This window comes from Hippocampus zosterae, chromosome 4, assembly GCF_025434085.1.
Source record: "Hippocampus zosterae strain Florida chromosome 4, ASM2543408v3, whole genome shotgun sequence".
Lineage (NCBI taxonomy): Eukaryota > Metazoa > Chordata > Actinopteri > Syngnathiformes > Syngnathidae > Hippocampus > Hippocampus zosterae.
Genome location: NC_067454.1, coordinates 4,601,076 through 4,833,782, shown reverse-complemented (window position 1 = coordinate 4,833,782; position 232,707 = coordinate 4,601,076). Strand labels below are relative to the sequence as shown.

General features: G+C 42.7%; 12 protein-coding genes, 5 long non-coding RNA genes and 4 other non-coding genes across 34 annotated transcripts; 8 read left to right on the top strand and 13 right to left on the bottom strand.

The window, feature by feature from the left end:
* Nucleotides 1-1,529: 1,529 nt before the first annotated feature.
* slc7a10a (solute carrier family 7 member 10a) lies at nucleotides 1,530-17,798 on the bottom strand. Its single transcript, XM_052062526.1, has 11 exons — nucleotides 17,566-17,798; nucleotides 10,971-11,175; nucleotides 9,957-10,108; nucleotides 8,238-8,363; nucleotides 7,945-8,098; nucleotides 6,606-6,729; nucleotides 4,709-4,812; nucleotides 4,422-4,518; nucleotides 4,176-4,325; nucleotides 3,122-3,299; nucleotides 1,530-3,053 (listed from the first exon to the last, which is right to left on the bottom strand). Exons 1-11 carry the CDS (start codon nucleotides 17,666-17,668, stop codon nucleotides 2,956-2,958), a joined length of 1,491 nt encoding a protein of 496 aa, XP_051918486.1. The 5' UTR covers nucleotides 17,669-17,798; the 3' UTR covers nucleotides 1,530-2,955.
* LOC127598990 (uncharacterized) lies at nucleotides 5,422-6,599 on the bottom strand. The gene is made up of 2 exons (XR_007961983.1): nucleotides 6,144-6,599; nucleotides 5,422-5,499 (listed from the first exon to the last, which is right to left on the bottom strand). It is a non-coding gene; the product is annotated as an uncharacterized LOC127598990 (long non-coding RNA).
* Nucleotides 17,799-18,758: 960 nt separating the features above from the next.
* Nucleotides 18,759-21,071, top strand: LOC127598977 (uncharacterized). The gene is made up of 4 exons (XR_007961967.1): nucleotides 18,759-19,155; nucleotides 19,432-19,825; nucleotides 20,351-20,465; nucleotides 20,920-21,071. It is a non-coding gene; the product is annotated as an uncharacterized LOC127598977 (long non-coding RNA).
* A 4,199-nt stretch (nucleotides 21,072-25,270) lies between these two features.
* rhpn2 (rhophilin, Rho GTPase binding protein 2) lies at nucleotides 25,271-53,418 on the top strand. 2 transcript variants are annotated; one of them, XM_052062503.1, is made up of 14 exons: nucleotides 25,271-25,531; nucleotides 31,583-31,698; nucleotides 34,223-34,351; nucleotides 39,846-39,921; nucleotides 40,241-40,318; nucleotides 41,846-41,970; nucleotides 42,052-42,218; nucleotides 42,588-42,932; nucleotides 45,239-45,358; nucleotides 46,761-46,955; nucleotides 47,065-47,111; nucleotides 48,314-48,460; nucleotides 50,058-50,213; nucleotides 51,133-53,418. In XM_052062503.1, the coding sequence occupies exons 1-14, from the start codon at nucleotides 25,466-25,468 to the stop codon at nucleotides 51,379-51,381; spliced, it is 2,016 nt and encodes a 671-aa protein (XP_051918463.1). In that variant the 5' UTR covers nucleotides 25,271-25,465; the 3' UTR covers nucleotides 51,382-53,418. The 2 variants fall into 2 exon arrangements, with proteins under 2 accessions (XP_051918463.1, XP_051918462.1); XM_052062502.1 differs by having other exon boundaries at nucleotides 25,273-25,531; nucleotides 47,065-47,141.
* A 975-nt stretch (nucleotides 53,419-54,393) lies between these two features.
* On the top strand, nucleotides 54,394-74,146 carry cep89 (centrosomal protein 89). 6 transcript variants are annotated; one of them, XR_007961957.1, is made up of 18 exons: nucleotides 54,394-54,700; nucleotides 55,086-55,192; nucleotides 55,608-55,742; nucleotides 55,836-56,058; nucleotides 56,888-56,939; nucleotides 57,571-57,681; nucleotides 57,727-57,930; nucleotides 58,354-58,496; nucleotides 58,811-58,861; nucleotides 59,283-59,366; nucleotides 59,437-59,543; nucleotides 60,438-60,553; nucleotides 60,640-60,844; nucleotides 61,745-61,900; nucleotides 62,087-62,228; nucleotides 63,511-63,635; nucleotides 65,010-65,099; nucleotides 71,294-71,350. XR_007961957.1 is itself a non-coding variant. In XM_052062483.1 (18 exons), exons 1-18 carry the CDS (start codon nucleotides 54,659-54,661, stop codon nucleotides 72,739-72,741), a joined length of 2,295 nt encoding a protein of 764 aa, XP_051918443.1. In that variant the 5' UTR covers nucleotides 54,395-54,658; the 3' UTR covers nucleotides 72,742-74,146. The 6 variants fall into 6 exon arrangements, 5 of the variants coding, with proteins under 5 accessions (XP_051918443.1, XP_051918441.1, XP_051918445.1 ...); XM_052062483.1 differs by lacking the exon at nucleotides 63,511-63,635 and adding an exon at nucleotides 72,534-74,146 and having other exon boundaries at nucleotides 54,395-54,700; nucleotides 57,571-57,669; nucleotides 57,745-57,930; nucleotides 71,294-71,442; XM_052062481.1 differs by lacking the exon at nucleotides 63,511-63,635 and adding an exon at nucleotides 72,534-74,146 and having other exon boundaries at nucleotides 54,395-54,700; nucleotides 71,294-71,442.
* Nucleotides 67,264-71,326, bottom strand: zgc:165481 (uncharacterized protein LOC100073327 homolog). Its single transcript, XM_052062567.1, has 2 exons — nucleotides 71,181-71,326; nucleotides 67,264-68,145 (listed from the first exon to the last, which is right to left on the bottom strand). The coding sequence occupies exons 1-2, from the start codon at nucleotides 71,224-71,226 to the stop codon at nucleotides 67,406-67,408; spliced, it is 786 nt and encodes a 261-aa protein (XP_051918527.1). The 5' UTR covers nucleotides 71,227-71,326; the 3' UTR covers nucleotides 67,264-67,405.
* Nucleotides 74,147-75,373: 1,227 nt separating the features above from the next.
* On the top strand, nucleotides 75,374-93,192 carry abcc12 (ATP-binding cassette, sub-family C (CFTR/MRP), member 12). Of its 2 annotated transcripts, none has more exons than XM_052062443.1 (29): nucleotides 75,374-75,741; nucleotides 75,813-75,916; nucleotides 76,004-76,150; nucleotides 76,622-76,769; nucleotides 76,925-77,161; nucleotides 78,395-78,568; nucleotides 78,847-78,994; nucleotides 80,450-80,598; nucleotides 80,951-81,058; nucleotides 81,204-81,515; nucleotides 81,605-81,729; nucleotides 82,893-82,965; nucleotides 83,485-83,688; nucleotides 84,268-84,402; nucleotides 84,503-84,590; nucleotides 85,785-85,835; nucleotides 86,010-86,123; nucleotides 86,205-86,308; nucleotides 86,552-86,734; nucleotides 87,337-87,471; nucleotides 87,652-87,779; nucleotides 87,872-88,061; nucleotides 88,238-88,327; nucleotides 88,416-88,605; nucleotides 90,911-91,070; nucleotides 91,150-91,228; nucleotides 92,112-92,225; nucleotides 92,380-92,544; nucleotides 92,668-93,192. In XM_052062443.1, the coding sequence occupies exons 1-29, from the start codon at nucleotides 75,694-75,696 to the stop codon at nucleotides 92,770-92,772; spliced, it is 4,008 nt and encodes a 1,335-aa protein (XP_051918403.1). In that variant the 5' UTR covers nucleotides 75,374-75,693; the 3' UTR covers nucleotides 92,773-93,192. The 2 variants fall into 2 exon arrangements, with proteins under 2 accessions (XP_051918403.1, XP_051918402.1); XM_052062442.1 differs by having other exon boundaries at nucleotides 87,337-87,563; nucleotides 87,642-87,779.
* A 698-nt stretch (nucleotides 93,193-93,890) lies between these two features.
* LOC127598938 (myocyte-specific enhancer factor 2A-like) lies at nucleotides 93,891-115,275 on the top strand. Of its 3 annotated transcripts, none has more exons than XM_052062551.1 (10): nucleotides 93,891-93,894; nucleotides 98,138-98,312; nucleotides 101,450-101,653; nucleotides 103,147-103,287; nucleotides 103,450-103,594; nucleotides 103,771-103,824; nucleotides 104,321-104,436; nucleotides 105,469-105,583; nucleotides 105,855-105,930; nucleotides 108,394-108,838. In XM_052062551.1, the coding sequence occupies exons 2-10, from the start codon at nucleotides 98,259-98,261 to the stop codon at nucleotides 108,611-108,613; spliced, it is 1,125 nt and encodes a 374-aa protein (XP_051918511.1). In that variant the 5' UTR covers nucleotides 93,891-93,894; nucleotides 98,138-98,258; the 3' UTR covers nucleotides 108,614-108,838. The 3 variants fall into 3 exon arrangements, with proteins under 3 accessions (XP_051918511.1, XP_051918510.1, XP_051918509.1); XM_052062550.1 differs by lacking the exons at nucleotides 93,891-93,894; nucleotides 108,394-108,838 and adding exons at nucleotides 93,934-94,108; nucleotides 114,940-115,275 and having other exon boundaries at nucleotides 98,142-98,312; XM_052062549.1 differs by lacking the exon at nucleotides 93,891-93,894 and adding an exon at nucleotides 93,935-94,108 and having other exon boundaries at nucleotides 98,142-98,312.
* Nucleotides 106,352-114,897, bottom strand: LOC127598971 (uncharacterized). The gene is made up of 5 exons (XR_007961962.1): nucleotides 114,504-114,897; nucleotides 113,881-113,917; nucleotides 113,512-113,537; nucleotides 113,224-113,255; nucleotides 106,352-106,470 (listed from the first exon to the last, which is right to left on the bottom strand). It is a non-coding gene; the product is annotated as an uncharacterized LOC127598971 (long non-coding RNA).
* On the bottom strand, nucleotides 106,735-108,318 carry LOC127598974 (uncharacterized). Its single transcript, XR_007961964.1, has 3 exons — nucleotides 107,958-108,318; nucleotides 107,336-107,372; nucleotides 106,735-106,955 (listed from the first exon to the last, which is right to left on the bottom strand). It is a non-coding gene; the product is annotated as an uncharacterized LOC127598974 (long non-coding RNA).
* LOC127600115 (small nucleolar RNA SNORA44) lies at nucleotides 106,738-106,868 on the bottom strand. The gene has a single exon (XR_007962281.1). It is a non-coding gene; the product is annotated as a small nucleolar RNA SNORA44 (small nucleolar RNA).
* LOC127600118 (small nucleolar RNA SNORA16B/SNORA16A family) lies at nucleotides 107,431-107,570 on the bottom strand. Its single transcript, XR_007962284.1, has one exon. It is a non-coding gene; the product is annotated as a small nucleolar RNA SNORA16B/SNORA16A family (small nucleolar RNA).
* On the top strand, nucleotides 109,735-141,126 carry mctp2b (multiple C2 domains, transmembrane 2b). 3 transcript variants are annotated; one of them, XM_052062458.1, is made up of 22 exons: nucleotides 109,735-109,872; nucleotides 120,522-121,080; nucleotides 123,164-123,275; nucleotides 128,152-128,294; nucleotides 128,381-128,457; nucleotides 129,571-129,685; nucleotides 130,068-130,100; nucleotides 131,233-131,385; nucleotides 132,011-132,141; nucleotides 132,214-132,400; nucleotides 133,134-133,227; nucleotides 133,328-133,430; nucleotides 134,318-134,420; nucleotides 134,592-134,693; nucleotides 134,775-134,849; nucleotides 136,154-136,273; nucleotides 138,355-138,468; nucleotides 138,762-138,803; nucleotides 138,889-138,998; nucleotides 139,081-139,190; nucleotides 139,616-139,713; nucleotides 139,812-141,126. In XM_052062458.1, the coding sequence occupies exons 2-22, from the start codon at nucleotides 120,568-120,570 to the stop codon at nucleotides 139,857-139,859; spliced, it is 2,583 nt and encodes an 860-aa protein (XP_051918418.1). In that variant the 5' UTR covers nucleotides 109,735-109,872; nucleotides 120,522-120,567; the 3' UTR covers nucleotides 139,860-141,126. The 3 variants fall into 3 exon arrangements, with proteins under 3 accessions (XP_051918418.1, XP_051918417.1, XP_051918419.1); XM_052062457.1 differs by lacking the exon at nucleotides 109,735-109,872 and adding an exon at nucleotides 116,218-116,356; XM_052062459.1 differs by lacking the exons at nucleotides 109,735-109,872; nucleotides 130,068-130,100 and adding an exon at nucleotides 116,218-116,356.
* On the bottom strand, nucleotides 110,670-113,215 carry LOC127598920 (piggyBac transposable element-derived protein 4-like). The gene is made up of 2 exons (XM_052062525.1): nucleotides 112,440-113,215; nucleotides 110,670-112,108 (listed from the first exon to the last, which is right to left on the bottom strand). Exons 1-2 carry the CDS (start codon nucleotides 112,922-112,924, stop codon nucleotides 110,878-110,880), a joined length of 1,716 nt encoding a protein of 571 aa, XP_051918485.1. The 5' UTR covers nucleotides 112,925-113,215; the 3' UTR covers nucleotides 110,670-110,877.
* On the bottom strand, nucleotides 113,323-113,453 carry LOC127600116 (small nucleolar RNA SNORA44). Its single transcript, XR_007962282.1, has one exon. It is a non-coding gene; the product is annotated as a small nucleolar RNA SNORA44 (small nucleolar RNA).
* LOC127600119 (small nucleolar RNA SNORA16B/SNORA16A family) lies at nucleotides 113,975-114,116 on the bottom strand. Its single transcript, XR_007962285.1, has one exon. It is a non-coding gene; the product is annotated as a small nucleolar RNA SNORA16B/SNORA16A family (small nucleolar RNA).
* Nucleotides 141,127-153,676: 12,550 nt separating the features above from the next.
* On the bottom strand, nucleotides 153,677-166,276 carry LOC127598930 (COUP transcription factor 2-like). Its single transcript, XM_052062537.1, has 3 exons — nucleotides 164,437-166,276; nucleotides 161,407-161,934; nucleotides 153,677-156,559 (listed from the first exon to the last, which is right to left on the bottom strand). Exons 1-3 carry the CDS (start codon nucleotides 164,879-164,881, stop codon nucleotides 156,285-156,287), a joined length of 1,248 nt encoding a protein of 415 aa, XP_051918497.1. The 5' UTR covers nucleotides 164,882-166,276; the 3' UTR covers nucleotides 153,677-156,284.
* A 2,009-nt stretch (nucleotides 166,277-168,285) lies between these two features.
* On the bottom strand, nucleotides 168,286-192,614 carry LOC127598905 (solute carrier organic anion transporter family member 3A1-like). The gene is made up of 10 exons (XM_052062501.1): nucleotides 192,004-192,614; nucleotides 183,574-184,033; nucleotides 175,909-176,007; nucleotides 175,217-175,483; nucleotides 174,741-174,905; nucleotides 174,469-174,667; nucleotides 173,459-173,594; nucleotides 173,015-173,187; nucleotides 172,775-172,839; nucleotides 168,286-172,038 (listed from the first exon to the last, which is right to left on the bottom strand). The coding sequence occupies exons 1-10, from the start codon at nucleotides 192,175-192,177 to the stop codon at nucleotides 171,659-171,661; spliced, it is 2,118 nt and encodes a 705-aa protein (XP_051918461.1). The 5' UTR covers nucleotides 192,178-192,614; the 3' UTR covers nucleotides 168,286-171,658.
* Nucleotides 192,615-198,058: 5,444 nt separating this feature from the next.
* On the top strand, nucleotides 198,059-200,713 carry LOC127598962 (guanylyl cyclase-activating protein 2-like). Of its 2 annotated transcripts, XR_007961961.1 has the most exons (5): nucleotides 198,059-198,511; nucleotides 198,609-198,758; nucleotides 199,728-199,836; nucleotides 199,923-200,536; nucleotides 200,572-200,713. XR_007961961.1 is itself a non-coding variant. In XM_052062582.1 (4 exons), the coding sequence occupies exons 1-4, from the start codon at nucleotides 198,314-198,316 to the stop codon at nucleotides 200,048-200,050; spliced, it is 585 nt and encodes a 194-aa protein (XP_051918542.1). In that variant the 5' UTR covers nucleotides 198,059-198,313; the 3' UTR covers nucleotides 200,051-200,713. The 2 variants fall into 2 exon arrangements, 1 of the variants encoding a protein (XP_051918542.1); XM_052062582.1 differs by having other exon boundaries at nucleotides 199,923-200,713.
* A 1,494-nt stretch (nucleotides 200,714-202,207) lies between these two features.
* On the top strand, nucleotides 202,208-228,602 carry mapk8ip1b (mitogen-activated protein kinase 8 interacting protein 1b). Of its 2 annotated transcripts, none has more exons than XM_052062468.1 (12): nucleotides 202,208-202,377; nucleotides 208,461-208,572; nucleotides 213,477-213,731; nucleotides 218,453-218,534; nucleotides 220,193-221,305; nucleotides 222,622-222,697; nucleotides 224,191-224,363; nucleotides 224,599-224,702; nucleotides 224,784-224,900; nucleotides 225,224-225,294; nucleotides 225,601-225,699; nucleotides 226,590-228,602. In XM_052062468.1, exons 1-12 carry the CDS (start codon nucleotides 202,301-202,303, stop codon nucleotides 226,660-226,662), a joined length of 2,352 nt encoding a protein of 783 aa, XP_051918428.1. In that variant the 5' UTR covers nucleotides 202,208-202,300; the 3' UTR covers nucleotides 226,663-228,602. The 2 variants fall into 2 exon arrangements, with proteins under 2 accessions (XP_051918428.1, XP_051918427.1); XM_052062467.1 differs by lacking the exon at nucleotides 202,208-202,377 and adding an exon at nucleotides 205,706-205,964.
* Nucleotides 228,603-229,234: 632 nt separating this feature from the next.
* LOC127598975 (uncharacterized) lies at nucleotides 229,235-230,232 on the bottom strand. The gene is made up of 3 exons (XR_007961965.1): nucleotides 230,000-230,232; nucleotides 229,622-229,695; nucleotides 229,235-229,469 (listed from the first exon to the last, which is right to left on the bottom strand). It is a non-coding gene; the product is annotated as an uncharacterized LOC127598975 (long non-coding RNA).
* Between the last annotated feature and the right edge of the window lie 2,475 nt (nucleotides 230,233-232,707).

The window sequence follows — 232,707 nt, the reverse complement described above, 5'->3', positions numbered from 1 at the left end:
ACACAATTTTCAACATGTGCCTTCCACGAAAAGTTGGATATTGTGCCAATAGGTCGCCCAACTCTTGCGCTAGCTACCCTGTCCCAGCAAGGAAAAGGGTTTGTCCGTCATTTTCAGACGAGCAATTATAAACGGTACCCGTGGCTCACAGCCCCTGAGAAACGCTGCAAATTGTACTGCTGGGAATGCCTATTGCTTGCAACGGACCGATTTGGTGTTTGGAGCCACACTGGATTTACCCATTTAAGTCGTTTTACCAAGGCAGCAAGGACACATCAGAGCACGGCTTGGCACTTACAAACTACAGTGCGTTTAAAAACGTTTGGGGACACTCGCGTAGGTGTGCAGCTCAGTGAACAGGCACTACATTGGTGAGTACATGAATTTTATTTTAAATTTCTCCATATCATTTTATTTCGTTGGTATTCAATTAATGGTTACGAAATAAAATGACAAAGATACAAAAATGTATCAAACAAATCTGCTCACCTGCAATTTATAATGACGCATTGTAGTCACCTTCGTGCACTAAAGTTCGTTCAATCTCAGCTGCTAAACATCGTCAGTTATTTGCTGTTGTATAGCCGATTCTCAAAATGCAAATGATCCGTTTACTTAATTTTCAAAGAATAGTTTGTTTTGTTATTGTTTGGTTGGTGTCTTATATGAAACTGCGACATTGCGCAATTTATTGGACAATTTATTGTTTAAGATCACACAGCGTAATTTGGGTGGCATTTTATTTAGTATTTTTAAATCATCTTTTTATTTTGAACAATATCTATAAATTTAGTTTCCTGCTCTTAATTGTGAACGCATACTTGATGGTTTTAAATGCTCCTGAAATTAAGTGCGGCTTGACGAGCCTATACTGTATTTGGTAATGTATGTGACGTCACTGAAGGCTTAAGGTTGAAATGCACGGCCCACCACTGGTAACAACACTGGTTAAGACGAACCCTTTGATAAAATTTATAGTAAAATCAATAAAAACGTGAACCGCTAACAGAGATAAATTTGTAGACTAGTTCATATGACTTGTCCAATACTAACTGTTTTGCGTCTCCATTTAAACTAGGAACTTCCAAAATTTTGAAGGGTCAAATGGAAAAATCAAAGCAGGCAAGCGTTGCATCTTTTATTCAACACTAAAGCAGCTCTAGTATATTTGCTTTTATATACAGTATACTGTATAGTTGGGGTGGTGTGGGGGGGGGGGGGACAGCCAGGTAATAAGGCAAAACAAAAATTATTTTTCAAGATTTTGGTGTGGCCCTTTCGAATGCTGACTGACTGGTTGAAAACAAGGAAGTCATCTAACTTTAGAGAGTCACAAGCCACATCGGATGATGTTCATGGAAGTTCATTTTAACCCCTGAATACAACAGAGGACTTTACGTTATGTGTTCTGGTGTTTTATGATAAATGTTCTGGGAACCGCGTTGTCACAGCCACAGCTTGAAGTGAGTGTTAGCGGTCTTGTGAAGCTAATTGTTCTCATTCCACACCATTTGAGACACACATTTGAATGGGCTCCTGGAAAGTTGCGATATTTAATGAGCTTTGCATTGCTATTGTTTATATTTTTATAAACATTTACAGAAGAAAACACAAACAAGCCATCAATGGTACAGGTTGTAAATTCATCAGCTGCATCCACCAAAATGTTTTTTTTTCCCAATTAAAAACTTGTTGGGGGGGACGGACACTTGGTCTGGTCTTGGTCTGACAAAAGGTTGGCGGTTTATATCGCTACCGTAATGTATCTTTGATGATGATGAGATGATATTATCAATCCTATTATTATTATAATACAAACAATGAAGCAACATGTACAATGTAGTGGCAGTATAATCACAATTAATACGAATTCAAAATATAAATATATAGATAGATGCACCAATTTGTTGTTTGCAGATCAACCAATCAGCAACAACATTTAAGAAATGTTTATCATTGTTTCCCTGGCATTTATACAAATATGACAATACACACACCAAACAAATGCTCATCAAAAAGGCACATTCGCATTTATGTAGCATAAAAGATAGCAGAGTTAACCAGGGGTGAATTTGAAAAACATCTTTAAAAAACATTTAAAATGGTTTCCCCCGAGAGTAGCAGCTGGTGGCGCTATCACGCCATGTCAGACTGAACCTCATGAAAGTCTTTTTACAGGAAACTGATTGTGACGTGGCAGCACGGTGGTCAACTGGTTAGCTTGTCGTCTTCACAGTGCAGAGGTGCAGTGTTTCGATTACCCTCTGGCCTTCCTTTGTGAAGTGTGCATGTTCTCCTTGTGCCTGCGTGGGTTTTCTCCGGGTACGCCGGTTTCCTACCACATGCCATTCACATGCATGACAGGCTAAAATTGTCCTTAGGTGTGAGTGTGAGCGGGAATGGTTGTTCATCTACGTGTGCCCTGTGATTGGTTGGCAGCCAGTTCAGGGTATATCCCGTCTACTGCCCAAAGACAGCCGTGATGGGCTCCAGCACACCCACGACCTTTGAGGATAAACGGATTAGAAAATGGATGGATGAATGATACATGAACTAAATCCTCCCTAACACATTTGCATGTCAAAGGGTGACTAAATAAAAATCCCCCAAAAGTCTTTGCATTATAATGTTTTTTTTAAAAAAGTTTCATAAAGTCTTAACGTTGTCTTGAATCTGTTTTCGATGAGTTAAAAGCTGTTTTAGTTTCGACACAAACGGCCAAATTGCATAGAAAAATTACGGTCAGCATCCCATCCATTGGGGGGCGCTCTTGTGCGTCAGAAAAACAGGAAGTGCTAGATGTGATACAAGATTGAGGTCCGCAGGTGCACGTTTTAACCTGTGGGTGGCACCATACACTTAGATTTTGTGTGTGTGTGGGTGCGCGCGTGTGCTTAAAGTCACATTTCAACAAGAGTGTATTTGTGAATTCTCCCATTAGGTGGCGACAAAGGCTCAGTCTGTGTTTTTGGACGACGTGAGAGCTTCGGCTTCGGGGTCCTCCTGAGGGAACATCACGTAACACACCTTCTGGCCCATGTAAGTCAGTTTCTCTGCGGGGAGATGAACACCATGAAGCACACACGCAGGTATGGACTTGACATGGCAGCCAAGCAGTCACCTGTGAATTTGTAAATCCACTTGGGTTTGTTCTTCCACCAGACGCCCACAAAGTAGACGGGCACGCCGGTGAGCATGATGACCATGCCCAGGCCACACACCACCGGCTCAGAGTACAGGCTGAAGCACAGCAACACCACCCAGAACAGCATGTAAGCGATGGGGATCAGCAGGTTCACCTGCAAACCACAGACAAAAACAAACAAACAGTTTTTTCTTTAGCTTTTGATGAATGATAAAGACCACTGTCCAGTGAAGCATAGCGCGAGGGACGGATTTCAGTCCCACTCAAGATCATGTAAAAAAAATGTACAAATAGTTTTACCCCTCACATTCTCCGAACACATTTAAACTTATGAAAACATAATTTTTCACATGGTAAATGTATTCAAACACACAATACATACATGCATACAAAATACATACAAACACAAAAAAATAATTGCTAGGATAAAATGTGGTTTGTAGTGTTAGTGTGCTGTACACACTTGTTTCTTTACGTGATGGGGAGTGGCGTGGTGTGAGCTTGTGTATAAAGGCTATTTTCACAGTAGAGCTCAGTTCCGATTTCAATGTATTTTTTTTTCCATTAAGTGTATCAGATTTTTTTTAAATTTTATGTTACCAGTACATTCCAATTTTTTGTCATCTTTAGTCAATGTCTCCATGAAATGAGGAGCTCAGGGAGTGTCACCTCTTTTCCCCAAAATATTTCTACCTCCTCCCACCTCATTACTCCCTCGATATGGGGTGATAAGATGAGCCCCTACACGGGGGACCATATTTACTTCCGTAAACACTGTGTCACTTTTTTTTTGTTGTCACTCAATGTTGTGCTTTGTGCGCATGCGTATCACATCACGGACATGCTCCATTTCCCACGATCACATCATCCTTATATGGGTAACTTTCTTTTCAATTTAGAAAGTGGTGAGATTGTTTTTCTTTATATTGTATTATGATAGACAATACCCAGTCGACTTTCTATTTATAGGTGAAACTTTTTGTTTTCTACCTTTGCAGTGACTTGAGTGAATTTTCAGGGGTCGTAGTACCTTGATTGGTCGCACCAGGTTTGGACTCTTCTTGCGGAGGTAGAGCAGGGCAGCGATGGTGACGCCGTACGACAGATAATTGATGAAGGACACGTAATTGATCAGATTGTGCGTCTCACCGATGCACAGGATGACGATGGTGGCGAAGCACTGCGGGACACCGGGCGAGATGATGCGTATTCACGTGCGTGTGTGCCTAATGATGCATCCTGTATTTTATTGTGGCAGGAAGTGCGAGTTACTCACGCAGACCATCAGGGCTGGAATGGGGGTGCAGTTCTTAAGGTGGATCATGGCCAGCAAGTAAGGTAGGTGACCCTCCCTGGCCCCTGAGAAACATAACCTATACACACACACACATACATATTTTATATCCACACACGCACAGATGGAGACAAATACAGTTGACCTCCACTAAGGCCAAACACTGCTAGTTTCACCATTACATACACATGCCACATACGTTCAATATAGCGTGTGACGTGTTTTTTGTCTGGTGGTACCTTGCCGGTGTGTTTATGTGTGCATTTTACCTGGAGGAGGTAAAGAGATAGCCGTTGATACCCCCAAAAGTGGACAAGGCCACGGAAATGGGCATCACCCAAGAGAACATGCCCAGCAGCTTTTCACCAAACGTCTGCAACGTGACACGATAGCAACATCAATAATAGACTTAATTTTGAGTACATGACCTGTCACAAAATGAAACGAAGGTCGTCCAAATATGAAATGTCTCACATTTAGCTGAGTTGACCAAAGGACTCAAGCATGTCTAAGTGGAGCAAGACACACTGCACTATTTTGATGTACAAAATGCCGTGCATGGAGGACCGCGATGAACCCAAAGTTCAAGGACAGCGATTTAGCAAAAACTGTGGCACAGTCACATGGAATGAATGAACGAATGAATTGGCCTATGTTTATTGCCGAGACAAACTGAAACCACGAGACCCGTTTCATCTTTTAACAGGAAATTGGGTCAAAAGGAAGTTGGGCATTGTGGGTGAAGTGTGGGGCCCATACTGTATTCATTCCACGAGGGAATATAGGGATAGCACGATAGATTCCCAATGCTAATTTTGGAAGCTTTTTTTTTTCTTGCCTACAGCTTCTCATGTCACCGGCTTGTGGTGATGAAATATTTTGAGAATTTTCCAGAAGTGAAAAAAAAAAAATCTTGCCCCAACACCAGTTTTATGGTCAACGGGAGATTAGATGGACAAGTCTATCATGATAAAATCCATGAAAAACTGTCAAGGACCCATACTTGTAATTCAAAAGGTCAGTTATTTTGCTTTGGGTTCGTACATGCATCCAACAGAGCCTGATGACAATAAAGCAGGCATGTCCAAAGTCCGGCCCGGAGGCCAAATCCGGCCCGCAGTCGAATTTCATCCGGCCCTCGGCCCCTGTCATAAAATCAGTGCCGTCTGGCCCGCAGGTTGGGCGCAATGGAACAACGTGTTGCATTGACTGAGGTCTCGTAGACTGGTGAGTGATGTTTCATAGAGTACTGCTTCCCTCTAGTGGCTAAATGAGTAATAGCATTCACTAAATGAGTAATAGCATTTAGACACTAGAGGGCATCACTCACGAGTTAACAAGACATCACTCCGTGTTTATATTGACTGATATGTCATATTTCAAATGATCCTTGCAGTTGTGGATATGTGTATTGCTTGTTCATTTCCCTGTTGTTCGAGTCAAAGGTTTTATCAATCAATTTGCACTCAGGAGACTTCTGTTTAAGAAAAAGTCAAGTGAATAAGCAGTTGCATGTGATATACCCGTTTCAAATGAACCAAAAGAAATTCTTAAGATTGTTGAAATTAAAATAAAAATGTGAAACAGACTGGCTTACTAAAATTTGTTGAACAATATTGTTGTTCAATGTAAAGAATGTCAGCCAAGGTCGGCCCCCGACATTTTACCACATAAAATCTGGCCCCCTTGGCAAAAAGTTTGGACACCCCTGCAATAAAGGGTAGCCCTCCACTATGAATGAAATTATGAGATTGAAATCACAATTCATAAAGTGATTATTCATTGGCTTCAAACTCGACTATTCAAAACTTTTCACATAGCCTCTTGCATGCCCGCAATTAAATCTTAAATGTCAAGTAATTGTCCAGCTCTGCTAAATGGCACTTTTTTTATTTTTTTCTTTCGCCGTCTAACGCGGGTACAGCATGACATACAGTAGAATATAGATGATTGATTTGGGCATACGCCACTTAAAAGGGATTGCGGCAGCCTGTTCACCACTGCTCACGAGTTCAGTTAGGTCGGCCTTTTGCGTTGACTGAAACCGAGAGCTTCGCCTAGTCAGCAACCGGAAAAATGAGCGTGCGCAACTCCCTTGACTTGCCACGCTTGTGCTTCCCATTAGCGCAAAGCCAACTCATGTGGGTGTTCGCTATAAATGCTTACCACCGCCACGGCATTGGACGCCAGCAGCTCCTCTGGGCTCATGGAAGTGAAATAGGCGATGTTGGTCATGGTGTACACCAGCGTCACCAAGGGGATGGAGATGTAGATAGCCCGGGGCAGGTTCCTAATTCAATGAAATGAAGGCACGGTTTCAATCAGATTCAATCTCTCAAATCATCTTCAAAGCCCTCCTCAAAACTCACTTGTATTCTTTGGCATTCGACTCAGCATGACTTAGATTTGTTCTTGATTTTACTGCTTGGTGCTTTCTACCGCCTTTATTACCGATTTGTCTTACTGTTTATTGTGTATGTTAAATCGCTCCGTGTACAGCACTTTGTATGCACCGATGGCTGTTCGAAAGTGCTCTAGAAATACTCTTGACTTGACTTGACTTGAATTCAAGGCAAAACCTGCTTGTTGTACGTCTGCCAAGATATCGCTTTAGGCTCGGCAGTGTTTGTGTAAGAATATTTTGCTTGCTTTGAGAATTTTCTTTTTTTTTTTAACCTTAATGTGGTATGAGTTTTGACTTCGGGACATGAGTGAGTTAATCTTAAGAGACAAACCATAATTCCATCAATGTAGATGTTACTGGTTTGCATAATATGATTTTGTAGTACACTATTTTTATTAGGAGTGAGCGATATATCTTAGGGGCGGCCCGGTAGTCCAGTGGTTAGCACGTTGGCTTCACAGTGCAGAGGTACCGGGTTCGATTCCAGCCCCGGCCTCCCTGTGTGGAGTTTGCATGTTCTCCCTGGGCCTGCGTGGGTTTTCTCCGGGTGCTCCGGTTTCCTCCCACATTCCAAAAACATGCGTGGTAGGCTGATTGAACACTCTAAATTGTCCCTAGGTGTGAGTGTGATTGCGAATGGTTGTTCGTTTCTGTGTGCCCTGCGATTGGCTGGCAACCGATTCAGGGTGTCCCCCGCCTACTGCCCGAAGACAGCTGGGATAGGCTCCAGCACCCACCGCGACCCTAGTGAGGATCAAGCGGCTCGGAAGATGAATGATGAACGATATGTCTTAAATATTCGAGCTGCCCGCGTGTCGCCGCTCTCCTGAGCATGACCCTCCCCTTTCAATATGTGTCCACGTCCTATTTCTGTCGCAACGCGCATCTCCGTTGGCTTCCTCCATCTATTTATGGATGAAGAAGTCATAAAATGCGACATCTTGTATGAGGCATAGTTCATGTCTTTGGGAGTGACATCGACATGTACTGCATACACAACCATCTCAATGTTTCGAGATTGTTGATGTTTTTTTTGTTTTTATGTCCAGTTTTGCAATGTTGTGAGCAGGGATGAAAGGCTTAAAACAAAAAAAGACATACTTGCGTGGCTCGACCACCTCCTCGGTGACATAGTTGAGGAAGTTCCAGCCACTGTAAGCGAAGGACGCTTGCAGAAAAGCCAGTGCGATCTCACCGACAGTCGGTTTCTGACTGAACTCGAAGGCCACACTGGGCACCAGAGCGTCGTAGTAGCCTGGAAACGATACATTCCATCACGATGGACACGTATGCGGGATTTCGCGTCAATGGGACACAGTGACAGCCGAAAAAGGTAGCGAAATGAAGTTTAGCGAACTTGACGGAAACGAGGATTTAAAATTTGGTACGGTTACCTCGGCCGATTTGAACCAGTCCCACAATGATGATGAGGCCTAGAGCCAGCAGTTTGGCCACCGTGAACACATCCTGGATCCGGGTGGCCCAGCGCACACTAGTGCAGTTCACCCAGGTCAATAACACTGCAACACAAGAACACATTTTTTTCCCCGAAATGATAAATAATCCAAACACCAAAGTTCGGTTAGTGTAGTTTCGTCAGTGGCCGAATGGTTGCAACTAGTCATGATCACATCACAAGAAAAGTGTGTAACCGTTTTGATTTTATAGCCCTTTAAAGACTCTTTCTCACATCGGCGCGTTCAAGAGCATCCATCACTGGGCAAAACTTTTCCTCTCACCACTCACACTGTTTCTGCTTGTGAATGTTTGGCTGCAGCTTTTCTGTGGAGCCAAATTCCCTCGCTGCTCACTGTACTTTCCTTTGCAAGTGGACTGAACCCTGCCAGTACTCCAATCATGTTCGAGTGATTTATTGAAGCACACTTTAGCAGGTCACATGACAACCTTATAAGCCCGTACTGTATAAGAAAATTGTATCTGCGCTACTTGCAAAAATACAATTCAGCCCCAACGCCAATGCTACACTTAAAGGTGAGTTCCTTCCATGGAATGTCGCCATTAAAGCCAGCGCTGAAGTAAAAAGAACTCCTGACCTATTTTTTTTTTCTTTCAAGTTGCCAACTGTAGACTTGTGTGAGCAGTTTCCATGAAAGACTTGGCATGCACTGCATTCCTGTGGTCAAAGTTGACACAAATTCAGGTGCCGCATTTCACGTACGGCAGCGTAACACCTTGACATCACAACCAAGCTGAGAGAGCCCCGTAACTCGGGACAGAATGCTTTGAAAAAAGCTTGACTGAATTGTCCAAAAAGACAAAAATGTTTGACAGAAAAAAATGCCTCCCCCCCCATCTCTCAAAAATAAAAATACAAAAACTATTAACGACAAAAATATTAGGGCGCAACTAAGATTATTTTGTTGCTGATTAATCCGTTGATTATTTTGTTGAATAATCTATTAAAATGAAATAATTTCCATACCTTGATTCAAAAACAGGACATTATTTCAAACTGACTGTCCAGAAAGTGCACAAAATTCATTGTGATTAAATTACCGGTTTGGTTCGTAACATATCAGAAAATCGCCCAAAATGCGAATTATTTTATTTTAAAAGCAGAAACACAAAGAAGTTGTTGAGAGGATGAAATTCTAACGTGGACAGTTTTAAATTAAACAAAGTTTCAAAATTATGTATTGATGATCAAAATAATGATCAATTAATTTGATCAGTAATGAGGTGTCGATTAATCAATTAATCACTGCACCTCTAGAAAAGATTTTTGACGTTACACGAAAATATCTGATGAGAACTCCTAAAATATTGTGAAATAATACAAAACTAAAACCAAATATTATTTGGAAAATATTTCAACAAATATATTGTGAAATATGAGAAAATATTATAAAAAAATCATGTCGTACAAATTGGATTAAAGCTATTAAATGAAAGAAATGAATGAAAAAAAATACTTCCTGAAAAATACACACGTGTGTCGAACCTCCTCCTCTTTATTGTCGAAGCATGCACCAGACGATAGAATCCGGCAGGCAGTTAGCACACGCACGCCACTAAATACACTTGTCCCCCTAATGGACATTTGAAACATGAACACAAATCCTCCGAAACGGGTACTTGTACGGGCTACTCACAGACGCAGGTAGTGGCCAGCAGCCTGGTGGCGGCGTACGGTGGCAGGCAGTTCTGGAAGGCGGGCTGCAGCACGTAGTTGGCAAAGGTGAGGGCGATGACGGCCAGCGTGGTTGGATACATGATCAGCACGGCGCTCCAGAGCAACAGAAAGCTGAGGCGCATACAACAAAACAAATTCCGTGGGTAGAACGATGAGGACGACGACAAAAAAAAACACCAACCTCAGTTCAGCAAGCATCAAACACCCTTCAAACTACTGGGTTAAAAACAACAAACATTGGGTTATTTTTAACGAGTATGCTCTAGAATAGCCCAATATGGGTTGTTTGTAAACATGTCGGGTTCATATTTGCAACCCAATATTAGGAAAAAAATGGGGTTATTTTCAATCCACATTGGGTTAATTCATTCATTCATTCATCTTCCGAGCCGCTTGATCCTCACTAGGGTCGCGGGGGGTGCTGGAGCCTATCCCAGCTGTCATCGGGCAGTAGGCGGGGGACACCCTGAATCGGTTGCCAGCCAATCGCAGGGCACACAGAAACGAACAACCATTCGCACTCACACTCACACCTAGGGACAATTTAGAGCGTTCAATCAGCCTGCCACGCATATTTTTGGAATGTGGGAGGAAAACGGAGCACCCGGAGAAAACCCACGCAGGCCCGGGGAGAACATGCAAACTCCACACAGGGAGGCCGGAGCTGGAATCGAACCCGGTACCTCTGCACTGTGCACTGTGAAGCCGACGTGCTAACCACTGGACTACCGGGCCGCCACATTGGGTTAATTTCAAAACCAAATACATAGAAGAACATTGTGTTATTTTTAACCCAGTTAAGAGTTTTGCTTTGGGTTTTTTTTTGCAAAGGAACAGCAACAAGAGGGGCAAGTTAACAGGAAGTAGGCGGACTTATAACTTGCACAATAACTGAAGACGGGCTTCAAAATTTGAGACCGACTTATGACATACAGTGTGAGTCTGATGCTTATTTTTGGTTTCATAATCCTACCCGATGAGCCCGCCAAAGATCTCCGTCACGTAGGAATAGTCTCCTCCCGACTTGGGGATGGTAACGCCCAGTTCGGCGTAGCACATGGAACCCAACACGCAGATCCCGCCTCCACACACCCACACGATAAGCGACAGTCCCACGGAGCCGGCATGCTCCAAGACGCCTTTGGGGGACACGAAGATGCCCGAGCCAATAATATTGCCTGAGGACAAGAGAGAGAGAGAGAGAGAGAGAGAGTCATGCTAACACGAATAACAACAAAGATATTGATTGATACATAAAATTACACATACATACATAATGTGGAATGGAACATACATTTTTAAATTTCATTCATTTTAACCACTTATCTTGTTATTTCATGGTAAGTGTTATGGAAAGCACTTTGCGACAGCTGCAGCTGTTGCCAAAGAGCTCTATAACCAAAGTTGTACTTCTTTCATGCCAAAAAGTTCTGAAATATTCATTCAAAATTTACTTGTTTCACATTAGAATTAGTGCTCATTCATTTACCAATGATTTCATTAGAAAATACATGTCAAACATTCATTCATTCATTCATCTTCCTAACCGCTTGATCCTCACTAGGGTCGCGGGGGGTGCTGGAGCCTATCCCAGCTGTCTCCGGGCAGTAGGCGGGGGACACCCTGAATCGGTTGCCAGCCAATCGCAGGGCACACATAGACGAACAACCATCCACGCTCACACTCACACCTCGGGACAATTTAGAGTGTTCAATCAGCCTGCCACGCATGTTTTTGGAATATGGGAGGAAACCGGAGCACCCGGAGAAAACCCACGCAGGCAAACATATTTACAGTATTTTTTTTAATCATAATTGAAATTGTGATGAACTAATTACTTAAAATAAATGTAAAATGTTTAGAATAAGGCGGCCCGGTAGTCCAGTGGTTAGCACGTCGGGTTCACAGTGCAGAGGTACCGGGTTCGATTCCAGCTCCGGCCTCCCTGTGTGGAGTTTGCATGTTCTCCCCGGGCCTGCATGGGTTTTCTCCGGGTGCTCCGGTTTCCTCCCACATTCCAAAAACATGCGTGGCAGGCTGATTGAACACTCTAAATTGGCCCTAGGTGTGAGTGTGAGTGGTTGTTCGTTTCTGTGTGCCCTGCGATTGGCTGGCAACCGATTCAGGGTGTCCCCCGTCTACTGCCCGGAGACGGCTGGGATAGGCTCCAGCACCCCCCGTGACCCTAGTGAGGATCAAGCGGTTAGGAAGATGAATAAATGTTTAGAATAAATGATTTCACTCATGCTTTTGAGCATTTACGGTAAATCAATTTACCAATTTTTTAATGTGATAACCTAATTAAAAAAAAAAAAGGAGACATTTTGAATGATTAATTTTGGGGTGTGCGGTACAGTTAAATACAGGAGGCTTGCTGAAGTAAATCCTCTATGGGCCGGATTACGCGTCCCTTGCCAGTCGAAGGAGTTCCTGGGTCTCAATGGGGGTTGAACAGCCATGTTTTGCTTTCAGCATAGTAATGCAGTTCACTCTAACGCACAACCAATGGAGGGGGTTCGATTTATGACCTCCCCTCTCTTTGACTCCCTCCCCATCCTTCTTGAGGCCTCGGAAATCGAGATCACCGTCACTTGCTCCACCCTATGGGACGCTTTTCAGGCTTGATTTCATTTCCCACCAGTCGTCCACCCGTGACACTTTCTCACGCCCCTTTCATTGACCGTAATGCGGGAAACATTGCGCCGGCGATGTCGATGCATCACGGCTAACGGGGTCAAGTGTTGAGGTGGGCGGGACAAACAAATTAGCACTTGGTTAGCGGATGCCGCTATTGTGACGCCGGCGAGGGCGCTCGTACAGAACGCCATCGTTTCCCATGCATGGTAAATCGCGTAAAATCGATTCATTATCTGTTACAGTGATGGGGGGGGGGGGGGGGGGGGGTGGAGCTACGGGATTTAACAGGTGCAGCAGCAGTCATCGTATTACGAGTTTTGGATCTTTGCCGGGTCTTGCAGATCAAGTCACTGTTGCATAACATTTTCAGAAATAGTCAAAGGATTGAATTGATTGTGTGATTTTACTCGTGGTGGGTGGGCAGGCGCTGTCGACGCACGATGACTTGCGCACAAACCGTCGCGAGGGCAATGATGGAAAAACGGCCCCCTTAAAGTGTACTGTACGGAGCAACTAGAGACTTTCCTCCATTTTTTGTTCTATGCTTGTCGTGACCTTTTATCAGGTTGGCCACCTTGGCGGCACACTCCAAGCTGCTGCTTTTGTTCCCTTGACGTCTTACGGCTTTCTCAATGGAAGAGCTACCTTGGTAACCGTAACCAGTATTTGTCCCTCTGGGGTCCGTGATAAGGCATCCTGTCGGGAGCTTCGTGTGCTATTTTTACTAAAGTAGAGACGCCTTTTCCATATAAATGTCCTAATCTGTTCCAAAACCCCCCAAAATTCAGACATAATTTTTGTTTAAGGCATAAAAATGCATCAAAATATGTAACAAATACATGTGCAATTAGATTGTTGCACAATAATTTTGTTTATTGTACATAATGTTAAAAAAATAATAATAATAATAGAGCACAGAATAAAAATGATGCCCATTTAACATTTGACTGCGTCCTCGTCGTTTTTTTTGCCCTCTTTAGTTCATGTTCTCTCTCAGAAGTGGTTTTTGCCTGGTGTTTTGTAAAGAACTGATCCAAGGAGGTTTGCTTTTGTCGGCTTTGAACAACCCTTTGAAGATGTCCAAAGCAAACATCAGCATTTACATAAAACTATCGGAACGCCTTGTGGCTCGAGGCGGGAATAATAAGATAAGATATCCTTTATTCGTCCCACACTGGGGAAATTTACAGCCTCCAGCAGCAAGAATGTATGTAGAAAGAAGAAAGGAGAAAGAGAAAAAAAACAACAAACATCTTTCCATTAAATACAATATGAACACAAATGGATAAATCGCAGTACTATTTACAATTTTCCTTCACATCATTTAATTATTATTATTATTAATGTTGTTATTTTTTATTCATCAGCCTGACAGCAGTCGGGAGGAACGAGCGTCGGTATCTCTCCTTCTTGCAGCGCGGGTGTAACAGTCTCTGGCTGAAGGGGCTACCAAGTGCTGTCAGGGCGGGCTGGAGGGGGTGGGAGGGACTGGCCATCATAGCTTTTAGCTTAGTTAGCATCCTTCTGTTGCCCACCTCCTCCAGAGTGTCAAGGGAGCAGCCCAGGACAGAACTGGCCTGACTGAAATGACGAGGACGCTGCACAGGCCCATCCATATCTATCTATCTACATGCATAGTCACATACAGTAGAAGTCCCTTTTAGCCAATGGGATGCCAGCAAAATGCTCGGAAATAGCCAATGGCAGAGCAGCTATAATTATGTCGCGTTGAGGAAACTCGGAGCTGCGAGGAGCAGCCCAAACTGTATTTTCACCTTTCGTATCTTGAAATTTCGTTCATAACAAGAGGCGACATTTTCTTGAGACGTTTCATAACTTGAAAATTCCTATGAAGAGACGTTCGTAAATTTCACTTTCACGTGGATGTGGAATTTTCACAGCATCTCATCTGTAGAGGCACGCAATGGCCGCCTCATCATCATACATCATCCCCCCCCCCCCCCCCCCCCGGCCCGCCGCCACCACCACCACCACCCTGCACTTCCGCTATGTTCTCAGCATCTCCGAGGTTCTCCGCTAATGATGTGGTGTGAGCAGAGAGAAGCATTCATGGCTGTCACGTTCACTTGTGGAGGCTGTGTGAGATGTTGCGTAACAGCCGTGTTGTCATTGTTATGTCATAAGATAACACCCAAAAGCCCCCACCTCCCCATACCTCCATCCCCAGGCATCCTTCTCATAAAAACCACCCTCATTTCGCCATTTCATAATTTTACCGCGCTCATCACATTTGTCATTGTCTATGTCACCAAACCAGTAGTGAGGAGTCCGGGCATAAAACCAACCCCCACTCCGCACCCTTCCCCACAATAGCCTCGGGAGAAATGGTGGTTTAGTTGTATTTCTGGTTTCGGAATATGCTTCATTGAAATGAAATGAGTCTACAGTGAAACCCGCACATTATTTGAGATTTGGCATTTGCAAATTCACATGTTAAATTTTTTTAAGTGTGTGGTGGGCGGGGGGGGGGGGGTATATCACAGTACACAGCACAGGCGTGATTTTATTTATTTATGTTTAACTCAGTCTTGTGATGTCCCATGACCTGCAGGGTGAAGATCAAAAGCCACTTTCAAGCTGCGGCCAGTTTGTACGAAAACATACTCCCAAGTTTTTGGCATGTGGGATGAAGCTAGAATATTTAAAGACAACCCATGCAAGCACGCGGGGAAAATATGTAAAACCCAGAATGGAGGGCCAAGAATCAACTGTGCGTCGGACATGCTCACCACCAGGGCAACATATCACTCGTGAAAATGCAATCCACGTTTTTACAGACTGTAGGAGGGGTGTTCCGTTCTTGGATTCTTCTAATTCATCGTCCACAAATGTAATACTAATCGGAATACTGTGATTTGATTCATGGGGGTGGGGGGGGCGTACATAAAGCATATTTTTGCAAGGAAAGTTTTTATTTTGGCTTCTCATTTAAGGTTTAGTTGTTATGACTTTTAAACCAAAATCAAGCATGACTTCTTTGTTGCACCCGATCCAAAATAGCCATGGCTGCTCCAGCGGCAACCCAATGCTGATGCTAACAGGCCTAGCTAGCACGTGAGCCAGTGGTTGCGTGTAACTTCGCTCAAGAAAACTGACACCATTGTTCCAGCTCCCCCAACATGACGCCGCGGCCCCCCATCGTAGGCCTCCCTCCACTCATACCAGCTAATGTTGCAGCTAAAAGGGAACTCATGGAATGGAGTCATGTGAGCGCGCTGGCTTCGCTGATGTATTTACAGTTGTCGGTTATCCCGAGGGGCAGTCAAGGCAGCACGGGTGAAGACCCCCGGTGTTTATGCTAGACCTGATATGTGAGTGTGTAAAAGTGTGTGTGTGTGTTTTTATACTTACTATTTGTATATGACAGTTAAGGGTGATTTGTTTTTATGCTTTACAAATAGTGGCTGCGAGCACATTTTTACAGTTCTAACAGTTCAAGGTCAGAGAGAGCATTATTTTCATGCCTTTCTATTTGCGGTGGTTCATTGATTAATACTGTTTTACCATTGGTACTTTACTTTCGTATCAATCACAGGATAACTTATTTTTATTCATCTCCCAAGCCGCTTGATCCTCACTAGGGTCGCGGGGGGTGCTGGAGCCTATCCCAGCTGTCTTCGGGCATTAGGCGGGGGACACCCTGAATTGGTTGCCAGCCAATCACAGGGCACACAGAGACGAACAACCATCCACGCTCACACTCACACCTAGGGACAATTTTAGAGTGTTCAATCAGCCTCCCGTGCATGTTTTTGGAATGTGGGAGGAAACCGGAGCACCCGGAGAAAACCCACGCAGGCCCGGGGAGAACATGCAAACTCCACACAGGGAGGCCGGAGCTGGAATCGAACCCGGTACCTCTGCACTGTGAAGCCGACGTGCTAACCACTGGACTACCAGGCCGCCCTTAACTTATTTTTATGTTTGTCAAAATTAAGTTTTTTTTTTACTTATCACACTGTCAATATTAACAGCAGTTAATCTCCGTTTACACTTGAATGAAAGTTCAAGTTGAGACAAAGCGTTTTGTTGATTTACCCTTTACTGTTGGCGGTGTTCTCTTATTTTTACACTTGTATGACTCAAGCATGCTAAAATGTGACTTGAAACCTTCACTGGTATGATTGATAAAGTTATGTTGGGGTCCTCCCCGCCCCCTCCCCTTCCCAGAGCCCTGAATTAGATGAAGTCTACAATGTTTCCATGAAATCTCTCCGTGGATAAAATTCGAGTAGCGGTGCATTCAATCTATGCGCTCACGCTGGAGTCACATTACCCGGATTGCCCCTTTCGTGCTCCTGTTTCATTCACGTGCTGTATGATGGCATCTGTGTTTAAAGAGGCTGCAAAACAAGCCCCTTAGCTGATGTTCGATCGGGATACTCTGCTTCACTTCCACGTGGATTAAAGTAAAGGAGCTCACCGATATAACTGCGGCGAGCGAGTCAAGTCTGGACGCACTCATACAAAGGCACGCGCGCGCGCGCGCGCACCCGCACTGTAATACAATCCGCGTGAAGTATAACGCAACCTCGAGGAAGCCAGCCATTTCCTGCACTTAAAACATCCACTCTGTGATCTGCAAATGCAGATGCCGCCGGTGGGGCTCAAAACCCCAGGAACTTAGCCACCATCTGGAGTAGTCCATGCAGTTGTGCTGTACGCGTCTTTCCAGTTCAACAGAAGCAAGCCACGTCGGCAACCACTGATGCAACAGTTTTCCACCCAGAAAAAAAAGAAGTGTAGTAGTAACAGCATCCCGCCAGACATCACTACTGAATGCCAGATTGTGCGTAAAATATGATTTTGGTGCGTAGCTCTGATTTGAGTGCTCCCCAAAAGCAACTGGAACTTTGTATTATTCACGTTTGGAACACGGACTGATTGAGCAAGTCGTGTCAGAAACTCACCGATGATGATGGCGCACGCGCTCAAAAGTCCGATTTCCTTCTTCAATGTCACCCTATCGTCCTTATTTTTGTCCTTCTTCTTCCTCTTCGCCTCGTCCGCCATCGTCTCTGGTGCCGCTCCACGTCCAGCGGGGGCTCCGGGAGTGTCGACTTCCAAGCGCGTCGTAGCGAGGAGCGCTCCCGAAGCCTGCGGCGGGGGACAGCCTTTATTAATACGATACACACACGAACACACACGCGCACACATTACGCGTCGCGATGGAAGAGGCAAGCGCATGCGCAGCGCCCACCTTCCTCAGGTGGATCGTGTTGCGTCACGTGATCTTGATTTACATCACCCAAAAAACCCACCTGGTTAAAGGTATTATAATCATGATCCAGAATAATTCTTTTATGAATAATTCCAGAATTATTATTTTATGTTCACATTACAGTAAAATCCACAGTGATAGGCTGTAAAAATACATGAATGCAATTCATTTCAAATTTAATTTTGAGGTGATGTGCGGGCAGAACCTACGGTGGCCCTGATGGCTGAATTGATTTGCCAAATTTACAGTTTTATCTGTAAAATGAGTTCATTCATTTACAACTCAATATATTCACATTTCAAATCAACATTTCACATTTCAATTGATTAATTAAACAATTAATTAAGAATTAATTAATCAAACGATTAATCCATTCCAGCGCTCTCCAAAATCACAACCATTTGCTTGTTATCTCTAATAAAGACATAGTGAGAATGTTAAATTATAAGCTGGTGCTAGTATGGCGCTAGTATAGCGTGGCATTACTGTATGATGAAAAAAGCTGAAATGAAATGTCCGGTTCGTCTTCGTATGAGCTGCTTGATGCTAATTTTGGCTTACTATAGCTTCTTTCTAGTGTCTTGTATTTGTGTGTGTTTTTTTTAAACATTCAGGAAACATTTGAGTGTTTGTCAGTGATGAATTAAATGTGAAAAAGTGTTTTTTTTAAATTATTTTCGTTATTGTTATTGAAAGCATTCAAGTTGGTAATTTTAAATTTTTTTGTTGAACTAATGCAAATAAAACATTCGGAAGTTGTTTAGCTGTCAGCTATTCACTGTTTTCTGGTGATGTCTTATAGGTTTTTACTATTGTATTGCTTGCTTTTGTTTTGGTCATTTTTTTAAGCCATCCAAAATTATGGCCCAGTTTTGTCAACCAAAGCACTTGCTACAGTCACATATTTTTCAAATATATCTTTTTATCATACAAAACTATGGTATCTCAATTGAAATGACGATACAACAACAAACGCGGTCATGCTGTACTGTCCCAAAAAAGGGTGCAACCTATTCTGTGTTAATGTGACCAACTAAAAAAGCTGGTTGCACCAGTGCTACCAGTCCAAACGTTACTGTAGAGCCGTGTTCATAGATACTTTCTGTGAATACATTTTGTTAAACTCAACACTTTTTTGTTTTTTTTACACTCACCTGCAGTCTCATCACACTGATTGGAATTGAAGTTGGCCAACTCCCAACTCCCATTAGCTCTCGGAGATATCATTAGCCTGCGGGTTCACATACTCTTTCCACTCTGCACGGTGAAAGTGTACAAGGTGAGAAATATAGAAACATCGTCATTGCTTGTGTCTTAGTTGGTTACCTGTTGGTGTGACTTCAATGAAGATGAGATTTCATTTTATGACCAATTTAAGCAGAACTCCAGATCAGTCCACATGGATCACATACTTTGTTGGCCTATACATTATTAATTATCCAACACACTTTTATTTCACCCAAAAAATATATATAAAATTCACTTTTGCCCTGCCTGTGATAGATACTATGTGCAAATAATAAAGCTCCCAGTTTACAATACTTTGTCAATGGAGGTCACATGGCGGGACGAGAGAGAAGGAACAAGTTTGTGCCGTGTCAGCATTCTGGGCACAAAGCGACCCCTTCCTGTTGTTCTCGCTAAGGTGACACAAGGATTTGAAGGTGGAGAAACATTTCCAAAAGCTGTGTTTGTGTAACTTCATCACACACGCACAATACAGTTCAAGGAATTAAACGGCTAAGTTGCATCTGGCAAATTCTAACAAGCGCACAATTAACTTGCAGGGTCACCCTCCTCAGACAGGAAACTCCCCTTCCCCCTGACATAAAGAGGGGAAGGCGGGGGCAACGGGAACACTGGGCTTCAGTGTGACAGTGAGATGGCACGAGGGAGAGGAGGAAGGACGAAGCCACCAAATGTAGCGTCAGCTTCTACATTCACAACATGTAAGTAAATAATATCGCAAAAGACTCCAAATGAGAAGATGCCACCACGTAGCCTGTTTGAGACCTGGAACAGTCACTGAATTGAGAGTCACCATTGAATGTGAGTGCATGTAAATAAGGGATTCATTTCATTCTTTGTAAAAGTATTTTATTTTTGATTTTTTAACTGTGCTTCTCAATTATTGTACATTCCACCCCTCCAAGGAATAAGAAAACATTTCATGTCGCCTAGCAACTCTTCACCACAACTATAAAGAATATCATTCCAAAGACAATATTTGTACACCTCTGCGTATCATTGTATCCTTGTTAAAAATTAAAGAAAAATAAAATTAAAAAAGAAAGAAATATAGACCATTTTACCTGGAAATAAATAAAACAAATAAATGAGAGCACCACTGCCATCTACTGCTGTGGATGTGCAATTACACTTTATTCAAGCACAAAAAAGAAGCATGTCACACTATTTGAGCAGGACTAATTGAAACCCCCTTTTTTACTCTTAATAATGATGAAACCGCACAGAAATGTGGAGTTGTCTCAACACCTGCATCCCCCACGGGGATGACGTCCCTGATCCGGGGGTCCTGATGTACCAACTTGAACCTTCAAATGTCAAATGAACAGGGATGAATCCATGGTATTCGGCTATTGAATGAACAGTATTTGCTAATTCCGCTGTGCAAGAACAATGTGACTGAATTAGCTTTTCTAATCTGACACAAATATGCACTGATGAAGTCAGTTGTGTGTGTTTGTGTGTGCATGTGTGTGTGTGTGTTTGCATGTGCGGGTGTGTGTGGGTGCATTCCTGTATGCGTACGAGCCAATACGGTGTTTCTAGCTGAACTCACATTTTTTTCGTTCTACGACACACGCCGTTTCGAATGATCAATTTTCCACCTTCCAAAAAGCCGACAACCGATTTGTTGTACTTTTGTAAAAAGAAAACAAACTGTATTGATGTTGCACTTTGCCAAAAAGAAGAGAAACTGGATGTCACACTTTCTTGAAAAGATGAGGAATTTATCAATGTTGCTATTTGCTAAAAAGGAGACACGTTAGTGATGTTATGCATACTGTATCAATTTCAGAAGAGGACAAGCGGTTGACATCGCCGTTATTCAAGGAAAGCATGCTGTAGATGTCGCACTTTCCTAAAAAGAAGACACAATTTTGATGATACACTTTAGACAGAAGACGTCATTGAAGACAAGCTGTTGATGGGGCAGTTCACTAAAACTGAGGCATTCATTCATTCATTCATCTTCCGAGCCGCTTGATCCTCACTAGGGTCGCGGTGGGTGCCGGAGCCTATCCCAGCTGTCTTCGGGCAGTAGGCGGGGGACACCCTGAATCGGTTGCCAGCCAATCGCAGGGCACACAGAAACGAACAACCATTCGCACTCACACTCACACCTAGGGACAATTTAGAGTGTTCAATCAGCCTGCCACGCATCTTTTTGGAATTTGGGAGGAAACCGGAGCACCCGGAGAAAACCCACGCAGGCCCGGGGCGAACAAAACTGAGGCATATTATTGATATTTAACTTTGAGAGAAAGGAGACATGGTAGTGAAGTTGCACTTTCCTAAAAAGAAGCGATGAAGAGAAGTGCATGTTTTTCCCATGCAGTGAAAGTGGTTAATTGGACTGCATTTGCTTTTGTGCATGCAGTTGTCATGTTTCTCATCAAACTCTTGACCGTGTACCTCAGAATCAGAATCAGAATCATCTTTATTTACCTGTAAGCATTTGTCGTTGTATTTAAAAATGTAATAGGCTCCTATGCCCATGTTTTCGCAGGGTTTTTTGTTTTGTTTTGTTTTTCACTTCAAATCCTCTCCGCTACAGCATCTTCAAAGTGTGACTAGTTTGACTTCATTTTACTTTGTTGTATGAGTTAGCATACGCCTCATTCACACAACTCTGGAGAAATTCTTCAGAGGAGGCGAGAGAGGGCAGACCATCGTTCCTGACTCTCCGTCATCCTTTCATCCGCCTCTCGAAGCATTCTCACTGTGCCGCCTCCCTGGATTTGTTGTGGTTTGTTACCACACGGGGAGCCGGAGTTCTTGCGGGCCGTGAGCGGTGGCGGCATGGCAACGCCGCCTCCGCCGCTGCGCTTCCTGTTGGAGGGTCTAACACCGTTTTTTTTTTGGGGGGGGGGGGGGGGGTTGCCTACCCTGTGGCCCCCCCACTTGTGCTTGGAGAGGCGATGCACTCACAGCCGTCTCTGTGCGGCTATTGTACAAAGACAAATGAGCGGAAAAGGCAAAAGCAGCCTCCGCTCACGGCGCTCACAACACCACAAGCGCTACAATAATTAAGATATCCTTTATTTGTCCTCCACTGGGGAAATTTACAGCCTCCAGCAGCAAGAATGTAGGTAGAAAGAAGAAAGAAGGGGAAAAAAACAACAAACACCGTTCAATTAAGTGCAATATAAACACAAAATGGATAAATCGCAGTGCTATTTACAATTGTCTTTCACATCATTTAATTATTATTATTATTATTATTGTTGTTATTTTTTATTCATCAGCCTGACAGCAATTGGTAGGAACGAGCGTCGGTATCTCTCCTTCTTGCAGCGCGGGTGTAACAGTCTCTGGCTGAAGGAGCTACCAAGTGCTGTCAGGGTGGGCTGGAGGGGGTGGGAGGGACTGTCCATCATAGCTTTTAGCTTAGTTAGCATCATTCTGTTGCCCACCTCCTCCAGAGTGTCAAGGGAGCAGCCCAGGACAGAACTGGCCTTCCTGACCAGTCGCTCCAGTCTCTTTCTGTCCCGGGCTGAGATGCTGCCTGACCAGCAGACAATGCCATAATGGATGGCCGAGGCCACCACCGAGTTATAGAAATTCTTAAGGAGTGACCCCTGAAAACCAAAAGACCTCAGTTTCCTGAGTAGGAAGAGTCGGCTCTGTTCATGTTATTGCAGAACATATACAGCACATTTGACAGGAAAGTTGTATCCAATCCAATTCAATCCAATATTAGACAATACACCACAACCACATTAATGATTCCCGTTGAGTTATTTCAACTCAAATGTTTTGTTTTGGGAAAACAATTGCAATGATTCACTGAAATGTAGTGACTCAAACAACTTAACATGTTCATTCAACACCAAAATATATGGGTTTTTTTTTCAAATAGTCAATGCTTTAATCCAAATTTAGGATTAGGACCAAATTTGACCCTCTGTGATTTAAGGGTAGCATTTGAGTAGCAGAATTTATAGGGGCCAAATTAGACCCTGTGGGTTCTCCAGGGTAAGAATAAAGAAATATTTGATTTCCTGACAAATGACTCAGATATTCATTGTTAAAGTCAAACAAAAATAGAAACAAAAGACACCAGCTGTTAAAAGTAGCGTGGCCTTCAATCTCTCACAAACAGGATTTATAAATGCAAAGAAAATGAGTTTGTAGAACAAATTTGAATCACATGAAGCCTCTCCTGTAACTGAATTGTTTTGAGTCCACTGCATTTTTGCGATTTTGGAGTTAGGCAAATCTGTTATGAGGGCATAAAATCTGTTGCCAGTTGGAAGCAAATTAAAATGACGAAATATTATTGATGAGATAATAATCACATCTATAATGAATAAAACCAAGATGAAATTGTTTCAATCTTGAATCATCAGCCTATGTGCTGCTCATGTTGTCTGTTTGACAGGGAAGAAATTTAATCGGTGCCGCATGTCGCACATACTGCACATTTGACAATAGAGTTGTACTTGACTTGACTCATACTTCATTCTTGATTTATTTGGAACGAGTGAACAATGTTTAAAATATATACAAATTAGTGTGGCCCAGTGGTTAGCACGTCGACTTCGCAGTGCAGAGGTTCAGTTCCTCCCTGTGTGGAGTTTGCATGTTCTCCCCGGGCCTGCGTGGGTTTTCTCTGGGTGCTCCGGTTTCCTCCCACATTCCAAAAACATGCGTGGCAGGCTGATTGAACACTCTAAATTGTCCCTAGGTGTGAGTGTGGGCGTGCCAATTCGGGGTGTCCTCCGCCTACTGCCCAGAGACAGCTGGGATAGGCTCCAGCACCCCCCCCCCCCCCCCCCCCCCCCCCCGCAACCCTAGTGAGGATAAAGCGGTTCGGAAGATGAATGAATGTATGAATACACAAATTAAAAAAGAAATATTTCTAGACAGGAGGGGTGCTTCTGACTTCACGCTGTTCACAATTGCATCGTCACTTTTGCCAAGATTGCATTTCCGAAATGGAAGCAATCCTGTTTGTTTGAACCGTGAATTTCTACCTCCCTCTAGTGGCCAATCGGGTTCAGTGCACAATTTGCTTTGGTTTTGGTAGAAAAAAAACCCTTCTGTGTTCCAGTGAAAAGTGAAAAATCAGGCAGATGCTGACTGATCTTGGAAAGGAATGCGTTTCCACTCTCTTTCCTGTTCTTGTACAAAGAAAGAAAGAAGGAAATGGATGCTCGTGTCATAATGCAGACTGGCTGCTGGGTGGTTAAAATAAGACAATGCAGATTTTTTGGGGGGTTACATGATAGAAAAGAAAAAACACCTACACGCGTTATTGCAACTAAAATTTAAGAATATTAAAAATAAGAGCCTCTAACAGAGCCTTTAATAATGGCGTTTTATCGCACTACACCGAGTTTACCCACGCATTTATTTATTCACCTCGAGCGGCGTGGCTCAGCAGTAGAGTGGTCATCTCCCAGTTCCAAAGTTGAGGGTTAAATCCTCACCCTTTGTGGCCATGTCGAAGTGCCATTGAGCATGATACTGAACCTTCACATGCTGCTCATGCTGCGTAGGAAAGTGCAATACTGTACACCTGTACAAGTAAAAGCCTATTTACCTGAGGAAAATGTCAAGGCTGAAATAATGAAGCTTTGTGCCCTACTCCCACCTAAGCACAAGGAACAGTTGGATTTTTTCATTGATACGTTCACAGAGTGGAGGTTCACTGTGAGAATTTTATCGGACTTTATCATTGACCGATTCAGTATGAGCTCCGACTGAAGCAAGAGACAGCTCCAGGATTTGTTCTCTCTAAATAATTCTAATAATATATAGGTAGATTTTTACAATATAAAAAAACCCAAAACAATTTCAGACAGGGTTATAGCACCACCTAGCTCGAGGTGTAGCACAAGATTTGGAAATTTGCCTGTGACGATGGCATTCTGAAACTTTCTTCTCTTTAAGAGTGAAAGAGAAGAAGATTTGACACATGCTGACGGGATGGAAAAAAACGGTTGTGGCCTTTGGTTGTAAATGTAAGAAAGCAACGGAAAGCGTGTATGTATGTTGCGCATGCGCATTACTGTCGCGACAGTTGTCTGCCAGAAGGCAAAAAAATGGGTAAGAAATGTTTTATTAATATTTCTATTGATATTGTTATCATAATTATTGCAAAGATTCTTTTTTGAATAAAGTTTTCGATTCATATAATGGGTAAGAAAAGTGCCGTTGGCTCTGTCGTCACCAGTAGGCGGGGCTTACATCAGAAGAGGTTTGTGTGTTTTTGAGAAGCGACTTTCTCACAGCACTTGTTAGATAGGAGGTGAGCGGACACTCACCTGTTGACAAAACGCCACCGGACTGCTCTTAACTCCCAAATTCTATTACACCGATTGGCGTTTTCCCCCAAAATGGCGGATACGCTTTTACCAAACGGCCTCAAGGAAAGTCGAGGAGACGACAAGTACTTCAGAAAGGTGAGTTTTCTCCCTCTTCGATTTTTTTTAAAAACAAAAATTCAAAATATGTTCCCCTCACGCTGCTTCCGTCAGTTTAAATAGCGCATTTACTTGCAACGACCTGCTGTTTGTTTGCTAGTTTTTTTTTCAAATAAAACGTTTTATCCGAGTGTTGGCTGGAGAACTTGTGAGACGCGCTGCATTCAGGGACCCGTCGGGTTTGAACATGCCTCGTTCAATCGAAGGTAATGCAGATCTCAATGTAAAACTATAATTCAGCAATAGTTACGGTTTGTTTCAGGGAGGATGATTTTATAAAAGGTTGAAAACAAGTAACAACGAGCACAAAGAACTTCTGAAAGTTGTTTGTCACCATCATGGGATTCACAAGAATCCATGTAGTGTCAGTTTCAGGTGTGTGAGTGTGTATGTGTGTGTGCGCGCGTGTGTGTGTGTGATTGCGTGTGCGTGTGTGAGTGTATGCGCGCGTGCTTTTTTCTTGCACTGCTTCAAGAATAGAATGGGTGTGGGGAGTGGGTGGTCTGCACTGGCTGATAAGATGAATGATGTGATTGGCAGGAAACGGGAAGTGGATGGAAATTCCTGTTAAAGCCCGCCGAAGATGATTCTTAACGAATATTTGTCCCATTTAATATTCAATACACACAAAGTGTAAAGTGGTGATAGGCAACAGATTGTGTGTGGGCCTTGGGGGACTGCCAGAGTGTTCATTCTGGCCCGCTATGCAATTCTAGAAGAAAATAAAACACTGAAGAAACTGTCATTAAATTTAATAACGACGAAACACACACATTTTCATCATATGCAAGATTGGCCAGAAGTATTTATACACGTTTTTAATGAACTTAATTCATTTCGAAGAATGGATGCAAATAAAAATGGGGTCTGAGGTGAAAGGAAAGTAGGAAAGCAGGTTTCAGCGATGGAAGGAAGGATACAAGTTTAGGATGCATGAATACAATCAAGTGTGATGGAAGGAAAGGAAAAAGGGAGACGAGTTTTAGCAAAGGAAGTAAGGATGGAAGAATGCATGAATATAAGATGTGATGGAAGCAAGAATGTAAAGCAGAAAACTATTGCTCCTTCAGTGGGACATTCCAGTGGTGAAAGCAGCAAACAGTACACTAATAGACAATAGTATGAATAGAACTAGTATTATCAAAATAAACCAGGTGACGAGGGATTTTTTTTGGACAAATGTTACTTACAAATTACACCTGATGTATATATTTTTCCTAAATTTTGCTGCCTCCCCAGCTGTACTCAATAAAAGCTAATAGCTGCAACATCGCAAAAAAGAATTTTTTAAAGTTTATTTTTTAACTATTCTGTCATACAAACAAAAACATCCATTTAGTGTCCAGCTGATTTTATTGCGATTAAAAAAATAACAAATGTTTGTTTTCTCTGAAGCACCAATCGTGAACTGTTGGCCTAATTTTTCAGTTATAAATAAATACGAGTGATGAAGTAAATTTTCTCAATTCGGAAGTGAATCATTTGCGTTGAATTGTTTCAACTTGAGGACCTCCCAATGTAAGACACTATTTTTGGCTTTGCTTGAATGACTGAATCACCTTCGCAGCGTCCACCCTTATTGTCACACGATTACACAAGAAACTCATGACTCACACACGACACACTGGGCCACACACTCACCGGACACCACATCAGGCACGCCTTCCCGCTGTCTAATGACATCCAGTACAAAGTACATTTTGGATTTCCAAATAAATGCCTAAACTGGGGTGTTAGGGGCCATTGTGAGTATTTTCGAGCGCCGTAACCGTTGAACTTAACTTTGATGGTGGTGTCGTGGATAGCACAGGATGAGCTAAACAAACATGACATCGTGTTATCTTTCAGATTGCTTGTGTTGTGTTGTCAGGGACATTTTGTCATACAAACGTGCTACAATGGCAAACGGTGTACGGTGCGATGCCCCAAAATTTAGCGTAGACCAAGCGAAAACATGCTGAATGTTGCTGATACGATCTTTTCAACCATGAGGGTGGATGCATTTGCACTCTCGTGATGTAAAATACTGCACATAAAATAACCCTGGGGTTACACCTTTCCTAAGGGTTACTTTGATGTTCTGGATTTGGGGGATCACGCCAGCTCTCACGGGCCTTACTGGAGGTTGTGGATTCTTTGCTGTTTTCCCAGTGTTGCCATGCGAGTGTTGTGACAGGCTCACTCTTTCACTTTCCCCTTTTGTGTCTGTCAATCCCCTTCGGAACGCCGTTCTGGATGAGGCTCTCATGGCACTTCCTGTGAGTGCGAGAGAGCGGAGCCTGGCACCACCGCTGCCTCCTTTACTGGAACCCTCCCTGGCCTCCCTGCCCCCCACCTCACGCACACACTATGGTGGTGTTCTTGTTGTCTGAATCTTTTTTTTTTTTTTTTTTGCTGAATGTGGTGACTTATTAAAAATGCAGAAAGATTCACAACCAGATGACCATTAAAGGGAGTTGCTATTCGCACAGATGCCATATGAACAATTCTCTATTCTTAATTAAATACAATTATACACGTGACAAAAATAAATGTGAAATATTTAATTCTGTTAATATATATGCACATTTTGAAAATGCAAAATGCGCAACTATAGTTTTATTTACAGTACCAGTCAAAAGTTTGGAAACACATTCAAATGAAGAAGTAGAGAAATTTCAAGCTAATAACCCTTGACAGTGCACAGCTTTGAACTGTGAAAACGTGCTGAATGTTAGCCGAAAACCTCCACAGTCGTTTTGGCACTTTGGAAAGCTTTCTGGTCAAACTTTAAACCCAACCCATTCGGCCTTTGCTCGCGCTCGTTCTGAATGATTTACAAGCTTTGGGCTGGCTTTGAGCCTTTTGCCTGCAGGGAGCTACTGTGGTTCCTTTCGGAAAGATGGCACGGAGAGAAAGCCAAATCGTCAGCTTTCTCCTCCCGCTGACGTCAGAGCAGCTGGCCCGCCACCCCCCTCAGCACCCCCCTCCCCGGCAGCCAGAACCTCAAATTGACAACACGTGTCCCGCCTGGCCGGCCCAATGCGAGACATGCATTTCCCCCCCCCACCCATGAATTCTTCATGCCTATCTGTGGCATATTTTCTCCATTTGATGCTGACTGTCTTTCATGGTTTCCATGGCATATTTAATGCCTTCGAAATTGTATCGTACTCTTCTCCTGACTGATACCCTTGCACACTGACATCTCTGCTGACAGTAAACCATACTGTATGCTAAAAAATGTCAAATATATCAGGAAAACCCTACTAGAACACCTGAACTTTATCTGACGTTCATTAGAGGCACTTTATGGTAGCAGATGTGTGCTGACTGACTCCCAGTGATGTGTGTGTATCTGCTTGGTTGATTCTGGACACAGCAAAAAAAATTATAAGATGATTTGCGCACTTGTGCAGCCGAATTATGCCGGTTGTTTAACTGTCCTTTTCAAAAAGATTTCCTTTCTTATTCTTTCATTTGAGTTGTACATGTAATATGTCACATTTGTTGTGGGAACAGCATAAAACCTGACATTTGAAAAGGGGTGTGTAGACTTTTTATATTCATTGCAGGATGGTAGTTTAGGATTATGAGGGAGTGCTTGGAAAAATGAACTCCCGTAAGGAGTTGCTGGACCCAAAACGTTCATTATGAAAAGACAGAATGTCCCACGAGTGCAGAAGAGACTAGTAGGTCATTTCATAATGAGTCCAGTATGAAGCCTCATGAGTAATTCACCTCTCATGACAACAGACTGGACTCGTTTTTTTTCGCCCCAATTGTTTGGGAGAAAGGCTGCAGTTTGTGAGTGTGCCATCAAGGATGGGTCATGCTCCTTGTGTGGCCCACTGGGCGTCCTCCCACCCGCTCAGTCCATCCCCGTACTGCCCACCAGGTTGATGTTGGACTACTACTCATAATAATGATTGTTAGCTGTTGAGGGAAAGTCATGGATGTGAGGAGTGACGCCTTTTTTATTCAAAAACATCTCTGGAGCCCACTGGGTTCAGTACTTTGGAGATTTTGCTGTGTACAGTTATGAAAGCACAGTGAAAGCGCTCATGTTGAACGCAATGCAACATGGAGGGGAAAAATGCGTGTGTGTGTGTGACTTTTATTTAAAACATTCATTCATTCATCTTCCGAGCCGCTTGATCCTCACTAGGGTCGCGGGGGGTGCTGGAGCCTATCCCAGCTGTCTTCGGGCAGTAGGCGGGGGACACCCTGAATCGGTTGCCAGCCAATCGCAGGGCACAGAGAGACGAACAACCATCCACGCTCACACTCACACCTAGGGACAATTTAGAGTGTTCAATCAGCCTGCCACGCATGTTTTTGGAATGTGGGAGGAAACCGGAGCACCCGGAGAAAACCCACGCAGGCCCGGGGAGAACATGCAAACTCCACACAGGGAGGCCGGAGCTGGAATCGAACCCGGTACCTCTGCACTGTGAAGCCGATGTGCTAACCACTGGACTACCGGGCCGCCCTATTTAAAACATGTACTTTGAAAATTGATCTTAATTGTTTCATGTTTTTACACAATTGAACATGAAATCGGGGACATCAAGCACCCAACCCCCCAAACCCCTTCCTGCACCTGTGTGTAATGGCTCAGCCCTTCGCTCTCTGCTCGCAGAGAAAGAGAAAAAAAAATGTGCTCATTATCGTGATTGAAATCTTGATTATTTTTTATTTTTATTTTTTTTAAACCATTGTAAACTATCAAACCGATAATCATCCCCCACCTACTGACGGTACATATTGGCATGTTATTTCCAAGGATGTATGAGATTCCGTGATGTATTATTATATTATTTGTGTTATTGTCCTCAGTTCATTTGTTTCAGTCACATGACTGAGGGGAAAAGGGCCAAAGAAAAAGCATAAATGCACACAGTTTGGATTGATTTGGTCCACTTGTATAATACTTGTTGCTTCCAGCCGGGATTGTCCTCTTGGAATGTGGTTCTTATCTTATAACGTAGGTGCAGAACATGGAGAAACGGAACAGAATGATGTTTACTGACCACTCCTTGCTCTCAAATAAGGGCACACAGAGTCCCAATCAGGCCATGACGCCGCTCGATTAAAAATTACATTGCTGTTTGTGCATGTGTGTGTGTTAAGAAAAAATGGGTGGCAACCATTTGACTTCCAACCTTGAAACGCAGGAAGGATATCGCAGGTGGTTCGGGGAAACCCGTACAACACGGCATGACAGTTGTCTTTCTGCGCACCAGCTGTGTTTTTCTTGTGTGTGGACGTGTGTGTTTTCTCACGAAGCGCAAAAAGACAGCTGAAACATTCAAAACAGCGAGCGTGCCGGTCTGGAGCCACATTTTAACACTCAATTGTTTCACCGCAGGGCTGTGGTGTCAAACTAGGTTGAGGGTGTGAGAAGTTTTGGGTATGAAAGGAGGTCGGGATTAAGACTACGTTTCATACTATGGTTGTCGGGCTTGTGAGGTTTTTAAATTAGGGTTTGTTCCAGGGTCAATGTTTCAGGGCAAGGCTAGGCCTAGATTTCAAATAAGGTTTTTAAACTAGGGTTAGGGATTGAAATAAGCGTTTGAAACTATTGTTAGGGTTTCGAGCAAAGGTTGTGGTTTTAAATTGGGGCTGAAAGCCAGCGTTAGGGATTTGAATTATGGTTTCAGCCTGGGTTAGGTTGTTTTTAAGTCGGTTTACAGAACAGTTTTTGGCTACAAGGGTGAACTTTCAAGCCTGTGCTCGGGTTTCAGTCAAAAGTTTGGTTTTCAAGTCAGAGTGAGGTTTTTAAACTAGGGTGATTGTTTCAAATGAGGGTGTTAAAACCATGTTAGGATTTCAAGACATGGTTTTGCTGGGTTCGAAAATTGGTCTTGAAACCTGGGTTAGGGATTCAGGGACTGTTTACGGTTTTAGATTAGCGTTTCACTGGAGGAGGTCTTTGAATTGAGGGTTCCAGGCCGGTATAGTCTGACAAATGGAGAACGCACGGTGGCCCAAAATGACCAAAAGACCGAAAACCAACTGAACTACTTGTCTTTATGTCTTGTCCACCAGGGTTGCAATCCATTCGCCCAGACGGGACGAAGCAAACTGCAGAACAAGCGAGCCAGTCTGAACCAGCAGATCATCAAGGAGATGAGGATGCGAGCAGGAGCCGAGAACCTTCTCAAGTAAGACGACAAATCTCAGTCGCTCCCTAAAACTCACATTTGCGGCGTTTCACATCAGCACATTGGCACGCTGTCACTCACGCTTGTGTTGGATTCTGCCTTCCCTCGTAAGTCATCGTCAATTTTAAAAGGACGAAGGTGAGTCGGTGTCGGATTCTAGGTAGCAACATTCCTGAACAATAGAAACAAAGACGCCACTGTATACGGACACAAACATGGCAGCTAAACCTAACGCTCCACTCAACATCTTTATTAGCCGACTATTCTCGCGCAGAATGTTAAATATCAAGCCTGGCGTTGGCCTTCACATTCAGGTTTTGAAGCCAAGGCTAAGGTTTCAAGTAAACATTAGGGTTTCATATTATGGATGGATCAATGAATAGTTTTTTTTAAAAAAACAGGATAAGATTTTCAAATCTTAACCCCGGAGTAGCGTTACAAAGGTTTTCACACTTGATGACCCTAAGATAGTTTATTTGTATTTGGAAAGCATTTTTGAACCTAGCATATGTTATGCTATGCTATATTTTTAAGTCAAGTCAAGAGTATTTATAGAGCACTTTCAAACAGCCATCGCTGCATACAAAGTGCTGTACATGGAGCGATTTAACATACACAATAAACAGTAAGACGAATTGGTAATAAAGGCGGTAGAAAGCACCAAGCGGTAAAATCAAGAACAAATCTAAGTCATGCTGAGTCGAACGCCAAAGAATACAAGTGAGTTTTGGTCATTTCATTGGGTCCCCCTCAATGTTACGTTTCTATTTATGTTTGCCCTTTTACTTTCTTGGTTGTGGCTATTTTTCTTTTTCTTTCTTTCTTTAGAATATCTAATCTCTCTCCCGGGATGAATAAAGTATTTGCAGTATCTACTGTATCTGTGTATCTGGCGCTATCTCCCTATCGTTGCTTAAAATTGCACCCTAGCATGAAAAATGTCCTGCGTGTTTACACCCCTATGCTGTTTATAAAACTTCAAAGTCTCTTGCTCCTCTTCCTGCACCCAATGCAAACGACTGGGATGACCTTGCACAATAAGCCTGGCACCAAACGTACAAATCGAAGGACTTTTTAATAAAGCCGCGTGTGTTTGTGCATGCGTACATTGCAGCCTTCCTGTCTGGCATTCCTGCAGTGCTTCACATAGTATGCCTTGCTGAGGAGCTAATCAACTTTTTTTTTTCCCCACATCGTGATGCGTGCACTGTGAGCCTGTGGAAAGAACACCACACACTCTTGATGTCTGCAGTCTTATTGTCTCTTTGCAGTTTTGTGTGTGTGTGTCTATCTGCAGCAGGTGAAATCCATCTGGTTTGACCAGTTTGTCTTTATTATCTCATCTGAGGGGGGGGGGGGGGGGGGGGGAGACGAGCAGTCTTGTGTAATGCCTCTTCAGTCAATACCGTTCCTATTGTTTCGTTTGTTTTGTTTAGGTTTGACATTGTTTTTAAAATTCCCTCACTCGGCTTTATTTGTTTTTTTACGGGCACCTATGACATGTATTTGTTAACTGGAGATGCTATCCAATGCAACGTGAGTCTTATGTCAAGAAGACTAAACTAACGAAACCGTTTAGTAGTGGCCTGGCTTGCATTTTTTTAATATACTGGTATCAAGGTAAGATTTAGGGCTTTAAGACAGGGTCGAGGTTTCAAATTAGGGCTTCAAGACAGGGTTAGGGTTTTATATCAGGACTTCCAATGAAAGTTTAAGGCCATGGCTTCGACAGTAAATCGGGGTTCAATACACGGTCAATGGTTTTAATCTGCAGTTACGGTTTCACATCAAGATTATGGTTTCAGAGCTGGATCGGAGATTTGAAAAAGGATTTCATCTGGCGTTAGCGTTACAAATTAAGGTGTGAGCCAGGGTTCGAGTTTCAAGCGAGGTAGATTAATCCGTTGGTAAGTAGGTTAGTTGTGTCTTGGTTGTTTTTTTTGGTCAGTCAGTTTGGGTTGGCAAGGAACAATCGAATCAAATAAGCAGATTGACAGGCCGAGTCAGTCAACTTGCCTGCGGTCCGGCGAGTGACGCTGTTGATTTAAAATCAGTGGCCATCAATTGCAAACACGCCGAATTTGAGGTTGAGCGGGGTGACGACACGGCGAGCTTTGATTGACGACGGCCAAGCGACATGTCGTCCTCCCATGACAAGAAAACGACAGACAATGACAAAAGGATGCGCCCTATCAGCCTGATGCACACACAGCATCCAGCGGCTTGCGTGCCACTGTGTGCCAATGCAACCTTATCTAGGGTGTGCAGACACACGCGATTTTGAGACCTTGCTCAGTGCACACTATGCTGGGGGGCGGGGGGGGGGGGGGGACCATGCCGGCGGACATATAATTGAAACCCATTGAAATTAAAAGCACCCCTGCCCCCTCACCCACTCAAGAAGCATTTGATGGAAACTGGGCTTAGTTGACAGCTTTAGGTAGCCTGACGCAGGCGTGTGGTCTGGCGGCATTACAACGTGTAATGACAAGGCTGACGTTGGTGTGTGTTTGTGCATGTGCAGGGCTACCTCCAACAGCAAGGTGAAGGATATGGTCTTGCTGGAGCTGAGCTACGTCAACTCCAACCTGCAGCTCCTCATGGGCCAGCTGGAAGGACTCAACAGCTCCGTGGAGGTCTACCAGAGCAGCCAGTGAGTCGGGCTGGTGGCGGCCATCTTCTCCCTCAGTATTTGTATATGCGCAGGCGGTGGTTAGACTGGCTGTTTTGCAAAGGCACATTAGGGGAAACACATCTGCTGCTGCTTGTGGTAAGGAGCGGTCATTATTGGTCAGTTATGGCAGCAGAGTTCTGCCCCCTGCGGTTATTTAAACACGCCTGTATGCCGCAGCCTGCAGCCTGATGCACGGGGTCGTCAGTTCGTCAGTGCCACTGTATCGCATTTGTTTGCCGCTTTGCATAACTTACTGTCCACTTACATCTGCACATCATATGAAGTTCTGCTGTGTCTGTCTGTTAACATTAGAGAGAGAGAGAGAGAGAAATATTATTTTTTTTCCGCGGCCGATTTTTGTTTTTTAAATGCAAAGTAGTCAAGGAGGCTTCTAACTGATATTTGGAGGCGAGAAAATAGGTGTAAAAAAAACAAAACAAAAAACTGTAACATGCATCGAAGTTGCTAACTGTCACGACGCAAAACGACGCATTCAAAACCCGTCCCCGTCAACCTATGTTGTCACCATCAACGCAAGTTAAGCAGTAACTTAAACTTAAAGCCAAACATGCTCTGAGATGTCGTTTCTGGCGCTGTGTGATTAGTGACAATTGACAGCGTATAGTTGACACTCGCTCTCAGAAAGGTGAAACATATACTTAGTTTGAAACCAGACAGTTTGCTTTTTGGATGACAAAGGTTCTGAAATAAAACGAGTTATTGCGGTTGTGGTCTGTGATAATTTGTCTCGCATGTATGCGTGTTAGGTGCGGTGCAACTCTCCTAAAATGGCAGTTGGCAAGTTAGCGCTAACGAGCTTTCAATATGACTCTTTAACGATGCTAATTAAAGGAAAGGGATTCTTGTTTGTTTATCTTTCATACATGACGACTCCGCCGGAAGTTGAGCAGACTCGCATTAAAAGTCAAACTGGTTGGTTCCTAACTCAACCAGGTTGATTTGAATCTCACTACCGACTCGGGATTCTGAGTCTCCATTCACCTTTATGATTCCTCTGGCTGCCTCATGCTAAGTTCAGTGAACAAGGCCAGTTAGCGGATACACCAGAAACGCCACAGACTCTGATAATTTGGTTAACTTGGTTAATTGAAACTAGTTAGCTGACTCACAAAAAAAAACCCCAAAACAAAACAACATTGGACTCAAGTGATTTGGTTCTTCGGCTTCATTCACAGAAGTTAGCAGTTAGCGCCCTATTGATTTGGCTGCATCGGTTCCTTGGCATGAGTTCGCAGACTCACGGGAAACACTGTGCATTACTTCTGCTCCCATTATTTCTAATGGCTGGAAAGCCATTTTGCTGTCACGTAGCTGGTAAAAGTATTAACTTAATAAGCCAATAGTAGACAATAATGTGGTTTTGTGGATTCTTGGGTTGTGAGGTCGATGGTCTCTCTCTTTCTCACACACACACACACATGGACCTCTCTCCATCTTTTAAAGCTTCCCATTTGTGACAGCGCAGAGTCCTGGCACATTAAAAAAGACGAATGAAGGCTTGCTGTGAGGCCAAGCGGCGTTTATAAAGTCATCAGCGAACGCGTGTTACAATTTCGAGGGAAAAATGAAGAAACCATCAAGTCGCTGTCCAATTTCTATGAAATGATCCTCTGTATTGTTACCATGGCTCGCATCGCACAACAATCTTAAGTTTGTTGTTACTGGTTGTCATGGGCGAACCGTGAAGTGTGTCTGATTGCGTGGGTGTGTGTGTGCGCGTGTGTTAAAGGGATAGTTTAATCTAAAGCAAGAATATCATGAAACAAAACAATGACAAACTGTCAGGCCTGGTCTATGGGTCCTTTTCAATAAAGATACAAGCATTCAACTGTGGGTGTGGACAGATGGTTTCAAGAGGTTTCAAGTGGTCCATAAGTGGAGACACGTGATGAGGAGCTCAAGGTCGCTCTGGGTCAGAATTAGCGGGAAAAAATGAAAAATACTTCCAGGACTCCTTGCGCTCTCTCTCTGGATTATTTAAGTACCAATTTTATTTTTACTTTAATATTTCACTTTATGGTAAACTATATTAATTAACAGTGTCCTGTCTTAGTGTTCCCATCAGCCCAAACAGTCAAGAGACTGAGCTCTGTGTGTGTCTTCAAAACACCACACTTGTACTCCATTTTAGCCATTATCCACTCTCCCGACCTGTCACTCGTTGCGTCATCGTACTGGTCTACAATAGAGGGCTTTTTCTGTGAAGGTAACATGAAGAGTGCATAGGAAGCTGAAATACAAGCACAGCTCTCTGAGGGGAAACAAAACAAAAAAAATCCATCTACTGTACGTTTTTCCCAGAGAGTCCGCATGAATAGCGCCCACTGTACCTGAGCTTGTAACTCACCTGCGTGTGCGAATCACGTGTCACTCGATGCATGGTAAAATAAATGTAACTCCCATTAATGTGCTGCGATTAATGTTCATCCAGTATGAGTGCAAAAAGAAAGATGACAAAAATATCCATGAAAATGTTCACTCAATGGAGTCAGTGAATCGATGCAACCAAATGATTTCCTTTAAGGCGTGGTGCAAACATCAGGATTTTTCAAATCCTAAAAGATTATTTATTTGTGACTGACCCCACACACAAAGGAAAGAAAATTAGCCAGAACAAAAGAGACACTGGGCGGCCCGGTAGTCCAGTGGTTAGCACGTCGGCTTCACAGTGCAGAGGTACCGGGTTCGATTCCAGCTCCGGCCTCCCTGTGTGGAGTTTGCATGTTCTCCCCGGACCTGCGTGGGTTTTCTCCGGGTGCTCCGGTTTCCTCCCACATTCCAAAAAACATGCATGGCAGGCTGATTGGGCGCTCTAAATTGTCCCTAGGTGTGAGTGTGAGTACGAATGGTCGTTCGTTTCTGTGTGCCCTGCGATTGGCTGGCAACCGATTCAGGGTGTCCCCCGCCTACTGCCCGAAGACAGCTGGGATAGGCTCCAGCACCCCCCGCGACCCTCGTGAGGATCAAGCGGCTCGGAAGATGACTGAATGAATGAATGAAAAGAGACACTTCAGGCATTTTTGCCCGTTCTCACCTCCTTTTAATCTTGTTAAACGTCAGCAGTTGTGGTCCAAGTACTCTTCCATTTGAAAGTATGACTAAACCAAGAATATACGGAATACCTCGATGTTATTCTTGTCACCTATCTTCAACCAAAGATACATCGATTGGATACGTGTGAAGGCTTGGCTAGGAAAATATCCCAAGATGCATTTCGTACTGCTATCACGGAAATACATTAAAGTCGGGAGTTACCGTATGTTCTTAAACTTGGTGATTCCACAAGATCGTACTCTGCGTTCTCCATATCGAAAAACGGCCATTTACCACTAATTCTCTGTTCGTCAGTCTGACGATTCCGATATATTCCATTCCCGTCACGGTTGACAGAGTCACATAACACGATAGTTGTCGTCTTTCCCCACACACAGGAACATTTTTCGTTGGAAATATTGAAGATGTTTAATAATTAACATTTGTCGCCCCACCCTTTTTGGGAACCTATTATTGGGACAAAGCCGGTCTTAACATACCTCAGACACGAGGGTAATTTTATAATAGGGTAATAGGGTGATTTTATAAGACATAAGTTAGTCGGGCCTTTGCCATCCTTAGTCGGAAAGCGGCAAACGCCGGACAAAAACAACCTGTTTGACTACGTGTGTAACCGGCCTAACTTGAGTCAGAGAAGAGATTGTCAGGATCTTCTGAGTGTGTGGTCTTTCAGGTTAGTCCAGTAACTGCAGTCAGTGAACCAATAAAATCGACGAGGCTGAGCCCACTCTGTGATCTGGAAGTCTGCTAACTGGGGTCATTGAAACTGATACAAGCACGTCATAAGAACTGAAGAATTATATGGCTCTGCAGTGTTTTGGCTGAGTGCTCTAACTTGCGTCAGCCAACCGACACAGCAGATTCTTCTGAGTCTGCCGTGTTTTCCGCTTTGTCCCTTCACTTCAGTCGGTGAACCGATCAAAACAAATCATCCGAATCTGTGAATTGCTAGAAGTCATCTTTTGTTTCTGGGGTTGGCTTCTTTAACCTTTCAAGATATTGTGAAAAGTCAAGGTGTTTTTATTTCTTTGTGATGTAGTACAGGGTTCACGCGGTGCACTTTGAGACGTAAACAAGATCCTTTGGGGTCTGTTCCATGTCTTGAACACTTCAGTGAGTGGTGGGAGGGGATGTGCATACATCTGTGTGTGTGTGTGTTTTAACGTTTTTTTTTCAGAGCAGATACACTCCTTCGGTTGAGAGCCTTCAGCCAAACCAGAAAGTGGTGAGCTCATCCTCTTAATAGAGGAAAGTGTCTGAGATTCACAAGAGTCAGCAGGAACATGAACGTGATCCTCTCCCGCTTGTTTGGCAGGCAGAAGCAGTAGCAGCTCGGTCAAGTTTGCATATTGTCCACCTTGATATCAAGCTCAACCCGCGTTCCATCTGTCAGCAGCTTCCTCATACCACAACAGACTGTTATAGTCACTGATCAAGGCGGTGCTTTATGAGTGTCTGTTTTGTGTTAGCCGAATCCAAATGAAGGAAAACACCCTGGGGCGTTTCATTAACACACAAGTGTGTGGACTGCGTTACGCTAAAGGTCCTCCCTGGACTTTGACTAAATCGAAAACACCTGCTGTGTTTGTGTAGCGACACCATCTGCCTAATCCACGTGTCCGTCCTCTGTGTTCTGTGTTCTCTAAATGAGAATAAACGATCATCTCTCAAGCTGGTTAACGACGTACACATTTAAATCGTATGTTTCTTGCTGTATATTGGACTTTATCTAAGTTTACAATAGGTCACGAACCACCATCTTCTTTCCTCTTCAAGGAAACTGTCCAGTCTTGAGTTTGCCAAATACTTAAAAATATAAATAAAAATTCTCGGCATGATACTCTGCAAGACGTGACTAATAATGATTACACTTGTTCTCTTTCCTGTTTTGGATCTTGGTCAAGTTAGCCCTAGCTAGTTAGCCACAATGTGCGTTTACAAAATATAATATATGTGACTACTACAAACTTTTACTTCGGAATGCTCCTTGCTCAAGTGATGTTAGAAGCTACATTGTCATCAGGGAATGTTATGTTTAGAATTTTGTGCAAAGAAACCAATTTTAGCCATTTTGAAATTGGGATGGTGTATAGCAACGTGGAAAAGGGAAGCCCTGGGAATACTTTCCACATGCACTGCATCTTTTTGTGACATCACCGCATTTATCACATTCATTGTTTGTTAGCTTTGTTAGCTTTTTAAAAATCATTTATTTCTCCTTCCATGTAATTTTAAAGGGAGTGATTTAAAAGTCTTGATTGACTTTCAGCCTTTCTAAACAATTGCAAAACAAAATGCCAACCTATTGTTTTTGACACTTGGGTAAACATGGAATTATTTCAACAACGTCACTTTGAACCATCTGTATTTGTCTTTTTGTGTGTGTTTTTGTCTCCAGGGAAACTGCCAACATCCCGCTCATTGCCCTGGGTCTGAAGGAGACCAAAGAAGTTGACTTCGCCACACCCTTTAAGGTAAAGTACACTCATCGAGATGCTTCACTGGTTGGATTAATGACCTAAAAGCCCGAAAGTGCTAATTTAGCATCGCATCTTACCAGGGATTTTCCAGTTCAATGCTTTTGGGTCAACATATCTGTACTTCTGCTACCCGGTTAAATATTTACTCACAAAAGAACAAAGCACACTGGCTTGAAGGAGAGGGTGAAATTTCCTTCTGTAAATGCTGATTTTTACATTGACTCATACGGAATGTACAAATACGAGAGTAAGCAATTGTTTTTGAGACAAACATGGCTACACGCAACCATTTTATGACGTTTCTCTCTGACAGGATTACATTGTTTCACATTACAACGAAGACGGAGCCGACTACGAAGACGAGCTTGCTGACTTGATGGACTTGCGACAGGTAGGTGAACTCGCCTCCCATCCCCTCAATTGCCACAAAACTTTGTTTTCCTCTTTGTGCGTGAGTGCAAGTGAAGTTTCATGACTCACTCCTCCGAAAATTAGCTCGTTCCCCGGAATCGGAAAAATTCACCCGCCGTCAAACCAGTTTCTCATAACAGTAATAGATTCGATAGGCATGCCTACCATGGGCAGACTCTCCAAAAAGTCTCAAGAACTCAGGAAATCTGCCATTTTGTTTTATAATGGCAGATTTCAGTGCATTTTTGCCATTTCCAGGATTCCATCAAGCGCCAACCACTCTTTGAGATGTTCTTGAATCGCTAACCAGTTGGCTATTTGTAACAGACAGAAGGACGATGCTCAACCTAAATTGTCCTTTTGTTGTCAACCGTGTGTCGTCGGAGTGAGGTGGCGAACTTGGATAACTCTTTGTGGAAACCCAAATCGCTGGTCAGAGCTCCATCCAACTCAACTTTATTTCCACGGAACCACACTTTAGTTGGAATCGGTGGTTGTGTAAGACGCATTTTATTGTCATTACCTTTGAAATGCCTGCGTTACCTACAATCCGTCATGACTCTTCTTCTGGTTTTGTTTGTGGCGAGAAATCAACGCTTGCCTGATGAGTCACTGTATTATGACATAACCTGAGGAACAGCTTTGGTCCTACGAATCTTCTACCAACCCAATGTACTGTGAATGTCAATTCAAGTCAAGAGTATTTATGGAGCACTTTCGAACAGCCATCGCGGCATACAAAGTGCTGTACATGGAGCGATTTAACATATACAATAAACGGTAAGACGAATCGGTAATAAAGGCGGTGGAAAGCACCAAGCAGTAAAATCAAGGACAAATCATGCTGAGTCGAACGCCAAAGAATACTAGTGAGTTTTGAGGAGGGCTTTAAAGATGGGCAGCGAGGAGGCTTGCCGAATGTTCAGTGGGAGGTCATTCCAGAGAGAGGGACCGGCAACAGAAAAGGCTCGATCCCCTCCGAGCCTCAGTTTAGTTCTTGGTACTTCTAATAATGTCTGGTCCACAGACTAGAGGCGCCGGGCAGGTGTGTAGGGGCGGATGAGCTAAGAGAGGTAAGGTGGCGCGAGATTATTCAGAGATTTGAAAACAAAGAGGAGGATCTTGAAAATAACTCTAAAATAAATGGGGAGCCAGTGAAGGGATGCCAGAGTGGGAGTTATATGCTCCCTCTTACGAGTACCAGTCAAGAGGCGAGCAGCGGCATTCTGGACCAGCTGAAGGCACTTAATGGAGGACTGGCTGACTCCAAAGTACAGGGCATTGCAGTAATCCAGCCGGGATGTGACAAAGGCATGAATTACTGTCTCAAAGTGTTCATGTAAAAAAAATATAAAAATTCACCAGCGTGAAGGATAAAATAAACACAAGGACATGTGTTCTCACCCTGGAATGAATTGGTGTTGACTGAGATTTGTGGCAGTCTTGTGAGAGTTGCAAAGACGTCGATGAAATTGGTGACCGATCTTTATTCTGTTTTAACTTCCAGTCGTGCAGGACACCAAGTCGCAGTGAGGCTGGCGTGGAGCTCCTGGCAAAGTACTTCAACCATCTTCCTCTGGTGGAGAGTCGATTCTTTTCGCCAACACATCACAGTAGCATATTCTTCACTTGGTACGATCTAACAACCTGTCTAAGTGATCTCCGGTGTGAAATTTTAGCACTTGACAAGATCCTTCTCATCTTTGCATTCAGGTACGACTCCTTCACAGGCGTCCCAGTGTGCCAGCAGAACCTGTCGCTGGAGAAGGCCAGCGTGCTCTTCAACATGGCCGCCCTCTACTCGCAGATCGGCACCCGCAGTGACCGGCAGACGTCGGCCGGCCTGAAAGAGGCCATTTCGGCCTTCCAGAAGGCGGCAGGTATGAAGATTATATCAACAGATCACTCATCCACTGTGCTTTCTACTGAGCCTGCTCACATCTGAGGCCGCAATATTGCACATGAGTCCTCGAGCTTGAGCTCGTGCACCAACATAACCTGCCGGTAATCATCTGAGTCAATGTTTCCAGTGAATCTGATACCTGAAGTCAGTGAACCCATTCAACTGACTCATCACTGACTGAAATCTGCAGTCTACAAAACGGACTCGGATGACTCAAGTCAACGAAATTACTAGCGAGTGACAAAGGAGTAACGTGTCCATCAATTTGAATTTACAAGCGGTAATCTCGGGCTAACAGTTGGCTTTTATTTGAAAGACTGATCATTTTGCGTGGCTCTGCTTTCAGGCATTCTGAACCACCTTAAGGAGACATTCACACACACACCCAGCTACGACATGAGTCCCGCCATGCTGGCCATGCTCATCCGCATGATGCTGGCGCAGGCGCAAGAGTGTCTCTTCGAGCAACTCGCCCTGCCCGGCGTCCGCAATGAGGTTGTGAGCCTGCTCAGGATGGCGCAGGAGGCGGCCAAGGTGTCGGAAGTCTACGACCACGTCCACCAGTCCATGATCCAGACACCGGTGAAAGACAACGTGCCCTTTTTCTGGTCCACTATGTCTCAAGTGAAGACCAACCACTATCGCTCCATGGCGCACTACTTTGTGGCCTCGGCCCTGCTGGACCATCGCGGTAAGTCCACCGTTTATTTATAAGAAGTTTATTCACAGTAAAACAGTGGTGAGTCAGAAGGGTGACAAGATTCCCCCAAAATGTGCAGTCTTTCAAAATTCTGGCTCCGTCCTCTTTTGAAAATCTGGTCCCAAGATGCCTTCAAATTAAAGTCAAACATTAGAACTTCAGGATTTTGCAGCATAAGTGTGATGCACTCAACCCTTCTGTTTCATCTGACTCTGGGAACCATGCATCCAATTTGCTGACCAAATCCAGTTAAGATTATCCTTCGATAAATTACAGGCCGACATTCCATGGGTGGGGTGGGGGGGGGGGCAACGTGGACCCCAGGGCCCCGTCCCCGTTGGCCATCTTTTGCACCCCCCCCCCCATCTATATATATATATATATTGCGCGTCGTCCCGCACGCGGTCTGTCCTTCCGTCTGTCCCTTTTCAAAACGTACCTACTTCACCGCGCCGCTGCGCGCCGTCACTGCGCCGCTCAGGCAGTGGCTCACTACGATCGTGCGGGCATCTTAGCGAAAAATTGTTGTCTACCCACAAGCATTGCAATGAAATTGTTTGTTATTTAGTAGAGCTAAACATCTCTTTATTTTCGCGATAAGCAATGAAGATGAACAAAAAGTTGAACCAAGCAACAACACTTTTGTGGGCCGAAGGCCCACCTTACCAGCCTTCCGTAGGAACTAGCTGATGAGCCGCCCGCAGGGCGGCGAACCAGCTTGTATAACATAAATGATATGACCATTTCTTTAACCAATCAGATTTCACATTCAACTCGACATGGCAATATTATTGTCAGCTGATTGGTTGATCCGAACAAGCGAAATTCGATGAGCCAAACAGGTTTGTCGTGATCTGCCCATATCAATAACAATCGGGATCTCTTTAGTTTGGTGCTGTGCTGTGAGATTTTTCCGATGCGAAATATGTGCCCTGGCTCAACGACGGTTGCGAGGCGCGGTTCCCAGCAACAAGTTTGATAGTGTGGTCGAGATAAAAGGCTGGTTTAGATTTATCTCTTAGATCTGACATATGTCCACTATCTACTTGTATTTTTTTACTTTCCCATGACTCGTGGAGCTGATGTGGGTCTGTGAAAATACTGCAGATGCTTGCCGGCCAGTTGATTAGATGCCACTGCACACTCGATTTGAGATACTAAACGAGAGTTCGAGACAGGGAGGGCCAAAGTATGGCCTGCCACAAACGGAGTCATGAAAAATTGAATCCATGAATTTGTCTTTTTTTTTTTAACCCTAAAATCAAGAACATTTTATTTTATCAGATCATTATTTTGTTCTATTCTACTATCTCAGTATATTGTTGATGAATGGCCCACGGGCCATACTTTGCTCAACTCTCGCTTGGGTGGTGTACATTGGTGTTCACAAACATTGTTGTTCATTACAAAAACATGCATGAGTGCCTACATACTGCCAGTCGGGATGTGAACAGTTTTTGCTCGTGGATGGAATCACTTTTCCTCAACTCGACTCACTTCGGGCCCCAACGCTGTTATGTAAGGGCTATTTCGAGACGCACACAACCACATGCACGCACACGTGCACACTCGCATATTGTGGCTAAAAAGAATCTCATTTCTAAGAATTGCAAAGAGCTGCTCAGAGCTCCCAATAAGAGAGAAGAATGCCTATTTCTTTTGTGATTGCGATGGCATCTTTTGGCCGCTAATGACTTTAGCATGCTGTGAGATTAAGTGTGGGGTGAAGAGAGTACTTTGTGTTCTGAAGTGGATGTGGTGGGGGCTGAGTGGAGCGGTAGGGTGGCGGAGGGTGTGGGGGGACTGCTCATTATGGGATTCCTGTGCAAAACAGTGGATGGACCCGTTAACTGCACGACCGCCGCCGCATCTCAGAGGGACAAACTGAAGTTTACGTGATGGTTTTGTTGATTGTAACGTCTATGCTAATATCCATTAGCCCATCTATGGCGCTAAATAAATCTTGCATCAAGCTAAATGTCTTTCATAACATGAAATTATGGTTTGGTTATAAATGTTGCTCCATGATATACGCAATGTTTACATTTGTTTTACGTGTCAGTATTGTATAAACGGCTTGAAGCAGGCACACTTTGCCTCATGAGGAGAACTGTGTGAGCAAGTGAGTTGGAGTAGGTGCTAAGCAAATACTTTCTCAACAACTCTAAATCAATCAATCACACTTCAAAAATACCTTCTTGACTGAAAAACATGAGGCTGGGTACACAAACACTGGCTAACCGATGTACTGCGGAATCTAAAAGAAACGTGCGCGCGCGTGTTCTGCGTGTGTTCAGTTGGTCCGAGCGACGACGAGGACCAGCAGGAAAAGTCCTTGTCCCAAGTGTATGATCACCTCCCTGACGGTTGTTCCCCTCTGGACATTCTGAAGAAAACAGCCGAGCGAGAGCGAGTTGGTAAGTTCACCGTCGTGTGACCCTCCGGCGGCGTCTCGCGTTTCTTGATTGTGTAATCTGTTCTATTTACCATTCCTTGATTCATTTAAGTATGCATATTTGGTTGAGTGTCTGCTTTTTTTCGATCAGTAGTTACTGTAACCCTTTGCTTTTAATTAAACTGATTCATGGTTAGTATGCACTGGAATCCTGGACTGTGATTGGAAATTCATGCTCTCAAATGCATTTAGCTGCATAAAAGGAATATAAATAGACTTTTTAAAAATGATATGGTTCTTTTTGTGCGTTCCACGCAATATAATCTTTATGCAGAAATTGTGTAAATTGTTTGTGTCCCAGTCCTATAAATCGCCACCTACCATTATTTTTTTTCTTTTCCTGCGGATCCTGTCCCCAGCTATTTGCTGGAAAAACTCACCAATTTCCGTTTTTTTTTTTGTTGTTTAACTTTCTAAAAAGAAACCCCGCGATGCCACCCAAACCCTATATAAACAGTAAAATAGTACCGACACATTAACAAGAAAATACTCTATGGTGATACATTTCGACTGGCAGACTACAAAATGTATATGCCATGCAGGAGTTTCAATGTTTATACTTTTTTTTTTAACATATTTTTTTAATTCACTCTATGTTGCGAACCAAAATTCGGATTTGAGTGGGAATGAAAAGTAGAGGGAGTAAGGTAGGCTGCTGCCCGCAGACGGTCGCGGATGCACTTCAATCCGTTGCAGGAAAAAAACCCAATACAAAATGAGAGCACTGAGAAGGAGCTGCCCACTCTTCCTTCACTTGACATCAGTCACTAGGCCACACCCCTAAAGGCAGAATATCCAACACATAAATACACAGAAATAATAATAATAATACATTTAATATTGAAAGCGCTTTTCATTGTACTCAAAGACACTTTACAAGAGTTTAAAACACGGGATAAAAATGTACACTTTAAAGCCAAGCATACATGATTTAAAACAAACGGATTTAGAAGAAGAAAAACAAAGCAAAATGGGCTTTACACCCAAGCCCTCACTGACAAAATATGCCTTGGTCTTTTGAATATGAATTTTGAACAATTATGTTATTTTACAGGCAGTCTTCACAGGATTAGGCCAAACTAGCCATCACAGATGTACATTGCCGCTGTTGTGAAAGCGCTATATAAATCAGCATGTATTGTATTGTATTATCCTTGTAAAATCCCCTTCAGACCACTGAGCAGAAATTTAGAAATATACCACTGTACAGGCAATTATAAAAGAAAACTTCTTTAGGAGGGTGTGATTTAAAAAAAAAACTATTCACAGCTGGGCTCAGTCGCTCTCCACCAAGAATAGCATCCGTAGTTTCAGCGACCATTTCCTGACAACCCCCCTCGCCCCCCCCCCCCCCCCCCCCACAGGAAGAGCCCACATCCATCGCGCCACCGCAGGCCACGAGGAGGCACTGAGGATCTACTGCTTGTGCCATCACCTCAATAAGTTGGAGGTGCTGCAGGACATCCTGAAGGCCAGCCACCAGCGCTCGCTGCACAAGGCCGGTGACAACCAAACGGGCGAGGAGTTCACCGATTACCTCGACGCACCCGACATTATCTGTGAGCTTTCCCTGAGTTTACCTGACTTTTTTTTTTTTTTTTTGGGACTGCTAAAATACTACAGTGTTTGTTTTGAAGTATTTTACTTATTTATTTCTTTTTAATATAGCAAAAACTGAGCAACAAGCAGAGTTGGAGGTTCCCGCCATACTAAAGGTGAAAGTCAACGACTTTTTCCAGAGGCTGGTACGTGGGTTACTAATCTACTACTCACAATTTTGGGTGTTAAGTGTATGTATATTTGTTGGTGTACGTATGTTTTTGTCATCATCATTGAGTGCAAAACACTAACGGTGGACAATGGTGCTCGTGACACATACTGCTATTAGGGGGAAATGGAAAAATGTGTACTTTGTTTCCAACTACTAGCCATAGTCGGCCCGGTAGTCCAGTGGTTAGCACGTCGGCTTCACAGTGCAGAGGTTCCGGGTTCGATTCCAGCTCCGGCCTCCCTGTGTGGAGTTTGCATGTTCTCCCCGGGCCTGCGTGGGTTTTCTCCGGGTGCTCCGGTTTCCTCCCACATTCCAAAAACATGCGTGGCAGGCTGATTGAACACTCTGAATTGTCCCTAGGTGTGAGTGTGAGTGCGAATGGTTGTTCGTTTCTGTGTGCCCTGCGATTGGCTGGCAACCGATTCAGGGTGTCCCCCGCCTACTGCCCGGAGACGGCTGGGATAGGCTCCAGCACCCCCCGCGACCCTAGTGAGGATCAAGCGGCTCGGAAGATGAATGAATGAATACTTGCCATAGTTGACTGCGCTGGTGGTTTATCTTGACTTTTAATCTCCTCCCACGGTGAAATTGTTGTTTTGACAGCTTTGGTGATTTTGACTAAACTCGCTCGTGGTGAGGTGGTGCATGTGCTAAAGTAGAACCCACTAATTGATAACCTCTCCCACGTGCGAAAAGGCACAAAGGCAAGTAGTACTGTTTTTGATGGCCGATTGTATGTACCGGTATGTTTTTTTTTTTTTAACGTTTTTCAGCATTACGAAAAAAAACCTACTATAATAATAATACATTTTATTTATAAGCGCCTTTCAAGACACCCAAGGACACTTTACAATAACAAAAAAACACAAAACTACTACAATACATGTAATTAGGAAGAAACTATTTTTACCTCAGTCAAGCATGGAAGGTACTCGGTCCTGTTTTGATGATTTATACTGTACATTTGTTTCTTTGTTGGAAAGAATGCTTGGAAATGACTTTTTTCATCCTTTTGCATCAACTTGCATCAAAATGTCTACTTTAGATGCATACTGTACAAATCGGCTCCATTTTGGATCAACGGGATTAACCACAGGGTTGTATGGCTGTACTGATCCGTGTGCGCGTGTGTGTGTGTCAACTCAGGGTCCTCTGTCAGTGTTCTCTGCCAAGCAGCGTTGGACAGCACCTCGGAAGGTGCGCCTGCGCACGGAGGACAGAGACCTGGGCTTCACCCTAAAGGGGGAGGCACCGGTCCAAGTTGTCTCGCTGGATCCCCTTTGCCCTGCCGCTGTGAGTGCAAACTGTGGTCACCAGTCACTTAATTTTGTGGTCAATTCAGAATGATTTAATGAGTTAATCGGTTTAATCGAGTCATAGACTCAAATTAGCGGAAACATACTCGGATGATTTGTTCGTATTGATTCACCGACACAAGTTGTGGTTCTGTCGGTTCGCCGACCGGAGTGAGTGGAAATACCGGTGACGGTTTACTGACTCAAGTTTGACTGGGATGATTTGGTCGTCTTGGTTCACTGACCTAAGTCAAGAGAAGAGACAGACAGTGTACACAGTTGAAAGCAGTATTAAGGTTCTAAAGAGGTTTATGACCTCCTTTGAGTGGCTTTATGTAACACCGCTAATCTGTTTCGTAGCCCGCGAGGCTTTTCATTAGAGTTAGCGACTATTCATGATCCCAGCTGACTCGTAATTCAATTGAAATCAGGAGCTGTATTTTTGGTCCATCTTATTTAACGTAAAAGGCAGAGCGAGGAGATAAAGTTATTTGATATTCCAAGTATGCTGCAGGGAGTTCATGTCAAGCATCTGGCTTCTGTTAGCGTTTGACAAGACCAGCTTTAAAATAACACGTCTTAAATCAATCTTCCACGCCCAAATGACTCCTCCGCCTTCTCTGGAGTTTATACTGTAAATGACCTGAGGGCTGATTTAGAGCATTTCATGTAAAATTGAAACTTCAAACGTAAAGGAGCTCAACATCATCATTGGGTTAGATTAGAATTCTTATTACTTGATTTACGCCAAACAAATTGACGGATAAAACTCAATCTCATTGACTTCTTAATAGGGATCGAACATGCAAATAATCACAGAGCAATTTTTAGATACTGTTAATTTCAAAGATACAGCGAGTACCAGATAGTTGACAGAGAGTAATAAAAGAAAAACGTTGACAGTACATCACGATAGATCGCTCATTCGGTGAACCGATGCGATGTTTCCTTATGCACATCAGTCAGCCGCGACAACCGACTCATCTGAATCATCCGTATTTCTGGTGAGTCCGCCATATCAAGTCAATATGCCGAAACGAGTACTTCTCTTAGATTCTTAGGTTTTTTTTATTTTCTGGTAAATCGAATCAGTGAATCGATACAACAGAATCGATTTGTGTCAGCAAACCGCGACAATTGCATCATAAGAGATCTCGCGATTACTCCATAGTACAGTCAAACCTCGGTTTTGTTCCAGAAGGCTGTTCGAAAACCGAAACCACGGTCTTTTCAAAATAAAAATGTTTACTGAACACGTCTGCTCACTATTCATAGCAACACGAGGAAGTGTCACTTCCTCGTGTAAGGAAGGCGAGAGGAGTCAAATGGTGCATTCCAGTGCGCCAGTTCGTTCGAGAACCGAAATGTGTTCGTCATCCGAGGCATAAAAAACTCGAAATTTTTGGTTGAAAACCGAATCGGCTGAGAACCGAAACGTTCAAAAACCGAGGTTTGACTGTATTGAGAAAGTGCAGAGAGTGTTGTGAATGATTTGCAAGTCAGTGTTTGCTGATCAAAGTTGTTGAAGCGGACCCGGGTGCGCAAATATTGACACTCTGCGGTATTAGGAGGTCTGACTGAACCGTTTGTGGCAGGCCGATGGACTGAAAGAGGGCGACTACATCGTTGCCGTGGGCGAGGCGGAATGCAAGAGGTTGGGTGTGGGTGAGGTGATGAGGCTGCTGAAGGACGTGGACGAGCAGGGTGTTGACATCACGGTGGTCAGCGTGCTGGACAGCAACCCGACCATGGTGAGTCCCATTTCACACTGAGCTCTCTGCTCCACTTTATTGTGCAACACCAGAATAAAATCTGATTTGTTTTTCCCTATGGTTTAAAAAAAAAGGGTAGAATATTTGTGCCTGTGATGAGAAAAGTTGTACTTTGAGTACAAAAAAAAACAATTTTTTTTTTACAAGAATTAAAAATAATTTCAAATCACCAAAGAGCAAATAATACGAAAAGTCTGTCTGTATATTTCGGGCCACATAAAATTCTCTAATTTTCACAATAATGTAATGCGGCGCACCCTATCTATGGATGAACGTCTGCTTTTCAGCTCGTCATCTTTGATTCAAATTCCTTCCTATTACATCGGCATTGTCCTTCTCATCCGCACCTAATAGCTAGCAAGTGTCTGTTTTTGTCATACATGAACCAGGACTTTTCCAGCATCTGTATCTAAGAATCATGGAAAAAGTAGTTCTGCTAGCCTAATGCAACCTCATGTGATAAAACAGAAAATGTACTCTTACGGAGAATTGCAGCATAAAATGTCGCTTAATGAGAATAAAGTTGGAAGCTTGCTAAAATAGTCTTCTTTTTTTGTGCAAAAAAAAGGTAAATTAAAACCCTATCACTCACAAGAATTTAGTCTGACTTTTCTAAAATAGGACATATTTTTTTCCAATTTAAAAAAGTGCTCATCTTCCAGGAATAAATTTGCTACTCAGAAGACAAGAAAAATCATGCTTTTTGATAGTAGTTGTATGTTTTCAAGTTGGATACAAAAAAGATGTCATTTTAAGAGTAGTCTCATTATCCTAAATAAAATGTAATTTTATGAAAATCAAGTGGCAAAATACTAATTTTTGAGATTAAAATCAAAAGTGTAAAGAAAGGAAGAAAAAAAAACATGTAAAGAGGTGCCATCTGTTTGTGTGTGTCCAGCCGGCAAAGAGCGCCACCTTCTGCGGCAACCTGCCCAAGACGTACTCCATGATCTGTCTGGCCTACGACAGCGACGACAAGAACGGCAAGACGCGCAAGGTCAGCAAGAAGTCGTCATTCCTTAGCTGGGGCCTGAAGAACAAATTGAAGAGCACCAGTACCGTCAGTCTGCCCACCGCGGAGCAGTCGTGGAACAAAGCCTGCCCGGCCTTCCCCCCCAGCTCTTACAAGGACGCCACCCTCTACTGAGTACCCAGGTGCCCTCTCCAGTGCACTCCGCAACACTGTGGGGATGCAAACACTTTGGACAAATATTTATATTGAACACACATGTATAACAGTCCCCCCCCCCCTGTAGTTTAAAATGAATGAATGAAATGTTATAAGCTGCTAACCAGTTGTTTCTGTAGTCCAGCCTTTAAAGGGATCTTGAGTTAAGTGCCTGAGCCAGCCAACCAGTTGGTGACGTTAATAATTGGGCGTTGGATGAACCGTGTCTGTGTGCTGCGTTTGCCAAAATATCCAGAAAATTGGCAATTTTGCTTGAAACAAACAAAAAAAATGGCAGATGACGACAATAATCTACCTTTTTTTTCCCTCAGTCGATCCCGATATCCCGATAACAAACTCGGGACATGATTTAAAAAATATTCTGAGTGTTAGAAGATTATTAGTCATATTCATTTGAGTCAACAAAAATTAGCTCATGAAAATCACGTCACACAAAAAGAGAGCATTCTTTCGAGAATGAAATTGTTTCCCCCCTAATACAGTATTAATCTTATTAGAATAAATGCTTAATAATAATGCTTTTAAGCCATTGAAGTTTTTTTTATAAATAAAATAACCACATTATTTTGGGTGGGAGGAAAAATATCACGGGAATGAATTTGTATTTAATTTTTTTACCCGAATAAACTTGCAATATAATGAGAATGAAGTCAAATTAATTCGCAATAAAAGATTAATAAAGAATAAAGTTGCATTTATTTGCATAAAAAATAAAAGCATCATTTTACGACCGTTTTTATTCACCTAGAACGTTGCAGTCACAGGAGAGTAAAGCCGCATTCATTTGGGTAAAAAAAATAAATATTTTGAGAAAGCCGCATTGTTTCAAAGAGAAAAGATTAATAAAGTTGTACTACTGAAGTTGATTATTTGGTTTACAAAAAGCCATAATCCCAACAGAATTAAATCCAACCCCCCAATTCCATTAAATTCACATTAATTAAACAAAAATCTTAATAGGTGTAATCTTATGTGACGTAGTATTTTCAAAGAAATTTCAATCTTTCTTACAATGATTTGAGAAAAACGATGACAATTTAAAAAAACATTTGTTTGAGTAAAAATCACAAGAATGAAGTCCAACCAGTCACGGTTCACGTCTGTCTTTCTCGAGTTTACAGGTATAAGAACTCCGCCTGCTACTTGTTATCTTTACTTTTTACAACTTTGTTTCTCAATTAAGTGTGTACCGATTCCAAAGAAAAGAAAAACCAGCAGTTTGCGACCTGACCAACAAAGGGTCCCCGTCGTTCGATGAACACATTCAATTTGTCCAAATGTTTCCATCAAAATTTGCCTTTTTTTTTAAGTGCCTGGGACGCATTAGTGATTTAAGGTTTGCCTCGTGTATACAGTACCACTAATTGCCTCAACGTTACAGAAGTGCAGTTGCACAGAAATGGTAGCACGTCCATGAATAATAATAATAGAACATCTTGTAATGTGAATGTAGGAGCAGACTGACCACATCACCTTTAATTGAACATTCCACGGAAAGACTGCGGCTATTTTTGCTGACACTTTTACAGTGTTGGGCTGATCACGTGTGTCTACAAAGTAGATTCTTATACATGTTTGATAATCAAATTTATTATTTATGTCATACAAAAAATATGTTCCTGTTGGGTTTTGTGTAATTTGTGAATGGAAAACCTTTTTTGCACCTCGAAGGAATGTGTGTGTGTGTGTGTGTGTGTGTCTCTGCTGGTACATTGTCATACATAAGTAAACACTCTTAAGCATTTAAGTGCCATGTTTTTGTAAAGTGCTCATGATGATGATTTCGTGTGTTGTATGAAGGTTTATGCATATATTGGACACCCATATTGTATATTGCAAACACACACAAAAAAAAGCATTGTGTTGCTCACTGACTTCAATTCGGGGGCTGTGGTTGTATTATTACTAGCTCATGTCATGTATGTAAATGCTTCTCTCTGAAATTCTTGGTGTCTTGTGCTGAATCTAATCTTAATAAAACAAAGGGGACAAAGACTTTTTGGTATTTTTTTGAACTTCCAAGCAGGTCGAGAATGACTGGAAGGACTTTGGACACCCAGCGAGTCAACAGTGGTGTTTTTCAAATCACATGACAATCTTGCTAAATCCTGTTGTACACACCTTCATTCAGCTTATTCGATTTAATATACTTCAACCTAATGAAAAAGACAACCACAATATGTACTAAATGAAGAAAGAAAATCAACCAGAGTAATTTGCAACCCTTGTACATGGGCGGGGTCTTCCCTAAACTGGTTGCACACAGACAACTACCATATATGTTGTCATATCTAGAGGCAATATAGAGCGTTCAAATAACCTACCATGCATGTTTTGGGAATGTGGGAGGAAACCGAAGATACATATTTGGTCGGGTAACAACCAATCACAGCTCATGTGTTTTTCTGAAGCTGAGCCATAATTGGTCTTTCCCTGTGCTGAGCAACTGCAAAGTAATTTTCAGTCAAAGTGGCAAAATGGCGGACCCCTGAGATGGACAAAACTTTTTTTTTACTGCTTAACACGTATTCCACATATGCAATATTAATCACAACGTATAAAGGAAAGTTTTGGTTTGACTTCCCTTTTAAGTCCAAATGTTGACAAAGGGAACATTTTCTCATCTGTCTCCCCCCCCAATGCATGTAGCTACAGTGTGTACAACTGCGCCATTATGGATTGTAGGTGAAACGTTTGTTAATATTTAAAATTAATGTAACTGTATGCAATATATGACGTGAATTGCCCGGAGACGGCTGGGCAGCACCCAGCACCCCCGCGACCCCTAGTGAGGATCAAGCGGTACGGAAGATGAATGAATGAATGAACAAATTAAACTTTCAAAATAATCGTGGATAAGATTTTTTGTGTTGTTCATGGAAGCTTATCGCCACCTACAGACAAAGAAAATTACCAAGAGAGGTGGTTGCTAGGCAAAATCAAACGCGTCCCCTATTGGACAGAGAGGAAGAGGTGAGCCAATCCGAGCGGCGGATGAAGAGAGGTGCGGTATGGCGGAGAAGCGTCTCGATACGAAGACGCTACAAGTAGCAGCCTGAATGATTAGCATTAATTTGGCCATAAAACGACATACTACACTGCACTTAAAAGCCGGAAACTGTTGTAATAAGTTAACAGCTAAACGATAACAGTAGGCGCGTTGCGTTTGAATGTCCGCCAGACATAACAGCGTTTCTACAAGTTAGAAATACTTCGGAGACACACACCGTCAGCCATGTTGAAGCTGAACCCCTGGAGGGAGAAAAACAAACAATTCGTGAGTGTTACTCCACTAAAGTTGTTTTTGTATACTTTGGTATTGACGTTGTTGCATGTCTAATGTTTGAAAGGGGACTGAGTAAACGGAGAGGAAAGAGGGAATCGAGCAAACGAAAAACAACTTCAGCAGTATAACAGAGTAACGTTACAACAACAGTGTCACCTTACACAGGAGTTTCCTATCTCACAACATGTGTAAAGAAATGATGACATAGCAAAAGACGGGATGGGACTGACGAGACAGGGCAGGAGCGGACATGACAAATGTGCTCTAAAACACTACATTAAGAAATTACCATATTTGCGTCGTCACACTCGCCTCTATATGCTTTCGTGTGTGTTGTTGTGTGTGATCTCCCGCATGTATGTCCGTTTGTGTGTAGAAACACATAGCCCATGGTTTGGTCCCTGCCGCCTCGATCGCCCCCAAGGCTGCTGTGCCTCGCACCCCACCCCCGCGCAGTCCCGCCCCCTCACCCGAGAGACCCAGGTACCCCGAATCGCCTCTCCTCACCTCCCTCTACTTCCTTTTATTGTTTCTCACCAGTCTGCCTTTTCTCCAACCTATTATTCATACAGTACGTAACAGGCATTGGATGTGCAAACGTCTGGTGTGATGTATTACTTGTCAGGCCTGCAGAAGTGAATGGTGGGTGTTAAACACCCTGTCCCACCACGGTGGAACACAGACGGCGTACTGGCAATGATACTAACTTTAAAAGAGGAAAATGAAACATGGATGAGGGGTGTGGAAAATTGCATCTTACACTGACAGAGTCACAGAGAGCTTAAATCCGTATACATTTGTGATTTATTTACTCCAGTACCAGGTGTCTATTTTGCTTTAATCCGCAGATACTGTATTAATATTATCCGGCAAATTACTTTGTTTTGTTTGTCCGCAGATCGGCCTTAGCGGCTGCCATTTTATCTTCTTCGCTGACCGGACAGACATGGGTGCTCCCACAGGCCCGTCCCCGGTCTTTCTCTGAGAGTGACCAATCAGAGTGCTTGCTTTCTGAGCGCAACATCTACACACGGTGACACACATGTTCCCTCCATAACTATTCATGCCATGAAGAGCCTTTCTAGTTATTTTCCTTATTCTAACTTGCGTTGTCCATTCTCCTCAGTGATCGATGGTCAGAAGGCTTTCTGGCTCGTCCACCTCTGTCTTCCTCTAATCACTCCGAAGAGGAACTGCAGCACCAGGCTGCTGAAGAGGAAGAGGGGGAGGAAGTGGAAGATGGACGAGGAGGCATGGAGGAGGAGGAATATGTCTACCGTACTCTGGATAGTCGGAAGAAGTCTTCAGACATGGAAGCACTAGTCTGCGCTTTGGCGTTAAAGCACTCAGTGAGGGTCAACACAGTTGACAAGTCTGAATGCACATTGAATCCTTCTCTGTATTAAATATAACAAAGAAAGACGAGCTCAGCAAAAGCAATTTGGACAAATATTTTTTTATTTTAATAGGCAGTGTTTGTATTACCTTTACTAGTTTTGACGTTCCCTGACGCCTACTTCAGAAGTTGTCAGCTGAGCGCTGTCAGGTGTGTTTTAACCAGCTGATGCTTATGATAGACACGTCACAGTGCTCAGCTGACAACTTCTGAAGAAGGCAACAATAAATGATAAAACAAGTAAAGGTAAATACAAATCAGTTTGTCCTAAAAAACAGGGGGAAAAATCATGTGTACAAAATGACAAAATAAAGGTCATTAACCAACAAGTTGGACAGACACTAAAAGAAATTGATGCCACAGACCTTATGAAGGTCCGTGAGGCAAGTTTAAATAATATACACATTAAATTTAGCATATTGAAGCATTACTCTGTACTTTCTATTAAATATCAAACACTAAAAAGGCAAATCTCATAAGCAAGAAGTTCCAAGAAAAAAGTGTTACTGGAAAATTAATAACACACAAAAAAATGTACCCTTTGGTGTTGCATTGAATCATGTCACCACACGCCTGTGAGTCTTGAACCTTGACATTGGGAGCCTTTGTGAATGAAGTGAAACCAAACAACGACACCGGGTGGCGCTATTTTACACAGTACGACGGATAGGTACTAGCCTCAGACTTCAATGACACCCAGAACAAGTATCAAACGAATCTGTTTCACTTAGAAGTGATTAAAGTTAGTATTATTACAAACAATGTTTCTTCTTGCTTTCCAGACAAGTTTGCCTCAGTCAAGTCCGATGTTGACCAGCAGGGAATCTTCTCCAGGTACTAATCACCTGTCACACAAGATTTCCAGTTAGTTGATGCTTGTCATTCACCATACATCCAGAAGAAAGCATGCAATCTCACAATCACTACAGAGGAGAATACAGTGTTCCTATTTGAAGTCATGTCAACACTTCTATTAACGATACCGTGCAGGCATAGTTGACAACAGTAAAACTTAGTGCCCTTGCAAGGTGAGTCTTTTTCCAATATTTCATCTATTAATATCATCACAATATTGTCTTGAGCAGTTGGGGAAAAGAATATAGCGTTCCTTGGTCTCAATTCTTCCTTCTGTGAACCCCCCACCCCCATATAATCACAAATTTGCTTGAACTCATTTGCAGAGTGTACCCATCTGTCGGTGGGAAAAGGGGGACATTTTTAATTAAACTAATATCAAATAAAATATATTATTAATAAACCAGAAAAAGCAAGAATGCACACTCCAAGATAATGAAAAGATAAATTGAAGAGGGTGCATAATAATATCGTGCACTACGCAACCATGTAAATACTGTACAGTATGCCCTCAAGAGATCGGTTTTATAAAGTTCTGTTATGTCTAAACTCATTGATTTGGGTGATTATTTTTCTTTTTTTTAACGATTAGTCGAATGACTTTTGACAGAATTCCAGAGGGAAAACATCAATGTGCTTCCTCAAGCCAGTGGCAGCAAGAAACTGAAGAAGAGAAAAGACTCCACAGAGAAGAAGGAAGACATGCCATGTAGGCATCTATAACCTCCACAGTGTTCTTCTTCTCGCATTCCAAAACATTTCTTGTCATCCATTTCCTGTGCAGCCACTAGCCACCCCAAAGAGCCAAAAGCGCAGAGTAAGCTACCTCGCCAGTCCAAAGTCCTGACTGAGGACTGTGAAGCAGTGAAAGCCTTGACAGAGAAGAACGCCTTGCTGGAGGAGAAGCTGCGACACCTGGAACAGGAAGTGAGTCGCGGGCGAGCCCAGCCAATCAGGACCTCGCCTACAGGTACATATTTCTTTCAACTTGAAATTGCTTGATTGTCCAAGAAATGATCACCCATGTTAGAAAACAAAAACCAATAAAAATGTTCGAGTGTTGCATCAATAGTGGAACCCATTTTAACCAAACAGTATAATAATAATAATAATAATACATTTTATTTATAAGCGCTTTTCAGTATGATTCCATCCAGTCGATAACAAGAAATTTACCGTAATTGTTCAAGGGACTCAATTGACTAAACGTAGCTATGATAGTGCTTAAATGTACAGTTTGATGTAAACAATATATTATTCATATATTAAAGAGCTGAAGTTGGAAATTACAAACTCAGACAGACTAAACTACCGACAAGGTGAACCCAAATGGCCTCCATAAAGCCCAGAGGGTTCATACTATAAACTGATTTTGTGTTTTTTTTTTCTTCAGTCATGCGAGCAGAGCTACATGACGCAAGGCAGCAGGCTCAGGAGCTAGTAGATGAAAACGACGCTCTCAAGCGCACCGTCCATCGTCTCAGTGTGGAGCTGAGCGCCTACCAGACCAAATACAGGATACTCAACAAGCAGGAGGTACAAACAACAACATTCGTACTGCAGTGACAGCCACAACAAACACCCATTCGTAGATTTTCTAACGTGCTTGCCTCCTTTAATCAGGTTGCTATCTTGCCATGTGTTTGACAAGCAACCGTTTGCAAGTTGGTAGTCAATCAATTCTTACTACCAGTACTATAATTTACTCATTTTTAATGTTCCCAAATACCACTTCCATTTCAATTCATTTGACAGCATTTCGGTCTGGCGTCAGGTCGTGAGCATTCCTGCACAAATTTGACAAAAATTGCAATTTCTCGTTGACTGTGTTGTTATAATTTGTGTTGCAGAGCTCCAGATTAAGCAGCCTACCAAAGACGGGCTCTCCTCCTCCATGGCTGGTTAGTAACTGATGAAAACTGCTCGGAGTAAGCTTATTGCAATTCTTTGCGATAATTGTTGCATATAAATCAGGCGATTTATCTTGAAAGTCATGTTGATGGCTCACAGGCTCTCTCGGTTGTTGCCAAGACGACAGTGTCAGCTGTTAAAGATAGCAATGGAGGAGCCAAGACGCATTTCAAATGTGTTAGTGGTGGCATATCAATTGTGTTGTTATCACAAAATGGTTTACAATGATTAAGCCTTTTCCAAAATGGCTGTCGAGCAATTTAAGGGAATAGCTGCATTTTAAGATTCGTAATATGAAGGGTGGGGGGGGGCCATGAAATAAATGTGAGTGTACATGTTTATTTCATGTGCCCTGCGGTTGGCTGGCAACCAGTCTAGGTTGTACTCTGTTGACGTCTGTCCTTGGCCTAGGTGGACATGAAGTATTTGTCTCCTCTGATGTTGGCCTACGAAGATATGTTGAATGAGAAAGACGCTCTCCTACGCACTGCTGAGGTAAGACGCATCACGGTTAAGCCAATTAGTTTTATCAAGCTTGACCACAGAATGTGATTGATTGCCGCAGGAGGAGGTGAAGAAGCTTCGGGTACACGTAGAGGAGGTGGTGAAAGAAAATGAGATGTTTCACCGTGAAATGGCCAAGAAGACTAGAGGCCTCAGCCAAGAGGAATGGTAAATACAAGACACAACCTCATGAAACTAATGTGATCTGCAAGTAATTTCTTAACTAGAAAATTTGTAAGTAGAGACACGTTTTCCATGTAAATGCCCGAATCCATTCCAAGCTCCCCACCCCCAAATTCTGACATACATGTTTTATAAAGCATAAAAATGCATCAAAATATGTAACAAATACATGTTAGAATTTGATTATTGCCCATTAAATGAGAGTTGTGCAGAGTAAAGAATAAAAATGATGCTCATTTAACATGTAACTGCATCCTCATCGTTTTTTGCCCTCTTTAGTTCATGTTTTCTCTCAGAAGTGTTTTTTTATTCGTGGCGTTTTGTAAAGAACTGATCCAAGGACGTTTGCTTTTGTCGGCTTTTAACAATCCTTTGAAAATATCCAAGGCAAACATCAGCATCGTGAGCGAGTGCCCGACTGGTGAACACTTTTTCTGGGTGATTCCCATTTACGTAAAACTGTCGGAACACCTCATTGCCTGAGGGGCGATTGATGAGGACGCTGCATAGACACATCATGGATCTATCTACACACAGAGACACATACATAGTGGTCCCTCTTAGCCAATCGGATGCCAGGATGATGCTCGGGGGATAGCCAATGGCAGAGCAGCTCCAAGTATGTTGCGTTCAGGAAACTCAGAGCTGCGAGTAGCAGCCCATACTGTATTTCTATGTTTTGTATCTTGAAATTTCTTTCATACCAAGAGGCAATATTTTCCAGTTGCGGCGTTTCGTAACTTGAAAATTTCTCATGAAGAGACGCTTGTAAGTAGAGGTACCACTGTAGTAAGATTTGAAATTGTAAGTCGGAAAACAGAATGTGTTAAAAATGATGAAAATTGCATAAGGAAGTTGTGTTTGTGTCAATGTGTGCAGCCACCAAGTGCAGCAGCTGGCCATGCTGGTGCTGCAAGAGAATCAGCTGCTGAGTGAGCAGCTGGAGGCTCTGAATGCCAAGACTGAGGCCGAGCACAGCAAACACCTGTCTGAAGGTCTCTGATCTACCTACCCATCCAGCCATACGTCCATCGTCAGTCTATGCATCTGTCATCCATCTATTTGTCCTTCCATCTATCAGTCTTCCCATTCTTCCCCTGTGCAGTGTCCGGAGTGTCCAAGCGGCTGATGCTGCTCGAGGCAGACAACCAGCGTTTGCAGGAGCAAGTGGACGAGAGTAGGAGGGAAGCACAGCAAAGCGAAAGGGAGGTGCTCACTCTGAGGACCTGCCTCCAGGACGCCGTTACCTGGGACGAGCACTGCAGCATCAGCGGGAAGCTCAGGCGGTAGGGCGTTGCACTACCTCTGCCAAAGCGGGTTATGATATCATCATCTTAACTGTTATACAATGCGTCCGGAAAGGAAATCACAACTCCGTATTCCAAAATGTAACACACAACACTCTGACAACAGAAAAAGATCATCATTTTTTTTCTTTTTAAGTCACATCAATAATTGAACACAGCTTTTGCTACGGTTTTCTGACTTGACCTCAGGTGAATCTTGTTTTCTACTGCGTAATTTGAGTCAACCTGTGTTAACCTCTGTTGACTGGACATGATTTGGTTTCAGAGATCATGGGTAACTCACACCCCTGCCAGACTCTTGCTCCACTTCTCACTAATGTTTGAAGAAGGCATTCACAGGTTCCACTGAGGTTGTGAGGGACAAGAGGGTTGAGTGAGGTCTGGCTGTGATTGGCATCAGCAGTGACAAACTATGACCTAAAAAAATTTAGTACTATGACAAAGTGTGCCAAATAAACTAAATCCCATGCTGGTAATCAGTAACCTGAAAATGGATAAAAAGACGACTATTGCAACTCCAACTGGCTACGGAGGGGGTGTAACAGACTGAGCCGCTTGTTTACTCCATGGTCAATATACATTATATAATTGATGAGCGCAAAAAAAAAAAGTTGATTTGGGGACTCTAACAGTCACTCTCAAAACACAAACCCAGCATCAAGTCAATGGAATTGACGATAGAAATCCAAGGCAAGATTGTGGAAGATTCAATGCTAATCTGTAGTGTATAAAAAGTGTACCAATATCGCATTAATCCAAATTAGGTGTTGGTCCGAAGTGATATTTAGTCAGTTGAGTTGCTTTCAAGGTGCATTGGGTGCGGCATGCTTTCCCCTGCGGCACTAAGTTCCATTTTCTGGTTCTTATCACACTTTTCAGGCAGCTAGAACAGGAGCAGAGCAAAAACAGAAGTGAGGAGGATGAGGCGCAAGCCCTCCGCCATCAAAATCAAAGCCTGCGAGCAGACAATGCTAAACTGATGGCGGCTGTGGAGAGGGCGCAGGAGGAGCTAGAGAAGAGCAGACAAGCCAACAGGTGAATGTGACCGCAAGTTCGTATTGAGCAGCTTCTCCGTTTATCGAGCAATCATCCGGCTATGATGCATCGTGTAGCCATCCATCTATGCATCCATCTAGCCGCTATCTGCCGATGGAATATCATCTGCTGATTTTGCTTTCTTCGGACAATTACTGATTCCGTTTTAACCCTTATCAATTGCAGAAGGACAAAGAGGCATCTAAGCGCACTGAAGCAGCAGAAGGACGAGTGCGTGCTGAAGGAGGGCAAGACGCGCACTTACCTGGAAGCCGTTGTTTCTGTGGCGGATCGCATCTCGCAGGAGCGTGACCAACTTGTACACATGGTGCGAGATGACTATGCATAGTACATGTGATGCACACTGTATGCAATGGAGCCGGAATCCAATAGAAAATAATACGGTGGTTTAAAAAAAAAACAAGCAAAAAAACCCACACAAAATGTTTGAAGAGCTAGGAATGTGCACCATCCGCGAAAAAAGGACGGCCTTGTTTCTTGTCTCGGCCTGATATGCTGGGTATTATGACGCTATGGCGCTACATGTTATCAGAAGATCTTAAAACCTTTAAATCCAACTTTGAAGTTGGATTTAAAGGTTTTAAGATCCCACACTGGCAACCACAGACCTCTGAAGTGACAGATAAACATTTGAACCGCTGTGTTGCCTGACCTTACGCAAAAATGAAACCGATCAGGCGGGAGCTCAATTCACTGGGCCTATTTTTCTTTTTGTGTGTGTGTGTGTGTGTGTGTGTGTGTGTGTGGAAATGGAAGCTTCAACACAGACTTCAACAAGTTTTTGAAGAAGAAAAGTAGTGTCGTCATTTGTTATCCAAGTTATACAGCACTGAACAGTTTTAATGGATTTTCAATTTACTATAAACAACAGGTACCTTCTTTTACATTTCCATGACAGTTAAATATTCATCTACTTTAAGTTGACATTGTGCAATTTTTCGGCAATGTCAAAACAATTTCCGATGTCTGAATAAAAACTGATATTCTTTGGACAAAATATACAAAGAATTAAGAATAGCAAAACACTAGACATCTACATATCAGACACTGCTCTTAATCAACTCAGTGTCCCATGCAAATGCTAACTATGCCCACCGTTACCATAATGTGTATGTGTGTGTGTGTTGGTGTCAGGACTCGGGCATTGAAACAAAACAAGCACTACTCTGTGTTGCCAATTTAGCAACTTTTCAAACCCCTCCAGTGACTCATTTTCAGAAAAGCAACAAATCTAGCTACATATTTGACTGACTACCTTATGCCGCTTATGAGAAGCTAAAACTGGGAAAAAGAAGCTAAAACTGCACAACGCTAATCTTTGCTCACACTGTAGCTCCGCTCATATTTTGGCTCTCGCATGATTTTACTTGTACTGTAATAGTACATGTAGTCCGGTGACTGGACTCTGGTTTGCAAATTTTCTCCTTGCCCGGGTGCCCTAGAAACTCAGTGTGGGGTTGAGATTATGTAACTGGAAACTTTTCTGGATGGTGTTTTCATTATTGAATGCTGTGTGTAGAAGGGGGAAAAAGACCCCCCAAAAATCAAAGTGAAGAGCAGTGAATACCTTTTCTTTTATTTTTTAACAGGACTGAGTGCAAAGAATGTTGGGAAAAGTTTGGCCATGGTGGACAGAAGCAGTGTAGCCTCAGATTTGGAACAAACGTAGCATCAGTCAGCAGCCGAGCAACAGGGACTCGAAGAACATGTGCAGGTAGACGATATCATGTCCCAGTGGGAAAATTAATTTAGCCTAACTGTCCGTATGTGTGTAGCCAACATGTAAACCCATATTCAAATTTTGGTGTCAAATCCAAATGTTTTCAGTCGATAATAACTACAAATAAAGACATAGATTCCACTTTGCTGTGTATACCATTGTGGAGTCCTTGCCTTTGTGACAACTGTGGCACTGTAGAACACACTGGACTGTTTCGTGTGCGGCACGACACTTTGAAATGTCACCACATTCAGATTTTTCAAAAGCGGCAGCACGTCATGTGTAGAAGGTCAGCCTGACACATGCCAGTACAGATGGAGCATGAAATTAGCCAATTCACGTAAGTGCAGTAGTTAAGAGTGTGTTGTCGCTTGTTATCCGAGTTGTGCACAAAAACGGCTTTGGGCCATTCGAGGCATTATTCTCCTAACATCTAACCGCAATTTAAGGTTGACATTTTCTTTTTGAAGGGGTTGTAGACCAAGTGCAAAAGCGATTAGCAACGATTTGCGAATTATGGATGTGTCCCCTATAAAATGTTTACAATTGCCTACATAATTTCTTTGATATACAGGTACTATGACATTTATCCGATGTATGAATATGACCCATCTCTCAGCTGAGTTTTATTTATTTTTTTCATCTTCAATTCCTTGTAGTGGAAGTACAATATTGGTTGGTGGGGTTACACAGCATTTGATGTTCTTGCAGGTTACGTGGAGAGCAAATGTTGCCAAGTTTGTTATGTTTATACAGTACACTAATGTTGAGTGCAATTTTTATTATGAAAAAACGTTTTCAAAAAATTAATTTTGCCGCTGTCTGTGGGCTGGCTGGAACAAATTAATTACATTGCCATTTATTTTAATTGGGAAAGACGATTTGAGATATGAACGGACAAGTCTGATCACTTAACCATTTCAACTCATATCTTAAGGCAACCTTAAGTCCAAAAAAGCCCCAAAACATGATCCCAAAACACGTTAATATCATTTCAAGCTTATTTTTGAAACAGATGGCTTCCTGATTATTTTAATTGGAAAACAAAATCCACAAAGCTGCTTTGTAAACCATAAAAATAGCAAGTCCTGGTTTCCTATTAGCCATGATTATGTTTTGGGCTCATTCATAGCTAAATAATAAACAAATGTTTTAAGATTTGACAGAAAAATTACAAATGCCTGTATATGTGAATGGGCATAAAAAAGTGCAATCAAAGCAAGTCGTTGTTCGTTGGGTTCCACAGAAAATATCGCATGTCGGTGAGTTAATGAATGGTGATTGTAGTCTCGGCCGGCTGTCACTATCTCCTTGAAGTTTCTGTTGCTCAACTCTTGCCTTCCTGTCACCCCTCCACTTCCTCCACAGGCATCCATACTGCAGCAGGAAAAACAGGGATTCATCGGCAGCATCCTGAACGGGACCGTCCGATTCGGCAAACTGCAGGAGCGCGTCAAGGTGAGTTGCTCTGTTGCAGATGGGCTGCACACTGAGCTTTTAGTCCTTTAGTATGTTGTGCATTGATTTCCCCCCCCCCCCACCCCCCAAAAAAATATTTTCTCTCATGAAGTAAGTTGTTTGTTGAATCATGAAGTAAATGATAACATTAAAGATTAATTTGTAAGATACATTATTTGACATGTATTTTTAGTTTGATTTTATTACATAAATTGTGAATTAAAATGTATTTATATTATTATTCATATCATTAAGGCACTGGTTAGTTGATTTACTCTAAATACTGCAAAAGGAGTATTGTCAAAATAAATAGTTTGCCATACAATTAAAAAAACATAGTAAGGTGTTTATTAATGCAAGTGAAATTAATTAGTATTGCTATTATAATATTGAAACTATTTAATATTATAATTCACTATTTTACTTATTCAACATGCGCATTGTAACTTCTTTTTTTTTTAACTGCAGATTCTATTACGTCCATTTTAAAAACCAAATGCGGCACTTGAGCAAAAAAACGTGCCCGTCAATGCTCTATTTGAACCTCCACAAAAAATCTTAGCAAACATATAATGTTTTCGTATTGATCGGTGTACTTCACAGCAATCCCCTGTCTTTTCTTGTCGGTCACCACACAATTGATGAACGTCAGCCGTCACCAAAACAGCCTTCTCTAGAGGGTTCATTACGCCTGCGAGGTCCTTGATGACTGTGCGGTGGCCAGACGAGCACAATCAGGACAGTGAAAGGAAATATGAGCTGTTTGTTATACAGGCTACTGACTCCAATTAAGGATCATTAGCATCCGCTTGCCAGTCATTACCACGCTCGCACGCCATGACTTTGCAGTGAGGACTGCAATTTAGTTTGCGTTCATCTCTCAAGAAGCGTTGCTCGCTCACACGAAGCCGATGTGCGCATTCGACAATCGAACATGAGAGCGGATTAGTGGAGTATGTGGTTTGGAAGGCTCATATTGGTTCGAAAGCAAAGCAATCAACGCAGCCTCGCAAGACTTTTTCAAGAAAGGCTAAGTGGCACTTAGTCACCCTGACGTCATTATCGCCAGAGCCAAGACAGTGATCAGTGTCCTATTAGTCAAAAGGACAAAATGTGCGGAAACGCTCACAAGGCAACTGTAGAGTCACAAGTTTCTCATCAAATTGGTGAAACCTTTGTGCCAGAAATGGAAAACAACTCGAGCTTTGACTTTGTGCAACCTTGCATGTATAAAGTTATTCATTGGTCTGTTGAGCAACTCTTTGACGGCGACTGATTGTTTGAGTTCGGTATGTTGAAGGGGGGAGACGTCTAAAATAGGCTGGATAGGGGGCTCTCGAGGACCAGACATGGGCACCCCTGGTTTGCTTATTTGTTTAGTTGGTAAGTTAGTTTGCCGGGCTGTTAGTTGGTTAGTAAGTGAGTTTAGTTAATAAGTAGTCAGTTTGATTTTCATTTGGTTGGTTTGATGGTTGGTTCGTTTGGTTCGCTTAGCTAGTTGTTTGGTTATTTACTTGCTTAGTGTATTGGATTATTTGTTAGTTGGTTTGTCATTGAGTTCAGTGGTTGGTGAGTTGGTTATTTGGTGTGGTTGATTAGTTGTTCACTGTTTGTTTGTTTTTTTAAATGTGGATTGTTTGTTGGTTAGTTTGTCTGGAAGTTAGTTTTGTAGATAATTTATTGTTCAATTGGTCCATTAGTTGCTTGTTGACACGATCAAATCAGTTAGTTACTTAGAAAGTTTAGTTTGTTGCTTATTTGTCAGTTAATTGGCTCTTTGGTTTGCTGATTTTAAACAACCATGTTTTTTTTGTATTGTATTTTTGTATTTTAAGACATGTTTTTAAATTGTTTCATGCTCCATAATACACTTGGCGCAAACGACCAACAGACACAACGATGATTCATGGGCAATTATAAAAGAAGAAAATCCTCAATTTATTGAGTCACCAAGTTGTTGTTGTTAGCAGGAACAGCAGAAAATCAAATGAGGTAAAAACCTAAGTTGAAAAAAAAAACATAAGCCTTACATAGGAGAGCTTTACCACCACAGTGATTTTCCTAAAAATGCAGCATCTTAATTGGAAATGTCTGAACCATTCAGTAAATCACATTCATCAGATCATCCACACTCTTCCAGAAATGAATGTACATTTTCACTGTACATGCTTTAACTATTTTGTGGGAATACATCGAGAGCCTATTAGAGTGGACGCCTTCGACCTGCCTCTAAATGCACAAACTCTACTGAAGGGTGGTATTTGTCTCCGTCCCTATTACCACTGCCGGTTTTGTTTGGCCGGCGTTCATCCCCTGGAGGAACAATCGCACATGCCCTGGCACAAGCACTGGCAGAAGCCGTAGACCAGACACACCGTGAGACTGGACGGCACCAAACTGACACACACGATGCCAAGAGTCACCCTCTGAATCACCAGCAAGTAAATCCCAAGAGGCAGGGAGCCAAAGTACAAGAAGCCCAGTAGCCACACCAGGATACGTGGGATGTGGTTGCAGAATTTGGTCAGGGAGTCCTGGTCCGCCTGCCCGTTGGAACCCGCCGACAGCGATTCCACGTTGCGCTCCAAGTCGGAGCTGCTGTTGGGACTCGGGTAGCGCTGCGGCTCCCTCTGCACGTCCATGATGGTGATAAAGAGGCAATTGGATGAGTCGCGGGACGGGTTGGACGAGAAGAAACTCTTCGGGGAGAGGACCACCTCCTGGTTGGGGCCCAAGCTCCAGGATTTGTTGCGTGGCCTTAAGCGGGACATGATATTGGCATCGTCGGGCAGGGCCGATACCTCGTACTCGCAAATCTGGGTTTGGTGGCGACAAAACGGGCAGCAAATGCAGCCTGTGCCATCAGCAACATAGAGTATCTTGACCAGGCAGCGGGCGCACACCCGATGGAGGCAGTCCAGGAGTTTGGGTCGGCGGTTGTGTGCATTGTAGCGCTGATAGCAGATTTTACATTCCAATTCCTCAGATGAAGAGCGCTCCTTTTCCTCCAACTCAACCTGAGGGCAGCTCATCTTCCAGCCGAGCTCTGAAGCAGACAGACTGAGGATCAATAACAATGTATGTAGGGTTAGGGGGTTAGGGTTATGGCTCAAGTGGTAGGTGGTGTCAGGGTTATGGTTATGGTTATGGATAAGGACTGGGGTTATATGTTAGGGCAGCGGCCCACAACGTTTTTTGCGCAATGGACTGGTTTCATGTCGAGGACTTATATTGACGGCTTGGCATGGAAAACAATGTCAAAACAGGCTGAGGGGTCGAATTTGGGGTTACAATTGTGGTTTGAGGTATCATGAGGCGGAAGCCCATTTTGGGGACCCATTATCAAATGTTTGTTTTCATTTCCTTTTCACAAATGTTCCATGGTTTTCATGTGGGCTGTTTATGGGTTTGTATTACGTTTAAAAGCCTCAATTTCCCCCGTCCCTAAGACAATTGCTTTTCGCCTGTAATGCCTCCATAAAAGCCATCATGTCACTTCATCAGTCTATCACCCGAGCAGAACTGATGGACACTTTGGCATTCATTGCCTTTGTCATTTACCAAATGAGCTCTTAAAGAACCAGAACGCTCCCAAGACGTAATCTATACATCCCCATTTTCTACCTTTATCTGAAACCATGTGCGCTCTTCGGGACTCGCTCGCTTCAACTACCACCCAAGACCACAGTTATCATTTCAACCTGCATGGATCCAAGCAAACTTAACTTGACCTATAATCGGTATTTTATTTATAGATAGATATATATGTGTGTGTGTATGTGTATGTATGTATATATATATGTGTATATATGCATATATATATATATAAAACATTTGGTGGATCTGCGCATGTGGCGCATGCAGTGGACACATCGGCAAACACAAATACAGTGGAGATACGAGTAACACGATCTACGAGTATTTCAAGATCAACACCGTCGTTTGGATGAATGATTCATTTATTAATTTTGCGTTGACATCAGTGCCAACTTAAAATATGAGCTGTGTCCCAGTGAACCCAGTTCTCACTTCACAGAAAGCGTCAGTTCAGCAAATATTGACAAATTTTTAAAAAACGGTTTGTTGTTTAATGCCTCTACCAGTTGAAATTTACAAAACAAAAGAGAATTACAACTTGTGGATTTAAAACAACCCCAGAGCTTTACCTTTGGAAAGTAGCTCAGTTTCATGCTAGTAAACTGGCATGGACATGACACTGGTTAGATACTCAAAAAAGTGACAACAAAGTCAAAGTGTTGTGAGGGCCCGGCTGTGACATCAGTCCAGATATTTCTTACGCTGAGGGAGTATGGAAACTTGTGCACAGATGGGAAAAGTATGTGACAGTGTAGGGACACTACATTGGGGGGTAATATTCTATATTAGAAGTCCTTACACCGAAAAAATAACCTTTTTTATTGAATGACCCACATTTAAGTACGCGCAAATACCACCGGCGTGCCAAGACCCATTCATTCTGCTTGGCTCGTGACACATTTCACACATACTTTTTGGATTAGCCGCTATCTGTTGGATCCATTTTTCAACCGGTTAGCACCATGTAAAAGCCATTTGGTTTGTTACTTAGATTCACACTTCAGATGCGTTTTTTTTGGGGGGGGGGTTACACCGAATAATAAGGACATTTTCTATACTATGTCCCCTTCACTATCAATACTAAGCGTTTTAAGTGATTCGTATTAACAGAAAAAAATCAGGTGTTTGTGGTCACTACTATTACAGTACAAACAAAGCACATCTTAACATCATTCCACCAAGTGAGAGCAAATAATCTCCTCTTTATAAGCTGTCATCCTGAGGGGGAAAGAAACACAAAATAATTGACATTTTTCACTGCAGGCAATTATCTTTTTGTCTGGTGGAAGGCCGGCCTGAAGAACACAATTGACAGAAGTCGATGAACTCCTCTGTGAAAAGCACAAGTAGTCTGTCATTTTGGAGTAAATGCTCCCCTTTTTCCGAGATTTTGGACATCTTTAGGGCTTCTGCCACAACAAACTCCGCATAGAAAATTTGTCGCCAAATTTTCAACAAGTACAACAGATCGTGACGCTGAATTGCGAAAACCTATGGACTGAGCCTGGTCGCAAAGTCAAGAATGAATAATTACCACGACGAAAAATAATAAATGAGGAGATTCCATGCAGCACAATGAGTGAGCGCTTAGCGTATCTGCGTCACGGTTCTGTAGTTCAGGGTTTAAATTTTGATACTGGGTCATGAAACCGATTAGCCTATGTGCCTAAAACTGAATAAAAAATCTCCTAGAGCACACTTAAGTGAAGTTAGCCACGACATTTAAATCTTGCCGCTATCCCAGCAATGCAGTACTAAATTTCAACACTATTTGGAAAAAAACCCCAAAAAAACACAGACATGTCTATATGGGGTCTAGAAATTTGAAGATTTTACTGGAGTATAATTTGAGTTCAACATTTTTCTTCCAACATATTTAAATCCAACCATTGCTACATTTTTATTTCCCTTTATTCAAGGAGAGTTTCAACTATAAATCATGTTAATATTTCAACTATGCATAATGTTGCAATGGCCTACGATAATAAGTACAGGAATATTTTAAGAAGAAAACCTCTGCCTGTGTAATACCAAAGTAATACTTTGGTGTTGGATGGGGCTTTGGCCTAAACACAAGCAGCGGCCAGGTGAGTTTTTAAATAAATAACCCAGGACAGGTTCCCCCAAAATCCTTGATATATCCACAAGAAATGAATCGCAAATATGCTAGGGCAGCTAAAATAGGCCCCGGCTCACCCTCAAGTCTACTGGGATGAGGACAAGTTCTCGAGAAAATGGATGGATACGATTCCCATGGGATGCTTAGCCCCTAGTTACAGCTTTAACAAACATCATGTTCAAAATAATCACTCCTTAAAAGCATCATCATCAGGTCAACTTGGTTGAGGCAGTTGGTCAACATAACCTGTTTGAACGCGTGTGTGCGTGTGTGTGTGTGTGCGTGTGCGTGAGTGAGTGTGAGAGAGAGAGAGAGATGCACATCTGTTGCTACAGGACGTCTGCACCTATCACCACAGCACTCACCTTGCTCCGGTACTGTTGCTGCAACGTCGTCCTCCTCCATGTGCATCCACCTCCCTCATGGCAACCCCCTCTCTCTCTCCGTTTCTTTCTCGTTGTCTCGTTCACTGTCTCAGGTGTACCGCAGGCTGGCGTCCAGCCGACTGGCGGCGCTGGAGGAGGATGCGGCGGACAAGGCGGCTTCTCACCGCTGGGAGATGCTCCACCTGCAAAGGCTGCTGGGAGAGAGGCAGCAGGCGGAGGAGAGGCTGCTGCAGTCCAAACGGTAGGGAGAGGAGGAGGAGGAGGAAGAAAGGCAACAAATGAGGAGAGGGAGGAGCGATTGATGCAGTGGAGAAAAGAGGTGATGGTTGCTGAGGGAGGAGGATGCAGGAGAGAGGGAGGTGGAGAGAGCGAGACAGAGAGTGATGCGCTCGACAGTGTGAGATGGGAGAAAGGAGGAGCGCGAGAAAGAGGGCGGAAGAAAGGGAAAAGATGAAATAGTTGAATCAATTCAATTAAATTCAAAAAGTAGCAGGGAAAGGAGGAGAGCTGCAGTGGATCTCAGAGGAGGAGAGAAAGCGGAGGGAAGGGTAGAAGAGGAGAAAAAGATGAAAGGGAGAAACACGCAAAAGGATGAATGGACGATTGAGAAGAGAGGAGGAGAGACAGATGCAGGAGAGTGAGGGGGAGAGCGAGTGATCCAGCTGATGGTGTTGAGGGGAAAAAGAAACTGAATAAATTACGAATAAAGGAGGAGGGAAAAGGAGCATTAGTTCAAGATGGAAGAGAGAGGAGGCGAAGGACAGAGAAGAGAAATTGTTGCAGTTTCTGAAGACTGAAGGACAGGGAAGAGCGAGTGTAGAAATGACTTCATAAAGATGAAAGGGTGGAGGAACAAAGATGAAAAGTTGAAAGAGGAGAAGCTGGAGAGGGGCGCGAAAGAAAGGAACGACACACTGTTGACACACATATGAAGAACAGAGGAGAGGACGAGGCGGAAAAACGGCAAAAGTTCTCCCGTTGGAGGAGGAAGGAGGAGAGGCAAGAGGAAAAAAAGGGAGGGGAAGAGCCGCGACATGAAAGCGGGCGAGTGACAAATATGTACTTTAAAAATAAATAACATAGAACAAGAAAAATGTCCAGTTTTATTTGGTACGAAATTGTAAAATAATGAATGAAATGTACCGTATAATTCACGGGGGAAAAATCAGAATATGAAAAAAGTCAAAATTTGGGGGGAATAAATTATGAGTAAAGGCATGGTATCGTTTTAATAACTGAATCGCAAAAGTGAGAAAAAATGTGTCAAAAAAGACAACGATAGCACATGTAGACAAGGAGTTGCACCTCATGATGTGACTTTTTCTTGTACAGCGATGTGGAGGAGGAGCTGGAGGTGGTGTGGCAGGCGGCCACCAGGGAGAACCAGCAAATCAAGGAGAGTCTTTGGCACTCCGGGCCCGCTGGTGACATCCTCCTGCGGGCTTTTGCCGACTCCGTCTCCCCCGAGCGTCCACTGAGCTTCCTCAAAGAACAGGATTGTGATGATAAAACCAGACAAGGTCTGGATTTCTACAGCTAGAAGAGAGCATCGCGCAGGCATAATTTCTATTTATTTAGACATGATTTTGAAAATGTCTGTGGCAACCCTACCCCCGGTCTTTTTTTTCTTTAATGCTTGCGACACTAACAGTAACTACCAGGACACTGCATATTCTCAGTTGATCTATCGAATGGACGCCAGGAAATCATTTTGATGACTGAGGGGGGGAAAAAATGATGTTGACAGAAATACGGTGTACATTTTAGAAGAATCAAATCTGAATATTTTAAGAAACAAATATTTATTTTTGTCAAGGATAAAATAATGAAATTGAATAAAAATGTGTAATTTTAATGGAAAGATAATAAATAGTGTTCCAGTACGATTCAACACAATGCATCTTTATTTATATAGTGCTTTCACAACAGCCGCATCTGTAACAAAGCGCTTTACAGAACATTTCATGTAAAGTAACAAAAATAATACAACATAACACAACATAAAACATGGACAATAATACAAGCGTAGCAACTATTCCTGCATACACTTGCTTATAAAATCATGAAACTTTGAGTGAAACAACAGTCGGGTCGCCATTGTTACTGAGAAATGGTTCTCAACTGACCTACCTGGTTGAATCAAGTCTATATAAAATAAGTGTCATTTTAAAACGTCATATTATAATGGCCATAAAAATAAGGATCAAAAGTAAAAATGCGTGCATACAACAGTGAGAAAGTGTCATGAGAAGAAATTCATTAAAAAAAATTCACAGTGACCTTTTTTAGGACGACAAAGTCACAAGATTATCTGAAAATTATTTAGTTTCACGAGCAATAAATGTATTCAACAAATTAGAAATATCACCAGGAGCAATATTCTTTTTTTTTTTTTTTGATCTGGTGCCCACACAGTCAAATATTTTGTGTGAAGTCTTTCCAACTGGAAGCGCCGTGTTTGAGTGGGAGAGAAAGAGGGAGGGTGCGTACACGTGGGTACTTGTAAATGTGTTACACATGCTCACTTCTCATCATTGTAACCTTTGAAGCTTCCTGTGTAGCCAGTGCTGAAGGGGGGGAAAAAGAATGCTGCTTCATTCTCGGGATTAATTCGGATTGCGCAAGACGCTACCATCCTCCTCGTACTTCACGCACCTGCAGGTAACAGATTTTTAACTCCTTTGAACTATAGTCTGTAAATCAGGGATGTCCGCGCTTTTTTGTTTGAGGGCCACACTGAAATTCTCCAACTTTTTGAAACATGCTAAAGTCAAGTCAAAAATGCAATCATATATTGTCTATGCTGTCACATTAATTTCATCAGCTTTGTGTTAAATGTGTTAAGGCATCCATGTGTGTATGTATATGTATTTATTTTTTATAATGGCCTACCCTTCTTGTACAACATGGACATGTAATTGGAATGAAATGATGATACCACATTTTGATCGACCTAAGGCACTTTATTTGTTCATTTGGAAAGAAACAAAAAAAAAAAAACTCCCCCCTACCCAGCGTTTTCCTTTCTGAAGTCTGATTCTAATTTCCCCATTGCGGGACAAATAAAGGATATCTTAAGCCGCAGGCTGTATGAATTGAATAAAAGTAGGCTGGCCCACTGAGAATTCTCCCGATGCTCCAGATTGGCCACTCCAGGCTGATTGTGTGACAACATCACGTTCCATTTCATTTTGTATGGATAGTAAAGTTTTCATGAATCACTCCATGAGAGTGTTCCAGCTTTTCCAGTCCATGTAAAAAAAAATGCGCACAGTACATTCAAGAAATGCACAGACAACAGAGAGATGCAATTGGTTCATGTAGAAAGAAGACACATGCAATGGAATGATTTAGCATACATAGCCAATGGGTAGGGCGCGACAGTTTGTCTATCAAGCTTCCAAACGACCTTGGTACTAGATAAACTTGTTACAGACTGGTTGGTTGTGTTGTATTGATGAAGCATTATTTGTTTGGAGCTGAATAGAGCACACAGCCCCAAGCAGGTGCATTGGGTCACTTAAGGGGTGGAAGTAAGTTAAATGTGTGCAAGTCTCAAGTTGTTCCTTTTAAGTTTCAAGAAAGTCTCAAGTTGCTCGGGAAAGAAAAGAAAAACAAAATCAAGCCAGTTAAGTCGATTCACCAACAAATTTTAAGCACGTTATTTGCTTAAAGCGAGTCATAAAAATGCTTGTGTTAGGGTTCACTATATGACTGCTGGATTGAACATCACACAGAGTCGATATCAAAAACACGTATGGTTTCATGTTACTGTGTTTTGGACTACAAGTCTTGTTGTTTTACTTGTTTGGACTGTGGTCTCTCCGCGCATACACACACTGCCTGGGTTAGTCTGGCCAATGCAGTGTGCTGAGAGGGAGTGCCTGACCCACCAACACAACCAAGGCACATTGATTAGTTTCGCCAAGCCCAAGAACAGAGTCGTGAGGCCTTTGGCACCAACCTGCTGGAGGTATTCAACAATCTTTGTCTTGACATGCATGTGAAGACATGCAAAGTAAGGGAATGTTGAGTTGAAACCAAATAACAAGCCAGCTACTAGATAACAATACCAGAGAGACTGATCCAGGGTATTAAAGCAGAAAGGCTAGGCAGCTTCCAATACTTGACCTCACGCGACCTCACCGCGGCACTGAACGCATATTTTTTTTATCTCTTCATAAGTTAAGAATTTCTTTGCAAACAGGAAACGTGTTCCTGCACTGCTCATTTGATGATAAATGCTCTGAAACTCATGAACCTTTACTTTCTCGTTCCCACCTTCCATAAACATGCCTGTGATTGTCATTGACGACTAAAGTTTGCAAATGTGCGTGTGAAGGATTGTTCGTGTGCCCTGCGACTTGCTGGATATTGGTTCAAATTAACCTGGGATTGGCTCCGGCTTTGGTATTTTTCTCATGGTAAAATACTTCCATCCGCTCGCGGATGGTTGGTATGATGGTTGCTCTGCGTCTGACTTCAGGACAAGATGGAGGCAGAGGATCCTGATTCGGAGAACAATAAGCACCTCTTTTGTGTGAGTAGCCAACAAATAAACATCTCCTCTTCTGCATTCATGATCAACCTAATTCTAGTTTCAACTTTTAGATGAAAGGAACCAACAATGCCGGCAGCAAAACTCCCCCGTCGCTGTTTGGGAAGTACAAGCAGAGCGTTCAAACTCTCAAACCTTTCCGCTGGACCTCGGCGCAGTCAGTGAACTTCACTCGGCGGTGCTTCCTTGTCAAAAGTCACAAATCCATTGCTAACACGAGGTCTGTTTGCCTTCTTATGTCTAGCCCCCACCCGATGGACAATGCAGGGTTCGTGTCCTATTCCACCTTCTCATGGCTGACCTCCATCTTCTGGAGCCTATTCCGGAACAGGCTGGACATTAGCACCCTCCACCTGTCGCCTTTGGATGAGGCCAGTAGAAGCACGGACAGGTCCACAACTGCTATTTGTGATTTTTTTTTCCTTTCTGGAAAATGTACAACCGGGGCAACTGGAATCTTCCTACATGTTTGTTGAAGACATTTCACCTTTAATCTAAGAACAACCTTTATGTGGCCATCCACTGGGGGCACACCCACCAGAAACATAGTAAGACTCCACACAAAGGGTAAAACTGAAGAAGCCTTTTTTGATTCCAAGTTTCTTCACCAATCAGGAAGAGTCCAGTTTGACCTTGACCTGAATGCCATAGACAATCTCCACAGACACATTCTTGGATAACTTGAGATTTGGATCTACCAAGTAGAGCAGAAACCACACCATATGTGACAGGTTAAAAATTTCTCGCGTACAATCCTGATCCTAGGTCTTGATGTAGCGGCACACTCGATGAACGGATAGTGTTGAGTCTCTTGAGACAAATATGGGAATGATTCACAAACAACCCTGTGCTCTCTCCTCAGGCTTCAGAGACTGTGGGAGGAGGAAGTAGCAAAGTCGGGTCTGGAAAAGGCCTCTTTGCTCCGAACCATTCTTTGTTTCCAAAGAACCAGACTAATTATCTCTTTTATGGCCGGGGTCCTTGCCATGGTGTCAGCGTTTGTGGGTCCGGTCAGTCAACTCCATCTTGTAAAGTCATTTTAAAAAGGGCTTCAGACATATCTGAAAGTAATATCACTTACTGGTCCACTAGGGCCTAGGCATGAACCTTGGTTTTGTTGGGTGCCAGCTTCCACCATTTTAACACAATTTTCAAACTCTCCCAGGCTATTCTGGTACACTTGATCCTGGATCATGTCGGCGACCCTTCAAAGGCGACTCAGATGCATGGAGTCGGCCTCTGCTTTGCTCTGTTCACCACAGAGTTCCTCAAGAGCTTCTTCATGTCGCTGGTGTGGGCCATCAATTTGCGCACTGCCGTTAGGTTGAAGGGGGCCGTCAGCATGCTGACCTACCAGAAGGTCATCTCGCAGCGGGTGCACAGCGGCATCTCCATGGGAGAGGTACAGCTCGCATCTTCCAACTTCCATTTGGGTTTTGAAGCAGAAAAGATGGGGAAAAAAAGTCCGAGGAATGCATACTGTTTGGGGGCAATCCCGCCCCCCCCCCCCAAAAAACCCTATTAACTGCAACTAAAACTACAAATAGCTAAATTTATTAAGATAATAAGATAAGATATCCTTTATTCGTCCCACACTGGGGAAATTTACAGCCTCCAGCAGCAAGAATGTATGTAGAAAGAAGAAAGAGAAAAAAACAACAAACATCTTTCAATTAAATGCAATATGAACACAAAATGGATAAATCGCAGTACTATTTACAATTTTCCTTCACATCATTTAATTATTATTATTATTATGATTGTTATTTTTTATTCATCAGCCTGACAGCAGTCGGTAGGAACGAGCGTCGGTATCTCTCCTTCTTGCAGCGTGGGTGTAACAGTCTCTGGCTGAAGGAGCTACCAAGTGCTGTCAGGGCGGGCTGGAGGGGGTGGGAGGGACTGGCCATCATAGCTTTTAGCTTAGATAGCATCCTTCTGTTGCCCACCTCCTCCAGAGTGTCAAGGGAGCAACCCAGGTCCAGTCCACAAAGTCCTTTGTCAGTCCCCTGTACTCCCGATCGTCCCCTTCTGTCATGAGGCCAACAATCGCAGAGTCATCGGAGAACTTCTGAAGGTGGCAGTTTGGAGTGACATGTCTGAAGTCCGAGGTGTAGAGGATGAACAGGAATGGAGCCAGAACAGTCCCCTGCGGCGCTCCAGTGCTGCAGAGAAGCCGGTCCGACTCACAGCTCTGCAATCTCACGTACTGCGGCCGATTTAAATCATGTGCAAAGGTTTTTTTTCTTAAAAGAAAAACTCTAGGATGATTTTTTTAGGTTGAAATGACAGCGTTATAAGTAAAAACTCAGAATTCGGTATCTATGTCAAGAGAGGCCGCAATGCGCTGGCAAAAAGCACTACTTTTGTCTGAATGAAGCACCTTCTCTCACAAGTTTCTCGGCACCAAGATCCGAAAGTCATCCTTTAATTGCTTTTGAGCAGAAAAGCAGCAAATGCCAAGCCGTGAATATGCAAGGTTTCCGAGACTTTTTTTTTTCTTGCAAAACTTCTGTCTTGGATCAATAAAGGTCAGGGGTCAGTGCGTTTGGCAAAGTTGGTCACCCCTTCACTTTATGGATTGTATTTTTAGTGGACTTGTTTCAAACCAACACTGTCATCTCTTTCCCCAAAGATCATTAACGTCCTGACGACTGAGGGCCAAAAGCTGTTTGAGTCGGCGGTGCTTGGCAGCTATGCTCTGGTGTCCCCGGTGCTCTTGTGTCTGTGCATCATCTACGCCTGCTTCATCCTGGGCTTCACGGCACTGATTGGTGTCGGTACCTACCTGGTCTTCGTTCCAGTGCAGGTCAGGAAACCAAATCGCCACCTGCAGCATTAATTTAGACCGGGGTCTCAAACTCCGGTACTGGAGGGCCCCTGCCCTGCATGTTTTCCAAGTCTCCCTGTTGCATTGCATCTGTGGAAGCCTGACAGTGAACCTGTTCATTGGAATCAGGTGTTTTGCAACAGGGAGACTTGGAAAACATGCAGGACAGCGACCCTCCAGGACCTGAGTTTGAGACTCCTGTTTTAGACTATTTCGCTCACTAAGTCTCGTGGGTTTTTTTTCCCTATGGCGCTCAGATTTTAATGGCCAACGTCATCAGCAAGCTCCAACACAAATCCATCTTGATGACGGACAGTCGTGTTCGCACCATGAACGAGATCCTCAACAGCATCAAGCTCATCAAGATGTATGCTTGGGAAGAGTCCTTTGAGAAGAAGATCGCAGGTATGGCTTACATGTCTGTGGACAAATGACAAGAATTTACCAACAGGATATATTATGCCAGCATTACCAGAATCAAAACCGCTGTACCGTAAGAACATTAGTTTTTTTTTTAAACGTGTAATTTTTGGAAGAGAAAAAGTCATAATATTAGGAGAAAAAAGTTGCGGTTGTTTAGGCTAAATTCATAAAATAAATCATTTATCATGAAACACATATAACAGAAATGATTTTTTTTCAAGAATGCAAAGTGAAAATGTGTTATTGAATGTTAGACGAAAATACAGTCGTACCTCGACTTACGAAATTAATTGGTTCTGGAAGAAATTTCTTAACTAGAAAATTATGTCAGTTGAGACGCGTTTTCCATGTAAATGCCCTAATCCGTTCCAAGCCCCCCCAAATTTGGACATAAAAGTTTTATAAAGCATAAAATTGCATCAAAATATGTAACAAATAAATGTTACAAGTGATGATATCACAATAAGTAAGAGTTGTGCATAATAGGAAAAAAGAATTAAAATGATGGTAATTCAACTTTCACTGCGTCCTCATCATTTTTTGCCTTCTTTAGTTCATATTCTCTCTCAGAAGTGTCTTTTGCCTGGCGTTTTGTAAAGAACTGACATTTGCTTTTGTCGGCTTTGAACGATCCTTCGAAAATGTCCAAGACAAACGGCAGCACAGTGAGCAATCACCCGACTGGTGAACACTTTTTTTTCTGGGTGATCAACATTTACATAAAACCAGCAGAACACCTCATGGCCCGAGGGGCGAATGACGAGGACGCTGCATCGACACCTATCTATCGACACACAGGCACATACGGTAAGGTCACTCTTAGCCAATGGGATGCCAGGATGATGCTCGGTTATCACCAATAGCAGAGCAGCTACACTGTAGTTTTACCTTTCATATCTTGACATTTCTTTCCTAACAAGAGGCAATATTTTCCTGTTAAGGTGTTTCGTAACTTGAAAATTTCGTACGAAGAGACGTTCGTAAGTAGAGGTACCACTGTAATCCAATTTCTTTAGGACGAAATGATAAAGTTATGCATAAAATATGTCATATCAAAGGTTGTTTTGCATCTTTGAGGGATAAAATCATAGAATTGTACCTACATGGACAAAAGTGTTGGTACTCCTCTGTTCGTGGAAGGAAAAAAAAAACACTGATCGCAGAAATAACTTGAATCTGACAAAAGTCAAAATGAATTTTAAAAAAAGTCTCGAAAAACTAGCAGTAAAAATCGCACCTTGCTTTTGAACTGCGGTTCGACAGAATTATTTTTACAAAAGCAAACTTAATATGAAGATTCTGAATGAAAAATGTGTAAACATGATGTTAATATGTGAAAAACAACAATATATACGATTATGACTAAAATGATGAAATCACCTACGTTGTTTGATTACAAATGATGGCAGTAACCTTTTTTTCGGGGATTTCTGTCAGAGTTAAGGAAAAGAGAGAAAAAATATCTGCGCCAAACAAGTTACGTCCAGAATGCCAACAACAACATCACCGCCGTCCTCCCCATCCTAGCCACCATGTTCACCATCCTGCTGCACACCTTGTTGGGCTGCGAGCTCAACGCCACCGAAGTGAGTACACCACAACCACAGCTCGGGATTAAGAAATAGCTCACTGAAAAACAGTCGCGGGAGAGAGATGCTGGTCTGCTAATTTACATCAGACAGCAAAACTGATTCTGAAGACCCCGGGCAGAGTACATTGACATGGCGATACCTGAAATTTGATGCAACAAAGAAAAAAAAAAAATCTCCCATCCACATGTCCTGGAAGAGGTGGAGGCAATAGAAATGCTAGAAAATGAAGAGAAAAGACTTTTGTGATGAAACTAATCTAATTTCAAACTTAAGTGTAAGTCATTGGTAGTGGTTCGAGCAGCATTGAGACTGTGGATGAGGATGATGTTTTCCATGTCACCGCCAGGCCTTCACCACCATCGCCATCTTCAACGCCATGCGCTTCTGCCTGGCTCTGATGCCGCAGTCCATAAAGGCGCTGGCCGAAGCCACCGTGTCTGTGACACGTCTCAAGGTAGGAAACGTGACTTGGTGTCTGTTAACCGTTGTGGAAGTTAGGTTGGCATGCAGCTCATCGATGCTTTTGAAGAACAGCTGAAGAACACCCTTTCTGGCCTGGACCGCCCAGCCCATGTCTAACTTTGCATTTTTCCCTACAGAAAATATTGCTGATCCAGAATCCGGATACCTATTTGGTGCAAAGGAAATCCGGCGACTTGGCCATCGAGATGACAAACGCTAGCTTTTCCTGGAGCAAACCAGGTATCCGGAGTGACGAGCCCTCGTTCGGCGTGGTTAATGGAGGGCTGTCGATGGCCAACGGAGAGCTTGGACACAAGGCGGATGAAAATACGGACTTCTTGCCCACTTTGAGGAATATTTCCTTCTCGCTTCCCACGGGCAAGTTGCTGGGTGTTTGCGGGAATGTGGGTAGTGGGAAAACCTCACTGATTTTGAGCATTTTGGAGCAGGTGAGTCGCAGCACCCGCGTTACCTCCGCCATGGCACTACACTCGATCCAAACATGAAGACCTTCATGTGGTGGCTTTTGTGTTTTTAGATGCACCTCCTCCAGGGCTCCGTCTCGGCCAGTGGGACCTTTGCGTACGTTTCCCAGCAGGCGTGGATCTTCCACGGAACAGTTCAAGAAAACATCCTGATAGGGAACCCTCTGGACGAGGACACGTAAATGCGCACCTTGACAAACAGATGACCACAAATGATTGACCGGAATAATGAAAAAGACAAAGAAAAACAACTGCTACCATTTATGATATTACAATTGCTATGACTGCTATGGTGGTAGTAGTGGTACTGTTTCGAGTACCATTACTAGTAATGGTACTCGACTAACCCTACTTTGGTATCGTATTGCTAATAAGACTATTAAAAATACCACTACAACTACCGCTCCTATTATTTTACTACTCTTATTAAGATTACTCCCGTTACTACGTCGACTACAATGACTAGGACTATTATGACTAAAATTGCTCCTCTTTCTACTACTACTACTACTACAACAACTACAATTAGTACGACACGTTGTTACTACTACAGTACTATTATTATCACAACAAGTATAACCACTGTTACTATTACCGTACTATTTCTACTCCTATTATAGTATTGTTATTACTCTCATAACTTTTTCTACTCCCATTACTACTATTATTTATGCTACCATTACAACTCCTAATAATAATAGTGCACTATTTCTTTAATGACTGCCATTGCGAAATCTACTTCCAATACTACTGTATTAGCACTACAACTTTTACTAATACCATTTCCACAAAGCTGCTCCTTCTAGTACATCTACTACTAGTATTAGTTTCATAGAGGACTACATGAATCTGAGCATATTTACTGTTGAAGGGCCGAAATTCAAAGACTATGACCACGACTGCTACTGTTACTGCTGCTGTTCCGACAACCAGATGACTATTTACACTACTCCGCATATTACTTCTGCTATGAGTACTACAACTATTACTGCCACTCCTATTACCACTAAAGTATTGCTCTATGTAAATATCTTCCATTAACTTTCAATGTCTTTCACATAAATCATTTTTCCACACAATAGCAAAAAAAACGCATATTTAGTCATTGCACTCCAGCTTTCGTATAGTAGTGAACTAAATACATCCACACAGACATTTCACATTTTGGATTGGATTGGATACAACTTTATTGTCAATAATAAAAATATAAATTAAAAAAAATTCATAAGCCAACATGTATTTTTTTATTTAATTTTTCACATTCATAGACATTTACTCTCTGATGCGGGGTGATGTAATGAGTCAGTTAAAATGTGCTCACGTGCGAGTTTCTTTGTGCAGATACAAAAGCGTTTTGGACGTGTGCGGCCTTCGAGCTGACCTGCAGATATTCCCACACGCCGATCAGACCGAGGTATACTCGCTCTACAGTTTTTTCCTGTTTCTGTTGTTGATTTCTTGTGCAGTTTTTATTTCTGTTATTTGATATACATTGTGGCGGACCGGTATTCCAGTGGTTAGCACGTCGACCTCACAGTGCAGAGGTCGTGGGTTCGATCCGGCCTCCCTGTGTGGAGTTTGCATGTTCTCCCCGGACCTGCGTGGGTTTTCTCCGGGTACTCCGGTTTCCTCCCACATTCCAAAAACATGCATGGCAGGCTGATTTGATGAATGTTGTTATTGTCCATTTATGTTATTTTGTTGATTGCTTTTGCTTTTGTCATTTCTGTGATTTAAATCCTGAGTGCTGATTTCTATTGTTATTGTTGATTCCAACTGTTATCCTTTTTTCGGGTTTATTTGTACCGTTTTGGTTGATTTCTATCGTTGTTCATTTCTGTTGTGATTTGAATTCTGTTGTCGCTTTCTACAGCTGTTCTCGATTGCCGTCACTTTCCCTCAAAGCTCGCATGCTTATTATTGTTGTGGTCAGATCGGCGAGCGTGGCCTGAACCTGTCGGGTGGCCAAAAGCAGAGGGTCAGCCTGGCTCGGGCCGTCTACGCCAACAAGGACATCTACCTGCTCGATGACCCGCTCTCGGCTGTGGACGCTCACGTGGGCAAGCACATCTTTGAGGAGTGCATCAAGCGCCGGCTGCGGGGAAAGTCCATCATCCTGGTCACACACCAACTCCAGGTACCTGGGCCGTGAAGAGTAAAATTGTACTTTTGCTACAGCAGTACTTTTGCTGTATCGCAGTTTACCTGTTGTGGCCCTGCTACATTTTTTATTTTTTGTGTAACTCGCCTGTCACTGCAAAGATGTGAATCTGCGGGTGCCAAACTGGGAATATGAAGGATTTTTCTTGAGTTTGAAGTCGAAACGTCATTTATCATGACTAGATGGGAGAGATGTCTTTGTTGTGTTTACGCTGGTTTTTTTAGGCCTCATGTTTTTGGGGGGATTTGGAATAGTATGCAGGATAAACATAGTACCATAACCCTTTCATGCAGCAATAATGATAACCTGATAACATGATCAGTTGTCCACTGTGGCGACTGCTGTCCCTGAAAGGGTTAATGTTGAGTTTTGTGAGAAATCTGTACAAACCAGTCATTGTTCAGCAGTTTTGTGTCGTCTTTGAATGATCATTTTTATGCAAGAGCATCTCCTGAATACGTTTCAGGAGTTAGGCTAACACTTTCCCAGTTTCCTCTCAGTAGAAGAGCAGGCTACAGAATTGCATTATTGTTACGATTCATACTACTCCATCAGTATCTGGAGTTCTGCGATGACATTCTGTTGCTGGAGAACGGCGAGGTCCACGAGACGGGGAACCACCAGGAGCTGATCAGGGCCAACGGACGCTATGCTGAGCTCATCAGAGGCTACCATGCAGAACAGGCCAAAGTCAGATTGGCGTTCACTTGCCTTTTTTTTCTTCATCTTCTTCCGCTTCCTCATCTTCTTCTTCACCTAACATTGAAGCATGACTTCATGTTGTGTTCAGGCGGAGAAAAAAGAGGAGGAGGCTCAGCCCATGAAGACAATGGAGCCTGAGCGGAGAGAACGAGCAAAGAGCGGAATCATCAACCCCGGTTACAACTATTAGTACAACTACTACTATATTGCATATGACTCTTACTACTACAATACTGACAAGACTAAGTTGATATTCGATTGGTCGATTGCTCTTATTGTACCAGGCAACCGGTGTCACTCCTGCTACTGCTTTTCCTATTAATGTGCCGATTACCACTACTTTTATTACTACTACTACTACTACTACTACGCCATCCACTTCAATTACTACTGCTATGATGACTCGCGTCAGCTTCGATTATTCATGGGAGGTATGGACTGACACCTGTTACGAACAGCACACATCAAGTAATTGATTCATTCACTCTAAAATGGTTTAAAATATCTTAAAAATGCCACAAGGCGACGGAAAAGCACTTATTTTCGAAAGTATTTGACAAGGCAACGATCTGACTCAATGGAGCTCTTCCTGGCACATCAAAATAGTTTAGTGGCCACAAGACGGCACCAAAGTAATGCTGTTATATTAGACATGCCTTTGGACTAATTAGAAGACGCAGAAAAATGAAGGTTAGGTTCCTCCAAAAAAAAGAAGTCAGTCAGGTGCTATTCGCAGCTCCAAGTTTTCTGAACACAACATACTTATAGCTTCTCTGCCATTGGCTATTACGGAGCATCATTCTGGCATCCCATTGGCTAAGAGGGACCTCCACCATATGTGTCTCCGTGTGTCGATAGATAAATAGATATGTGTCTTTGCAGCAACCTAGTCATTCGCCCCTCGGGCCATGAGACGTTCCGATAGTTTTACGTAATTGCGAATCACCCATAAAAAGGGTTCAACAATCAGGCGATCGCTCACTATGCTGATGTTTGCCTTGGACATTTTCGAAGGATTGTTAAAAGCCGACGAAAGCAAACGTGGAATAGAACATGGAAAATGCGTCTACTTAAAAAAATCGACTGAAAAAATTATTCCAGAACCAATTAATTTCGTAAGTAGAGGTACCACTGCAGTCGAATTTGCAAATGCCGAGCAGCGAATCCGCTGGGGTTCACTGTACTTATTTTGTTACTGCGACGACTACAGTTTGTACTTGTATGACGACTCCAATAACTACTACTACTATTTCAAATATTGTCAAATCATTCACTTCAACTACTGCTGTTACTTTTGCGGTCTTATGACGGCACTTTTTGGAGTGTTTGACTTGTATTAGCCAGATACTGACAGCTGCTCTCCCTCACAGCCTTCGACATCCTAGATGAAGTCGAGGTGGGAGACATCACCGGGCAAAAATGTGAGTCGGGATTTTGTAAATTATATCGATACAAATGATGTCCACCTCAAAAAGGTCCACAATACTGAACTGTGTTTCACTTTCGAACTCTCGTGTTGGATGCCATTTGATCAAGCAGGTGTACCTAATTAGGTGTCCAAAGAATGTGTGTAAATTTGAACATGTCTATTATAGTGTGTCAGAAAATGTCAGCAGTGGAGGATGGGGACCAGTTGGTCAGCAAGGAGTTGTCCACAGAGGGCGCTGTGTCCTGGAGCATTTACAGACACTACATAAAGGCAGCAGGAGGTTGAAAACACACAAAACACAAAATCTATATTTCTATCAAGACACAGACACAATGCAGGTATCTGTGCTCCACTTCTTCAGGTTACATCATCACCTTCCTCATGATCTTGAATTTTGTGCTGATGATCAGCTCCACGGCCTTCTGCAACTGGTGGCTCAGCTATTGGCTTGACCAGGGCAATGGGGTGAGAACATATGGACACACGCACGCACACGTAATTTGCTCAAAAGGGTGAGTGTCGTTTGAAGACTACATGCTGTGTTTATTAAAGTACAAATGCAGACTGAGGGGTGAATTTAACACTCCAGTCAAAAAACAGCCAACACACGTCATAATGTTACCACAGTACTTGTGCGACTATCATGATGACAATTCCTGCTGCTACGAGTAGTCTGCTCTTATTATGTTATCATGTTACTGGGTCCAGTCAGCCAACGGAAGCACGTCAGAACCGGGTGACATTTATGAGAACCCAGACATCCACTTCTACCAGCTGGTCTACGCCATGATGATGTTGTTCATGTTGTTCACCAGCACCGTGAAGTGCTTCTTCTTTACCCATGTCACCCTGAATGCCGCCTGCCACTTCCACGACATCCTGGTCAAAAAGGTACCTGGCTGATCTCGGTATCAAGGAGGATGAACATCTGTATATTTTGCTGACCTTACATTTTTCAATGATAAGGGTCAGGGTGATGTAATGTCAAGTGTCTCGGACGTTTTATTACTGTACAAAGCAAATGACGGAAAATGAAGATTAAGATATTCTTTATTTGTCCCACACTGGGGTATTTTACAGTCTGGGACAAATAAAGGATAAATAAAGGACAAATGAAGACATTCATTTTGACGCATTGTACAAGCAAACGGGGCTGGGAGCAGATGGTGTAAAATTGCCCCTGTTAACAGCATACGACGGCTTTTGAGGAATTGACGCCCCACTAAAAATTGCTCGTCCTAATAATTGTGGTTGAAACCAGAATTATTACCCCACTATGGTCCCACAACCCTGAAATGATTTCAAACTCGTTTTATGACATTTCAACAGATCGAAAAACATACACGTGGTGAAATGTTGCACCGAGATGATTCCAAAATAGAACTACAAACCTCACTCCCAATGAAGTTGGGATGTTGCCTGAATGGAGCTAATTGTTTTTTGTGCTTTGTTTTTTGATATATATATATATATATATATATCGACTTTGCCAGATAATAGGCAGTCCCATGAGCTTCTTTGACACCACACCAACGGGACGCATTCTCAACCGCTTCTCCAAAGACCAGGAGGAGCTGGACAGTGTTATTCCAAACTACATGGATCTCTTCTTCCAGTTCAGCCTGATCGTGGGCGTCACAGTGATCACCATCGCCGCCGTCTTACCCCTCATGCTCATCGCTGTGTTCATCATGGGACTTCTGTTCACGCTCATGCTCTTGTACGTTAACACCACTTTGGACCACCGGGCTGTGCGCTTTGTACCCCGGACAAAGAATTTCTGTTATTGTTTCTGCAGCATGGTCCAGAGGAGCGTCCGCCTGATGAAGAAGATGGAGAACATCAGTCGCTCTCCCTGCATCTGCCTCACCACATCCACTCTGCAGGGCCTCAGCACCATCCACGCCTACGACATGAAAGACAGCCACATCCAGCTGTAAAATAACATTTACAACTGTCTTGCTACGCTCCTCAGGAACACGACAGTACACCGATAATTGGGTGCCGTTGTCCTGTCTTGTGTTATAGGTTCATGTCCTTGAACGACATCAACTCCAACTACTACCTGCTCTTTAACGCTGGGACCCGCTGGCTCAGCTATAGGCTGAACTTAATGGCAGTCTTGATGACCTTTTTTGTGGCGCTCATTGTGGTTCTGATTAGTAATGAGCACATCAGTCCGTCCTTGAAGGGCCTGGCTTTGTCCTACACCATACAGGTGAGTACAGCTCGCCGGCGGCATTCAGTTGAGAAGTCAATTTGACTGGGCGACCACGACATGACCAGAGGTAGTATAGAAATCTGACAAATCTACTGATGTACGGTATTGTAAGTCTTGGTACTTTGTTACTTCCCGCCACTGGACATTGAGTGCTGTATGTGACATGTGTGCAGTTGACGGGCGTGCTACAGTACATGGTGAGGCAAGCCACAGAGGTGGAGGCCAGGTTCAACTCTGTGGAGAGGCTGCAAGAGTACATCACGGTCAGATAGCTTTATAGCTACCCTACAAAACCAATCCCGATTTGACCGTTATGCGGGTGGATCTCCAATCTAAGCTCCTTGTAAACAGGATTGTAAATCTGAGGGTCCCAGACACACGGAAGACGCTAATATCCCGAAGGACTGGCCCGCGAGTGGGTCCATTACCTTCCGGGACTACAAGATGAAGTACCGAGAGAACACGCCCATTGTCCTGAACCGGCTGGACTTCCTCATCCGAGCCGGAGAGAAACTGGGCATTGTGGGAAGGACGGGTTCTGGTGAGAATTCAGAAACGACAGTTACTCATGCTATCTGTGACAAAGAACAAATTCTATTGGCATTACTAGTGTGATAGCTACACGAATTTAAAAAAAAAAGTTTTATCCATCCATTATCCGATCCGCTTCATCCTCACAAGGGTCGCGGGGGTGCTGGAGCCTATCCCAGCCGTCTCCGGGCAGTAGGCGGGGGACACCCTGAACCGGTTGCCAGCCAATCGCAGGACTCAGAGATGAACAACCATCCGCGCTAACGCTCACACCGAGAGACAATTTAGAGTGTTCAATCAGCCTGCCATGCATGTTTTTGGAACGTGGGAGGATTAAGAATAAGACAAGGACTGGGCAGATGGACTGAACCATTTTTTCAACCGTTTCGACCAGTCGTCTGTCACTTCCCCCAACCACCAACTGCAACCACTCCCACTCAGGACTTCTTTTCCTCCCCCTCCTCTTTCGACCAGCTCTCAACACCCCAATCTGTCACCTGGTTCCTGCCTGTCCATCACAACAGAGCAGGTGAGGAACCAACTGAGAAAGCTAAATGTGAGGAAGTCAGCAGGTCCAGACAAGATCAGTTCCCGGCTCCTCAGGACCTGCTCTGACCAGCTGTGTGACATGCATGTCCAGCACATGTTCAACCTGAGCCTGAAGCTGGGCAGAGTTCCACAGCTGTGGAAAACTTCGTGCCTGGTCCAAGTGCCAAAGACCCCCCACCCTAAGGAGCTGAACAGCTACAGACCGGTGGCGCTGACGTCTCACCTGATGAAGACGCTGGAGAGACTCGTCCTCGCCCACCTTCGATCGCTGGTGAGCTCGGCACTGGACCCGCTGCAGTTTGCCTTACAGCCTGGCATTGGCGTGGAAGACGCCATTATCTACCTCCTCCACTCAGTGCTGTCACACTTGGAGAAGGCTGGGAGCACTGTGAGAATCATGTTCTTTGATTTCTCCAGTGCCTTCAACACCATCCAGCCCAATTTGCTGGGAGGCAAACTGCAGAACGCCGGAGTGGACCACCATCTCACAGCATGGATCATAGACTACCTCACAAATCGGCCGCAGTACGTGAGATTGCAGAGCTGTGAGTCGGACCGGCTTCTCTGCAGCACTGGAGCCCCGCAGGGCACTGTTCTGGCTCCATTCCTGTTCATCCTCTACACCACGGACTTCAGACACGCCACTCCAAACTACCACTTCAGAAGTTCTCCGATGACTCTGCGAATGTTGGCCTCATTACAAAGGGGGACAATCGGGAGTACAAGGGACTGACGAAGGACTTTGTGGACTGGTGCCAGCAGAATCTCCTCCAGATCAACCCCAGGAAAACTAAGGAGTTGGTTGTGGATTTCTGCAGGAAACAGTCCTCGCCAGCACCGATGAACATCCAGGGTATGGACATAGAGAGGGTGACCTCCTACAAGTACCTAGGTGTTCTTCTGAACAACAAACTGGACTGGTCTACAAACACGGACACCCTGATTAGGAAAGGACAGAGCTGACTCTTCCTACTCAGGAAACTGAGGTCTTTTGGGTTTCAGGGGTCGCTCCTTAAGACTTCCTATGACTCGGTGGTGGCCTCGGCCATTCATTGTGGCATTGTCTGCTGGTCAGGCAGCATCTAGGCCCGGGACAGAAAGAGACTGGAGCGACTGGTCAGGAAGGCCAGTTCTGTCCTGGGTTGCTCCCTTGACACTCTGGAGGAGGTGGGCAACAGAAGGATGCTAACTAAGCTAAAAGCTATGATGGCCAGTCCCTCCCACGCCCTCCATCCCACCCTGACAGCACTTGGTAGCTCCTTTCGCCAGAGACTGTTACACCCGCGCTGCAAGAAGGAGAGATACCGACGCTCGTTCCTACCGACTGCTGTCAGGCTGCTGAATAAAAAAGAATAACAATAATAATAATAATAGTTAAATGATGTGAAAAATAATTGTTAATAGCACTGCGATTTATCAATTTTGTATTTATATTGAATTGAACGGTGTTTGGTTTTTTTTCTTCTTTATACCCACATTCTTGCTGCTGGAGGCTGTAAATTTCCCCAGTGTGGGACAAATAAAGGATATCTTATATCTTATCTTAAAACCTTTATTCGTCTCACAATGGATACATTCCCAAATTGGAATACGCAGAGAAAACCCACGCAGACCCGGGGAGAACAAACAAAATCCACACAGGAAGGCCGGAGTTGGAATCAAACCCACGACCTCTGCACTGCACTTTTAGTTACAATTTAAATCAAGCATGTTTTATGACATGAGCTGAACTTTCTGTCCTCCATCTGTGACTTCGTTTTCTGCAGGCAAGTCCTCTTTAGGGGTGGCGCTGTTCCGACTGGTAGAGGCGGCCGAGGGAAGCATCGTCATCGACGGTGTTGACATCTCGACCATCGGTCTGCAAGATCTGCGCAGCAAACTCTCCATCATCCCCCAGGACCCCGTGCTATTCATCGGCACGGTCAGGTAACTTAACAGCAAGTGGACACGCGGTTCGCGTTGCGGACTGCCACCGGCTGAAGACCACCCGTGTCGACTCCAACAGGTACAACCTGGACCCCTTTAACATCTACAGTGACAAGGAGATCTGGGTCGCTCTGGAGAGGACCTACATGAAGGACTCGGTGAGCAACCCCTGCAACATGGATGAAGCTCTTCACGTCCAAATCGAGTTCTGTTTAATTTAAATTGTTCATTTTAAATTGTTAAATTAAAATTAAAGACAAGTGTCCTAGGTTTACAGTGTCAAATAACCTCAAGAACTATACAGCACGGCTGTATGAAATCCAGAATTGAATTGAGAATCACCCCTAAATTCAAATTCAATACTTGAATCTGAATCGAGATTGCAAACAGGAAGCAAATTTGAAATTGAAATTTGAATTGCAGGAACTACAATTGAAAGTCCATGAAATTCAAAGTCATTCATGATGCAAAGTTAACCTAGTTTCAATTCACTTTCTGTTCAACATCCTGGCAAGTGGAGTCAATTCAATTTAATTCAATTCAATGGATGCAATGAATTGAATTAAAGTTTGACATTTTGAATTTTGCTGCTTTACAGCAATTTATGACACTGTCATAAATTGCAAAAGCGCAATATCAGTTTGTCATTTTTGGGGTGGGGGGGATTAACGAGGCAGGCTAATAATTACAATACAATACAATACATGCTGATTTATATAGCGCTTTCACAACAGCGGCAGCTGTAACAAAGCGCTTTACAAAACAGTTAACATAAAGTAAAATAATAAACACAACACATAACATAAAACACGGACAGTCGTGCAGTCCTAACCACTTAATTTTTTTTTTAATTAAAGGTTTATTGTTGTTAATTGTTCATTCTTTCCCAGTGCCGTAGTACACCATACACCGCCCAGCTGTAACAGAAAGACCATTTAAGAAACACTTGAGAAACGACTGCAGAGAGAGGCCACTGGCCGATAGTTGACGCTCTCGTACACATCTCGTAACTAGCCCTCAAGTGATCTTTTGTCTCCACAGATCTCCAAATTGGAGGGTCAGCTTCAGGCACCGGTGTTTGAGAACGGAGAGAACTTCTCTGTCGGGGAGCGACAGTTAATGTGCATGGCTAGAGCGCTGCTACGCAACTCTAAGGTTGGGACATGGCCACATACTCTATAATCCAGTGGCTCGCAAACTTTTTGGGTCCACGGTGTTTAAGCCATAACAAGAGCAAGGATGGATTTCATCTGGATAAAAAGTTATAATCTTCTGAGGTAAAAATGAAACATTCCTGCCCCTCGTCCAGATCATTCTTTTGGACGAGGCGACGGCATCCATCGATGCCCAGACCGACTCGCTGATCCAGAGCACCATCAGAGACGCCTTCCAGCACTGCACAATGCTCACCATCGCCCACCGTATCAACACCGTAATGCACGCCGATCGCATTTTGGTTATGGACAATGGAAAGGTGACACTCACGTGTACACACACGCATGCACAAACATACAATGTCTTAATACTGTAGTAAGCCCCTGACTGGGTTATCCGCTGCAGATGACAAACTCCATAACCCAAACTCCTAACCTTCCAGGTGGCAGAACTGGACATTCCAGACGTCTTGTCGAAAAAGCCCGACTCGCTGTTCTCCTCGCTCCTGGCAGCTGCAAACACTGTGAACGTGTCAGAGACGCATTGATGTACACTCAATATGTTCTCATTCATGGACTGGATGTTGCACATGTACCCACAGTAGTGGCCATAGAGCCAATAGGTTGTTTGACTTTTGTTTTTTTTTTCCAATGAGTGATAGATGATGTGTTTTAAAAAATATTTATTAGTTAATGCCTGGCATTTCAATCACTTTTTCAAGTGACTTGAGCATACAATCAGATTTTTAAAAGGTTTTTTTTTCCAAAAGGTTTGTTGGTTTGTTTGTGTGAACAGTGTTTCCATCCTGCTGCTCATTCTTGGCCACACGGCAGCGCCAGTGGTTTTCGCCTGGATGTCAGCTCGGTAGCGACTCATAACTCCACTGTACTTGAGTTCAATAAGAATGACGTCATATTCGGGCCGCAAAAGTACAGCGATAGCAATAAAACAACTTTCTAATGAAGAAGCGTTGGTCTGTTTGATTTCACTTTATTTTATTTGAATCCCTCAAAGGTAAATTTAAGTGAAACAAACGACCGACAAGCAATGTAATACCAGCAGTAATTGACACACTGTACTGTACTTTCATTGAAGTTACAGATTACTTACCCAATGCGGCGTTAATAATTTCACTGACGTAGAAGAGTACATGCGAGTATATTAGAACAGGATTATAGATTACATTCATATTTTTAGTGGATTATTGTACTTCATTACAACACAACTTTTTCCTCTCCTGTGAGGAGTCTTTACCAAAACCCATCAATGATTTTGCCTCCAACAACGACAAAAAAATAAACAAACACAGTCAGTTTTGATTTGATGAGGCAGCTCCACCACAGCTACCGTTTCAGTTTAACTTTTTACGACCTTGAGTTTCCACCCAACGATTCCTCGTTGATGACAGAGGTTTCTCTACATAGCCTCTTAACGTTTTCCATTCCCAAAACGACTGATGCGTTCGCGTTTGAGGTGCGCCTTCAACAGGATACCTGCGCAGCCTTGTTGCATGAACTGATGAAGCCTGCTTGGATGAGAGGCTTCTAACCGGAGCAGTCCAGTTGCGATTCAATGCCCCTTATAATAATTTGTTTGTATCAACGTTTTTAAAGGAATACCGTACAACTCCGTGAGTAACGACGAGTACTTCTTGAGGTGGAAAGTGGGCGTTGCAGGGTCGTGTAGTCAAGGAGATGACAGCGACGTGGGCGCGGCTTGTAGTCCGGGCGCGAGTTTCCTCGGGCGGGGAGGATGTAAGCGTTTGAGCGGCGGAGTCATCTCCTCCCACCCGCTGACTCCCTCTCCCTCTCCTTCTCCTTCACCGTCCTTCTTCCCTTCATCTTCTTTATCTTCTCATTCTCCTTCGTCGAAAGTGGCCGACGGTGAGTGAACTTGAGTCCACTTTGCTGCGTATTTATTCACGTGTTTGTCAACCGTTTAGGGCGAAAAACAAAGAGTTTGGGGATTCGACTGTCGACTTCTGGAACGCGCTGTTTGAAAGCTTCAATATGTTTTGATAATTCATTTTGGACTTTTTGAGTCACTCTGGGGCGCGAGAATATGTCGTTCTGGATACTTTGAAGCAACTCTTGTTTGGACCAAAATGTGAGGCTAGCTAGCTAGCTGCGTTAGCTTCATAGTGAAGTGAAGGAATGAAGGATGCTTCCTCGTGATCTTTTTTTTTTTAACTTAAAAAGTCATGTTAACTTGAAATGGCAACGTGAAGTTGCAGACCATGCTTGACCATTCTTGGTGATTGAACTTTTGTTTCAAACAAGTATTCAAAAGAAAGAATTGCAAATTTACTTTATGAATTTGATCCCATACCGAAACACTTTTTGGAAATTAACCTGATTTAAATCCTATCCCTTATGTCTTAGCCAAATCTTTAACCACTGAAAGACATCAACATCATTCAGGGCTGCGTGATGAGACCTCAAAATATATAACAAGACTACAAAAACAACACCAAGTGCACGGTGACGAGATGGCTATCACGCCTGCTGGAGTGCTGTGGGGGATAAATACATTTTGAGCTGCCAATGCATCTAATAGTACTAAAAGCCATCCTCAGATTTTAATACCGATATTTTTGATACCAGAAAGGAACGCTGTGGTTTGCAAACTCATACAAGAATCACTTTGGTATTTCCATGCAGAAAAATGTAGTTGATACATAGGTTACATATTGAAAAGTATGGGCAAAAATCGAACAGAGGCTGCCTGCAACAGATAATTGTTTTTGTGGTAAACACCTTGCCGGTAATGTCTTAATTTATGGATCTGATCACTGACATCATTGATTATGTCTGCGAGTTCATTACAGCCAATTGCAAAACTTGCATAGAAAATATCGGCTGATCTGGTAATAGCTTACGAGATCGGTGGAAAGTGTATTCCAAAGCGAATGTCACATTTTCTATTAGTTTGCTGTTTTTGACCTCATACTTTAATCTTGCTTTTTTATTGTTTAAAAGTACATTTTACACAATAAGTACAAGATACAGTGTCGAACACATCAAAAGACTTCAAATGGAGAGCAATGAAGAGGAAAAAATGTAACAAATTTAAAAAAGAGGATTTTTTTATTTTGTTCATTTCTTAACAAAAAAATTGTGTTTATAGTTCATATTTTTTCATTTCACAGCCCAACAGTGCACATTTTAGACCATAAAGGTTTTTTGTTGTTGTATTTGTCTCTGTGTCAAAGACATCTCCTAATTACTTTTAAGTATTTAGATTCACACTCCATTTTGTTTTGTTTTGTTTTGAAACTAACAAAATATGATACAGAAACATCCATCCATGAGCTGAACCGCTTTATCCCCACGAGGGTCACGGGCGTGCTGGAGCCTAGGTGGGCTACACCCTGAACTGGTTGCCAGCCAATCAGAAGGCATTTTCAGGGGATTATTGTTTTATAAGATATTATTATCTTATATGATGCTAATTACATGACATGTTTCACGTGACACATTTTCTCCCGTGTGGTCAAGTTTGGGGACACAGAAATCCGCTCATAAACACAAATGTATAATTTAAAAGTGATGTGAGCACGCCACACATCTGCACCGCCGTCATGACATCAGTGGGAAAATCTTAGACAGTCAAAGACATTAGCATCATTTAGGGCTGGGTGATATGACCTTAAAATAAAATCCTTGTGTTTTCTTTTTCATGTTAAAGAGGGAGTTTGCAGTTTTAAAACAGTGAGCAAGATTTGAAATGTAGACCCACATTTTATCACTAAAGTCTGAGCGCACGTGGGCATTTATATTGCATAAAACATGTAAAACATGTAGTTGTGAGGTATAAGCACAGAGAATGCTATCCAACTTCAATAAAATAGCAATGCTAGCAATACCAAGTTAGCATCATTAAACTAACTTTAGCCACGATTACTACATTGGTTGCATGACTATGTATTCGTTTGATTTTTTTTTTCATTTTTGGGAATGCATAGTGAAGTAAAAAAAATAAATAACAGGTGATAAACCTTCCCCTCAACAGAATTGTTGCTTATTTCACGTCCCTTCCTCTCAGTTTCCTGAAGTCACATTCTTCTGCTACAGTTTCCTATGGTGGATATTTCAAAATAGTTTCAGCAAAGCTCCTGAAACCTAAGCTCACAGGTCACCACGGGGCTGCAGAGATTTTCTGGCGGACCGGCTTTTAGTGTATTTGGGTGTTTTCTTTAAAATAGGGTGAGAGTGGGGGGCGGGGTGGTGGAACAGCACACTTCCTCATTTATACAATTTCTCCAATTGTTTTTTTCCCCTCTCTTGTTTGTCGAAAAAGCAAATTACAACATGATTTAAAACAAGTTTTTGTTTGTTTTTACCCTTGGATTTGCATTGTTTCTCCTGATACAGTTTCTCCCACCCTGCATTAACTCCCGTACAAATGATAGCATGTCCTGTATTTTTGTCTCCATGCAGATAATGTAAAAGTAAATGTTCCCTCTCAGATATTGTCAAATTGTGCAAGTTTACTCGATGTAAATGTGATCCTTTGGAACCTCGCCTCTTGTACAGTCACACTTTTTCCATGTACAGGCGAGGCAAGGCAAAATATTTGCTGCGTGGAAGCGTGTAATTGGGGTCAAAAGTTTTTGTCATGCGGATAAATCATCATACATCATGCCTTTGGTAATGTTCAGCGTTACTGACTCTGTCATTGCCTTCCACAAGCTCTTTTTGTTTTCATACGATGAACAATGAAAAGGGTTTTGTCGCGGGGTATTAAAGTCGCTTCTTTGAGAAATAGTGTCAAGTTTGCCCGTAAAATTCCTGTATGTATGTTCTGTGTGAACGGTACCAATATGTACTGCGGGGTCGAAGTCGACTGTCAGTTTTTTAGGGCTCCATAAATGGTATCAGAGGTGTACACGATTAGCAAGTTTTAGCAGCCAAGACTCACTTGGGTGAGTTTAGCGTGAAAGACCGAAAAATCAATGCCTGGGATTTGCAGAAAACCTTGTGCGAAAGATATTCACCTTCCACCGCACCGTCATTCGATGCTGTCAGCGTGACACCTTGCTGATGTGCTCGGTCAGGAAGGGGTCGACCCAATTAGCAACAAATCTGCAGCCGCTAACTGGAATGACGAAAGAGCCGGCAATTACTTTGACACGGTGGTGTCGAAAAGCATTTTCAGAAAACTTGAGAAGTATTGGCTAACTAGTGATCATTCGCACCAAAGATGCCATGACACCGTTTGCTGTTTTGTTGCCGGATTTCATGGTTAGCATGACAAAATAATCAGAAGGTTCTGGTTGCCAGATAGCGACTTGGTAGCACATTATCTCGGTCAAGCTTCCTAGATGACCTTGCTTGTTTTGGACCCTACTCAAATCTTCATTTTAGTGTTGCCATAATCCAGCCAGGGATGAGCTCCCTTGATGCCTCCTCCAAAACAGGAAGGGCTGAGAGAGAAGTGTTGCGGGAGGCGGTGGGGGGAAAAAAGGCAAGTTCAGCCCTAAAGTGCTGGAAAGGGAGAGACACTCCTGTTGAGGAACTTTTGGATACGAGAGAATGAGACGAGCTCGATGATGATGGATTTGTACTTGATTGAAATTGCTGAGGTTATGAAGTTTCTGTAAAGGCTGATGCTTTGGGGAAGAAAAATATTGTTTCAACACTTCTTTGGTATTAGAAGTAAAGCAAAGAAGGAAAAAAAAGGAAAGGCTATTTTGGATAATGTAATTTGCATTTGCATACTTTATAAGTCAGGAGAGGGGGATCAATCAGAATTTTTTTTTTGAAGAAAAAAAACATTTATATTTCAATGCCACATGATCCTGCATGAATGTGGACGTCCAAGTTTATTGATCATTTCAAGGATATGTTCAGCGAAACATCAAAAACGTTTGCTCTTTCTTTTTCTAACATCACTATGTCATGTGTGTCGAGACAGGTTACAGCGGCGTTGGGACCATGCTTTGAGGACCACCTCGACTTACACTCGTTCATTCTCCTTATCCGTATTGGGGTGATTTTTATTTATTTATTCATTTTTTTGGGGTGGAGGAAGATGGGGCGGAAGAAGATCCAAATCACCCGCATCGTGGATGAGAGGAACCGGCAGGTTAGTGCCTTTGCTTTCCGTTGGGGCTTGAGGTTGACGTGCCATTTATTCTTTCTATCCACACTAACACACACACACACACACGCACACACACACCTCTCTCTCTCTCTCTCTCTCTCTCTCTCTCTCTCTCTCTCTCTCTCTCTCTCTCTCTCTCTCTCTCTCTCTCTCTCTCTCTCTCTCTTATATATATATATTTATATATATATATATTTATATATATATATATACAGTATATATATATATTTTTAATTATTATTATTTTTATTCTATTGCGGCTCCAGCCTTCCTGTGTTGAGTTTTTGCATGTTCTCCCCGTGCCTGCGTGGGTTTTCTCCGGGTACTCCGGTTTCCTCCCACATTCCAAAAACATGCATGGCAGGCTAATGGAACACTCAAAATTGTCCCGAGGTGTGAGTGTGAGTGTGGATGGTTGTTCGTCGATGTGTGCCCTGCGATTAGCCGGCAACCAGTTCAGGGTGTCCCCCGCCCAAAGACAGCTGGAATAGGCTCCAGCACACCCCGTGACCCTTGTGAGGATAAAGCAGATCGGAAAATGGATGGATGGATAGAGAGAGAGAGAGAGAGAGAGAGAGAGAGAGATAGTTCAGATGACCTTCAGCCTCCAAATTGTCAATTGTCAGGTGCGCCGGATACTCATATTAAAGAAAACGAAACAGCCTTGGTTCGCTCTAAAACCCAGCATGGCGCCGGGAGGTATACCAAATTCCCAAACATGTGCATTAAGTCTTGCATCAGGACGAAAATCAGGGTATGCCTGTTTCTAAGCTCGATCCCATAATGTCAACAATTGTCATGTACACACATAATGTAAACATTATTGCTTGTGGTTTTGGCGCTAATTAACTTGTTGATGTTGCTGTTAAAAGTAGTACAGCAAATACTCTATGTTTTGCAAAGGAATCCCTCAAGGATCCTTCTGTGGACTCTCAACATTTTCAGCGGTAAGGATGGTAATTTGGGGTTAGCCGGGTCCGGACGGCACCCTGTCATTTTCAGGGCGGGACGCACAACTCTTCCTTCTTCTCTCCCGGACGTCTGCTGGCGGGCTTCACGCCGCCCGCCGGAATCCCACGCGGTGCGCCGCTGGCTAAATATATCGGGCAACAAACGGCGGCCTGTCTGCGAGAGAGGTGGCGGCGCTGTAAATAGCCACATGGCCGGGGAAATAAATATGTGTTTGTGTTTAATGTTTGCACGTCTGAACCGTAGCGTCTCCATGACTGGAGAGGGGCTGTGGGTTGAGCTCCTACTTCCTTATTTCAGGAATGTCGCTTCATCTGTCTTGTAATGCTGCGGTTTTGAAATTTTTGTTTTATTTTTGACAGAATTTAACTAGAGTGTACCTAAAAAATTATCTAATAAAAGAGGAGGTTCAGAGAATACAATAAGTTACTTTGAGCCACTTACATTTTTTGCATTTTAACATGCAGAATTAAGATAGCATAGCTGTAGCATCATCTTGCTAACCTAAAAAAAAAAAAGAAATTGTTTAGGTTTTTTTTGGTGTATTTTAGACCCAGTACTCACATAAAGAATTTTCATATCTTCAAAGATTGTTTCTCAGTGACCAAACTCGCACATGAAGATAACAAATCAGGCATTTATTGCTATTGGTCATATTATGCGTGGTGTGCGCCAATGATGTCAAAACAAATCACCACACACATAAAGATTCTGTTCCAGGGGGTTTTGGAAGGTTGAGGGTTTCCAAATATGGTTTCAACTTCAAGACAGGAATGGGGTTTGCGAAATAGCCAGGGTTAGGCTTTCTAGTAAAGGTTAGGGTTTCTAGTATCAAATCGAGTTTCTTGATTTTGCTAAATCGCCATTTTTTTTAAAGCAGCCTGTTTACTGGTAAATGGAATATTGACTGATTATTCAGTCACCAAAAGTTCATTTTATCCATCCATTCATCCATTTTCTAATCCGCTTATCCTCACGAGGGTCGCGGGCGTGCTGGAGCCTATCCCACCTGTCTCCGGGCAGTAGTTGGGGGACACCTTGAACTGGATGCCAGCCAGTCGCAGGGGGCACAATGCAGATATCTCGTTTGGAGAAGTACAATGCTTGCTGCAGCTCTTGTATTGAATGTTATTCGATGCCTCATGAAACAGACACTATGAATGATAATATTGATACTTGTGCTAATTCCTTCTCTTTTGCCTTGTTGTGCGGAGGAAGTTATCGGCGCCGGGTCAGAGACGAGGTGGTGTTTACGTCCAGTCAAAGTTTGTCTTGGCAGAGCTGGTTGTTGGCTGATGTGTATTTATGTTCTCCTTGCCTAAATTTACACACTTTGCCTTCCGCTTTTAGTAACTTCTCTTTTATTTTCTTTATTACTCATCCCTGTGCCGTTTGTAGACGACGCTTGTGTTCCCGATTAGGATGTCTGTGGATCTTTAAAAATGTCCAAATTTCATTGTCCGTAAAATTGGCATGAATAGTAACAACATGACATGAATAATAACAACAAAGTCAGACAATTGTAGGTCCTAAAAATGGTTAGTGTCATATAATAATTCTAATCCACCACAATATGGCTTTTTTTAAAAATGGTCCACATTATAATGCTAAACATGCAAACAGGAAATAAAAATAAATAGTTGAATCAAATCGGTTATTGGGTTTGAAATCGACACAGAACTCAATAATGATTTAGCCTGAAAAATGTCATGTAATATAATTGCATCTTCAAAAATGACTCATAAAATCTCAACTCAACTCAGCCGTGTTTGGAGAGCTCGTGAAAACAACCACCGCTGTATACAAATTGCAGGTCTTTAAATGACTCAATAGTTCAAATTAAGTCTGCTTTTTACAGGTCTTAAAATTACACCAAATTTAAGAATAAGAAATAAAACTGGTGTTTATAGGTCTTAAAGATAATGATACATAATCTATTAGGAAGAAGTGAATCTGTCAATCATGGGTCTGAAAAGTGTTTCGTACGCTAATGATAATACTGATTATAGCGAGTCCTACAAAAACAACGATTCACGTTGCCCTGTCTTAAACATCACACACGATGCAATCGTAACAATTCCGTCTGCTTGCTCCAAACTGTTTCGTCATGTGAGAATAACAAGAATTGACCGGAATTGTTGTCCGCGCAGGTCACGTTCATGAAGAGAAAGTTCGGCCTGATGAAGAAGGCCTACGAGCTGAGCGTTCTGTGCGACTGCGAGATCGCCCTGATCGTCTTCAACGGCTCCAACAAGCTGTTCCAGTACGCCAGCACCGACATGGACAAGGTGCTGCTCAAGTACACCGAGTACAACGAGCCGCATGAGAGCAGGACCAACGCAGACATCGTGGAGGTGGGACATCATCCTTTTTCGTTTGGGCCACTTTTCAGGTGTCGTGTCTCCAGTAAACGGGTGGATCAACTTTTGTGCTCAAGGGCCGCGTTTGATTTTGAAAACGAACAGATGGGCCACGTCATTGGCACGTAGGGTTCACAAAAAAATAAACATCTGTAAATGTGTCTGTGTAAAATAGTTCAATTGAAGTTTAACATAATGACTTCTAATTTTGAAATGTTATCTATACCGTAGAATAATTTAGTTATGAATACAGTATTTGAAAATGATTTTAAAAAATGAAATATACAATTTTTAAATGTATATGTATTTTCCAACATTATTGCATTTCTTTTGATTCGTTACAAACCCAGTAATTAATGTTATCACTGTATATGAAAATTAAACATGAATAAATACATGTAAAATAAGGTACTTTTCGATCATAAAATGATTCATTGTCCCTGAATTTGATTAATTGATTAGTCGACTACAGAATTAAATCATTGTTAAATGTAAAGTTGATTTTGTGTTTATATTTTATTTACATTAATTTCCCAGTTATTTTAGTAATCAAGAAATTAAAATGTTTATGTGAAAAGTTTTATTTTAATATTTTATAATAAAATATTTTTTTTAAATATTGTCACGATTAATGTAATTGGTGACTAATTATTCCAAATATTTTATAAAATAATTACAAACTTTTTGCATGTATTAAATACTTCTTCGTTTCAAAACTTTGCTGCTGTGAATTGGGAATTTCTCCATTGCAAGACGAATAAAGGTTTTCTTATCTTAAAAGTAATATTTATTGTAGTCACATTTTTTATCGATTATTTCTCATCAATCAATTGAATAAGTGAATCATAAAAAACTTCTTATTTCAATAATTAAAAAAATATGTAGTATTGTTTGTCATTCATGTCATAAGAATTCATGACCAATGGCTTAGTAGAATAAATTCAGAAAAGCAAAATGTCACATTGCCCATAAAAAAAAATGCTAAATTCATTCAACAAATATTCTCGGACTCTTGACCTTGTCAATGCTCGTTGGGCTGGAGTAAAAAAAAAAATAAAAAAAACAAGAGCCGCGTGTGGGGCCATATTTTGCTCCTCCTCGCTCAAATTTGAGATTCAGCCGTTACGCTGGCATTTACCACAAGAAGGCACCTGTGTCAACCGCTCTTGGCTTCATTTGCTTGCATGTATCGCTTGTTAGCGTGACGCCCGGACGTGGTTTACATGGCAGATGGAAACATTTGCACAGCACTGACATTTGAGTCCGGCCTTCTTTGTCAACGGAAAAATGTTCGTTGACCATCCTGCACAAGTTTGGTTTGTCACGCCAGGAATGATGACGTCGGCCACACTGTGGCATCCTTCCTTGTATGAACAAAGTGCAGCTACGATAGCACCTAACTGCATCATCGCGTGTCGCAACCATAAATTTCAATTTCAGCCATCCCCCCCCCACACCCCCCCCCCCCCCCCCCCCCCCCCCACAAGGCACTGAATAAGAAAGAGCAACGAGGGTGCGAGAGCCCGGACACGGCCGACAGTACCACCTATGCCTTGACACCAAACACTGAAGAGAAATACAAGAAGATCAACGACGACTTTGACCACATGATCAGGAGCCACAAGATGGTGGGTGAAGCCATTTGTTTGGGAGGTGCTTCTGATGTCTAATGACACCAATGTCGAACTTTTTTCCTTCCAGAAGGTGCCTCAGCCAGTCAGTTAATCAAGTCAAATCATGTGTCGAGTCGCTGTGCGAGTCTCTGACATGCCGGTGTCACCTGTCCGTAGTCGTCAAGTCTGCCGCAGCACGACTTGGTGCAGGTGGAAGGAGGAGGAAGCGGTGATGGACGAATGATCGCGATGGCGTCTCAGCCCGCTCACCTGCACAGGAACGTCCACGCAACGCAAAGGTCGACCAGTGCCACCAACACGGGTGTGCGAAGCAGTTCCTTGATTTGTTGGTTTGTCAATCACGTTTTGTCAGTCCGTGCGTGAGAACTATGTGGACACAATTTGTTTCGGCTTCCGTGCAACAGGAAAATTGTACATGCCGTTGTTGTTTTAGTATGAATCTGATGTAGAACGTGCTAATTTTTAGTTTGTGTTTAGGTCATATGCAGAACAATTCAGATTTGATGCTGCAAAATGGATCTGGACCAGATGGTAAGTTCCTCTTCACAGTCTCACACACACAAGCACTCAACAATTTGAGTTAGTTAGTCATGTTACCCACCTGCCGTAGCTAGTTACTAAGTTGGTTGGTTCATGTCAGCTGAGCATTAAAATCGCTTTAGCTTGTTGATTCGTTAGTTGTTAGTATCTTGTCAGTAAATAAGGTTGTTGGTGGAGAGACAGAAGCGGGAGTTGGTGATTTCGTCAGCCTCATAGTATGTCAACCATTTGAATGACAAAATGTGACATCTTCATACGGTATCTTCATCTCGCTGACCTTCGTGCTCACCCTCCCTAAAGGCTAAGCCTCATACGAGCGCAAGCATTATGTAACAAACAAGCTCAATAATTCAGTTTGATCTCCTCTATAATAAATAAAAGCTGCACTTTCATGCTCCTCATCCTTATCGTACTGCTGCTGCAAAGCTTTTCCAAGTGATGACATGACACAAATGTTATGGCGTTTTTTTTTTGTGTGTGTTTTTAGTGAATGGCTTCGTGGAATCATCTCGAAAAATCCTCTCACCAAAATCTCAGATGCCGGCACGCAAGTCTGACCTGCGAGTACTCATTCCTGTGTTCAAAGCTGGGCTGACCACGCTGGTGTGTGTGTGTGTGTGATACATCACTGATTTGTCACCAGGACATAGGGTAGTATGCTCTAACATCAAATGACCTCATCCAGGGTGCGGCCATCATAACAACACCAAATAAACGCAGAGTTGTACTTCCTGTAATAAAAAAAAGCTCACAATAGATTACGCTTTTCTGCTTATTTTATGCTTGGAATGAAAAATGATTTATACTCGTCGTTTTAGTCTGTACTCTTAGTGGTTAAACACAAAATCATGATCGTCTTCTATTTTTCTAAGAAATATTCTCCTCAATGAGAACTGAGGCCTGAAAGTATCTATAATTTAGCAGTGTTAATACTGACACCGTGTGGACAGAAATGGCACCACAGCATAATCAAAACAAACTAAATAGAAAACAATGTGTTCACTCTTGGCGGCCCGGTAGTCCAGTGGTTAGCACGTCGGCTTCACAGTGCAGAGGTACCGGGTTCGATTCCAGCTCCGGCCTCCCTGTGTGGAGTTTGCATGTTCTCCCCAGGCCTGCGTGGGTTTTCTCCGGGTGCTCCGGTTTCCTCCCACATTCCAAAAACATGCGTGGCAGGCTGATTGAACACTCTAAATTGTCCCTAGGTGTGAGTGTGAGTGCGAATGGTTGTTTGTCTCTGTGTGCCCTGCGATTGGCTGGCAACCGATTCAGGGTGTCCCCCGCCTACTGCCCGGAGACAGCTGGGATAGGCTCCAGCACCCCCCGCGACCCTAGTGAGGATCAAGCGGCTCGGAAGATGAATGAATGAATGTGTTCACTCTTTCGATTCAGCAATTAAAGGGAAATTGGGTGGACACACTGGACGCTTCGGGGCAAATTTTAAACACTTAAATTGAATAGAAAGAGGGCCAGTTTGGACACTTTATTGTGTTCAGATTTTTGGCCCCGATTCTGAACTTTTCATGTCATCCACCGAAAGGGATTTGGGGTGTAAATGTTTGCATGGATGTCGTCCCCTGTCGCCACTATTTTCCTGGTAAATATGTATTAATATTCTGATGATTGTGTTTTCAGGCTGAACAGTGTCATTCGAGTCCAGCTTTGAGCACACCAGTGGTCTCCATTAACACCCCCAACTTGACTCAGCACAACCAGCTGTACAGCAACATCAACTCTCCGTACGACAACGGTAACACGCTTGTGCAATATGATAGTTTTGATATGATACTTTCACTCCTGACAAAGAGGAATGCTATCGCATTTACTCATCTAGAGTTCCAGCGGTGTGTTACATAATTTGCCATTTTATTGGTAACGGTTACGAGGTTCGACTGTAGCGTGGTAAGGAAAGATAAAATTGTGAAATTTATGATTTTCCATGCACCCATTTTTGAATTGAGGTTAAATGTTCCAATAAAAACCTAAGACCAAAAACGCTTAAATTATTTTTTTCTTGTCAGATTATGAACTGAGCAGCGCTGAACTGTCAGGTTTCTCCATGACCACCTGGCAACAACAAATGGCCTCCTCGCTGGGGTAAGACATGAGCAAGACCAGTTCAAGTTGAAAGATTGCATTTCATTGAACTGTTCTGCAATACTCAGGTACAGAAATGCATTTAATTTTTGAACTGTTGATCAAAAATCAAATTTCCTCCAGGGTGAATACTCTTTGAAACAATTTGCCTATTCAACCTTCACCAATGCTAGTGAGAAGCAATAGGCTGTCAAGTCATTTGGCCATTCTTTAAATTTGCCCAAGAATAACCCCCAAAAATATTCAAGCCCCCCCACCCCCACTAGGACCAAAGCAAACATTGGTCATACATCATACACAAAACATTTCACAGCATTTGACCCTGCACTTAATTCTGTCGTACTTTTTATAGTCACATCAACATTAGTTACCAATCCCATTTATGCTGCGGTAGTGGTTCATATACAAGCCAAACCACAAATGATATGAAAATGTAGTTTATTAGCAAATCCAAATTACAGGTCGTACAGATGGACCCCAACATCCATCAGCGCATTTTGAGGCTCGACTGCCAACAACTCCAGGTGAAGTCCAAAAGACCTGAGAACACAACAAAAAGTAACATTGAGTGTACATTTCAATGAGATGTAATATTCAGAAGCGTAGGATTTAGCTCAGTCCCATATCCGCAAGACTCATCCAACAGTCTCTTGTTAAAAAGGTCATCACAGATCACAAAGAGCTTGCATGAACCAGTAGTTTACACACCTTGGAAGTGTCAACATCAAAGGCCTGACAACCTAGACAAAAATAAACACAAATTAGAACAAAACCAAGGTTTGGGCAAATGCAATACAACCACTATTGATCTGTGGGACAGCTGAGTGGCCGCTGCTGCCATGGTAACGTCAGAACAGTCAAAGACTGCCCCGCATGTTCTAGCACGCACTTGGAGGGCACAAGCTACAGACAAGCTTGTTCCTTAGGATTGCATGCATACACAGTCATTCATGACATTATTCCACCCAGAGGTGAGTAGTACACCAATTGGTCATTTACCTGAATGCCACTGAAGACTCTTCGCCCTAAATTGAAGAAATTGGCCATTAGACGAGATTACAGCGATCACTTCAGGTAATTGATAGTAACATGGCTCAGTAATTGGAGAATCAATCACAGATCTCAGTGAGGGCAAGTGTGTCATCACAGCCAGAGATGCACTGTGGAACTGCCTTTGCATATTGGTTTAAACCGTGATTTATGACATCAGCATTGAAAATGCAATTTCTGGCATTTGTTTTCATCTTTTTGTAACAAAAAGTAGTGGTTGTGTACACAAGCAGTTGGCTTGTAGTTCAGTTTGGTTTCCAAGGTTGACCATGGCCATTATTAAATCACGGTCATCTTCAGATTGCGCTTGCCGTTGGCAGTCCCACTGTACAGCGTTGTAATAATTTAGACATACCTTTGATTTATGGTCGCCAGACGCATAAGCCCAACATCTGCGGAAAGGGACAATGTACATCAGTTTTTGTGGACTTGGTAGAGTTATATTCGTCAGCATATCCTTTCCCAAAATTGTTGCTGTATCAGTTATTAGTTTAAACTGAACAGCGACCGTCGGTGAAAGTTTTTCTTTCGGCTTCCTTTTGACCGTTGAATGCTACTAAAAAACAACAACGGCTTCGATAGGAGCCTGGTGTATACGTTTATACACGTTGCATGTTTTCACAAAATATACCTTTTCATATAACAGAAATAAACGTGCTGAGCCATCATTTCTTTTTAAGAAATGTTTTAAAAAACATATGCCCAAAAGCTATATAGAATAGCTTTCGGTTTTGTTTTGCTTTACAAAAACATGCTTTTGTGGCACACTGAAAACTGGACAAATTGTTCACAAAAGCAAGTCGCCCAGCACGTGGTGTGTGGCCCACTCAACAGCATGCAGCTTTAGCTTAGCCTTCAGTCCTAGCTCCATTTCGACACTCTTGCTTAAATTACGATTCCGTGCGGTTTTTGTCAGCGACATATAAAACTTCAGTTGTTTCCACGACATCGCCAATGACACAAATACCTTAACTTACATGTCTCGTCCTCGAATCTTTGTACGCCACGTACGGAGTTTTGGAAGAGGAAGAGAGAGCGCGAAAGGCAGAGTTCCAGTTATATAGACATGTGACGTCACATATTGCCTCTTTTGATTGGACTGTTCTCGTTTCCGATGCATGATGGGAATTGTAGTTTGTCCTAATCTGTTAAAACTTGCGGTAGGCAAATGAAACTTATTTAGGAATATAAATTAATTTAATAAACGGCCAATATTCACATGGTAATATAAATAATATTTTGACGTACTGTAGATGGGCTGTTTTTTCAGCTGCAACTATTAATTTTAGTGGTGTGCGTGTGTGTATGTGTGTGTGTTTAAAAAAGAAAAAATGCCTTCTGCTTTTTAATATTTTTTAAAAAATTCATTGAATCATGAGTTGAACTTCCCCTGACCCTCCACCATGTTTGCAGACCAGGCATCACCACCAACCACAGTAACATCAACATCAAGGACGAGCCCCCCTCTCCCCCTCCGCCTCGGGGCTATTCCGCTCCTTGCGAAGGCGCAGTCCAGCGGGACGAGCATCCGCCGCGCCGTCGCCCCGACTTCCTCCCCCTGGCTATCGCTCGCTCAGAAGCTGATGACAGTGCGGCGACGAAACGTCTTCGCGTCGACACCTGGGTCACATAAATGAATCGTAGCCGTTATGCAACTTCAACTGACGCACTTCCTGCTCTCAGGGTCGCTAAAAGCAATAACCACCATGTCTTGCCCCCCAAAAAATTAAAATTATTTTCTTTAACCGGCCCTCAAGAGGTTGATGAGGATATTGTTCTGTTTGAATGATACAAAATGTGTCTCTATTGTTGTGTATATAGTACTTTACCTTTAATATATCTCTTTGGCTGTAAACAAGTATGGATCTTGCATTATTCTTAGGTCTTAGCACATACTTAGTTTTTTGTTATTTTACTACTGGTGTGTCCTTTTTATCAGCATAGTGGACAATGATTATCACGTCTGCCCCACAGTTCTAAATATCGGGGTTTGAATGTCAGCTCAGAAGTGCGCGCGCGCGCTCGCGTGTGCGTGCGTGCGTGCGTGTGTGTGAATATATGTGTGTGTGTAAGAGTGTCCCTTTTGGGTTCAACGATGTTTTGCGGTTTTAGACCTACAGTTTGGGGCATTTCTTACTGGGTTGTGCAGTTTTAGTGTACCATAGCATAATCTAGAGGGGAAACTGAGTTACTACAGTTTGCAACAAAAAAAAGTTTTTCTTTGCCTCCCTCAACACACAACAAATATTGGCGGGAGGGGTGTTATTATCGCCCTTACTGTCCAAAGTAACAACAAATAAAACGTATTTTAGGTTAATTCAAAAGAAACGTGAAGCAGACTTCTCGCCAACATTGTGGTTTTCACGTGGTGACAGTCGGAAACGAAGCACATCCTGCACAACCTTTGCATAGCGTGCAAACAACTCAACTTTCCAATTGTGTGGGGTTTTTTTTTTGTTTTTTTGCTTTATCGAATCTTATTTTCCCGGTATTTTTATGTGTGCTTCGATTCAATCAAAAGTCACTCAATACACAAGTGAGCAAAAGCGGAACTACAACGTTTTGTGACTTTTTAAATTAACTCAAAGTTCCGATGCGTTGAAGTACACGCTCTTGGTGGACACATAATAGTAATTAAACATGTTTAAACGATCACCGAGACACCGTCGTTATCTGATCCATTGAAGAAAACGTCTTCTTTTGAAGCTTTTATTTTGATATTTCACGGAAGCACTTTTTTGCCCGCTGTTGTTGGCTGTCTAATGGTGGAGTCGGAAAACGGGAGGGGAAGCAGGTTTGAGGCTCCAAGTCACCGCGATGTGTCGCAGTCGCACAGGGAGCATAAGAATACACACTTCGTGGGGGAAACGTTCCTCTGCCCTCACCTCGAAGGTAAATAAACGTCAATATTTGTCTCTTTTGTACTTTGGTGTCCGCGAGGGTAGGCAGAAGGGCAGGTGAGCTTCTTCACCTGAGCTTCAAACTGATGTCCGACGCGAGGAAAAGTTTTTGAGAAAGCGAGATTACGCTTCCGGGTCCGATTTTCACATCGAAATTGCGTCAAAGCCAACAAATACTTACTTTTCACATTTCCAACTATCCATTCATTTGGATGAGATTGTCAGAGCACAGACCAGACAATGAATTCATCGATTCGCCAGGAACCTACTGAAACTCACCCGGAGAGACAATTTAGATTGTTTAACCAACTGAAGCTGACTTTTGCAGAGAAGAGCCGGGTACACCCTTGAACGCTTACCAGTCAATTACAGAGCACACTCAATCCTCATGTTGGCCGACCACCACTGTCTGTTGTTTGCGGGTCAATTTTTACCCAGGGTCTAACTTAGTCCTAATCATTAAAAAGAAAGGAGTATCACTCAATATTGTTAATACTACATCCTAACTAACATTATATGCATTCATAACCATAAAATCCTATTGTAATTGGATTTTATGGCCCCCGAGACACCATGTCCCTTATTTTTTAGCTGAAAATAAGGTTGTTTAACCATATGTTAACTAAATGTGAAACCCATTGATAATGTTTTCTGACTACAATAGAACAATATTAGAATATAACTTCTGGAAAAAAAGTTTAACATATATATATATATATTAATCATAGTTACATTGGTGGTGCTAGGGTCAAATTTGACCCGCATAAATTTGTTAGAAAAAAGGAGCCTTTGTTCTTCAGAAAACAACTTTATTTACCAAAAACACCAACCTCAGAATAATGATGACTGCATGAACACAGAAAACATTTTTTTTCAAACATCAACACTATTTGATTCAGAAAATAAAAATTCAATCACCAACTTTATTTGATTCAAATAATATTCACAGATCAATTATGATTAATGAACACAAACTTGAAGATGTGTGTGTGTGTGTTCACCTGCACGAATCACAGAAAGCTAATGTTTGCATGTGCTCCCTGCAAATGTATTTTTGACAATTGTGGCAGGTTGTCGTCGTTTTTCTGTCTTTGTTTGAAGGGCAAAACTGGCACCTCTTTCTTTTGGTGCCTTTGGCATCCACTGGCCGGAGCCCTGTAGACCCTGTAGAAGTCGCTGCCTTACTTGCTGCCTGCAGCTCTCTCACCAACTCGGCACTGCCAGGAGCTCGGGGTACCCGCTGGCGTCTCTCTATATGTGGCCTCACCAGAGCTTTCCCCAGCTCCTCCAGAAAGAGCCTCCTCCTGTTGAACTTCCCAATGTTCCATCCAGTACTGACCTCCGTCCACAGCACAAACGCATTGTAGGCCGACACATCCAGCATGTTGAAGAACACAACCATTGGCCACTGTAATGTTTTTCTCTGACAGGTGTATGTGGCAGTGACCTTATCAAGAACATCAACTCCCCCTTTGCAACGGTTATAGTCCAATATTATTGCTGGCTTCTTGTCCTCCCTGCTGCTCACAGCAGCGTCCTTGTGGAGGGTTGAGATCAGGGTGACATTCTTCCTCTTCTTCGGAACGTAGGACACCATTGTGGTGGTTTCTGTGAAAGCAAATTTTGAGGAGAGAGGAACTCTGTCTTTGGTGTCAATCAGGGCAGGAGGGAGCTCTGGTTTATTTTTTCTTACTGTTCCCACCATGGTCAGTTTTCTCTTCAGCAGCTCTTGGCCGAGGGCATAAGAAGTGAAAAAGTTATCGCAGGTGATGTTATGCCCACGTAGACCCTCTGTCAAGTCCAGCACCACCCGCATGCCCTGGTTCCTTTCGGTCATTCCACTTGCAGATTTGCCTGTGTAGATCTGCATATTCCAAGCATAACTGCTCCTGGCATCGCATGCTGCCCAGATCTTGACTCCGTACTTTGCAGGTTTGCTTGGAATATACTGCCTGAACGGACAGCGGCCTCGGAATGGGACAAGTCGCTCGTCTACAGTTACCTCTGGCCCAGGATTATACATGGACGGCAGAAGCTCCACCCACTTGTCCCAGACTTCCCTGATGGGAGCAAGTTTGTCAAGGGCACGCCGTGCTGCTCTGGTCTCCCGGTTATCAAAGCGGATGACTCTCGACAGGACATGAAAGGTCTGAAGGGACATTGTTGCACAAAAAATATTCCGACCTGACTCAGCATTCCAGAGGCTCGAGGTGGCTTCATTGTTGGATCTGTCAAGGCAAGACAAGGAGAACTTATTTATAAAGCACATCAACACGGGCAATAGAAACACATAATGATGATGATCAATAATAATATCATCATAATTCATTCTATTCATAAATATAGTGCATTTACATATTACATATCATTACATATTACATATTATAGATGCTTTACATCGAGAATGAGGTAAACCACAGACTTAGTCGTTATCTGTGGCTATTCACAAACACATTACATACAGGGATGTTTTACTGGCTAGGTGGCCAGTGAGCCAATTTTATAATATACAGTGTAAAATAACATTGGAGTTTGTAAGAGATGATGCAGAATACACACCTGTACACCCCAGCAAGAAGCAGAAGGCCGAAGTAGGCATCAAGTTTGATACCATCAATGTCCTCCCAACTTTGGCTGAAGACTTTCCTCCCCTCCAGGTTTGTCATCTCAATCAAGATTGATTGGATGGAGCTTGGTATAAATAGCTGAAATGCAGTCTTTATATCTTGAATATGTGACTTCGCAAATCGAGTGGGTCCAGGGGTCATTTTTATAATGTTTGCAGATGTTGCTCTGCCTTCATTTTCATATGGAATTGAGGACCAAACCTGCCCATTCTTCGAAACAAAGCCCTGTTCTGGCTCATTCAGTCCTACTTCCTCATCTGGATCGGATGTGTCTTCATCTGGATGTGGATCATATTCCACAAAATCGTCCTCAGACACGTCTTCCTCTATTTCAGCCTGATCCATCTCCTCCAAAGCCTCTCCCTCCTCGAGGATGTGATCCAGATTCTCACGGACTGTATAATGCCTTTTGCTCATGATGAAATTGACAGATGCTGCTGCACAATGAAACTCAAATGATCCAGGCTCAGGTATTTATAGATATTTCTGTGAGAAAATCTGGGCACTGGTCAAATCAAGTTCCCATGGACGGGAGGGGAGGGGGTTGTCTGTGTGTGTGTGTGAGCAAGACAGGTGTCTAGCCCTCATGTTGTGTTAGAAACGACCACCACTGTCTGTTTGCGGGTCAATTTTTACCCAGGGTCTAACTTAGTCCTAATCATTAAAAAGGTCATCACAGATCACAAAGCGCTTGCATGAACCAGTAGTTTACACACCTTAGAAGTGTCAACATCAAAGGCCTGACAACCTAGACAAAAATAAACACAAATTGGAACAAAACCAAGGTTTGGGCAAATGCAATACAACCACTATTGATCTGTGGGACAGCTGAGTGGCCGCTGCTGCCACGGTAACGTCAGAACAGTCAAAGACTGCCCCGCATGTTCTAGCACGCACTTGGAGGGCACAAGCTACAGACAAGCTTGTTCCTTAGGATTGCATGCATATACATTCATTCATGACATTATTCCACCCAGAGGTGAGTACACCAATTGGTCATTTACCTGAATGCCACTGAAGACTCTTCGTCCTAAATTGAAGAAATTGGCCATTAGACGAGATTACAGCAATCACTTTGGGTAATTGATAGTAACATGGCTCAGTAATTGGAGAATCAATCACAGATCTCAGTGAGGGCAAGTGTGTCATCACGGCCAGAGATGCACTGTGGAACTGCCTTTGCCTCGTCTTTTGATATTGGTTTAAACTGATTTATGACATCAGCATTGAAAATGCAATTTCCGGCATTTGTTATCTTTTTATAACAAAAGGTTTCCAAGGTTGACCATGGCCATTATTAAATCACGGTCATCTTAAGATAGCATTTGCCATTGGCAGTCCCACTGTACAGCGTTGTAATAATTTAGACATACCTTTGATTTATGGTCGCCAGACGCATAAGCCCAACATCTGCGGAAAGGGACAATTACATCAGTTTCTGTGGACTTGGTAGAGTTATATTCGTCAGCATATCCTTTCCCAAAATTGTTGCTGTATCAGTTATTCGTTTAAACTGAACAGCGACCGTCGGTGAAAGTTTTTCTTTCGGCTTCCTTTTGACCGTTGAATGCTACTAAAAAGAGCAACAACGGCTTCGATAGGAGCCTGGTGTATATGTTTATACACGTTGAATGTTTTCACAAAATATAAATTTTCATATAACAGAAATAAACGTGCTGAGCAATCATTTCTGTTTAAGAAATGTTTAAAAAAACATATGCCCAAAAGCTATATAGATTAGCTTTCGGTTTCGTTTTGCTTTACAAAAACATGCCTTTATGGCACACTGAAAACTGGACAAATTGTTTACAGAAGCAAGTCTCCCAGCACGTGGTGTGTGGCCCAGTCAACAGCATGCAGCTTTAGCTTAGCCTTCAGTCCTAGCTCCATTTCGACACTCTTGCTTAAATTACGATTCCGTGCGGTTTTTGTCAGCGACATATAAAACTTCCGTTGTTTCCACGACATCGCCAATGACACAAATACCTTAACTTACATGTCTCGTCCTCGAATCTTTGTACGCCACGTACGGACTTTTGGGAGAGGAAGAGAGAGAGCGAAAGGCAGAGTTCAATTTATATAGACTTGTGACGTCACATATTGCCTCTTTTGATTGGACTGTTCTCGTTTCCGATGCATGATGGGAATCGTAGTTTGTCCTAATCTATTAAAACTTGCGGTAGGCAAATGAAACTTATTTAGGAATATAAATTAATTTAATAAACGGCCAATATTCACATGGTAATATAAATAATATTTTGACGTACTGTAGATGGGCTGTTTTTTCAGCTGCAACTATTAATTTTAGTGGTGTGCGTGTGTGTATGTGTGTATGTTTAAAAAAGAAAAAATGTCTTCTGCTTTTTAATATTTTTTAAAAAATTAATTGAATCATGAGTTGAACTTCCCCTGACCCTCCACCATGTTTGCAGACCAGGCATCACCACCAACCACAGTAACATCAACATCAAGGACGAGCCCCCCTCTCCCCCTCCGCCTCGGGGCTATTCCGCTCCTTGCGAAGGCGCAGTCCAGCGGGACGAGCATCCGCCGCGCCGTCGCCCCGACTTCCTCCCCCTGGCTATCGCTCGTTCAGAGGCTGATGACAGTGTGGCGACGAAACGTCTTCGCGTCGACACCTGGGTCACATAAATGAATCGTAGCCGTTATGCAACTTCAACTGACGCACTTCCTGCTCTCAGGGTCGCTAAAAGCAATAACCACCATGTCTTGCCCCCCAAAAATTAAAATTATTTTCTTTAACCGGCCCTCAAGATGTTGATGAGGACATTGTTCTGTTTGAATGATAAAAAATGTGTCTCTATTGTTGTGTATATAGTACTTTACCTTTAATATATCTATTTGGCTGTAAACAAGTATGGATCTTGCATTATTCTTAGGTCTTAGCACATACTTAGTTTTTTGCTATTTTACTACTGGTGTGTCTTTTTTTCAGCATGGTGGACAATGATTATCACGTCTGCCCCACAGTTCTAAATATCGGGGTTTGAATGTCAGCTCAGTAGTGTGTGTGTGTGTAAGAGTGTCCCTTTTGGGTTCAACGATGTTTTGCGGTTTTAGACCTACAGTTTGGGGCATTTCTTACTGGGTTGTGCAGTTTTAGTGTACCATAGCATAATCTAGAGGGGAAACTGAGTTACTACAGTTTGCAACAAAAAAAAGTTTTTCTTTGCCTCCCTCAACACACAACAAATATTGGCGGGAGGGGTGTTATTATCGCCGTTACTGTCCAAAGTAACAACAAATAAAACGTATTTTAGGTTAATTCAAAAGAAACGTGAATCACACTTCTCGCCAACATTGTGGGTTTCCCGTGGTGACAGTCGGAAACGAAGCACATCCTGCACAACCTTTCCATAGCGTGCAAGCAACTCAACTTTCCAATTGTGTTTTTTTTTTTGCTTTATCGAATCTTATTGTGCCAGTATTTTTATGTGTGCTTCGATTCAATCAAAAGTCACTCAATACACAAGTGAGCAAAAGCGGAACGACAACGTTTTGTGAATTTTTAAATTAACTCAAAGTTCCGATGCGTTGAAGTACACGCTCTTGGTGGACACATAATAGTAATTAAACATGTTTAAATGATCACCGAGACACCGTCGTTATCCGATCCATTGAAGAAAACGTCTTCTTTTGAAGCTTTTATTTTGATATTTCACGGAAGCACTTTTCTGCCCGCTGTTGTTGGCTGTCTAATGGTGGAGTCGGAAAACGGGAGGGGAAGCAGTTTTGAGGCTCCAAGTCACCGCGATGTGTCGCAGTCGCACAGGGAGCATAAGAATACACACTTCGTGGGGGAGACGTTCCTCTGCCCTCGCCTCGAAGGTAAATAAACGTCAATATATGTCTCTTTTGTACTTTGGTGTCCGTGAGGGTAGGCAGAAGGGCAGGTGAGCTTCTTCACCTGAGCTTCAAACTGATGTCCGACGCGAGGAAAAGTTTTTGAGAAAGCGAGATTACGCTTCCGGGTCCGATTTTCACATCGAAATCGCGTCAAAGCCAACAAATACTTACTTTTCACATTTCCAACTATCCATTCATTTGGATGCGATTGTCAGAGCACAGACCAGACAATGAATTCATCGATTCGCCAGGAACCTACTGAAACTCACCCGGAGAGACAATTTAGATTGTTTAACCAACTGAAGCTGACTTTTGCAGAGAAGAGCCGGGTACACCCTTGAACGCTTACCAGTCAATTACAGAGCACACTTAAACAAGTCAAGAACTCACGCTCACATTATTCCAGTGAAACACTTCGGGGGAAAGAAATCCAAGATCCGTCACCCCATTCAGTGACCAGACTTTTGGATTTCAGCGACAGACTCTGTACGCTTTGCATTATTAGACGCTGTTAAATATAACCTAAGAAAAATAGTCAAGTGAGATTTTAAAACACAATGTATATTCCGGATTGAAACGTTTGCTTTTGTGAAAGCCCACATTTGATTGGTTGTTGCACATGCGGTTTGGGGAGCGCCGTTCACTGGAGATTCAAATATTGAATTAGTGTACCACAAAAACTAATAGCCACTGGTTAGTCACTCATGAAAACTGGTTGACAGTTAGGCTCTGTCGCTCGGTGTGTTGCGGCCTTTACTCATACCCCTCTCACTAAGCCCAAATTCCTGTCCAGAACTCTGAACCCTTCACACAAGCCTTGTACTTACCATAACCCTAACTCAAACTATCCAACATATTAATCCCGAATCTAATCCTTAATCCTTCCCATGGCTTTTCTCAATCTTTAAAACAATATAATTGAGGAAACAAAATATCATCAATGAGAACGACTTGGTGTGTTTACAAGTTTCCCACCTACCATGTAACGTGTAGCGTGTATGTGAGTCTCCCATCACTTAGCATGCTTTAAGATGCTTATTCACACTTCACACGAAGTTTGCTGTCAAACTAAACACAAAACTTAAAGAATGAATACCCAGAACGTTGCATATTTAAATACATGCTTCATTTTTTTCATCGCTGTTGCTAATGCAAAAGGTAATGTAAAATCCCATTGACATGCTAACGGGGAATTAGCATTGACATTAGTAGTGTTATTTTCAATATCAAACATACGGTTTGATATTGAAAACACATACAATACACGGTGAAAATTCATATAAACAGGTAAAATAATATTCAAAGGCACAAATCTTACCAATATATATATTTTTAATTCGTGCTTTCGATATCAATCAAAATACTCATTCTTTTTTTTTTTGCCATAGTGGTTCAGCCCGCAATCAACTACATGTAGGATCTTCCGACATTACTGAGAAAGAAATTCAGATTTTTTTTGTTCGGATCTTAGTTGATCACAATAAAATCATGTTCCGGTCGCAGTCACTTCGACACTATGACGGCCTATTTCTTGATGCATACTTTAGTCTGAGCAGGACGAGGAAAGAATTCCCTTTCGTGTTCTGACACGACTCGCTAGTTGTTTAGCTCGCACACTCACTGACTGACAAGCAATGAAAAAGAAGCAGAGGCGATATGATCTGGTGAAAATCACTTCTCCCTATACACAGTTTGTGTGATGACACTTCTATTTTGTGTGCTAATGACTGATTTATGTAAGGAAGAGGAAGTCACATGGTCATCGTCAAGAGAACGAGAGAGAGTGTGTGAGCGTGTGTGTGTATGTTTGCGTGAGCGCGAGTGATGCAATCGTATCAAAGTAATTCTTGGTTGACTTCCAAGTTACTCTCATTTCTTAACAATGACTGTTTTCCCTCAAAGGAACTAACATTGTGAGTTACTGTTATAATATATTGTTTACTGTACAAACCAACTTTTAAGTAGGATTTGATCAAGTAGGGCAGGGAAATATGGTCTCAAACAGTTTTTTTTGTTTTGTTTTTTTCTTGCCCTTAGCACCCCCCCAGCATGAATGCAACAAATTCCACAGAAATAATAGAAACACGGGGCGGCCCGTTAGTCCAGTGGTTAGCGCGTCGGCTTCACAGTGCAGAGGTACCGGGTTCGATTCCAGCTCCGGCCTCCCTGTGTGGAGTTTGCATGTTCTCCCCGGGCCTGCGTGGGTTTTCTCCGGGTGCTCCGGTTTCCTCCCACATTCCAAAAATATGCACAGCAGGCTGATTGAACACTCTAAATTGTCCCTAGGTGTGAGTGCGGGCGTGCATGGTTGTTCGTCTCTGTGTGCCCTGCGATTGGCTGGCAACCGATTCAGGGTGTCCCCCGCCTACTGCCCGGAGTGGGATAGGCTCCAGCACCCCCCGCGACCCTAGTGAGGATCAAGCGGCTCAGAAAGATGAATGAATGGATGAATAATAGAAACACATATTACATAAAAGTGATCCTTGATAGATAAACGTTTTTACATGTTTAACATAATGCAATGACTATTTTCAAAGAGACTAACAATGGCAATGTGTAGCTAACATTGACTTCATTAATATTAATTGCTGTTTTTTTTCTAATTTATTTTTAATAGTCATCATATGGGTCATAGAAGTGGCTATATACCGTGACCAAATTGCAACACTGACCGTTCTTGTATTTTAGCACTTCTGTTTGCAGACATGTTGGTAATGCAAGCAGCGCGAGATATTAAAAAAAAAAAAATCACCCTTGCAAATTAACATCACATTCGTCCTCCAGCTGTGTGTTTTTTTTTTCTTTCTTTCCCATCACTGTCAAGGTCATCGATGGGGAGTTGCAACAACATTTGGCTGGCCATGAACATTTGGTACTTGGACAGTAATTGATGTTGTGACCATGAAACACCCACTAGTTACCGTGTCTCCCCCTCGCCCTCCCAGTCATCACTTTTATTGCACCATGAGAGGGAATACTGTACATTCATCCATAATCTGAACCGCTTGAAATTTATGAGGGACACGGGCCTACTGGAGTTCACCCCAGGAGTCTTCGTGTGGGAGGCGGGGTGACCCCCCCCCCCCCCAAAAAAAAGGCTCAAAACGCAATGTCTGTAAAGGCACAGGAAGCATTCCGTTTTGAACTGTTGCTCAATTCCTGTGTGTGTTCCAATGCTCTCTCTCTCTCTCTCTCTCTCTCTCAGGACTGGCCTGCCGAGTGATTTTTTTTTTTCACTAAAACCGTGTGGTTTTGCTGTGCTCCTAATCCCCATATTTGGGTCGGGCTGCGTAACTGTGATGCAAACGCTTTGCTTTGCTCTCCAGACGGCATACGGTGCACAGGTTTTGTCGCGACTCGCTGTAGGGAGGCAAAGTACGCTTGGCAGACGTACGGCCAACCCAGCATTGACATTGTCAAAATTTAAAGATGGCATAATTAAAAGGTAGATATTCATCTTTCAATGATCCTAAATTATATTGATCATACAGAAAAAATATTGTCTGATTTATTTTGGTTAGTTGAATGAGGTAAAAATGTTGGTAAAATGTGTATGAAAAAGTACATTGTTATTTTTCCAAAAAAATATCAATGAATCTCATAAAATAATTGGTAGATTGATACATTATAAATAATTGAATCATTATTAGACATCAGAAGGACCTGGCATTTTTTTAAAATCAGTTGTATCGCATAGTTGTTTGATTAGCAGTGAATAATAACAGATGCATATGATGCATTTCACTTTTCCCACCTGTGTGCTTGAGACTCGCGTCCTGAGTCATGTTACCCTGGTAGTCTCTTGTGTTTTGTAAACACTCTCCTTTTGTTATGGTTTTTCCTTCTTATTCTTTTTTGGCATCCATCCATCGCAATTTAGCGTCGCATTCAAGGACCGGAAAGGTGAGTTGAAGCATTCGTAAAACTACAGAAGATCACAATTGTCAACAAGCAACTCTTGGCTCATTGCATCTTTAATATGCTGTCGTACATGTGGACAAAACAATGACAACAAACAACGATTAACAATAGTTCTTCTCGTATGACAATTAAAAATGTTAAAAAGTGTACTTGTTTTAAGTTAACTGGAAATCAGTGAGACTAAAATGACATGGAATGTCATTGTTTGTTTTTCTTTGTATTGTAGATGTCGCTGAGCACGCACTAAAAAAAAAAAAAGTAAATAAATCCGGATGGCGAAGAATCCCAGCATGCTGCAGAACTTGCGACGGAAGCTGCGGCGGGACAAGACGGATGTGGGGAAAAAAGGCTCCCCCGCCTCCCGTCTGGACGTCATCGACCACCGCCTCAGCTCCTCGGTGCCCGACATCAGGGACTTGAAGCGGGATGTGTACCACACCGTTTCTTCCTCGCCTTACCTCCGCAAGAGTCCCGCGCCCTACCACAGCAGCCCTACCACGCCACTGGCCCATCCTGGTGGCTTAAGGATGGGAGGGGGAGGAGGAGAAGGTGTCTCCACGGGGAGCGAGCACACACTGAGCGTGCCTGCAGATTGCACGGACTGGGCGTCCTCTCAGGAGTCGTTCAACAGCATGCACATGGACGACGGATCCTCAGTCTGGCGACGGGTGTCGCCCCAAGGCGGCGGCGGCGGCGGTGGCGGTGGTGGAATGGAGGCCGAGGAGCTGGCCTTGCCTGAAATGATGACCGTATACAGCCCAGACGGTGCGGACGACAACTTGCAGGTAAATTTCTGCAGTAAAACTGAGTCTTGCAAAGTCTAAATGAAGTCTAAATGGAAATGAAACAGTAATCCCATGCATGTTCCCGGTTAACTGTACACAGCTTCGCCTATGTTTTTTTTTTTTCCTGTGGACCCTTTCCCCAGTTACCCAGAAAAAAACTCAGCTGTTATATAAATATATATATAAACATATAGTACATGACTAAAGCGCAGACACCTGAAAGATCGACCGTATTTTCTGCACAGAAGGCGCGTCGGAGTATAAGGCGCACCTTCAATGAATACCGTATTTTCACGACTATTCGATGCACCGTACGGTTGGGCGCAGTCTCATTAATGGGTGACATTTCTGTATTTTACACATAGACAGACCGCACTGTACCAATGGGCGCAGTTTTACAGTGGTAAAACATACGCCAGCACAAACATACGGCATGCACGCGCGCACGCTAACACGTTAGCTTGAAGCATACGGTAGCATGCCAAGACATACAGATACAAGCTAAAAACACGTTTTTAAAAAGGCAACGAAAGCAGAACTGACTTCGGGTGTATTTTATTTAGCCATCGTACAATGTTCTCACGTTTTTCGATCAATCATCACCCAGAAATCCATCAAAGTCCTCATCCTCTGTATCAGAAGCAGAGGACTGCACATCACAGTTGTCAGTGAACGCATCACATGCTAGTGTGAGTTGCTACGCATTGCCGAGCGGAAAGGAGCAGCAACTGCAAAGTCAACATTTCTCTCTCTCTCTCTCTCTCTCTCTCTCTCTCTCTCTCTCCCTCTCCATATATGTATATATACAAGCCCACCCTTCCCTGATTGGCCGACTTCTTTCCCGCATGCCTGGCCACAGTCACTTCCGCCTTTTCTCTATATAAACAGCGCGTCGGCTGTCAGTCAGATTTTGGAACTCAGCGCATATAAAGGACGCTCCGCACCATAAGGCGTCCTGTCCATTTTGGAGAAAATTTAAGACTTTTAATGGCGCCTTATAGTCGTGAAAATACGGTAGCCTATTTTAAAGCCGTTTTCATACATGGGGTGCACCGCATTATAAGGCAAATCAAACAGAAGCCACAGTAGTGGCTGCGGTTGCGCTCTGCATCCACTAGCTATGTTAAAGATAATACGATGCAACACAGCTTTATTTAAATAGGGCTTTCACAACCGTGTTTTTTTTTTTTTTTTTTTTTTATCGCGGGCCCACGAAAATGAGGTAAAAAGAGTCACATGACGGGTGGTGTTTGCTCCGGATGCATCCTGGAACGCAAGACTTTCTTTCAACACCACAACCGAGTCTGGAATTTGATTCTGCCGCTTCCAAAGCACGTTTGAATTCCACCGTAACAACCGTCCCACGCACGGCGGCTGTGAAATATCTCATCCGGCAACTTTCATTGTGAACAATGAACACACCTTCGCAGGTGTGTGTTTTTGTGGGTGTTACGAGGCTGCGGGTTCACTCGTGAACTCTGCGTCACTTTTAAGTCGGCTTTAGGAAACACTCGCAAGCATGTTGTCGGTCGCAGTCAACAAATGTGTCCGAAGAGGGTTTTGTTGGATTTTTTTTTTTGTGTGTGTGAGGTACCGACATTTTGAGAGCGCGATTGTGGGATGGGTAGGCTGAAAACACCCGTCAGAGCCAACGATTTCCTGTCTAGGCGGGCTGGAGTGCAAACCGAGGGCTCGCATTTTCGTGGCCCGTTGTTTTTTTTTTTCACTCGGTGGACTTCGCAGGTGTGCATCATGTCACGTGGATTCCGGCGAGGTCATACGTCCTGAAATCCAGACTCGTGATGTCACCCCCTGCAGTGTTTACAAATCAAACTGAGGTCCTTTCACACTTGCCGCCACTGCACGGCATCCGAATGATACGGAAGCTTGTCGTTGAGCAAATGGATTTGGCGGGCGGGGGGACAAAAGCCAAGGCGTTGTCCACGAAGTATCTGGTGTCACCGCCGCTGCGCAGTTGCTGCCGTGGACATTGAAGAGCGGCTTGCTGCTCGGCGTTTTTGCGCTCACTTGGAATTGAGGTCCCATTCAAACACTTTGCGTGTGTGTGTGTGTGTGTCACCAGGGTGACATGGAGTCTTCCAGTGTCTTTGAGGGCGGCAGAGAGTCTCTGAACTCCTTCCTGCTCACCATCAACCTGAAGGAGGGGCACAACCTGGTCATCAGGGACCGCTGCGGTAAGAAGACCAAAAAAAAAAAAATGCTTCTTCAATTTTGCGCATGGGTCATTGGGATTTTTTTTTTTTTTTGTGTGTGTGTGCATCCCTTTACGGGTAGCCATGTCTGGCCCGCGTAGGCTGAATCTGAACCAAATCACAGATTTCCTGCTCCTGATCAATATTCAGTGATGATTTGTCAATGAGCTGTCAAGCAAACATTGCATTTGGTGAAGGCGGGACTAATCGACCGGCCAGGGGGTCGGTGTCACCCGTCAATTGGGTTCCAGATCTCCTTTTCTTTTACTTCATTATTATAATCATATTTAATGCTTTGCTTTCAATATTTATTCTGCCGTCTGCAGGTTGGCATTGTAAAATAGAAACTCTTCTCAATTCCTTTATGCGATTTTAAAAACACAAAAATAAAACAAATTAAAATTAGCTTCCAAGTCCAGCGGTGGGTCTGCATCTATAAACATCATTTCAGCAAGTGACATTTTATGTTTTAAAAGTGGTCCAGTTGCAGCCTGCATCCGCTTGTGAGCCAGGTTGTCATCGGCAATGAGAAACGCTTCTCAAGTGACGTACGTACAGGGCGAAATAAAAGTTGGATGTTATTATTGCCATTTTATGCCGTAATGTTTCATTTTTTTGGGAGGATTAAATGCAGGTTCGAGCGTATATAGTTTTTCACTACATGTCATATGCGGATTGAAGTGATGTTACGCGATATGAGCGCATTCACTTTGGATTTGCAATGTTGATGCGGTAAATGTGACTCAAGGTGAAGCTCTCTGCCATGTTCATTGCGTTAAAGAAGCTCATAGAAGACAAATGGACTATTTGAAAAAAAAAATAATAATAATAATAATAATCATTGATTGATCCAAGCTCGCATTATCTGCATTCTGGCCGCTCCTTATCACGAATCCTTTTGCTTTCTTTCACCACAACTCTGCTCTCGTATCTCTTATCGCGTTTGACTTCCGCTTATTTGAGTCACAATAGACACTTGCTGATCCAGTCATCTCATAATAAAGGTGCTAAGATTGCTGTACTTAAAGCGCTTGTTTGATGTGGATTGAAACTGTCCGCCCAAAAAAAAAAAAAAAGTCCGTGACTCAACAATGGCTTGAATGAAGGGAGTTGCCGTCAGGCAAATCGCTTGAAAGTGAAGCTTTCCGCTTGGGTAAATAGTCGTCCTGGAAAGCCAAAATGTGGAATGTTGGTTACCTCAAAAGTAGACGAGTCCCACGAGAAAAAAATCTGCAAAACAATCGTTTGAAGTTTGAAGACACAGGTGTCAAAGTCAAGGCCCGGGGGCCATATCTGGCCCGCCACATCATTTTATAGGCCCGCGAAAGCAAATCAAGCATGTCATGTTTCATGATGATTGCTAAAGTCTGAACCAAAATGTCAAATTTTTCATATTTAGACCACAATAACAGTCATTATTCTTGACCTCTGATTTTAAAAACCAGTTATCCATCAATTTGTTGTGCACTATGTATGTAACATGTGGAGGTGATTAAACATTTAGATGATTTTCTCAAAATTCATAACGGCCCTCCTACAATGTGAAACCCTAACTACAATGTGGCACGTTACAAAAATGAGTTTGACACCCTTGTTTTAAGACATTCATTCATTCATTCATCTTCCTAACCGCTTGTTCCTCACTAGGGTTGCGGGGGGTGCTGGAGCCTATCCCAGCTGTCTCCGGGCAGTAGGCGGGGGACACCCTGAATCGGTTGCCAGCCAATCGCAGGGCACACAGAAACGAACAACCATTCGCACTCACACTCACACTTAGGGACGATTTAGAGTGTTCAATCAGCCTGCCATGCATGTTTTTGGAATGTGGGAGGAAACCGGAGCACCCGGAGAAAACCCACGAAGGCCCGGGGTGAACATGCAAACTCCACACAGGGAGGCCGGAGCTGGAATCGAACCCGGTACCTCTGCACTGTGAAGCCGACGTGCTAACCACTGGACTACCGGGCCGCCTGTTTTAAGACATTTGACTGGATTTGAAGGCTTTGGTTGCCTGAATGAAGAAGAAAAAAGTAAAAGTAAAAAAGAAATACAGAGACCAAATAGCAAAGTTAGCTACACTAAAAATAATCATAAATCATGCTGACACCCACAGGCAAGCCCAGCTACCTCTTCTCCCTAAATGAATTTTTGCCGTGATCACGCCTGTCAAATGATTGACTGTCAGGAATGTGAGATGATGTCACTGCGTGTTAGCGATGGCTTAGCTGCAGGTAAGATTCCAGCTGGCGTGTTTGGAACCTGTCTGAGCCTTACCCGCCGCTACTGTCTGTTTACCCTCCGCCGGGGCAGATCACGCCCAACATGAGGTCAAAGTCCGATTTTTCTTTGTTGCGGACGGCTAGCTTGTAGACGCAGTAGCTGAGCGTTTGTTTAGTTAGCCATTTAGTTGTTGACATGACACTCGGGTTACTGCAGCAAAACCATTAACGGGCAACATTGTGGGCGGATGCATTGCATTTGGCTTTCTCCTCGCCCAAAAAACAAATAATCTTTGTAATGTTCATTTTAAATGGAAACACGGACATTGCGTTCATTTCAGGCAAAAAAAACCCCCAACAAATTTTCAAATTGTCTTCACTTTTTTCCCCCGACCGATACCAGTATGAGTATTCACTCTTGACTCCTCATTGATACCGATACCAAGTACCGATACTACTAGTACTAATGACAAAATTCTATATTGTCACTCACATAAGGCCGGTATCGATATACATAATACACGTTAGGTTAATTGGGATATTTTTTAATCGCCTTTGGATGTTTTACACCCCCCGCCCCCTCAAAACTTGTATGATGTTAACCTTTTAATGCCTTACCCATCAAGGCATTACCCAGAAAAATCAGATTTTTGGGAACTGAGATGTTCATTAACACTTATAACAAAATCCACAAACATATTTTTGTCATATCATGTTGTTTTAGATATTTGTCGTATCACATTGATAAGCATTATGTAGATTACATGTAAAAATTATAATTTGGGGAAATTATAATTTTTACATGTAATTTTTATTTTAAACCTGCAGTATCAAATTTGATACAGATGATTTAATGTCGGGCGGCCCGGTAGTCCAGTGGTTAGCACGTCGGTTTCACAGTGCAGAGGTACCGGGTTCGATTCCAGCTACGGCCTCCCTGTGTGGAGTTTGCATGTTCTCCCCGGGCCTGCGTGGGTTTTCTCCGGGTGCTCCGGTTTCCTCCCACATTCCAAAAACATGCGTGGCAGGCTGATTGAACACTCTAAATTGTCCCTAGGTGTGAGTGTGAGTGTGAATGGTTGTTCGTTTCTGTGTGCCCTGCGATTGGCTGGCAACCGATTCAGGGTGTCCCCCGCCTACTGCCCGAAGACAGCTGGGATAGGCTCCAGCACCCCCCGCGACCCTAGTGAGGATCAAGCGGCTCGGAAGATGAATGAATGATTTAATGTAATATGGCGGCCCGGTAGTCCAGTGGTTAGCGTGTCGGCTTCACAGTGCAGAGGTACCGGGTTCGATTCCAGCTCCGGGCTCCCTGTGTGGAGTTTGCATGTTCTCCCCGGGCCTGCGTGGGTTTTCTCCGGGTGCTCCGGTTTCCTCCCACATTCCAAAAAAAAACATGCGTGGCAGGCTGATTGAACACTCTAAATTGTCCTTAGGTGTGAGTGTGAGCGTGGATGGTTGTTCGTTTCTGTGTGCCCTGCGATTGGCTGGCAACCGATTCAGGGTGTCCCCCGCCTACTGCCCGGAGACAACTGGGATAGGCTCCAGCACCCCCCGCGACCCTAGTGAGGATCAAGCGGTACGGTAGATGAATGAATGATTTGATGTAATCTAAAGAATAAGTTGTATAATGAAAATGCATGTATCAAATATGATACAAATGGCATTATAGGGTTTTAATTGAAATTGAAAGACTCACAAAAGATGTGTTTCGTAACCCCCTGCTGTCGCGTGTGACAGCGGTTAAATTAACTGGTGAAAGATGCAGCTGCCACCGAAGCAAAGCCAATCTGGCTCTGCCCATGAGATTCGGAACATGCGGATTGGGTTAGCAATCATTTTATTGTGGGAGCAGAACAGGAAGTTGTGGCCCATCAAACCAAAACATTGACTTGGAAAGGGGGTGTCGTTTTTCTTTACTGGAAGCCACATGTGGTAACTTCCAGTGTTGAGAAACAACATCTGGCTTTTTTTTTTTTTAATCATAGCTCTGCTCAAAAAGCAGATTTTTTTTCCATGTTTATTTTCGGCTTTTGTGCTTCTGTCTTTGTTTTGTAAAGAGTCCAAAAAAAAGTCATGAATGTAATTTAATCGGCTCATGTACAGTTCCTTAGGCCACCGTCAGATTTGTTGTTTTTGCGATTTCATCATGACCTTACATAACTAGAATGCTAGTAATTAGAGGGCATACCTCCACTAAGGCTGAACTAAACGTAAAGAAGACTTCATCAGACAACAGCGGAGAAATGTTACAGTGTGAAATGGAACCAATTTCGAGCACTTTGCATTTCTGTTCATTAAATTCACGTGCTACATGGAGGAGAGAAACCATATGGGAGGTGACATTTTGTTTGTGGGGGGGTTGGAACCGTTCCGGTGACACCAGGTTGACTCACAATCACGTTGTTTAAAAAAATAATAATAAATAAAACGCAGCCTTATCCAGATCATGAACAAAATTTGCTATTGTAGTAAATTTCCCCAGTGTGGGACAAATAAAGGATATCTTCAATCTTAAAATGGATTGGTTGTTGAATGCAAATTGGTTGTTCCCTCATTCACAGTCACAGTTTTTTTTTTCCTGGATTTTGCTGTTGTATTCATTTCAAACCTCCTTTACATAATCTTTCCATTTTCAGGCACCAGCGACCCGTACGTGAAGTTCAAACTGGAGGGGAAGACCATCTACAAGAGCAAAGTGATCCTCAAGAACCTGAACCCCGTGTGGAGCGAGAACTTTTCCATCCCCGTCCGGAACCTCAGTCAGTGGCTCTACGTCAAGGTGGGTTGGCGTGATGTTCCGAAACAAAAAAAGAAAAAAGAAGTGGTTCTTCTGTCACCATGGTAACCATAGCCATGGCAACACAGGTGTACGACCGGGACTTGACCACCGACGACTTCATGGGCTCGGCCAGCGTCCTCCTCAGTGACTTGGACCTGGACAAGTGAGCTCTGGCGCTAATTTCTTTTGTTGGGTTTTTGAATGTTAATAAGGACACAGGTTGATTTACAAGACTCTTTGTCTTGGTAACTATTCAGAAAACTAATTTGGTTTTGTTTTTACACATTTATTTTCAGGCTCAAAATGAGACTTCAAATCAGCATAAGGTTCATTGATAATTAGCTTTGATGTTTTTTAAAAAAAACCATCAATGTTAGACTCACTTTAAATTGACATTTAGAAAAACAAAATTATGTCAAGACTAAATTCATTCATTCATTCATTCATTCATTCATCTTCCGAGCTGCTTGATCCTCACTAGGGTTGCGGGGGGTGCTGGAGCCTATCCCAGCTGTCTCCGGGCAGTAGGCGGGGGACACCCTGAATCGGTTGCCAGCCAATCGCAGGGCACACAGAAACGAACAACCATTCGCACTCACACTCGCACCTAGGGACAATTTAGAGTGTTCAATCAGCCTGCCACGCATGTTTTTGGAATGTGGGAGGAAACCGGAGTACCCGGAGAAAACCCACGCAGGCCCGGGGAGAACATGCAAACTCCACACAGGGGGGCCGGAGCTGGAATCGAACCCGGTACCTCTGCACTGTGAAGCCGACGTGCTAACCACTGGACTACCGGGCCGCCTCAAGACTAAGTTATTGCTAAAAAAAAAATAAATAAATAGGGCTTGACCGACATGGATTTATTTTTAGGCCGATACTGATTTTTGCAAAAAAAAAAAAAAAAAAAAACAATCCTAATTGCTGATGAATTTAAAAAATATAAACGACCTTTTTATTTATTTATAGCCCCTCAATACATTTGAATGGGTGTCAATTACATGCAGATTTTTTTCTTTTCGCAGGCCACCCTGATTCCTATCCCCTTCAAATAGTGGAGTGCAACTGTAACTATATGGTTGAAAAATAACTTTTCGGGTTCCGAGCATGCATTGCATGGCACAATGCATTTGATGAACTTATAAGGACACGAATCCTTTGCATCTGTGTTTTTTGTATGACCACCCGTGTAGCGTCAGATTGAACACTTTACTCTTTTTTTTTTTTTTCACGTACAAAGCCCAGATCTTTATATTTTTCCATCTCGTTTGTGGAGGGTAAACGAGCTGTGTCTGCGTCTGGATGACCCCAACAGCCTTGAGGACGACATGGGCGAGATTGTGCTGGACATGAGCCTCAAGCGCAGAGATGGAGACAGCCGACGCGGACCAGTAGGGGGCGCTTTCTCATACGCGCATGTGATGCATGGCTTCCCTCGGCAGCTTTTTGTTGTGCATCGTCTCATGTCTTTTTAAAGGCACTATCAGCCATTCTAATTTGCAGTTGGCATTGTTTTCAGCCTTAGATTTTTTTTTAATCATTTGCCATTTCAATAAGTTTTTAGGATAACTTTTGTAAAAGTTTTATGATAAGAGGTGTTTTCAATTTGGGCATACACTCGATGATTTTATACAAATTAGCCTGAAAGTCTGACTTTGCCTTTTTTTGTTTGTTTTTTTGGATCAAGTATGTTATAAGTGTTGTGCATCCACTGTCAACTAACCCGACTGTGCTTTTGTCTTCTGCACCTAACACGCATGCTCTGACCCGCAGCGCTGGCCACAAATCCGAAAACGCAGTAGTCGGGTAAGGCACTCCCACACTAACAGTTTTGTTTTCACATGTAGCCATCGTCATTTCCGCTCAAAGGACCGCGGCAGAAGACGATTCCCTTTTTCACGGATGAACCTTGTTTGGTTGTCCGTCCGTACGCATCCTAGTTTTTATCGGATCAAGTTGAAATTGTCATCAACTTAATTTTCTCAAAGTAAAGTTGGCTTTGTCGAGACTTATGTTGTCCGGACCAAATTGTGTTTGATACTCACAAAAACAAATTGGGTTAAAACTCTCTTTGATGTTCATCAAAAAATGTATTGGATGAGAATATTTTAGGTTTATTGATGAGTTATGCCTATGTTGATGTTTACAAAACTCTAAATTGTTTAGTTGGGTTCATAATGTTTTTTTTTTTTTTTTTTTTTTAAATGAGCAGTTTTGGAGATTCTCTCTCCAGATATTCTGAACGTGTGTGAAGTAGTTGGCGCGAGGTTTTTCTGAAATAAAATGCAGAGGAGTGTCAAATTAATTTGTGAAAAGAAATTGGTATCGTCTGTGATTAAAAAAATAAATAAATAAATAATTGCTACTTTTTTTTGTTCCCAGTGAAAGTGAGACCCAGAAACACAGTGACTCTTTTTTTAGGTACACCAGCACAGTGTACTGGTGTCTGATTGCCTGCATGCTTTTAAGAGGCTGTTAAACCCCCCACGCTTGTCTGCACGATGCATGCTACCAGAATGCAACACCGCCGGCTTCACCTAGCATGTGCCAAAACGCGTGACATACACCTGCACGGTGCAGTAAGATCCCGGAGGGCACAAGTGGGTGACGGGAGTCTCACGACTTGACCGGAGTCAGACTTAAGTCGGCGATTTTAGAATTTGGGACTCGCTCGGGTTAAACTGACGAAAGCGCCAACTTGACTTTGCGATTTGCTTTTGAGAAAAAAAACGATTTGTTTTGATTGAAATTTGTATCGATTTAGTTATGGATTATCTGGGGACTTGCGAGAAACTTAACGTTAAGACTTGACACCTGCTCTCCCGACTTGCGCATCCGTAACTTCCTCCCGCATCTGCCAGAGGCACCTTCAAGACAGCCGGCTGGCTATATTGAACAAAATATCCGTCTCCCATAATAGTTGGCTTCTTTCCAACAGAGCATGCGGCTGTCTGAGGCCCAGAGGAAGAGTCAGCTGTGGAGTTCAGTGGCCAAGGTGACCCTGGTGGAGGGTCAGGATGTTCCCATCGACTCGCCGACTGGCCAGCTCTTTGTCCGCTTTCGACTGGGCGAGCAGCGATACAAAAGCAAGGTAACGAGAAAAGACGGGGGGGGGGGGGGGGGGGGGGGGAAATCAAAATAAAGTGGGCTGTCAAACTTTCAAATAGGGCCTGACAAACATTTTTGCTCTTTTTTTTTTGATTGACAGCTGATTATGATTGTGATTATTTACAGTAATGATTTTTTTTGTGAAATTAGTGCGACTCTTCGATTTACATTTACAAGGGAGTAACCAAAAATCAAATCAAATATGATAAATGTGTATTTAAATTGTTTATTTTATAAATATCATTTCGAATCGATCACTCAAGCAGTTATTTCTTCAACCGAATTCAAATGTTAGACGTATGTGTATAATTATTTTATGAATCATTTATCATCATTGACTTACTTGCAATGGATTGTAAAAATGTCTCTAATAAAAATGCCACGGGTAGTGTAGATGTAAAATTGTCTATTAAATATTTAATCGCACTATGGTCATTGAATAAAAACCACAACAAATACATTTTAATGAACCATTTTTCGAAATACATGGCAACAAATATTACAGTTACCCCTGAGGGTCAGATGAAAGGACAGATCAGGCTGGATGTTTATTTCAAGTTTTTCTCCCCCCCACCCCCCCCCCCCACCCCCCCACTCTACCTGTGCAGAATGTCGACAAGGTGTCCAGGCCTCAGTGGAGGGAGAAGTTCACCTTGAATCAATTCCTGGACGGCACCAGCATCCTGGAAGCGGAACTTTGGTCCAAAGAGGGACGACGAGCTGAGGAGTGTTTGGGAATGTGAATCTCTGCACGCCGACTTCGATTGCGTACGTTGGTTCTGCTTCCGTTTTAATGGGATTTCTCACGCAGGTGTGAGGTGGATCTTTCGGGCGTCCCCCCAGATGAGAGGCAGCTGTTTACGCTATCGTTGGACTCGGGCCGAGGACGTCTGGTCTTTCTGGTCACGATCAGCTCCTGTAGCGGGGTCTCCATCGCGGACCTCTCCGCGGCACCCCTCGACGAGCCGGCGGAGCACAAGAATAAGCTGGACAACTACGTCAGTACCGCTTCAAACACTCTGTTTGTCTTATCTCCATTTTAGAGGTTTTTTCCCTCTCTGGGCAGATCCCAAGAAATGATGACATAACAAAAGTAGCCCAAGATGTCTTTGTCTTGGCAAAAAAAAAAAATGTAATGAAATGTCATTTAAAAATAAGCAATACTTGTCATGGGAAGAATGTCTCTGACTTGTCCTTCTTTTGAAGGGCACTAGAGGGCAGCATTTGTCTGAAATTGAGCATAATGCGAGGTGGCCAGATGTTATAGTTTCACGCCCAATAAGAATTCAGTATCATAAAAGTGATCGCAATTTCGTTACGAGGTCTGTATTGTCTAACGTATGTTAATGTTATTTAAAAACCTTATTTTCACGAAAATATATTCATATTGGCAAAGATTTAAACAATTTTAATGTGAACAATGTGCAACATTTTCATGTTTTTTTTATGTGTCATAAATATAGCACTATTCCTAAAAGTTATTTGGCATGAAATTCATTCTGTGAACAAAAAAATAGGAACCATTTCATTTATAATGGCACATTTTCTCTGGTACGGTATTAGAAATAGCTAAAAGTATCCCAAATCTTGTGGCAAAAAATGTTTTTGTATTAGGAATTAATTTTTAAAAAAGCAATATAGTCAATAAAAGCCTAACATAATTCTTGATGGTTGGTGTTATTATGTTCATTGTGTTGCATTAACATCACACTGCACTTGTGGTCCTTTCAGAGTCTTCCAAGGTCCTTGAAGAACCTCAGCGACGTGGGCTTCCTCCAAGTCAAAGTCATCAGGGCGTGCGACCTGCTGGCTGCTGATCTCAACGGTAACCGCAAGCTTTTTGTTTTCCCGTCGTCGGTCGAAAACACGTCGCTCGGCGGGAACTCTCAGCGCGCTGAGCGTTGGCTTTGCTTTGCATGGCGTAGGCAAGAGCGACCCCTTCTGCGTTTTGGAACTCTGCAACGACAGGCTGCAGACTCATACCGTCTACAAGAGTCTCCAGCCGGAGTGGAACAAAGTCTTCACCTTGTCAGTATTGTCCCAAAGCCATTTCATTTGAATGTTTTCAGTTAAATGTTTTTTTTTTTACTCCTCTTGCTATTTTACAATAGAAATGCCATTCACCTTCAACACCATAATATTTTAACATGTTTAGAAATGACACTGATCGGACAAAGTCGTGCAAATATTTCATATTATTTTGGGGAAAAAAACTTCGATAGACCTTTTTTTTAAAAAAAATCAAAATGAATGTAACGAAACCCGTAGGTGAGAAGGATAATGTCTGTGGATGTTGTAGTTGGGCAGAGGAGTTCGGAAGACATATTTTCTCACAGATATGAGTAGAATGTTTATTCTGGCTGACATTGGCAAATGAGGCGAAACAAAAAGTTATGTTAGACGCCAGATACTCCCGTGCGCTTAAGTAAAAGCTCATTTCTTTAAATCAAAGTAGAAAGTCGCTTTCTAATTTTCCACATATCATTATTAAGAATTTAAATATTTGATAATATCTCATTTTGAAATTAATTTATTTCACTTAAAAATGTTTTTAAACTTTAAAACATTTCAAACTGTTTTTTTGTTTTGTTTTTTTGGTAAGTTAAATGTCCACAATCATGAATTTAAACATGAAATAACCGTCATAACGAGGAAATGAGATGTGAGATACTCCGTCACAGAAACAAATTCAGATGCTAAATAATGCGCACGGCAACGAATTCAGAGAATCCATCATTTCTACAAATTGTACAAAAAAAAAGAATAATGTGCGCACTGGGGAATTTAGACCCGGAATAATGTCCACAATGAGGAATTGAAACACGAAAAAAACAGACAATAAAAGGTCATTCAGATACAAAATATTGTCCATTACATAACGCAAACATTGAGAAATTGCTGTTGTGTGTCCAAAGTCCTGTCCGGGACATCCACGAGGTTCTGCTGGTGACCGTCTTTGACGAGGATGGAGACAAAGCTCCAGACTTCCTGGGGAAAGTGGCCATTCCTCTACTCTCGGTACAAAAAGCCGCCTCCTTCTCTCCCTCCTTCGTGTCACGCCTTCCCCGCGGCGACGCGTCGGCATTCCGCGTCACGCCGAGACGTGATCCGATTCGACTGGCGGTCCGGTTCACGGCCCGGTCGATCCCGCGCCCTCGCTGACCCTTTTCGTGTTTGTGCTCGACGCAGATCCGAAGTAGGCAGCAGATCATCATGCCCCTGAAGAAGGACGACCTGGGCGGCCTGATCAAAGGCAACATCACGCTGGAGCTGGAGATCATTTACAATCCTGTGAGTCCACATCCGGAATGCCGGGACTCGTCAAAAGCTCCGACATCCTCCTGACAGTTTTTTGTTTTTTTTAAAATTCAGATTCGAGCCAGTATAAGAACATTCCAACCCCGGGAGATCAAATTCATGGAAGATAATCCCAAATTTTCCAAAAAGGTTTGAGGCACTTTTGCCGAATTTCTCACAAAACACCACACCTCCAATAAACGACTGGCCCCTAAAACAAAAGTCAAACAGGTGCCACACGCGTGACCCATTTGCTCTCCCGTGTTTTCTCTCTTTGTATGAATAAAGGCCTTCCTCCAATAAATGATGAACGATCATTTACAATCCTGCAGTGGCGTCAATAACATTCTCCGGCAACTATTTTTCAAAAAGTATCGGGTGCTAGGTGTCGAATTTAGAACAAAAAAGGAATTCCAGTAATCCTTCGTGGATGGTGGTGGACCACCCACGCAAAACGTGCAATCGACAAAGTAGCAGTCTTTTTTTTTTTTTTTTACTTTTTATATATTTTAACGCAGTTTTCGGGTCCCCGCGCACTTCTTAATTTCTTAGTCTTATTAACCTTTACTATTCGTATTAGCATCAACTACGCGAAATGCCTCTTTAATCCCGCGCATAGTTGCGCTACATGTTAACTTGACGTGACATTTTATCGTGACGTAACAGTGTGGGGCAAAGTTTGGGTTCGGTCCGAAGCCCCCCCCCAGCCCAAAATCTCAGCGCCCGCCGCTGGATCGCCGCGCGAGAGCGGACCCCGGTCCAAGTGTTCCTCCCTCGTGTGAAGTGGTAAAAGCAAAAGCAGCCCGCTGCTTCGAATTGAGCGTTAATGGCCGCCAACCGCGCCGTGTTCTGCCACATTAGTTTGATATACAGTGTGTGAGACAGGGTGCCAGACCGGGTGCCTGACTGTCTGTATTCCCCACAAAAGAGTCTTTGTTGCCACACAATGCATCGCCCGCAAACGCCCAAATTGGCTTACAGTGGCTGTGACGTGCACCGTTGCTCCGACTGCTTGTTTTCATGTTGGACAAAATCAGGTCATATTTCTGACGCGGAACCCTCCCTACCCGACCGCAGTGGAGCCCGGATGCCAAAAAACGGAGCCCCCCGCACTCTCTGGCGCGATGCTAATTTACTCGACGTCAATCATCATTTCCTTTGGATGAATCTCAATCTACCGGAGCCCTCGACCAATTTTGGGAAACAAGCAAATGAATTTTAAGTCTTACATGACCATAACCTAAACTTTTATTTATTAGACTTTTATTTAAACTTTTAGATTATTATTAGAATAATCACAGCTAAACTAGCATGTTTGCTCGTGAGCGCCAAATACAATTTGGATGCTTTCCAAGTCCACGCCGAAACAAACTCCCAAGAATTGCGATTGGAACATTCGCCACTTGGTCAGGGCGCCGCCTTTTTAATCTTGTTTTGAATTTGTTTTTCCTCAGGCTCTGGCCAGGAACGTGCAGCGAGTGCAGGCGCTCTACCGGGCCATCAGGTCCACGCTGCAGTACGTGAAAAGCTGCTTCCAGTGGGAGAGCGTCCAAAGGAGCCTGCTGGCCTTCGCGGTGAGTGACCTGGACGTTCACTTTATTCGGAACCTCTCGCGTTACATTGAGAAGAACTTCCGTTTGGTGCACTGCTTGTTTTGCAATCACTGTAGGAGAAACAACAGTGAAGGGATACTGGGAGTGGGCGGGGCTAGTCACAGTGCAGTGAGTTGATTGGTGAACCGAGAACGGCTGCTTCCAGAATGGAAACGTTATTCGAGTGAACGAAGCTCCTGAATTTTTTTATTTTTATTTATTTTTTTTTAAACCAAAGTTGCAACTCATTGAGATGTTTGTTTATTTGAGGTGAGCATTTTATTCAAGTGGACGACGGTGCTGGCCGTTGTTTATTAGTCGTGACATTTAAGAGAGGCAAGGTGTTGAAGTGGATGAGTTGCCTGCCGTTTAGTGATGCGGAAAAAGCATCTGTTTTCCAAAAAGGTCGTGATTGGTGTGCTGTGTTTATACCAACATCATCAGTTGTGGAATTGTGCTGAGGTTTGTAGCCAAGTGCATGAAGCAATGTGGGTTTTTTTTTTATCATTTTCGTTTGTAATATTTGACTTGCATGCAAAGTGGGACATCGGATGAAGGATTTGGTGGGGTTTCATCAAGTGGATGAAACACAATTATTTTTTAAAAAAAGTAAAAAAACGAGTTGCAATGTTTTTTTGTTGTTGTTTTTTCCCCTGTAAATTATTTGATTTTGAACTGAGGCCAGGTGCTCGGTCCACTTGGTCCAAGGCGTTTTATTCAGACTAGGCTTTTATTCATCAAAGTGACGAACCCGAAGAACAAGCATTTAATTGCAATGGTTGCAGTGTTTATTCTAGTGGGCAAAGTATTTGCAGTTTGTCGAGGCGTTTTTAAACGAGGTGAGGCATTTATTCATTCAAGCGGATGACACACTTTAGAATGTTTTGAACAGACGTTTAATTGAATACTTCCTGTCTGCATTATCGTTTGCGTTCTCAAGTCTCCCAAGTTTCCGGATTGCCGGGGATTCGGAATGTTCCAAGATCCCGCAAAGTCCACACAGAATGATGACTCTGTACCGTGGCTTTTTCCTCTGTTTTTGAAAGCGGACTGGACGTGGGCGGTCCTTGGCAGACATCTCGTCAAGGGAGATAAAGACACACAGACACTGCACAGCCATCTGCTCTCATCGACTCGCACTAAACGCCTCACCGTTTATTCCCTTCCTTCCTTCTTCTTAAATCCCCGTTTTGGCTCAGGTCCCTGGGATTACCGCTCTGGCATGCCGCGCCTTGCTCCACTATTAAGTTGGGAGTATTCTATTGATAGCAACATTTGGTAGTCTGCCTTTTCTTTTTTTTTGTGTGCGTTTCCTGTTCTGCACATGAAACACAAGTCGATGATCACAATCTTTATGGCCTGGGATACTTTCACAGCAAAACGTGATTTGGCTTTCACAGTCGCCTCAGAAGGACTTTCACCCCTTTTACTTTGCAACTTCCATACTAAAAATGGACATTTAGTTTACATTTTCATCCTTAATGCTGTCTAAAATGACACTTTTTTTTCTTTTTTAAATGGCAAGATCAGTTTCTTTTTCACCCAAACGAATAAGAATAAAGGACACATTTAATGGTGGTAAGAGGCTTATTGATTCAAACGGATGAAACACCTGCTGGTGTTTTTAAAAGTGCTGACTTGAGGCATTTGTTTTGTTGGAGAAAGCTCCTCATCCACGAAGAATTTGTTTCACTGAGGTGAGGCCTTTATTTAAGTGACCAGCTTCCTTGCCTTTTTTTAAAAAAATTATCATCAGTCATTTAATTTAGGTCGGGCATAAAAATTTTTTCAAGTGAACAAAGCACCTGCAAGTTAAAAAAATAAAAAATAAATAGGTCATTCATGTTTCAGGTTACTTGTTGCTAGGCAGAACTCCATAGATAAATAAAAAAAAACACACACACACACACACACACGGTCATATTTTAGGGGGACGCTCAGAACGGAGCTCAGAAAGGACAAGGAATCAAACTAAGAAAAGCAGGAAGTGGTCATGCTCCAAACAGGAAGTACACTAGATGCTGCTCTATCATTGTCTGAATAATCATGTGACGTGCTTGCAGGTGTTCCTGTTGATGGTGTGGCACTGGGAGTTCTACATGTTTCCCCTTATCCTGGTTCTGCTCATCTCATGGAACTACTTTCAGATCTGCTCCGGACATGCCAATCAAGACCTGGTGAGTGTCATCAAGTCGTGGTGTGTCTGATTTTTTTTTTCATTGGAAGGAAGTGAGGTGTTTAGGTTTTCAAGTGGGTTTTCAAGACCCTGTATTTTTTTTCTGGAGAAGGTGCTTAATCGACATGTGTTGTGTATTTGTTCAAGTGGACAAGCATCAGGTGTGTTTTTAAAGGAGGCCTTTGATTGAAGCAATTATTCGGTTGATCTATTCAGGGTGTCCATTTTGGGACACTTGGTTCTCACTGACTGTGGACAAATGTAATCCTTCACTAATGTGACCGTTTTTCTCAGAGCTCTATGGACGTTGGTGACGAAGAGGAGGATGACGAGAAGGTAGTGAAGATTAATCGCCAAACAAAGAAATACTCAACGGGATGTGGGACAATGCAAGCGTGTTTACTCGTGTCGCTAATGTCAGGAAAATGAGCGCCGGGGTCTCATGGAGAAGATCCACATGGTGCAGGACATCGTCATCAGCCTTCAGAACTTCCTGGATGGGGTGGCAAACTTTGGGGAGAGGATTAAAAAGTAATGTTGTCACTCTTCCCACATTTTGTCTTTTGATGATGTTGTCAAAACGTTTTGGTTGTGTTTTTTTGGTGTTGTTTAGCACATTCAACTGGTCCGAGCCCTTCCTGTCCAGTCTGGCTTTGCTCTTCTTTGTCACGGCCACCGTGCTCACGTATTACATCCCGCTGCGCTACATTGTCTTGATATGGGGTAAGAGGCGTTCAGAATTGACTTTTTTTTTCTTCACTTTTTATTTCACTATGAATTATGTTGTACAAATGACTTGAAGGTGCTACAAATCCAGCAGGATTTCTTTTCATTTAAGCGTTGATTTAAAAAAAAAAAATTATGTGCTGATATGTTGGTATTTAAAACTGTTCACATTTTGCAACTTAACAACACACACACAATTTTAAAAATAAATAAATAACATTTTATTTTTTAGAAATATATAAAGTGGGTCGGATTAAATTTTAAGAAGTCTAAGAAATGACAGCGTGGGAAAAGAAAAACATCAAGCAGTAATTAATGTTCAGCCGGGATTTTTTTTGTTGCTGTTTGTGTACCAAGAAAGCGCCGAGTCTTAATGACAACCTTTCTTTTCTTTTCCCAATTTTTTTTAATTTTTCTTCCAGGCATCAACAAATTCACCAAGCGATTGCGCAAGCCTTTCGCCATAGACAACAACGAGCTGATCGACTTTCTGAGCAGGGTACCTTCGGATGTGCAGAAGGTACGCGGGACCAGCAAGCAGAATTCCATCGCATTCCTCACTTTGCCTTATTTTTGCGGTTTATGACGATGCTGATGACGTTCTGCTTGTTTTTTTAGGTCCAGTACAGTGAGCCAAAAGGTGTCAAGAAAAAAAAGTCAACGTAAACCAACAAAGACTGAGGACCCGCCCACCTCCTTTCTTTGTTGATGACTTTGGAATAATTTTTTTTTAATGTACTTTCTACTTTTAAGTACTGTAACCGCACGACAGCAAAGTACACACTTGTTTACTTTTGGATGTGTTACTTCAACTATTTGATGTTTTATTTCCTGTTTTTGCGCACACACACACACACACACACTAATTATTTATTATTGCCTGGCGACCTAAGAGCAATAAATGCAGTCATTCCGCTTGGTGATGGTACCCGTCCATTCCAGCCCTCCGTCCCTCGTCCCAGCGTGACCTTTGGGCGGCGCCATTAGCAAAATTGATCCAAACAAAATCGCGAGGTAGTCTGTCTTGAAAATATTTGAGTGTGAGTAAAAAGTTGAGAATATACACGCGATGATACAAGGACTTTGAAATCAATCATTTGAAGTAATAAAATCTGCGCCGGAATATTATGTCAATAGTTGTCTTGTAAGATGGGGTCCGTATTTCACAAATAAATTCATAGTTCTGCTCATAAGAGAAAGAAAAGTGGCAATTTTATAAGAAATTAATGCCATGAATACAAAGTTATAATGTTACGGTTGTAATTTTGAGAAAGCGTAATGTGGAGCAGGGTTGCGATACGAGAGTAAAAATTATTACATTTTTATGAGAACCAAGTTGTGCTATCCGCTAATTCGTGAATTTGTGCTCGCCACGCGTCACCTTCCCAAAGTCGCGACAGAAGGCGCAACGGCGTAATCGACCCTCGCACCTCGGCGTCTCGTTAGTGTCGACGCCGCTGCTGAATATTAATGAGCCACCATCAAGGACGCGGCAAGGTCGCGTCATTTTGACGCATGTAGTGTAGACTCGACCGTAATGAAGATGAAAATATGGACCAGATGCACATTAGCAAGTCAAATCACACCTTTATGCGCCACAAACATGGCCGCCGCGGTCGAGTCTCAGAGGACTTGTTCCGACGTCAGCCTTTGGTGTATTATCATCAGCGACATCAATTACTACACAGAAAGGGCTTCAGGTACGCAAGCCGGGAACTGCCAATGTGGAGTAACATTTTTTTTGGACCGGCAAATACAATCAAATGTATTTAAATATTTGCGAAAGTACTTGGAAGTATGTTCGAATGTACCATGGCTATTGCACGTATGCAAGTCAAGATTTTTTGAATGTATTTTTGTTGTTGTTGTTGAAGCATTTGGCCTCCATTATACCACTGCGTTCAAATGTTAAGTAGACATTTTTTGTAATTTTGTAGTTTTATGTCCACAGCGCATGATTTCAGTTTAGCATCTCCCCCCCCCCCCCCCCCCCCATAATTCCCTCGGCAGTATGGAAAAAAGATGTTTGTCGCATTCAGCCAGCAAATACATTCAAACGTCTTTGGGAGTGCGTATTTGCCAATTTTACATCACATTGGCAGTTCCACCAAAAAGAAAAAAAAAATGCAGATGTTCCAAGTTGCTGTTTGTGCTGTCACGTGGGTAACGTTGTAATTACTCACACTGCATTGTTGTGTACTCTGATTGCACTTCTGACAAAATACACCCCTTTGTGGCATCGTGTGATGTCACACACATATACGCGATTTATGTAAGCCCGTCATTACTGCACGTTGGTCACACACGTGCTGCTTTTAATGAGCGGGATTGGAGGTCTTGGGGTGCTGGCATCCCTTTGGGGGCTCTCACTGGAGGGACGTCACATCACGGCGCCCATGACGGTCTCATCAAATGTTCCTCTTCGGGAGGGCCCGAGGCGTATGACAGCTGTGATTGACACACACCGTCTACTGTGTTTGTATGTGTGTGAGACAGAGGGGTGTGCATGTGCATAAATGTTTGTGAATTTTTGTGCATTTATATACCTTTTTGTGTATCGTGTGTGTGTGTGTGTTTGTAACTGTGAATGTGTGTGGATGTTAGTGTGTGTCTTGTGCATTTCGTTAGTGTAAGTTTGAGAATGTGCTTGTGTCGATCCAGGTTGGTGTTTGGTTGTCCATGTGTACAAGTGTGTTTGTATATATACGTGCAATGTGTTTTTGTGCATCTGTTCTAGTGTGTGTTCATGTACGTGTGCATGTGTGTCTGTGTGAGATGTGAAAGGCGCTGGGAATAAAGGATGAAGAAGGGCCATCCTGCGGGCAGGCCTTGACCTTTCTCCCATTCACGGTTGTCTAATTGCAGCAGAGTACGTGTGAGTTGGGTGCTCGGTTCCCGTTCCCGTTTTCTTGATCCCCTTTTCTGGAGCGGCGTGAAAGGCCTTTGATCTCCTCCCTGATTGGCTTTCTTCCCTGCTGTCATCCCGGCGGCCATCTTGAGACGGCCGGCTCCTTTTCAGCGTGGCTTTTCTTTGGTGGCGGAGGTCAGCGCGGGACGGGGACTCCGGGAAGAAGGGCCTCTCTTTTCTTTTCCGACGCGGAGGCTCATCCAATTCCCAGAAGAGGACGAAGATGGCAGACAAAGACGTCCCTCTTGCCATCCCTTGGGATGAGACGTCACTCGCTCGGCCTTCTCCTGAGGGAGGCTGGACCCCGAGGTCACCGTTGATGGCTAGCAGACAGCACAGAACCCCCCCCCCCCCCCCCCCCCGATACCGCTTTTACAGCCCCCACTCCCATGACACTGTTGCTTTGGAACAACACTAGGAATTCTATCTCAAGATGACGCTCCCCGTGACAATCTAAAAGAGAAATTCTGGGATGTAAGGTGGTGGGGTATCATTGAAACATATTTTTAAAAAGAAAACAAATTGTAATTGCAGATAGTCTAATTATGCTACAGTAATAGTTGTACAATGCGTGTAAAGTGGGACGTATTTCACAATGCTGCACAATGACATCACAACGATGTTCTTAAGGGGAAATGGTTTTTGCACATTATTTTGAAGCCGCCCTGCGCCCTTAAGAGCCGCGGCTTTGCTCCTTCAGGAGTTGGACTGGGGTCATTTTTCCAACCCAGTCAGCAAAGGCATCTGGCCCGGATTCGGCATGAAGCTGGCACAGCTGGCCTTGAGTCGGCACTGGCGAGGTTCAATAAGGCCCGCAGGATCATTTAAAAATTAAACGCATAAAAGACACAGAATTAATATTTTTAATGAGGTGCAATTCATTGAGTATCCGCTAGGGGACACTGTTTTGACCAGAGAAGATGACAACAGCAGCCTCAGTCCGTCACTGAGAAAGACCCATGACAGCAGACGCTATCAATAGCGCTCTCACATTTACAAGTTTTACAATTTAAAAGCACTCTCCTTAGTTTGTGAGGTGTAGGTAGGGATTACATTTAGATTTTATATGCACGTATAAATGGTTTAAAACTTTCTTTCTTTATAAATCTTGTTTAATCAAAGTGCATTCCTATATTTTTCAATACCAATTACTTATTAAAGGGATCAGTTGCAATGCATATATGTGAATGTGAATTCTTGTGCTTCTTTATACCAAAACAAAGGAATGTTATATTGTCTTGGTTGTTTATAGCAAAGTATGGTATCATTTTAATGGTCTGGCCCACTTGACATCTACCCAGGCCGTATGTGGCCCGCCATGTGAAATGAGTTTGACACCAGTGATGTAAGTATAAGTATGATAGCCGAAAAAAACGACCATGTGTAGTAAGGCGTTTTTACTCCCCCCCCCCCCCAAAAAAAACGACCATGTGTCGTTTTGAGCCGAAAAAAAATCGACCACGTATAGAAAGGCGTTTTTAGCCAAAGAAAACGACCATGTATAGTAAGGCATTTTTGACCGAAAAAAACGACCATGTACAGTAAGGCGTTTTTGACCGAAAAAAAAGACCATGGATAGTAAGGCATTTTTAGCCGAAAAAAACGACCATGGATTGTAAGGCGTTTTTGACTGAAAAAAAATGACCATGTATAGTAAGGCGTTTTTGACCGAAAAAAACGACCATGTACAGTAAGGTGTTTTTGACCGAAAAAAACGACCATGTATAGTAAGGCGTTTTCGACCGAAAAAAACGACCATGTATATTAAGGCGTTTTTGACCGAAAAAAAACGACCATGTATAGTAAGGCGTTTTTGACCGAAAAAAACGACCATGTATAGTAAGGCGTTTTTGACCGAAAAAAAAAACGACCATGTATAGTAAGGCATTTTTAGCCAAAGAAAACAACTATGTATCATAAGGCATTTTTAGCCGAAAAAAACGACCATGTACAGTAAGGCGTTTTTGACCGAAAAAAAACCCGACCATGGATAGTAAGGCATTTTTAGCCGAAAAAAACGACCATGGATTGTAAGGCGTTTTTGACTGAAAAAAATGACCATGTATAGTAAGGCGTTTTTGACTGAAAAAAACGACCATGTAACAGTAAGGTGTTTTTGACCGAAAAAAACGACCATGTATAGTAAGGCGTTTTTGACCGAAAAAAACGACCATGTATATTAAGGCGTTTTTGACCGCAAAAAAAACGACCATGTATAGTAAGGCGTTTTTGACCGAAAAAAACCCGACCATGTATAGTAAGGCATTTTTGACCGAAGGCATTTTTGACCGAAAAAAACCAAACCATGTATAGTAAGGCGTTTTTGACCGAAAAAACGACCATGTATATTAAGGCGTTTTTGACCGAAAAAAAACGACCATGTATAGTAAGGCATTTTTGACCGAAAAAAACGACCATGTATAGTAAGGCGTTTTTGACCGAAAAAAACGACCATGTATATTAAGGCGTTTTTGACCGAAAAAAACGACCATGTATAGTAAGGCGTTTTTGACCGAAAAAAAACGACCATGTATAGTAAGGCATTTTTGACCGAAAAAAAACAAACCATGTATAGTAAGGCGTTTTTGACCGAAAAAACGACCATGTATATTAAGGCGTTTTTGACCGAAAAAAAACGACCATGTATAGTAAGGCATTTTTGACCGAAAAAACGACCATGTATAGTAAGGCGTTTTTGAACGAAAAAAACGACCATGTATATTAAGGCGTTTTTGACCGAAAAAAACCGACCATGTATAGTAAGGCATTTTTGACCGAAAAAAACGACCATGTATAGTAAGGCGTTTTTGACCGAAAAAAACGACCATGTATATTAAGGCGTTTTTGACCGAAAAAAAACGACCATGTATATTAAGGCATTATTGACCGAAAAAAAAACGACCATGTATAGTAAGGCCTTTTTAGCCAAAGAAAACAACTATGTATAGTAAGGCGTTTTTGACCGAAAAAAAACGACCATGTATAGAAGGCATTTTTAGCAGAAAAAAACGACCATGTATAGTAAGGCGTTTTTTACCGAAAAAAAACGACCATGTATAGTAAGGCATTTTTAACAAAAAAAAAAAAACGACCATGTATAGTAAGGCAATTTTAGCCAAAAGAAAACGACCATGGATAGAAAGGCGTTTTTGACTGAAAAAAACGACCATGTATAGTAAGGCCTTTTTAGCCAAAGAAAACAACTATGTATAGTAAGGCATTTTTGACCGAAAAAACAACCATGTATAGTAAGGCGTTTTTGACCGAAAAAAACGACCATGTATAGTAAGGCATTTTTGACCGAAGGCATTTTTGACCGAAGGCATTTTTGACCGAAAAAAACGACCATGTATAGTAAGGCGATTTTAGCCAAAAAAACGACCATGGATAGAAAGGCGTTTTTGACCGAAAAAAACGACCATATATAGTAAGGCCTTTTTAGCCAAAGAAAACAACTATGTAAGGCGTTTTTAGCTGAAAAAAACGACCATGTATAGTCAGGCATTTTTAGCCGAAAAAAACCGACCATGTATATAGTAAGACGTTTTTGACCGTGTATAGTAAGGCGTTTTTATTGGGCTAAAAACGCCTGACTATATATGGTCAGTTTTTTTGCGGCTAAAAACGCCATATTATACATGGTCTTTTTTTGATCTAAAAACGCATTACTATACAGGGTCATTTTTTGGGGCTTAAAACGCCTTACTATACATGGTCGTTTTTTTTTTCAGTACTCCACACGGTTGGGTTTTTTTGGGCTAAAAACGCCTTATTGTCCATGGTCGTTGTTTTCGTCTAAAAACGCCTTACTGTACATGGTGGGGTTTTTTTCAGCTAAAAGCGCTTTACTATACGTGGTCGGTTTTTTTTCAGCTAAAAATACCTTACTATACATGGTCCTTTTTTTGGGCAAAAAACGCCTGACTCTATATGGTCAGGTTTTTTTCGGCTAAAAACGCATTACTGTACAGGGTCATTTTTTTTGGCTAACAACGCCTCACTATACATGGTTGTTTTTTTCGTCTAAAAACGGCTTATGGTCATTTTTTTCGGCTAAAAGTGCCTTACTACACGTGGTCGTTTTATTCAGCTAAAAACATCTTACTATTCATGGTCGTTTTTTTCGTCGAAAAACGCCTTACGAAACATGGTCGTTTTTTTCGTCTAAAAGTTGTGTGTGTTCCGCTGTCATTAGTTTCACTTATTTTGGGACCAGTCGACAAATTTGAGTAAACCTTTAAATCTCTGAATGTTAGCAGCAAATCAATGCGTGCGCACGTAGCTGAAAACACTCACCCTGACCTCACAAACACACACACATTGCATACAGCTGCAGCACAAAGAATTGTATTGGAACAGAATACTACTTGTGAACCAAAAAAAAATAAGTAACTAAATATGTAAATAAACAAATGAATAGTTGGCTGGAGCTCAAGGGAGATTCGACGGATTACTGACAAGGCTGTAGCCTCCCCCAGTCCCAGCTGTGGCGCTGTGCATGGCTGTATTAATTCCTTTATATCCACTAATTCAAAAATTTCGGCTTTGAGTCATTTTGAAAACTGATTCCTCTGCATTTTACTGTGTTAAAAGATTGGCCACATTTCTTTGGCAAATAAATAAAAAGCATATTGGAACGGCTGTGTCTACAGAGTCTCACCTAGCGCCTCAGACGATCTCATTGATGTGTCAAACATCAAACTGCCCTCAAATTTCTTTTAGTTTTAACCGATCTTACAAGACACAGTCAACCTCAAAACCTTTATAATAACTGAGCCTTGTATTGTGCGAACCCTTCCACGCCTCGTGTTTATGTACGTTGTTGTTGCTTGTGTTTGCGTTTGACTTGGCCACAGAGGTGACGACACTTGCTCCTAATGTGTTAATGTGGCTCAAACGCAATGTGTGTGTGTGTGTGTGCGCGTGAGTGTGTGCGTGTGTGTGTGGTGTTTGGCTTTTTGTCTGGCACAATTACCTTCAGCATTAGCGAACACTGCGTGGCTCATCAGTTAGACGCCGGGTGGTAACGTGATCCGATGGTGAGAGATGCAATGTTGGCAAAACTCAGCTCGACTTTATGTAAAGAGCCCTTAAAAAGAAATGCATCTGAAACAAAGAGCAGTACATAAATAAAGTGCAATAATCATATAAAACCATGACTATAACTACAGTAAAAATACGCTTAGAAAAGAAAATAAACACACAATCACAAAGTAGGATTTTAATGTAGGGTTTTTAACTCGGGTTAGGGTTGTTAGTTTCAAAGGACAACCTAGGGTTATTTTTCCCACAGAGGCTCAGGATTTGATTTCAAGATAGTGTTTTAAACTAGGGTTAGGGTTTTAAAGTAGGGCTTTTTTTCAACTAGTGTGAAGGTTTCATATTAGGGTTTTAAATTAGGGTTCGGGTTCTTATTAAGGTTGAAAACTCGGGCTATAGTTTCCAGGTAGAGTTTTACGTTCAGGTTAAGGTTTTAAGATAGGGTTTCAAACTCAGGTTACAGTTTCAAAGTAGTGTATTGAGCTAGGATTAGGGTTTCCACATAGGATTTTAAACTACCGGTAGTTGTAGGGTTTCAAGGTAGTGTTTAAAATCACGGTTTGGATTGCAGAGTAAGCTTTCAAACTAGGGTTAGGGTTTCGAAATAAAGTATTGAATTAGGGTTAGGTTATCCCCTTAGGGTTTCAAGGTAGTTCTTAAAAGCTGGTTTAGATTACGAAGGTTAGGGTTTCAAGGTGGGGGTTTAAAGTAGGGTTAGGTTTTGGTTTATTGTCACAGATTTTAACAGTGGTTACTGGTTACATACCAGTATTTACATGAAAATTCATCTGAAATCATTTTGGATTTTGAACTTGGGTTTAAAGTTTCAAAGTAGGGTTTTATACGAGAGTTAGGGCTTCACTGTAGAGTTTCCAACTAGGGTGAGGATTTCAAACTAGGGTTACAGTTTCCAAGTAAGGTTGCAAACTAGGGTTATGGTTTCCAAATAGGGTTTCAAACTCAGGTTAGGGTTTCAAAGTAGAGTTTCAAACTGGGGTTAGTTTTTTTTAGCGCCGCTCTAGTGGATCCACGGAGCTTTTCTAATTTGTAAAAAATATATATATATATATATATATATATATATATATATATATATATATATATATATATAGTGTATATATATTTTTCTCTAATGAACAGTTCGGTGAATATGCATTTAAACTGGTTGGGTTCAGTACCTCTAGCAAAGTTAAGAACGCTGAGTATTTTTGCAAGTGATCCAGGCTTACAGTGACGTGACAAGAGGTCCCGCGTGCTCCTGATGTGTAGGATGGTGTTGCGGGTTCACGGCGCCGTTGTGCACCCGTCACGTTGGCTGATGAAGTTGTCAGCGAGCAGCCTGCGGATTTCAGCTTGACACACGGCCCCGCCCACCCGCGGCTAATAAACACGTCGCCTTTCAAAGCAGCCGCGCGGGGACAGAAGCGGGACGTCGTCGGCTCAGCGCCGCAAAAGCGCTCCCGTTCCCCTGTAACCTATGCCCTTCACTCCCCATTCAGCCTGAGGGTCCCTGGGGGGCCCCCTTTCACGTTCTCTCTCTCACATTCGGTACCTGCTCATTCAAGCCATGTCGGCTGAAAAGCCTTCAGCCCAAATCCAGGCACAAGCGAGTCTTTTGGTCTCAGTCTACAGCGGTCCAAACAAGCCCATGCCAAGCAAAATTTAGGTTACTCAAGTCAATGAAACTGAATAAAGGTAGTACATTTATTGCCCGCCTTTTGTAAGTTAAGGGGTTCGTTGTTGTTAGTGGATAGCTCTACTTTACGAACGGCAAAATGAGAAATGGAATCCTTTGAATGTAATTTAAAAAAAGAAATACGTCTACACTGCAGCAAATTCCGGCTACCAAAACACTTCCTGTTTCCTTCAGCCAATCAGACGCTCTCAACATAAACATGTCTAAGAAATGAAAAAATAAAAAAATTATATAATTTTGATAACTTTGAACATTACACCGTTATCTTTGATTTTAAACATAAAAAGATAATTAACAATTTCATTTTCAACATTTGTTGGAGGGGGGGGGGGGGGGAAGAAACATCGAAAACAGGCATGATGGAGATCGTTGGTGCCCCTATAGAAGATTTAATATATGACAGCCGGATTGACAGTCTGACATGTCAAAACTGACGTTCGAATGTGATGAAAATGAAACGGAAATGCAGAAAAACCTAACAAAAAAATAATAATCGGTGAATGCACCAATTTAGCTTCAGTGCATTTCTCTCTCCTCTCCTCTCTGCTTATATAAGCGATTACACTCGCTCTTACGTAACGTGCCCAAATACAGACAGACGTCTCGCTTTGCACGCCAGCAAACCCGTGAAGGCTCTCACGCACTCACTCGCGCGCACACGACTCACTCATTCATTCTACCACTGAGACACGTTTAGTCTTTCATGGTCACTCTTCCTCCTTTAATTCAGCTGATTTCTTTTTAGGATGCTTATTTTTTTGCACAAAAAGTAAATTTTAACTGCAAATTCACATCAAGATTGAAAAGGTAATTTCTATTGGTCAGAAATAATAAATAAACGTATTGTTTTGTGTTTTTTTTTGTTCTTGTAAAGTGTCCTTGGGTGTCTTGAAAGACGCTTATAAATAAAATGTAGTATTATTATTATATTAATAATTATATTAATAAGCCTTTTAGTGCTATCACGAAAATGATTTGCAGGGGGCGCTGTAAGGAAGACTTGGAATACAAAAAATGTTCCCTTCGCTGCCCAAGATGATTGTGACTTTCAAATTAAAATGACATTTCAAACCATGTTCAATTCAACACAAAATTATGACAGTAAATTAAATACATACAATATCAAAATTTTTATTTTCAAGTCAAAAGAGATTATATATTATATTATTTCATGTACAGTGCCAGTTCAACGAAAACTTTAAAACAATTACATGACAGTCGTATCACAATATCAAAATAATCAGTTGTGAATAATATTTTGAAAAGGCAAAATCAGATAAAAGTTCCCAAACAAAATACACAAACTTGGAGCATTTTTTTTCTCCAACACTTCAAAATTTTCATTATGTAAAACAATCAAATATGATTTACACTATGTTCATTGTTTATTATTCATTAGACAATTTATTATTAAATTCTATCTAAAAACTACAACGAGAACACAAAAAAGTCCAACTGAAATTACACTTTTAAAAAGAAAAAACAAACAAACAAAAAAAGAAATACGAATACCACAACATTCAAGACAAAGTGGATGATGACAAAAACCAACAAAGTGGGAGGGGGGCGTCCATGCAGGCGCTGCGCCTCCCCCACCTGGTGTGTTCACTTTTTCATTCCGAGCAGTTAACCTCCAGGAATTCCACACGTACTTCCGATGCTGCACGAGGTTAAGGGGGTCGCTCAGGGGATCAACAGTTCAAAGGTCATAGCACACAAACAATATGTCGTCGCACGTGTCACACCTTTCACATTGTTGAAGTCCAATCAGAAACATGCAAACTTGTTGGACGGGAGAGGGGGGGGGGGTTGATTGGAGTTGCTTTGTCGTATTTGAAAAAAATAAAAGACAGCAATTGTTGCTGTCAAAAAATGAACATGCTTTGTATCTTCATTTAAGAAATGTTGCCCTTTAAAATTTCGAAACACAAAGAAAACGTCACCCAAAAATTATATTTCCCTGCATGCCTTTCGAATCGGTTTGTTTTTTTAATTTATGCAAAACAGTTCCTTTTTTTAAGTTCACACATCTTTGGAGGTGTTTTTAAACGTGCATCTGACAGATTAAATAAAACAGAACATATTTAATTTGTTTGATAAAATAAATCTTTAAGATAAATATTGATCCATGCTCATCCAGCCATTACTTTAGTTTTTTTTCTAATTCACAAGATTTCAATGTGTGGTTTATTTATTATTAATGTATTCAACCGGAAGTTTATGTCGATGGTATATCTAAAAAAAAAGGTGTCTCCATGTCCCATGATTTTTTTTATTTTGTCCAAGACGAAATCATTCTTCTGTGGATAAAACAAACAAACAAAATGACATCTCAATCTGCGAACATGTTTCCATGTGGAAATCTTTATCAATGTTCATCTGATTCAACAGGAAACAAGTTTCGAGAGTTTACCTACTTGAAATGCGGCGAAATAAAGGATTTTTAAAAAATGTGCGTTCCTGAGTGTGTGCGTGTGTATGTGTGTGTGGTTTTAAAAGTCGTTCCATTTGGGGGGGGGGGGGGTGAAGCGACCAGAACCCAACAGACAAATCATATGCGTGACGTCCAAATATGATCAACGTCTGGTGTGATTTTAGTATTGCTTAGATGAGGCGTGAGCATGATTTTTAGCACTGCAACCAAGTCTATTTAATCGCGTTTTGGAAAATCTGCACTCCACTTGTTCGGATCACGTCGTCTTGGCAACCGAGAGGTTAAATTTAGAGCACGACTTCTTGGACGTTTGCGCCAATAATTGAAAACACTTTCTTTCTTTTTCCTGAGGAGCATTTTCTCATGAATCAGTTTCCATGTTACTCCTTGATTTTTACGAGTACCGTATTTGAACTTTTACTTGATCCTGCGTGAATGGGAAACTTCACTTTGGACACTTTGTACATAAAAAAAGAGCTCCGACGTTTCAAGAAAACACCACCTAAAACAGCAACAAACAACAAGAGAATGTTCAAATAAAAAAAAAAGTTTATAAATGTATGTATTGACCACGAACCAAAATGAAATGCATTTATGTTATGATAAGTATAAATAAAAAATCAATAGAACACTGATTGATTTTTAAACATATGCATTGAGATGAATATTAAGTATTTTCGTTTCTTTGGGTATCGATGAGGGCCCCTCCAACCCAAACGCTTTTCTTTTTTTTTCCATTTCCTATTTGTTTTTTTCGCGTTGAACCTAATTTTGTACACTCATTTAAGGCATAGAAAAGACATTTTTAAAATCGTGTTCATAGCTTTAAAAATCCGTACAAATTCACAACAAATTAAAACCAATCAATGTTGTTATTTAAAAACATGTGAGCGTTACTCTTTATGCGGGGAAGCTTTGGAGAAAAAAACCAAAACAAAACAACAAGCACGTCAAGAAGCGTAAGCGTGGACGACAAGGAAGAAACGATCTGATTGGCTAAAGCTGTTCCCTCTTCCGCCATTTGATTGGCTGCTAGTAATTTGACGCAGGCACGGCAGAGCGGCCTCCTTCCACGAGTACGTTTGAGCGTCTCAACTCTACAGCAGTTACGCTCGGCTAACCCCTCCACCCCCCGTGGTGCGTGTTGCCCCATTTGAGCCCGGACCCCCGCACCCCCACATCACCACCCGTGGACCCTCAGCGTCAACCTCCTCAGCCTAAAGCGGAGTGACAGGAGGCCTCAGGGGCCCTCATTAAGCGAGCTGTTTAATCCACACGCACGCGCACACGCGCACGCGCACACGCACACACACACACTGTTCTTTACTACTGTACCAAGATTGATCGACAAAACGATATACTATTAAAGTATCATCATTATTACCAAACTTTAAAACACACAATGACTTAAAATACGTTAAACTGTTTGTTTGTATGGTTATCAGGATATTAATAAAAGGAATAATTATTATTCCGTGGCTCCCCAATCGCCGCCCTAATGACCAACATTGAAATGCAGTAGTAGAGTGTTCATGAAAAAAGGATGGTAAGTTTTATTCATGTATTTGTTATCGTAGGCCCGCGCTTAACAGTAAATGCAGTTTGAACTTTAACACTGCTCTTAAATATCAGAGTATAAAATAAGCTACTGCGAAACAATTAAAAATTGATTAAAATGATTAATAAGGAGTCATACGTTTTCAAGTAAAACGTTCTGAAAGACTGAATGCAAAAGTATTGTACCACACTGAAACGTTCAATACAGCTGAACTATGCTTAGAAAGGGGAAAGTAAAAAAAAAAAACAATTAAACAAACAAAAAAAGTGCCGTACTGGGTATAAAAAGTTTGAACAGACAGGCTGTATGCATAGCTACAAGTTTCATTGTAATAAGTTGGAATGTAAAGTGGTATGGTAACCACCGATTCACCGACCTAAGGACACCCCACCCCCAATATTTTTGCAATATGGATCTTATTTTTTTGTGGAAAACCTATTTGCACTATATCTCTGCTTATTCAAGAATTGTGTTACTTTTTTTTCATAATGATCAATGTAAATTGTATTTGTTTTTAATTCAGCATGTACTGTTATATAAAGGTATAGATTCCAAGGTTGCTTTTTGTACCTGTTGGTGCTGGAAATAAATCCTCGTTGGCTCGGACCACTCGCATGACTGTACGTCATACATATAGTACTGACATGCAAGTCAGACGATACTGTACATGCAAAGGAGGGCAGAATTTATGGTTTTATCAATGAATCGAGTCGTCCAGGTCATGAAGTTAAACAGCAGCCCCAGACCATCACACCAACACCACCATGATTTATACTATTCCAGACAGGGCCGAAGTAGCTTCAACTGTAATAAATGACACACATGCACACACACCACGACTGATGTGTCAAAATCAATCAAATACATTTTATTATCATTATTTTGATGTAGAAATCTTGAGTTATAATTTAACACAATAGGAATATGTTATCAAACAATTATGCTTTCACAGTACAGTGCTTGTCCAAAAAGAGCGCGCGCACACACACACACACACACACACACACACACACACACACACACACACACACACACACACAGCAATGTCATTACTTTTTTGTTCAAATAACTATGAATCTCTAGATCATAGGTGTCAAACTCAGGGCCTGTAGGGCTGCTGTCCTGCATGTTTTCCAAGTGCCACCTGATTCATCCGCAAGCTCTGAAGCAGCATTAAACATTCCTGATTATTTGAATTAGGTGTGTTACTCCTGGGAAAGCTGGAAAAAAGGCAGGACAGTAGCCCTTCAGGACTGACTTTGGACACCCCTGCTCTAGATGGACATTTTTACACATCTTATGAGACATGATTATAATACAACACAAGAAAGTGATAATATACTGCAATGTTGTCATTATAAACTAAATAATTATTGTTTTTTTAAAGTCTGGCTGATGTGAATTTTGACTTTTAAGGCTTTAGTTAAAATCAATTAAAAACAGCAGAATTACTCTTTTCACTTGCCAATTAGAAAACAAGTAATTTAAAAAAATGATTAGACAGAATTGCCATGGCATCATCCCAAATTCATTTAAATGTATTTTATTAGTCTTTTAAAAAATTGTGCCTTTGCATTGAAATTTTCGCATTTTGCCGATTTCCACAATGTCAACAACGTCATATCTAAGTAACCACGGTGTGCCAAAAAAAATATTGTTTCTTCCAAACCCATTGGTTAAAACACAAAATGTCCAACAAAGATCTGAGAGAATATTTGCATGTTGTGACAAGAGCAAGTCAAAGTCATAAATTTGTTTGAAAAGTGTAAAAATTAAAAACATTATTGCAATGTCCATTGAAAAGCAAGAATCTACAAAATCCTTTTTGTTTGATTTTTTTTTTTTGGGCCATTGATTTTATTTTAACAAAACAACAACAATGCAACAAAACAAAACAGACACTTTTAAATAAATAAAGATATAAAAGTAACAAAACGTGTCTAGATGCTTTGCTTTTCACCGGCTATTTAAAAAAGTAATGACGTTACTGATGCATTCCTGCTGACAGTCGAGCTTATAGCTAACATTAGCACAAAGGTTGTGCGTGCTTTTTGTGTGAAATTTTACTTTTTTTGTTTGTTTTGTCCTTAACAGAAAAAAAGTGCCATGTCTGGATATTAAAAAAAAGAAAGAAAATACCACAACAAATATCTTGAAAAAGCCCTGCTCCCTTTTAAAAACGTTTTTTTTTTAAAAATGACAACTATGATAAATATACGCACAGGGGGGAGGCGGGTGGGGGGTGGGGGGGGGATACATCTTTTACAACACTGCAAAAAATGTCCGGTAATCTCAAAAAGAAAAACTTTGTTCGGAGCCACAGACATGACAGGGGTGCGGAGGGTGTCATTTTCGCCACAATATAGATGGAATGTGCACACAAAGTACATGAAGTAGGCATAATGTGCACGCAAAATACATGAATAGTATTCATCTCATTCCTGGAGAGTTGGGGAGTCAAATCGAGTGCACCTTGTCTAGAGACGTAAGATAGAGGTTAAGGTGTGCTCCATTTTCTTACCCCCGTGACTTATTAAGCAAATTAATGTGTTATGCGCACGCTACACCTGCCATTTTTGTAGCCACAAATTACAAAAGTGAGCATACGGTCGATGTTATCGTACACTTGCAACATACTTCCTTGGCGCCAAAAATGACTTTACTAGTAGCCATGACTTTGGCGCCATCTTGTGACAACTCGCCGTATTACCGAAAGATCCCCCCAAAACGGCAAATAGATGAGTTTTGTTTTGTGATTATCTGGGGATAAGCCCCACGAAAAATGCTAATTAACGAATAGTAAACATTGGTTCGCTTTACTTCCTCGACACCAGTTATCAGGATTTTGGAGCCGATCACGTGTCTGATCAAAAGATGGACCAAACTATGCAACCAATTACACCAAAAACATTCTTCCCAAAACGCTAATAAACACTCTTTGTGTGAAAAATGAGTGGGTGGGTAGGTAGTGGTTGGAACTAACAGCTCCCACCCCCCCCCCCCCAAAAAAAAGCGACACAAAAATATCGAAAAAAAAAAACCTGAAATCTGAAATAGACGAGCTATTTTGGAGTATTTACGGTGGCAGCACAGAGCGTCCCTGATCAGATCCGCGTCTCGTTTGTACTGTTCTCTTCGCACTAGCTTTGGCACTCTTTTATGGCATCCTGGGGCGCTACAGAAAAAAAAATACACAGAAAGACGTGAATGGGTGAATGTTTCAGCAAATAGGGGAAAACACAGAGAAAAAAAAAACAGACAGACAGGTAAATTTGTGCTGAGCAAATTAGCGTGGGGTTGAAAGCAGTATTTTGCGGCCACAAATGAGCATTTGGTGCGCACGTTAGATCGATATCGTGTTTCCCCAACGTCATGTCTGGAGCTGTGCGAGCCCATCCAGGAGAAGACCATTTTTACCTCAGCTGCGCCGGCCCCACCCAGGCCACTTGGGGGCGCTACTGGACGGGCACGTAAGGCCAGTTGAAGCTGCTGCCCGACAGCAGCATGTCACGAATGAGCGTTTCGATGGGCGTCTTGCCCACCAGTCGCACAAAGAAGAGCTGTTCGATGACGGCCGACGACACGGAGCGCAAAGACGGCAGACGCAGCAGCAGGCGGCCGAAGCGACTGGGCTGGTTCGGGTACTGGCTGCGCACGTACTCCTCCAGTGCGCACTGGGACTTCTCCTGAAGACCCTCCACGTGCGTCGCGTCCGACAGGCCGCATGCATCTGGGCCCGATGGGAACCGGGAATAGGAAGAGAAAGCGACGTGTGAAAATTGTGCGCCAGGCAGCTTTTTTCCCCTGACAACTTGTCAGGGGAAAAAAAAAAAGTTTAAAGTTGAGTTTAGCTGATGACTATATTTGGAGTAAACGTGCCTCCTTGAAAGCCTTGAAAATCACCAGTACAAACTTTGCAAGACTTTACTAAAAGCGTATTCCTTGCTTTTTTTTTTTTTTTTTTTTTTTTTTTGCACTCAGTCAAGTCAACAGTATTCAGTATATTCAGAAAAAAGTGTACGACGGTTTTGGTGAGGTGACTGACTTGCTTGAAAAAAACACAATGGCTGCTTTTGCCGCTTGCTGAGGGTTATTGTCCATCTGCACTGTGATGCGCTGCCCAAGCCGACTCCCGAAGCAATTGGCTGAATATGAGCAAATAATATTGCCTGAAACAGTTCAGAATTCATCCAAATGCTTTTCTCAGCAGTCATTAAGTAAAAGGAAAGCAATTCCGTTTGCAGTCACACATAACTACCTAGCCTGAAAACAGCTGAGCCGTCAACTGTCCCGTTATTTTATATGTGTATGTCTTAAGATAAGATAAGATAAGATAAGATATCCTTTATTCGTCCCACACTGGGGAAATTTACAGCCTCCAGCAGCAAGAATGTATGTAGAAAGAAGAAAGAGAAAAAAACAACAAACATCTTTCAATTAAATGCAATATGAACACAAAATGGATAAATCGCAGTACTATTTACAATTTTCCTTCACATCATTTAATTATTATTATTATTATGATTGTTATTTTTTATTCATCAGCCTGACAGCAGTCGGTAGGAACAAGCGTCGGTATCTCTCCTTCTTGCAGCGCGGGTGTAACAGTCTCTGGCTGAAGGAGCTACCAAGTGCTGTCAGGGCGGGCTGGAGGGGGTGGGAAGGACTGGCCATCATAGCTTTTAGCTTAGTTAGCATCCTTCTGTTGCCCACCTCCTCCAGAGTGTCAAGGGAGCAACCCAGGACAGAACTGGCCTTCCTGACCAGTCGCTCCAGTCTCTTTCTGTCCCGGGCTGAGATGCTGCCTGACCAGCAGACGATGCCATAATGGATGGCCGAGGCCACCACCGAGTTATAGAACGTCTTAAGGAGTGACCCCTGAACCCCAAAAGACCTCAGTTTCCTGAGTAGGAAGAGTCGGCTCTGTCCTTTCCTAATCAGGGTGTCCGTGTTTGTAGACCAGAATTTCAAAACTGATTTGAAATTAAATCTGAACATCTGCACAGAAAGCAAATCTAGTCGATTTCATTTCAAATCCGTCGTGGCGGTGGTTTGAAGCAAAAAGCTGACAATTGTTTCAATGTCTCACTATGCACGGTGTACCTGACAACATTTCTTAACGAATACTATTTCTGTTGAGTTGCCCAGTGGTGATTCACACGTCGTCAAATATTTACTGTGTTCATTAAAAATGTTCCGGGCGGCCCGGTAGTCCAGTGGTTAGCACGTGGGCTTCACAGTGCAGAGGTTCCGGGTTCGATTCCAGCTCCGGCCTCCCTGTGTGGAGTTTGCATGTTCTCCCCGGGCCTGCGTGGGTTTTCTCCGGGTGCTCCGGTTTCCTCCCATATTCCAAAAATATGCGTGGCAGGCTGATTGAACACTCTAAATTGTCCCTAGGTGTGAGTGTGAGCGTGGATGGTTGTTCGTCTATGTGTGCCCTGCGATTGGCTGGCAACCGATTCAGGGTGTCCCCCGCCTACTGCCCGGAGACGGCTGGGATGGGCTCCAGCACCCCCCGCGACCCTAGTGAGGATCAAGCGGTACGGAAGATGAATGAATGAATGAATGAATGAATTAAAAATGTTCCTCAGCGTCCCATCCTTGCAAGTCTTGACTAACTCTTAAGTCTTTATTTTTGCGTGACGTATTCCACCGTGTTAAAATCGCCGCCCTGGAAGACGCCAACAATCTTGTGAAACCTAATTTCATCGTAGGTTGACTCTGCGCTGTGCATTTGACATTTTGCAACGCTAACTGGCCATAAATGTTGAGGAAACGTGCGACTATAAAGTGGCACGATTTTTTTTTTTTTGCAGCACTCACACAATTTGCACAAAAAAACACACGATAAAGTCAAATATTGCGAGTACACAGACAAGAGCAGAAGTATGTGTTAAGACTTTGACGGTGTTTCCCATATTTATACTTTGTACGTGTTATGCATATAATCAGTGATGGGGTGCATTAGAATTCATCAGTATATGATTCTATCCCTCATTTAGGTGAGCCGTCTATAATCTGTAATGAAAACAATGCGTATCGATATTCACGCACACATAAGCACTATATTCTGTAATATCCCCCGCACTGGCTCCTATTTCATCATTTTATTGATTTTCTTTCAAAAGAGTTCAATTTGGCAACGAGCTTTAATCTTGGCGAGTGGATTTAAATGTCAAATCAAACATTACATCTGCTCACAACCCATCCAAATCAGACTTTTCACAATGACATCAGGCCAGCAAATAGAAAAAAAAAAACCCGAACATGAATCGGTGAAATGAGTCTGGGACTTTGCTTGATCAACAGCGCATGAACGTACGAGACGACAACAAATCAGGCAAGCTGCCGCCGAGATAAACATCCAGCTCGACCTCGTTTGACCCGCTCGCTCGGCACGCCACCGCCAAGATGGCCGCCGTCAAATGTAGGGCACCGCGCCGCAACGCGGCAGCGGCAGAAGCGCCGAGCGTTCACGTACACTGACATGTGTCCCACTTTGATGACACGTGTACACGCGGACTCATGCGGACCCCGACGCAATGCAGTACAAGAAATATGCCTGGAAACATGCCATCAAACAACACCACTGTATACACTCGATCTAACACAAATGGGCCATGAAACGACATTTTACAAGAAATATCATTGAAATACGCCATAATAGCAATACTATAAATATACTGTAAGTGTACACTAAATAGACTTCCAACACAAAATCAACGTTCTACCTTATAATTCTATCTCCCAAATGTGCGACAAAACAACACCGAGTGCACTTGCTATATGTCATACAACAACATTACATGCTATATTTACTACAACCATGCCACAAGACAACGGCGCCATAAAGCAACAAAATACGAAATGTCCTACAAAGCACCACAATCCCTTTAATTTGTGTTGAATATGCCATAAAAAAAACACATGCAAATAAATTTGCCAGAAAACTGCAATCCAATAAATATGCTTCGAATAACCTTCCTAACAATAAATATGTATCACAAGAACAGTAAATATAAGTATGCCCCTCAAAAAGTACTTTGCTGACCAAGTCGCACCACATTCGGGCGGGCAGATGTTTTATTCCAAATAGGTACATTTAATCATCTCGAAAGACGCTGTAACATTGATCACAGAAATGTGCACATAAATACATTTGAATTAAAATGCATTGCGCATAAAATCTTCTTGAAATTGTATTTGAAAGATGAAATGCAATCGCGATAGAGTCAAAAGTTAAACACAACCAAACTCCACTGGACAAATGCACTGTGCTGGATTTTAAAAAGTTGAAGCCACGAACATTTTACACAATTTGAACAATGTATTCAGTGATCCTTTCTGTTACCACTAGAGGGAGCCCATGTACCACTGGTGGGACCAGTACCGCACTTTGCGACTCATTGACCCAAAGCATCCCTGAATGCTAAATATAATTTAAATGTACAGCACTGAAATAAACCAAATCAGCCACAAAACTATACGAAAGCACTTTTAACCATTGGCACAATATTTGAGGGACTAAGATTTTTAAAATGCAACATTAAAAAGTAAAAAGGCAACATGTTTTATTTTAAACTTAAAAAGAGAATGGTTCGTACATGAAATCATGGCGCTAGTTTATTTATTTATTTTTAATTAAGGAAGCAAAGGATAAGGGCTTTTCCATTTCTCTTCCACACTTCATGAATGATGCAGAGGTAGTTCTATTCTCCATGACAGATAAAATGCAGCCTGTCCCTTTAAGGGCGGCCTTGTTCAACCAGGTCAAGTGAGGTGAGTGCTCTGACTGAACCTCTTACATAAGATGCTGTTGCTTTTTGTAAAATCCTATACATCTTTTATCACAGGGCACAATTTCTCTTTAAGGCTCACTATCATGTTTGGGAAATTGATGAATCGCTGTCAAATAATAACAAAATGAAACGTGTACCTTCACAATTTACATACTGTTGTCCCCCCCCCCGCACACCCATATATACAAAAAAGCATGTATTTTAATATTAATCACAACTATTTTTTGTTTGAAACCTTTTTCATTTCTTTGTCACATTTTTTTTGTCCTTTCTCTTGAACAAAAATCTGCATAATAGGTGTTTAGTTCATAGTATTCATTGATGAGTACATTTTACATTTCGACATTCTGTTTAACATTTACTAAATGATATGCAATACAACAGAGACTGATGATGATAATGATGATGATGGTCATCGCCGTCATCACCATTAAAAAGATTAATATAACGTTTTTTTTAAAAGATTAATACAACTTTTAGGCCACACCCTGTATTTGTGACGTCACCGGAAGTGAGTATGGATGGGCTGCTATCTTTTGACACTACTTTTACTTCTTCAAATGTATGTCACTATGAAAATAATCCCCAAAATATTTCCACGTTGTTTAAAATCACTCTTTTAAATTTGGAAAACGCTTTATTACGGTATGGCGCTGCCACAATAAGGGAAAAAAAGATTCATTGCCACATATTACCGTGATTAAGTTTCACGTTTTAATTTGCCATGAAGTGTCGCGTTCTAGCTTGAATTGGTGTGGTCGCCGATGACGTCACATACCTGTGGTGAACAGCACGACGGCCTTGAGGCACGAGTACTCGGCCGAGTCCACGTGCAGCGTCTTGAGCTTCTCCACCTGCTCCTGAAAGACCCGGATGTGGTCCATGAAGGCCACCACGCGCTCGGCCGACATGGGGGCGGCGTGCAGGCCGGCGGCGGCCAGCAGCGGCGCCACGTGCACCGGCATGGCGCACTGCGCCGCGTTGAGCACAAACAGCTCGCTCCAGGTGAGCCGCAACAGAGCCACCTGGTCGGACACCTGCAGGTCGGGGAAGAATGGGATGTTGCGGGCCCACTCCACGGCGCTGAACAGGATCCGTGCCGCCAGCTCGCAGATGTTCTCGATCCCCACTGCGCCGCCACCCGACAGGCACTGCGAGCCGAAGCGTGACGTGGCGTACGGCTCGGCCCGCAGCAGCAGCGAGATGTAGCCCGACAGGTACGAGTGGCACTGCAGTGGCTCCCCCGTGCTCAGGGAGAACTGGCCGTGGAACGACTGCGCCGGGGGGAGCCGGCCTCGCTGCACCGCTGGAGGTGAAAAAACAAAACAAAACAAAACACGGGAAATGGCGATTGAAACGTGCCATCAAACAAATATTAATTGCCTACAGTGTACTGCGTGAAAAAAAAAATCTACATTCAATTTGCCAGCAAGCAATACAAAATCTACACTAATGTGCCATCATCAACAAAATATACTGTACTTTCACTTTGCCACGATAAGCCCTTCAATCTTGCTATAAAACAACACTAAATACATTTCAAATGGATCATCCTAAATGCTCCCATAACAAATAGGCCCCAAAAATATAAAACGTTAAATCTACCATGAAATATACTTTAAATATGCTCTAAACAACAAGTTATGCTAAACCTGACATAAAACGACACTAAATATGCTTAAACTGCTCTAAAACAATACTAACAGTTCCTTTAACACGCCATGCAAGAAAAATAAATCTACTTTAACTGTATTTCTACAATATTGAAAGCTGCCATCAACAAGAGTAACATACTGTAGGCTCCAGAACGGTGCCATAAAACAACACTAGGCTACATTCAATGTGCCATACAACACAACATTGTACGATATATGCGCGTCATAAACGCCATAAAACAACAAAAACTCTTCGAAAGTGCCTCACAATATAGTTGAAATATGCCGGAAAACCAACACTAACTATATTTTAGCAATAAATATCGTAATTCATATCTGCCATAAAAGTATATCTGCCACAAAATGGACTTGAAAGATGCCATTAAACCAGACGACACACTCTAGGGGGGGAATAGGAGAGGATTAAAGTGGGTTTGGGATCGCGTGCGAGCCTCTCCGCCGTCACGCCAGAGGGGGTTTGGAGAGGTGCTAAATTTAGGACTGGCTGTCTTCTTGGCGTCCCGGTTGGTTTCACCCCCCCGCCCCCTCCTCCTCCCCATACACCGTAACCACGCGGGCACACGCGTGCACGCGCTCGCATACAGATGCCCCTCCTCATCAACTCCAAGACTGAAACTTTGGCTGCACCCAAACACACGAATGTCGTTTTATTTGTTTTCGAATTAGACTTCGGGCCCGATTCCGATGATCGAGTACAGTGGTAAATGTGTTTGGGTGATCGTTCAGCGTGTAGTGTGCACACGGCCCACTGTTTTGAATTAGTTTCCGTTTTGGAATCAACTGACGTCTTTATTTTATTTTTTTCAAATAATGTAAAGAATTACAGAGGAACCACCGACCCTCCAAAAAATGTTTCTAATACGCATACACTTGAATTAAAAAAATTTAAGAAACAATACCGCTTGACATCAATCACACGCCAATGTGTTTAGCTTCCATTTTAGATGTGGCAAAATCTACTTCCTGGTTGACATGGAACTAAAACGGCTTAATAGATTGGAAATTGGTCTGCATTAAAATCCCCCTTCCCAAAATGTCTCACCATTGTTTCAAAATGAAATTTCAAATTATATTATGATTACCTTTTATTCAATGATTACATTCATGTGGTTTACTTATGTCTATGCATATAAAACGATTTTATGATACTGTATTGTATCCTCTATCGCAGATTTGATTGGTTGAGATAAATCACGTGGTTTCCCATTAAATTATGGCATCCATTTTGACATTAACTCAAACGTGGTTCCTTTTTATTCATTTATTTATTTTTTGCAGCAAATTTATAATAATTTGGATTTTTAATTGCTGTACATCAATTGTTTAATTCAATAAAATTTCAATACAAACAATGCATCTCAGCTTTACAATGACCAATTTGTGCACCGCTGAATTTAATTAAATATTTGGCTGAAATATAAATTGTGGAAGGAGGTCCTTCATTTTGAGCATTTTTAGAGGCAATATTTACATGTAACTCATAAACAAATGGAATTGATTTGTGTAATTTTTTAATAAATACAGACAATTTGGCACATTCTTTTAAAAACAATTGTAAACGTAAACACCACAAGGTAGCACGCGTTTTTTGTCTAAATGTTTTATACTGGAAGTTACAGGAAATGCAGTTGAAATGAAGTTGACTTTCCCTTTGAGAAATTACGAATGTAGTAATAATAATAATAATAGTTCTCACAACGTCTTCATTAAAAGAAAAACACACATTCCAGAGTATCTTTTTGCTTTCTTACACAAAACTGTAAGTTTAGTTTCAACTGGTTACCATACAGCCAATGTACGTTTCTAATTTATTTCATGTATCATAAACAGCGTAGAATGGTTTGAATCGTTGAACAAATGTAGAAGGAGACTGTAAATATGAACGGTACACTGTCTTCATGCATTAATTAAGAATGTTGTCATACAAAAAGGAATCATGACTACTTGGGAATATTCTCATATTGGCCAAATTTGGGAGAATTAAATAAATAAAAACTGTACTCGACGTCCTGAATGGGCCAGAACATTCTGAAGTTGGAATGGTTTGAACCAACGGGAAAATGCCGGAAATTGGCGAAATAAAACAGATAAAGATTGTTGGTCCCCGAATCTAAAATGCGACCGGGTCGTACCTTCCCTCCGCATGCCCACTTTGAGGCACTTCTTGAGACGGCAGTACTGGCACTGGTTGCGGTGGTGCTGGTCGACGGGACAGGTTCGGCTGGCCCGGCAGGTGTAGCTCAAGTTGCGGCGCACGCTGCGTTTGAAGAAGCTTTTGCAGCCCTCGCAGGTGAACTGGCCGTAGTGCTTCCCGCTGGATTTATCGCCACACACGATGCACTCAATGTGCGCGCTCGCCTGCTTGTCCGACGACGACGAAGACGACGAAGAAGAACTATTGTTGTTTGTTGTGGTGTTGGTGGCGGTGGTGGGTGGTCCTGCAGCGGGGGGCATCTCCAGCGAGGTCGGCGGTGGGTTCATATGGACTGGCAGAGCCAAGGGAGCAACGTGCGACATTGGAGAAGAGAGCGTTCCCTCCTCGGGGTTCCTCCACGCCACCATCGCCATGTCCGTCATAAACTTCCCCCCCTCCTCCTCACTCTTTTTTTTTCTTTTTTTTCCTTGTCACCACCACTTAGGATGAAAGTGAAAAAAAATCGAAGCCGCTGATTCGCATGACATCCACAAAGAAACCAGAGGAGCGTGAGCGGAGACCACCCAACAAGCTTATCCTATACGTAGGGGAAAAACCAAAAAGAAATCCACGTCCAGGTCCTCCAGCTTGCTACCCGGCTCTCCAGCCAGACCACGCTTCCCCCAAACGGTCCCAGAAGTAGCACGCAAAACAAGAAGAGGAGAGAGAGAAAGAACACTCGTGGAGGTCCGATGGGTCTAATGATGTTGTTTGGCTCCAGGACTGAAGAGGACAAGGAGGGGGTGTGACATCATCGGGCGTGACGTGTTACGGGAGGCGTGGTCAAACCAGCGAGGAGACCAGTGTGTGCGCGTACCTGAATGTGTTCTGAGTGTGCAAGTGGGGTTTGTAACGCTTGTGTGCGTTCATGTACGTGTGCCTTAGTGTAAGAGAGAGTGTGTGTGTGTGTGTGTGTGTGTGTGTGTGTGCGCGTGCGCGTGTGTGTGCGTGAAGCGCTTCGCCAGGTTTAGCAGCGGTGCAATGACGCCCCCTGGTGTTACTAAGGAGTGATGCATGAGACCATGTTCATCCCACTGCGAATGCCAGGAAAGAAAAAAAGGTTTTCTAAGAGACAGTTTGACCAGGGAGTAGCTTATTTGGTAGAAATTCATAAGCGGTGAGGATAAGCGGAGAAGAAAATGGATGGATTGATTCACAAGGGAAATCATGGATATAATAATCGCCAAAAGAAATCCTTCATGATCTGTAGAGGTGCTTTAAAAACAATGAAAGGAAATAAATCATTGTAAAAAGAAAAGAAAGAAGTACCACTTCACCCTCCCCCCGCCCTCCAATTGGGAGCACTGAACACACTTTTGTTGTGCTTTGTGTCCATGCCGATGAAGATTCAGTCATCCACATCTTGCCCTCAGAAGCCGCTGTGTGTTGATGCTAAGTCATGTGTAAATGCTTTTTGACTCATCGCTACAAACGTCCTCAGGCCCTGCATCCAGACGTGCTGTCACACACTGACACACGGCCAGATCAGGCCAAGGTCACGGGGGGCACACACAGGGAACATAATAAAGATACATGGTGGTGGTGTGGGCGGAGGTGGGGGCGGGGAGGGGCAATAGGGTGACAAGGAAAGCAGATGTGATCGTGTGTGCAGCCGACGGTGGGGTACACAAGAAGAACACAAGAGAAAGGGACCATGGGGCCCACAGTTGGGACACAAATGGGAAGCAAATGGTATACTTGATTTGAGGCCCATAAAGAAGATACAAGGGGAGCATTGGGGGTACATGAGGGGACAGAAGCGGGGGAGACATGGGGCACACAAGGATGGTAAAGGGGGATAAAAGGGAAATCGTGCGACAATGGCAATGATAACAAATATAGGACACATCATAGGTTAGATTTGTGTTGATGAGATGAACTGGTGTAAAAAGTCGCTTTCAACATCACGTTGAAGGTCTTATAAGCCGAAAGGATTTTTTTTAACGTCTCCTGAAAGTTTTGGATGGGTTATCGGCAGTGACGCGATCAGACAGGTGGCACGGAGGCCACTGGGCACAAGTGACATAGGTGATTTTCGAGGTCACTTAGCAGCAGTGAGCGTGATTCGCAAAGACTGACGTGAAGCGTGTTCACCACAGACGGGCAGGCTAGGTGAAAACCAATCCCAATTGACCGGGCTAGATTCTCGCAAGAATAAGGTTATGTTTAAATTTCACAATTTAAACATCACATTCCCCTGCCACCTGCTGGGTCTTCGATGACTTAATTTCAGAATGTTATCGGGCGGCCAAGCGTGTCAGACAGGGGAGGTGGTCCTCGTGTTGCCGAGGCCGGCGCGCTTGAAAAGTGAAGACGAGTGCAAGACACATCTGTCTGTCAGCTCCGTCTATGTCGTCCGGTCTCAAGTCATGGAGTCAATCGCCCAAACGACATGACCTTAGAGTCACTTGTGACATAGAATGCCGTGCTTTCCGCCTAGCTGCGCCGCGGCCCCCCTGAAGACCCCCACCGAAGCCACGTCGCGACCTGTCTCGAGCGGCGTCCGACCCATCTTCCACGAGGCGAGGTACCGGTTGAGCGGAGACCCTACTGATGATCCATAGCGGAAATGTGGTGGAGAACCATCACGCTGTCACAACCAATCTTCTTCCTACTTTGACAGGAGACATACGACCTCCGAGCACAGTCAAGTCCATTTAAAGATGACATTGCGGGCACACACACACACATTCCTAATTTGTGCATTACAAGAAATCCCCATCGCTGGTTCTGGCTTCCCGGTCCCTCTATTTTGCGGATGTTTTTTTTTGTACAGTTAATAACTAAGTAATAACTAAGTAATAACTAGACATATATATATACACACACACACACACACACACACACACACACACACACGCACACACACTATAATAACAACTAACTAATCACCCTTTTTTGACAATGCCTTTGGGGAATTGAAGATCAAACAAACTTTGAATGAGACTAAACCCCCCCCAAAAAATAGATCTATCTCAACGGCTCTGATTGCTAGCTGAAGTTGAAGACTGCTGACCACGAACAATTTCCTGTGATTCCGGTCATGCATCACCATCGGTTAAAAGGTGACTGACTTTTTAATTATTATTATTTTTGGGGGGCTGAAAGTTAAACTAACAAGATGCTTAGGCGTCTAGTGTACACTAACACAAAAATATGTAATATTAATAACACCTACACAGACACACAAATCTTTGTGGGTTTTTTTTCTTCTCAATTTACCCCTACACCTCTCGTGGTCGACTTGTGTCCAGTCCATGGACTGCTGGTCGACCGCAATCGACTGGTTGCGCTTGTCTATTCTGGATGTAATTCTATTCTTGACCACTAGACTGACATACAACTTACTCAGTGATGGTGAAAATTTGAAAGATTATCTGCGTCTTTTGGGAAATTTTGTTACAGAGAAAAATGCCATATAGTTTTTCCGTACACTATGTCCTGGATTGAGAGAATGATGTATGATTTTACTCTATTTATCTATCGAGCTACTCTATGTATCTATCTGGGACAATTTATGAAATTATTCTAGCTGATGAAAATTTTCAAACTCTTTAATTGGCAGTATTTTAAATGTTTACATGTAAAAATACAGAATCTACATTCTAAATACGCAAAAAAAATCACTTGATGAATAAATGTTATGCAATGCAAATGATAAATACTAAATAGTTTGTATGTTACTTGATTCAGAAAAAAAGGAACTTAAACTATTTTATATGGAGAAATGGTAACCTGCCAGTTTTTCTTCCTCATGTAACAGTAATCAAGCAAAGGTGGCGTAAAATTAAAAGCAAAAATAGTATATTTAATTTATATACAAGGAACATACAATCATCGTAATCCTTTCCAAAGAATCTACAGCACGTAAAGCTTTTTAAAAAAAATACAAATTCATGTCAAAAAACAAAATCCAACTTAATTAAAAAAACAAAACTAAGTGATATTTTTCAAACTTAAATGCCCTTTTTTTCCTCCTCTGCATAAAAGGTCATCTGCACACAATCAGCCAATGAACCACTCCAAAGAAAATCCCCGCTTACTTTATGGTTTCTCTTAGCTCAAGGGAACATGCTGCCATATGCAGAAAAACACCTCGCCTCAAATAAACCGTGCTGTTAATTTTGAAGATGTCGTTCCCAAAGTTAAAAAAAAAGTTTACCTACTGCCAGGTGACCACAATGCACATTCATAAAAACAGAGCAATATTTCATCATCATGACTAGAGGATGCAAATTTCTGTAGAAAGAGCTGATGCGGAACTGAAATGTGCAATGAATCGAAATGGGGAAATAAAGATGAAAAAAATAATGGGACTGAAACAAAAGCTTTACCACAGAGGATTTTAGAATGAAATGTATCCAATAATTTACGAAAAATTTCAGGAAAAATGCAGAATACTAAATTCAATGGTACTTTGGGGGAATGGGTGGGGAATGTTTTGAGTGAGCTGAACAGTTTCAAGTTGGAATGGGTTGAAGAAGTCGAGAAATGTAGAAGGATGAGTTCCTGTAACATCCCGTGAATAACACTCATTTTTTTGGAAAACAAAATCTAGAGTGGGGCGTTATAAAGGGAGCTCAATAAAAAATGAAAAATGTTCACATTGTTTAGATGTTTGCCAGCAACTAGGGCAGAACGCAGGGGTTGTTAAAAAAATCACTGATTTGTAGCATATTTCATAATAGCCTAAATTAAGAGCAAATGTAATCAAAAGTATTTTTAAAAGCAGTTACAAACAAGGGGGGAAAAATGCTTTTTAAGGTTGATTTTAGGGGGAGGGTGCGTATTATACACGGGTGCGAGTTATTCACTGCATTTTGCGGTAATTTTGAAAAATGTCTCATTTCAAGGTAATTTATTTTCATGGAAAATGTGGAATTGTGGCGATAAGTAGGAATTTTGTGAATGTGGGGAAATGGTTCCCAAGATGGAATTTTGTGAATGGTTTTGAATATGTTGAGAAATGTGGACATAAATCAGGTACCCCGCCAAAAAAGTACCAGGAAGAATGAAACATATAAAGAAATCTGCATCATCATTCGTACAGTTAAAAAAAGGCATTACTGTTCGAAAGGTTACTTTTTCGCATCACAAGGCAAAAAACATTTGAAGTGCTAAAAGAACAACAGCGTCTACTACTTCTTCTTCTTGCCGGTGTTGTCACGGCAAGAACAAAATGGTCGTCGAGGCCATCCCAGGCACGCTAGAGTCAGTTACGCTCATTCGTCCGCCATTTTGTTTTTGGAGGGGGGATGCAAACGGAAAAATCGCACGTCCACTTGATGAAAGTTCTACCGAGCAGCAGCGACGTCATCCTACTTTCCTCTAGAGCACGGACACATCCAAGTCGTTGCTTATGTGCGGCATTGGTCGCGGTGAGGCTACATACAAGCTGGAAGAGGTTTGTGGCGTAGGTCCATGGTGATGCGTCACTTTGGCACTTGGTATGTACACGAACACACACGCGCGAGGTGGGAGGGAGGCGCACGACGGCGGATATGGTAGGTCCCGGTTTTGGATATTTTTTCCATTAAATGATGTTGTTGTTGTTGTGTGATTACGTAGGCTGTGCCGTTTGCTACACTGAAAACAACACGCTACGTCGAAGGTGTTGTGGTAGAACCTCGGAAGTCCACTTGAACGGGACACTTGGTTTGATGAATTGTATATGATGTTTTTAATTTTCCTTGGTGGCTTTTAAAATTTCCTTCAAGGTCACCATTTGCTCCCCCCCCCGCTGACAATTTCATTTTATGTACCGGTAGTTGTTTCTGCATGATATTTTCATTGATGCGTTGATTGGTTTGTTGTGCTCTGATCCTTTTTAAATCGTCGTTAAATATTGTTGTTTGACAATGGCATTTGTTTTTTTGGAAATACATTTGACATTCTAATACTGTTTTGTGTTTGATGTTTTGCAGTGTACGTTTTGATTTTTTGGCTTTTAGACTTGCACTTGTCATGTCCCTTGTAGCGATAGTTGTTTTCATATTAGTTGTTTGAATAGTTTATTCATTTCCAATTGTCCTGAATCTTTTCATTATTTGATATTCAAATTCCATAAGATCCCCCCCCCATTTGTACCTAAATAGATGAATAAATAAATGTATCATTGTCTCTCACTTTTGCTCTCCATGCACTTAAAGAGTTCAGATTTCTGTTCAGCGAGAATCGAATGATGCACTTTGCAAGTGTCTTGGCGTTTTCTTTGGCTCAAACAAGAGAAGAACATACACAGGAAGTGATGTCACATTCAAAGTGGTATGACTCCACTCCACTCCTCTTGACTGCTAACTGTGGTTCCTTACATTTCACACTTGCAGTACCTTAACACGTTTATTAAAACTGCCAGCTTTGCTGATTGGCCCAGAAACTGACAAATTCTACATTCATTATTTTGGACAGGAAATCTGAATTTGGACTTTAGAGGTTCCGCTGCAACTGCGATGGCCTTCGTGCTCTTGTTGATTTTCTTGTTGATCCACTAATAAAATCCACTTGTGTTGAAACTAAATGTGCAAATTCCATTTTCAAGTGTCACAACTTGTCACTTAATTGCTAGTTGAGTAGCTACAAATGATAAATTAGACTAATCTAATCACCGTCATCAATAGTTCATTTTAATTATTATTAATATAAAATTGTCTAAAACATTTTCACATTAATACACAGTATATAATAGCATCTTATTGAAATAATTATGCGTAATGGTGTTTTTAAACCTATTTCTAATGTTCACATGAATATGGTGTCCAATTTAAAAAAAAAACTCAAAATTGTCAAATAGTTTTTGTTTCAGACCAATTTTGTTTTTTTTCACCTTTAGAAAAAAATTTGAATGTGTTGTTTTTTTTCAAACAGAACAAAATCTTTTTTTTCCTCAGCTCAAGCTATATGTTGATTTTTTTTCTTTCAAACCAAAAAACCTTTTTGTTTTGGCAGCTAAAGAGGCGGAGCTACATGCTTTTAATTGGACAGGGGAATTAGTACCCTTGACATAAATGCTGTTAAGTTTGAAAAATAAGTTCAAATTAATTTCAAGTATGTCCATCCTTCAGTAAAAAATGAAAATGATTTTAGTGCAACCTTTCTGTGTGGCGAAGAGGAAGATGAGGCTCTTGATGAGGAGAATACTGCCGGGCCAGTCACTATCGCAACTATAAGACCGACTCCATGTTGTCGGACACCTCCTGGTCCTCCAAGTTGAAGACGAACTTGGTCCGGCTGGCGGCATCCGAGTGGGCTGCTTCTTTGCCCAGGCGGTCCAGAGTCATGTTGGAGGAGAAGAGCTCGGTGGGCGTCAGGTAGCCCTCACTGCTTTTGATGTACTTCCTGTAGTTGCACCTCAAACACTGCCACGTAGTGGCATAGAGCAGGAAGGCCGACGACTTAAGCACGATGGCGATGCTGACGTATAGGTGGCGGTACGCCACGTTGTCGTACAGCAGGCAGGCGCCTTTTTCGCCACACACCGAGCTCCAGAACAGGCATGTCGAGTCGATACCCATGCCAAAGATCAGTGGCGGCGGGATGAAGCCTGCATCGGTGACCACAGCATTATTATATATAAAAGTCCTTGGATCTTTGTATACTTGAATTCTGAGGAAACGTACATTTCTTGAATCCTTGAAAACTTAATTTTAAATATAGCTTCAGAAAACTTAATTTTAAATATAACTTCAAAGCAGTCCGAGTAAATAAATTGGTAATAAAGTATAATAAGAGTATATGCAAACCATAGCAAATGAAAAAAAAAAACAATTACTGGCTGTTCCTGCACATGTTGGCCTCTTCGGGGCAGTGTGGTGCCATGTATGGATGAAGTACACGCATAGAATGAGACCAGAAAGAAGTTGCGAGTGAATTCTATCAATATAAAAACGTTTTGCGCAAATTGGGAAGAATTTGTGCCTTTGACTCGTGTTGTAGCACCGATGTGTAGGTGTTTCCACTGTGTTTGTGCGTGAATATTAGTTACCTGAAGGAAGATCACTTCCGAAGCCGATGCTAATTTCTCTTTAGCATTTCCATGGATATTACATTGATTTTAGCATTAGCAGCTAGCGATGTTTTAAAAACGAGTCATGTTTTGTATGTAAAAACAAAATGTGTGTCATACTTTAAGTTGTTCCAACTTAAATTACTATTTTTGCCCCCAGAAACACAAGTTGTGTTTTTCACAGTGGAGTAATAGTAGTAGAAGTAGTGTGATGATTTTATGGCAGGTGCTCGGCTGTGATATGCGAAGAGAGAGTTGCTGTGTGTCACCTTACCAATGAGTCTCAGGAGCAGGAAGAGGACTCCCAGGGCATAGGACTTCAGGTCGGGACTCACAGTCCTAAAAAGCCAAGAGATCAACAAAGTAATAGTACAGAACAAAGTAGTAGTCGTCGCAGCGGCAGTAGTAGTTGTAGGTATAGAGGATTTCTACAAATGATTGGCCATGAGCTGCTGCTTGTGATCTGCATTATATAGACTGCTTTAATTTGTCATTGAAGGGTCCCGGTCCTGACCTGATGAGGATAATGACGGAGGGCGTCTGGGCCATGGCGCCGATCATGCTGCACAGGCAGATGACACACAGGAAGGTGAGGAAAGCCTGCTGGCAGCCTGGACTCGGACACTTGCCTGGCAGAGCCACCGCCTCCTCAACGCTGCTCGATATGCACGCGCAACCTGTCAGGTTCTAACAAAGAGCACGCGGGACCGTTAAGGCTCCATTTTGTGCAGAGTGCAGGTCATTCGCTGATTGATAGGTCAAAACATACACAAAAAAAATTAATAATAATGTGTGCTTGCGCATGTAACAAACCCAAATTGTCCCCGGTAATGATAAAATAGCAATTCACTTAAAATAAAATGAATCATTAATGTCATCATAATTGCACAATTGAAGACTACCGCCCCCATCACACCCTAACTCGATCGACACATTAGGTATGAACGTGCCCACTCACCGGTTTGGTGCAGCCGGCGAAGCAGGCGGAGAGGTAGGTGACGGCGTTGGAGCCGCACACGGGGCTCACCGAGGCTGTGTAACAGTTGCAGCTGCTGATGCAAGGAGACTCGGGTCGCTGCCAGTGCCGCAGCGTCCTGCAACACACGTCACAGCAATCCAAGATGTACATTCAGACACATTCACGACAAAATTGTGTTTAGAATAAGTACCGGTACATTAATAATAGTCATCCTAAGGGTAGAAGTATGAGTAACATTAGTAATGGTAGTAGGAATTGTTGTAGCATTATCTGTTTTTCGTAAAAACAGTAATACTAATAGTAGTACTAGTTGTAGCAGTAGTAATGTAGTTAATGGTAGTGATGTGCTAGTAATAGTAGTAACTAGTAGCAGTAACAATAGTAGTAGTCGTCAAAGTACAAGTAGTGGTCGTACAGCAATGTTAGTCGTAGTTCTAGTAGTAAATACTAGTGCTAATAGTAGTAGTAATAACTAGTTGTAAATAGTCAATGGTAGCGGTAGTAAAAACAGGAGTCATTAAAGTACAAATGGTAGTACTGTAGTATAGTAATGTTAGTTGGGGTAGTGCAGTAAGTAGTAGTAGATGAAATAATAGTAAGAGCAGTAGTAGTGTAGTAGAAGTAGGAGCAGTGTAGCAGAAGTAGTAATAGTAGCGGTGGAAGTAATGGGAGTATTAGCAGAAGAACAGTAATAGTGGGAGTGGTGTGTTTGAGTACTCAAAGCAGTGGTAGTGTAGTCGGCTATAAGTAGTAGTATGGTAGCAGTAGTTGTAGTAATGGTGGTGGTAGTAAATGCAGAAGTATAGTTGTAGAAGGAGTGGAGGGGAGTTGAAAACTAGTAGAAGCAGTATTAGTGATGTATTAGTATTGGGAGTAGTCTGGTAGTGGCATTATTGGTTGTAGTCATCATAGTATAGTAGGAGTGCTTTTAGGAGCATGTCCCGAAGCAGCATCCATGTTGACAGACACGGGATTGTGACCTGACTTACTCATTGCCATAGGCGACCGTCACCCCGGCGACGGGGCCAGTGTCGCAGCCCAAGAAGAGAAAGGAGACGTAGCAGGCCGTGGACACCAGGTTGACGCCCATGGCCATACGCACGGCACCCAGGGCCGAAAGGTTCAGTTTCTTAACCAGCAGCCCGCCCAAGAAGATGCCCAGGCAGGCGCACGGGATGGCCGTCATGCCTGGAAGCACCACCACGTTTTACTTCAGAAAGTTACAATGAGTGAGAACGGGTGAGGCCAACGCCCCGCCTACCTAGCAGCTGATTGGCCGAAGAGGTGGTAAGGTTGAACTGCTGCTCCAGGTATTTGCCCAGGAAAGCGGCAAAACCGGCGACAACGGCAATTTCCATGCAAGCAGCCAGCGTGATGCAGCTGAACACCGGATTGGACAAAAGGTGCCTGGTCACCCTTGGGATCACTGCAACAAACACAATTCAAAATGGAGGATATGAGCAATGTGTTTTCATGAATCCGTCACGTTTAATCTATGCGCACCTCAAATGTGCCGTATTGCATCCTCTAAGGTAACATGCGGTATAAAAATAAAAAATATAAATATAAAATAAAATTATATATATTATATAATTATTATATAAAAATATAAAGCATATTTTCATATTCAATGCATGTATATATATACTATATTAGCCTTATTTTTAATATTGTATTAATTGCTGACATAGCATATTTAGATCATATATCCAATACTGTACTTTGTATGTACTGCACCTCTGAGATGCTGGCATACGGATAGTCCGCTGTTCAAGTCGAAGCCGTGGATCCCGCCCCGCGCTTTGTCCTGGAAGTCCAGACTGAGAGGAGAAGGCAGCATGGCCTGCTCGCTCTCCCCCCCACCGTCCAGGCCCTGCTCATCCAGCTCCTGAGGGAAGCCGAACATGAAGAGGGCCGACAGGAAGAGTAAGGCACCGCACAGGAGGAAGCCCGCCCACCAAGCCCCAATCCACCGAGGGTCTTCTGGGGTAATGTCCAGTTTACCTGGATGGGGCATGAGGACCATGTCAATTTATTATACTGTATCAAGGATATCATTCATATAGTCTTTTTTTATGGCTGTAGTCATACAGTACTGTCGGTCAAACTAACTCTGAAAAAAATAAATCTAGATTTTTAGAAGTATTTTTCATTGTAAGAGTGGTATTACTAGTCATATACCTTGTTTGTCTTTGAACGACTTTAAATGTAATGTGGAAAAAGGTATTAGTATTTCACTGTGCTGTATTAAACTCCTAAAACAGGGGTTATTGCTCATTCTATTTTACCAGTTATCAATCCACCGGAAAAAAAATAAGAGCATATTTCCAACCATCCATCCATTCTGTGAACCGGATGTGCTAACCGGTAAGCCACAATAGTGTTCAATATTTACTTGAAAAAACAAACAAACAAACAAACAAACTCACTGGTGTCGATGAAGACGGCATCAACGTAGACTTTGGTACAGACGGAACCTAAGATGAAGCCACAAGCGGGCCCAAACACTAAGGTGGAGAATAAAATACCTGCAAGACACGACAGCGGGAAAAGATTGAGTGTATTCTGCTCACTGTACAGCAGATGGCGCCACGCAACCGAGGCTCTGCTTGAATGACGTAATATGGAGCCCGCCTTCAAATCCACACATTGATAACACATCAATATATTGTACATTATTTGGGATGAGCTATTGAACCTTTGGCGTTTCACATATAATATCCACATATTATATGTCCATATACCCTTTGTGAATTTTATTAGTACAATATTTATTAGTACAATATTCACATGAATGCCCCTCTAATGTACCATACTGACGTCATGTATAATGTCTATCCATCACGAATGTACAATTGTTGGCATCAAAATTGATGGAAACATTTAACGTACCACATTTTCATCACCAATCTACCATATTTACACATTTAATTTTGTATACACCCCCTACCTACCACATAGTGATACTTCTGTAATGTGGCATAATTACATTATATTTAATAGCTACAACTATAATTGGATTTCGTATTCACTACCTGATCATTTGTAAAACTGTATGAATGTATCTTGTGTTACCTTTTTGACCTTTGAGATTTTCTAGACCGTATCATGTCTCTTGAGTTGGATGTGTTTGAACTGTGTGTAATGTGCAGCTCAATTATTTATTGATAAGTCTGCACCATCATAAATAATCAAGCAGCAACTTGTCTCAAGTTTCAACTTGTCTGACCGCAGTGCAGGGCCCACGAAAGTGATTACTCATACACAACAAGCAAGCAGATAATAATTAGATACACTGGCACCATCAAATCTTTGTGCCACTTTTGATTTTTAAAGCAGACAGATGGACCAGGCCATTTGTAGATGAAAAAAAAAAAATCAGTGACGACGTACTGTATTGTCTTTTCTCTTACTTCCAAAACCATCTCTTCTCAGGGAAAGAACGTTTACATTTAATTTCAATCTAATCAACTAACCAATCCTTTCACTATTATAATATTTACATTTATTTACAATTTCATCTCCCAACTTTGGTAACAAAAAAAAATAAACGATTGCAATAAATAAAGGCAATAAGGTAACTGACACAAATATGAACTGTGTGATGGGTTCATGTTGCCGTTTTCAATATTCAGCCAAATGTACACAATTAAAGCCCCCATTCAACGTATTAAACGTCTCTTCTAATCCAGCCGCACAGCACTATAAAACTTGTAATGAGCACTCTGGCGTCGGCGTAAATCACTTATGGATGTTGCCGCAACAATCGGCAGATGGGAAAGGCAATCAGTGCAATATGACACCGGAAGAATCAAGGCGGGCCTTTATGAGGACATTGGAAAACACATTAGAAGGAAGCAACACTACAAATCAACAATGCTATCTGGCCAAATAACAAACACAGTCACCACAAAGATAAATCAGAATTTGATCTGCCCCATGTTTTCTGCCTCTGGCCAGCATGAATTTTACTGAATATTTAATACAAATTCAACTGTTTCACAAACTGTTTTTAGATAAGTCTCCCGTCTGAGTATGCGCATTTTAGTAGAGGACACATACAAATTTATTGGGGTTAAACTGAAATATTGGGCAAATCAGATCAAGTCCCATGAAGTCTGCCTGGCAACAAGGACCCCCTAAACAACATGTTTATAGGACTGTTTTTGTTTTTCGGTCTGTGCTGCCTTTTTGCTTCGCAACTTTTTATTTCCTGATCCTGCTAATCCATATGATACATTTTAAATTGGCTTTACGGGAGGGTTCGGATTGAGCATTACGAACTCTGCCGGGCAACAAGGTGCTGTAAATGTGAAAAGGGAACAGAACACACTTAAATTCACAATAGCTTTTTTTTTTCATTGGCTGATGGGGCAAGAATTCACGAGTCCTGTAAATTCTGCCAGGCAACAAGGTGCTGAAAACGTGACAGTAAAAAAGGGAATTCTTTCATTTATATTCCATACTTGAATTCATCAAGGCTCATTCATTTTTTTTATTGGTCTACTATGGAGCAGTTATTATACAGTATCATGAATTCTGCCCGGCAACAAGGTGGTGACACGGTAACCAGGATTAGTTCAGCTATTTAAAATGAATCAACAATGACTCACGTCATCTGTACAATGGATCATTCTTGTTTTATTATGACTGAATTTAATCAGTGCGGTTTTCCTGGTGTGTAGCTAAGCTCAGTGGTAGGATCCAATGATGGCTGACTTCTGGCTTTTGTTTTTGTAGTAGTGGTCAGACATTTGCAGGTGACAGCTTGACAGATTGTCCACTTGAATAAATAAGTAAGAGGGAAGGTCACCACACAAAGAGGAGCTTGGTCATGAGAGAGATTCGAAAAGGACAAATGACAGCAGGGACGAACATCTTCACTCACTTTGATAATATAGAAAGAGTTCAATTAAAAAAAAAGGGAAAAGAAAAAAAAATTACTTGATCGAATGAAAGTGTTGGCTAATCATCTTGCAGGTTACTGGAAACTGCAAGTGGGACTACAGATGTATACAGTATTGTGATGTCTTGAACTGTAACATCGTATGATACATTGTGCACAGCACAAGAAGACGAAATAATGATCTTGCATTTTCCACACTCCTCCATTTTTTATAGAAATTAAAAAAAAACTGATACATAACTATTGCGACTGTATCAATGCATTTGAGGTGCAAGTGGGGTGAAACACGACAGTGAAATCAAAATGTAAGCCGAGCTGCATCGAGTTTTGTTGGATGGAGAGATTAGCTTTAGCTACCAGCGTAAGCTTTCGATAAGCTGCACTTATTCGATCGCTCATTTGAAGTGGTCGACGAAAGCATGTCACAGAGATGTTCCAAAAATATCTGCCAACTATTTTAAGCTGAAAGTGAAAAAGAAAGGGGGTGGGGGGGGGGATAAGAGCAAATTACATCTCTGCACATTGCGAATAATGGGGGTGCAGAATTGAAAAGAGGAGGCCAGCGTGGAAGAAACGCTGCGTATGAAAGATCGGGATGGGATTATGGAATGAAGAAGGGAACAAAGGTGCCGGCCAGTTGGTCGCGTTGTGTAACGAAAGCCACAGAGAGGGATGAGGTCGCGGTCATCATTTCACACGGCAGCACTCGGAGGCAGACCGGCAAAAGGTGCGCCAATGAAAAGGCGAGCACGGCTCGAGTGCTGAGTCAGTGTCCGCCGCTTCCTCCAGCGCAGTGCAAATATTTTGCTGCAGTGGCCTCGCAGCGCTTCATTGCACGAATTACGGCCGGGAAAGAGGAGAGCGAGAGCGAGAGAGAGAGATGCTGTGGCTATTCTTTTGCCCCCCCCCCCACCCCCAAACAGTCCATTGTAGCTTGGCATCTTCTATTGCACTGCCTCTCAACTGCGGTCGGAGTTATTATCTGAGCCGTAGAAAAAACACTGTATGAATATAATATTAAGAAATGTACACGCTCTAATCGTCAAAGTGCCTCTGAGGCTATGTTTACGGCAACTCGATGGAGATTATTATTATTATAATTTTTGCTTATATCCTACTAGCTGGTTCGGCTCATCAGCTAGTTCCTGCGGAAGGCTGGTAAGGTGGGCCTTTGGCCCACAAAAGTGTTGTTGCTTGGTTCAACTTTTTGTTCATCTTCATTGCTTATCGCGAAAATAAAGAGATGTTTAGCTCTACTAAATAACTAACAATTTTATTGCAATGCTTGTGGGTAGACAACATTTTTTCGCTAAGATGCACGCGCGATCGTAGTGAGCCACTGCCTGAGCGGTGCAGTGGCGGCGCGCAGCGGCGCGGTGAAGTAGGTACGTTTTGAAAAGGGACAGACGGAAGGACAGACAGCGTGCGGGACGACGCGCAATATATATATAGATGGGACAGTGATCAGATTTTTGTCACGGAATGTAAACATTCCAATTCCAATTTTTTCCGAGCCTCTTTCGTATGCGTCTGTAGTGTGGATGTTCGAGTCGTGCTCATCTATCCTCAAAAGCCAAGCGGGCGGTGAAAGAGTGCAGATAAGTGTGATTAGTTCATGTTTCTGCAAAAATGGCTTTTTTCCACACACACTTTTTTTTTTCCAATGGCAAAAAAGGCCAAATAGGATGAAAACAACATTCAGTACAGAGTAGGCATACAAAAAGGAATGGGAAGGATGCAAAGATTCAAGGAAGGCTGCGAGGCAGTGAAACAGGAAGGAAGGAAAGAGGAACTAAACAAGAAAGCAGGCAAAAAAAAAAGATAAAAGACTGAAGGAGGGTATTAAGGTTATATGAAAAGAAGTTAAGAAAGGGGCGGCCCGGTAGTCCAGTGGTTAGCACGTCGGCTTCACAGTGCAGAGGTACCGGGTTCGATTCCAGCTCCGGCCTCCCTGTGTGGAGTTTGCATGTTCTCCCCGGGCCTGCGTGGGCTTTCTCCGGGTGCTCCGTTTTCCTCCCACATTCCAAAAAACATGCGTGGCAGGCTGATTGAACACTCTAAATTGTCCATAGGTGTGAGTGTGAGTGCGAATGGTTGTTCGTCTCTGTGTGCCCTGCGATTGGCTGGCAACCGATTCAGGGTGTCCCCCGCCTACTGCCCGAAGACAGCTGGGATAGGCTCCAGCACGCCCGCGACCCTAATGAGGATCAAGCGGCTCGGAAGATGAATGAATGAATGAAGTTAAGAAAGAAGGGAGGAAGGAGGAGCTTGAAAGCACTGAAGGAAACGAAGGAGGAAAAGAAACGCGTCCCAACGTTTGTATTTCACCTTGGCACGTCGGAGCTAATGAGAACATGACTGGAGATAGAAACAAAATGAAACGATTTATGGATGTGGTTGGTTGACCTTAATAAGGAGACACAGACACCGAGGCGACACAAGGTGTATTGTGGGCCATCTCGCCTCGGTCAAACGCTAAGTACTAAGTAGTTGCCGGAGTGCTCCCAGTGGACTCGATCGAGCTCGTAGGCGGCTATCGATCGGCCGGGCGCCCGCAGGCAGCCTTCGCTTCTCGGCACCAAGTGTTGGTGCTTAATATTTAATGGTTGGGCTGCCGTGTTTGCTAAACAACTCCTAACTGCTTCTGTGTCACACTGCATTATTCAGAGGGTTCGCTTACACGCCAGGCGTGACTTGGCGCTCGGAGATCTGCAAAACAACAACGCCGAGCATCAATTGAGCCATTGTCTGTCCATACACCCATCCATTTTCTGAACCGCTTTATCCTCACAAGGGTCGCGGGGGTTGAGGGTGGAGGGGGTTGCTGGAGCGTATCCCAGCAGTCTTTGGCCAGAAAGCGGGGGACACACTGAACCGGTTGCCAGCCAATTGCAGGGTGTGGGACAATTTGTAAGGTTCCATTAGCCTGCCATGCATGTTTTTTGGAATGTGGGAGGAAACCGGAATACCCGGAGAAAACCCACGCAGGCACAGGGAGAACATGCAAACTCCACACAGGAAGGCCAGAGCCGAAAATTGGGAGCTTCACTTTTTGTCACGTTGTGCCCGAAGCGATAGAATGATCGCTCCGTGCACAACAGAATAAGGAAGTGGAACCCCGAAATAGCAGACACAGAAAGAGGTTTGTCAAATAACAAAAGGAGTCTTTAATACAAACACAAAATAACCCAACAGGGAGAATAACAAAAAGCGCTGGTCAAAATAGGGACCAGGGATAACATAAAAAGGACAACAGAAAACGCTTGCGGAAAAAGATAGCAAGGAGGGTCAGATTAGATAAAGAATATAAATTTCACTCGCAAGAGGAACAACGACGCACAATAACAGCCACAAGGCTAAGAGGCAATGAATCAATACGAGTAGGAATTGGGCGAGAGAAATTTTGGCACGGCGTGGAATTCTCCGGCAGTGAGTAGACTGCCAGAGCTTCCAAATAAAGGCTGGGCAATTACTCCGCAATGGGTGACAGGTGTGTAAACGGCGGGCAGAAAGCCCGTCCCCTGCTGGCAACCCCGGGACGTGACACTTTTGCACTGTGTGTGTGTGTGTGTGTGTGTGTGTGTGTACTTTTGCTGCTGATTTTTCATGGGAAATAAAATATATATATATATGTAAAAAAAAAATGTGACTCAGCAAAGGTTGGGACTGAACACTGAAGTAGATGGAGATCCGCACCATTACACGTGGCTTTTATTTCATTTCCTTTCTCTTTGGTCTCAGAGTGATTCAGTCCCTTCAAGATGAAGAGGAGCATGAGCATCCTCACACACTGTCTGCCTCTGCACTGTTGCCTTAGCAACTTTGGCAGACAGGGTGGAGCGTGTGTGTGTGTGTGTGTGTGTGTGTGTGCGCACCTTCTTTTTGGAATTAAGTGGATTAAATACCTGGAAGATGATTATCTCAGTTTAAGGTAAAAATAAAAAACAATGAGTAAATCAAGGCGGCCCGGTAGCCCAGTGGTTAGCACGTCGGCTTCACAGTGCAGAGGTGCCGGGTTCGATTCCAGCTCCGGCCTCCCTGTGTGGAGTTTGCAGGGGCCTGCGTGGGTTTTCTCCGGGTGCTCCGGTTTCCTCCCGCATTCCAAAAACATGCGTGACTGGCTGATTGAACACCCTAAATTGTCCCTAGGTGTGAGTGTGAGTGCGAATGGTTGTTTGTTTCTGTGTGCCCTGCGATTGGCTGGCAACCGATTCAGGGTGTTCCCCGCCTACTGCCCGAAGACAGCTGGGATAGGCTCCAGCACCCCCCGCGACCCTAGTGAGGATCAAGCGGCTCGGAAGATGAATGAATGAATGAGTAAATCAATTCTCTTTGGTGTTTTAGTGTTTAAATTTGAGAACCCAAAACACTACAATCGAATACATAACCGCGGAATTGAATTTTCATTGATTCACCTCCCCAATATTTCAAAAATATTTAAAACATTTTTAAATGTTTATTTCTCCATTCCCTCTCATTTTTTCCATGGCAAACATATTGAATGTTAATCTGGGTTTCTTGGGGTATGGGGAATAAATTTGAGGGTGTCAAAAAGGAAAACCAAAACAAATTCCCAATGCATTTCAATGGGCATCAATTACATGTAATTTTTTGCTAATAGCATGTGGAAAGAAATTGGTGTCTATTTGCAACGAAACAAAAAAAGGATTTGAAATGAAAAAATATTTTGAAAAAAAAACCTCGCAAAATTTTAACATTTGCAATTAAAAGAACATTTGCAAACATGACCACTATTTCTACCTAAAAAAAATGAAACTATAAAATGCGTCTGCATATTCTAAAGATTTGGCTGCAAGCTTTAAAATTGTGATTGCATGTTCTGAAGTTTGCTTTTAATATTCAATCATTCCTGCCATGCATGTTTTTGGAATGTGGGAGGAAACTGGAGTACCCGGAGAAAAGCCACGCGGGCCCGGGGAGAACATGAAAATTCCACCCAGGGAGGCCGGAGCTGGAATTGAACCCGGTACATCTAAACTGTGAAGTCGACGCGCTAACCACTGGACCGCCATAGTACGTAAATGGCTTGCATATAAATCTGATCTTTTATTATTATTGCTCCCAACCACCGGCGGCACTAAGCATGGGGGCCAGGCGGATTGTCCACCCAATGATCCAAGGATAAAAGCCTACGTCAGCCACTGCTCCCACCTCCGGCGTCGCTTACCTATATACAGAGAGGAGTCCTTCCTGTGGACGTGGTCATCAATGTAGGACACCCCCAAAGGCTGGACAGGGGTGGCTCCGATGCCAAGGAGCACCTGGGCGCCGATCAGCAGCAGGTACATCATGTTGGTGTTGGCCCGGTCGCCGCACTTGTAGGCCGAGTCGTTGTTGTCCGAGCGTGAACTGTTGGAGCACACGTCGCGGCCGTCCTCCGCGTGCCACGAGTCGCCGGCGTCGTACTCGTACTGGTGGGTGAGGAATTCAGGCAAGGCGGACAGAAGCGCCCCCAGCGCCATGACGATGCCGCCGCAGCCAATCAGCCGCGGCCGGTGAGCTTTGGCGCCGAAGTAGCTGACGAAAAGGATGAGGGCCAGGTTCCCGATTTCAAAGCTGCTGGCGATGACGCCCACGTCGGCACTTTGTAGGTTGAAGCGCCTCTCCAACGTGGTCAGGACGCTCACCTGGCAGGAAAACGCACAAAGAGAAGACCGGCTGTTGAGTTAGCAGGAACAGCCGCCGCTGTGCCGAATGACTTGAGAGACTTGGTGGGAAGTAACAAAGTCCAAACGTTTCATTGCGATGCTTACCGTCGGTACCGCAGATTTTCAAGTATCAGCACTTCACTGGAGTCGTATTTATTGCTCTCCGCACATTATACAAACAGTAAGAGTACACGAGGAATTTTTTTTCCTTGTCACGTGGACTCGCTCACATCCATTAATCAACTTCATGTTGTTTTTATTTTATTTTTTTAAATTGTAAAAACAGTCCTGTTTTAGTCCGCTCAAAAACAAGTTGCAATGGGGTCTTGCTGCTGTCCGGCCATTGTCACGTTTTGCGTGATGGTAGTTGTAGGACCCCAAAAAGCAAGGGAGGCAGGGAGGAGCAGGCTGGATTGACCAAAATGTATTGAACAAAAAATACATACAGGAGTGGTATATTAAGATATTTTGTGATGATTTCTTTAATCAATTTATATCTTCTCAGTGAAAAACTGCTTTGAGATGATTGCATGACTTGGTGACTTGCTTGCCTAAGCAATTTCAGAGATGGACTCTGGAGCCTGCTTTGACGACTTCAGAGATAAACTATTTAGCCTGCTTTGACGACTTCATAGTCTGCTTTGCTTGAATTGTCAAAAACTTGATTGTGATCAATGCCACTTGAGAACACAACAAACAGTGTGGCGTAGGGAGGGATGAGAATGGCCACTCACCCCTCCCGATGCACACACTTTAGAGGATAAAAGGAGGGGAGCGATGCTCCTCAGCAGAGTCCGCTATGGGTTACCGTACGAACGCCCAGCTCGTATTGAAGCTCACTCTGCTGAGGGTGTTGGCTCTCCACCCTAATGGCATACGGTAAGAGTTCTTTAGCTTCATACAACTTGTTTGAACTGTGTTATCATTTCTGTGTGGGACCAATAAAGTGCCTATTGTTGGTAGCCAGAAGTGTCTTGTCGTTATTTCTGAGTGCCTATCTCCGACGATCCTTTATAAAACTTGATATTCATTCAAATTGAGTATCAGAAGTGTTTCAAAACAAGGAATACAATGGAAAAAAAGTCAAGTACTAATTTTCTTTTTTAAATGCCTGAAAATCACATATATCAAACAAAACTAAGACAAGAAACAAAACTCACAGCTCACAATGACCCAAAAAAGAAACTCAGGGAACTAAATACTGTACAAGCTAAGTGACGAGACAACGAGAAACACCTGGACAAGGCAAAGGGTTGAGGGAGCTAATTGGTAACACACAAGGAACACTGATAACGAAAACAGGTGGTGAAAAAAGGGCACACGAGGAATCAAAACCAAACGTAACCAGGCCGAAAACATAACAGCCATGACCGTCAATGACATTCCAAATGTTTAGAAAATGAAGGAATGAAACAACAGCAACAAACACAATCATCTGCCCTTGAAAGATGTCATGATTCGGTTTGGGACCAACAGGTGGCACTGTAGGGCTCCTCCTGCAGCTGCACACCTGTTGGTCATTAGGTAATTAGTGTATAAAAGGAGTCCTGCCCGAAAACTCAGTGTCATTGTTGATTTTTTGCTGCTGTCATGTTCGTTTGTGGCTGTTGCTCTTGGCTTCTGTCATGTTTTGGTTATGTTTTTTTTTATCGAGTTTTTAGTTTCTGCTAGTGATGGGTCCATGAGGCCTCATGAGGCGTGTCGACACACTGACACACTGTGTTGATACTGTGCTGATACTGTGTCACTGACCACTGCCACCTGCTGGACCTTCAAGATCCCTGCATCCAACCCACTCAACAGACTTTACTGACTGATAATTTTTTTGTATATTGAACATATAAAATATACAATTCGGTAATAAATTGGCAAAAAGTGAAGGTAAGATATAAAAAAAGGAAAAGAAAATAGTCATCATCACAAATATGTGTTCAAAGGAGTAGAAAGAAGTAAAAAAAACCCTAGAGTCCTACCCCTTCTTATATATGAATTGATCATTTTTCAAAATAGAAAAGAAAGTCTACATATCAACAAATGCTTTTACCCTTATGTATGCTGTACCTATACATTTTTACAACTTTAGGTTTGTATATACAGTACATACTCATTGGAGCACAAGTATATGTCGATTTTCTCATATTCATAATGGATGCTACATTTCATTAATATATTAAATAATCTCATCAATGTATTCCTGATGTATTGCTATATTTCATGGGTGTATCGAATTTATTAGCTTAATTCTGATTTGTGTAGTTGTCTTGTACTACTCTCAAATTCATTTTTAATCTCAGCAAGAGAGTTACTCATTTTACTGGTCCGTTTCAGAATCATTCCACAGATTTACACCTATTACAGATACACTCCTTTGCGTGATGTTTGTTCGTGTTTTGGATTTTTCTGTATAGGTTAGTACCCCTTAAATTATGACAACTTTCTCGAATTTTAAAAAGCTTCTGGATGTTTTGGCAAAGGAGGTTATTGTGTGCTTTGTACATCCTCCTGCTTGACCTCAGTGCAGCCTTTGACACCATCTCTCACTCCATCCTCCTCGACAGACTCTCCTCCATTGGCATCACCAGCATCCCCCTCTCCTGGTTCCGCTCCTATCTTTCTGACCGCACCCAGTTTATCCAGCTCAAACGTTTTAGATCTCACCCCTTTCCCCTCACTTCAGGTGTTCCTCAGGGTTCTGTCCTTGGCCCATTGCTATTTCTAATCTATCTTCTTCCCGTGGGTAATATCTTCAGGAAACATCACATTCATTTTCATTGCTACGCGGATGACACCCAGCTCTACATCTCTACCAAACCTAATACCGTACTTCCACCATCCTCCCTAACCAACTGCCTGCAGGAATTAAAATCTTGGTTCACCTCAAATTTCCTCAAACTGAATAGCAATAAAACTGAATTCCTCCTTATTGGCACTAAATCCAATCTAAACAAAATAAACAATTTCTCCATTACCTTCGAAAGCTCTTCCATCTCCCCCTCCCCTCAGGTCAAGAGTCTGGGTGTCATCCTTGATAGCACCCTCTCCTTCACCTCACATATCAACCACATCACTCGTTCTGCATATTATCATCTTCGAAACATCCACCGGCTCCGCTCTTCTCTCACTCCTCAGTCCACTGCTATACTTGTACACACCCTCGTCACCTCGCGACTCGATTACTGTAATTCCCTTCTGTTTGGTCTCCCTCAAAAAACCCTCCATAAGCTTCAGCTGGTCCAAAATTCAGCCGCCCGCATTATCACACTCACGCCATACATAAACCATATTACACCTGTCCTCCAACATCTCCACTGGCTTCCCATTTTACACCGCATTCAATATAAAATCCTGCTACTCACATTCAAATCCATTCATGACCTAGCCCCTCCATACCTATCTGACCTCATCCATATTCCTACGCCTGTCCGCTCTCTTCGTTCCTCCTCCTCTGTCCTCCTCTCTGTCCCCCCTGCTCGCCTCGTCACCCCCGCACCCTGCCCACCACCTTTTTCAGCCACTCCCCTCAGGCAGACGCTACAGATCCATGCGCACCAAATCCAGTAGACACTTAAACAGCTTCTTCCCTCTAGCCATTAACTCCTTAAACAGTCACTGACGTAGTCACTCTTCTTGCACCACAAAATGGTACTTCAAAACTAGTGGTTACTCTAAAATGGTTCAATGATTTTGTTGTTTACGATGATACTAGTGCAGCGTGTTATACCGGAGACAAATTCCTTGTGTGTTCTACATACTTGGCCAATAAAGATGATTCTGATGATTCTGATGATTCTGATGGGAAATAGAGCCTTCAGTCGCTCTGCTCCCCAGCTATGGAACTCACTCCCCGCTGACCTTCGTAATACAGCCTCATTAACACATTTCAAATCCCGCCTCAAAACACATCTGTTTCGACAAGCCTATTCACTCAGACCATAAAGCCATTGTTTTATTTATTTATTTTGTTGTATTTTTTCTTATCTTATTTGATGTAGTTTTTTAACATTGTACTCGTGATTTTAACTGCTTGTTGTAAGGTGTCCTTGAGTTTCTAGAAAGGCGCCCACAAATAAAATGTATTATTATTATAATTAATAATAGGGCGATTTTGAAGTCAACCAGGTCATGAGATTTCATTATTTAATTTGATAAACAGTGGATTTGTGGGTTCCGTCTATTTGGAGCCAGTAATTGTTCTGATTGCTTTGTATTGTAGTTTTAAAACTGTTTTACTGGCATTTCCCCATATTTCCACACAATAGGTCAAATATGGAAGTAATAAAAGTGTGTACAAGGATTTCTTATTCAGCACATCCTTAGTTTTGGGAGGATCCCTATGGTTTGGGATACAGTATTTTTCTTTTATTATCCATTATGTAGCTGCCAGCACGGTTTTGCATCTACAACTGTTCCAAGACATTTTCATAAGGTCATTCATCGATTTGATGAAGTGTATACAATATCATTCACATCCATGCATTCATTTTGCAACATTCAATGTGTTCAAATAATGTGAAGATCATTTGAATGAGGATGCTTGTGGGCTTTGATTTCACATTTTTATTGAGAAAAATAAGATGCTCCAATGTTTTAAACTTCAGCCTGTTGCGTCTTTTACAAGCAATTTCTCCTGCTGTGAAGAACACACGCTCACAAGGGACGGATGAGGCTGGCATACAAAGGAACTCCTTTGCGAGGTGGGAGAGGTTTGGGAAAGAAGTGTGTTGGTTCTTCCAGTACAGCCGCTTCCTGGAACCTTGATTGTCAAACATGTAGTGGAGAGTCAACCAATAATTACTGATTGTCAATTAATCATCAACATAGCAACCGTGAAAAGATGAGTGAACGTTTGTATACCTGGCGTAATACCGGGTGTATCGCGAACTTCATTCTCATGCTTGGCCCGATAATGCCTCAGCATGGTGGAGGTGCTTCTGTTGGCGAATTGACTTGGCAAATTCGACATTTCACCTGTAATGAAATGTGAATAAGAAGTAACTAAGAGTTACCTTGAAATGTATTCGGATTAGAATGGTACAACACGTCAATAATCTGAGAGGCACTCGGCGAGTGCCTCTCGCCGAGAGGCTCTCGGCGACAGAAGGCGATTTGAATAAATAAATAAATAATACCTTATTCTCCGGGACATCAAAATGGTCCCACACGGCGGATGATTTGCGTCTCTGCTCCATAATCGGCAAGGAAGGCAAGGCACGAACACGAAGTCTGCACTGACACGAGCTTCGACAAGCGAGCGTGAGTGAGGTCTGGCTTGTTTCGGCAGGTGTTCCTTATAAACACTGTGTGGCGGGCTTTTGCTGCGTCAACGCCCTCTGCACTGAGTCGACGCCCCCTGGACTAAGTGGCGCAGCCTGTACTGTGCCAAGCAGCCGATGCAGTCTAAACTGCACCGGTGCAGTTCACGTGTCAATTAGCAGCCTGGACTGTGTCAACGCAGCCGATGTGTCAATTAGCAGCCTGGACTGTGTCAACACAGTCGATGTGTCAATTAGCAGCCTGGACTGTGTCAACGCAGCCGGTGTGTCAATTAGAAGCCTGGACTGTGTCAACGCAGTTCACGTGTCAATCACGTGACGTAATGAGCCAGCACATGCATCGACACGTGGTTTGCTCTGTGAGCCCGGCGCATGTGTCAATGCATCGGTGTCACTGGACCCATCACTAGTTTCTGCCATGGTGTTTGTCTGTTACTTTGGATTTGTTTTGTTTTCATGACTTTGTTTAGGATTTAGTTTCCTGTGTTTTATCAATACACTTCTTCAAATACACCCTGCTCCTCTCTCCTGCCTGCTTTTTGGGGTCCACCACAGAAAACAAACAGACAGCATAAAAAAAAAGAAAAAGAGAAGTGGTTTGGGAAAATGAACAAGTGAAGTGCACTTTTAATTCTGGCAACGTTCAAGGACGAATTTGGCTGCAAAATGATAATGGATTTTGAATTGACTTTCAAAATGGACACAGTGTTTCCATTTCCCAAAATAAGTGTCCTTCCTGAGCCAATGCCAGCATGCAAAAAAAAAACATTTTTTCTTTTTTTTTTTTAATAATTGGGGTTGGGGGAGGTCTGGCGCTCACCTACCTACCTGTGTTGGACTGCTGTAACAAAAGCTTCCAAATCCTTTAAAAACTGCTAAAAGCTAAATGGGCGGACAGACAAAAACGAAACCCTGGCAAAAGGATGCAGAGTGTATACACACACACACCCACACACACACACACACGAATCATCAATCATTTCTCTTTCCCGGCTTCATGTGGCTGAGTAATGCATTGCACTGATTGCACTGTAGTGGACAAAGGGAAGAAGCAAACATGACGCCAAACACGGGCCTTTGACCGTAAAGACACCTCCCGGATTTAAACGCACGTATCGGTAGGCCGAAATCCAGTTTTGAATCTGCACCAGACAAGTCCATCCTTCCCTTTTCGATATGTGGTGCCGATCGGCAATGAGAAACATTTTCACGGCACCCACCCCCCAAACCAAAATGTAGGTGTGATTGCAGTGTGTGGGAGGGGCATTTTAAGGCTTACCCTGTTTCAGGTAAGGTACAGTAAATGCCAAAAGGAGAGAAGTAATAAGAAGAAAGAGCATATGCAATATTTGCATAAATGAGTGCATTATGTGTACTAGTGAGTTGAATATTGAATCAAATGATTCAAAACAAAGGAAAGTAGTAACTAATATTTTTACAGCAACATGCACACCTTGAAGTCCTGCGCAAATAAGCAAAAAGCTATTCATTTTTCAGAGTTTGCAAAAACTAAAAAAGTTTGTATTATCTTTGCAAGAGAACGCAAAACTTTGCGAGGGAATGCAAACTTTTTTGGGGGGGGGGGTTTGTAGGATTTGGTTCCCAACAACCAACAGTTGCGAGGGTTCACAATTTGGTTTTACATGACCAGGATTTTGGATCTGATCACTGAGTTTAAAAAAAAAAAAAAAAAAGGATGCTGTCCGATGACTGATCCTAAGGTGGACCAATCTTTTTAAACAACGTATTTATTGTACAGTCGAACTCCTGCTGTTCATGGAAGATTGGGACCAGCCTGTTCCACAAATAGCCAAAATTCACTTATAAATGACTGCCATTGATAAGCATTCGTAGTAAATCATAACTATTAAACCAAAAAAAAAAAAAAAACTTCTCAAAATGCTGATGAACAGCAATCCGCGGAAAATGAGAAAGTCCGCCCCCGACCCACAAAAAACTACTTAATTAATAAATCACACGGTATATATATGATGCTATGTGTGTATGATGATACAACCACAGATTATCAATAACGGCACCACAGATTAAACATCTCTTGAATGCCATTGAATCATAAACAAAATTCGTCTTGCAAAATGATACATGAAAAGTAAAGAAGCCATTCTGGCCCACGTTGTCGCTGACATGTTCGGTACAGCAAAGGCACAGAATGTCCCTTATCATTTCATATAGCGTTTATCCTCATCAGATTGGGAGATTCTGGAGCCTATGCCATCCCAGTTTTAGATGAGAGGTGTGGTACAACCTGAATTGGTTCCCAGCCAATCTCCAGATCACATCCACACAAATAATGATTCGCACCATTGAATAAAAGTATAATGAAAACAACATGCCAAGGTTGGTACGGAGCCATAAAGTGAAAATTTTGACTGCGTCCAGACTTTAAGGACCCGCAGTCGCTACTTTGTATACCGGCGACATCTTGCATGCACGAGGCGGGTTGGGAAGCTCGCTGCAAGGCTCCGTTCGGAAACGACAACAACAACAACGTGCAGAAGCTACGACGCGGCTGCTGCAAAGGCCTCGTCTGCCCCGTTTGCCGCTCAGTCTTATCGCGCGGCCTTGTCTGCGCTTTTGAAGGACGCGCACATAACACGGCCAATGGAGCTGATGATGACGAGGAGGATGAAGAAGGGGAGTCATGCACTCACTCACCAGATAGGCGCCCACGGTACCCTGCGCCAGCATGAGCGCGCATTCCGACACCAGGAAGATCTTGATGTTGGAAAAGCACGAGATCTTCTTCTGACTGACGTCGTCCTGCTCCGGGTCATCGTCGCCGCCGCCGCCGCTGATGCGCTCGCCGCACATCTGATTTTTCACCTGCATCTCTGCAAGGCAGCCAGCCTCGGGCTCCTCGCGGCCGCAGAGGGGATCGTCAGCGTGTCCGGCCGGCGATCATCCGGCGCACCTCACACGCAGCAGAGCGAGGCGGCGAAAGACGAGCGAGGAGCTCTTCCCCTCACCCCTCCGGGCTAGAGGCGGCGATGTGGACCGCTCGGCATCACGCGCGTCGCCGGTTCGCTGTCAGCGACGTCGTCTATCGGTCAACTGCCCGCATCCGCAACGTTACAACATCGCCATCCGCAGGGACCGGTAGCGACTGGGTCCGGCCGGGTACGAGCAGCATCCTATGCGTCGTCCAGGCGGCCAAAGGATGACGATGTTCCGCCTCCTTCCCCCCGCCTCCCGTCGACACGTGCTCAGCGCCTGTGCCTCCTCCTCCTCCCGCGTGACGTCATCATCCCCGTCATCTTCTTCACCTGGCAAGACCACACAGCGCTACATGGGTCGATATTCACGGAGACGTGGAAGAAGAACGGCTGGACCATTCATTAGGAACACCTGGCTTCACGTCATGAGAACCAAGTGGTTCTCAACCGTTGTCATCCGGGGACCCGCATTTTTCCTATTGTTGAAAAGTCGTGATCCATTTTGGTGTAGACCAATCAAGAGGACAAAAAAAAGCCCCTGCAAACCCATATTTCAAAAGCAGTTTCAAATGAATTGGGAGTTTGTAGCAGATTTTGCTCAAGAATATCACTGTATATCACATCAACCACCTGGACCAGATATGTCCAAACTCCGGCCCGGGGGCCAAATCCGGCCCGCGGTCGAATTTCATCCGGCCCTCGGCCCCCGTCATAAAATCAGTGCCGTCTGGCCCGCAGGTTGGGCGCAATGGAACACGTGTTGCATTGACTGAGGTCTCGTAGACTGGTGAGTGATGTTTCATAGAGTACTGCTTCCCTCTAGTGGCTAAATGAGTAATAGCATTCACTAAATGAGTAATAGCATTTAGACACTAGAGGGCATCACTCACGAGTTAACAAGATATCACTCGGTGTTTATATTGACTGATATGTCATATTTCAAATGATCAACTTGCAGTTGTGGATATGCGTATTGCTTGTTCATTTCCCTGTTGTTCGAGTCAAAGGTTTTGTGACTATTGAAAAGTCATGGTGATACATTTTATGTTTCAAATCAATCCATTTGCACTCAGGAGACTTCTGTTTAAGAAAAAGTCAAGTGAATAAGCAGTTGCATGTGATATACCTGTTTCAAATGAACCAAAAGAAATTCTTAAGATTGTTAAAATTAAAATAATAATGGAAATGTGAAACAGACTGGCTTACTAAAATTTGTTGAACAATATTGTTATTCAATGTAAAGAATGTCAGCCAAGGTCGGCCCCCCGACATTTTACCACATAAAATCTGGCCCCCTTGGCAAAAAGTTTGGACACCCCTGACCTGGACTAACTAGTTTGTCAGTGATACCTACATTCTTGCTGCTGGAGGCTGTAGATTTCCCCAGTGTGGGACAAATAAAGGATATCTTATTGTTGTGCTATTAAAACCCTTTACTCATCAGATTGAACATAAAAAGTGTGGCTAGACAACATAACAATTCACAAGACATTCTTTATCCTCTGGGAAGAACGACTAGCATTAGTGCCATACTGATGAGCTGAAAGGAGTTGAGACATCTCCAAAACTATGGAATGAGCGGCCTTTGACTGTTAGGCAAGCCCCTTTTGCCCTCATGTTGCCACACTGCGGACATCGGAAGTCATTTAATTGTTGCAATGACACAAATTGATTAATTCTTATTCGTTTTGTTGTTAAAGTGTGATTTTATGTGTTTATATTGCACTTAATTGAACGGTGGTTGTTGGTTTTTTTCCTTCTTTCTACCTACATTCTTGCTGCTGGAGGCTGTAAATTTCCCCAGTGTGGGACAAATAAAGGATAACTTATCTCATCTTATCTTAGATCCCCACAGCATGACACTGCCATTATTCTTTGATGGCCTGAAAAGATCGATTTTGTCTCGTCCAACCAAAGCACCTTCCTCTGATACATTTTTGGAGTTTCTCCCACAGGTCTCTCTGCAAACTCAAAACAGGCTTTCTTATTTTTTGTCACGTAGCGAAGTGGTGGTGGACCCCAAAAAGCAGTCAGGAGGGAGGAGCAGGGTGTATTTTAAGAATTGTATTTAAAACAAAGCCCAAAGTAACAAACAAAAAAAAAAAACATGGCAGAAACTAAAAACTCTCAATAACAAAAACATGACCAAAACAGGACTGAAGCTAAAACATAACAATGAACTAAACATGACTGAAACAAACATGACAGTAGCACTAGCAAGAAGCAACAAACAAACAAACTGAGTGTTCGGGCTGGGAGTCCTTTTAAGGCCCTAATTACCTATGACCAACAGGTGTGCAGCCGCCGGGGGAGCCCTACAGTGCCACCTGTTGGTCCCTAAACGAATCATGATATTTTTTCGTGGAAAGCAACAACTTTCGCCTGGCAAATCTCTCATATAGCCCATGAGCTCTGTTAAGTGCTTATTGTGGTCCTATTAAAAAATCCTGCAGTCTCCAAACTGCATTAATTGTTGTCCTCCTTGCCTGGCCCATGAGTTCTGGTGGGCAACCTTCTTTGGGGAGGTATTCCGGAGCACCATAGCATTTCCATTTGATTGTGATGGATGGGATGGTTCTCCCCGACTGGTACTTCTCAACAAGTTTTTCCCTGATTTGTTGGGAGAGTTTCTCAGTCTGCATGGCTTTGTTTGGTCAGCTCTTGTTTGTAGAGGGACTCCAACTACCTGAGACAATGTCTATACAAGATCTTAATAATCCTTTGGTATCATCTTGTGGCATCTTAGAGCATGATACAATGAGCATAAAACAGCAAATAGGTAAGTTTTTCCACAAATAGCTGAGGATAGGTGGGATGGAACAAAAACAATGATCGCTAGGCAAAACGGTTACTGGAAAACAGGGATTGTCTTTTGGGTAGTGTGGAGAAAGTATGTCACAGACCACTGGGAACCGTTTTTAATAGAATCTAAAAGAAAATACATAATATGTCACCTTGCATAATCAGGCAACTGCTGTCGAAGGGAACATGAAGGCGATTGACTAGTGTCGTATGATCAGGCACTTTTCACTCTCGATGCCGCTGTTACAAATCAATATTCAAGAGTAATATAAAAGGCGTCAATTAATTTTTTGTCCCGGCATTCATGGAAGTTAGTTGTGCAGAAGAAATGAAAATGACAGCAGAGCGGCGGGATCGACAAGAGTAAACGCAACGACAAACATTCTCCATCATGGGCTTGAAATATGGTGCACGCAGAGTCAAGGTCAATCCAACGCCCCCTCCCCTCGCAGCTTTTGGCTCACAATATTTCGACTGTTGAGACGCTCCATCGGGGCCGATCTATCCAATCGCATCTGAAGCAGCACAATCCATCAGGCAAACTGTGGACTCAGCAGGGAGATGATCCGTTTCTCACAGACTCACTGAGCGCGGCGGTGATTTAAGATCAACAATTAAGTCTGCTGACGTGGCGCAAACCATCTGAGGGCATTATTTTAGGACGGGGTGTACAAATGGCATCACCGGGGCCGCAGAAAGACGGAATTATGCGGCGAGTGCACGACGACGCAAGTACATCGCAAGGGCAGCGTTGAGATGATGTACGCTTTGGTGTCAAAACGTTTGGAACGGACGAATTGGTCTCAAGTGACGTTCTCCCATCTTTCCAAGATTGTAAGTTCTTTTTGACGATGACTTGGGCCTTCGGTTTGGACTGACTTGATTTGTACCACTTATTTATACTATCACTGTCCCACCATAATGACAGACACCAACAAAGATGCAATGTAACAGCGTCATGTACAGCAGTCAGAAAAAATGAGTCAAAACACCCGTGTTCGGATGCTAGGATTTTGTGTTCTAAAAAAAAACACATCAAGATAAATGAATTAAAATGACAACCTGTACAACTTCAGTGGGGAAAACATCTTTTTAAAAGGGTAATTGAATTAAACAACCGAGATAATGTGTTTGGAGGCACAGTGCAGAGGTGTAGGGTTCGATTCTGGCTCTGGCCTTCCTTTCACTGGAGTTTGCATGTTCTCCCTGTGGCTGCCTGGGTTTTCTCCGGGTACTCCAGTTTCCTCCCACATTCCAAAAACATGCATGGCAGGCTTATGGAACACTCTAAATTGTCCACAGGTGTGGATGCGAGCACGGATGGTTGTTCGTCAATGTGTGCCCTGTGATTGGCTGGCAACCGGTTCGGGGTGTCCCCCGCCTCCTGCCCAAAGACAGCTGGGCTAGGCTCCAGCACACCCGCGACCCTTGTGAGGATAAGCGGATTGGAAAATGGATGGATGGATAATGTGGTTGCACAACTGTGCACAAGCTCCTACACTCTCACTTGGTTCAGAATGAATCAATCATATTCAAATGCATGTTATAATGGGGGTCAACACACAACTGCCACTATTTAAAGTGCCTTGGATTAACCCAAAATGAATTTCAGATGGTTTAGTTGGCTTTTCCTGACATATTTGGCTGTCTTACAAAAGCATGACGGTTTTGCGCTCGACCTGAAGAATAACAGTCCCAATGCATGAAGCTGCACCTGCCATGCCCTCACTGTACCAAAAGCCTCCTCTGTTGTAATACGGTAATTTTACCAACAGATGGTGCTATTGTTCCCTGCAACAGAAGTGAAGATGGACGTCGACCGCCACTCTTGACTTGACAGTCGATCTGGAGTGAAATCGCAGTGGGTAATTTTCACTGTGGAAATCACGATTGGATTCATGAAGAAAATATAAAACACATACAAGACAATCAAAAGTGAAAATAATTTTAATTAAACAATATATGTTTACTCTCAATGATAGAGGTGAGGCTCCTGCGGGCAGTCTAAAATTTTTAATATGCGTGTAAAAAAGCTTACCGTGGCCTAATGTTAGAAAACTACAACCAATCCCGACCAAAAATCATGTGTACGTCTCTACCTACCTGCCACGGCAATCTCTGAAAATATCAAAACAATTCCGTCAATATTTGGGATTTTCTGGACATGAAAAGGTACATGCCTGATTTTAAAGTGTTGGATACTCGAGGAGTCTGCCAATACTAAGGGGGAAAAAAAAATCCGACATCGACTAAATTCTCCTTGGTAATAGTTGCTAATGCGTCAGTATGACACATCGGCGAATCATCATTTGCATCAGAAAGAAAAGTCTGTGTTTGCAATTTTTCATCAATGTGTAACAGTAAATGAAATTTTATATATCAAAAGTACTAGCGGTATCGGTACTCGGTATCAGCGAGTACTTGAAGAGTGATTACTTATACTGGTATTGGTATGAAAAAATGTAATATTGAACACCCCTAAAAGCTACAACTGACCACAGGACTAATCGTGTCATCCACTCAGAGCATTCCAAAAATTCAAACTCCTAGAAGTTGAATTCGACGCCCCGATGATTAGATTAGAACCAAATTGACTGATGGGCTACTGTGAATCCTTTTGAATCAGCGCAGACATGGATTCATCTGCCGCACAAACATGCGGGCTTTTCAAAATACGATTGCCGAGCGTTACCCTTTACCTACCCGGAGATCATCTCACCGCACATCTCTTGAAGGCTGTGTCTCCCTTGCGTAGTGCAATCTAATTAAAAGAGATTGATATACCAATTCCAAAATGAGCACGGCCTTGAGTGTCTTACGGTTTTAGCTTTTATTTATTTATTTATTTTTACTGGGCCTCAGCAGTCTGATTAAAAAACATGCCGGACAGGTGCATATAGAGAGGCACTCGATCTCATAACCGCGACAATGTTTTGACTTTGAGCAACAGCCGTCAACTAATTTTCATGCCGACATGAAACAAAAGTCTTTGCTGAACATGCTTTCACCTCCACGTTTAGCTCCAAGGCAAACCCACTGAAAGGAAACTCCAACCGTGTAATCCCATTTTAATCCCCAGACCTAACTAATCACCTGTCTCAAATGTAAACTGGCTCAGTGGGATTCCACGGGTTTTACGGGACGTCAGAGTCAATAAGTTGCCCAGTTGTAGTCGGGACGCTCAAGGATGGAGGTCATCCCAACGGCATAAAAGAACAAAAACACAAACCATGGGACAGACGCAGCAAACGGAGAACACGGGAGAAATCGATGTCAAAGCGCTTCAGGATATGTATAAAAAATTTGTCACCGAATGCCCGAGTGGACTACTTTTTCTGCATGAATTCAAGCGTTTCTTTGGCGTGAATCCAACGGGTGAGGCATCGGATTATGCGGAGAATATGTTTCGAGCTTTTGACACGAACGGGGTGAGATCTTTTTAAATTCATACAGTATACACATTTTAATCCGTGTCCCAAAAATACCATATTAACGTCACGGATTTTAATCCATCTTCCCTTTCAGGATAACACAATAGATTTCCTCGAGTTTGTGGCAGCCTTGAATCTGGTTTTTCGGGGAGACATGGAGCATAAACTGCGCTGGTCGTTCAAGGTGTATGACAAAGACAACAACGGCTTTGTTGACAAGGAGGAGCTCCGGTCAATAATCCACGTAAGATTACGTTCGAGGCACAGTGACTTCTTCGTACCTATAGTGTACTGTCACAGAATAAAACTTAAAATTGTTTTTTTTTTTGGGGGTGGGGGGGAACAAAGTTTCTTAATCATGTTGGTAACAACCTCATCATTGTCATTCCAACAGTTGTTGTCGTTCACTGTATTTCAGTTGACTTGCTACGCAACTGTTGGCTTCCCTGGAAAATGTTGTCTCGGATGATTGCAATTTCTTGACTTTGATTTTGAAAATCAGGATTTCTTCAGTAAAATCATTTTAGACAATGTATAAATTTTTTGATGCGGACGTTGTATCGGTCTGTCGTGGTGAAGAAGGAGCTGAGCCAAAGGGCGAAGCTCTCAATTTACCGGTCGATCTACGTCCCAACCCTCACCTATGGTCACGAGCTATGGGTCGTGACCGAAAGAACGAGATCCCGGATACAAGCGGCCGAAATGAGTTTTCTCCGCAGGGTGTCCGGGCTCTCCCTTAGAGATAAGGTGAGAAGCTCAGTCATCCGGGAGGGGCTCAGAGTCGATCCCGCTTCTCCTCCACATCGAGACTAGCCAGATGAGGTGGCTTGGGCATCTGATTCGGATGCCTCCTGAGCGCCTCCCTGGTGAGGTGTTCCGGTCATGTCCCACCGGGAGGAGACCCCGAGGAAGACCCCGGACACGCTGGAGAGACTATGTCACCCAGCTTGCCTGGGAACGACTCGGGATCCCCCGGGGAGAGCTGGAAGAAGTAGCTAGGGAGAGGGAAGTCTGGGCTTCCCTGCTAAAGCTGTTGCCCCCGCGACCCGGCCCCGGATAAGCGGTAGACAATGGATGGATGGATGGATAAAATTTTTGATTCAATGGTGACCATCACAGGTTGGAGTTGGCCACTCGCTTCGGCCTCCCATGACGCCTCGACAGGGTGTACCCTTCATATGATGATCATCATGTTGCCTTTTTTTCCATCTAGAGCATTTATCGCGTCAAGAAAGGCACAAAAGCGGACACCAACGACCAACATTTCACAGTCGACGACGCTGTGGAACGAATACTGCAGGCTGTTGACAGAGATGGCGATGGTAAGCGTGGTACGCCGCAAAATAACTTTGAGAGGTCTTCAAGATAAGAGTATTTGAATTAATCGTTGTTATACTTTGATCCACAGGTCGTATTACGATGGAAGAGTTTATCAGAGGAGCGCAGCAGGATCCCTGGGTGCTCAATATGCTGAAGTTGGACATAAATCCTGTACTCTGGGTTCTCGAGCAGAGGAGAAAGAGCGCACACTTCTGAAAATGGCAAAAATACACACGTCAGGCCTTTCCGACATTGATAAGACATTTAATCGTGGCTGTTATTGACAGAGGGTATTCAGCAGAGAACACCTTTTGCGACGGATTAGAGCAGAGACGGACGGCCTCGGCCTGTTGCCCGACATCGGCATGTGACCTCGGAAATGCAACCTTTTGAAAAAAATGGTCCGTAATTCCCATAAACACACTCCTAAATCTTGTGGAAAGCTTCATCGGAAGAGCTGAAGCTATTCTCGTTGCAACGAGTAGACCTGCGTCTTCTCAAACCTGATTTATTAAGAAACAGATGTTACGAAAGTTCACAAGTGAGTCAAGGCAGGTCTTGCTTTTGGCAAGAGACAGTACCCGTACATCAAATGTCTTTTTTGCATGTAGTTCCATGCTCATCGACTGGAAGATGTGCAAGTGGCTACAATTAGTTCTATGGCAAACTTTTATACCATGCGAAGTTAAAATCTCAGAAGACGTATAATCTAAAGAAGATTGTATAATCTACCTTAGTTATTTTTACACAGCGGCGACAACTCATTTAATCAAATACCCAAATCAGGAATCAAATCAGCAATACCATTGTTTGTCTTTAATGTACATAACGCTTATAAAGAATGTCATGCTGCAAAGCAAGTAAAAAGATCTCACGTGATGTGCTATTGTTGTGTCCCATTTTTTAAAATTTTGTTTTACGAAATAACTTTCACTAGATAGCATGCTTTTTACTTCTGCAGACACAAAACTGGATTGTGTGTATCTGTATGTGCGTGTGTGTGTGTGTCTGTGTGTGCGATAGAAACAGCGAATAATTATTAGTCATATTAATACTCAATATGAAGCAACCGCTCAATATAGTGTCCTGTGCAGTCTGTAACTAAATGGAATAAAAACTTGTTCATGTGCCACCTGACTTCAACCGAGGGTCTTATTTTTAGCCAGTGGTTGTTGAGTTTAACCCTTTAATCCATATGCTTTATCCCTTCCTGACCTCTGAGGGGCCGTAATAATAATAATACTTAGTGACAATGACAAAATGACATGTAGGAAAGAAGTTGATCAATGTGTCATCGATCTGAAGCCATTTGTTCTTGCAACCTCCTAACAAAAAAGTTACCGTCACGCTAAAGGAGGTCCCCCTCACAAATGGCAGAATGATCAAATGATCAAAATGACTCATTTCATGAAACGACTTGTTCAATAAATGTTCAACAAAACTTTGTAGACGAATATTGATTTACTCGAGCTTCATTTAACGACTTCATTGAGACAAAGTAATTAGCAAAGCGGTGTGTGGTAAATGCTCAAATCATATGGATTCAATGATTTTTAAAAAAGTGTCAAATGAAAAAAGACTTATGTTTGTACAAATGTATGTATGTGCAAATGTTTGACAACTTCATTTAAAACCTCAGAGTTTTATAATTCTGCGAGGTTTTCTTTATGACCGAATGATTCCGGTAGGGATACCAAAGGCACTTTATAGCGATATTCCACTTACATACACACATTGACAAAATTGTACCCTCATGTAAAAGAAGGAAATCAATAATGGCAATTGAAATAGCATAAAAAGGTTGAAAATTAACTCACGAAGCTCAAGGTGTTGAAGATGTAGCCTCCTCCACTCAAGACCGGAAATTGTCCTTTTCTTTATCTGCTTTTTTGTTGCTGTGTTTAAGGTGTCACGTTCCGGTAATTTTTTAAAATACTTTTGTTTTTTTCTGGTCTGCCTCTGTTGTGTTCGTAAATGCTTGTAAGTGTTGATTCTTTGCTTGTGTGAAGGACGATGAGTTGCCTTGATTATGTAATGTGCTATACAATATTGAAGAGAACTGCCTTGCCTTGCATTTCTTTGCCATAAAATAATTTTTATGCCCACTTTTGCATTTTACCTGTTATTTTTGTGTATGTATACTGTATGTACATTACAAAGTACTGGGAAGTGGCATGGGGTGGTGGACTGACCCATTTTCATAAGAACTCCCGATAATTAATTTACAAATGTCATCATAAACTATGCCAACGCAGTGTCGAATCAACCCGAATATAGTATGCTGTATTTCACATGCCTGAGCACAATCTGGGGCTTTCCAATTTACGACAGCCCTTGAAGGCATCATCCTTTCGCAGCCTACGGTATCAAATCTCTCGCGTCAGGTGTGTCAGTCCAACCGACCGCCGGGCGGCTGCGCTGCTGCTCGCTGCTCGATGCTAACGGAGACATGATCGGGCGAGCAGCATGGCGGACGGCGAAAAGCGGGAAGGCAGCCAGCAGCCCGACCGCAATCTTCAACACAAGTCTGCAGCCAGCCGCAGGTAAGAAACGGCTGCGAGGCTTGGGTTCAATGAGGGCTGAGATGCTTGTTTGCTTGCTAGCTGGCTTGCTGCCATTGAGTTCGTGGATTCGGTATTGATGGAGTCTCTCGGTGTTTTGGTTCTCTCTGTGTTATGGTTTTGGGTGTGTTTTATGATCTGAGGTGCAGCTGTAACGATTGAAGTTTGAAGTTGAAGCTGTAGCTGTTTTTATTTCGTCCCAGTCTTCTGATTCCGTTCTCTATCTATCTATCTATCTATCTATCTATCTATCTATCTATCTATCTATCTATCTATCTATCTATCTATCTATCTATCTATCTATCTATCTATCTATCTATCTATCTATCTATCTATCTATCTATCTATCTATCTATCTATCTACAAAAGTAAACGATCACTTCAAAATGTTAACATGACATTTTTTTTCATTGTGAATTGCTATGTTGTGTTATCAAGCAGTTTATCGTACTGAATCACTAAAGGAACTACAAATATTGTACTAATTCTGTGCTTAATCATGCCCGCAGTTTCGCGTACTGCTGTATCACTATAATAAATTAATACAAAAAAAAGTATAATGGTTGAATAATATATTTTCTTATGGGTTATGTGTTTCCTTTTTTCTATGTTGATTAATTGCCTGCTGTTTCTTTTTTACGTGAAAGTAGATTTATTTTAATATTCTAATTGTAAATAATTTGTTACTGATAATTACTGTATTTTGATTTCGGTGTCATACAGGGAATCTTCCCTGTCTCTTGAGTTAAATTATAATAGTTTCAAGACACAATTTCAGGATTCATATGAATCCAAGTCAGACACAAATGCAATCATGTTTTTTTTAATCCTGAATGTAACTGAACAAGTCCTCAATCGCAAAGAGAGAGAAAAAAAGACTAGCAATATGTCACAAACGTGCTATTGCAATCTTGTCAACAAGCAATTCTGTATTTGTTTCGAGAGATTAAATCGATCAGTTTCAAAGCCGTTTCTCAACAAGTGTCGAGACAGGATATCAATGTTATCCGCTATGAATCGTTTTGATGCACTTTATGGAGCAGGAAGAGTTCGCAACCAACAGTTGCTTCAGTATGTTGTATACAATAAAATATCCAGATATGCAAATGAGATTGGTCTGAGCCAACTTAACACCAAGTAGCGCATGTGTTACAATTTCACAGGGTGTTACCGCAGGGAACACATGCACACATGAATAATTGATTTTGTAAATTCGATAATGGCAAGAGCGAAAGAGGATCGTCTAACCTGCTGCTCAATTTTTCAAGCACATGTTGAAAAGCTTTCTCAAGAAGTTAATAGATCATTATTTAACGTGCAGTCATCCTTGCAAGCCAGTCATCTGTGCTGTGTTGATCAAAATGCGACATATTTAAAATTTCAAATAACATGTTATAAATCAAATGATAAATCTTGAGGTGGAAGTTCTGTGAAAAGATGCACCCCTTCACGACTGTGCCAAACGTCTTTGCGTGAACAAAATGCAGTTCATGATGCACACCATACGGATATGCCGTTAATAAAAAAATACTTCACAATTTATAATGGATTTTCATTTAACATTCAACCAAACTAGTCGATTATTCTTTGATGTTATTTTTAAATGGCTCGCGGGTAATCAGTGTGCACAAGGTTGTCTTCAATTGATTGCTTCAGAATTGCTTTTTTTTGTTAGAGAAGGGAAAGCTTGTCATCTTTAGCCCTGAAATTGGCTTCAACCCAGTGGAGCCATATGTTGTTGTTGTTGCCTTGTTTTCCTCCATCACCTCCATGCCCTCACCACCACCACCTGTCTGTGTTCCAATTCTTCATCGACCATTCACAAGGACTTGGATAGATGATTTATTTGGAATGATTTTGCCTTTACTTCAAATAAAACAAATTGGTATGGGGTGAATGTGTAAAAGGCGGCCCGGTAGTCCAGTGGTTAGCACGTTATGTATATATCATATGTACAGTATATCTATCTATCTATCTATATATATATATATATATATATATATATATATATATATATATATATATATATAAAATTATTTTTTGGGGGGGGCGGGTGGGGGGCGCGTGCGTGTGATAGCAAGCGTCTCGGCTACGTGCAACCGCCTGCGTTGTTGTTTCAGAATATTGACAATGCACAGCAGAAGTAGCAGAAAACAAGGTCCTCCCGCCAATCAGTGTAATATGGTGTGTCCCTACAGAAATTATTTGGCACAGCAATGTACTACAAACTTGTAAATGAATTATTATTATTATTATTCCAGGGCGGCCTGGTAGTCCAGTGGTTAGCACGTCAGTTTCACAGTGCAGAGGTACCGGGTTCGATTCCAGCTCCGGCCTCCCTGTGTGGAGTTTGCATGTTCTCCCCGGGTCTGCGTGGGTTTTCTCCGGGTGCTCCGGTTTCCTCCCACATTCCAAAAATATGCATGGCAGGCTGATTGAACACTCTAAATTGTCCCTAGGTGTGAGTGTGAGCGTGGTTGGTTGTTCGTCTATGTGTGCCCTGCAATTGGCTGGCAACCGATTCAGGGTGTCCCCCGCCTACTGCCCGAAGACAGCTGGGATAGGCTCCAGCACCCCCCGTGACCCTAGCGAGGATCAAGCGGTACGGAAGATGAATGAAAATGAATGAATGAATGTGTAAAGGTGAGAGTGTGAGCGCGGATGGTCGTTTGTCCATACGTGCCCTTCGATTGGCTGGCAACCGGTTCGGAGTGTCCCCCGCCTACTGCCCGCAGGCAGCTGGCTTAGGCTCCAGCACACCCGTGATTCTCATGAGGAGGATAAGCGGATCGGGAAATGATCGGATGGGTGGATGATCGCATTGTTGTGTCAATCCTTCAATGATGATACGCATTTTTTTCCTGTTTCTTCTTCTCGCATCAAAAGCTAGTCATGATTGTAATTTGATGAGTGGTGTGCTTTTCTTGATTTACGACCAAGAGTGTCGACTGTATTCTAACTGCTGTATGCTTAGTGATTTTGGACCAACAATCGACAGTATTTTGCTCAGATGAATAGAAAGGGAATAACAAAAGGTTAAAAAAAAAAGTCGTGTGTGTGTGTGATCAATGGGCCTCATAAATAATTGAGCATACCCATGGTGCATAGCGAGAGGAGTGCCCCGTTGTGCTGATGTTTCTCTTGTCGTCCGGCAAGTATTCTGCTTACGCCAGCGTTTTCCTGCCTTGGCATAGTAAATCTGATGCACACAGGCAGACCAAACATCAGAGTGGAAAAGAGAGGCGTGAACAGATTAGATAACACTCCCCACCCCCAACCCCCCTGGCCCGAGATTCTCTGCTTTCAACTATTTCCTCACGGTATCGCTTCTGTGCAAAGAAGCAACAGCAAGCTGGGAATGTAACGCTTCTTGCATCGACCCGCGTGAGCCGCACCTCCACCCAGCTCTCCTCCTTGATGCTCCTCCCCCCCTGCTCCCCCCACCTTCTTCACTCTCAAAACCCCTCGCTCCTTCTCCTCTTCTCGGCTTCGGATGCCCTCCTCACTTATAGTATGGACTCGGGAGGGGAAGGAGAAGAGGGTTGGATGGAGGACCAATGGGAAAAATGGTAGGACACGTCGCCACGCTTTCTGTCATTTTAATTGGAATGTTGCAACATGGCCGCGTGACCTTGTGTTTGTGTGCGGCCGCTAACGCGCTCTCTCTTTTTGTCGACTCTTTGCACGTTAAAGCTTGGGGCAGGCTTGCCCTTGAATGGAGGGGTATGCATATGGCTTTGTGTGTCCTGGGAAGAGATGTTGTGCCTGCAGAGCAAAAAAAAAAAATAGCTTGACCGGGGAATGCACAGCCCACCTCATGTTGTTATGACAGTGGCATGAGTGCTGTGTAAATCGGCCCGTGCTGGGCTGGTTTTCATCCATCAAACGAGGGTGAATTATGTGGATGTGGCATCTGACAGGAGCGTCTTGCTCCGGTCCCAAGTGTGTCCTTGCAAGAGGACGACGCTGATGAATGGCTAGCAGCTTGCACCACTGTGGTCTCGAAGTTAGGAGCATAAAGCTGTGAATCATCTGGGACAGATGCAGGTGTACTGTCCAGCCATCTGATTTAATAACTAAATGCCAGGGTCAAAATGTTAAGTGTGCGATGCTCTTGATAGATGTTGTTGTTGGCCACTTTGTTTGGGAACAACCACAACAACGAAATGTCATGTTGCACTTTTAGAATGTTTTCGTCATCTGAATTGAGATCTGTATTCAGGTACAGGTTCTTTTTTTTAATTCAGTCAGCTTCAAATAGAAGACAGGAAATACAGATTTTATTGTTGTTGTTAATCAGGGAAACAGGAAATGCAAAAGGCATAAGATGATGCTGGAGATGTTCATTTAGATGACTCCATCAGATTCCAAGCCTCATAAACTCAATGACTCCAAACCAGCCTAGTGTAAAACAGCTGCAGTAAAAAAAATCTACTTTTACTTCACAAAACTTGTGTTAAAAGTTCCTGTTTTTGTCGAATCAGCAAAGGCTGAGCGACCATGTGTCGCTCAGTTATGTGCTCTCTCTTACGAGTACCAGTCAAGAGGCGAGCAGCAGCATTTTGGACCAACTGGAGACACTTCATGGAGGATTGGCTTCCGCCAAAATAAAGTGCGTTTCAGTAATCCAGCCGAGATGTGACGAAAGCACAAATTAAATTTGTGAAAAGGAGATAGACTTTCAAAAGGGAGAAGGGAAAACTATTTTGTCATTTCAGATGTAGCAGGTCTGTCTTCGAAGCTGAGAAGGATTTTTAAAACCCCCAAATTTCAGTATATTTCAAAACTGGTCAAACCCAGAGACAAAGGCCGGTACGATCTAAAGTCCAGTTGCGATTCGATGCTCTTAGAATGAAATGACCTGGATGAATGGGAAGAGTCTTTCTTTTTGATCTTTTTAGACCAGTCCTGCAGTATATATTGAACACTCATGCTTAGGAATAAAAACAATCTACGTGGACACTACTGGTCCAACGTGAAATTAATTATAATTAATACTGCGGTCTTGGGAGGATGACGATACATCCCTTGAAGAGGTCCAAAATGACCTAACAGTAAATTAATGATCAAAGTCAACCCAAGAGAGAATTCCCTCCTTAAGTCAAGTCAAGTCAAGTCAACAGTATTTCTAGAGCACTTTCAAACAGCCATCGCTGCATACAAAGTGCTGTACATGGAGCGATTTAACATATACAATAAACAGTAAGACGAATCAGTAATAAGTAATAAGTAATAAGGTGGTAGAAAGCACCAAGCAGTAAAATCAATAGCAAATCTAAGTCATGCTGAGTCAAACGCCAAAGAATACAAGTGAGTTTTGAGGAGGGCTTTAAAGATGGGCAGCGAGGAGGCTTGCCGAATGTTCAGTGGGACCTTAAGACACAAGTTAGCTGCTCTGGATCCTCAGAGTTCACTTCAAAAAATTTTTTGCTGGTACTGCAAAACTTGTAGCTTGCGTCAGTTTTTTTTTTGTGTTTGTATGTAATGTTTGTACCGTTGTAATAGAAATAAATCATGTCTGCATTTTCACGTCGTTTAAAAAGACTTTGTATACAAACAAAAGTCATTATATTTTTCTCGCTGTCGTCATTTTGAACACGATTGCAGTTAAGGATGCATTTGTGGAGAATAATCTCAATAGCAAGGTCATCCTGGGGCCATTTCATCTGATTGAATGGATTGAGTCGTGAATGGAACAACCACCGTGAAGCAAAGGCGGCATAAAACGTGATTGGAACGTGACGTGATTAGAAGGACGCACAACTCAAAGTTAACGTTGCCGTTTTAGGAGCAATTTTGCTCATCGCCGGCTTCATTTGAGGAAGTCGGTTTTGTAACGTGAAGCAGTTTGAGTTGCTTCCTTTTGGAGGAAAAGTGCTGTGGAAAAGTTGGGTTGTTTGAAATTGGTACAATGGTTACCATTCAACGGATTTCCTCTTGAGAGTTCCGAATTTATGACTTTGTGCTAATTTGCTCAACGCAATTTGAAGAGGAGGTTGATTCCTGATTAAGTTTGTATTTGTTCTCTAATCTGTCACTTTCTCTTGAATCCCTTTTTTTCCCAGGTTGACTCACGACATTAGCTTGGGTGAGTTTGAAGATGATGACCTGTCAGAGATTACGGAGATCACAGACGAACGTGGGATGAGCCTCAACTGCAATGGCCCAGATATCAAGGTAAGACTAGAGCAAAAGGAATTCAAACTTTGTTTTTTTTTCCCTGTTAAAAATTCATACCGTGCATTTTGTTGTCTGCTGCAGTTTCTTGTATTCAGCAAGGTTCACGCATTTTGGAGACAAAAGTGAAGCTGGGTTTTTGCTATCTGGAGATTAAGGACATTATTCCTGCTCAGTCATGTTTTGAAGGGTGTTCATGTATAATGTTGAAAAAAAACTAAACAGATAAGGGCTGGAAAGACAAAATTACTTTAAAAAAATACATGATGTCCATTTTTGTTGTGCAAGCTTCCTGCCATTATACTGTATCAACGTAATAATTGATATTTACACGTTAATATTCATTCTGTAAGCTTAGAGCAAGTTTTGGGCATTCTGTCTTAGCCCCCCCCCCCTTTTTTTCCCCCCAACTGGAGCATGTTTGAACTATCAGCAAAAAGGATTGAACTGCTACAGCGAAAAAAAGCGAGCTGAATGTATTATTCTGTCAGATCTTTTTGGGGGCTCCATTCGCTCTGAACCCATCGACGCCTCCTCCTTCATCAACTCCACCAATCGTTTCTTCTCTTGTAACCAAGGCAACGGGAAGGTCGAAAGCTTTCGTTCCCCTTGAGTCATTGTTTTGCGAGCAGATGAGCATTCGATATTTTTGGGTCTCTACGTGTGCTTTGTCATGCCTTCGTAATTGGGTTACTAATCATAGAACAGCCTTTGCTGAACGGAAGCCATGTACGCACATGATGTGATGAAACTCATTTCATTGCAGATGGAAGAAATGTGCTGGAAGCATAAGTCGGGCTTACTCAAGCCTTTGTTACGATTTGGATAAACACATGAACCGGAAAACGTTGAATTTCGGTGCATCTGAAACTAAGATGGTAGACGGTTGCACAGCAATACTGAGCTTTTGTCAGTCCTCAAGAGGGGTGCAGTATGATCATGTAACGCTGTAACATATCTGAGAATTTTATTCATTCATTCATTCATTCATTCATTCATCTTCCGAGCCGCTTGATCCTCACTAGGGTCGCGGAGGGTGCTGGAGCCTATCCCAGCTGTCTTCGGGCAGTAGGCGGGGGACACCCTGAATCGGTTGCCAGCCAATCGCAGGGCACACAGAAACGAACAACCATTCGCACTCACACTCACACCTAGGGACAATTTGGAGTGTTCAATCAGCCTGCCACGCATGTTTTTGGAATGTGGGAGGAAACCGGAGCACCCGGAGAAAACCCACGCAGGCCCGGGGAGAACATGCAAACTCCACACAGGGAGGCCGGAGCTGGAATCGAACCCGGTACCTCTGCACTGTGAGGCCGACGTGCTAACCACTGGACTACCGGGCCGCCCTGAATTTTAATTTTTTATAAAAGCTACACTTGACTCGACTTCCATGACTTCTGCCAATTTACTCTGCTTTACTTCCCAATATTTGATTCGGTCTACAATGAAGAATTAACAACCTTGTCCCCCGTAAAGTTTTTACCCAAAAAGAACCCGAGCGCAACTGAATTTATCATCAGGCGCAAACAGGTGTTCTGCGTCTTCTCGTCATATTTCAGCATTTCAGCAATGTGTGGAGAAAGCCCAGCCCTGTTTAATAATGCATGAAGCGTTGGTGCACTTTCAGAAAGCCCGGGAGTGTGTGGGGCTGTGTGGGACCTCGGCACCGATCGTTTACTTGATGTACTTCAACCCACAGTGATGACATCATCATTGTGCTCACCCTCCCAAGTGGCTTCAGGCTTCATCTTGTCTCGTCAGTCACTGACTGTACATACTGTGCACGTACTGTAGCTGCGCGGCTGGGATCGACTACAGAATCGCCGCAACGCTTAACAGGCTGTGTAGTGGAAAATGAAGGAATGAATGAAGCCCTTGTTGCTAATTGTTTCAAAATGTATTCTCTATAACCAATTAGAACAAATCACTAACACGGTAAAGGCTGCATGTGAGCGGCAACCAACGAAACGGCGGAACGAGGGTGCGCGGAAAGAGGTGTTTCAGCAAAACAGCCATTGGCACTATTTCCATGGCAACCTACTTTCACTTCCCGCCCGCATGCGTTGGGGATGAAAATACAGCAAGAGGTGGTTTGCACTGCCTCCATGGATACTGCTCACGTCATCTCATCCACTCGTGGGAAGAGATGACCCGGCCTCATCATCAGCGCAAACGCAAACACACATGCATCTTGTGTTCTTCCCCCCCCCCCCCCCCCCCCCCCCCCCAACAATTCAGGGATGCCTCGAGGATTATTTAATTCAGGGTGGATAACCACTGGTAATGTTACAACTGTTATACTGAACGGATTGACTTCTGTTGCGGTGAATGTAACGCCACAGTGAGACGTTCTTAAGATTAAAATTTTATTATTATTTTTTTAAGTTAGTTATGATTTTGATTATTTGTGAGTCATCAAGTTGCGATCTCGTATGATTGTCAGATTTCCCCCCGCCCCCTGCTTTGGCTTCTCTGATTGGACGAGAGCTGAGCATCACAGTATTGCAGCGTCGCCAAGGGGGCCGGCAGCAGCAGCAGCAGCAGCAGCAGAAGCAGGCGCTCCTCATCCGCCTCCACGTCGTCACTTGTCTCCTAGCAACACAGCGGTGCCTTTCAAAGGGGCCCGTTATAAATTCACGCCGTAAAACACGAGAAGGGAGCAGGCAGAAGCGGGTCACATTAGCAGATATTGATCTTCGCTTTGAAATAGCCGAAGGGAAGGAAAATGAGGCTTTTAAGCATTCAAACCACTCGCTGGCGTTTTATTGATGCGCCTCCCCCAAACATGCATTCAGCCACGAGACCAGTATTTTGATTCAATAACTTTGATTTGATTTAAAGAATGCAAAAACACACGCTCCTCCTTCAGAGCAGCATACTGGAAGATGAACAATGCCCGTCGCCGGTAGTATCACTTTTGATCTCACTACGCCAGCGGTCGGCAAAAATAAAAGCCTTCCATAAGCCTTAGAATGAAGGAAACATCTGCCGTTTGTATCTATATGAGCTCTATTAGCCTACTATCAAAATGCACTGAAGATCTACTTTTCGATCAACCAATGTCCCGCGATCGACCCGTTACTGCACATGCGCGCATACGCACGCACGCACCTATGCACGCATGCCATAATGAGCAATAGCCAAGACGAACGAGGCACGGGACACACTTTTGCTGCATATTAACGATTGTAGCTCATGTGTACCGTTTAAAAATGCTTCTCTCAGTCCTCCAGATTCCCATTCTTTGCCAGTACCCTCGGTGAATTGTACATGAAACATAATTTAAAAAAAAATTTTTTTTTACAACAGCCATCTGACTGACATCCCGCCCTACTAATAGAAACGTGGTGTCGCAGGCTATGACGCAAACACTCGTTGACAGAAATAGTGAAATGTAATATTCATTCCACACACTTATACAGCATTGGAAAACATGAAGAATTTTTGTGTCATGTTTTTCCTCTAACTGAAACCATATCAAAACAAAAAATCTGTTTCAATTGTCAAACATTTTTGAAAAAGCCCCAGGGAGCCACTAGGGCGGCGCTCAACAGCCGCACGCGGCTCTTGAGCCGCGGGTTGCCGACCCCCGCACCACGCCAATTTATTTCGCGTTTCTATGAGAAATGAGACCAACCTCAAAACTCATTGAGCCTCTTTGGTTGTTAATTTTCAGGCCACATGATGCAGGCGTGTCAGAAGTCTCGATTGGAGAATCGCCCGTTTAAAAAAAAAAAAAACATGAAAAGAGACCGCTATATATAATTTGGGAGAGCGCTTGCTCGGGCAAAATGAAGTTTGAAGAAAATAGATGTATAGATGATGTAATTAGTTGTGTTGGGCTGGAAATGGAACAAAAAAAAAAAGAAGTTAGCAGGGATGGGCTCCAGCAACCTCCGCGACCCTCTTCGGGATAAGCGGTGTTGAAAATGGATGGACGACATCATAGCATGTTTAGCAGGTCTAATCCTGGATGCACCCGATTAGTGAATAATTCTGCTTCCATGTCTGTTTGCATGAGCAAGTCAAGTGCCTGGAAATCACGCCCAAAGTGGAGTGAATTTCATTCAAAGTTAATTCAAAAGCTGTTGGATCTGTTTGACGCCTTTGACTTAACAGGACTTGTGTAGTACTGCAACCTGCAGTTAAGAAAATGTTTGCCCCCTGCTGGCACAAAAAATAAATTCCCCAAATAACCTCTGTGCATACTTGCCATGCATGCAGTACTATCGTGTAAAAAAATTTCATGCCACACCAAAAAAAAAAAAAAAAAACCTCAACAAATGTGTTCATATTGAAATCGTAATGATCTTGTGTCAATTCCCTTAGCAATTGACTTTGAAATGTGGGCCTGCTAAATTCAATGCAGAGCTGCGTTTTTCACTCTATTTTTAGAGCAATTTTGTGTGTGTGTGTGTGTGTGTGTGTGTGCGTGTGTGTGTGCGTGCGCGTGTCTCATAGTGAAGTAAAGCGAGACATCTGAAAGCTCTTCTCCCTTTTAAGTTATTTTTTTCTATTTTTGTGTCCGTTACTGCTTAAAAGCTAATGTCGTCATAATGTTACCAACTGGTAATGTAGTGGAGATTTAAAAAAAAAAAATTAGGCCATGTCAAGCGTGTACCGTCTGTGTATGTTGAAGAAAAAAATAGAGCAAAGCTGGGCAGCTAAACACTTGGATGCACTAGGGGGAGGGAATACAATCTCTCACCACAAAACATCCTCAGCTGTGTTTGGCCGCTAAGCAGCTCAGTGTTGATAGTGATGAGAGAACTGCAAGGCTATAAGTCAAGGAATTTTCTAATTGGCCAGTTGGGTCTCCTCATCTCGTCCACGCGCACGCCCTCTCTGTCTTGCTCACTCTTGTTTGTTTCTCCACTCTGACTGCCTTCCAATCACTGCAGGGCCACATGAGGCGAGGGACCAATAGCAGGCCGGGGAGGGCAGAGCTGGGCGCTGTCGGACAGCTCCAAGCAGAGATGCTGCATTTGGATCTCATTGATGGTGCTGGAGGTTTCCGCGGTGACAAAGAGTCCTCCAAAGCCTCCATCGCACCTCTGCCGGTCACCAAGGACCCTACAGTACCTGTTACCATGGATACCTACCGGCCTAAGAGACCGACAACACTCAATCTCTTTCCAATTGTGCCCCGCACACAGGTAGTTTATTTTTTTGTTGTTGTTGACATTATTGTACACATAAATCTGAGTGAGAAAATATGATGTTTCGGTGATTAAGATTTCATCTCATATTCTTGATTTGTCTTTTCGAGCAAATAGATGTTATCTTACTATTGATAATCATGTTTTTGCATTTGCTCCAAGAGGATGCGTTCACTCCGCTGAACCAACATTTCTATTGTCAAGACGTTTCCATCCCTTTGCCATGTGTATCATTTCAATTTAAACAACAGTGCTGACCTTGTTTTATGATCACTGTAAAGACAATGCATGACGGTGTAGGTTGACTGCCAATCGGACCAGTGCACAATTGCTTATTTGAGCTTGTGAGGGAAAGTGTCACGGGACTGCGTGCCTGTCGGCTGTCTTCTCAAACAGCACATTTATCTTTTCAAAGGCTGTGGAGTAAGTCGGGAAATAACCCAGCCGAATAGACAGGAAGTTCTAAATTGAATCGTGTAGTGTGTAAACGGCGACGGATGATTATGGTGGCAAAGTTTTCGTCAGTGACTCGGGCATCGTGGTGCGACCGTGTTGCCCTCTGACGTTTTAATTTGACCCTGTTGTCAGATACAACTTACTCTGACTCATTCAGTGACGGCCGTTTTCAGACTCTTCGTTAGCCGACCACGTTGGAAAAAAATCATAAAGCCATACCTGTGATTGGATGCCTCGAAAAAGAAAAAAAGAAAAAAACATCCTTGGCATTGAATGAGTTTGAAGTATAGACTTCATGCTTCTGGTCATCAGATAGTCATCATGCTCCCTCAGGAGTCACGTCGTGATTTAGGACTTTTTGTGGTTATATATGTATATATTATATGTACAGTATAATATGTATATATATAATTATTTTTTGAGAGGGGTGGGGGGGGGCGCGTGCGTGTGAAAGCAGGCATCTCGGCTACGTGCAACCGCCTGCGTTGTTGTTTCAGAATATTGACAATGCACAGCAGAAGTAGCAGAAAACAAGGTCCTCCCGCCAATCAGAGTAATACGGTGTGCCCCTACAGAAATTATTTGGCACAGCAATGTACTACAAACTTGTAAATGAATTATTATTATTATTAGTATTATTATTCCAGGGCGGCCTGGTAGTCCAGTGGTTAGCACGTCAGCTTCACAGTGCAGAGGTACTAGGTTCGATTCCAGCTCCGGCCTCCCTGTGTGGAGTTTGCATGTTCTCCCCGGGTCTGCGTGGGATTTCTCCGGGTGCTCCGGTTTCCTCCCACATTCCAAAAACCATGCGTGGCAGGCTGATTGGACACTCTAAATTGTCCCTAGGTGTGAGTGTGAGCGTGGATGGTTGTTCGTCTCTGTGTGCCCTGTGATTGGCTGGCAACCAATTCAGGGTGTCCCCCGCCTACTGCCCGGAGACAGCTGGGATAGGCTCCAGCGCCCCCAGCGACCCTGGTGAGGATCAAGCGGTTCGGAAGATGAATGAATGAATGAATGAATTAATATTATTCCAACCGCCCCGCCCAGCTCTAAAAATGTTTACCTCCACATGGACATCAAGAGAAAAATGGGGAGAGTCAAAGACAGGAGTTGTACTTAAAAGAGGCAGTGTTGCGTTAACGGTTGAAGTAGGGGAAGATGCAACAATTTTTGTTCCACCCTTTGATCATGGAGGATATAGTAAAACAACACGTCAGGTATTTACCATTTTGCAAATTTGGTGTCATTATAATAGAGTACAGAAAGTTGGATTTTTTTGCCCGTTTATATACGTCTGCTTATGCAACAGTCTGAATATCTTCTTGCTGATTCTCCAGCACTCCTCCAGGCTTGTAGGCTGTCAAAATGATCTTTTGAGCAGCGTCGCATTTGTCAGCGCTTTGGTTTTTCCACTTTCCCCCCCGAGGTGGAAAACTGACTGTACCATTGCCCTTCCGAGTTTCCTGTCTGCGTTGTGAGTTGTCACATGTAGAAAGGGGTGAAGCACCGCTTCGAAAGGCGGAGTTGTTTGGCCGTCATTCACTCTCTACACACATTTTTAGACTTGCCTAGTTTCACTGATGAGATTTTAAAAAATTGAATAAAAATCCATGTGTGTACAAATACATGGATTTGGTACACTACCTCATTTGAATCCCATATATTTTTCAGTTTGCCAAATGTTTCATACAATTTTTGTGTCATGGCGCAACCTAGTGGGGATGTTGTTTAATTACACTGCGTTCGATCATTCGACACCACGCGGACACACACACACACACATTCCAGTGCGACTTATATGTTTTTTTTCCCATCTTTATTATGCATTTTATGGCTGGTGCGACCTATACTACGGAGCAATTTATAATCCGGAAAATAGGGTACATTGTACACTTAAGCATATCATTACTCGTAGTGGCCCTGCAATACAAATGTGTGGTTGTTGGAAAACAGACACAATGACGAAAAATGACGATAGATGAATTTGTTGGTGGTTGCGGTCGCTTTCATTGCGATTTCATCCATCGGGCGGACGGCAATCCTATCCGATTGTGAAACTCTCACCGACCTCTGCGGCTGAGATGATTACATAACAGGCAAGCGTGCCAACGATTTCTGGGTCGTATTCTCCAACACGAGTGCTTGAGAGTTGTCGAGCGACGCGGAGGCAACTGGGTGGTTGCTTCCAGGTCAGTGAATCAATAAAAACGTCAACCGTGTATTCGGTTCTGCTTCATTTGGCAGACTTCTATGGCTGGAAAAACAAAAGGGACAAACTACAGTACTTTGAGTGTCGGGAGTTCATTGCCTTGACTCTTTTAGTGACAAACATTTGTAAATGTTTTTTTTTTTTACGCCTTGATTTACACAAGCAGGTTTTATTTTGTTGTTTGCACTCTCTAAAACCGTTTGAGTAAACGCGTTCAGACAGAGAGCCCGACGTGATATCAAGATTAATCCTGAGTCTTGATAATCTCCCATCTGGTTACACCGCACTTGTACTTCAGAGTAAATCTGGCCTCGCAGGCAAAATCGACCTGAAGTCATTCATCTGCGGACACATCATTCGCTCTCAATGACAGGTCCGTTATCGGCATTGCCTTCGACTTCGAAGAGTTGTGGCAGGTCTTCGTTTTCCGTCATGCCGCATCACGTTCGCGTCTGTCTGAGTTATTAATAAGCACGCCACATGAGTCATTTTCCCAAAGCCATCACCTTTTTTTTTTTTTCTACTCCTGGCGAGATGGTTCCATGTCTTTCGTTACCACGACGACAGCTCCGGTCACTGCCTGGTATGCAAGATTGGGAAGTGAGTCATGCATCGGCGGGTGGATATAGGATAAGGGAACCAGATATTTGCAAGAGGATATTTTGATCGCAGGACTTTCCAGTTCTTTATTTGGATCCCGTTTGCTCTACATTTGTACTGTATACCCGTGTACAGCAGGGGTGCCCATTATGCCGATCGCGATCGACCGGTACCTCGCGATCGACCGGTAGATCGCGGACTGGTCCTAAGTCGATCGCGACGGATGTAGAGGAGGAAAAAAAAAACAAACAACATTTGTGTGTCTTTATGCATGTTCGTAATATATATTTTTTTTGGTGTTAATGTACACTGCACCCTAATCATCCTATCAGTCTCATTTTCACAAAAAGTATTTAAAAATATAAAATCAAATAAAGCAGGTGGTAAATCTTTAACCTACGGCGACGCGTGATCTGCGTCACCGGAAGTCGTTAGCGCTCAGCAGTCTGCAATTGCAGCTAGTGATCAAAGCCGTTGCGCTACATCTTTTATCGTTGTGATTATTCGCATTCAGAGTTTGTTTCGCATACAGTTCACCGAGGGCACGGGCAAAGAATAGGAATCTAGAGGGCCGAGGGAAGCGCAAGGTTACGCGTGAGCTACGATAGTTAACAGGCTGCAAAAGTGTGTTGCGTGCCTCCGCGTCTGGCTGTTGCTCATCACGGCGTGCGCGGTAACGGGTCGATCGCGGGAGGTTGGTTGATCGAAAAGTCAATTTTCGGTCCAAAAAATGGTGGGCACCCTTGGTGTACATCAGGGGTGCCCAAACCTTTTGGATCGAAGATCTACTTTTCGATCAACTAACCTCACGGGATCTACCCTTACCGGCGCGCGCACACACACACACACACACACACACAAATTTAAGATTTACCTGCTTTATTTTTTAATTATTTTTTTTGTGAAAATGAGACTGATAAGATGATTAGTGTGCAGTGTATATTAACACAAAAAATATATTACTAACATATACAAAGACACACAAATGGTTGTTTGTTTTTTTTCCTTCTCGACACTCCTCGGATCTACTTGGGACCTGTCTTAGATCTACCGGTAGATCAGGATCTACCTAATGGGCACCCCTGGTGTACAGTGTATCAAAAACACAAAGCAGCAAGATGTTTGGAGGACAAACGTCACTCTTTTTTTTTTTTGGTCTCTACTTTTAAAGTTAAATGGTATCGAAAATTACAGTTAATCATTGTACCTGTATGTCTTCCCACTGGGGAAAGGGTCTGGTTCCCTTTAAATTCACACCACTACGCACAGACAAAAGACTCATTCAGTGCATATTCACCAGGGGAAAAAAAAAAAAAAGCTTTGTGTGTGCTGTGTGGTGAGTTGAGAGACAAAAGGTGGAGTCTCAGGATCCAGAGCTTGGTCGCTTTTTCTCTTCATCTTCTTCTGCTGCCACCACTTCCTTCATTCGTTCTTGACCTCTGCTTTTCCTCAGGACACGTTAAACAACAATTCCTTTGGCAAGAAATACAGCTGGCAGGATAAAGTTTCAGGCTCATCTTCACCTCTCAAAACTGGTGAGTTGTTGTTGTTTTTTTTTTTTTTAAATTTGCCTCATATGAACTTAATTAATGAAGGAGACATGGCACGCGAAGACCCGCGTGTGCATTTTTCCCCAATTGAATTTGCTCTTGACAAGTCACAGAATGACACTCGTGTTTGAATTGAAATGGTTCACGGCTGAGTGAGTTTGATAGCAAGCCGCTTAGGCTGCTGATTGACTGCGTGCGTCTGCGTGCTTCCGTACGTCGGGGACGAGCAGCGAGCTGTCTCGAGTCATTGCTTTAACTCTCTTGACCGCATCACGTGAGGCAAAAGCTGGATGCAATCCCGACAGTATCACAAACGGCGGGTGGGGGGGGGGTCTGTACAAAATCCCGATGGGATAACTTGCCTCGGTTGCTCTCGCATGTTTGGTCCGCTGCGCTCGTCCCATTTTAGTTTTGTCGCTGCTATTTTTAATTCACAAGAAGGACTTTGTGAGTTTGTGTGAAGGACTTTTCAAATGAATCGCTCATTTTTAGTGTGGTGTCGTCAAATCTGGAGCTCACGTTTCAAAACAAAAAAAAACTGCACACATTTGACCAACAGACAAACGATAAGATAAGTTCAATCAAATGTGATTTGTTTTTTTTTTGTTTTTTTAGTAGTTCAATAGTTTATGTGGGCGGCCCGGTAGTCCAGTGGTTAGCACGTCGGCTTCACAGTGCAGAGGTACCGGGTTCGATTCCAGCTCCGGCCTCCCTGTGTGGAGTTTGCATGTTCTCCCCGGGCCTGCGTGGGTTTTCTCCGGGTGCTGCGGTTTCCTCCCACATTCCAAAAACATGCATGGCAGGCTGATTGGACGCTCTAAATTGTCCCTAGGTGTGAATGTGAGCATGGATGGTTGTTCGTCTCTGTGTGCCGTGCGATTGGCTGGCAACCGATCCAGGGTGTCCCCCGCCTACTGCCCGAAGACGGCTGGGATGGGCTCCAGCACCCCCCGCGACCCGAGTGAGGATTAAGCGGTTCAGAAAATGGATGGATGGATGGATAGTTTATGTCTGCGCTTCGCAAGCTCGACGACAGATTTACTGTAAGTCAAATAAGGTCATCGTTTCAAAATCCAACATGATCCGAGATACCAATTTCACTTTCATCTTGAATGCGTCTTTCTTTATTTTTACATTCAAGCGCTAAGATGTGAATGAAAAAAAGGTCCGGAAATGTAGTAGCTGTTTTTTTTTTGTTTGTTTGTTGTTTGCTCAGTAGCAATCCAAGAACTCCACAGTATCTCAACATTGTATTTCCTGTCCCTTAAATGTCGAATTCCATTGAAAAGACTCAGCAGCTCTTTGCTAATCTGCCGACGTCTGCCTATCATCCCTCGTAAAATCACCGTGTGAGCACTTCCTGTTCGCGGATTATGACATAACCGGTCAATCGCCATGACGAAGGCGTACTTTGACTTTTTTATGAGTAATGGGGATTTATCTGAGTAATCCCGACATATGTTACCTAACCTTGCATACTTTTTGCTCTTCCGTTTTTTCCCGCGCTATGTTTTGTTGCCATGTCTGCCTTTCACGCTCATGCCTGCGTCGTGTTCTCAAACTCTGTCTACGCATGTTTTTTGTGTTTTTCTGTGCGTGTGTGTGTTTGTTCATCTCGCTGCGCGTCTTTTCCCGTCTTCCAGGTGAGCTAACGCCGCCGCGCGAGCACAGCTGCCTGAGCGACGAGGACAAGGTGCGGAGCGGCGGAGGCGGCGGCGGCGCGCACACCAAAGACCGGGGCACCTCCACCGACGCCCCCTGCAGGCACTCGCACCCATCCGGACCTTTGCAAAGCTCGACGGCGCCGGCGTCGACGCGTCCCAAGTTTCAGGAAAAAGCACCTGCGCCGCCGCCACCGCCACAGAATTACAAACCGGCTCCTCTCTATCCAACGGGGAAGGTGGACGGAAGTGGCTACCAACACGAGAGGATCCAGTACCACCCCGAAGCTCCTTTGGAGCCAACAGAGGAGATATATCTGACCCCAGTGCAGCGCTGTTCGAATCCCTCGGAGCCGCCTTGCACGCAGGACCGGCCTTTCCTTTCGCAGCTGAGTGAGCAGGGTCGCATGTCCATCAGCTCCGATACAGAAGGCCCGCCTCCTTACCAGCCGCTGCCCGACCAGTCCAACAACGCCTCCATCTACGAGGAGGACGAAGCCTACGTCGCCCCGCCTTCTTACGCCTCCTGCGTCGAATCGCTCATCACGCCGCCTAGCATGGCGCTATCAACTCATCCTTCCCTGGCTCTGGACTTGAGTCTCAAGGGGTCCGTCGAGTATGTGGACGCGACGGACGAAAGCTACTGCGGGGAAGACGAGGACGTGGACAGGATCATCATGGACGAGCGGATCAAGAGGGCGGTGGGAAAAGTGGAAAGGGGCAACAGCAGAGCCGCCCTGCTAAGAACTTCCATGAGCTCCGACGCCAGCGGCCTGTCGTACGACTCGGTCAAATACACCCTGGTAGTGGACGAGCACGCTCAGTTGGAGCTGGTCAGTTTGAGACAGTGTTACCGCGGTTACAGCGACGACAGCGATTCGGCCACCGTCTACGACAACTGCGTCTCGTCCCCCTACGAGTCCGCCGTCGGGGAAGAGTACGAGGAGGGAGACGGCGAGGAAGATTGCGCCCGTTCGGGGGGAGTCCGACGAGAGGCCACCGCGTGTCTGTCCGAAGACTCCACGCCAGATGTTGACCTGCATTTCTCCAAGAAGTTCCTCAACGTCTTCATGAACGGGCGCTCGAGCTCATCAAGTAAGTCGGCGTCTTCTCAACACAACCGGTTGGGTTGCAATGGAAATCTTAGCATTGGAAATGTGTACCGGTACTTTTTTTAAATGGATTTTTTTTTTTTTTTTTTTTTTAATTATAACATGGGCGGCCCGGTAGTCCAGTGGTTAGCACGTCGGCTTCACAGTGCGGAGGTACCGGGTTCGATTCCAGCTCTGGCCTCCCTGTGTGGAGTTTGCATGTTCTCCCCGGGCCTGCGTGGGTTTTCTCCGGGTGCACCGGTTTCCTCCCACATTCCAAAAACATGCGTGGCAGGCTGATTGAACACTCTAAATTGTCCCTAGGTGTGAGTGTGAGTGCGAATGGTTGTTCGTTTCTGTGTGCCCTGCGATTGGCTGGCAACCGATTCAGGGTGTCCCCCGCCTACTGCCCGAAGACAGCTGGGATAGGCTCCAGCACCCCCCGCGACCCTAGTGAGGATCAAGCGGCTCGGAAGATGGATGAATGAATGAATGAATTATTATAACATGCACTGCCGAAAATTAAGTGCATCAAGAAAAAGTAAATCAAGTTTTATTTTCGCGCCGTGGAGCAGATACCATTCTGTTCCTTCACCAGACACTTTTTTTCAAATTACAATCTAAAAAGGTTCAACTGAAAAAGTTTATGAGGAAATCTTAAAAAATTTTAATTGACACCGTTTTTGACAAACCAGATTACATGAGAGGGACAAAATCACATCTTTTTTTTTTGTCAAGGCTTTATCCTTCAGTCATTTGCATTAAATTTGAATAAAATCATGTTTCTTTTTTTTTCTGCGGCTCCAATTAAGGAGAATGGTTGTAGTCTTTCGGGCTTTTTTTTTTCCTCCTCTTCCTGACTCTTTTCCTTATCAGGGTGGTTAGCAGCAACCCGCCAGACTTTTCGGTCCGTCTCTTCCATAGTTGTTATTGCTGTCTTGTCTGTTTTGTAATATGGGAAGTCAATTCCTTTTGTGTTTCTTGCATACATGACCAATAGATCTGATTCTGATGCTAAATGCTGATTTATCAGGAAATCATTTAGGCAAAGGAAGGGGACGCCTTGCTCACTTTGGCCCAAAGAGAAAAATATGCTCCATTTGTTTTGTGTGCATGATTAGTTGCAAAAATCTCTTGTTTTCCTGGCGTTGTACATCTTTGATTTTCTTTGTTTTCTGAGCTTTGCGAAACTCTTCCCGGACATGTGGTCCTCGACCATGCAAAAAGTCAAAACAGTTTTGTTCATTTTGCACATGTATCCATTTGTGTCTCTAAAACTAACCATTTTCTTCTTTTTTTTTTTTTTTTGTGGTGCCATAGGTGCTGAGTCGTTTGGCTTATTTTCCTGCACCATAAATGGAGAGGAGCAGGATCAGAGTCATAGAGCTGTCTACAGGTGACGCAAAAATATTCATGGAAATTAAAAAAATTAAAAAAAGAAGAGAGAGCTACTTTTGTATTTCTACAGGAACACCTTTCACAATGTTGACGCCTTTTTTTCCCCACTTTGAGAAAACAAAGGAACAAAGATCCTTTTATTTCAAGAACTTTGTTTTTCCTTTGGATTGGACAGGATAAGCAAACCAGCAAATAATCCAGATTATGTAAAATCTTTCATTTGGCAGCAAATATGGCAAATATGACTAATAAATGTGCGCTTACATAACTAAGCACGGCTTTCTGATCTGAGGGTTTGTCTGGATTGAACACTCGTTTGGTAACAATTGCCCAACAAGCGCCAGCCAGCCTGTTGTTTCATTTGTTGCGGGTTTTTTTTTCATTTTTAATTAATGCATTTCATTGGGGCAGTGCACATTGATCAGCACAATAATAAACATTGTAAATGAACCGGATTTAGCATAAATGCTCATTTTCAGCCATCGTCTCATGCTAAGGAGCGCGTGTTTGTTTTCAGGTGGTTTGACTCAACGATAGCCGTTGGCTTAGATAAACGGCTATTGTTGAACAAGAATGAAACAATCACTAATCGAATGAAAGAAGCTCATTTTTTTCCCTCTATTTGGTTTCAACTGACTGTGACCGCATATTATGTGCAGATAAGTGATTTGTTGATCGATCACCTCCTGCAACACTCTGTGTCGACGTTGTGGTTGCACGGGGGTGGGTGAAGGAGCCACCGCACCGCGCCACTTCTGCTTACAGGAAATAAATCCTTGCTAAACTTATTAGTCCGCTGCTTCAATACCAACAAGAGTTTGGTTTGTTCTCATCCCGTTGTTCATGCAATGCCATCAAATATACGGACCGGGTCTACTTTGTTTTGGTTCATGAGTCTGGGATAGTTCGTTGAAGATAAAGATTTAGTTTGACTAGTATTGTATACCCCGACTGCTGTCAGGCTATTGAATAGACGGTCCTGAAAACCTGGACTCACCCCCCGACACACACATTTTTAAATATGCTTATATTTATATGTTATCTTTATTTTTATTTATATACTTTTTGTCTTCTACTTTCGCCCTTTCATAATTTTGCTGCTGTAAATTGGGAGTTTCTCCACTGTGAGACAAACAAAAGGTTTTCTTATTGCTTTGCATTAAAACAAAGGGGGGGGGGGGAAAATCACCACTTATTGGTATAAACGAGTTCACTGGTTCGTCACACTTGATATGAACTCAGACAGGAACTCAGCCCACGGGCCAAATGTGGAAATGTGCCCCACATCCATGAGCTGAGTAGTTCATGAAAGAAAGAAAACGTTCTCCCCTTGGTGCTGGTGGAATTCTAAGCATGTTTAGTGTCCTACAGTGTCCCCTACCCACCCACCACGCCAATGTTCGCAGCTCAGCATTTGTATATTCATGTCACTTATTACAAATTATGACATTTTTAATATTAATATTTATTTATTTTTAAAAATTTCTGCAGGTTTGTCCCGAGGCACGATGACGAGTTAGAGCTCGAAGTGGATGATCCATTGCTGGTGGAGGTGCAAGGGGAGGATTATTGGTATGAAGGCTACAACATGAGAACGGGCGCCCGGGGGATTTTCCCTGCTTACTATGCTATCGAGGTGACCAAGGAGGCTGACAGCTTCAAAGGTAATTCGCACCTCAAGCACTCAAATATTTGCTGAATAAAAACTGCAAGGCCGTAACTCTAAAATAATTTTAAAACATCCTGTTAAAATGAATGAAATATTTCAAGACCTGTTGCTCGTGTTACTGCAAGCAATCTGCAACGATGAACAAAGTAAAATGTGTTTCACAATTGTACGGTACGGCAAAAATGAATGCGAATGTATGAACACTGCACGCATCTTTTATGTCTCTTCAGCAAAGAATCATGAGTGGCTAGACCGATACCGGCTAAAGTTCCTGGGCTCAGTCCAAGTGCCCTACCACAAAGGAAACGATGTTCTTTGCGCAGCTATGCAGAAGGTGCCTGTTTTCTTTTCTCGAAAGAGGCACCGGTGTGGTCTTTTATCACTTATGTCTTAACGAATGCTGAATTCCTCCCAGATTGCCACCAACAGAAGAATGACAGTCAAGCACAACCCGCCCTCATCCTGTGTCCTGGAAATCAGTGTGAAGGGAATCAAACTGGCCGTTCATGAAGATTATTACGCCTGCGATCGAGTAGGGCTGATCTTTGTGCTTTTTATGTACGCTAAACAATGTCAATTGGACATTTGGTGATGTGTCGCCCCCATGTGGCCATGTATGGACACTACATGCAGTAATTGCGACCATTTTGTTTCGGTCCATTTTTATTCTACGTCAATAGCAAAAAAAAAAAATCATTTTGCACTGTTAATTTTTTTGGGGGGGTGGGACTAAGAAATCGGGTTTTACCATGTTAAATGTCCAACTTTGTTCTTCTCTCTCTACAAATACGTACCTTGAAACATTATTCTGCCTGTCCCTCAACTATTCCTCCTTTTTCCTCTTATCTCTGTCAGAGTAACGAGTGCAGTCACTTTTTCCAGTTAAAGAACGTCTCCTTCTGTGGTTATCACCCCAAAAACTGCAAGTAAGTCAACCATACTAAGAGCAAACTCTCCAATTTCTTCTTTCTATCCTGCTGATCATTTTTTCTTTAGACTTGCGTTTTAACCAACTTTTATAGTGTTGGCCTGAAATTTTTCGAATGTCAAACGTATTGCGGCGAGTTATTTTCGTCTTTATTTTCCAACAGCACAATTCCTGCCTGCTTTTTTTTTGATGGTTTAACGATGTTGTTTATTCACAAATTAAGATGAAATCCCAACCATGAAATCCCCGATCTAAAGAATGGCGACTCGGAGTGATGAATGTTCTCTTTATTGCCTCCCTGCAGATATTTTGGTTTCATAACCAAGCACCCAGCAGAGCAGAGATTCGCCTGCCACGTGTTTGTGTCTGAAGATTCTACTCAGGCTGTTGCCGAGTCAGTCGGGTGAGTTTAATTGTGTCGCAGTACGCACTAAAAATGCTTGCTAGCATAGCACTTAGCCTACAAAGTTGTGAGCGTGTATCTAAAGAAATTCCATTTTTATTATCGAAATGAAGATATACATTTTTTATAAGCAGGCTAAATGTATTCATAGTTAGTTGTTTAATTGTGTCGCAACACTCATTAAAATGCTTGCTAGCATAACACGGAGCCTACAAAGTTAAGCAGGCTATACATAATATATTTCTAGCTATTGTAAAAATTGTAAGAACTGATGGGATTATTTTTCTGAAACGTCTTTAAATGACGATACATTGAAAATTTGTTTTTTTTCAATGTAAAATGTAAAAACAAAAATGAAAATATAACAAAAACCCGATGTGGGGGGAAAAAATACATTTTTAAAAGTCAGCATCAAAAACACGTTTCGGGACACATAAAGCCATCTGTAATTAAAATTTGCTCTTGACCAGTGTTATTGGATACTAATGCTGGTAAACCTATACCAGTTTTAGCTTAATGTGTTTTCATGTAGTCTGGCAACTAGACCTTGTTTTTCATTTGCCATCTGTTTTCCATAAAATGGCCACTTCAAGTTAATCATATCAATAATAATAATAATAATACATTTTATTTGTGGGCGCCTTTCTAGAAACTCAAGGACACCTTACAACAAGCAGTTAAAATCACGAGTACAATGTTAAAAACAACATCAAATAATATTAGAAAAAAATACAACAAAAATAAATAAATAAATAAAATAATGGCTTTATGGTCCGAGTGAATAGGCTTGTCTAAACAGATGTGTTTTGAGGTGTTATCAGTATATACTGATGCTGTCCAGTAGGTTTGTTTGTTGTTTGTATTTTCATTGGCATGTTTCTGTTTTACAGGAAAGCCTTCCAATTGTATTACAAAGAATTTGTGGAGTTTTCATGCCCCACAGAAGATATCTACTTGGAGTAGCCTCGTCCTGCCTTCAATCACAACCGTGTACAGTACATACACACTGTATCATAACATGGTCTTGCATGTAGGAGACATCGAAAAATAAATAACAATATATCAGAGGAGAATGGAAGAAGCCAAAGGATTGTTTTTGAGGCATAACAAATAATTATGCAAATCAGGCATCGGTGATAACGTGGTGTCCGTAAAGAGCACATATGACTGCGGCTTTTGGGGTGTCATGTCGGCTCAGCAGCCGTCGCCTCAGAAGGTGGAAACGAAATTCAACTGCCTTTACCGGCACCGACACACGAAAAGAGCAGGCAGTATAGACTAGGATCCAACACAATGGATGTGTTGGCTTTCAGTGAACTGGAAGGCACCCTGAGAGATGAAGGAAACTCCCGATCTAAATGGGAGTCAACGTTGCGAGGATGAAATGGGCATCGTATGCAAATAACTGAACACGTACTAGCTGTCACAGGCTGACCACTTTGGGCTTTTTGTTTCAAAGCTAAAATATTCATCCTGAAGTGCGTGCGACTGATGGAACTCGCGGCTGCTTCTTACTGAATCCGGGACAGATCGCGCTTGACTAGTGCGTGTTACTAAAACACAAAGTATTCCTATGTCAGGCAGAGAACTTTGGACGGAATCAAGGCAAAGGCTCCGTGAAGTGAATTAAGATACGGCAGGTCCTCTCCGTGCAGCCGGTGCACAAGAGCGGAGAACTTCACTACTAGTGCCTCTTTTTCCATCTTTCATCGAGACCTTCTCCATCATGTTTACGACATTTGAACTCATGCTAAATGATGATGCTAGCGTGCGTGTGTGATTGAATGAAAATTGTGACGATGTAATGTTTTGATGACCCCCCCACTGCCTCTCACGATGCATGCCTTGTTTCCCAGTCAGTGTATGTCTTTGCTACCCTAAAGACGGTTTTTGAATGAAGGGTAATCAGAAAAGAAGCCAAGTAGAAGAATGAATAGCACAGCACAGTTATTTAGCAGTGGGGACAAAACTCAGCTTTCTTACATCCTTGGTCACTAACATTTATTTGTAAGAGATCATTTCATGGCAGGGGCGCCCAACCAGTCGATCGACCGGTCGCCCGCGAACTGGTCCCGAGTCGATTGCGGGGGTGGGAAATTGATTTTCAAAAAAAAAAACATGTGTCTTTGTGTGCGTTATTAATATTCTATATTTTTATGTTAGTGCACACTGCAATCTAAGCGCAAAAAAGTGTTTAAAAAATAAAATGACAAAATAAAGCAGGTCACCTTTAACCTACGGCGACACGAGATCTGCATCACCAGACGTTGTGAGCGGGCAACAGTCTGCAATTGCCGCTTGCCATCACAGCTGTTGCCGTATATATACAGGTATATATTTTATTAAATTCTTCTCATTCAAAATTTGTTTCATCTGCAGTTCACTGATGGCACTGGCAAAGAATGGGAATCTGGAGTGCCAGGAGAAAAAAAAAAAAATTAAACGATACACGTGAGCTACGATCGTGACGTTGTTGCACTGAAGACGCTGCCAAAGTGCGCCCCATGCCGCCGCGTCAGGTCTTGACTAAGGTAGCCACTGATTCCTTTTTTTTACAAACTCACAAGCTCTTATATTGACTTTATTTTTCTGTTTCGTTCGGGGCGTTATTTTGCTCAGCGTGTCGGATCTTCGGTCAAAAAAGGTTGGGCACCCCTGTTTTATAGGATATATATATATTTAACACAAGAATGTTTTTAAATTACCAGATTCTCATCATCTTAAGCCCCCCCCCCCCCCCCCCCCCCCCACCCTCCTCCCGCCCTAGTTCCTGAGAAGACTGCTTCATCATTTCATGACTTTTGTACAGCCAGACGGAACAAGCACTGCTTTGGAGACCGCACGAAAGGTTGTACAGATCGAAATGTATTATCTGTAATGATAAACAATGTTCTAATTTAAAATATAGTGAGTGAAATCTCTTTATTTTTTTTTAGGTGTGACTTTATTTAAAAAAAAAAAATAAGATGATTATCTTGCGTCCTGTTATTCTTACCTCACGAGCAAACAGTCACATTGATTCCATTTCACATTGCACAACAAATTGCCACACTGGTCAGCAAAGATTGTGCCTGAAAGCTACAAAATAAATTATTTTACCTCTCAACAAACACGATTCAGAGTGACACACAACTTTATGTCGTGTGCATGTGGGCTCTATTTCTGATACCGGAATAAATCTGCACAGGCAAGTTAGAGCATGTGTTGGTTGTTTCGCAGATAAGCACAAGCTGGTTTATCTAAAGGCTTGCGCTGTTGTGGGAGTGAACACTTACACATATCCGATCAAGGTAGCGGAAAGAATTATTTTACCATTTATTGTCGATACATGCCGGACATCGGATGGCCATTACGGCCTTCTATTTCAATACGGCTACCCCCTTTCTATCGTTAATGCCCTTTCTTAAACTATCATCAAGAATGGAATAATCTTATTGCGCAGCAGAGTGCAGACAACCATGTTTCTCAACTTGAAGCATGCAAAATATGTTGAGATCCATGTAACAAATGCAAAGAATAATTTGCAAATGGGGAATTTCGATCCAAGGAGCGTGTCATGTTTATTTGTGCAGTCTTTTACCAAAACTTAGTCTCAAGGGGTTTCACAGGCCCCCGGTTGACAAAGATCAGTGACATCCCCTGTTCTAAAACCCCCAACCAGGCAAGGAAAAACTCATTAATGAGTTTCTCTCAATAATATGCATTCTCCAGATTGAGGTCATTGGCATTTTCTACATCTTGTGAGTCAGGCAGAGGCTTCTCGCCGTAATCTGCAAAAAAATAAAATAAAATGGCGTCTGAAATCTCTGCTGAACGGTGAAAATGGCAAACACAAAGGATCATTTTAAGGGGTTGTACCAAAAGATAAGGTAGAAGCTGTGGGTGACCTGATTGAAGTGATCAGTGTATGAGCCTGGCTTACCGTCAGTGTATCTGACGTATGGATGAAGGTTGCTGGAGTAATGGAACTCAATTTTTTCCATATGGATGTCAGTTCTTGAGGGGAGTGGGGGGGGGGGTGTAAAAAAAAAGTAAATGTTATACTGTTGATTTGACTCAACAAAATACGACTCGTAATTCAGCAACAACGAAGCAACATGTACACTGTCTAGCCCCCCCCCCCCCCCCCCCCAATCCCTGAGTTCATGCATTCCATTGCAACTTCCAGAATACAACAACCAATAAGTACGGCAGAATTTTAATGCTCCTCTTTCCATTCAATTTGTTATGATCGGACACGGCACAACCGAAAAACATAACAAAGTGGCTACACATTTCCACAGTGACGTTCAGGAATTACCTTTTCGATATAGAAGCTGACATACTTCTACTGAGCACAAGTGTGAGGATTAGGAGATGTAACATTCTTGTAGAGCGTGCTCAAATGGAGTAGGGTGCCCTAAACGCATCAACTCGCGCACATCTGGCCTTGGCGCAGTCGCGAACACAAACTCTCATTGCATCATAGACGTCAACGAGGTCAGCAATAGTGGTGATGTCAAATGATGTTACTTCAAAGCTCAAACTGATGTGGAAAAACCCCCCCAAACTTTTGTCAAAGTTACTCAAAGTCAATCAACATAGACAATTAGTTAAATACATGTTTTAAGTACTGGTATGTTGATACAATGCCAATCAACATAGACAATTAGTAAAATACATGTTTTAAGTACTGGTATGTTGATACAATGCTTAATTAACTAATTAATTAACTTTAGTTTAAAGAACTAAACTGAGGACCTCCCACTGAACATTCGGCAAGCCTCCTCGCTGCCCTCCTCAAAACTCACTTGTATTCTTTGGCGTTCGACTCAGCATGACTTAGATTTGCTCTTGGTTTTACTGTTTGGTGCTTTCTACCGCCTTTATTACCGATTTGTCTTACTGTTTATTGTGTATGGTAAATCGCTCCATGTACAGCACTTTGGATGCCGTTCAGCTAAGCCGTTCAGCTAAAATGGTATTTTCAACACTAAAATCATATAATATGCGTACTTGAATTTATTCATTTAAAAAATGTTGAATAAGAACAACATATTGAGCACATTTCTTGCTTAAAATGTTTTTAAAAAAAGATATGACTTGCATTCCTCAACAGCAAAATTAGCTGAAGTGGTTGCATGTTATGTTTGTTTCATTTCTGACCAGCTCCAATTTGAATTCAATTTGAAGCTCCTCATTCCTGAAGACTACTTTTTGCTTTTACTTGTGGCCTTTATTCCAAAGTAACATGATTCTTACCTGAGTATGATTATTGGCTCCTCTAACTACCTCTGGTGAGATGGCATGACTCCTTGTGACACTATCATTCAAAACGGCATTGCTATATAGATATGTCAAGCCAATTTCTATTTCAAAAAAATATGTTATTACTCATGATTATTTACTACATGGTTTTCTTTATCGATTTTTGCCTGTGCATGCTTTTGCACCTGCCTTTCTGAAGCAGCGTTTAAAGACCCAGGCATTGCAATAGTACAGATTTTATAAATGACATTATTTTGACTCAGTGTAATCTTGTTCTTGAAGCTCTGATGTGAACTCATCCAATGAGGGATATTTCTTAAGATTAATCGAAGACACATGCGAATGTTGATGGGTTGGCGTAGTTCCTGACATATTTAATATGCGATGATGTTATACTTCAAAACATCCTCTGGCTACCCAAGTGAAGTCACCTTTGTAACTAGAGATTCCAGACTCAGGCTATTATAACCTCGAATTTTCCAAAATGCCTGTACTTACTTAAAAGTTATTTCCTTATTAAGTTTTTTTCTATGTGGATAACTCTTCTACAGTAATTGGAGCCATGTAAGTCGTATGTGGTGAGTCATTTGTCGTCCGCAGCATTTCATGACATAACTGTTATCAAAGGAGCCGTGGTTAAAAGTCATGTGGTAAAAATTAAGAAATGAATTCCTATAAAATGGTAGTAAACTACTTCACGAGACAAAGAGGTTTTCTGTGATATCACCCGCTGAACCATGAATTTTCTCACTGTCGAAAAACTACTCGATTCAATTCAAACCTCGTTGCCACCCAGCACAAAGCACCACGGCACTACCTGTGTCTTTCATTTGGCCCCGATTCATACTGAACATGTCTGTCTGAGAACAATGATGCATTATTCATCGTCCGACTCCTTCTGGTGCATTGGCTCACCCTTTCAACATAGCACCAACTATGAGCCGTATCTGCCGGAGAAAGGAAAGGCCAGAATATCACCAATTTAATGAAAATAATAGCCTAGCTGTCTGTCAGAAACAACGGCGGGAGCATTCCCTGCTTTAGAATATTTATGACATCATAATGTGCTTTTTTTATGACCTGTTTTAAGTCTATCACACCAAATGACACTTTGAAAGAAGTGTATTGTCCAAAATGGACGTTACAATATGTCCGATTTCTGGGTGACTCCAGAAACTTGTGGAAAGTGTTGCAGACCATATCGAATTTTAAATCAAACATATCACTAAAATATGTCTTTTCCTTTCACTTTTATGTCAGTAAAAAAAACAGGCGTTTTTTTTAACAATATAAAATCGAGAGACTTATTTTTTACCAACCCTGTGTAGTGTAACTGCTCAATAAAACGTTGTTCTGCCTTAAAACCACAAGGGGGCGGCAGTCTTTAATCAACCATCAGAAAAAGCACCCGTGTGCTTTTTAAAAGTGCTTTTAACTATCTGCAGTGACATGAACGCACCAAATATGAAACCAATAGGTTGTTAAAAAAACACAAAATAAGCTTCAAATACCGCACTGCATTTTTTTTAATCTAAAACGATTTGACGCTACTTTTTCATGTATTGAACTGAATCTCTCACTTTTTGCATGCATCTCACAGTGCTCCTATTCTCTCAAGGATCCTAAAATATGCGCAAAAAGAAATGCCGTAGACGGCCAGAAAGGTATTCATTGTTGGTGTCACTGGTTTTCTGTTTTCCCTCCGAAACTCTGACATTACACTCCCACTCCCTTAAAACTGAATGTGCTGACATCTTCTGT

Bases quoted from the DNA above. Each gene is read 5' to 3' on its own strand.
- slc7a10a (XM_052062526.1), bottom strand. From the start codon at position 17,668: ATGGCGGACGAGGCGAAGAGGAAGAAGAAGGACAAAAATAAGGACGAT. The intron at 10,109-10,970 runs GTAGGATTATGA...TATGCGCCTCAG, and splicing joins ATCTTTGGCGGGCTCATCGG to CTTTCTGTTGCTCTGGAGCG. The intron at 4,326-4,421 runs GTGAGTAACTCG...GGTGTCCCGCAG, and splicing joins TTCCAGCCCTGATGGTCTGC to TGCTTCGCCACCATCGTCAT.
- LOC127598905 (XM_052062501.1), bottom strand. From the start codon at position 192,177: ATGCAGGTGAAAAATCAGATGTGCGGCGAGCGCATCAGCGGCGGCGGC. The intron at 176,008-183,573 runs GTAAGCGACGCC...CGTGTCTTGCAG, and splicing joins GGACTCCTCTCTGTATATAG to GTATTTTATTCTCCACCTTA. The intron at 172,039-172,774 runs GTAAGGTGACAC...TCACCGATGCAG, and splicing joins CCTGCTCCTGAGACTCATTG to GCTTCATCCCGCCGCCACTG.
- cep89 (XM_052062481.1), top strand. From the start codon at position 54,659: ATGTTGAAGCTGAACCCCTGGAGGGAGAAAAACAAACAATTC. The intron at 58,862-59,282 runs GTTAGTAACTGA...TCCTTGGCCTAG, and splicing joins GCTCTCCTCCTCCATGGCTG to GTGGACATGAAGTATTTGTC. The intron at 71,443-72,533 runs GTAGGGAGAGGA...TTTCTTGTACAG, and splicing joins AGGCTGCTGCAGTCCAAACG to CGATGTGGAGGAGGAGCTGG.
- mctp2b (XM_052062458.1), top strand. From the start codon at position 120,568: ATGGCGAAGAATCCCAGCATGCTGCAGAACTTGCGACGGAAGCTGCGG. The intron at 131,386-132,010 runs GTAACGAGAAAA...CTACCTGTGCAG, and splicing joins AGCAGCGATACAAAAGCAAG to AATGTCGACAAGGTGTCCAG. The intron at 138,804-138,888 runs GTAGTGAAGATT...CGCTAATGTCAG, and splicing joins AAGAGGAGGATGACGAGAAG to GAAAATGAGCGCCGGGGTCT.
- abcc12 (XM_052062442.1), top strand. From the start codon at position 75,694: ATGGAGGCAGAGGATCCTGATTCGGAGAACAATAAGCACCTCTTTTGT. The intron at 88,062-88,237 runs GTGAGTACAGCT...ACATGTGTGCAG, and splicing joins CTTTGTCCTACACCATACAG to TTGACGGGCGTGCTACAGTA. The intron at 92,226-92,379 runs GTTGGGACATGG...CCCCTCGTCCAG, and splicing joins CGCTGCTACGCAACTCTAAG to ATCATTCTTTTGGACGAGGC.
- LOC127598920 (XM_052062525.1), bottom strand. From the start codon at position 112,924: ATGAGCAAAAGGCATTATACAGTCCGTGAGAATCTGGATCACATCCTC. The intron at 112,109-112,439 runs GTGTGTATTCTG...TTGCCTTGACAG, and splicing joins CTTCTTGCTGGGGTGTACAG to ATCCAACAATGAAGCCACCT.
- zgc:165481 (XM_052062567.1), bottom strand. From the start codon at position 71,226: ATGCACATGGAGGAGGACGACGTTGCAGCAACAGTACCGGAGCAAG. The intron at 68,146-71,180 runs GTGAGTGCTGTG...TGTCTGCTTCAG, and splicing joins AGCAACAGTACCGGAGCAAG to AGCTCGGCTGGAAGATGAGC.
- LOC127598930 (XM_052062537.1), bottom strand. From the start codon at position 164,881: ATGACGGACATGGCGATGGTGGCGTGGAGGAACCCCGAGGAGGGAACG. The intron at 161,935-164,436 runs GTACGACCCGGT...TTTCACCTCCAG, and splicing joins AGTGGGCATGCGGAGGGAAG to CGGTGCAGCGAGGCCGGCTC. The intron at 156,560-161,406 runs GTATGTGACGTC...CATCGGGCCCAG, and splicing joins CGTCGTGCTGTTCACCACAG to ATGCATGCGGCCTGTCGGAC.
- LOC127598938 (XM_052062550.1), top strand. From the start codon at position 98,259: ATGGGGCGGAAGAAGATCCAAATCACCCGCATCGTGGATGAGAGGAAC. The intron at 103,595-103,770 runs GTGTGCGAAGCA...GTTTGTGTTTAG, and splicing joins GACCAGTGCCACCAACACGG to GTCATATGCAGAACAATTCA. The intron at 105,931-114,939 runs GTAAGACATGAG...CCATGTTTGCAG, and splicing joins CAAATGGCCTCCTCGCTGGG to ACCAGGCATCACCACCAACC.
- mapk8ip1b (XM_052062467.1), top strand. From the start codon at position 205,813: ATGCTCCTCCCCCCCTGCTCCCCCCACCTTCTTCACTCTCAAAACCCC. The intron at 221,306-222,621 runs GTAAGTCGGCGT...GTGGTGCCATAG, and splicing joins CGGGCGCTCGAGCTCATCAA to GTGCTGAGTCGTTTGGCTTA. The intron at 224,703-224,783 runs GTGCCTGTTTTC...AATTCCTCCCAG, and splicing joins TTTGCGCAGCTATGCAGAAG to ATTGCCACCAACAGAAGAAT.
- rhpn2 (XM_052062502.1), top strand. From the start codon at position 25,466: ATGGCGGATACGCTTTTACCAAACGGCCTCAAGGAAAGTCGAGGAGAC. The intron at 34,352-39,845 runs GTGAGTCGGGCT...TTTTGTCTCCAG, and splicing joins GAGGTCTACCAGAGCAGCCA to GGAAACTGCCAACATCCCGC. The intron at 39,922-40,240 runs GTAAAGTACACT...TCTCTCTGACAG, and splicing joins ACTTCGCCACACCCTTTAAG to GATTACATTGTTTCACATTA.
- LOC127598962 (XM_052062582.1), top strand. From the start codon at position 198,314: ATGGGACAGACGCAGCAAACGGAGAACACGGGAGAAATCGATGTCAAA. The intron at 198,512-198,608 runs GTGAGATCTTTT...CTTCCCTTTCAG, and splicing joins GAGCTTTTGACACGAACGGG to GATAACACAATAGATTTCCT. The intron at 198,759-199,727 runs GTAAGATTACGT...TTTTCCATCTAG, and splicing joins AGCTCCGGTCAATAATCCAC to AGCATTTATCGCGTCAAGAA.